This window comes from Schistocerca nitens, chromosome 3 (genome assembly GCF_023898315.1).
Source record: "Schistocerca nitens isolate TAMUIC-IGC-003100 chromosome 3, iqSchNite1.1, whole genome shotgun sequence".
Classification (NCBI taxonomy): Eukaryota; Metazoa; Arthropoda; class Insecta; order Orthoptera; family Acrididae; genus Schistocerca; species Schistocerca nitens.
In genome coordinates, this window is record NC_064616.1 from 776885201 (window position 1) to 777173558 (window position 288358).

Consider the following 288358-nt stretch of genomic DNA (forward strand, 5'->3'; position numbering starts at 1 on the left):
CATTTATGTTGCAAGTTGTGTAACGAATGATAGTATGAAATTAATATTTTTTTGCAAAGAGTTTGTAATTTTTTAGATTACATCTCTTGAAGAAGTATGTGCACTAAAGGACTTTATTAGTCTTTAATCTTCTTGTTTGACTGTCACATCTTCTTCTGTTCATATTCTTCATTTCATAATAATTCTCCTGCTTCTCCTACAAAGTAAAGCAGTTATGCACTGTGGACACTTCTCTCCCTGTCTATACTTCTGTCTGCAATTGTGTAAGAGTATGCTTGTGAAAAGTACGCTCTGGTTTTTGGTTGTAAATATCTTCGTTTTACCTCAATATAATGGTGCCTGTAATACCTATGAGCTAGTTTTAGTTACAAATTTTATATTATCTCCTCTTATTTTAAAATATGTGTATGGTGGGTGTGTAATCAGACATACATAGCTGCTAGGTAATGCATAGCTGTATGTGCTTGCTTTAAGTGTAAATTTTTAGTTTTGATAATGTTTTCAATACACTGATCGTTGATTTTGTATAAAAATACTACATTATAAGCCATGAAGGCTGTTGGCTTTCCTACAGATCATCATACAAACCTATTTTTGTAGAAATTTCAAAAGAATTTATTGCTGAAGAAGAGCATTTATTTTATTAACCAGAATGAAAACCATTAATGGAATGGAAGCTTTTAGAATTTGTTGTTCATGTGCTATTGTGCAGTTATATTTTTTCGTATATTCTCGGCAAAATAAAAAACCATAATAAATGGTTTTCCATTACAAGAACAATTTGTATGTCTTTTAATATTCAGCTTGATGCATATAAAAAGAATATTTTATCCGTAATATCAAAGTATTTTGAGACTGTTGTGTACAATGTTTAATGTTAATATTTATGTGTAATGACAGTTTATGCACAGTCAGTAATTTATGAATATCCTATTTAACTGTTTAAATAAGCCAACTTATGATGCATCTATTTCAGTAAAAATTTCTTTCTTATTTTGTTCCTTCTTTTTTAAATAAATTTTTGTTCAGATTCTTATGAACTATGATGTGTGAAGTATTTTTGTGTGGAAAGCATATAGAGTGTAAATATATACATAAAAATTACACACACACACACACACACACACACACACACACACACACACACACACACACAAAATGAAACAGGAAACCTTATTAACTGAGAAATCCTTCGTATCTCTGACACAGAGAAGTCATTAAAGCCAAAGGCATTTGCTGAACTATTTTCATTGCACGTACAAAGATAAGCTTATTTGAGCTGTTGACCATTCTTCAAGACTGATAATATATTTTGAAAAGGTGTATTTTGGACCTTGTTGAATAATTTTCCAAAACAGTTTGTGTGAAATAAAGAAACTGAAAAAGATGGGTAAACAAGGTTTACACAGAGATATCCAACTTAAAAATTTGGAGACTACAAACGAATATTATCAGCCATTTAAAACTTATATTTACCCTTTTTAAATTTACAGACAAGAGAATGGCAAATTATTGAAATAAATTGTAAGCCCCTTTTTTTAAAGTTGGCAAACATAATTAGTGATTGAAATGTACCATAGTCAATTGACTTTCTATTAATACTGTTCCATTGCAGATTAATTTTTAAATGAAGGGAACACACTCATCAGGAAAATAATATTCTGAAGGCATCTGTTTTCTCATATTTCTTATTGCATTTGTTTTTCCACTTAGACTGTTACATGGCATTTTCAGAGATTTGTCATTATGTAAAAGTAGTTGTATGTGACTTTTTGATATGATTTATCCTGAACTTTCGAGGAAATCTCAGTTAATAAGGGGTTTCTGCAATTTTCTGTATGAGATTTATAAATTTCCTTTAAAAAGGAAATGATTTTGATTCTTTGTTATGAGCAAATAAGTGTGGTGATATTCAATGTGTTTTTGCTGTATCCAGCATTATCTGTGTAACACATTAGTGCTTAATATTTTAGAAAATGATGTAGCTCAATTATTTATTGTTTTTCTCATTCTTATTATATCTGTCATTTAGCAATGTGCTGAATCTCAATAAAAGTACTTGCAGTAACATGTCTTTATATAGTAATTTCCACAAGTGTACAGCACTTATTCAACTGAAACCATATCCATCAGTTTTCAAATTATTAATACCGCTTAGTTCCCATACATTTCATTCCATATGTAAGGAAATCCATTTTTCTAAGCGGAATGATTCTGAATATTTTTAACATGTGATTCAGTTAATTCCATTTAACCATGCCTAGTAATGGCAGCATGTAATGGCAATTTCAGCTCAGGTATCCAGGTTCAAGCAGTCACTTAGTATAGATGGTATTAAAAAAAAAAAAAAGAAAAAAGAAACAAAAACAAAATCCTCCCCTTTTTCCTTCCCTCCTCCTAGTTGTAACACGATTATTTTTAAGCATTTATTGGACTGCCACATGCTCATACTAGGGGAGGCACATACAGGAACTGTGCATGTAGTTCATGGTGATACATTCCTTAGAAATCAGTATCTACTTTTGTTGCAAGGAGGATTTGAATTAGTATAAAAAATCTTTTACGCTGACAGTTAGCGTAATCAGTGACATTTGACAAATCAGTTGAGAGGTAATAACTGTTATTACAAAAACTGTTATAAATCATGTACAAGATTAATTGTGGTGGTACTGATTGCACAAACTGGTTTTGAATTTTCTTTTTGGGAGGTAATAAACTATGTGCCAATGAAACATACGTAAAGAGTATTTTCAGTTTTCTGGGGGGGGGGGGGGGGGGGAAGAGAGGAAGATAATGGATGGTGCATTCTTTTATATATACTTTCTACTTTTACTTGTCGTCTTAAGTAATACACAAGTGCAAAACACAGCTTATAAATTGATCTATTGACAGTGGGAGGATACACAGAACTGATCTCAAATCTCTTTGAAGTGATTTCAATTTTGTACTTCTGTCATCTGTTTGGAATAGAATGCACAATTTTATCACATCTGTACCTAAAAGTACAGTCATAATGTACAATGTGTCACTTTAACACAAACTTAACAGAGGTCAGACAAAAAGCATATCAAAGGAGAAGGAAAAATTGGGAAGTTTTGTAATAGGTGTAAGATGATATAATAATGAAGGAATGGCAGGGAATGATAAAGGCACAACATACAGCATCTTGATGCTCTTTCACTATTTCTACAATCTGTTCAAAATAACTTCAGGATTGACAGTTCGGCAGGAGCATGTGGAGGCATGGACAAGAGTTGCCATGTCCCGCATGGAGCGCACACATAATCTGATATTACATTCATCTTGCTCAGACTTGTAAACTACTCACTGTGTAAATATGTAACTTTGATCAGTCTGATCTGGAAGAACTGCACTATACGTTAGTTTTACTTTTATAAGCAGCAACAAATTATTAAGCTTATATACACACAATTCACAAAGATGCATTTTCTGACAACATTACCGAAATTTCAACCTTCAGGAAACTTTTTTGTAATTGGAATTGGGTGAACACCTTAAGCAAATGAAAACTTATTAATACATTACATTTTCATATACTCAAACCAGGAGCTCTGTTAAAGTTTTGCAACATGAAATAATGTCAGTTGGTTATGACAGAAAATGGTCTGCTTGCATGAGAAGTACTAAGTGGTTGCCCTTATAGTTTTGTTTCAAGAAACTGAACACTAGGCTTGTAATTAAACTGTTATTGAGTTTTCTGATCCACCTACTTATTTGTAACACAGCAAATTTAAGGTTTATGTATGTTTTTCACACTAATAGAATGTACCTTAAATAATCCCGCCAGTATTGGGAGTGATACATAAACATTACTTCAGTATTGCAGCAATTATATTGTACACAATAATATCTATTTTGTGTGACGTAGTATGAATTCCTGTGATGAACTTCATCTGGAGTTGGTTGTTGATGTGGCCTTCTTATTAAAATGTCAAAGCTTACAAAAATATTAAGTCTGTTATGTAGTTGTTTATCATTGGAGATTGTGCACTTCAAAGATGCAGCTGAATCTTCCTATACTTCATTTCTGTGATGATAATGCAAAAGCTCGACTGGCATCATGCTCGTATGCTATGACAGATGCTTCAAGTGTCACTGTAACTGTCACTGTTATTTAATGAAATGAAAAAAAGCTGTGTGCAACTAATTTGGAAAAGACAAGATTCCTTAATGTTGACCAGTAATATGCTGATGTTGTATTTTACTTTCTATAGTAATAATCATGAACATGACAATGAATCACAGCCTCAGGAAATGAATCTATATTGGTAATCCACTTATCCATAACATGTTTTTTCCCCAAGAGTTTCAGGCTTCAGCATTATTTCAGCTTCATTTTATTGCTCAAACATTTCTGTGCCAATCTGCACAATTGTATTTTTGTTTACGTTCAGAGCTGCAGCAGTTCTATCGATTACATTTTTAATGGAGAGCATTGGGCTGCCATAAAGTTTTCCAGTTTCAAAGTAGGCACGTAACATGCAATCCATTTATCTCAACTGGTGTATTGCAGTCCCCTGGCCAAGAGAATGGTGTGGAACATTTCCACTTGTAACTTTCAACAAAGTACTACTGATGATGTTCAGTATTGCACAACAAATAATGGTGACAAGGAATAAAATAACTCCTGCAACAGTAAAAACAACAACAAACAAAATCACAGGGTGGTTTGATTATACAGGACAGCAAGCTACCTGAAACTCAAACACGGTGCAAGCAGGGAGTGTTGTGGTGGTGGGGTGAAAGTTTGTTAACTTCAAGTCTATTCCACCCACATGGGCTCCCCCCTACTACTTCTGTCATAGCTGTCAATCCTAAAGTAATTTTGAACACACTACAGCAATAGTCCATTTTGCCATGCCCTTGAAATCTATACTGATAATGATCATCAGTTTCTCCATTTCTTCTTGGCACCAGATGAATCTTTCGTAGCAGTGTTCTTTCTTTCTCTTCTTTTATCTGCAGTCATATGCTCCTTCTGTTTTCCTCTTTCCTGTGTTTGTGTGGTGTAATATCTTTCCACAGTAGCACTCACACTGCAAGACATTAATTTGTCTGCAAGATTGCATTCCCTCTCCTCTTCCCACAAATTTTATTTTTCATTTTCCTCCAGCCATTGTGTTGTTGCACTGAATGAAATAGCTCAGTACTAAATGTAATGTATTTATTATTATGTGTCATTCAATAATTTTCTGACCTACTGCCTTTGTAAATCAGTTTATTCTAAATTTTTTTCCTAAATGAATTCATCTGTGTCTGCAGAAGTAATGTGTTTGTTCATCCCTTTCTTTTTTCATGCCAAACTAAGTTAGCAATTCAACACCCACTGTGTCACTGCTAGTTATTTGCTGAGACATTTATGCCAAGGTCATGACAGTTTGTGTATACCAGTCCTGTTACTCCACATTCAGTAAAAATGTGGCTAAAACATTCATATCGCAAAATAACATTATTTATCTACTGACGTTAAAATCTTCTGGGTTGTTAGGCCGTGTCATGTTTCTCCTAAAATGTTCAACGTTTTGACCCCTCTGCTGGGATCTTCCTCAGGATCTTTTGGTGTCCACTACAGAGTTCTCTGTTCTACTCTTTAACATTATTTTCTGCAACAGCATCATATTCTGCACATTCCCTTCGAGATGAAATACTGATGTTATTCACATGCTCAGAAGGTTAGTTTAGCAAAGCTACATCTACCTACTGTTTCCAAATTTGTGATTTGGCTCGTAACTCTTTTGACATATCATAATGTTGCATAGACGTGCTAACTGCTCCTTCAACATTTCATTTGTTTATTTATTTTTTCACATTGAAGAATAACAGACAAAAAGAAATGGTGAAAACAATATGTCAAGAACTTTGTCACCAGTTGCTTTGCATATGCATGAGAGAAAAGTGAAAAGAACTAAATTTTACTTATATTTCAAACTGATAGTATATTTGCATAAATTTTCCATGTCCCCAGAATGATTTGAAAAACATTGTGTACAAACGCATTTTCTCATGTCTGAAGACTCTGAAGAAAGTCCACTTGAAAGCATTTCTCTAGCTGTGCTCTGTAGTATTGAGGAAGAAATTTTAAACAGTATCACATTTTGCCCATTTATATAATGATAAATCCATACAGTTTCACTTATGATCATGTAACTTGGTTATATAGACTCCAGCTCACACACAAAGAAATTGAATTGATAGTTTTGATTCTTACAAGTTGAAACATTTCATGAATTAAAGATTGCTAGCAAAGTGTAGCACTTAATGTTGCCCTGAGTGAAGCAGCAGCACATCATGAAAGGACTACACGAGAGACTGCTGGGGCAGCGATCCTGGTCCACAAGTGCTCTTCTCCCACCTACAACTTATGGAAATTGACCAGAGTTATTTCCATGTCAAGGATATCTCACTCAATAGTGTGTAGGGTATGTGAAACAGACTGCATTCAGGTAACTTTTGTGGGATTCAATTGTTGAAGGTACATGTCGAATGCAGAAAGTGTAGCTGAATCAACTGTGTGTGTGTGTGTGTGTGCGCGCGCGCGTGCATGACCAGACATTCACATGTGGGTGGTAGCATCTTACCCCATATGGAGGTGGTGGTTCTTGGTGATTTGGCTGTTGCTGTGGTGGTGATTGTTGTTGCCCACCTGGTGTAGCCATACACTGTTAAAATCCAAGATAGTTGATAGTGACTGCTCTCATCAACCTATGGTAGTTGGCATGGGTTTTCCATCAATTGAGGCATTCACATTACAATGTTGACTGATATCATGTGACTTTCCCTCACATGTAAAGCACTGTGTTTGAATGACATTGGAGATGGCACTTTGTGTGTCACCCACAACTTGACTGCAATGAAGAGCACCAAAATCAATGTCTTGCACATGTGCATCCAATATTCATGTAGATTGCCAGAACTAATACTAATGACACCACAGTCATCTCTCTCTCTCTCTCTCTCTCTCTCTCTCTCTCTCTCTCTCTCTCTCCCCCACTATCCATGAATTTGTCAGATGAGGACCTATAAATGCTACAGATAAGTTTAGTGTTGAATGAAAATTAATTTTGTGCTAGTCTCTAGTCCACAGAGCAGAGTCTCACTGAGAAAAATTAAACTTATCCATTTGATGTTGATTGCTCTCATTAACACTGCTCTAGAGTAAGCAGCTAGCAAAAGGTTGGCAATGACAACAGGCACTGAATGAAATTATTGATGGAAATATGTTCTCTAAGGGTACACTCATATATTGCTCATACTAAATGGATTTTTTTAAACTACAGTGGATATTCACACAGCTACAACTCAAAAGTCCTATATTTTTGTCCTCTGTTGCATTATCAAATCATGGTGACAGCAGCTGATACAGGTAGCAGAAATTTAAAATTTAAAGAGATTTAAAAAGCTTCTAAAAAATAATGAGCTTCTAAAATTTGATTTGGGACAGAACATAATTACTGTAGCAAAGTGTAAGGACGTCATATGGTAAATGACTTCTGCCATATCTTCTCTAGGACATTCCTAACTGCTGAAATGGGGTATCTGTGACTGAGCAGTAAATACAATTACTTCTACAGTCTTTACTATGATGTTGAACTCATGTTAACATTGTGCCAATTTTAAGTATAGATTGATTGCCTGTCCATGTTCTGAACTAAGATGGCCAGCCTAAAGCAGCTAAAAGCCATCCTTAAGCCAAACAATGTGAAAAGAGGGTGAAAATACATGTAAATCACTGAGAAATCTACATCTAGGAAGATGCACAAAGTCTTTGGCGGTAATAAACTATTTATTTTGAAGCATTAGTTTAAAGTCACAGTTTTACCATCCTTATTTCTGTGAGTGAGTGCTGTTAACTTTTATTATGTATCAGTGATCAGTAATTTAATGTAGTGTAAATACTTCTAGACCATAAATGGCACCCAACAAGATCAAATGCTTCTGGAAATGTCCATCATCAAATAAAGAGACAGCGATGATACCAGTCTTAAGAAGTTTATTTCGTTTGTCAGTGAACACATCCATGTACTTCCACATACATTTCGCTCTTAATATAGGGGTTGTGGTCTATTTATCTGCTATGTCTATTCCTTTCTTTATTTATTCTCTTAATATAAAAAAGGGCATCTCTGGAACTGCAGCTTAACTTTAGAGTCCCCATTTCCATATTGCCCTAAATCATTTACATTTTCCTAATTTAGTAAATACCGTCCTGTTATATAGCGTATGTCAGCACATATAGCAGACTTTGTTTTTGCCTTCAGTTTTAAATTCTATGTTGACTAGGGATTTGGTAAGTTACCTGGTATTTTTAGTTGTTAACAACAAATTCTGATTACCAGGTGCAGGAATAGATTAGCTGATTGGCATAGGCATATTACTGTCAAAGTTTAGAGTAATCTCGGCAGGTGCACAAAAAGTCACTTTCAGATGTACACAGTATAACTAAACACTATGTACATATAAAACAGTTCAGTTGTGATTATATCTCCATGCAGAATGGTGGTGATAAATATATAATGTCCCATTACTTGAAATTGCCTATGTTTTAGAAGCCATACTCACTTGTATTGGTTTATGGAGACTGTTAGTTCCTTGTAGGCTTATCAGAAAACTGACAAAGACGTGAAAAACTTGCAAAGCTCATTACTGAATCCTAAACTTTGGCAAAAGAGTTTGTTTCTGTGAATAATGGTGAACCAACTGATGTGTAAACTTTTATCTGTAGATGTAAATACCTCATACAGAAATTTAACTGTGGGACACTGGGTGCCACTCTCAGTTATTTCTGTTAATGTAAATCTGCACTGAGTTGTCAACAGGCACACACAGAAATAAAACTTGCTAGCTTTCGGAGTAATTCTTACACACACACACACACACACACACACACACACACACACACACACACACACACAGAGAGAGGTCCAGGCTGGACAAACACTCAAAAGATTTAAATTCTATGAGAACTTTGTTACAACATTTGTTCCTGTTAATTTTTCATTTCGGTTGAGGTGAATATCAAGACAGAAGAAAGCCTGATAATGATAATGTTGTTGACAGGCACCTCAGTAGTTAAAAAGTCTAAATGTATATAGCATTAAAACTATGGATCCATACATGGCAAGAATGATGCTGAAACTTCACTTGGACAACCCCCAATTTATATGCACCAAGGTTTGCCAAAGTCTTTTGAGATGAAAGCTGGGAGAATTAGTTTGTAAAACCTGAGCTACTTTGTTTCCTTTGCATTTAGGTTCTACATTGTGAGCATATTTTTGTAATAAATTTCCAGATAGTACATAAATTTACCAATGTAACTATAAAACCTGTAGCTATGCCATTAGTGGTCTTCTAAAATGAAATATACATGTTTTACAGGGTGAACCCAAACTCCAATGACAAGTGTGGAGGTTGTTCAAAGATATTTTCTAAGTATTTTGGCATAAAATACCTGTGGTTTCTTATGGCTTGCTGCAGAGTAATAATGTAATTGTGATTCATTCTTTTTGCTGCCATAATTACCATTGTTTCTTTGAAAAGGTCTGTAGTTTTCAATCATATAAATGTAAAACACAAAATCCAGAATAATGTGACAATCTTTAGGGCTTTACCACACTGGAATGCAATGGTAGGTCTGCTGGCAGAGATGCCAAACAGTTGCATAGGACATAATGGAGCCTCTCGAACCTGGCATCTACCTGAGCATTGGAGCTCTGCCAGCAGAGCAGCCACTGCAAGGTTCTGCCAGCAGACCTGCCAACCGTTCGGCACTGCCAGTGGAACACACAGTGGTCTACAGCCTCTCCTGCTCCTGGATGCCAGCAGAGCTGTCAAGCACTACCTACTGATCACCTGTACGTAGTTTTATCTGCCCGCAGGAGTGCTATGGATAGTTCTGACACTGAATATTTTATCTTCAAGATTCAGATGGGATCAGCAACTTGGGACACTTCATCTCAGAACTGTTCGAAATATGAACTGTTCGAAGAATAAGTCTCTTCACATTATAATCACATTCAAACTACTTACAATAAAGCACTTTCTAGACTCAGGCTGGATGGAGGTAATGGAAATTATTGAACTCAATTTCCTCACAACCTGTTCCTGATACTCCACTCCAACCACAAGAGTTTCATACCACAGACATAACGTGTACTATCAAGGCTATGTAAATTTTCTTCAAAATCTACTACCACACAGAAATAGCAAAGCTACACCTTCTGCTGCAGCAGATGATGATAATAGGTTGGAAATAGACATGCTAGAATTATTTTAAGAAAAAAGCTATATAAACAAAGAAGACAGTTTTCTGACTTCTTGTCTAAAACATTTGTAAATTTACTTTCAGTTTATAACAACTTACTTTTCAAATAAAAACTGAAAGTCACTTCTATGAGTACCTTACAGTTATAACCGAAACTGTAACTATCACTGCAAACAATAAACAGTTAGCTACTGAGTACACAGGTCACAAAAATCATTTTGTCTAATGAGATTACTGTCCTTAAAACAGTGAACTTTGTCATCAAGTAATTTCGAGAGATGTCCACTACCTCATCAAATGAACAGATTGACATTCTCAGAATACTGGGAAATTTAGCACTGTAATTTCTTAAATTGTTATAAAGCATGTCGAATAATGTCACAATCAGCAATGATGGGATGTACCCAGAAATTCTTTTTCTGCATTCCCTTTTTATTTCAAACTTGCACATAAGCTGGTAGCTTTTCTACTGAGTGGAGACTGAAAGCATTCCTCTGGCATCTCTGCTGGCATTTTTTACTGCCAGATCTGAGCACTGCCCACAGAACGGCCAGCAGACCTACCGTGGCATGCCAGAGCCCTTAGATGCAGAGGTTCTATGATGTAGTTGCTGATGCTGCAAGAATGTATCAGTATAGCACCATCATCATGCCACTGTTTTGTTGCATTCACTGAACACATACACAAGTTGCATATCTCCAAACTCTTCATCAGTAAACCCATCCATACAGCTGTATATCACTGTTTACATACAAATAAAACTGCTGGAAAAATAAACTTGAAGTAGAGCTGAGCAGTAGTGACTTCAAAATTGAGGGTGAAGAATAAAGTGAGCATTACTATTGTGAGTAGGTACTCTGAGTGCATGGAACAAGACACACAACACATATCCTCAACATTTGCAAAGTTTTTCAGGTATAGTTCTGTGCAAAACAGATACAAAGAAAAATGATAGTATCAATCAAATAAAATGCAATTCCACTTATCCACTAAAGACCACAAGTCCCTATACCAAAATACTCAGTAAATATTCTTGAACAACCTCCAAAATTCTGCTGATGGATTTCAGGTTTGCCCTGGTTTTGGCTATAAATGCATACTGACAAATGTATTTGTGCTTTATCAACTAAACATTATTTTGCAGTACAGAAATGAGTTTGATATTTGTGTAACTGACAAATGTATGTGAAATAAGGAAGATCAGAAGAATACTTTCCACAATGCTGTTAATTTTGTGTTGTGCATAGTTAGGCCAGAAACATATGGTGGAACATAATAGTACTTTTTTATAAATGAAAAAGAAAGTATAAAAATAATTGGAACATTGTATCCAATGATACACAGCATCGTATTAATAAAAATAGTAGCATTCTCATATACAATACAGTTCACAAATAGTGTCTGAGCTAGATGATTATTCAATATTATTTATATTGTGTGCTAATATTGTCTAAAATGTATTCAGTTAATAGGGTTTTGTAGCATATGGCCACCAGAATTGACTATAAATCACTCTGCATGAAACACAGAGTTTCTATGATATACCATCTGTACTAAAAATAAAGCTGCAAAAATGAACAAATACTTCCTATTCTAGGAAAAATTTCTAGTTGCCAAACAGTAGTGAGAATGCTAAAATAACATCTTTATTCTGTCTACATTCTGCTGTATTTAAACATTTCTTACCTTTCCTTGTCTTTTTAGTACCATTTACTTCTTTTGTCTGTCTTGTCTAATATTCCATACAATTTTGTTGGTTGTAATTTCAATTTTTCTGGTATTATTAACTAGAGAAACATACAGATCTATTAAATGGTTTACAATAAGAGTAAACTTATTATTAATAGCTTTCTGCTTCAAACTCTCTTTTCGGCACAAGAGAGAGAGTGCTTTAAGTCCTGCAGTGAGTTAAGAATTTCTCAGTTGGATACAGCTTTGCATACGTGTAATTTCATTACACAACAGAGTGCAATTCAACAAGGAGAATGACTTCATTTTCACATTTGATTCAATTTGTTTTTCTTTGGCACATTGTCATCATTATAAAAAGAATTTTATTTCATGAAATGTGAAAGTAACAGTTATGCTGAAATTTGTTCATCAAAATTACACAGAAGAGAATTCTAGATATCCCAGGGCAAGTGCAGAAAAGGCTCACACATTGGTGATTACCTTGGAGGGAAATTTGTTTTTCTGTCCATATAGCTAAGCAGGGACTGATACATAAATTCCTGTAAGATTATAATTGAATATAGCAAGCTAAACTTGATTATAACTTTTGTAAATGTAAACTCTTTGTCTCCTTGTACCTAGAGCATCTGGAGTCTGACTGGCACACAGCTCAGTAAGGGACGTGTTGGCTATTCCAGAACAGATTATTCTATGCAGGAAGGTAATGTATGAAGATTATTTACCTTTCAACTGTTGGTAACAAAAAAATCACAGAATAATTGTTATTTCTGAGTATTCAGGAGTTAGATACTGTTGTACTTGTAAACAATTTATCCCTTTAATTTTTAATGGTCTAATTTATCAACTTCCAGTTTTATGTTTTGAGCACTTGACATGAATATAAGAATATTGATATACTGTTTTCTAGGCAGTTCATTAGAGTATTAATTGCATCACTAATATTACAGTTATTTTGATATCTTGTGTTTCGTGAAACACTGCTGTTTTAATGATCAAAAGTGCTTAATAAACTTGGTTTTCTTAAGAGTTATGTTTATATGTTTTATTTGTCTATATTTGTTACCTCAACCTTACCATTTCCCATGCAATATGTGTGTGTATTGAAAACACACACACGTGTGCACGCTCTCTCTCTCTCTCTCTCTCTCTCTCTCTCTCTCTCTCTCTCACACACACACACACACACACACTGGACAAGGTAGCTTTAGTAATGCAGTATACAAGCTGCCTGGAATGGAGAGTTGCGTAAAACTGCTGATGAGTCTGCCTTTCAAGAGATTGACAGTAGAGCACAGTGTAGACTGCTGGTAATGGTGTTTACATTCTTATCTTCACCACTTTGGGGTGGTTTGATGTGGAAAAGCGATTTAATCAGTCTTCAGCTGAACCACAGCCATCAGTATCTGAAATCCCTGTTCCAGTTAAACTATATTTTGTATCTCATTACCTCACAATCTACAGAATATGATGTCCCTGAATGTCATCATTTGTGACCCACAATGTGAGAGGAAGGCCCCCGTGGAACAGAGAAAAGGAATGAGGACAGGCACTCAGAATCAGAGGTCATTAAAAATGTAATATTACAGTCATATGGCCAGTTACACCAAATTCACACTTCCCTATAAAACAGAATTTGACAAAGTGATGGTGGTGGGGATAACAACACAAAATTATGTCCATACATGATATGGCATAAGCTAGACAAAAAAGAAAATGCTGAAAATTCTGTTCAAAATTTTATTGATGATGTGCTAAGACTAGTGTGTATTATTAACTCCTTACAAACTACTTCCCAAAAAAGATAGTGTACATTACAGAAAATATATGAAGTCATGTCACACATGATATGCTGATAGAAGCAAGTAATCCAGATTTGTAATGTTAACATTTAATCCATGAACTATCAGGCATACAGCTGTGTTTAGTTCACTTCTTTGTCTGCTGTAGTTTGGATATCAGCCTTTTACTTCATCTGCCAGTATGTGCATGCATTATGGATATTAAAAATTCATATTTGGTAATGATCAAAAAGTGACATTCAGTTAGAAAGGTGATATCAACTTGAAAAAATAGTATGTGTATTCACTGAAATAATATATGCCATATCATTGACAAACTTTTCTGCATTGCAATGTCTTCTTTGGGAGCACATCAATTCACTCAACATTAATATATCTGCGTTACATTTAATTTCAAAGCCCATTTAGTGTCAAGAAAATCTAATAATTCACACCAGGATAGATTTTCATATCTCCAACAATACTGAGGTTATTAGAATTGGTGCTTCATTTGGTTGTAAGCATCAGACATACAAGAAATCAGTTGTCCACATTGCTGTGATGAATATCTCCATTCAAGTATGGAGTTGAAGGGAAATCTCTGTATGCACACATGGAAAACCTCATTACGAAAGAATGAAGTTAATTTAACACATCTAATTCTATATTTGTGTAGTGGATTCATTAAGTCATCTTGGATTATCATTCTTCCACCACTAGTTACATTGAAATCTTTGTGTTTGCAAACTAAACATTGATACTCAAAGAGAGTGGGCTCAAAACTTCCCTCATTATTTGGAAATAAAGCTCACATTTGTTTGTCAGGATGATGTCATTTTGTTGGCATTAATGGCTGCAGATTATTTAAAGCATGGCAGTGCTGTTGACAGCTTGGCAGACAAAAATGAAATATATATTATCTTGAACATACCCTGTTTTAAAGTGTGAAGTGGCAAATGTTAACGAGTGATGGTTCGTAGTGATGCAACATGAAAGCACATTATCACTGAGTCAGACAGTACAAGATTCATCGACATTATTATAGCTGACAACGTATAGATAATTTCTCATTTGTGTGTGTGTGTGACAGAAAGTGTCCAAGAAAGAAATTACTTTTTTTTATTACATATCCTGTCCATACTTTGAAATCTATGAAGAATTCATTGTCCAATACAAGTAGTCATAAAACTAATTCCAAATAAAATTATAAAGTGAGAACAGAGACGTAATTCTGGTTTAAAAAAGTGCACTTTAAAAAAAGTGTTTCTATTGAGGAAGTTATTAATTAATAAACCAGATGAATGTAAAATATAAACTTCTATGGCCGGAAAAGTCACAGTTAATAAAATGTTCTGGGTTATTATGCTCTGGACAAATGGATTTAAGTTTAAAACCCAATGGGCATCACTGTGGGGGTCCGGATGGGGGTTTGTCGGGGACGGCCAGCTCGTCCCACGCATCCCCCGATCGGACTAAGACTGTGGTTGCCCGGGATACTGCCCGCATTGAGGCTGATCCCTCACCTGTGGTAGAGTGGGAGGTAGTCTCAAGGTGTGGCAGGGGGCGAAAGACATTCCGGAGGGCTGAACGGAAGGCCTCTCCAGTTTGTCTGACGAACCGGTTTCAGGTTCTGTCTCAGGCTGATACTGATCTTCGGCCTGACATGGCTGCTTGTCCTGTTCCAGAGGTTGCCCCTCAGTCTGCAAGATCCGGGCGGTCGCAGAGGGTGGGCTTACTGGTAGTTGGGAGCTCCAACGTCAGGCGCGTAATGGGGCCCCTTAGAGAAATGGCAGCAAGAGAGGGGAAGAAAACCAATGTGCACTCCGTGTACATACCGGGGGGAGTCATTCCAGATGTGGAAAGGGTCCTTCCGGATGCCATGAAGGGTACAGGGTGCACCCATCTGCAGGTGGTCGCTCATGTCGGCACCAATGATGTGTGTCGCTATGGATTGGAGGAAATCCTCTCTGGCTTCCGACGGCTATCTGATTTGGTGAAGACTGCCAGTCTCGCTAGCGGGATGAAAGCAGAGCTCACCATCTGCAGCATCGTCGACAGAACTGACTGCGGACCTTTGGTACAGAGCCGAGTGGAGGGTCTGAATCAGAGGCTGAGACGGTTCTGCGACCATGTGGGCTGCAGATTCCTCGACTTGCGCCATAGGGTGGTGGGGTTTCGGGTTCCGCTGGATAGGTCAGGAGTCCACTACACGCAGCAAGCGGCTACACGGGTAGCAGGGGTTGTGTGGCGTGGACTGGGCGGTTTTTTAGGTTAGATGGCCTCGGGCAAGTACAGAAAGGGCAACAGCCTCAAAGGGTGCGGAGCAAAGTCAGGACATGCGGGGACCAAGCAGCAATCGGTATTGTAATTTTAAACTGTCGAAGCTGCGTTGGTAAAGTACCGGAACTTCAAACGCTGATAGAAAGCACCGAAGCTGAAATCGTTATAGGTACAGAGAGCTGGCTTAAGCCAGAGATAAATTCTGCCGAAATTTTTACAGAGGTACAGATGGTGTTTAGGAAGGATAGATTGCATGCAACCGGTGGTGGAGTGTTTGTCGCTGTTAGTAGTAGTTTATCCTGTAGTGAAGTAGAAGTGGATAGTTCCTGTGAATTATTATGGGTGGAGGTTACACTCAACAACCGAGCTGGGTTAATAATTGGCTCCTTTTACCGACCTCCCGACTCAGCAGCGTTAGTGGCAGAACAACTGAGAGAAAATTTGGAATACATTTCGCATAAATTTCCTCAGCATGTTATAGTCTTAGGTGGAGATTTCAATTTACCAGATATAGACTGGGACACTCAGATGTTTAGGACGGGTGGTAGGGACAGAGCATCGAGTGACATTATACTGAGTGCACTATCCGAAAATTACCTCGAGCAATTAAACAGAGAACCGACTCGTGGAGATAACATCTTGGACCTACTGATAACAAACAGACCCTAACTTTTCGACTCTGTAAGTGCAGAACAGGGAATCAGTGATCATAAGGCCGTTGTAGCATCCCTGAATATGGAAGTTAATAAGAATATAAAAAAAGGGAGGAAGGTTTATCTGTTTAGCAAGAGTAATAGAAGGCAGATTTCAGACCACCCAACAGATCAAAACGAAAATTTCTGTTCCGACACTGAAAATGTTGAGTGTTTATGGAAAAAGTTCAAGGCAATCGTAAAATGCGTTTTAGACAGGTATGTGCCGAGTAAAACTGTGAGGGACGGGAAAAACCCACCGTGGTACAACAACAAAGTTAGGAAACTACTGCGAAAGCAGAGAGAGCTTCACTCCAAGTTTAAACGCAGCCAAAACCTCTCAGACAAACAGAAGCTAAGCGACGTCAAAGTTAGCGTAAGGAGGGCTATGCGAGAAGCGTTCAGTGAATTCGAAAGTAAAATTCTATGTACAGACTTGACAGAAAATCCTAGGAAGTTCTGGTCTTACGTTAAATCAGTAAGTGGCTCGAAACAGCATATCCAGACACTCCGGGATGATGATGGCATTGAAACAGAGGATGACACGTGTAAAGCTGAAATACTAGACACCTTTTTCCAAAGCTGTTTCACAGAGGAAGACCGCACTGCAGTTCCTTCTCTAAATCCTTGCACAAACGAAAAAATGGCTGACATCAAAATAAGTGTCCAAGGAATAGAAAAGCAACTGGAATCACTCAACAGAGTAAAGTCCACTGGACCTGACGGGATACCAATTCGATTCTACACAGAGTACGCGAAAGAACTTGCCCCCCTTCTAACAGCCGTGTACCGCAAGTCTCTAGAGGAACGGAGGGTTCCAAATGATTGGAAAAGAGCACAGGTAGTCCCAGTCTTCAAGAAGGGTCGTCGAGCAGATGCGCAAAACTATAGACCTATATCTCTGACGTCGATCTGTTGTAGAATTTTAGAACATGTTTTTTGCTCGAGTATAATGTCGTTTTTGGAAACCCAGAATCTACTATGTAGGAATCAACATGGATTCCGTAAACAGCGATCGTGTGGGACCCAACTCGCGTTATTTGTTCATGAGACCCAGAAAATATTAGATACAGGCTCCCAGGTAGATGCTATTTTTCTTGACTTCCGGAAGGCGTTCGATACAGTTCCGCACTGTCGCCTGATAAAGTAAGAGCCTACAGAATATCAGACCAGCTGTGTGGCTGGATTGAAGAGTTTTTAGCAAACAGAACACAGCATGTTGTTATCAATGGAGAGACGTCTACAGACGTTAAAGTAACCTCTGGCGTGCCACAGGGGAGTGTTATGGGACCATTGCTTTTCACAATATATATAAATGACCTAGTAGATAGTGTCGGAAGTTCCATGCGGCTTTTCGCGGATGATGCTGTAGTATACAGAGAAGTTGCAGCATTAGAAAATTGTAGCGAAATGCAGGAAGATCTGCAGCGGATAGGCACTTGGTGCAGGGAGTGGCAACTGTCCCTTAACATAGACAAATGTAATGTATTGCGAATACATAGAAAGAAGGATCCTTTATTGTATGATTATATGATAGCGGAACAAACACTGGTAGCAGTTACTTCTGTAAAATATCTGGGAGTATGCGTGCGGAACGATTTGAAGTGGAATGATCATATAAAATTAATTGTTGGTAAGGCGGGTACCAGGTTGAGATTCATTGGGAGAGTGCTTAGAAAATGTAGTCCAGCAACAAAGGAGGTGGCTTACAAAACACTCGTTCGACCTATACTTGAGTATTGCTCATCAGTGTGGGATCCGTACCAGATCGGGTTGACGGAGGAGATAGAGAAGATCCAAAGAAGAGCGGCGCGTTTCGTCACAGGGTTATTTGGTAACCGTGATAGCGTTACGGAGATGTTTAATAAACTCAAGTGGCAGACTCTGCAAGAGAGGCGCTTTTCATCGCGGTGTAGCTTGCTCGCCAGGTTTCGAGAGGGTGCGTTTCTGGATGAGGTATCGAGTATATTGCTTCCCCCTACTTATACCTCCCGAGGAGATCATGAATGTAAAATTAGAGAGATTAGAGCGCGCACGGAGGCTTTCAGACAGTCGTTCTTCCCGCGAACCATACGCGACTGGAACAGGAAAGGGAGGTAATGACAGTGGCACGTAAAGTGCCCTCCGCCACACACCGTTGGGTGGCTTGCGGAGTATGAATGTAGATGTAGATGTTTCATCCTAATTATCAGTCGACATTTTGAAGGGGGATTGTAGCTTCTTTGAATGTTCAATTCACACTATGGCTCACTACTGACAACAGTGAAATTCTGCTTCCATGTGTATCTGTGCAGTTTCCTCAGCACCATAATCCAGATGTCATTCAATTTCATGCCTTCCTTCTTCCTATTGAAATTCCTGGGGTGTTTTACAATCTCTATGGCCTCTCTGTATAGCTTTTCATGGTATCTATGACTGCTAGTACTTGAGTCCTATCAAAATGAATGTGGTGGCTCCTAGCTGCAAAGCATGTTACGCAACAGCCGATCTGTCAGTCTCTCCCATTCTGCAGTTGCCCTTGTGTTTTATTGACCATTCTTTTTGTAGTACCCACATACACCTTCTCTTATAAATTCCTGCTTCTTCCAGTGGCTAGCGAGCATTCTTGTCCAATTTCAAGTGATATTTTATCTTCCAGGTGGGTTTGTAGATTACCGTGATGTTCTGCTTTTTCAAGATTCTTCCTATGCAGTCAGTAACATCCATAATGAAAGGCAGGAAAACTTTTGATTTCACCAGCACTTGAGCATTGATATGATTTCTATGCGGTGCTTTCAACACTGTTTACAACTCAGTGAGTGAATAACCATTCTTGAGCAATGCACTGACCAGATGTTTTGTAATTCTGCAATAAGCAGCTCTGGTTTGCAGATTTTCCTTACTCTATCTGCCAACGTTTTTATGATGCCTCGCTTTTGTTGTGGGTGGTGATTAAAATGTTGGTGTAGGTAAAACGATCTGCGTGCATTGGTTTTCAGTAAACCAAATATCACAAGCTACCATCTTCTTTCTTGAAAACTGATCCTGGTGAGACTTTTGTGAAAACAATCCAGATGACGATGTCTAATAGACAAAAGAAGAAATATGATAATTTGCAACCTAATCAGATAATCCACCGTTTAGATGCTTCCCACATGGCTATCAGTTTATCTGAACTTCGCTATCTGACAATGAGAGATGTGTGCTTGCCAAGGGTGGAAACTTTGCCATTAGCCCACAAGTTGTGCCCACGGAGGAAATAATAAACAGTGTAGAAGCAACCATTCATAGTATGGACACAGTTACAGCTGAAGAAATCTGTATAGAAGCTGTAAAACTATTGTCTTGCACAAAGCCTCCAACAAGTAGTTTAACTGTGAGTGAGAGGACAGCCACAAAATGCCTGAATGAGGATGATAGTGCTATTATTCTCCTTACTGACAAAGGAAATGCAACAATTGTTTTGAATGTGACCAACTATGATAGTAAGATTAACAACTAATTATATCTGCAAACATATAGGAAACTGACTAAAGAGCCCACTGAGAAAGTTCTTAGAACTATTACACAGTTGATGAAGAAGTCTTCTATTGAACATAATGTTCAGAAAAGTCTGTTCAATTCAGTTGTGCAACCACCGACTTTATGGATTGCCAAAGGTGCACAAAGAACATGTTCCTCTAAGGCCTATAGTGAGTGCTATTGGTTCACGCACTTATTCAATTGCCAAGTTCTTGACAACATTATTACGACTGTATGTGAGCCAATTGGATTCATATATCAAGAATTCGGCACATTTTATCTGTAAATTAAATGGTGTAGTGGTACAGCTGGAGGACATATTACTTTGTTTTAATGTGGTATCGCTATTCACTATGGTTCCATTTAATGAAGTATTTCAACAGCTGAATTGCATTTTTCCTCATGATGTTGCAGAACTGTTTAAATATTGTCTCAGATCCACATATTTAAAATGGAAGAGGAGTTCTATGGGCAGACAGATGGTGTCAGTATGGGGAGCCCCTTCAGCCCAGTTATAGTGAACTTCTATAAGGAAGAATTTGAAGAGCAGGTGCTGAAAACAGCAAACAAGAAACCAAATATTTGGTTCTGGTATGTGGATGATACATTTGTTTAGTGGCAGCATGTCAGGGAGGAACTGGATTGTTTCCACAAACATTTCAATGGATGAATCTGAAGATTCAGTTTACCATGGAGGAGGAGCAGGCTGCCAGAAGATTGAATTTTCTTTATGTGCGAGTTTTCAGAAAAGAAGATGGTAGCTTGGGCCACAGAGCTTACTCAAAACCTACACCCAGACCATTACCTACACTGGAATTTGAATCCACAAAAAAGTGAGGCATCATAAAAATGTTGGCAGATAGAGCAAGGAAAATGTGCAAATCAGAGCTGTTTGATGCAGAATTAAAACATCTCATCAGTGCATTGTTCAAAAATGGTTATTCATTCACTGACGTGAAAAGAGCATTGATACCATCACATAGAAATCATAGTGATGCTCAAGCACTGGTGAAGTTGAAAGTTTTCCTGTGTTTCATTAAGGACATTACTAACCCCATATTAAAAAAAAAAAAATAAAAATAAAATAAAATAAAATAAAAACTTGAAAAATTGGAACATCACAGTAATCTATAAACCCACCTCAAAGATGCAAGATCACCTAAAACTGACCAAGGATGCTCGTCAATCACTGGAAGAAGCAGGAGTTTATAGGATTCTGTGTAGTTGTGGGGAGGTGTATGTGGGTACTACAAAAAGAACTGTCAAAAAACTGCTAGAAGAGCACAAGGACAATTGCAGAAGGGGGGTGATAGACAGATCAGCTGTTGTGGAACATTCTTTGCAGCCAGGAGACCACATCATTCATTCTGAGAGGACTCAAGTACTGGCAGTTACGGGCAGATACCATGAAAAGCTATACAAAGAGGCTGTAGAGACTGTAAAACACCCCAGGAATTTCAATAGGAAAGAGGAGAGCATGAAATTGAATGACATCTGGATTCCGGTGCTGAGGAAGATGTGTACCAGTCTTGCACCATAGGGTGATAGCAACAGCAGATGACGACAGTCAGTAATGGCCAATTGCACTCGTGCATTCAAAACGTGTGACATCATGCCACTGCTCAGATACATGTGACAGTGGAATTTTGTTGTAGTCAGTGGCAAACCATAGCTTGAATTGAACATTCAAAGAAGCTATGATTGCCCTTGAAAATGTCCTCCACAGATGGGCACAAAACATTGGGTTTTATGGTGATATCCATTCGACCATGGCATAATAGCCTGGAACATTTTGTTAATTGAAACCAGATGAATGTTATAGAATTAATGTGTCCTTTAGCTACTGGTTTTGAAGATAATTGGACAAGAAAAATATAATTTGTTCTACAATTCAGTGAAATGTAATTATTGTTTTTGATTTTAACGTACATCATGTGATAAAGAGAAATATTAGAAATTTTGAGGAGTAACAGATTACTTTACTTTTCCATAATGTTATTTTTATAAAATATTGAGTATGTTAGGCTGTAAGTAATGGTATATTCAGATAATGTTGTTTTACGTAAAGTTTTTGATTAGCACTTTAATATGGAAGCTCAGAGCGGACACAGACTACATATACTGATTTTATAATTTAGTAGTATCAGGTAATTCTCATTTATTTTTCCATCTCACTTGCACATTTTTAATTAGATTACATGTTTTGATCCCTCTGGATGATCTTCAGATCCAAAACAAAGTAAAACTAAATATGTGCCCTCAAATATTTTACAATAAGTAGAAAAGAAAAGAATTGTGCATAAATGTAGGATTTACCTGTGTAGCTGGGTCAACATCCTGTCTTGTCTACTCAGAAGTGCATATCAGAATATCAGAGTACTGTGTTTTACAACTTCAGTCAGTATTTACATAGGTATATGTTGCATGTAGGGTAGGTGGAGGTTGGGGGGGGGGGGGGGGAGGGAGAGAGAGAGAGAGAGAGAGAGAGAGAGAGAGAGAGAGAGAGAAGGGAAAATGATATGAAGCTGACAGGGGGAGAGGAAAGGAAGTAGGGAGGGGGTGGTGGGGACATCATAAGTTTAACAAGAGGAGTCGTGCTAAAATTATAGAACATACAGTTATGTAAAAATTCTCATTGAAACACTAATAGGGTAGAACAATGAGTATGTAAAATGTTAATGGGATAAAATGCTGAAATTATAAAATGGAGTGAGGGGAGACTGAAAGTGGGCAAAAATGGCAAGGGGACGGGGGAGGCAGAGAAAATGGCAGGGATGCTATGGGTTTAATGAGAGAGGGTCTTATATTAAAACTGCAAAATGTCAGTTACATAAAAAAAACCTTTTGTTAAAATACTAGAATCGATGCAAAAAATTGTAAAAGGGGCATAAAATAGTAGTTTATAAATGTGGAAATAAAGTAGTGAAAACTGAATTAGTGTCTTAAGATACTCAAAGTGTGAGACTTTGAAAGTATTATTAAGAAATAAGGTCTTACTCTGAAAGTAGAAAAGTAAAAATTGTAAAAAAATTTTTGTTACAATATTAAAAGCATAGGCTCAGAACAATGGATGTATAAATAGTGAAATACATAAAGATCATAAAATTACAGAAGTGGAATTGGTTGGTTGGTTGATTTGGGGAAGGAGACCAGGCAGCGAGGTCATCGGTCTCATCGGATTAGGGAAGGACGGGGAAGGAAGGCGGCCGTGCCCTTTGAAAGGAACCATCCCGGCATTTGCCTGGAGCGATTTAGGGAAATCACGGAAAACCTAAATCAGGATGGCCGGATGCAGGATAGAAGTGGAATTATGCAGAAGATCCAGACTGCATAAAGTGTCATTAAAGTGAAACTAAGTGCAGTAAGTAAAGTTGCATGCAACATGGTGTGTCAGTTATAGTTAACAGCATCTGTTTCAGCTTGGTGGCATTGTGTGGTATGCAGTTTTGCATTGTGTATGGAAGCCAGTCTGCATGCCGACCTGCTGCTAGGATGGGGAGTTAATGACATCTGATGCAGTCTAGGTCCTCTGCATAATTCCACTTCTATAATTGTAAAAAGATGACTCACTTAACAAGCGATGTTTTGCATAATGAGTGACGACAGTTTAATGTGACATCACCAGCCATTTTCACGAGGCGGGGGATATGTTCAACAATATGAATTGGTCTACCCCGCATTGTCGGCAGTAGCATATGAGTAAGGTATTTAGTATGTACTGCAGTCTGGGTTTAGCAGTCTTTCTGCTACCATCTTAGTGCAAGTTGTGATCACGCATTTTTCTAAGCTTGTGTTCACACAGTCCTTTTTTTGTGTGCAAATTTTAAGAACCTCCTTAGAAATGTCCCCAAAGATAAAGTTGGAGAAAGATGACCATAAGGTAAAGGAACTGACCTTAGAAATGAAATATAAAATCATTGAAAAACATGAACGTGATGTGAGTGTTGCTGATTTATCAAGCATATACCATCAGTCTACATGAACTGTTTGCACTATCCTCAAGAAAAAGGACAAGATTAAGGAGATATATGCTTCAAAGGGAGTGACAAGAATATCTAAACAATGGTCTTGTATTCTGAATAATGTTGAAAGGTTGCTCCTTATAGGGATAAATGAAAAGCAATTGCAAGGTGTCACTGTTAACGAGGACATCATTTGTGAGAAGCGAAGAATAATTTTTCCTGGCCGTGTTAAGAAGATGTCAGACTCATCAGAGGCCATAGAAGTGTTTAAGAGAAGCTGTGGGTGGTTCCAGAAGTTTAAAAGAAGAATCAGTATCCACAGCGTTGTGAGACATGGTGAAGCAGCCAGCTCCACCACAAAGGCAGCAGAAAACTTCATCAGCAACTTCAAGCTGCTTGTAGATTCTGAGGGTTATCTGCCACAACAGGTTTTTAATTATGACGAGATGGGTCTATTCTGGAAACAGATGCCAATGCGTACCTTTGTAGCAGCAGAGGAGAACGCATTGCCCACTCACAAGCCAATGAAAGTCCATCTCACACTGCTATTCTGTGCCAATGCAAGCGGCAATTTCAAAATTAAATCATTGCTTGTTTACCATTCAGAAACTCCACAAGTGTCTGAGAAGTGTAAAGTCCAGAAGAGCAAGTTGAATGTGATGTGGAGGTCCAACAGCAAGGCTTGGATGACTTGTGATAATTTTTGTGATTGGTTTAATGAAGTATTTGTTCCTTCAGTGAAAAAATATTTGCTCGAGATGAATCTGCCATTCCATGTCTTGCTTGTTATGGAGCACGGTCCTGCCCAATCCCCAGGCCTACAAGACCACCTACCTGAAGAATTTTAGTTCATCAAGATCCAATTTCTGCCTCCCAACACCACTCTGTTACTTCAGCCTATGGACCAGCAGATTATTTCTAACTTTGAAATGCTCTACACTAAAGCACTCTTTGAGCATTGTTTTGAGTTGACTAAAGCTACTAGTCTTGCTCTCAGAGAGTTTCGGAAATGTCACTTCAACATCGTTGCCTGTGTCAAGATGATCGAAAAGGCATGGGAAGGGGTTACCAAAGAGAACTCTCCCCTTTGCTTGGAAGAAGCTTTAGTCGGAGTGTGTTGTCAAATGTGACTCTGAAGCATTTGAGTCAGTACCTGTGGAGCCTGTAGTCAATGAGATTGTGTCTTTGCTCAAGAGCTTATGGGACTACAAGTGGATAACAATGATATCAATGAGCTTGTGGAAGACCACAGTCAAGAAATGACCACTGAAGAGCCTATGGAGTTGCAGTGTGTTTGACAGCAGGAAGTTGTGGAGAGGAGTTCTTCACAGGAGGAGAAGGAGGAGGAGGAGGAGGAGGAGGAGGTGGTGGTAACAGCAAAGCACCAATCTTCTGGCACCATAAGAGAAATTCTGAAAGCATGGCAATCAGTTGCATCATACATTGAAAATCATCGCCCCAGTAAAGTGTGGCTACACATGCTACAAATTTATTTTACGATAATGCTGTGTTGCATTTTTGTCAAGTGTTGAAGCATCATCAGAAAAAAATGACTATTGACAGCTTCCTGGTAAAATAAATTTAGTTACGTATCATGAATAATGAAGTATGTAATACTGTATGCATAATTTTCTTTGAATAAATGGCATGAATAAGATAAAACTTTTAGTACCTTTCTGCATGGAACACATTATCATATTTTACATTAATTTAAATGGGATAATTGTTTTGCTTAATGAGTGTTTCACACTACAAGTAAGATTCTCGAATGAATTGTGTTTGCTATGTGAGATTCCACTGTATTTCATTATTTAGACATCCATTTTCTGGGCCTATACTTTTAATAAAAGATATAAACAATTTTTATATTTTCAGAATAAGACCTTATGACTTTAATACTTTCAAAGTTCCACACTTTGAATATCTTAAGATACCAGTTCAGCTTTCACTACTTCATTTCCACTTCCATAAACTACTATTCCATGCCCCTTTTACAATTTTATGCATACACTCTAGTATTCTAACAGAAGTTTTTTTTTACATAATTGACTTTTTTGTACTTTTGTGTAATATTAATATAACATCCCTGCCACTATCTGTCCCTCCCCCTCCCCACCTTGCCATCTGTGCCTGCTTTTAAACCCCCCCCCCCCCCCCCTGTCACTCCATTTTATAACTTTGCGATTTTATGCTGTTTACATTTCACATACCCGTTGTCCTACACTATTAGTGTTTCAGTGAGAATTTTTACATAAATATACATTCTATAATTTTAACATGACACCTCTTGTTAATCTTATGATATCCCCACCATCCAGTCCCTGCTTCCTTTCCCCTCCCCCAATCACCCTCACTTCGTTTCCCCCTCCTATACCTGTTTTAAACATTGACCGCAGTTGCAAAACACGGTAAGCTGACATGTGCTTCTGAGTAGACAAGATGGATTCCTGACACAACTTCTTAGGTACGTTCTACATTTATGTACAATTCTTTTTTCTGCTTAATGTAAAATATTAGATGCTATGCAAAAGTGTGCAACTGAGATGGAACAATAAATGAGAATTATCCTAAATATCAATACAGTTGCTGAATCTCTCAAGACAATTATGTTGGCTATAGTGACTATCAGGTATGTTATGTAAATTACTCTAGCAGTGCACAGAGCCATTTGGATAGTGCTGGGAGCACTGTGTGTGTGTGTGTGTGTGTGTGTGAGAGAGAGAGAGAGAGAGAGAGAGAGAGAGAGAGAGAGAGAGCATTGTAGCACTGCCATCTAAACACTCCATTGTCAGTGCATCACACTTTCTCACATCTTAATGTCTGCTTATTTTTGGTTTAAGGAAATACAGTTCTTACATTTTTGTTTATCCACCATCCTGAAGTCTTGGTCATACATCTATGCACTTAAAAAACTAAACCTAATCTCCTTAATATATGTCAGTGTGTGTTAGCATTCAGCTCTCAAGCAGTTGGTTAACGTCTTGGTGACAAAGGTTCACCAAAAAAATTTGGCACCAATTTCTTGAGATAACAACAAATCTCTAAGGTATTCCATGTAGTGAAAGCTTGTGTGATTCTTGATGGTGATGCATTTAACAGGTGATGCCATCAAGCTTGATACCTCCCCTTGGTGTTTTTTGAAAAGTGTGGAATACGTACCTGGAGTGTGTGTTGCTCTCTTCCTTCCTGTCAGCCTATATTCATTTATAACTACAAAAACATGACCATTCTGCACAAGCACTCATGATCATTCTTCCAAAACAGATATACATACTTGACACCTAACAGGAAGCCAGAGATACCCAATGCTAAGCCACCTCCACTAGGACTCACCTTGGACAGTAATTCAGTCTCCTTGTATTGTACATAAAACTGTGTTGTGCATCTGTGATTAACATACGTATGCACAGCCTATGATATGTTACACTTTTAGACATAAAATGTGGATTTTGAGCTATGGTACACCATCTGGGAAAAAGGCAATGGGTACCTCACTGAACTTGCTCTGCACATTAATAAGTTACGCATCAAAGGTAAAACAAACAGCCATCATGTATCTGTTTCCCATCAATGGAGAGAATTAAGTTGAATGTGCATGATTATAGGGTCCCACAAGCATGAGCATTCCACTAGTTTGGTTTTACATGAGTAATGTGTGTCCAGTTAGCAATGGTATTGTAAGAAAAAGCATCACTCTGTTAGGCCTAATAAATTGGTACTGACTTTGAGCTCTAAAGCATTGTCATTTGTGAGGCACACTTTTTAATGTAGCACACAACTTCTCTTGCACTTCTGGTAGAAAGATCAGTAAAAAAAGGATTTGTTGAGAGATACAGAACTTGGTTTTCACAGTACTGCTGGAGCCCAGAAGCCGCTAATGACAAGAATTAGTGCTCAGCATAATTTAGAGTGGTATAAAGAATGCTACCATTGTTCTGTGGGACATCAGGAGAAAGTTTTCTGAAGTGATAAGCTACAATGTAAGGCATACCCAGCAAACAGCCATGTATACACCTGTAGAAAGCTTCAAGAATGACAGCGGATGGTAGTGACAGTGGAACCTGATGGAGCTGGTATAATCATCTGAATCAGTATTTGTTGGCTTGTACTGGGCCCATTCATTTAAACATATGGCAAAATTAATGCAAATGTTCATGGAATTTATTAAACAATAGGATGTTTCCCACACACGGTGGCAAAAATTTGTAATCTGACCATTTTCTGAGTAAGTATTATAATGCTCATGAATGAGGCCACTGCATTGTAGTTCTACAAGAAATCAGGTTGACTTGCTGGCTGAATAGTTCAACGCCCTGACCAAACCTCCAAGAACACCCTTGGGATGACCAGTTATGTTGTTTGTATTCCAGATCAGTTTGCCCAGAAACTATGGAAACAACTATTCATGATGATTAACGAAGAATGGAAGCACACTTTGCCTCCATTTGTTGGAACTTAATTTTTGGGGACCTCCTTTACCATTATTACAGTGTTTAATCTTTTGAGGAGGCTCTCACCTATTTGTTACCTGTTCACCATCTCCAGAATAAAAAATTGTGGGTTTGAAGAGGCTTTTAGCCACGGAGTGTATTTCAGGTATTTTTAAATGCTGTCACTGTATATGAGCTAAGAAGCAGGGAGTATTAGTCCATCATACAATAAGAGGGACTTTTTTAGATACACATTACATCTCTGGAACTTATATTTGATTACAACAGAGCAGAACATTTATACTTGCCAGTAAATAAGTGAGGCCTGTTATGCTGGTTCAGAAAATTTTGATCTGGTGTGATGCCATAGCTGACATTAAAAGCAGTAATGTTCATACACGTATTGGATATTACACTTTCAAAACCACCGTGCGGTCTAATGCACTCCTTTCCATGCTTTCCAGGCGGGAAGGCGTGCCGGTCCCCAGCACGAATCCACCTGGCGGATTAGTGCCGAGATCCGGTGTGCCGGCCAGTCTGTGGATGGTTTTTAAGGCAGTTTTCCATCTGCCTTGGCGAATGCAGGCTGTTTCCCCTTATTCCACCTCAGTTACACTATGTTGGAAATTGCTGTGCAAACATTTTCTCCACGTACGCGTACACCATAATTACTCTACCACGCAGACATTGAGGTTACACAAGTCTGGTGTAAGACATTCCCCGGGGGAGGGGGGGGGGGGCACTGGGGACGAACCGCATAATAACCCTGGGTTCAGTTTGGGGTGGTGGTGGGGTGAGTAGACTACTGTAGCCTGATGTGGGGTTGTGTACCACTGCGGACTATGGCAGGGATGAAGCCTCTCCGTCATTTCTAGGTCCCCAGTTCCATACTATACAACACATGATGAAATAGTGGTTAGCTGTAGGCTATCCAGAAACCATATGAACCTTCCACTGAAAGTGCAGCTCTCTCATATGCACAGGAAAACAAACATTTCAATTTTGTTTGGAGTATTCACATTTGACAACAACAACAAAAAGGATATGTTGCAATGATCACTGACTCATTGCACAGGGGTAGGTACTAAAGAGGTGTGATGACCCCATGGCACAAGAGCTAGTGCTGAAGATGTGTAATGAACCGACCCTTCACCCTGGGAAGGTGGCTGATGATGTTGTATACTTGAAAGTACAAAAAGTGGTAGTGGCTGAAGTTTGAACTGCCCACTGCATCACACAGGAACCAATTATGTTACAGAGTGTACAGTACTGCTCATAAAAGTAAAGGACTCATAATTATGAGAGTAGCTGAGGGAGTTACACCTTACTGACACTGAGCACAAAGCATGCGCCCCTTAAAATTACACAAGAAAATCTACTATGTATTATTCCCCTAGGATTGAAAACATCAAAAAAGCACTTGAAGCTGAGAAGTGGTGAGAAGGGTGGAACAACAGTAAAAAATATTAGAGCACTTAATCTAGTGACTTCATATTAAGAACTATTGTGAGGTGATGCTGCATCCCTGGCAGACATGCTAAATTTGTCCTGCCCTCTAACAAAAGTACATTTCTGCAATTTTTGTACACAGATTTAGCAGTTTTTATGATTTTGTAAGCAAGTTTTAGAAAAATGAAGTATGTTGAAAAAGGCCTTGAAGAAAAATATTCCACCTTTGAAACTTTTTGCCTTTGCTTTGAGCTTTTCTCTTTCTCCTGTTTCTTCCTATGTTAATTCCATTTCCCTCAGGTCTACTTTAACTTCTTTGATCCACATCACTTATGTATTGGAGATCTTCATTTATGGAAATAGATTTCTTGTTGTAGAGGGTTTTTGTTAATTGAAAAGCCACCTCCATTTTCACTGACCTTGCTAAGTTAGCTTCTTTGTCCAAAACATTTAGTTGTATATTTCACCTAGATATTTAAATTTTATAGCCTCATTTATTCTTCAATAATCACTTTCCACCTATTTTGGTGCCTCCTGTGCATCTGTCTTGTACTCTTCTTTCCCACATAGGCCTGCTATTGAAGCTGTATGTTGTAGGAAATTTATTTGCAGTGTTGCATGTTCTATAGCTTTAGGTAAGATGGCAAGGTTGTCAGCAAAAGTCATACAGTCAGTACTCATATTATCCCCTTTTATCCCAACTGTGATTTTCTGAAGTCCCTCCTTGTTCTTCTCTTCTTTTCCTGTGTTCACAGATTACCTTCACTTGTAGCCAATTGAACAGTAGTGGAGACAGTTCATCTCCTTGTCTTACACCAGTTTTTATCTAAAAAAATCTTCACCTGAAAATTTAATTTTTCATTTGGTATGTTTTTTGCGATTGCCACTGATTTGTTGTCAGCACTAAACTCTTACTAAATGTTCTTCTATACCTGATTCTAAATTTCAGATTTAAAATTTGTACCAAACAGGATTGTGCTTTTCTAAACCCTCCTCAGTGATCTCCTTTTCGCTGATTCAGTCGGCTTTGCAGATTATTTTGCAACACTTTTGAAAGAATCTTGTAAGTCACTAGAAGGAGGGAAATTCCTCTGCCGTTGCTGGCATCAGTTTGATCTCTTTTCTTGTGGATTGGGGAATTAATGCTGTTTCCCAGACTTTCTGAAAGACTCAATGTTGCATCTTGTCTGGTCCAGCACCTTCAATGTTCCACATTTCAGCCTTATCATTTTTCAAAAGTTTAAAGTTATTTTTCATTTCATCTGTGCTAGGTGGGGGGCTCTAAATTTGTGTAGATGCATGCTGAATTTTGTTCTAGAAATTTTGGTTCCTCACAATTTAACAGCTTATTGAAATAGCTTACTAATATTTCACACTTTTCATAATAATCCTCAGTTGGCAGAAGTTTGAAAAAACCAGAATCATTGAGTGAAATAACATATTTGATTCTGCAGCCAGTTGCCATTGTTTGCGATTCTACAATACTGCAGTGAAGTATCAGCAAAAACTCCCATGTTGAATATGAGTGAGCTGTGCAGGTGGAAGCTGTGTGTGTGAAACGAGCACACTGTTGTTACGTAAAATGTGTTAGACACCTGTTTGGCAATAGTTGTTTCTTTGGTGCTGCTTGCAAGAAATGACACTATAGGAAAGACAGTGGCTACAGCTTGCTTTTACAGTTGTGGTCATCTTTTCGTAAGCAGAAGATAGGAACATAGGGGTAGGAGAACTTGCACATCTCTTCTGGTTAGTTTTTAAACCATCTATCTGTCTTTTTTTCCCTGTGCTTGCACCCTTGTCAGGGTTGTACATTGATTTATCTGAAGGACAAAAATCTTAAACTGTGTAACCACAAGGATATGGGGCTGATAACACAATATTAAATACATTTTCACATATTACATCTGCAAACAATGGAAGAAGTTAAGTGACTGCTGCACTAACCTAACATTTATGTTGAGCAGCTAAATAAACTAAAATATACATGAAAATTCAGCTCACATATTTTGCCAAATACAGTACTGGCTAAGGTAAAGAGTTGATGAAAGACTCAGTGTCTATTTTAATTACTAAAATATAGAAAATACATTGTAATACCTTAATAGAGCATGTTATATATTGATGTAAGCATATTATTTCCTTATAGCTGTATGAAACAGTTGTCAAACAGAAATTCTGCCTTAAGAAGCAGGCAAGCATAGAAAGAAATTACAAGCACTGTTGATCGCTGTGTACACAATATTTTTCTGACTTTTTTTTCCTTAAGATTTAAATTTTGTATGGGAGGGGAGAAGGTCAAGATAATTAACACAAGTTTGCCTTCGGATAGTCAACAGAATGAAATGCATATTTTCTTAGAAAATCTTTAATTTTCCTCCTGAAGTAATTTACAGGCACAGAGTAACAATTACATTACAACAGATGTTTAATCTCGACACTGTTTCTGCAACGAGGTCACACACTATGTGTTGCAAAAATAGAGATCACATGGTGTCTTCCAGTAAGGGGAAAGTTCTTCTGCACAACTGAAATGTAATCAAGCAATATTTCTCCCTTTAATAGCACTCAAGTCATTATAGTATACTGGCTAATTCATTGCCTACATACATATAACTGAGGGATCAAAATAAGCAAAATTGAACACATTTTATGCCTACGAATATACGATCATATTTTACTCGAGCATAGCATTCTGCATCAGCTGTTCATCTGTCGTTGCAGCCAGGCTTGTACAGCAGCTACTCACGTGGCATCGCTTTCAGGTCAGAACGTCAACGCAGCCAGGCGTTTTACTGGCTGAGACATTCCTGTAGGGGGTCAGGCCTGTTTTTCCGCGTAGCCCGTTGCATCTCCGCCCGTTCGTTTCCTGTGGGACTGAGATTTGCCGCGGAAGCAAGCCAGTCGAGAAGAGGTATCTCACTGTTTTGAAAACTACTTTTGACGCGTGGCTAATATGTGTATTGGAGACTGATCCTGTTGAAAACAAATTAATCTCGCAGGATATAATTGTCGTCGTACCGGTGAAATTTTAAGCTTACCGATAATATGAATATGACGCAGAAGATTTATTTGTTTTAAGTGGTTTTATGAAATTTACTACCTGACGAATTGCCAGGACGGAGGTCAGGAAAAAACTGCATGATCGCTAATACGAAGCGATATGCGTTAACGGCCCCACTCGTGAGCGACGGAACTCCGCAGTTCGATGCAAGGGCATGCAATCGCTTCGCAGATCGCACGTGTGAGGACAAATCACAGCGATCGGTCGCTGATCGCGAGGAAATCCCAGGCAATACGGTGAATCACATACGATTTGTGCTAGCAATATAGCTTCTTGTCTGGTTAGCAGCAATACATGGCAATATGACTGCATGTTGCTTTTATTAGTTATTGAGCGTGCTTGTGTAGTTTAGTCTCATTTCGCGTTGGCAACGTTGAGAAACGACCTGACGTTTCAATGTATAGCTGTTGAGGGACGACGAACCACAGTGCGAAGTGAACTTGGGGCCGGAGTTGGCATTAATATAAACAAAAAAATGGTTCAAATGGCTCTGAGCACTGTGGGACTTAACATCTGAGGTCATCAGTCCCCTAGAACTTAGAACTACTTAAACCTAACTAACCTAAGGACATCACACACATGCATGCCCGAGGCAGGATTCGAACCTGCGACCGCAGCGGTAACACCCTCCGATTTTGCAGTGATTATCATATTGAAGCTTGTGCGGTAGAAGTAGAAATGATGGGAAGTTTATAGTAATGGTCACGAGACACTAGGGTCCCCCAGATGATTATGATTTATTTAAGAAACAATTACACCCATTGTTTAAAGTTTTAAACTTCTAAACAGAATGATGTAACATAATATTAAGTGAACATTTTAATTTAAATATTCACGGCATATCTCTATGCAACTATAGTAAGTCCCTTGTCATTTCAGATAATCTAACTCCTCTCATATAATTTTTAACAAGAGTTATAGTATAATCATTGCTGCTATTAACAACGTTTCTATCGACATTTCGGGACTCCAAAATAAATTGTGTAAATACTTGCACTTAAACTATAATATTACTGAAGGAAAATTAACTGAGGACTAATAAATGAAACACGAATTATATTAACACACTGGAAAAATGTACATAACCCGTTTTGCGCCAGTGGAAAATGTAATATATGTAACTTAAATTTCCCAATAAAATCAGTTCAAAATATGTTTAATTAACAGCAATGATTGCTTTCTTAATTTAATTTTTTTAGAGAATTCGTGGGGATACGGAAATCAACTACGACTGCTGCTAAACATAGTTCATTTTCCGTACCAGAACTTCCTGACACAGTGACGTTCGTTGTAATACTGGTTGAAATCGCTCGTGCGTGACGGGGTTGAGGTGAGCGACCGAGTGCAGCAGTACCGCATGCGACAAATCTCTGCGATCTGTCGCTCGTGCAATGACCCCTTTACGATTATGTATGTTTTAGAGAACTAAGGCCAAATGATTTGAACCCTTTTACAGGAGTTACTTTTGAGTGGTCCCTAATCAGTGCGTTTACGCATATCGAAATCTGAGGGCAGCCGGGTGCAGCCAAGGAGGTTAGAAACCTTCTGTTACACTGTGACGAAAATATTATTGTTATTATTATTATGGTTTGCAGCAGCGACAGCCATCAAATTGTGGTAGGCCAACTGCAGATGTTGTCACTATTTTTATCATTCATGCCACAACAAGGAAGAAAAGAAAACAAAATTGTTATAACATAGCATGGAATCGAACCTCTGCCCCTTTACATTGGAAGTCTGGAGGTTAACCGTTTATTTATTTATTCATTTACTTTATTTTTGCTCATCCTTACTTTTTCCTTCGTTTGTTTCCAAACGTAAATAAAAATGCTATCAAACTTCCTGGCAGATTAAAACTGTGTGCCCGACCGAGACTCGAACTCGGGACCTTTGCCCCCAGGCTGTGGCTAAGCCATGTCTCCGCTATATCCTTCCTTTCAGGAGTGCTAGTTCTGCAAGGTTCGCAGGAGAGCTTCTGTAAAGTTTGGAAGGTAGGAGGCGAGATACTGGCAGAAGTAAAGCTGTGAGTACCGGGCGTGAGTCGTGCTTCGGTAGCTCAGTGGTGCCGGCACGGTAGCTCAGCGTGTTCGGTCAGGGGGTTAGCTGCCCTCTGTAATAAAAAAAACTGAGTCAATCGACCAACAACGAACATAAAAAAGGATGTCTTACGACGTCCGCCCCGAGCAGATGCAACGAACAGAAGCGAACAAAATGAGATTAAAAAAAAAAAAAAAAACAGTGGTAGAGCACTTGCCCGCGAAAGGCAAAGGTCCCGAGTTCGAGTCTCGGTCGGGCACACAGTTTTAATCTGCCAGGAAGTTTCATATCAGCGCACACTCCGCTGCAGAGTGAAAATCTCATTCTAAAAATGATATCTTCTGCATCAGATTACAGATATACCTCCTCTTCTTCAAATGTGACCTTTTTTTGTATATAAAAAAAGTCTGATACTAACTACTGCACTTGTTGCAACAAATTGGGGGCTTAGTGTATGGAGGGGACTGACAGAACGTAATATATAACTATAGTCGCAGCAAAAGAAAAAAAAGTGTATTTTGTGGGTAAGGAAGACATGAAATAAAATGGAAGGGTGGAATCCATACCTCCAGTATCCGGTACTGCACTGCTCGCTGAACTGGATAAAAAACAGCCTAGGATCCTCCCTCAGTTACGGCGAAAAATAAAGAGGCAGACACACATCGCAGCACAGTGCAAAGCGTCACGACGAAACTCTCCCATCCCCTAATCATGTGACTGGGTGTTGTGTGATGTCCTTAGGTTAGTTAGGTTTAAGTAGTTCTAAGTTCTAGGGGACTGATAACCATAGATGTTAAGTCCCATAGTGCTCAGAGCCATTTTGAACCTAATCATCCAGGCATGACATCTCGTATTGACTAAAGTATACCCCACGTTCAATCGTGCATTATTCGCTCATCATCTTTTAATTCTAGCTTCCCCTACCCGTGATGATCCAGCTGCTCGGAAGGTCGTGAAGCGCACTCGATAAGTAAAGGGAGGGAGCACTAGTGTTTATAATGTGGATTACGGAGGATCTTGCACTGTTGTTACTGCAAGTAATTCCGGAAGTCCAAAGTGTCCTTTGTCTTGAAACAAATAATGCACTGTGCGCCCACGAAGCCCCATCACAGCATTACTTTTGGTACACAGGTTATACGTTTCATCTGGGGATAATACACTCCACAGGCTGTGCACAATAATGAATCCGCAACATGGATCGTATGTAGCCTCAACCTGTTCACCTATTTGCCGTTAATCGTGATAAACCACATCGCAGTGATGCCGGTGTTCAGCGTAACAGGGTGAGTCGTCCGCTACACTACGTTTCAACAGTCGCATAGGTGTTTCCTCTCCAGCACATTATTTGCTCATCCTTACTTTTTCCTTCGTTTATTTCCAAACATAAAATAAAATTGATATCTTCTGCATCAGATTACAGATATACCTCGTCTTCTTCAAATGTGACCTTTTTTTGAAAATAAAAAGAGACTTATACTAACTACTGCACTTGTTGCGACAAATTGGGGGCTTAGTGTATGGAGGGGACTGACAGAACGTAATATATAACAATAGTCGCAGCAAAAAAAAAAAAAAAGTGTATTTTGTGGGTAAGGAAGACATGAAATAAAATCGAACGGTGGAATCCATACCTCCAGTAACCGGTACTGCACTGCTCGCTGGACTCGATAAAAAACAGCCTAGGATCCTCCCTCAGTTACGGCGAAAAATAAAAAGGCAGACGCACATCGCTGCACAGTGCAAAGGGTTACGACGAAACTCTCCCATCCCCTAAGCATTCAGGTATGACATTTCGTATTGACTAAATTATACCCCACGTTCAATCGTGTATTATTCGCTCATTATCTTTTAAGTCTAGCTTCCCCTACCCGTGATGATCCAGCTGCTCGGACGGTCGTGAAGCCGGCCGCTGTGACCGAGCGGTTCTAGGCGCTTCAGTCTGGAACCGCGCGACCGCTACGATCGCAGGTTCGAATCCCGCCTCGGGCATGGATGTGCGTAGTGTCCTTAGGTTGGTTAGGTTCCAAATGGTTCAAATGTCTCTGAGCACTATGGGACTTAACTTCTCAGGTCATCAGTCCCCTAGAACTTCTATGGACGCGGGCTTCTCCACGCTCGTGTCGGCGGAGGGTGATGGCACATGTGTAAGGAGTGTGTGAACCCAGGTAGATGCCTGTGAATATGCTCCCAAGTGTCCACCATCTGCAGGTCCCAGATAACTATCCCGAGTTCTGGGCATGGAATATGTCAAGGGAGCTGGTCTCTGGATGCCAGGACGCAGTTTGAGAGACCCTAGAGCATTAAATGGTCGTTGTGGCCTTGGAAGAGCGGCGCGACTTCTTCCACAAAGAAACGTGAGCATTCGCAACATCTGTCCATGCCCGAAGGTGCGTAGATATTGATAAACCTCATACCCAGCACTGAGAGTGTCATTCCCTGAGCACCAGGCAGATAGTGAATGCTGTCCATCATTATTCCTTCTCGTGAAAGTATAGTGACACTGCTGCCTGTGGGAGAGGTCTGGGACATGCATGTGTCATAGCCATACATGTCTGGGAAGTCATTGATGTATACTTCCTGGAGAAAGGCTGTATCTATGGCAGAAGCGCTCAGCATGTCCTGAAGCAAGGCTATCTTAGTGTGCATGTGTATGGTTTTGATGTTGATAGCCACAACACGACAGTTTCGAAGTCTGTCCTTCACACCCATGTTTGCCTCAGCACCACCATATGTGGTGTGGGCTCATTACGTCAGGGTGTCTCATCATGATCACCGACAGTAGCAAGGGATCAACACTAATGAGGTGCAATCACTCATGTAGTGTCCGACAAGCAGATTAATGAGTCTTCTTCACAATCATCCACCTAGTCGCATTGATACACCATCAACAGGTGAGGGAGTAGCTCAGCTGCAGCTCTTGGCGCAGACTCCATCATCACAAAAGGCTGGTAACATGAGGTGGGTGTCACAATGTAAACCTGCCTTAAAGGGGGACTGGAAGGACTGGAGCTGTCGCCAATGCAATCTATGGGGTGTGGTACTATCGTGACCCCTGTATCGCTATCACCACCATCAGACTGTCAACAATCCTTTTCAGATGTTCACAGCAGGCAGTCACGCTACGGATCACGTTGCCATTTCTTGTTTCTAAGTAGTTAACCCTGTTTACAGACATGTGTTTCAGTATCCGAATGGAGGTGGATCTCTTCGACTGGTTCGTTGTCAGGAAGAAAGGGTGTGTTCGGTACCACTCATGCTTCAATGTCCATCTTCTCATCTGTAACCTCTTGCAAGTTTGGCAGTTGTTTGTCTTCTAAAAGGGATGCCTATTGTAGTGGATGAGTCCAGTAACGCTGACTCCACGATGTTCGCCGTGTCAGGAGCGTCTGTCTGACGAGTGTGGCCAGTGTTGGTTGGGGCGGCCATCTGTGCAACCACTGCATAATTGAGGGGAAGGGTGCGATGGTGGGAGGAGTCACAAATTCACCTGTCAGAATTTCGGCAAGTCACCATTGTAGACATGCCGACCTGACATGTCCTTCTCGGCAACAATCAGAGCAAGTACATGGCAGTTCGTCACTCATAATAATCACCCTAAAGCCGCTGATGACGAGTTTGGATGACCTGTTCGACTCAGTTTTAATCTATTGTACCCCACTAAGGACTAGGTATGTTGAAAAATGGTCCGTTTTTCGGCCATGTGGCTGATCACTTTTCCATAAGGTTGAAAAGCTGCAGTGACGACATCCAGTGGTACTTCGAATGAGAGCTTGAAGTCTCATAGCATACAGAAGCCAAGCCCCACGTGACTGATAGAGATGCCCAAATATGGCCATCAGAATGTTTTGACTTAAGATTGTTCTCATTTGCACGTAATATTCTGCTGGGCACCTTGTCACTGACTAGCTTGATGTAGACAACACTGCTCGTAATAGAGAGATGGATACCTTTATGTACTGTGGATCAATTTTAACGTCGTCATGTATAAAACATTTAACTTCAAGATCTTTACGGTGGTCTGTATGAATGTGCAATGTTATGTCAGCTGTAATGCACTCCGAACTAGCAGCGATTAAGTAGTAAACAACTATGTGTACACGTGACTCCGCGGGACAGGACGTAAACAGAATGTCCGTGCTGCTCCGCTGCCAGAGACAGACTGAGTGCTCAACTACGAGGAAGACCAGCAAATGTGTCCCTATGAAGGTTATATCTAATGTATTTGTAGCTAATAGGAGCGTATTTTATGCCCAAAAAAATTGGCGTCTTCTTGGAACAGGAACAGAATACAGACAGGACCATTTTTACTTAATATTTAAAGAAACAATTCCTCTTCAGCGTGTTCCCAATGTAATCCGCAAACATTGTATGTTGCATTTCATTCGCATCAGCGCTGTGCCAGATTTTGCCTCTGGCTGTCAAGTGTACATTATTTGACCTGGGAAACTGCTAGGGCAATGAACTTAGTGTGTTGCAGCGGTGGTTGCTGTGGTAAGAACAGTGTTGTAAGAACTACACAGTTTGCACTGCGAGGCTCCCTATGGCTTCCATATCTATTGATCTTCGAAGGGAGAACTTGACAAAACTGCCAAAACGCCCCTCTGGAGTTTCTTCAGCTTAGAGCGTGGAATTTAATAAGTGTTAATGCCCTACAGTGTTGTTGTAGGCTAACTTCTGCAGGTGATATTGTAAACCCACGCCAATAGTTTGGTGATGTTCGACCAACAGATAGCCCATTTGAGTCCTGCTGACGGAAGAAATTTTCCATCACCATTGTCTTTTGAGAAAAGGAATGAGTGCTGCTCGTAAGTTTTATTGTGATGTTGCAGTAAGGTCATCGCCACAAACGCGTTGTTCATATTGGAAAGCAACAAATATACGTGTGATTCTTCCATTCTACTGCACCTGGCGATCTGGCGAAGTGAATAAGTTACTGGAAACCTGTTGGGGAGTAGTGTGGCTGCAATCCAGGTCTGAATGAACGTTGTGACACACTGGCGTGGATCCAGGGTACAGTTCTGGGGGAGGGGAGGGGTATGGTCTGTTTGTACTATCTCTCCCCCCTCCCCCTAATATCACTTGCCAGAATCCCTACTTGAACGTGCCAGAGATGCCTATGATTTTAATAACAATGACTATAAAATATATAAAATGTTTTAATATGATAATAATTATTGAATCAGTCTGTGTTTAGTACGAGAGTAATCCCAAAAGTAAGGTCTCCTATTTTTTTTATAAGTACAGAACTCTGTGTGGCAGTTGGTTACACTATTATGAAGAGTGCTTCACGCACTGTGTGTAAACATGCGCACGCCGCGCTGAGGCGCTCAGTTCAAATGGCTCTAAGCACTATGGGACTTAACTTCTCAGGTCAGCAGTCCTCTAGACTTAGAACTACTTAAACCTAACTAACCTAAGGACATCACACACATCCATGCCCGAGGCAGGATTCGAACCTGCGACCGTAGAAGCAGCGCGGTTCCGGACTGAAGTGCCTAGAACCGCTCGCCCACAGTAGCCGGCAGGCGCTCAGTCTTGGCTTGGCGGCCGTTGAGAATGGAGCTCCAGGATGTTACCGCCAAGTGCGAATTGCGCGCAGTTATTCGATTTTTTGAAAGCAAAGGGCACTGCGCCGATTAAAATCCATCACCATTTGACGGAAGTGTATGGTGAGTCGCGCATGGATGTCAAAAATGCTCGTAAGTGGCGTAGAGAGTTTGCAGCTGGTCGGACCGAAATTCACGACTTGCAAAGGAGCAGCAGACCGTCAATTTCTGAGGAGTCAGTGTTGAAGGTTGAGCAAAGCATGCATGAAGATCGGCGGATCACCCTGGATGATCTCTGCACGTTGGTTCCTGAGGTTTCCCGAAGCACCGCTCACAGAATTTTAACGGAAACATTGAACTACCAGAAGGTGTGCGCAAGACGGGTGCCACGCATGCTGACTGAGGACCACATGCGGCAACGAGTTGATACTTCCCGCGCATTTCTTCACCGCCTTGCAGCCGAACAGGACAACTTACTGGACTCAATTCTCACAGGTGACGAAACCTGGGCATACCACATACAAAAAATGGCTCTGAGCACTATGGGACTCACCTTCTGAGGTCATCAGTCCCCTAGAACTACTTAAACCTAACTAACCTAAGGACATCACACATGTCCATGCCCGAGGCAGGATTCGAACCTGCGACCGTAGCGGTCGCGCGGTTCCAGACTGTAGCGCCTAGAACCGCTCGGCCACCCCGGCCGGGCACCACTTTACACCTGAGACCAAGCAACAATCACGCCAGTTCATAACTTTCTGAACAGCATGGCGGCGAGCTGGTATGAAATGGGCATACAAAAACTGCCATAGCGTCTACAAAAATGCATCGATAGACATTGTGATTATGTTGAAAAATAGCTAAATGTTCAAGCTGTAAGCTGATGTAAACTATTGCCGAAATAATTAGGTCTATTTACTTATAAAAAATAGGAGACCTTACTTTGGGGATTACCCTCGTATGTCACTTTAGGAAAAATCCAAGAAATTGCAGTTCATCATCAATTTTTCATCGGCGCGGGATCGCCATGGTTATTAATGGATTTGGTATGGTTAATTTAAGTGGCAGCCGGGAACACTTCCTGTCGCCAGCCCGTTACCCCCGGGACGGGATACGTGTACCCCACACCTGTAGCGTTATTCATGTGAAAGTGAGCAAAAGTTTTCCAACTGTTTGCGAATCGTGTAACTGAGGAGTAACTTGGGGGTACCAGCCTACTATTCACCTAGTGGGATGTGGGAAACTGCATAAAAACACATTGAGGCTGGGCGGATTACTGACCCTCATTGTCAATCTGCTGGGTGGATTCGATTTGGGGCTGGCGCACTTCCCTGTCCCAGAAACGGCTGTTTAACATCCACAGCTATCTGGGTTGATATCAAAGAAATTACAGTTCAGGGAAACATAGTGTCTGAAGCGCATATGTCTGAAAATATACGAAATCATGCAATCAGATAAGAACTCTAATAGCAACAAACTCTCACAACTTTGACACTGTCATAATTCACACAATATGCATTGCGTGGTCATATTAATGTGACCACCTGTCAAAAGCCTGAATAACCAGCTTTTGCAGCGCGAGGCTTGCAGGAAGAGAGTCACTGAGGTTGTGGAAGGTACCGACAGAGATGCGGAGCCACGGTGATACCTGTGCAATGGCCACCTCCGCTAGGTTTCTCGGTTGAGGATCTATGGCACGAACAGCCCGATAGAGATGATCCTACAGATTATCGACTGGATTTTAATCCGGGGTCTTTGGTGGTTAGGGGAGTACAGTTAACTCATCCTCGTGCCCTTCGAATCATGAACGTACACCGCAAGCTGTGTGACATGTTGCATACTCCCACAGGTAGACGATATTGTACCGAGGAAAAACAAACGCCTGTGGTTCCCAACGATAGATGCGTACTTATGTTGATCCATTGCGCCTTTTAGAATGACGAGATTACACAGAGAATGCCACGAAAATATTCCCCAGACCACAACGCATGCAGGATGTTTGCTTTCAGACGTTTCCCGCTGTACATGACAACGGCCATCTGTCCGTTGGAGCATAAAACTTGCTTTATCTGAAAAGGCGACCTGTCACCACTCAGTGTACGTCCAGGTGAGGTACTGGTGTGCAAATTCCAGCCTTCATCGCCGATGAACAACAGTTAGCATGGGTGCATGAACCAAGCACCTGCTGCGGAGTCCCAAACGCAGCAAATTTTGCTGAATGGTAGTCGAGGTTGTAAGTAGACTGTTTAGGTTTTTATGTTGGTAACGCCACGTAGTGCTCTGTATGAAAATCGCTGACTGCGCTGTGTGCAGACTAATTGTTGGAATATTCGCTAGCGTAGCGTTGGGCAGTTGGATGTGAACAGCGTGTAGCGTTGGGAAATTGGAGGTGAGCCGCCAGAAGTGGTGGATGTGGCGAGCGAGATGCCAGAGTTTTGAGAGGTTACTATGAGCGGACGATCTGGACGTGTGTCCATCAGAAAAAAGGAAATTTGTTAAGACTGCATGTTATGAACTGATATATACACTACTGGCCATTAAAATTGCTACACCACGAAGATGACGTGCAACGGACGCGAAATTTAACCGACAGGACGAAGATGCTGTGATATGCAAATTATTAGCTTTTCAGAGCATTCACACAAGGTTAGCGCCGGTGACGACACCTACAGCGTGCTGACATGAGGAAAGTTTCCAACCCATTTCTCTTACACATACAGCAATTGACCGGCGTTGCCTGGTGAAACGTTGTTGTGATGACTCGTATACGGAGTAGAAATGCGTACCATAATGTTTCCGACTTTGATAAAGGTCGGATTGTAGCCTATCGCGATTGCGGTTTATCGTATCGTGACATTGCTGCTCGCGTTGGTCGAGATCCAATGACTGTTAGCAGAATATGGAATCGGTGGGTTCAGGAGGGTAATACGAAACGCCGTGCTGGATCCCAATGGTCTCGTATCACTAGAAGTCGAGATGACAGGCATCTTATCCGCATGGCTGTAACGGATCGTGCAGCCACGTCCCGATCCATGAGTCAACAGGTGGGGACGTTTGCAAGACAACAACCATCGGCACGAACAGTTCGACGACGTTTGCAGCAGCATGGAGTATCAGTTCGGTGACCATGGCTGCGGTTACCCATGACGCTGTATCACAGACTGGAGCGCCTGCGATGGTGTACTCAACGACGAACCTGGGTGCACGAATGGCAAAACGTCATTTTTTCGGATGAATCCAGGTTCTGTTTACAGTATCATGATGGTCGCATCCGTGTTTGGAAACATCGCGGTGAACGCACATTGGAAGCGTGTATTCGTCATCGCCATACTGGCGTGTCACCCAGCGTGATGGAATGGGGTACCATTGGTTACACTTCTCGGTCACCTCTTGTTCGCATTGACGGCACTTTGAACAGTGGACGTTACATTTCAGATGTGTTATGACCCGCGGCTCTACCCTTCATCCCTGAGAAAACCCTACGTTTCAGCAGGATAATGCACGACCGCATATTGCAGGTCCTGTACGGGTCTTTCGGGATACAGAAAATGTTCGACTGGTGCCCTGGCCAGCACATTCTCCAAATCTCTCACCAATTGAAAACGTCTGGTGAATGGTGGCCGAGCAACTGGCTCGTCACAATACGCCAGTCACTACTCTTGATGAACTGTGGTATCGTGTTGAAGCTGCATGGGCAGCTGTACCTGTACAGGCTATCCAAGCTCTGTTTAACTCAATGCCCAGGCGTATGAAGGCCGTTATTACGGCCAGCTTTAGTTGTTCTGGGTATTGATTTCTCAGGTTCTTGCACCCAAATTGCGTGAAAAAATCATCTGCATTTCTTCTTGGTGTAGGAATTTTAATGGCCAGTAGTGTATATTATGACTTTTGAACACTATTAAGGTAAATACATTGTTTGTTCTCTATCAAAATCTTTCATTTGATAAAAATGCCTATCAGTAGTTGGTGCCTTCAGTAGTTAGAATCTTTTATTTAGCTGGCAGTATTGGTACTCCTTATATTGCAGTAGTTCGAGTAACGAAGATTTTTGTGGGGTAAGTGATTCATGAAAGGTATAGGTTATTGTTAGTCAGGGCCATTCTTTTGTGGGGATTATTGAAAGTCAGATTGCGTTGCGGTAAAAATAGTGTGTGTCAGTTTAGTGATGATCAGAATAAGTAAAGAGAGAACTGCGTACGTTCAGTTTTGCTCAGCTGATTGAAAATCAAATGACGTAAGAGTTTTTCCAGCACTGTCATTCTTTACATACAAAGGGGAAGTTTCAATGTGACGTTGTTGGTAGTTCCTTGGTTCATTTGGGCGGTCAGTTGCTCAACATTTGCTCGTCGTTTCGCCTGTACATATCACAGCAACCGTCACTAATCCCTGTCAACTACGGGCCGTGGTGTGCCACAGTTGCCTCGGAGCCAGTTTTGGATAGCGCCATTTTGCAAGCTACGGTATACCTTAAACATGGCGGCGCACGAACACTTTATAAACTTACCCTTTTTGGAACTGCTTACACCCTTGGCCCGAAACCCAATGATCAAGTCCTTTTGGAAGCCAGATAAAACGTTCCGTTTCCATATTAAGACGACAACAATCTTTCCCGCTTTTTTTTTCCTTTATTGTGATTTTAAACACCTTATACAAAGGCGGGCTGTCAGCAGCACAATACGCCGCTCTTCAGCCGTGAGTTTGACAACAAGTAGTACATAAAGGTGGCATAGAGTAGACAGTAAAAACGGTGGGCAAAAAATGTAGACACTAAAAATCGAAAAAACATGGAGCCGTTCACGCTGGACGAGAAACATCACTAACACACTGGGCGACACGGTGCACAGAACATGGATGATGGCGACGGCACGTGAGCGGTGGTGGCGTGACGGCGAACAACACTACACACAAACGAAGGCACACACACGAAACACTGACGGCGATGATCTCCGGCGCGCGAATGTTCACTGAGCGTGTACGAGTCCGGGGACCTGCCAAGAGAGGAGGTGGAGGAGGAGGAAGGGGAAGGGGAAGGGGAGAGCAGAGATGCCATGGGCAAAGGAGAGAGGGGGAGGGAGGAAGGGGGAGGGGAAGCCCGGGGGAGAGGGGAGGAGGGAGGGGGGAAAGGAAAGAGAAGGGAAGGGAAGGGAGGGTGCCTAAAGGAAAGGACACAGGAGGCGGGGGGGGGAGGATCAAAGTTCATAGGAGGGGTAGATGCAGGGGAGGAGGACATCAGGGAGGGGGAGCTGGCGGAAGCCACCTTGGGAGAGGGTAAGGAGGGTTGAGAGATGGAGGCCGGGTGGGACGTGGGAATACAGGCGCGGCAGCGGGCGGGGGTGGGAGAGGATCGGGGAGACGAGTGGGTGAGGAGGGTCGAGTTTACGGGAGGTGTACAGCATCCGTATCCTTTCAAGGAAAAGGAGGAGGTGGGGGAAGGGGATGAGATCATACAGGATCCGCGTGGGGGAGGGGAGACGGATGCGATAGGCGAGGCGGAGAGCATGGCGTTCAAGGATTTGGAGGGATTTATAAAAGGGAGGGGGGGCAGAGATCCAAGCCGGATGGGCATAACAAAGGATAGGGCGGATGAAAGATTTATAGGTGTGGAGGATGGTGGAGGGGTCCAGACCCCACGTACGGCCGGAGAGGAGCTTGAGGAGACTGAGTCGGGAGCGTGCCTTGGCTTGGATTGTCCGGAGGTGGGGAGTCCAGGAGAGGCGACGGTCGAGGGTGACGCCAAGGTACTTAAGGGTGGGAGTGAGGGTGATAGGACGGCCATAGATGATGATGTAGAAATCAAGGAGGCGGAAGGAAGGGGTGGTTTTGCCTACAATGATCGCCTGGGTTTTGGAGGGATTGACCTTGAGCAACCACTGGTTGCACCAAGCGGTGAACCGGTCAAGATGGGATTGGAGAAGGTATTGGGAGCGCTGCAGGGTCGGGGCAAGGGCAAGGAAGGCGGTGTCATCGGCAAACTGGAGAAGGTGGACGGGGGCTGACGGCGGCGGCATATCCGCCGTGTACAAAAGGTACAGAAGGGGGGAGAGGACGGAGCCTTGGGGCACACCGGCAGAGGGGAAAAAGGTGTAGGAATCTGTGTTATGGATGGTGACATAGGAAGGACGGCGGGAAAGAAAGGAGCCGATCAGACGGACGTAGTTAATGGGAAGGGCGAAGGTTTGGAGCTTGAAGAGGAGACCGGAATGCCATACGCGGTCATATGCACGTTCGAGGTCCAGGGAGAGGAAGATTGCGGAGCGACGGGAATTAAGCTGTTCGGAAAGGAGATGAGTGAGGTGAAGGAGAAGGTCGTCTGAAGAGAAGGACGGCCGAAAGCCACACTGGGTAACGGGAAGGAGGCGGTGCTGCCGGAGATGCTGGTGGATGCGTCGGGTGAGGATAGATTCCAGGACCTTGCTGAAGACCGAGGTAAGGCTGATGGGCGGTAGGAGGAGACGGCGGATGGCGGTTTGCCAGGTTTAAGGAACATGAGGATACGGGAGGTTTTCCACAGGTCGGGGTAGTAACCGGTGGACAGGACTACATTGTAGAGCCTGGCCAGGGTGGAGAGGAAAGAGACAGGAGCTTCACGAAGGTGACGGTAGGTGACACGATCGTGACCAGGAGCGGTGTTGCGTTTTGTGCGGAGTGTAGCAATGAGATCCTGTGTAGTGATAGGGGCATTGCGTTCCGTGTGTGCAATGTTGTTTCCCGCTTCACCCCAAAATGCTTTATATACCCTCTATTGCTAGTGCTGCCACCTGTCGTCTGTGTATGGTTATGGCATGTAGACGTCGAACTTAGGCAGTGGTCACATTAATGTGACTAGAATGTGTAAAATCGAAGTCTGCACTCAGCAGTATAGTACGCACTACTATAGTGAAAATCGGTCTGTAGATTACGACTGTACAGCATGTAAATCGGAGGAATGTAGTTTCTTTCAGACGTTTCCACCTACATTCGGGAAGTGAGGTTTCTTAGTTTTGAGGGTCTTTCCCTTTATATCTTCCTTTACCCAGGTTCTTGTGGTCTGCCGGTCTACCTCTAGAATGTCCGCCCGGGGTAGCTGAGTGGTCGCCGGCACGGTAGTTGAGCGTGTTCGGTTAGAGAGTTAGCTGCCCTCTGTAATAAAAAAAAAAAAAAACTGAGTTAATCGATCAACAGCGAACTTAAACGGGTGTCTTACGACGTCCGCCACGAGCATATGCAACGAACGAATGTGAACAAAATGAGGTTTTGCCGGCACGGTAACTCAGTGTTCGGTCAGGGGGTTAGCTGCACTCTGTAATAAAAAAAAAAGGCTGAGTAAATGGATCAACGACGAACTGAAACGGGTGTCTTGTGACGTCCGCCCCGAGCAGATACAACGAACGAAAATGACACAAATGAGAATAAAAAAAAAAGTGGTCAGCGCGACAGAATGTCAACCCTAAGGGCCCGGGTTCGATTCCCGGCTGGGTTGGAGATTTTCTCCGCTCAGGGAGTCAGATCGAAAGACTTGCACCCTGCGAACGGTCTACCCGACAAGAGGCCCTAGTCACACGACATTTATTTACCTCTGGAATTTTTGTTGTCAGCAGCTGTTCTTAGCCTGTGAATGTGCACCTTTACCTGGCTGGAACGTTCCGGGTCAGGCAGCCACACCATTTAAACAGGCAGGCCACTGGACAAACAGCTGAAAAGTACCAAGTGTTAAGTGTAGCTCGTAATGTCTTGAATTCCTTGTATTTTCGAGACACCTTAATTTTCATTGTACTGTATTCTCCTAAAGTTATCTGTGAAATTTGGAAAACGTTATATTTCAAAGTACACCACTGGAAAATAGAAAATGAACACTAAGAATTCGATGACCCAAAAGAGCGAAATTTCAAACGTTTATCCATTATGGCTATGGAACACTGCGACTGTGATGGATAAAGGTTTTATTCTTCAATTTTAGTTTTCCATTACCTGTTTCGAATCGCCTAGCGATTCATCATCAGATGGTACATATTTACTGATGTTTGCAGCATTGTGGGGGTCGTGTAGCTGTGGCAAAGTGTGTAAACGAAGCATGAAGCACTGAATGTGGCGAGAATTATTCACATTATGAGATCGATTTAGTTGCATTACTTACAGTTATTATCATCTATTGATCTGTTCTTGGTGCACCCATTGTTTTGGAAAACAAAGTATGTTTTCCAGTGACATTAATTTTACACTACTTCACAAACTTAGCGACAGGTGAGAACTTCCACGTGTTTCATAAAAAATAAATAAACCAAAGAGCATGATTCAAGCTATGTTCTAAGAGTTTGTGTTCGAGCAGTTTCTTTATTCAGCACACTTGCCCTGCACTTTGGTGACAGTAAGTACGTATCTATTTTTGTTATCTTCGTTGTTGCAAAAATAATATGTATTGACATTACAAACTTGATATGTGCTAGTTACAAAATCTAATAAACAATGAGTTTGGATGATATTCCACCTACAGTTTTAGGGCTGAAATTACGTTTGACATTTATCTTCATGTCTAATAGACACTGTTCATTACCCATGAAATAAACATTAGGGCTCTGCATGGAGGCTTTTTTTGTACACTAGAATATGAGAGAGCGAGTGATGCGTAGGTGTAACGATGGAAAGTTGTGTGTGTGTGTGTGTGTGTGTGAGAGAGAGAGAGAGATTTTTGTCCGGAGTTGTTTAATTTTAAGTTATTTGCTAAGTCAGTCTGTTCATTTAAGATTGTTTGGTGTGATTTATTCTTATGGGTGAAATTCTGTGATTGTTCCATGAGATACATGTTTATTCCTTTGTCTACAGTGTGTAAAATATGTAGTTTCTTTTTGGTGTCTGTAACTGAATGACTATTTTGTGCTATGTGGGCTTCAAACTTGAATTATTTAAATTTCTTAGAGTGTGTCTGTGTGCTCGTTGTATTGAATTGCGAAGTTTCTCCCTGTTTGCCCTGTGTACTAAAAGGAGTAGCTGTCTCAGGTTAATTTATATATACCAGATTTTTGAAACGGTGGATTGGCTGTTTCAGTGTCATAAATTATTTTGTTTTTGGTTTTGTTGTTTGTGTGGAAACTTATTTTGACTTTGTGTGGTTTAAACAATTTTGCAAGCTAATATGAGATGTTACTGAGGAAAGCATGGAGATTATTTAGTTCCTTCTGTTATGGACTGTGGTGTTGATGCTGTCTGGTTGTTTTTTTTCCATATAATTTGTCAACTATGGATGGGTCATGAAAATTGTTGTGCGCTTTTGTTTTTGAAATGTTTAGTTATTTGGTTTTGAAATCAGGTTTAGCACGAATTATGTTTACATGGTTGAGTGCTGATCTAAAAAATAATTGTAGTGGACTGACAAGGCAGCCAGTCCACAGAGACGGGTAGCCGAAAGGGCACACGTACACACACGCCGACTGGCGCGAAGTCTGGAACAGGATACGTGATGAATGTGATAAAGAAAAGAACGTAGCTACTAGAACACTTAACTTTTATATCGTCCTTTGGTATACAGCATTCTTGATGATACAAGTGAGACTATCTTGAGATACATGCAATGGTACAAATGGCGCCTTGCTAGGTCGTAGCCATTAACTTAGCTGAAGGCTATTCTAACTGTCTCTCGGCAAATGAGAGAAAGGCTTCGTACGTGTAGTCGCTAGCAATGTCGTCCGTACAACTGGGGCGAGTGCTAGTCAGTCTCTCGAGACCTGCCGTGTGGTGGCGCTCGGTCTGCGATCCTGACAGTGGCGACACGCGGGTCCGACATGTACTAATGGACCGCGGCCGATTTAAGCTACCACCTAGCAAGCGTGGTGTCTGGCGGTGACACCACAATAATAATTTACGTTTTTTTTTTTTTTTTGGGTGGCACAGTGTGTTATTTATAGTGACATCTGAAGTGGCGGATTTCCTATAAATTTTGTTGTGACAGGTCATGTTTAGGTCAAGAAAATTAATTCCATGTTGAGTCTGGTGTTCAACTACAAAATGTACTTTGCGATGAAAATTATTTACTTTCTAAGACGAGCTTTCTATTTCAGTGGTTGTCCCATTGTATAGTATCAATGTATCACCAACATAGCGTTTATAATAAACAATTTTGACAATTTCCATTTTTTTTTTGCTTTAAAAATTTGTTTTGTAGATCATTAATACAGATGTAGTAAGCCAGCTAAGCCACTGCTCATTGATAAATCATAATTCGGAATATAGATTTTGTTATTAAAGTAAAAATAATTTTGATCTATCACGAATTTTTATTGACCCACCCTCGAGGACATATACAACAAACGACCATTCTGATGGAGCCATCGGCACATAGTACAGTCGCCAGGGCGTGCGAAATTTCAGCACTAGTACCCTGTATAGTCTCCTTTTGCTGCAATGCACGCTACAGTTTTCCCACAGAGACAATCGTAGAGGTGACGAATGTACTCTTTCTGAATGACCTGCTATGCGATGTCCACCTGGTGCCTCAGCTCAGCCAGATTTTCTGTCAGACTTGCAGACCGCACAATATGACGTTCCATTCAGTCCTAAACATGCTCATTGGTGTACAGATCTGGGGATCGTGTTGGCCGGGGTAGTTGACGTACACCTTGGAGACCAAATTGGGTGGCACGGATACATGTGGAAGTGCACAGTCATGTTGTAAAAGCACATCAAATTGTTGGTGCACTAACGGTAGCACGATGGGTTCAGTGACATTTTGAGTGTACTTCCCACTGTTCATTATTCCCTCTACGAGGGGCGTTTGAAAAGTCCGTGCAAAAATAAAAACTACTTACGTGTTTGGGGTAAACCCTTTTTATTTTTCAACATAGTCTCCTTTTAGACTTACACACTTCGTCCAACGCTGTTCTAATTTGTTGATCCCTTCCGAATAATAGGAATTGTCCAAGTCTCAAAAATAGCTATAAGTTGCTACAATCACCTCCTCGTTTGAATAAAGTATTTGTCCCGCCAACCATTTCTTCAAATTGGGGAACAAATAGTGGTCCGAGAGAGCCAAGTCTGGAGAATAGGGGGGATGTGAAACGAGTTGGAATCCTATTTCCATTAATTTTGCGACCACAACTACTGAGGTGTGAGCTGGTGCATTGTCGTGATCGAAAATGACTTTTTTGCGGTCCAATCGCCGGTGTTTTTCTTGCAGCTCGGTTTTCAAACGGTCCAAGAACGATGAATAGTATGCACCTGTAATAGTTTTACCCTTTTCCAGATAGTCGATGAGGATTATCCCTTGCGAATCCCAAAAGACAGTCGCCATAACCTTTCCGGCCGAAGGAATGATCTTCGCCTTTTTTGGTGCTGATTCTCTCTTGGTACCCGATTGTTTAGATTGTTCTTCGGTCTCAGGAGTATAGTAATGTATCCATGTTTCATCCACAGTGACGAAACGATGCTTAAAGACCTGTGAATTCTTCCTGAACAGTTGCAAACCATCCTTGAGCAATTGCGGAACCCATCTTGCGGATAGCTTCCTCATGTCCAAATGTTTATGCAAAATATTATGTACCCCTTCATTCGAGATACCCACAGCACCTCACACACCTTAACCCTTCCGTCATCCATCACCATATCATGGCTTTTATCAATGATTTCTGGAGTCGTAACCTCCACAGGGCGCCCAGAACGTTCAGTATCAGTTGTGCCCATATGGCCACTCCGAAAATTTTGAAACCACTTATAAACTGTTCTAATCGAAGGTGCAGAGTCACCATAATGTTTATCAAGCTTCTCTTTAGTCTCCCGAAGCGTTTTGCCTTTCATAAAAATGTTTAATCACCACACGAAATTATTTTTCGCCCATTTTTTGGCAATCACTCGACTTCCTTGATTGACACGAATGCCAAACACAAAGAAATAGACCAATATGGCTGAAACTTGGTGTGAGTTCTTTCCAAAGATGCTACTAACTAAATATGACCTCGATACGCGCCGGTGGTGCCATCTCTCGGACTTTGCATGGACTTTTCAAACGCCCCTCGAATGATCACCAGAGAACAGCCCTTGTAAGATGTGGCTACCCACACACCATGGTGCTGAGTGTTAGCCCTGTATTCCACTATCGTGCACTTTCCAGGCATTGACGCTCACCTGCACGATGCCTTACATATGTATGAGCATCACTGGCACAAGGGCAGAAGCGACTCTCGTGACAGAAGACAAGTCTCTACTTGTCTATCCATACAAGAGTTTATCGCGACACCACTAGGGGCGGGAAGCATGATACGGGGGCGTGAGAAGGAGACGCCCTAACGGCAAGCAGGATCGTAACCCTGCTCCACAGAAACTGTTGCTAAGGGTCCTCGCTGATACCCCTGGAGCAACGGAGTCCCTAATTTGTTGCGAAGTCGTGGTGCAGTCCGATATGGCACGGTCTTGGTGTGCATTTCGTACGGGTCAGCGCTGTCCGGACCCAGGCTTACGGGCATGTGCACCTTCTTCTGAGCACTGACGACAACGTCGATGCACTGTGGAGATCTCTCGCCCCACGAATAACGCAATTATGCACTACGACCACCCAGCCCAGCAGACACACTACACTCCCTCTTTCAATCTCCATCAACTTCGCAAACAGTTCACGTCAACTCTGTCATGGCATGCTAACAATGTTGCAGACACAGATAGAGTACCGTATGCCACGGCAAACTGGCTCTGTAGATGAACAAACGCTGCGAAGCTTGCAACATCTCGTGGCTGATAACGTGGTTCCTGTGGATTTGATCATCACTTTAACTGCCCTCTGTTAGTGCCCTGTGCAAGTATTGTATGCCTTAGTCATGTGTGCCAAGTTTTTATTTTTTTTATTTTTCATTTTTCGGTGGTGTATAAACACTTCTGCCTTTTTTTTTCTTTTTTTGCGGAAGATCATTACCCACTTATCCCTTGGATCCACGCCCGGCCGCATAACCTAAATAACGTGAACAAGGAACCTGAATTAGATACCACAAGAAAAAAAAGAAGCAACAATTCCAGGTGCATAATACAGGGTGTCCCAAAAAGAATGACCCGATTTTAAATAGAATTATGTATTAGGAAGAAGGGCTTAACACCAAGAAATTGCATACTAAATTATTCAGAAAAGACAAAAGTTTCTAAAAATCCATCGTAAATGTTCAATATGTTCTCCATTGGCTGCACGGATGACATCTAGCCGATAGCCGAATTCATCCCAAACTGAGCGTAAGGTGTCTTCTGTCACTGAAGCTACAGCAGCTGATATTCTGATTTTTAGTTCATCAATGTCACGAGTTAATGGAGGAACCTAAACACATTGCTTAACATATCCCCATAGGAAGAAATCACATGGTGTTAAGTCGGGGGACCTAGGAGGCCAAGAGTGTAAAGCCTGGTCTCGCGGTCTTGTAAGCCCTATCCAACGTTGAGGCACGTTGGCACTGAGGATGCGCTCGTAGCGACATCTAGCGGATTCTTTTCTGAAATTCTAGGCCATGCCGATTACATCTAACGCTGTTTCAGTTACCTAGTGACATTTGTCTCAATATTATTACAAGTTAAAATCGGGTCATTCTTTTTGGGGCACCCTGTACATTCTCCATTCGTTCTACTGCAATTTTTGCTTGCATCTTCATGTAAAGTTCCTCATAATCTCCAACAGACAAGACTTCATGGGGCTGTCGTAATTTTGGGTTAACAGGACATTAAACTATAATGACTGGCCAGCCTTTGTAAATACGGTAGAAGGATTTTATCTTTAAATATGCAGCATTAACAGAGATTAAAAATTTATTGTCCTTTACAGTATAACGAACGCAGAAGTGTGTTTTACTATTATTACTGCATATTACATATACCATCCCAGTGCATCAAAAGTAGCAGAGAAAGTGAAAAATCTTTAACTCGAAAATATTACCAGTGGTGTGCTTTTTTTTATAATTTGGTTTGCTTCCTCACAGGAAAGCAAGCATTATATTAACAATGCAAAAACAGTTGCCCCAGTAGTCACTTTTTGGCCGAAAGACAGCGCTATAACATTCTCACAAGGGGACCGCGTCTACTCGTCGTCACCGATTTCGTCCAAATTTATGGGATATGTAGTGCTTGACCAGAAATGAAAGTGATGGAAGTGGCGGCTCCAGACAGCCGAGAGTTTAGAAGAAATAGCATTTTTGGCGCGGATCGGGCGACTCGTGCTATTTATGTTAGTGTAGCATCCAGGCGACGGTTGGCGCAGCGGAAAAAGTACAGAACGGTAATCCGAGGGTCGCATTGCACAGTCCATAAGCGAAAGCTTTTTTATTTTTTATTTTCAGTTTTTCTGTTACTTTCACTGAAAATAAACCATAGAATGCTCAGTATATTGTATTTATTAATATTTTCATAAAAGGCACGAAAAGGAATGGCAAAGGTCAACCTGCGATTGCAAATAAATTTCCAGGGCGAGACTGTAAGACGAACATAAGAACTTAGAAAAAAAAATTAGATTCTTTGACTATTTTAAAGTTGATGGTTTACATGCGCTGGAGAGACACTCGTCGTAAAAACAGAGGAGGCACTAATTTTCGCGGCATCTTGTACACGTTATAAACGCTGTATTTTCACCATCACATGGTTGTTTTAAAGTTTCTCTACAAAAACGTGGTTTACACACATAAAAGGTTCTCTCTCATCGGACATTTTAGCAGCAGACCACGCGTAACAAAGTCCTGCATGATAGTATTCCAATCTCTTCTTGGAAAAGTAACTGCATAGTCCTCGAGGACGCTGTAAGTACGACCCTTTCGTGGAAATTAATGTGGAGTCCCAAATTTTCCATTGCCTTTAATTTCATGCCTTTTATGAAAATATTAATAAATACAATATATTGATCATTATTTCGGATTATACACAATGTAAATAATGTAAAAACTGAAAACAAATAAGAAAAAATTTACACATAGGGACTCGAATCCACGATGCTCAGATTGCCGTTCAGCACTCTTATCGCTATCTGGATGCTACGCTAACATAAATGGCTCATGACTTGCTCGATCCTTGTCGAGTAGGCGCTGTTCTCTTGTCAGAGCTGCTGGATTTCATTATATGCTGGCAGTAATCTGGCATTATTAAAAAAATAATTTAATATTTACTGCGCATTTGCTGGGGGACTGAATCACATTACTAACGACACTCACAATCATTGATTCTTTTTCTGTTACTTTTGGCTCGACTGGTAGTTGACATGTGGATATCAACCATTTAGATTAATACGGCATTAAATTATATCATCCTTAAAAAAACCACAAACACACACGCACACACACACACACAGTACAGCAAAAATTAGTATCTTTATAGTTCCTATGAGCATTATCTTTTCATGTTAAAGAACTTTATCTTGTATGACGTTGGTGTTGCCAGTAAGACTCCAGCACTGATTCAGTACCTGTTGACATTTTAAAAAGTCCATGGATGGGTGAATGACGATGGGATCCAAGAAATGCATGTTCTTAGCGCACAGCTGTATAGCTATATCGAACTTTCCTTCCAAAAGTTTAGCGACAGCTTCCCTGTACGACTGTGAGGACTCGGCTATCTTACATGCTGTTTTCTTGAAGTCGACTTTCTTCTTACAGTGCGGACAGCGGCGAACTGCAGTCAGGTTGCTTTCTATCGGCTTCTTGCACTGCGGACATTTGTAACTGAAACATACACAATGGACAATCGTCACACTAATCGTGTTGTGACGTTAAGCACAAAGCGTGTAAAAATTACCATAGTCTGAACTGTGGTAGACAAACATTGTAATGAAATCTGTTAGGTATAAGACGCTGATGCTGATTGGGTATTTAAGGACATGAAACAGCTAAAGTCATCAATCTCTCATTCACCGTCAGAACAGAAGCAGTGCACCAAACCCGTCTGTGTATACAGTAAATTCTGTGTGCAAATGTGAGAAAGTGTTCTATATGTTTGCTTATCATGTTTCTGAGGTGAGGGAACAAGCCCTATATTCGCTGATTGGGATGTGGAAAACGGCCTAAAAACCCATCATCATCCATCCACGGGGTGGACTCTATCTGTGGTCAGTGTACCTCCCTGTGACAGAAGTGGCCTCGTTAAGGGGACATTTTATGTGGAATTCATTGAAATTTGACATTTTCTTTTTTCTACTCCATAATGTAGTTTGGACTTTCCTGGACATTTTGGTATATAATACATTAAATCAGACAATTGTGAGACCTTCAAATAATGGTTTGAATGTTGATGTGTGACTGTCAAATTTCGTGGCTACGCATATACTGGCAGAGTTGAGCAGTCATATCTTGGGAACTACACAGTCTAGAAGGCTGTGAATTACTTTGTTTTGTACCTACTGCTACGTCTCAGAAGTTAGCATTAAAAACAAACAAATCAGTCCTTTGTTTCTGATACTAGTTTTCATTGAAAGTAGTGTGATTATCGGCTATTTTTCTAGTAAGCTAACTTCTATTGCTTTTTAAATGTAAATAAAATGGCTAAGCGTAAAAGTAACTTCAACAAACGCAAATTTGTGGGTACTTTCTTTCATCGAATATCAACCGATGAAAAGCCATGTCATGTTTTGTGTCCATCTCCACAAAACACTTGGTGTAAATATAGGCAAGCTGAGTTTTCTGATACCCTGCATGAATTTACACGTAAACATTCTCTTCCTTTGGCAGTAATGGAGGCAATCAAACCTATTTAGATATTTGGCAAATCCTGAGCTACTAAAGAAGTGTTTACATGGGAAGACCCAGAATGTGAATGAGTCCATCAGTAATGTTGTGTGGTGCCGTCTGCCTAAAAATGTATTTGTTGGCCTTCTGACACTAAAGTTAGCAGTGTTTGATGCTGTAATAACTTTCAATGGTGGGAGCTATGAAAGACTTAAGGTTGTGGAGAAGTTGGGGACAATATTTGGACAGAGCACAGCTAAAAGACTGCAGGAACTGAATGAACTTTGTATATGTGAAGCAGAGGTAGCTGCTCAGCAAATGACAAAAGAAGCAAGAAAGAAAAGGAGGAGGCAAGCACTGGGCTGTTGTGACACTGATGAAGACACAGACTATGGGCCATGTCAATTCTAGTGCAGAAATGTAAGACTGTATAGCAATTTGTAATAAAAAAGTTTTAAACCTCAATATCTCTGAACTACATTTTCTGCAATAGATGTCCCATTTTCTAGAAAAGTACTGATAGTAGAGACATGACATTTTCATAGCATTCCAAGTGTGAGATTCAACACGTAAAGAACAAGAATAATTAAAATGTCCTGAGTTGTTTTGTTTTTATGTTCATTCATTTACAAAAATTCTGTCAAAAAATTGAGTGTTTGAAAAAAAAAGATAACATGCGACACAATACAATTTTAGTAATAATTCTAGTTCAGTGTATCTAGAAAGGTGCATTCACTAATTATGGAAAATTGTAAGTTGGTGTCTTAAAAAGTTTCCGAGATAATGGGTCACAAAATTCGGTAATTTAACATTGGCGGCATAGGGCATACAATGTCCCATTAAGACATGCGATTATGCAAGCGGGCTAGGTATAAGAGCCCTGACCGAATCTTTTTGAATGAAGGTGATTCTACGAGATTATTCTTTCCGATGAGGCATTTGGTTCACTGAAATGTTTGAAGCATGAGCTGAAACTATTCTTCAGTTTTGACAGAAAAATGTTCATTCCCTTAGAAATGTGTACCAAAAATAATAAAAATGAAGAATTCTACATGTTTATACATATTGTCGTTTATTTTGCGTATCAAAGACCTACCATACAATATTTGTATCAATCTCAGACTTTCTGCAGACGATGTAGTTTCTATAATGATGGGCTACATTAGAAAAACTACACAAATATTCAGTCTGATCTCGATAAGATTTCACAGTGATGCAAAATTTTAAACGTTGAGAAATATAAAGTTATCCATTCTACAATATGCAAAAACTTGGTATCCTATGATTATGATATCAATTATTCACAATTAGGATCAGAAATTTGATATAAATATTTGATTGTAGCAATTTATGGAGATATGGAATGAAATGTGGTAGCATTAACAGCTAATTGCTCCATCTATGGCGTGGTACTTCATACTGGAGGGAAATCTTTTACGAGGATCATTGGACAATTAAAGAGACAAATTGGTCTGGAGAAAAATGCATTTATTTTTACAAAACAATACTTTTTCTACTTTTCAACATAATCCCCTTGAACATTATGCACTTGTTCCAATGAGCTACAAGCTTTTTTATTTCGGCTGCAAAGAACTCTTTATCTTGATGTTTGAACCAATTTCCCACAAACTTTTTCACGTCCTCGTTGTCTTGGAACCTTTTCCTGCATAATGTCTCCTTCAGAGCACCAAACAAATGGAAATAACCAGGTGCTAAATCAGGACTGTAAGAGGGTGAGGCAGTAATTCCCAGCCCATTTTGTCGATGGTTTCGCAGGTTAGTTGAGCAATATGAGGACGTGCCTTGCTGGAGAATCACACCTCTCCTCTGAGGCCCACAACATCTTTCTCTCATGGCTGGCTTCACCTTGTTTTGTATTGGCTGTGCATTGTACGCTGCTCTTCGAGATAATCACAAAAAACTGGACCTTCAGCAACCCAAAGAACTGTCAACATGACTTTTCCTACTGACGCTTGGGTTTTGAATTTTTTCTTGACAAGTGAGTTGGTGTGCTTCCACTCCATGCTTTGTCTTCTTGATTCTGGCTCATAATAGTGAACCCAAGTTTCATCACAAGTTAAAATTTTGTTGAGGAAGTGCTATCCTTCTCTTTCATAACTTTCTTTTAGCTCTGTGCACACTCTCAACCATGTTTCCTTCTGTAGCCGCGACAACTTATTTGGGACCCATCTTGCACATGTTTTGCGGTACTTCAGCTTGTTACAGATAATGTATGAACTGCATCAGTACTAACGTGGACCTAATCAGCTATCATTTCCACAGTCGCACGTCGGTCGGCACGAATAATTTCATCAATTCGACTTTCAAGTGAGGGAGTTGAAACTGCAGCTGGTCGGCCAGAACGGTGTTCGTCAGTCACTGAGTCGCGGCCATTTTTGAACTACTCTACACACTTGTAAAAATTTGCACGATTCATACAACCTTCACCATAAAATTTAGACATTCTACAGTATATATTCATGGTTTCTCGCCTTCAGCAAGTAAAAAACGAATAACAGAATGTTGTTCAACTAATGTGGACGTTTCAAGCAGACTCGCCATCTTGAAATGTATTTTTGAGGTTATGAACAAAACAATGTTGATACATCAGCTGATCAGGGCTCATCCTAGTGGTGCCAGCTTAAAGCCATATAAGTAACAAACTTGCCCTACTAACAGTTTTTCCCCAGACCAGTTTGTCGTTTTAATTATTGAATGACCCTCGTACATACAAATTTCACAAAGAAAATCCAGATATATCTCTACGGAGAAGAACGAGACAGGAAATGGTTAAATGACTTGGCATAAAAAACAGAATTCTGATCATCGCATGGAATGCAAGAAAATTAAGAAACAAAGAACTAGAACGTAATAGGATACTGACGAAACGAAAGACAGACATCAGGGTCACGTCTAAAACAAATAATAAGTTAAAATGGATCTAAGATCTAGATGATTACATTATGATTTACAGTGGACTACCACAACATAGAAGAACACGTTGCGGAGTGGCTGCACTTGTAAATAACAAATGGAAAAACATAATAATGAGCCAAGCGTACATTAATGAAGGAATAATAACTGTGAGATTTAAGTAAGTAACAAGAGTGTATATGCACCAGAAGAAGAAAGAAAATATGATACAGCTACGTTCCGTGACAAATTACAACAAACAATGAACAGAATCAACAAAACAGACCATTTTTTTATATGTGGCAGTCTGAATGTCCATGATGGAAATTTGTCAGTACCATGTGTGATACGAACCTTTATGGATAATGGAACGAACAGCACTGGAGAAGAGCTCAGATAGTTCGCAACGTTCAGCAAGTTAAAATTAACTAATACTTTCCTCTGGAAAAATAAGTAGCCATAAATGCACAATGAGCGTGAGGAAGTGGAGGTCACTCATAGATTAAATAATCACAAACGAAAAATTCTTGTCTGAGACACATGGCGTTATAGAGGATGTGACATATTTGGACCACTATCTACTAGTGTCTGTATTTATACTGCTAGATAGATGGAGAAAGCTAATAATAATAATAATAATAATAATAAGCAAAATACCAACAGCTAAGTGAGTATACAAAGTAAACTTCACCCAAGATGATAGCATAAGGACACTATATAAAAAAGATTAGATCAATATCTAGGAAAAAGTCAACTAGGAATAATGTTGATGTAGAGGGGCACAATTTAATGAACTATATAGCAAATGCAATTAAAGGAGCAGTGTGGAAAAGAAAAAAAAGAACAAAACCGAAAAAAATTAAGAATATAGAATGATATATTAAAAGCAGAAAGCATACATAAAACGGAAAAAATAAAGAATATGATAGGCTTCTGCAGAATAGCACACCTAAAGCAGCAAACCACTATCAACAGAAATTAAATTTTGGTAGACAACTTGTATGACAGGGCCATCAATAATCTTGGGACAGATTCATCTCTCACATCAAACATGATCTACCTGAAAGACAAACTCTAGCTTACTACGAAATGAAACAAATGAACTACTCAGAAAAAGTTACAGCGAACTGAATATAATTAAAGAATATGAAAGGACTGGACATTATCAAGAGTTACTGTGAAAACAGGATGATGCTGGGAACGATATGTGTTTTGATGACGACAATGAATGTGTAAATATTGACAATATAATAATGTATTAACTAAAAAAATAAATAAAGAACTAAAAATAGGACAGCTGCAAGAATAATTAGTTATTTATTAGTTATTTTCATGTTCTATGAATCATTTGCATGATAATTCCTAATGACGTGGAACGAGTCATTTTACATATACACTACAACTTAATTTTTAAATATTGCTACATGCTGAACATTTAATTTTTTTTTTAAATATCTAAAAACGTGAATATTTTCTACCCACCGCCTTTTACATATTACAATAATATAAATTCTTCTCCTGTGTAGAAGGAGTTATCAAGGAGGAACTGTTTTAGTTTGTTGTAAAATTTTGCTTTGTCATCTGTTAGACATTTTATATCTCTGGGTAAGTTATCAAAATTTTTTGTTTCAGCACTGTGCACCCCATTTTGTCCTAAAGACAACCTTAATGTAGAGTAATGAATCTCGTTTTTCCTTCTGGTGCTGTTGTAATTATGAACATCATTTTTCCTTTTGCACTGCAGTGGATTACTTACAACAAACTTCATGAGAGAATAAATATATTGTGAAGCAGTAGTCAGAATGTCCAACTCTTTAAACAGATGCCTATAAGATGATCGTGGACGTGCACCACATATTACGCTTACAGCACGTTTTTGGGCAATGAAGACTTTCTTTCTTAAAGATGAGTTATCCCAGAACATTATTCCATATGACATTATTGAATAAAAATATACAAAATATGTCAACTTTCTGATTTGTCTCTCCCCAAGATTTGCAATGAGCCTAAGTGCAAATGTAGCTGAACTACGTTTTTTTAACAGTTTTAACTGTGGCAGTTCTCCAAGGAGATAAAAATGAATTTAGAAAATGACATTATCTGTACAATATAACGTCCCAAAGAAAAACAAACAGAATTTGATCTTGGAACCCACACAGCTTTGACAGATTTTGAAAAAACTTTCGATCGAGTTGATCAAAATAAATTATGGAGAGTAATTAATGACAGTGGCTACCAAGCACAGATCACAAGGGTAATCAACAGCTTATACCCAGAAATAGTAGTATGTACAGGAGAGAATAGAGATAAAAATCAATCGATCAAGGAGTGAGATAGAGGTGTTCCCTTCCACTCTCTTTTTTTAACCTTTATATTACTAATGTCCTTAAAAGTTTGAAACTATACAATTATCCTGGAATTACATTAGATAAACACAGTAATCTAAGTGCTTTACAGTTCGCAGATGTTAAAGCATAATACAAGGAAGTGAAAACGACATGCAGTTAGCAGTACACTGGCTAAACCAAATAAGTGCAGAACAATCTAATAATTTCACTGCATAAGACGAAATTTGTGGCCCTTCAAGGTAAATACCCACTACGACCAAAAACAGTAATTAACAACAAAGTAATTGAACAAACGTCATATTTTAAATACCTGAGCTGCCACGCGAGTGATAATGATATAGATGAAATGCTGCAAAAATATCAAATAACATGTGTAAAAAGTATGAACTACAAAATCCGAATAGATACAAAAAAAGTTTATAAAACTACGGCGATACCATTACTGTTGTATTGAAGCGAGAGTTGGATATACAAAAAGAAAAAAGTAAAAGTAAAATTTCGCGTTCTGGTCCTAGACGAGCCAACCGGTACCGACCGATCGCCGTTTCATCCTCTGCCTGTGGCATCATTGGATGAGGTAGGAAAGGCATGTGGTCAGCACACCACTCTCCTGCTCGTTGTCGGGTTTCTTGACCTTGCAATCGCTACCAGTCGGTCGAATAGCTCCTCAGTTGGCCTCGCGAGGTTGAGTACACCCCAGTCCTCCCACCAAGGCAAAATCTCTGGCAGTGCTGGAAACTGACCCCGGGTTCCCATCGTGTCAGTCAACTGCACTGATTACTTAACTACCGCGGCGGACAAATAAAAAGAGAGATGACAACAACAGAGATGAGATTTTTGAGGAGAGTAAAGGGCTGAACAACAAGAGATTTAATAAAGAAATAAAAAAATTAGTTGCATGTACATGCTCTTAATGAGAACATAACAGAATGCAGGCGGAGTTCGAAACAACATGCGAATAGAGTGAAAGGTGAAAGAATACCCAAGAAGACCCAGAACTACAATCCGAAACGAAGGACAGACGTATGTCGACCAAGTAAACGACGACTACAGTTATAAGAATCGAAAGACATGAATGCGAAGCAGCTGTTGAGGAGGGAGTAAGACAAGGTTTGTAGCCTTTTCCTGGCGTTATGTAATCTGTACACTGAAGAAGCAGTAAATGAAAGCAAGCAGAAATTTGGAAAGGGGATCAAAGCTAAGGGAAAAGCAATCAAAATTTTGAGGAAAGTTTGAGGTTTGCCGATGACGTTTTAATTATGTCAGACACGGAAAAGGACTTGGAAGATGAGTTGAATGGGAGGATAATGTCTTGAAAAGGGGTTATAAGATGGAAATCAACAATAGGAGAACAGTGGAATGCAGTAGAATTAAATCAGATGAACTGAGAAATGAGATACTAAAACCAGTTAATGACTTTTATAATTTGGGCAACAAAATAACTGACGAAGACCGAGGCAGAGAAGATATAAAGTGCAGACTGGGAATAGCAAGAAAAGCGTTCCTTCAGACAAGAAGAGAATGGAAGCTTTTGAAATGTAGTGCTACAGAAGAATGCTGAAGATTAGTTGGGTCAATCGAGTACCTAATGAAGAGGTACTGAACCGAAATGGGGAAATTAGAAATTTGTGGACTAGAAACCGTTCGGACAAGAAGAGAATAGAAGCTTTTGAAATGTGGTATTACAGAACAATGCTGAAGATTAGATGGATCGATTCAGTTACTAATAAGGACGCACTGAACTGACTTGGAAAAAAAGAAATTTGTGGACTGTAAACTGTACAGACAAGAAGAGACTATAACTTTTTAAATGTGATTTTATAGAAGAATGCTGAAGATTGGGTGGGTCGATCGAATAACTGATAAAGAAGTACTGAACCGAACTGGGGAAAAAAGAAATTTTGTGGCAGCTAAAAGAAGGAATTGGCCGATAGGGCACGACTTCAGGCAGCAAGGAATCAACAGTTTGGAAAGAAATGTGGGAGGGTAAAAATTGCAGAGGGAGAGCAAGGCTTGGTACCGGAATGTGTGCTGAAGTGAAATTTTCTGGCCTGTTAAAACTGTGTGTTGGGGATTGAGACTCGAACTGGGGATCTTTACCTTTCGTGTGCAAGTATTCTGCCGAGTGAGCTACCCAAGCACGACTCACGACCCCTCCTCACTGCTTTACTTCCGCCAGTGCCTCGTCTCCTGCCTACGGTAGAGCACTTGCCAGTGAAAGGCAAAAGTCCCGAGTTCGAGTCTCGGTCCGGCACACAGTTTTAATCTGCCATGAAAGTTTCAGGTACAACTTTGATGTACACCATCCATCCAAAAAGTTTCAGGACTGATTTTATTCCCGGCGTAACTGCACTGGCAACTTGAGCTGACAACTGTAAACAACTGATGTCCATTCGACCATTCATTTGTGAGCAGGCAGTCGTACAGCAGTAGTGTGTTAACGTTGGTCTGTCACAAATCGCAATGGAGCAACATGTCCAACTGAAGTGTTCAAGACATTCTCTGCAATGTTTTGAAGAGGAGAAAAGGGTGTGCAAAGTTTGTTCCGCACACCGTAACTCCCGAACAAAAACAGCAATGCGTGGACACCCGCCAAGATTTGACTAAAGTGGAAAAGACGGACAATTTTTTTCTCCAAATTATCATCGTAGGTGACGAGGCTTAGTGTTATTAATACGAACCACAAAACGACAATGTGCAGACATTCACATGAAAGGCCAACGCTTTGACGACATTCAAGCCAACGTAGGGCGGTAGTTGAACGTCTCAAAGAAGGACTTTTCTGACGGTTTCACACGGTTGCACGAAATTTCTGTCCGTTCTTGTCAACTGGCGGGAAACGATGTAGAACGTCTGAAGCATTAAAACCACCATTTTTACCCTACTAAATTTTTTATTAATCCAGACTCGAAATTTTTTTGACTGATTGGGTGTTTTGCAATAGATAAGCAGAGATGTAAAAACACGACTTGTTCACAGACGAATTGAAAAACTGGTTGAAGCCGACCTCGGGAAAGATCAGTTTAAATGCTGTAGAAATGTTGGAACACGCGAGGCAATATTGACCCTACGACTTACAAGTATCTTAAAAGGTAAGTTAAGGTAAGGCAAAGCTACGTTTCTAGCATTTGTAGATTTAGAGAAAGCTTTCGACAATGTTGATTGGAATACTGTCTTTCAAATTCTGAAGGTGTCAGAGGTAAAATACAGGGATCGAAAGGCTTTTTACAGTTTGTACAGAAACCAAATGTCAGTTATAAGAGTCGAGCGGCAAGAAGGGGAAGCAGTGATTGAGAAGGGAGTGAGACAGGGTTTTGTAGCCTATCGCCGATGTTATTCAGTCTCTATATATTGAGCAGGCAGTAAAGGAAGCAAAAGAAAAATCTGGAGTAGGAATCAAAATCCATGGAGAGGAAATAAAAACTTTGAGGTTTGACGACGACATTGTAATTCTGTCAGAGACAGCAAAGGACCTGGAAGAGCTGTTGAAGGGAATGGACAGTTAATGACTTTTGTAATGTGGGCAACAAAATAACTGACGAAGACCGAGGCAGAGAAGATATAAAGTGTAGACTGGGAATAGCAAGAAAAGCGTTCCTTCAGACAAGAAGAGAATGGAAGCTTTTGAAATATAGTGCTACAGAAGAATGCTGAAGATTAGTTGGGTCAATCGAGTACCTAATGAAGAGGTACTGAACTGAAATGGGGAAATTAGAAATTTGTGGACTAGAAACCGTTCGGACAAGAAGAGAAAGGAAGATATGAAATGAACATCAACAAAAGCAAAACGAGGACAATGGGACGTAGTCGAATTAAATGAGGTGATGCTGAGGGAATTAGATTATGAAATGAGACACTTAAAATAGTAGATGAGTTTTACTTTCTGGGACGCAAAACAACTGATGATGGTAGAAGTAGAGACCATATAAAATGTAGAGTGGCAACGGCAAGAAAAGCGTTTCTAGAGAAGGGAAATTTGTTAACATCGAGTATGGATTTAAGTGTTAGGAAGTCTTTTCTGAAAGTATTTGTATGGAGTGTAGCTATGTACGGAAGTGAAACATGGACGATAAATAGTTTGGACAAGAAGAGAATAGAAGCTTTCAAAAAGTGGTGCTACAGAAGAATGCTGAAGATTAGATAGGTAGATCACGTAAGTAGTGAGGAGGTACTGAATAGAATTGGGGAGAAGAGGAATTTGTGGCACAACTTGACTATAAGAAGGGATCGGTTGGTAGGACATTATTTGAGGCATCAAGGGATCATCAATTTAGTACTGGAGTGAAGCGTGTAGCCGACCGGTGTGGCTGAGCGGTTCTAGTCGCTTCAGTCTGGAAGCGCGCGACCGCTACAATCGCAGGTTCGAATCCTGCCTCGGGCATGGATGTGTGTGATGTCCTTAGGTTAGTTAGTTTTAAGTAGTTCTAAGTTCTAGGGGACTGGTGGCCTCATATGTTAAGTCCCATAGTGCTCAGAGCCATTTGAACCATTTGAACGTAGAGGGGTCACTTAAGTTGAGCCGACAAAGGTGTCCGTTGAACTTCCAGTGATTAATTTCAGCCGTGCTGTAACTGTCGTGAAGCCCCTCGATGTTTATGTCGAATTATACCATGGTACTCTTTGAATCATGAAAGGGTTTAACGTATAGTGACTGCCTTTGATTTTAGATGTCCTCGACCATTCCTCTTGCCAGTTCGATGACAAACGCTTTTTGAGAATGGATATTATATTTGTGAGAGGGAGTTTATCAAATTTAATAGATTCATGTAGAGATGCTTACTTTTCTAGATCTCCTTGTTCATGCAGTTAGTCGGAGATAACGAGGCTTGCACAGGATAGACTGCCATGGAGGGTTGCATCAAACCAGTCTCTGGACTGAAGACCACAACAACGAGCAGAAAAAATTAGAAATTTGTGGTAAATTCCAATTAAATCTAACTGCTGAGGTCATCGATCCCTAGGCTTACAAAGTACTTAATCTAACTTAAACTAACTTACGCCACGGACAACACACACACCCATGCCCGAGGGAAGATTCGAACCTGCGACGGGGGAAGCCGCGCGAACCGTGGCAAGGCGCCTCACACCACCTCGCTACACCGCTCGGCCAACAAGCAGAGATGAAAAGGCTTGTAGAGAGTGGATTTGCGTGAAGAGCTGTATCGAACCAGTCTTCAGACTGAAGATGACAGTAGCAGCAAGAACAGTAAAAATTTGTGAAGAAAAGCGGATTGAATATAATGTAAACTACTGGCCATTACAATTGCTACACCAAGCAAAAATGCAGATGATCAACAGGTATTCATTGGACAAATATATTATAATGGAACTGACATGTGATTACATTTTCACGCAATTTGGGTGCATAGATCCTGAGAAATCAGTACACAGAACAACCACCTCTGGCCGTAATAACGTCCTTAATACGCCTAGGCATTGAGTCAAACAGAGCGTGGATGGCGTGTACAGGTACAGCTGCCCATGCAGCTTCAACACGATACCACAGTTCATCAAGCGTAGCGACTGGCGTATTGTGACGAGCCAGTTGCTCGACCACATTGAACAGACGTTTTCAGTTGGTTGGAGATCTGGAGAATGTGCTCTCCAGGGCAGCAGCCGAACATTTTCTGTATCCAGAAAGGCCCTAACAGGACCTGCAACACTCGGCCGTGCATTATCTTGCTGAAATGTAGGGTTTCGCAGGGATCGAATGAAGGGTACAGCCAGGGGTCGTAACACATCTGAAATGTAACGTCCACTGCTCAAAGTGCCGTCAGTGCGAACAAGAGGTGACCGAGACGTGTAACCAGTGGCACTCCATACCTTCACACTGGGTGATACGCCAGTATGGCGGTGACGAATAGCCGGCCGGAGTTGTCATGGGTTCTAGGCGCTACAGTCTGGGGACGCGCGACCGCTACGGTCGCAGGTTCGAATCCTGCCTCGGGCATGGATGTGTGTGATGTCCTTAGGTTAGTTAGGTTTAAGAAGTTCTAAGTTCTAGGGGACTGATGACCACAGCCGTTGAGTTCCATAGTGCTCAGAGCCATTTGAACCATTTGATGACGAATACACGCTTCCAATGTGCGCTCATCACGATGTCGGCAAACACGGATGCGATCATGATGATGCTGTACACAGAACATGGATTCATCCGAAAAATGACGTTTTCCATTCGTGCACCCAGGTTCGTCGTTGAGTACACCATCGCAGGTGCTCCTGTCTGTGATGCAGCGTCAAGGGTAACCTCAGCCATGTTCTCCGAGCCGATAGTCCATGCTGCTGCAAACGTCGTCGAACTGTTCGTGCAGATGATTGTTGTCTTGCAAACATCCCCATGTGTTGACTCAGGGATCGAGACGTGGCTGCACGATCCATTACAAATGGCTCTGGGCACTATGGGACTTAAGTTCTGAGGTCATCAGTCCCCTAGAACTCAGAACTACTTAAACCTAACCAACCTAAGGACATCACACACATCCATGCCCGAGGCAGGATTCGAACCTGCGACCGTAGCGGCCGCGCGGTTCCAGACTGCAGCGTCTGGCCAGCACGATCCGTTACAGGCATGCGGATAAGATGCCTGTCATCTCGACTGCTATCGATACGAGGCCGTTGGGATCCAGCACGGCGTTCCGTATTACCCTCCTGACCCACCGATTCCATATTCTGCTAACAGTCATTGGATCTCGACCAACGCGATAAACGCGATAAACCGCAATCGCGATAGGCTACAATCCGATCTGTATCAAAGTCGGAAACGTGATGGTACGCATTTCTCCTCCTTACACGAGGCATCACAACAACGCTTCACCAGGCAACGCCGGTCAACTGCTGTTCGTGTATGAGAAATCGGTTGGAAACTTTCCTCATGTCAGCACGTTGTAGGTGTCGCCATCGGCGCCAACCCTGTGTGAATGCTCTGAGAAATAATCATTTGCATACCACAGCATCTTCCTCCCGTCGGTTAAATTTCGCGTCTGTAGCACGTCATCTTCGTGGTGTAGCAATTTTAATTGCCAGTAGTATAAAAAGGAGAAGAGGCGGCGGTACTGACCGCGTGGGCGGCAGCTGATGCACGAGCGGCCAGTCCTGTTCGCAGGGCGTGCAGGTGCAGGTGAAGAAGTACTGCGCGCGCAGCTGCTGCAGGCGCTCGTCGCGGTCCTCGGCCAGGAAGCTGGGCCCGTAGTTGTCGAGCAGCTCGGCGCCGCGCGACACGGGCCGCGAGGCACGCACTACGCATGCGCGGCCCATGCTGTGGCGCGACACGTTGGGCCAGCAGGCGTGGTTGAGCAGGCTCACCGCAGGGTACACGGCGCCGCCCAGCTCCACCGGCTCGCCCTGCTGCTCACAGACAACACACTTGTGCTGCGGACCTCACCCGACCATATTTTGTAATACGTAACCTACAAAAATACCAATGTAGACAAAAGTTTGTGAGGCAGCATTTAATGTTTGTTATTTAAAGACCCCGTAAACGACAGAACGTATTTTACAAAATCGCTGTTACCTATCTAAGGATTTGCCAAGCAAGCCCGTGAGTGTGTGTGTGTGTGTTGTTTGCGGAAGGAGACCAGATGGCTAGGTCATCGGTCTCATCGTATTAGGGAAGGATGGGGAAGGAAATCGGCCGCGCCCTTTCAAAGGAACCATCCCGGTATTTGCCTGGAGCGATTTAGGGAAATCGCGGAAAACCTAAATCAGGATGGCCGGACGCGGGATTGAACCGTCGTCCTCCCAAATGCGAGGAAGCCCGTACACGTGCAAACAATGTTTGTCTGTTTAACCTCACTTTGAAGCAGGCGCTGTTCGTGTGTATTTTGACAGTAGTGAGAACGGCGACAAATGGAGACAAAGCAGTCCTGGCATTCACTTTGGCACTGTGTTTAAACAAGAAGAAGCACTCTGTCTTCAGGCCACAAGTGGCCCATCGGGACCATTCGACCGCCGGGTCATCCTCAGTTGAGGATGCGGATAGGAGGGGCGTGTGGTCAGCACACCGCTCTCCCGGTCGTTATGATGGTTTTCTTTGACCGGAGCCGCTACTATTCGGTCGAGTAGCTCCTCAGTTGGCATCACGAGGCTGAGTGCACCCCGAAAAATGGCAACAGCACATGGCGGCCCGGATGGTCACCCATCCAAGTGCCGGCCACGCCCGACAGCGCTTAACTTCGGTGATCTGACGGGAACCGATGTATCCAGTGCGGGAAGGCCGTTGCAAAGAAGAAGAAGAAGAAGAAGAAGAAGAAAACAAGTCTCTGGTCCACTCAGTGGCTTAAATCGAGGATTTACACATGAATATCTGCTAAAGGAAATATTACTCTAAGAACCGAATGATTACAACAACTTTTTTCAAATGAACCACAAAACTTTTTAAAACTTACCAAGCTCCCACCTCCTAAGAGCAAAATTATCTATCAAGTTCGCTCTTATCTAGCCACGGATATGTCAAACAAGGCCGTACACGTAACAAGAAAGCTTGTACATTTAACCTTGTATGTTTCATGTTGTATGTTAACCAGGTGCCTAGAAACAACGCAGAGGCTTCGTCCCCGCCGCAGCCGCAGTGGTCCACAACCCCACGACGACTACCGCAGTCCAATTCGCCCCTCCGCCGCCCCACACCGAACCCACAGTTATTGTACGGTTCGGCCCCTGGTGGACCACCCCCCCCCCCCCCCTCCCCGCCCCCCACTGCCCCAGGGAACGTCTCACACCAGACGAGCGTAACCCCTATGTTTGCGTGGTAGAGTAATGGTGGTGTACGCGTACGTGGAGAACTTGTATGCGCAGCAATCGCCGACATAGTGTAGCTGAGGCGGAATAAGGGGAACAAGCCCGCATTCGCCGAGGCAGACGGAAAACCGCCTAAAAACCAACCACAGACTGGCCGGCTCACCTCGACACAAGTCTGCCGGGCGGATTTGTGCCACTCCGGAACAATTTAACCTTACTTTTGGCACTAGCGGGAATGGCTACAAGTGCAGGTATAGCATTTCTAACATCGACTTTGGCACTGTGTTTAAAGAAGGAGAAAACAAGACGCTGGTCCATCGAATAGTGTAAAATGAGAGAGAAATATACAACTGAAAACAGCAGCTTGCACCACAGGACGCACAACGACGTGATGACTTTCTTCTCCACTTTGTCACAAGGACTGAAGTTGGCGGGAGCTGGCCCTGGACTATCCTATGGACAGAGGAAGCTCATTTTTCTTTGACGGGTGAGGTGAGCACACAGAATTGCCGAGTGTGGGGATCTTCACCTCCAGTCACTGTGCATGAAGTTCCTCTGCATGGTGAACATGTCACCGTATGATGTGGCTTCACGGTTATGTTCATCATTTCTCTTTCACTAGTGCCATGTCCCTCGCTGACGCAGGGTCGGCATTGTTAGGAATGGATTTGGCGAGATTAGTGGAAAGGGGTGGCCGGATGCCCTTTTTGCCACGCGCCGGTCGAAGTGGCCGTGCGGTTCTAGGCGCTGCAGTCTGGAACCGCGCGACCGCTACGGTCGCAGGTTCGAATCCTGCCTCGGGCATGGATGTGTGTGTTGTCCTTAGGTTAGTTAGGTTTAACTAGTTCTAAGTTCTAGGGGACTAATGACCTCAGAAGTTGAGTCCCATAGTGCTCAGAGCCATTTGAACCATTTGAACCTTCTTGCCACCACCCCGTACCCCCCGGGACGGAATTAGTGCACCCAAGCTGTCTGCGTCGTGTGTAATTAATGGAAGAGTGCGAGCGTGTTCAGACGTCTGCGAGTCGTGTAACGGAGGCGGAACGTGGAGACCAGCCCGGTATTCACCTAGCCGGATGTGGAAAACCGCCTAAAAACCACATCCAGGCTGACCGGCACACCGACCAACGACGATAATCCGCTGGACGGATTCGATCCAAGGCCGGTGCGCCTACCCAGGAAGCAGCGCATTAGTACTCGCGGCTAACATGGCGGGTGTTACGTTCATCATTGGCCCATTCTTTTTTGAACAGGCTGGCGCTCAAGGACCAAAGACGTGCAGTGTGACTGGCCAATGTTACTGCAATATGCTTCGCCAGCATGTCATACCCGCCCTACTGGAGAGAGACGCATTGAACTCAACAGTTCTCAAGTACTTCCTCGTACTGATCGCACTGTGTGGGCTGTGCACTTGATGCGGTTATTTCAGCCGTGACCTCAGGCTCAGGGTCACATTTCCGTGAAAGGTCACTACCAGCTGCGTCGCTATCTGTTCGTGGCGGTATAAGTCCTTGTGCGGAAGTGGGAGCCACATCGACCTGCATTCCATCTCCTTTTTCCACTTCCAACAGATCTTCAGGACTGGGCTTCGGCCTCCTGGCAACGGGTGTTTCACAGGAAGAGTCCACATCAACATTTTTTTCAGTGTCCTTTAGAGGACGCTTTTTAGTGGGAAACTCGCTGTCACGGGACGGAATTTCAGCAGTTAATGCAGGTTTTAAAGACGGAAAGTCATTAACATTAAGTGCAACATTTTCAGAGGTAGTAACAGGATCCACGACTGCCGCCGGCTCTGTTGTATTACTGGCTGGCAACAAATCGTTGAGTGTTAATTTCCGGCGTTGCGTAAGGTTATTTGTTAGCACAAAAACACGGCGAGGGCAGTCCTGACGGAGGTGACCAGACTCGTTACATACATGACATGTAGGGGTTTGCCCTGAGTACATAACATGCGCCTTGTGCCCGTCAACAAAGATGTGGGAGGGAATGTTTGCCTTCACTTCCATCTCCACGGAGCGAATGCCGTTAAAGCACTGCAGCTTGAAATGCAAAGCCCACCTTTCGTTGACTATTTGCCTGACAACCCCATACTTTGAAAGGACATCTTTAATTTTCAAGTTGTCTACTTCTATGGGAATATTCAAAACCCTAACATTCCTAATTACAGACTCTGAATTCCGGAGTTTGACAGTACTTTTAGTACCATTACGGTGTATAAATTCCGTTTCATAACCAAATTTTGCCAGAAAGCGGTCTACAGTCACGGAATCGTTAAACTTTACAAAAATGCAGTATTCATCAGAGTCTAGCTGCATGGTATGAACAGATTCAGAATGAAGGCCAATTACCTCGGTAATCCAGTCGTGTATTTCAAGTGCAGAGGGCTGTACTCGACGGGTGTACTTGTCGAAGGTGAAAATCACGGTGTTTTTTCTCACGGAGTTTGCCATGGTGTTCTGCAGCGAAGAAATCTCGGACAACGCCGAAATCCCAACGGCACTACGTAGAAAGATTACACGAACGAATACCAAATGCTCAATTGATAACGCTTAATTCACGTGCAAAACGTCAATAAACGAGCACGAAACACGAAAACACTGGTGTAAACACTCAACGTTCACGGAGCAAACCTGAGGAGCGTGCGACCGCTGCGACAGCTAAAGCCAGACTGGATGGGGACCCGAACCCAGGTTCTCCTGCTTACATTGCAGACGCTCTATCCATCTGAGCCACCGAGGGCACAGAGAACTGTGCGACTGCAGGAACTATCTCGCGCACGCCTCCCGCGAGACCCACATTCTCACCTTGTATGTCCACACACTATGTTCATAGTGACCCACCCCAACACACTCATTACTCGTGGAAGACATTCTTACCAAGTCCCGTAAGAGTTCGAGGAACATATGTGCATCCGCACAGAAGAAGAAGGTAATGGGTCTCACGGGAGGCGTGTGCGAGATAGTCCCTGCACTCGCACTAGCCTCTGTGCCCTCGCTGGCTCAGATGGATAGAGCGTCTGCCACGTAAGCAGGAGATCCCAAGTTCCGGTCGGGGCACACATTTTCACCCGTCCTCGTTGATATATATCAACGCCCGTAAGCAGCTGAAGGTATTAACATAATTCTAATTTCGTTCTAGACGGCTGCAGGTCATCAATGGTGCCTGTTCTTTCGGACATGTCCGAAAGAACAGACACTATATCCATATAAGTACATATTTTTCATTGTAAACTGATCGAATTTTGTGCCATGGGTTATTTGAATTCGAAGTATCACAGTAACAATTACCATAAAAATAAGCAGTTCTCTCCGAATCTGATACATAGCTCTACAAGGACTAAATAACCTTTTTTTACCGAATCGTTTCTGTAAAGTCGTTTGAGAAAGATTGCTGAGTAGCTGACATGCGCGCACTCTTGTTTTGTCAGTGGAGCACGTCGGACAACCTGCACTGCCACAGCGAGCAAACGATATTCCGTTCGTTCAGGCTAGGCAGGCAGTGCGTGTCAGCTGCGGTCAGCGCATCCACCCGGCTGCCAGCTGCCCCATTAGATTAAATGGCGATGTTCTTCGCACTGGTTAAGGCCGTCTCATTCTGGCCTCCGCTAAGCGGGTAACCTGCCCGCCCTTGATGTGGAAGGGGCATATGGTGCGTATAGCAGATATATACACTACTGGCCAATAAATTGCTACACCAAGAAGAAATGCAGATGATAAACGGGTATTCATTGGGTAAATATATTATACTAGAACTGACATGTGATTACACTTCCACGCAATTTGGGTACATACACTCCTGGAAATGGAAAAAAGAACACATTGACACCGGTGTGTCAGACCCACCATACTTGCTCCGGACACTGCGAGAGGGCTGTACAAGCAATGATCACACGCACGGCACAGCGGACACACCAGGAACCGCGGTGTTGGCCGTCGAATGGCGCTAGCTGCGCAGCATTTGTGCACCGCCGCCGTCAGTGTCAGCCAGTTTGCCGTGGCATACGGAGCTCCATCGCAGTCTTTAACACTGGTAGCATGCCGCGACAGCGTGGACGTGAACCGTATGTGCAGTTGACGGACTTTGAGCGAGGGCGTATAGTGGGCATGCGGGAGGCCGCCGGGTGGACGTACCGCCGAATTGCTCAACACGTGGGGCGTGAGGTCTCCACAGTACATCGATGTTGTCGCCAGTGGTCGGCGGAAGGTGCACGTGCCCGTCGACCTGGGACCGGACCGCAGCGACGCACGGATGCACGCCAAGACCGTAGGATCCTACGCAGTGCCGTAGGGGACCGCACCGCCACTTCCCAGCAAATTAGGGACACTGTTGCTCCTGGGGTATCGGCGAGGACCATTCGCAACCGTCTCCATGAAGCTGGGCTACGGTCCCGCACACCGTTAGGCCGTCTTCCGCTCACGCCCCAACATCGTGCAGCCCGCCTCCAGTGGTGTCGCGACAGGCGTGAATGGAGGGACGAATGGAGACGTGTCGTCTTCAGCGATGAGAGTCGCTTCTGCCTTGGTGCTAATGATGGTCGTATGCGTGTTTGGCGCCGTGCAGGTGAGCGCCACAATCAGGACTGCATACGACCGAGGCACACAGGGCCAACAGCCGGCATCATGGTGTGGGGAGCGATCTCCTACACTGGCCGTACACCACTGGTGATCGTCGAGGGGACACTGAATAGTGCACGGTACATCCAAACTGTCATCGAACCCATCGTTCTACCATTCCTAGACCGGCAAGGGAACTTGCTGTTCCAACAGGACAATGCACGTCCGCATGTATCCCGTGCCACCCAACGTGCTCTAGAAGGTGTAAGTCAACTACCCTGGCCAGCAAGATCTCCGGATCTGTCCCCCATTGAGCATGTTTGGGACTGGATGAAGCGTCGTCTCACGCGGTCTGCACGTCCAGCACGAACGCTGGTCCAACTGAGGCGCCAGGTGGAAATGGCATGGCAAGCCGTTCCACAGGACTACATCCAGCATCTCTACGAACGTCTCCATGGGAGAATAGCAGCCTGCATTGCTGCGAAATGTGGATATACACTGTACTAGTGCCGACATTGTGCATGCTCTGTTGCCTGTGTCTATGTGCCTGTGGTTCTGTCAGTGTGATCATGTGATGTATCTGACCCCAGGAATGTGTCAATAAAGTTTCCCCTTCCTGGGACAATGAATTCACGGTGTTATTATTTCAATTTCCAGGAGTGTAGATCCTGAGAAATCAGTACCCAGAACAACCACTTCTGGCCGTAATAACGGCCTTGAAACGCCAGGGCATTGAGTCACACAGAGCTTGGATGGCAGCTTCAACACGATACCACAGTTCATCACGAGTAGTGACTGGCGTTTTGTGACGAACCAGTTGCTCGGCCACCATTGACCAGACGTTTTCAATTTGTGAGAGATCTAGAGAATGTGCTGGCCAGGGCAGCAGTCGAACATTTTCTGTATCTAGAAAGGCCAGTACAGGACCTGCAACATGCGGTCGTGCATTATCCTGCTGAAATGTAGGGTTTTGCGGGATCGAATGAGGGGTAGAGCCACAGGTCGTAACACATCTGAAATGTAACGTCCACTGTTCAAAGTGCCGTCAGTGCGAACAAGAGCTGACGGAGAGGTGTAACCAACGGCACCCCATACCATCACGCCGGGTGATACGCCAGTATGGCGTTGTCGAATACACGCTTCCAATGTGCGTTCACCGCGATGTCGCCAAACACGGATGCGACCATCATGATGCTGTAAACAGAACTTGGATTCATCCGAAAAAATGACGTTTTGCCATTCGTGCACCCAGGTTCGTCGTTGAGTACACCATCGCAGGCGCTCCTGTCTGTGATGCAGCGTCAAGGGTAACGGCAGCCATGGTCTCCGAGCTGATAGTCCATGCTGCTGCTACGTCGTCGAACTGTTCATGCAGATCGTTGTTGTCTTGCAAACGTCCCCATCTGTTGACTCAGGGATCGAGACGTGGCTGCACGATCTGTTACAGCCATGCGGATAAGATGCCTGTCATCTCGACTGGTAGTGATACGAGACCGTTGGGATCCAGCACGGCGTTCTGTATTACCCTCCTGAACCCACCGATTCCATATTCTGCTAACAGTCATTGGATCTCGACCAACGCGAGCAGCAATGTCGCGGTACGATAAACCGCAATAGCGATAGGCTACAATCCGACCTTTATGAAAGCCGGAAACGTGATGGTACGCATTTCTCCTCCTTACACGAGGCATCACAACAACGTTTCATCAGGCAACGCCGGTCAACTGCTGTTTGTGTATGAGAAATCGGTTGGAAACTTTCCTCATGTCAGCACGTTGTTGGTATCGCCACCGGCGCCAACCTTGTGTGAATGCTCTGAAAAGCTAATCATTTGCATATCATAGCATCTTCTTCCTGTCGGTTAAATTTCACGTCTGTAGCACGTCATCTTCGTGGTGTAGCAATTTTAATGGCCAGTAGTGTATGTGTGTGTGAACGTACCTTGTCGTGAGGCGAGGCGAGTAGGTGCTCGGAGAGCTGGTAGGCGTTGCAGGAGCAGGCCTGCATGCGCGCCAGCAGGCGGCCGGCCAGCTGCTCTGCCTCAGCTCGCTGCTCCGGCGCCGGCAGCAGGCGCCGACCCACGCAGGCGGCTGCCACTGCCCGCCGCAGCAAGTCATTCGGCGCGCGCCGCTCTGCGTGCGTCACCTGGTCGCGCACCCGCCTCGCGCTGCCGCACCACACGTTCTCAAAGTTGTTTTCCACGTCACAAATCACAGCAACATATAAGGGGAAATTAAAGAGCTTCCGTTCGAAGGCCGTACAGTATAGAATCGGTATGTCAGACAGGCAAAATCGCCCTGAGCACTGAGGCAATCATCTTATTTCTCCATAGCGCCAGTATTACACTATCAAATTTCTTTGTCAAATGTCTTTGTCAAAGAAATTTGATGGTGTAACAGGGAACTTTGTCAAATCTCGTCTGTCGTCAAATAAATTTGATCAAATCTAGGGCCTCCCTCTATATTTGATCAAAGAATTTGCTTGTCTTCTGTTCACTGCAATGTGGTATGTTACCATGTGGAGCGCTAGCATCGTTGCAGCGTTCTGTCATCTGTAGTGCTTTTATAAACATTTCTGGTAAATACAATTGGTGTGAACCGACAACTACAAAATTAATAGAGATGTATGAAGCTGATGAGGCGCTATTCAACATGAGGCACCCAGAATACAAAAATAGATTAAGAAGATTGGAGACCAATCCTAACCTAACCTAACCTAACTCTCTCCTGTAGCAAGGACTCGGAGTGTTACAGTGACCCTGACTTCTGCAGATATAGCAGTTCTTAAGTGAGTATTGTGCTTTGTGATATGATACACTTCACTGAGCACATACTAAAATGTATGCTTATCCATTCTTAAGTAATTGATGTACGACTTGATGTCCCCCACTATAAGCTCACATAACAAGTTTTGTTGAATGCTTTTATCGTGTCGTCGTAAAACCCCGGGAGGACGACGGTTCAATCCCGCATCCGGCCATCCTGATTTAGGTTTTCCATGATTTCCCTAAATCGCTCCATGCAAATGCTGGGATGGTTCCCTTGAAAGGGGACGGCCGACTTTCTTCACCATCCTTCCCTAATCCAATGAGACCGGTGACCTCGCTGTTTGGTCTCTTCCCCCCAAACCAACCCCAACGTAAATCCCACGGCTTCACCCAGTTATGTTTCCTTTTTATCCCCCGCGTCTCTTCCATATGTGCACACAGTGCAATTGTGGTACATCTCTCACTTGAGTTGACGCAACTTCTACCTCCTAGATCGAACGGCGCCTTGTGTCGAATCGCGACTAGCACATAACTTGGCGCACCATTCCACAACGGTGGGTTTCGACAGACATGCTGCCCCATACATCTGTTTGATTCTCTGATGGATGTATATCGGTGTTTGTTCTTTGGGAGCCGAGAAAAGAATAACAGCACACTGCTCCTGTGTGGGCGCATTTGATTTTAACGTCCCCATAGTTGACGTTTTTGTATTCACCGCATGCAGGTCGGAAAGACATAATGCCACACACATATCTTGCCCACATGTCGGTGCTTATATACCTGCATCGGTATCGCTACGTTGGATACACCCTGCAGTGATGCCCTCAAATAGAAACTTATTGATCGCCCCTTATATTATCCTATGATTAAATTATCATTGAGTCACAATTGGAAGGAGACGTCACATACAAGCATCTGGGTATTCATTTTAAAACTTCATATGCCTTTTTCTTGCAACAGTATAATATTTATTTATCTTAAACCAAATGTATTTCCGTGGTATACAGACTTTCATAGTATTGCCTCGAGGAGAAGATAAATTAATGGAGTGCTTATATCATTAAAGTTAAAATCTTCTGGGTTGTTAGGACGCCACATATTTCCTCTAAAATAATCGACGTGTCGACCCCTTTGCTGGGATCTTCTTCTGGATGTTTCGGTGTCCACGACTGCTAGAACAGCTGTGTTGTAGCAATAGTGGACGCCGAAACATCCTGAAGAAGATCCCAGCAAGTGGGTCGATAAAAATAAAAGTCATGTGGCTAGGGCCTTCCGGCGGATAGACCGTTCGCCTGGTGCAAGTCTTTCGAGTTGACGCCACTTCGGCCACTTCCATGCCGATGGGGATGAAATAATGATAAGGACAACAGAACACCCAGTCCCTGAGCAGAGAATATCTCCGACCCAGCCGGGAATCGAACCTGGGCCGTTAGGCATGACAAGCCGTCGCGCGGACTACTCGGCTGCCAGGGGCGGACAATGGGTCGATAAGTCGATTATTTTCGAGGAAATATGACGCGGCCTAACAACCCACAATATTTTAACTTTAGTGACAACGGCCATGAAGGCCTGCAGACTTGCATGCTTACATCATCTCACCTAAATAAATAAGAACATCCAATTCAGTACGGAAATATTGGAAGAAAGTTGTCTCCCTGTCCTAGACGTTTTGGTTAGGCAGACGAATGATGTCTCCCTTGCATTTATAATCGTCGAGTTGTCATCACCCATCGCGAAATATGGGTGTGCTTCAAATGGCTCTGAGCACTATGCGACTCAACTTCTGAGGTCATCAGTCGCCTAGAACTTAGAACTAATTAAACCTAACTAACCTAAGGAAATCACACACATCAATGCCCGAGGCAGGATTCGAACCTGCGACCGTAGCGGTCACGCGGTTCCAGACTGAAGCGCCTTTAACCGCACGGCCACACCGGCCGGCAATATGGGTGTGCTCAAAACACCAGCACACGTACGTCGCCGGCCACTGTGGCCGAGCAGTTCTAGGCGCTTCAGTCCGGAACCGCGCTGCTGCTACGGTCGCAGGTTCAAATCCTGCCTCGAGAATGGGTGTGTGTGATGTCCTTAGGTTAGTTAGGTTTAAGTAGTTCTAAGTCTAGGGGACTGATGATCTCTTATGTTAAGTCCCATAGTGCTTAGAGCCATTTGAACACGTACGTCATACAGTTTCAGATTCATATACACTATTGGCCATTAAAATTGCTACACAGAGAAGAAATGCAGTTGATAAACGGGTACTCATTGGACAAATATACTATACTAGAACTGACATGTGATAACATTTTCACGCATTTTGGGTACATAGATCCTGAGAAATCACTACCCAGAACAATCAACTCTGGCCGTAATAACGGCCTTGATACGCCTGGGCAATGAGTCAAACAGAGCTTGGATGGCGTATACAGCTACAGCTGCCCATGCAGCTTCAACACGACACCACAGTTCATCAAGAGTAGTGACTGGCATATTGTGGCGAGCCAGTTGCTCGGCCACCATTGACCAGACGTTTTCAATTTGTGAGAGATCTTGAGAATGTGCTGGCCACGGCAGCAGTCGAACATGTTCTGTATACAGAAAGGCCCGTACAGGACCTGCAACATGCGGCCGTGCATTATCCTGCTGAAATGTAAGGTTTCGCAAGGATCGAATGAAAGGTAGAGCCACGGGTCGTAACACATCTGAAATGTAACGTCCACTGTTTAAAGTGCCGTCAATGCGAACAAGAGCTGACCGAGACGTGTAACCAGTGGCACCCCATACCATCACCCCGGGTGATACGCCAGTATGGCGATGACGAATACACGATTCCAAGGTGCGTTCACCGCGATGTCACCAAACACGGATGCGACCATCATGATGCTGTAAACAGAACATGGATTCATCCGAAAAAATGACGTTTTGCCATTGGTGCAACCAGGTTCGTCGTTGAGTACACCATCGCAGGCGCTCCTGCCTGTGATGCAGCGTCAAGGGTAACCGCAGCCATGGTCTCTGAGCTGATAGTCAATGCTGCTGCAAACGTCGTCGAACTGTTCGTGCAGATGGTTGTTGTCCTGCAAACGTCCCAGTCTGTTGACTCAGGGATCGTGACGTGGCTGCACGGTCCGTTAGAGCCATGCGGATAAGATGCCTGTCATCTCGACTGCTAGTGATACGAGGCCGTTGGGATCCAGCACGGTGTTCCGTAATACCCTCCTGAACACACCGATTCCATATTCTGCTAACAGTCATTGGATCGCGACCAATGCGAGCAGTAATGTCGCGATAGGATTAACCGCAATCGCGGTAGGCTACAATCCGACCTTTATCAAAGTCGGAAACGTGATGGTACTGATTTCTTCCCCGTACACGAGGCATCACAACAACGTTTCACCAGGCAACGCCGGTCAACTGCTGTTTGCGTATGAGAAATCGGTTGGAAAAGTTCCTCTTGTCGCCACCGGAGCCAACCTTGTGTGAATGCTCTGAAAAGCTAATCATTTGCATATCACAGCATCTTCTTCCTGTCGGTTAAATTTCGCGTCTCTAGCACGTCATCTTCGTGGTGTAGCGATTTTAATGGCCAGTAGTGTTGTTTGCCTGAAGAGCTTGCTCATATAAAGACAGTGATCAGGGAAAATGAATATTTTACCCAGCAGATTAACAGAGCGCTGTCAGTTAAAGGCAAAAACCGGAAAGTGGATGGAGAGGAGGTCACGTCGGCAATATCCCCAGCTTTTCTTTCCTTTGCTGGCAATATTTTGTTCAAAATAGCCAGAATACTCCGGTAATTTCGGTTTAAAGTGGTTTCCTACCCACTGTGTAAGATCACAGAACTTCTGGGATCAGTGAAGGCTGGAATTGACAAAACTCCTTGTCAATGTGGAATGGGTTACAAAGGCAACAACACGCGCACCATGGAAGAACGCCGCACAGAACATCAAAGCTGCACTCGCCTTTTGCAACCAACCCAGGCTGCTATTGGTGAACATAGTTTCGTCACTGGACATTCAATGGAGAACGAAAAACAATAATTTTGGCCACAGGTACATCTTTTAGGGAGCCCTTAATAAAGAATCAGTGGAAACACGCATGGCGGAAAATCTGATGAACTCTGATAGCGGTTACCGGTTGGATAATGCTTAGAACTCCATTCCACAATTTGCTTCAAACGAAGACGACAGAGTACACTAATGGCCACGGCTGGCGGCAAACCTGTGGACAGCTGAGTTCCGCAGTTTCACCAGCGAGGACACTGCCCGCCGAGTAATGTGATCAATCTGTCACAACGATCGCAGAATGCTAATAATTTGTGGGACGGGTTAAGTCTCCGTCAGTCTTCGGAGACTCACCTGAAGATGACTGGCAGGTGCCAAGTCGAAATATTGTAGAGTGTAACAATGTAAGACCAGTTGCAGACCCTAAACTTCTCTGATCATTTATTTACTTTCCAGATGTGGTTCACATGGCTCTGAGCACTATGGGACTTAACTTCTCAGGTCATCAGTCCCCTAGAACTTAGAACTACTTAAACCTAACTAAGGACAACACACACATCCATGCCCGAGGCAGGATTCGAACCGGCGACCGTAGCGGTCGCGCGGTTCCAGACTAGCGCCTAGAACCGCTCGGCCACTCCGGCCGGCTCTTCCAGATGTGTTTCGTCTTTTATAGTTAAGACATATGAGTATTCAGTGGATTCCCTAGTTACCTGGCTCTCCCACACAAAATCTGCATTTGCCCTCATCTAATGATAGGTTAGGAGGGCTCACTTTCACTACACTCACAAAATGTCAGCATATACACTGCCTGACATAAAAACTGAAGTAACCAGAAGACAAAGTCGGATGTCATTGTATCTTTGTACCCAAACGCACCATTGGCGGGTGTGTACAAGATTAGAGTTGCAATTCTCTGTAACACTTAGAACGGCCGCCAGAGTTCATTAGTCTTTTTGGTTCGTGTTTAACTTTCTTACCAAGCCAGGTGCAGTATACGAGAGTCCTCCACAAAGTAAGTTCCGTTTGGTTATGTAAAACAAACGTGTACAGATACAGCAAACATATTTATTGTACAAAAATCTACAACTGTTAAACTACTTTTTTACATAGCTTCCGAAATTTTGTAGGCACTTGTCATAGCGTGGCACAAAATTTTGTATGCCTTCTTCATAGAAGGTTGCCGCCTGTGTATTCAACCATGTGGTAACATGTTCTTTCAGCTCTTCGTCATCGTTGAAGTGTTGACCATCAAGGACAGATTTTAGGTATAAGAAGAGATGAAAGTCGCTAGGAGCGAGGTCCGGGCTGTACGGAGGATGATCAAACGCGTCCCAGTGAAATTCCCGCAAGAGTTGCTTGGTGACATTCGCCGTGTGAGGTCGGGCATTATCGTGGAAAAAAACAACACCTTTTGACAATAATCCTCGGCGCTTGTTCTGTATTGCTCGGCGCTATTTCTTAATGGTCTCGCAGTAACCGTGTGCATCGATTATTTGGCCTCGTGGTAAGAAATCAATCAGCAAAATGCCTTTTCAGTCCCAAAAAACGGTGCACACGACTTTTCGAGGTGTCAACATTTGCTTAGGCTTAACCTTCGTTCGGGGTGAAGTGTGCCTCCATTCCACTAACTGCCGTTTTGTTTCAGTGGTGTTGTACGATGCCCAAGTTTCATCCCCCGTGACTAACCGAGAAAGAAAACCATGGCCTTCCTCATTGTAACATGTGCAAAACTGAAGTGCACTGTCCATCCGTTGGTTTTTGTGTTTTTCAGTAATAGTTTTGTGTACCCAACGTGAGGAATGTTTTCGAAATTGCAGTTTTTCAGTAACAATTTCATGAATTAGTGATCGTGAGATTTGCGGAACTTCCAGAGGAAGGGCACTAAGTGTAAACTTACGGTTGTACTTAATCTTCTCTTCAGTTGTGTGAACCAGTTCATCAGTAACCACAGACAGGCGCCCACTTTGTTCTTCATCGTGCACTTGATCACGTCCTTCACTGAACAGTCTGACCCATCTTCTAACCATTGAATCACTCATAGCATTTTGTCCGTAAACCTCGCAGATTTGCCGTTGAATTTCCTTTGGCTTAACTTTCTTTGCAGTTAGAAAACGAATCACAGATCTCATTTCACACGCGGCGGCATTTTCAATTACGGCTGACATTATGAAGAAGCACTACAAAGCACACGTCGGCAGCAGCGATCTGAAAATGGCGTACATGTCTTCTCCTTGGCTCAGAGACGATGGCTGGAATTTGTATGCTTGTAATTAAAAAAAAAAAAAAACAAAGGCCTTCAGCCATTTTAAAAGTAAGTTTTTCTAAATTGGACAAGTCTTACGTTGTCTGAAGATAAAGCTTGGACCTTCTGGCTGTTGAAAATTTATTGTATTGTTTTTGAAAGTAACTGCCGCGCGTGCTCGGAACTGCGATCGTAGCGCTGCCGCGGACAGAAATAGAAACGGAACTTACTTTGTGGACGACCCTCGTATAAGCGGCGTGAACGGCATCAGATACTGAGTGATCACTATAAAAGACACGGAGAGGCCGCATACTCGTATGAGACAGCGTTATCAGCACCTGACAAAGTTTGAGAGGTGCCTTATTGTACACAGAAGCACCAAAGAAACTGGTATAGGCGTGCGTATTCAAATACAGAGATATATAAACGGGCATAATACGGCGCTGCGGTCACGAACTCCTATATAAGACAAGAACTGTCTGGAGCAGTTGTTAAGTTGGTTACTATTGCTGTAATGGCAGGTTATCGAGATTGAAGTGAGTTTGAACGTGGTGCTATACTTGGCGCACGAGCGATGGGAGTCAGAATCTCCGAGGTAACGATGAAGTTGGGATTTTTCCGTACGACCATTTCACGAGTGTACCGTGAATATCAGGAGTCTGGTAAAACATCAAATCTCCGACATCGCTGTGGTCGGAAAAAGATTCCGCAAGAACGGGACCAACGACTACTGAAGAGAATCGTTCAGCGTGACGGAAGTGCAACCCTTCCGCAAATTGCTGCAAATTTCAATGCTGGGCCATCAACAAGTGTCAGCGTGCGAACCATTCAACGAAACATAATCGATATGGGCTTTCCTTGATGACTGCACGACACAAAGCTTTACGCCTCGCCTGGGCCCACCAACACCGACATTAGACTGTTCATGACATGTTGCTTGCTCGGACGAGTCTCGTTTCAAATTGTATCGAGTGGTTGGACGTGTACGGGTATGGAGACAACCTCATGAATGTATGGGCCCCGCATGTCACCAGGGGACTGTTCGAGATGGTGGAGGTTCTGTAATGGTGTGGGGCATGAGCAGTTTGTGTGATATGGGACCCCTGATACGTCTAGATACGACTCTGAGAATTGATAAGTACGTAAGCATCCTGTCTGATCATTTGCGTCCATTTATATCCATTGTGCATTCCGACGGACTTGGGCAATTCCAGCAGGACAATGCGACACCCCACACGTCCAGAATTGCCACAGATTGGCTCCAGGAACACTCTTCTGAGTTTAAACACTTCCGCTGGCCACCAAACTCCCCACACATGAACATTATTGAACATATCTGGGAAGCCTTGCAACCTGCTGTTCAGATGAGATCTCAATCCCCTCTTACTCTTACGGATTTATGGACAGCCCTGCAGGATTCATGGTCTCAATTCCCTGCAGCACTACTTCAGAAGTTAGTAGAGTCCGTACACGTCGTGTTGCGGCACTTCTGAATGCTCGCGGGGGCTCTACACGATATTAAACAGGTGTACCAGTTTCTTTGCCTCTTCAGTGTATATCTCCAATGTGCCGGCATGTCGAATCGTGCAATATCCAGATTTTTGGTGCTTTCATATGTGACAGTGGCTGGATGTTGGGCTGCATCGGAACGTGAGAGCAGGCATATCTGCTCCTGCCATCCTAGAACAAGTAATGGACTCCCTGCGACATCTGTGTCATCCCACACAATTGGTCAGAGATTAGCAGCAGTCACACTAGGGAATTACCGTCCCGTGCGTAGGCTGCCGTTAACAAAACGGCTGTGTTTGTAGTGGTGACCGGGAAGCTTGGACTGCTGATGAATGGCAGCGCATTGTTTTCAGCGATGAATCGCCACCCTGCAGTATTCCGGATGACCATCGTCGGCGAGTATGGCAGCGACCAATGGAGAGTTCCCTTTCTTTCTATGGAGAGGCACAGAGGTGTAACTCCTAGCATCATGGTGTGAGGGGCTATCGGGTATGGCTTCAGGTCATGGCTAGTGCTGACTGAGGGAACTCTGACGGCGCAACGGCACGTCATTGGCATACTACATCCTCGCATGCTACCCATCTACATCTACATCTACACGGTTACTCTGCAATTCACACTTAAGTGCCTGGCAGAGGGTTCATCGAACCATTTTAATACTACTTCTCTACTATTCCACTCTCGAATGGCGCGTGGGAAAACGGAACACCTAAATCTTTCCGTTCGAGCTCTGATTTCTCTTATTTTATCGTGATGATCATTTCTCCCTATGCAGGTGGGTGGCAACATCATGTTTTCCCAATCGGAGGAGAAAACTGGTGATTGAAATTTCATGAGAAGGTCCCATCGCAACGAAAAACGCCTTTGTTTTAATGATTGCCACTCCAATTCACGTCTCATGTCTGTGACACTATGTCTCCTATTTCGCGATAATACAAAACGAGCTGCCCTTCTTTGTACTTTTTCGATGTCATCCGTCAGTCCCACTTGATGCGGATCCCACACCGCACAGCAATACTCCAGAATAGGGCGGACAAGCGTAGTGTAAGCAGTCTCTTTGGTAGACCTGTTGCACCTTCTAAGTGTTCTACCTGTGTTCTGAATCGCAGTCTTTGGTTTGATCTACCCACAATATTGTCTATGTGATCGTTCCAATTTAGGTTATTTGTTATTGTAATCCCTAAGTATTTAGTTGAATTTACAGCCCTCAGATTTGTGTGACTTATCGCGTAATCGAAATTTAGCTGATTTCTTTTAGTACGCGTGCGAATAACTTCACACATTTCTTTATTCAGAGTCAAATGCCACTTTTCGCACCGTACAGATATCCTATCTAAACCATTTTGCAAGTCGTTTTGATCATCTGATGACTTTACAAGACGGTAAATGACAGCATCATCTGCAAACAATCTAAGACGGCTACTCAGATTGTCTCCTATGTCGTTAATATAGATCAGGAACAATAGAGGGCCTGTAAAACTTCCTTGGGGAACGCCGAATATTACTTCTGTTTTACTCGATGACTTTCCGTCTGTTACTACGAACTGTGACCTTTCTGACAGGAAATCACGAATCCAGTCGCACAACTGATGCGATACTCCGTAGGCACGCAGTTTGGTTAGAAGACGCTTGTGAGGAACGGTGTCGAAAGCCTTCTGGAAATCTAAAAATTTCGAATTAATTTGACATCCCCTGTCGATAGAATTTATTACTTCATGAGAATAAAGAGCTAGTTGTGTTTCACAAGAACGATATTTTCTGAATCCGTGCTAACTATATGCCAATAAATCGTTTTCTTCGAGGTACTTCATAATGTCCGAATACAGTATATGTTCTAAAACCCTAATGCAAATCGACGTTAGTGATATAGGTCTGTAATTCAGCGGATTACTCCTACTTCCCTTTTTGGGTATTGGTGTGACTTGAGCAATTTCCCAGTCATTAGGTACGGATCTTTCTGTGAGCGAGTGGTTGTATATAATTGCTAAATATGGAGCTATTTTATCAGCATACCCTGAGAGGACCTGACTGGTATACAATCTGGACCGGAGGCCTTGCCTTTAATAAGTGATTTAAGCTGTTTTGTTACACCGAGAATATCTACTTCTATGTTTCTCATCTTGGCAGTTGTTCTTGATTGGAATTCAGGAATATTTACTTCGTCTTCTTTGGTGAAGGAGTTCCGGAAAACCGTGTTTAATAACTCTGATTTAGTGGCCCTGTCATAGTGACTTCACCGTTGTTGTCGCGCAGTGAAGGTATTGATTGCGTCTTGCCTCTGGTGTGCTTTATGTATGACCAGAATCTCTTTGGGTCTTCTGCCAGATTTCGAGACAGAATTTCGTTGTGGAAATTATTAAAAGCATCTCGCATTGAAGTGCCCGCTATATTTCGAACTCCTGTAAAACTTTGCCAATCTTTGGAATCGATGAGATCCCATGTCGACAGCACTCATTACTTCATGGGGATGTGTTGCACAAGAACGATATTTTCTGAATCCGTGTTGGTTATGTATCAATAAGTCATTTTCTTCAAGGTGATTCATAATGTTCGAGTACAGTATATGCTCCAAAATCCTACTGCAAATTGAGGTCAGTGATATGGGTCTGTAATTATTCAATGGGTTACTCCTATTTCCTTTCTTGAATATTGGTGAGGCCTGTGCTACTTTCCAGTCTTTAGGAACAGACCTTTCAAGAAGTGAGCGGTTGTATATGATTGCTAAGAAAGGTGCTGTTGTGTCTGCATACTCTATTATGCTACAGTGTTGGGGTGCCATTTTTAAACAGGACAATAGTCGTCTACACGTGGTACGTGCCTCTATGAACTGTCTGCGTTATGTTGAGGTAATCTTGTGGTAAGAAATATCCGCAGATCTGTCCCCTATAGAACATGTGTGGGTCCAGATCGGATGTCAGCTCTGTGCCAGTGACAGTATACAGGATACCAAGCATCAGTTACAACAGTTTTGGGTCAGCGTGCCTCAGGAGAAGAGAGAACTGATTTATGACGCCCTTCCCAACCGAATTAGTGCATGCACCCAGGCTAGAGGAGTGCATCATCATCCTGATAAGTGGGCCTTAACTATGTGTATATGAAGATGGTATCTTCATATACAGGGTGTTACAAAAAGGTACGGCCAAACTGTCAGGAAACATTCCTCACACACAAAGAAAGAAAATATGTTATGTGGACATGTGTCCGGAAACGCTTACTTTCCATGTTAGAGTTCATTTTATTACTTCTCTTCAAATCACATTAATCATGGAATGGAAACACACAGCAACAGAACGTACCAGCGTGACTTCAAACACTTTGTTACAGGAAATGTTCAAAATGTCCTCCGTTAGCGAGGATACATGCATCCACCCTTCGTCGCATGGAATCCCTGATGCGCTGCAGCAGCCCTGGAGAATGGCGTACTGTATCACAGCCGTCCACAATACGAGCACGAAAAGTCTCTACATTTGGTACCGGGGTTGCGTAGACAAGAGCTTTCAAATGCCCCCATAAATGAAAGTCAAGAGGGTTGCGGTCAGGAGAGCGTGGAGGCCATGGAATTGGTCCGCCTCTACCAATCCATCGGTTACCGAATCTGTTGTTGAGAAGCGTACGAACACTTCGACTGAAATGTGCAGGAGCTCCATCGTGCATGAACCACATGTTGTGTCGTACTTGTAAAGGCACATGTTCTAGCAGCACAGGTAGAGTATCCCTTATGAAATCATGATAACGTGCTCCATTGAGCGTAGGTGGAAGAAAATGGGGCCCAATCAAGACATCACCAACAATACCTGCCCAAACGTTCACAGAAAATCTGTGTTGATGACGTGATTGCACAATTGCGTGCGATTCTCGTCAGCCCACACATGTTGATTGTGAAAATTTACAATTTGATCGCGTTGGAATGAAGCCTCATCGGTAAAGAGAACATCTGCACTGAAGTGAGGATTGTCGCATTGTTGGATGAACCATTCGCAGAAGTGTACCCGTGGAGGCCAATCAGTTGCTGATAGTGCCTGCACACGCTGTACATGGTACGGAAACAACTGGTTCTCCCGTAGCACTCTCCATACAGTGACGTGGTCAACGTTACCTTGTACAGCAGCAAGTTCTCTGACGCTGACATTAGGGTTATCGTCAACTGCACGAAGAATTGCCTCGTCCATTGCAGGTGTCCTTGTCGTTCTAGGTCTTCCCCAGTCGCGAGTCATAGGCTGGAATGTTCCGTGCTCCCTAAGATGCCGATCAATTGCTTCGAACGTCTTCCTGTCGGGACACCTTCGTTCTGGAAATCTGTCTCGATACAAACGTACCGCGCCACGGCTGTTTCCCCGTGCTACTCGATACATCAAATGGACATCTGCCAACTCCGCATTTGTAAACATTGCACTGACTGCAAAACCACGTTCGTGATGAACACTAACCTGTTGATGCTGCATACTGATGTGCTTGATGCTAGTACTGTAGAGCAATGAGTCGCATGTCAACATAAGCACCGAAGTCAACAATACCTTCCTTCAATTGGGCCAACTGGCGGTGAATCGAGGAAGTACAGTACATACTGGCGAAACTAAAATGAGCTCTAACATGGAAATTAAGCTTTTCCGGACACACGTCCACATAACATCTTTTCTTTATTTGTGTGTGAGGAATGTTTCCTGAAAGTTTGGCCGTACCTTTTTGTAACACCCTGTATATATACACTCCTGGAAATTGAAATAAGAACACCGTGAATTCATTGTCCCAGGAAGGGGAAACTTTATTGACACATTCCTGGGGTCAGATACATCACATGATCACACTGACAGAACCACAGGCACATAGACACAGGCAACAGAGCATGCACAATGTCGGCACTAGTACAGTGTATATCCACCTTTCGCAGCAATGCAGGCTGCTATTCTCCCATGGAGACGATCGTAGAGATGCTGGATGTAGTCCTGTGGAACGGCTTCCCATGCCATTTCCACCTGGCGCCTCAGTTGGACCAGCGTTCGTGCTGGACGTGCAGACCGCGTGAAACGACGCTTCATTCAGTCCCAAACATGCTCAATGGGGGACAGATCCGGAGATCTTGCTGGCCAGGGTAGTTGACTTACACCTTCTAGAGCACGTTGGGTGGCACGGGATACATGCGGACGTGCATTGTCCTGTTGGAACAGCAAGTTCCCTTGCCGGTCTAGGAATGGTAGAACGATGGGTTCGATGACGGTTTGGATGTACCGTGCACTATTCAGTGTCCCCTCGACGATCACCAGTGGTGTACGGCCAGTGTAGGAGATCGCTCCCCACACCATGATGCCGGGTGTTGGCCCTGTGTGCCTCGGTCGTATGCAGTCCTGATTGTGGCGCTCACCTGCACGGCGCCAAACACGCATACGACCATCATTGGCACCAAGGCAGAAGCGACTCTCATCGCTGAAGACGACACGTCTCCATTCGTCCCTCCATTCACGCCTGTCGCGACACCACTGGAGGCGGGCTGCACGATGTTGGGGCGTGAGCGGAAGACGGCCTAACGGTGTGCGGGACCGTAGCCCAGCTTCATGGAGACGGTTGCGAATGGTCCTCGCCGATACCCCAGGAGCAACAGTGTCCCTAATTTGCTGGGAAGTGGCGGTGCGGTCCCCTACGGCACTGCGTAGGATCCTACGGTCTTGGCGTGCATCCGTGCGTCGCTGCGGTCCGGTCCCAGGTCGACGGGCACGTGCACCTTCCGCCGACCACTGGCGACAACATCGATGTACTGTGGAGACCTCACGCCCCACGTGTTGAGCAATTCGGCGGTACGTCCACCCGGCCTCCCGCATGCCCACTATACGCCCTCGCTCAAAGTCCGTCAACTGCACATACGGTTCACGTCCACGCTGTCGCGGCATGCTACCAGTGTTAAAGACTGCGATGGAGCTCCGTATGCCACGGCAAACTGGCTGACACTGACGGCGGCGGTGCACAAATGCTGCGCAGCTAGCGCCATTCGACGGCCAACACCGCGGTTCCTGGTGTGTCCGCTGTGCCGTGCGTGTGATCATTGCTTGTACAGCCCTCTCGCAGTGTCCGGAGCAAGTATGGTGGGTCTGACACACCGGTGTCAATGTGTTCTTTTTTCCATTTCCAGGAGTGTAGTTAAGGCTCACCGGCCATTAGACCATCTTCTGTGCGGATGCACAAACAGTGCCCGAACTCTTACTGGAATCGGCAGTAAAGCCGCGAGTAATGAGTATACTGGGCAGGGGCACTATGAATATAGTGCGGGACTATAAGATGCGAATGTGGGTCTCACAGGAGGCGTGCCAGTGATAAGTCCCTGCAGTCGCACTGTCCTCTGTGTCCTCCGTGGCTCAGATGGATGCCGTCACGGTAGCTTAGCGTGTTCGGTCAGACGGTTAGCTGCCTCCTACAAAAAAGAAAAAAAAAAAGAAAAAATGAGTTAATCGATCAACGACGAACTTAAACGGGTGTCTTACGACGTCCGCCCCGAGCAGATGCAACTAACGAAAGCGAACAAAAATGAGATTAATAAAAAAAATGGCTAGAGCGTGTGCCATGTAAGCAGGAGATCCGGGGTTCGAGTCCCGGTCGGGGCACACATTTTCAACTTTCCCCGTTTACTTATATCAACGCCTGTATGCAGCTAAGGGTATTAATTTCATTTTAATCTGATAAGTGGGCTCACACACTCAAGTTCTTTATAAATCTGACTCGGCTTTCCAGTCACCTAAATAACGTCATATACCCTCTCAAACTGTGAAGCTACATTTCGTATCCTCCTTCTCTTCCGAGGGCTTAATTTTTTTACAGCCAGTGTATTCACGTCTAGATCTTTTGGTTTTGTGGTTTTCATACTCCGTTTTTCGTTACCTAAATGACGTGAAACACTTCACTGCTGCTGTGGTGAGAATTTCAGATTATCATGGCGAGAGACGCCAAGTGAACAAGCTCTGTTCGTACGAAATCTTTCACAGGTCTCGGGACTACCCTTCAAGAGGGCTTTCAGCAACTTGACCATTACTGCGTCCTCCCATGACGCAACAGCAGAGAGGGGCACGCTGAACACTGGAACAGGAGTCACACTATGTCTGTTTTTCAGACAAGTTATGCTTCTGCATGCCATATCATGATGGAGGCGTCCGTGTATGCTGGCTCCGAGGGAGGACGAACGTTACCGGCTTACATTCGTCATTGTCGTAATGTCACAGCACCTGGTGTGATGTTACGGGGTGCCACTGATAACACAGCGCTATCACTTTTCGTTTAGCCGCTAATATGGACAGCAGGCGTTTAATCTCTGGCAGGTTAAGGGCGGTGGCTGTGCCCTATCTTCTGGGTATCCGTGAGTTCACCTTTCGACAAGGTAATGCAAGAGTGCATACTGCTCGGTGTTGTGAACAGACATGGGTTGCAACATACTTACGTAGAAGCTCACGCTAAGATCTGAGGTGACACGGGATTTGAGGCCATCCGTGTCTGGCACATAAGCAGCTACGTGCAGGAGTGAGACGGCGACGGGTCAAGCTGAGAATTTTCAGGTCTCTGTGGCTGGAGACAGTACAGAATGACTCTGACGTCAGGCTAAGCAGGTAGAGATTGCGAAGATAAGGAAATAAGACTCTGAAACTTCCTGGCAGATTAAAACTGTGTGCCGGACCGAGACTCAAACTTGAGACCTTTACCTTTCTCGGGCAAGTGCTCTACCATCTTTTTTTTTTATTAATCTCATTTTGTTCGTTTTAGTTCGTTGCATCTGCTCGGGGTGGACGTCTCAAGACACCTGTTTCAGTTCTTCGTTGATCCATGAACTCAGTATTTTATTACAGAGAGCAGCTAACCCTCTGACCGAACACACTGAGCTACCGTACCGGCACCATCTGAGTTACCCAATCACGACTCACGCCCCGACCTCACAGCTTTACTTCCGCCAGTACCTCGTCTCCTACCTTCCAAACTTTACAGAAGCTTTCCTGCGAACCTTGCAAGGACTAGCACTCCTGAAAGAAAGGATATTGCGGGGACATGGCTTAGCCACAGCCTGTGGGATGTTTCCAGAATGAGATTTTCACACTGCAGCGGAGTGTGCGCTGATATGAAACTTCCTGTCAGATTAAAACTGTGTGCCGGACCGAGACTCGAACACGGGACCTTTGCCTTTCGCGGGCAAGTGCTCTACCATCTGAGCTACCCAAGCACGACTCACGCCCCGTCCTCACAGCTATTCTTCCGCCAGTACCTCGTCTCCTACCTTCCAAACTTCTCATTCTGGAAACATCCCCCAGGCTGTGGCTAAGCCATGTCTCCGCAATATCCTTTCCTTCAGGAGTGCTAGTCCTTGCAAGGTTCGCAGGAGAGCTTCTGTAAAGTTTGGAAGGTAGGAGACGAGGTACTGGCAGAAGTAAAGCTGTGAGGACGGGGCATAAGTCGTGCTTGGGTAGCTCAGATGGTAGAGCACTTGCCCGCAAAAGGCAAAGGTCCCGAGCTCGAGTCTCGGTCCGGCACACAGTTTTAATCTGCCAGGAAGATTCATATCATTGGCACACTCCGCTGCAGAGTGAAATTCTCATTCTGGAAATAAAACTCTGGTTGGCTTACTGGTCTACTTTTAATGCTTTTTCACTTGTTTAAAGTGACCATGCAGAAGAGCACAGACACTGGTTTATAGCTTCAGTAAGTGTAAAACTCACATGAGGATTACTAGATTCTCCAATCAGTTACCACGACAAAAGGACCACACCGGCCTGTAACTTTATTAGGATTTGGGTTCACACAGTAACTCATGGTACTACAAGCCACGAATCACGGAATTGCCAGATTCTGTTTCTCTAATCTACTCTTAGGTTCAGCTGCATTTCACAATGGAAGTGACAAACAGATACAGGTCTGTATAGACAAATATAAGAAGGAAACCAATAACCACAGTCGAGGTACATATAGGCAAGAGTTACATTGAGGTGACAAAGGTCATGGTATATCTCCTAATATCGTTTCGGACCTCATTTTTCCCGGCATGATGCAGAAGCTCGACGTGGCATGGACTCACCAAGTCATCGGAAGTCCTCTGCAGAAATAATTAGCAATGCTGCCTCCATAGCTGTCCATAACTGCGAAAGCGTTGCTGGTGCAGGATTTTGTGCACGAACTGACTTCTCGATAATAGCTCATAAACATACGATGGTATTCATGTTGGACGATCTTGGTGGCCAGATCATTCCCTCGAACTATCCACAATGTTCTTCAAACCAATCAAGAACAATTGTGGCCTGGTGACATGACGTATCGTTGTATGGGAAGATGAAGTCCATGGCTGCAAATGGTCTCCAAGTAGTCGAACATAGCCATTTCCAGTCAATGAACGGTTCAGTTGGATCAGCGGATCTAGCCCATTCCACGTTAACACAGCCCACACCGTTATGCAGCCTGGTTGGCAACTCGAATCCATGGCTTCGTGGGGCCTGCGCCACCCTCGAACCTTACCATCAGCTCTTACCAACTGAAATCGGGCCAGACCACTCTTTTTCAGGCGTCTAGCGTTCAGCCGATACGGTCATGAGTGCAGGAGAGACGCTGCAGGTGATGTCGTGCTATTAACAAAGGCACTCGCGTCGGTCGTGTGCTCCATTAGCCCATTAACGCCAAATTACGCTGCATTGTCCTAACGGGTACGTTCGTCGTACATCCCACATTGATTCCTGTGATTATTTCACGCAGTGTTGCTTGTCTGTTAGCACTGACAATTCTACTTAAGCGCCGCATACTCTAGGTCGTTAAGCGAAGGCTTTCGGCCATTGTGTTGTCCGTGGTAAGAGGTAACGCCTGAAATTTGGTATTCTAGGCCCATTCTTGACACTGTGGATCTCAGATTACTGAATTCCGTAACGACTTCCGAAATGGAATGTTCCATGCATCTAGCTCCAACTGTCATACCACATTCACAGTCTGTTAATTCTCATCGTGTAGCCATAATCACGTCGGAAACCTTTTCACATGAATCACCTGAGTACAACACATTGCCCTGCCAATGTACTGTCGTTTTATGTACCTCGATACTACCGCCATCTGTATATGTGCATATCGCTATCCCATGACTTTTGTCACCTCAGTGTACAAATCCCTCTTAGGCTGCAAGGTTAATGAAATGTAATGCTCACTTGCATAGTATCTGATGTAGGCTGCTGTTCATCCGAGGCTGCTGAGTGAAACTCTTCTCTCTCTGGAACTCTGCTCTGCCTGACGTTACAGAACCTCTATATTCGGTATTTGGGCCTGCTTGATTATAGATGGTACGTGATTGCATCGCCTTTTACCCTAAATTCGGAATCAGTGAGCCTGAAATCAACGATTTCCCAAAACTTATGACACCACGTACTGAACTGGTGAAAGCGGCTTGAACTGTATGTCTCCGTCGAATTTACAACGCTTACTGCTAATATTCATAATGGCTGTTACTCTGGCCAGCACGTTCTCCAGATCTCTCAAGAACTGAAATCATCTGGCCATTGTTTGCCGAGAGATTGGCATGCTATCACTCGCCCGCCGCTACGATTGATGAACTCTGGTACCGAGTTAATGCTGTATGGTAGACTTCGCTTTATTGAGAGAATTCTAGGAAAGTGTAGCTCGTCTATAATGGAGATCGCATTAGAACACAAGTGCGAACCCTTCTTGAGTTCTGCTAGAGTGTTTAGCATCCCCATCATGCAGGATTAAAGGAAGACACTGAAGCAGTTCAGAGACGTTAACCAGATCTGCTACTTGCAAGTTCAATCAGCACTCGAGTATTACCGAGATGCTTCGTAAACTCAAATGGGGTCCCCGGATAGAAGACGACGTTCTTTTCCCGAAACATATTCGAGGAACTTTAGAGGACCGGTATTTCCGGCTGATTGCAGAAAGCTTCTACTGCTGCCAACGTACATTTCGTGTAAGGATCACGAAGACAAGAATAGCGATTGATGCTCGTGCGAAGACATATATGTAGTCGTTTTCCCCCACTTCATTTGCGAGTGGAACAGGAAAGGGAAGGACTAAATTCAGATGGCTCTGAGTACTATGGGACTTAACATCTGAGGTCATCAGTCCCCTAGAACTTAGAACTACTTAAACCTAACTAACCTAAGGACATCACACACATCCATGCCCAAGGCAGGATTCGAACCTGCGAGCGTAGCGGTCGCGCGGTTCCAGACTGTAGCGAGGAAAGGACTAGAAATGGTACAAAGTGCCCTCCACCATGCTCCATATGATGTCTTTCGGAGTATGTATGTAGATGTACAGCGGGTGAACAAAAATATGGAAATACCAAGAACACACCACCTTACCATGCCTAACAGTGGGTAGGAAAACCATTGGCTTCCAAACCAGCTCCCAGTCGTCTCGGAAGGGATAAATACACGCCCTATAAGCATTTAAAGGGAGCGTTACACAATTCTACCTGCAAAACAGTGGCAGTTAGGAAACGATGATGGAAGTGAATAGCGACTACGCACTCTTCTTTCCAAATAGGACCACAAATGTTAGTAATACTGAGGTCTGGCGACTGGTGGCCAGGGGAGATACGACTATACAGCCTCGTCCTGGACGATGTGAACAGGAGTCATGTCCTCTTGGGACACATCATCACTGTTGGAGAACAACCATTGTACCATGGGGTGGTCCTGATTAGCCAGAATGGTCACGTCACCCTTGGCAGTAATGTGACCTTGAAGAGTAGCCATGTGACCCACGGAATACCAATATATGGCTGCCCAAGTCGTCATTGAACCCCCGTCGTGTTTCGCTCTTGGGACGTAAACTTAGGCGCCGGCGGCTGTGACCGAGCGGTTCTCGACGCTTCAGTCTGGAATCGCACGACCGCTACGGTTGCAAATTCGAATCCTGCCACGGGCATAGATGTGTGTGATGTCCTTAGGTTAGTTAGATTTAAGTAGTTCTAAGTTCTAGGGGACTGATGACCTCCGATGTTAAGTCTCATAGTGCTCAGAGCCATTTGAACCATTTGCGGCTTCGGCAGCACGAAGTCCCATAGTGCTCAGAGCCATTTGAACCATTTGCGGCTTCGGCAGCACGTTTTCCAGTTACGGGGATTTGCGTCACTGATGTGTGGTTTTGGATTTCCAGCTCATCCTGCAATTCTCGGCTTATGGAGCTCCTTTCGTGTTGTTTCGGTGCTGGCAGGGTTCGTAAGTGCGAAATTCAGTTCTGTAGTGACTTTTTGATTTGTAGTCCTTTTATTTTTCACCACACTTCTCTTCACTGACCGTCTGTCACGATCAATTAATATCCCCCTTCATCCGCCTTGTGACTTGGCGGATGACATTTTTCTGCCTACCCTGTATGTGGTACAAATCTTCGATGCGGTGCCTCTTTAAACACCAACGAGCCACGTTCGAATTTAGCTAGCTCCGACATAATGCACTCACAACTAGACAGAACACTGTTCCGATCACTATTGACACTTTTAACTTATTGAGGACATTACACAGGTGCCGTTCGTGGTCAAAAACAACAGTGCAACCGCAGGCTTGACTACCATCTGTATTTCTCGCGGTGTTTCCATATTTTTGTCCAAGCCCAGTAGATGTAGCATGACGTAGCTATATCTGTCGTCCAAGCCCATTTCAACTTAATACCGAACAGGGTTACAGACGTTCTTGTTGCTAGAGGTGGCAGCTCTGTGTGCTCAACCGCGCGTGGTAGCCGTGCGGTCTGAGGCGTCTAGTCACGGTCCGCGCGGCTGCCCCTGTCGGAGGTTTGAGTCCTCCCTCGGGCATGGGTGTGTGTGTCGTCGTTAGCCTAAGTTAGATTAAACAGTGTGTAAGCTTAGGGACCAATGACCTTAGCAGTTTGGTCCCATAAGACCTTACCACAAATTTCCAAATTTTTCTGTGTGCTCGAATTCGCACCCTGTATACCCCAAATCATATATAAATTTAATCATGAATCTTCTTACTCTCCCATATATGCACAATAAATAAAATTTCGTTGTTTGCTCTAGTTCTGGTGTTGCAGTTGTAATGGCTAGGTTTCGGCGAAGACATTTAGGTTTTTGCTAAGACATTTCTTCGCAATACACTTTATCCAGGAGTGCTGTTCCAGCAAGGAATGTAGGAGTTTCTGAGAAGTTCGGAAAGTCGAACAGAGGTACTGACAAAAATGAAATTGGGAGAATGATTTGTCAGTAGTATCGGATGCTCAACTACACGTGGGATCAGTTGCCTTGCAACAGCCACTGCCAGTTCCAAGCCCAGATAAAGGAGGAGGGTTGGCATTGGGATAACAACCCAATCCTGCACAACAGAACTAAAAGATCACTTTTTCGAAACCTGTAATTATTTCCCATTGCGATGTATGAGTTTAAAATGTGACTCAAAGGTGTCTACAACCTTCCTCTGCAATGATGTAAAAGTGTGGCACCCTGCGATGTCACCCTTGGGCTTGGCAAAACTTCTATCAGAAAGATGTCAACACATGCGAAAAAAAGAACAAAGCCCAAAGTTCAAGTGAGGTGTAAAGTGGATTAATGATACCACATTGGCACAGAGAAAACGCGTGTCAGAATCCTGGCTGCCTGCTAGTAGGTATGGCAGAACGGAGACATGTCAAATGGTTGCCTACCTGTAGGCGCCTAGGATTGTCGTCACAAGTTTTCTCCGTACAGATACATTTTTAAAGTGCTCAACAAACGTGGGTGGGTGGCACTGAGGATGTCGCCGAAATGGGTGGCCTTATAGGGACCCTTTGACGTTTATTTCACGTAAGTGTCAATGCTGAACCCCTCTGTGAACACGCTACAGGAAGGAAGAAAACAAGAGGCTGAGAAAGCCTTTGCTACTTTGGATCACATTAAAATTTCGTGGAACAATTTTGAACGGTTCATACTGATTCCACTCTGTTGTTGTTGTGTTGTTGTGGTCTTCAGTCTTGAGACTGGTTTGATGCAGCTCTCCATGCTACTCTATCCTGTGCAAGCTTCTTCATCTCCCAGTACTTGCTGCAACCTATGTCCTTCTGAATTTGCTTAGTGTAGTCATCTCTTGGTCGCCCTCTATGATTTTTACCCTCCACACTGCCCTCCAATGCTAAATTTGTGATCCCTTGATGCCTCAGAACATGTCCTATCAACCGATCCCTTCTTCTAGTCAAGTTGTGGCACAAACTCCTCTTCTCCCCAATTCTATTCAATACCTCCTCATTAGTTATGTGATCTACCCATGTAATCTTCAGCATTCTTCTGTAGCACCACATTTCGAAAGCTTCTATTCTCTTCTTGTCTAAACTATTTATCGTCCATGTTTCACTTCCATACATGGCTACACTCCATACAAATACTTTCAGAAATGACTTCCTGACATTTAAATCTATACTCGATGATAACAAATTTTTCTTCTTCAGAAACGCTTTCCTTCCCATTGCCAGTCTACATTTTATATCCTCTCTACTTCGACCATCATCAGTTATTTTGCTCCCCAAATAGCAAAACTCCTTTACTACTTTAAGTGTCTCATTTCCTAATCTAATTCCCTCAGCATCACCAGACTTAATTCGACTACATTCCATTATCCTCGTTTTGCTTTTGTTGATGTTCATCTTCCACTCTGTACACCAGAGCAAAAATTGCAGTCGCACTGCACTACAAAGATGTGCGATCACATTCAATGGGGGTACTGGCCCACGATGTATTTTGGAGAAATGTTGAAGCATCCATGGGGGTCAGCAGTGTCATAGATTTTTAAGAACGTCGTCCTGTAGCTCATCGAACTGTGAACTGTCGTTTTAGACCATAAAATGTATGGGAATCAACGCCTCCCAGGAGTGGTGGTTTCATTGACACACTTCATGCCAGCCCCTGAGGCCTTTTCGAGTCGATCCTTAGCGGTAGTGTGTCTGAAACGTTTTCCTCGGTCACACATAAGAACACAGTGTGATTTCAAGGTTGGGCCTCGCCTTTCTAACCCCCGTCGCGTAGGCGTCAAAAGAAGAGGTGAAATTGCGAAAGACGGGGTGCGACGACTTTCCCATTGTGTGTCACGTACAGGGTAGCGTTGGGCACAATGGTGATGAAATTTGGCGCCAATGTGACATCATTAATCCACCTTCCACCTCACATGAACTTCCGAGTTTTGGCTTTTTTTCGCGTGTTTCGGAACTTGCTGTCTGAACTGCCGACGAGCTCGAAGGTGACGTCATACGGCGCCACACGTTTGCTCCATTGAAAAGGAAGGTTGTTGTGGTATCGATAGCTACGATGCCACGGCGTAAATACAAGTTCTAAAGTTGGCATTACGACAGACACCGACGACAGCGCACTCTAGCCGGAGAGGGAGAGCTCTACGAGCTCCGCTCCAGATTCTCCCCATTTCATCAAGAGCAGGCGGCCTGGAAACATCGCTTCAACCTCAGCTTGCTATTGAGACTATGTATCTACTTACGACGGGAATACTGTTTCGCACCTACGGGTTCTTCAGTGTAAAGTTACGTATCTCATTGAATAATAATTAAATGTACTTTCACGTAACAAGCTGTACCGAGAGTCTTACCTCACCTCCTCCTGCTCACTTCTTACATTCGACCAACCTATCAGTTTTCAGGAGCAGACCTACGCACCGCCTTCCAGGCGGGATACAAATGTTGTAGACAGCTTTTACCCAATTTTTAAACTTACACATCGCAATGGGAAAGAACTACGGGATTTCGGAAAAGTGATCCTTTAATTGTGTTGCACGGTGTACAGGGTTATTACAAATGATTGAAGCGATTTCACAGCTCTACAATAACTTTATTATTTGAGATATTTTCACAATGCTTTGCACACACATACAAAAACTCAAAAAGTTTTTTTAGGCATTCAAAAATGTTCGATATGTGCCCCTTTAGTGATTCGGCAGACATCAAGCCGATAATCAAGTTCCTCCCACACTCGGCGCAGCATGTCCCCATCAATGAGTTCGAAAGCATCGTTGATGCGAGCTCGCAGTCCTGGCACGTTTCTTGGTAGAGGAGGTTTAAACACTGAATCTTTCACATAACCCCACAGAAAGAAATCGCACGGGGTTAAGTCGGGAGAGCGTGGAGGCCATGACATGAATTGCTGATCATGATATCCACCACGACCGATCCATCGGTTTTCCAATCTCCTGTTTAAGAAATGCCGAACATCATGATGGAAGTGCGGTGGAGCACCATCCTGTTGAAAGATGAAGTCGGCGCTGTCGGTCTCCAGTTGTGGCATGAGCCAATTTTCCAGCATGTCCAGATACACATGTCCTGTAACGTTTTTTTCGCAGATGAAAGAGGGGCCGTAAACTTTAAACCGTGAGTTTGCACAAAACACGTTATCTTTTGGTGAATTGCAAATGCGTGAGGATTCTCTACCACCCAGATTCGCACATTGTGTCTGTTCACTTCACCAGTAAGAAAAAATGTTGCTTCATCACTGAAAACAAGTTTCGCACTGAACGCATCCTCTTCCATGAGCTGTTGCAACCGCGCCGAAAATTCAAAGCGTCTGACTTTGTCATCGGGTGTCAGGGCTTGTAGCAATTGTAAACGGTAAGGCTTCTGCTTTAGCCTTTTCCGTAAGATTTTCCAAACCGTCGGCTGTGGTACGTTTAGCTCCCTGCTTGCTTTATTCGTCGACTTCCGCAGGCTACGCGTGAAACTTTCCCGCACGCGTTCAACCGCTTCTTCGCTCACTGCAGGCCGACCCGTTGATTTCCCCTTACAGAGGCATCCAGAAGCTTTAAACTGCGCATACCATCGCCGAATGGAGTTAGCAGTTGGTGGATCTTTGTTGAACTTCGTCCTGAAGTGTCGTTGCACTGTTATGACTGACTGATGTGGGTGCATTTCCAGCACGACATACGCTTTCTCGGCTCCTGTCGCCATTTTGTCTCACTGCGCTCTCGAGCGCTCTGGCGGCAGAAACCTGAAGTGCGGCTTCAGCCGAACAAAACTTTATGAGTTTTTCTACGTATCTGTAGTGTGTCGTGACCATATGTCAATGAATGGAGCTACAGTGAATTTATGAAATCGCTTCAATCATTTGTAATAGCCCTGTAGATTTAGAGCACTGGCCAATAAGTGCTGTCTCAGTTTCCACAATGACTGGTTACTGTTTTCTCTACCACATTAGGAGAGTCAGAATAATTTTTCCTTCTGGTAATAGCTACTGAACCAATGAAACGTGAAACGTGAGTCTAGTGCTGTAAAGATTTGCACGTACCTATAGTCCGTTTCGCAGGCCCGGTCTTCGGCGAACACGGTCCGCAGCGCCAGCAGCGCCGCACAGCCGAGCAGCGGCGACTCTAGGAAGCTGCGCAGCCCCAGGACGCACTCCCGGCGGTGATAAGCGTCGAGCGCCTGGCGACGGCACCACGCGCTGCAGAACAGCGCCTGCATCACGCAACCACAGCTGCTTGTTAAAAGTACAGTGTTTTTTAGTATATTAAAGTACTAGTGACGACTCTGGTAGTACCTATTGGGAAACCCGAAGCAGTCAACAAGGCCCATACAAGCTGGATCCACACTTCACTATTATAACAGCCGAGTTGATTGCCAGTTTGCAAGCCCTGCCATTCATAAAGACGACCACAGAAGACATAATACTATAATATCTGATGGTATGTCAGCCCTACAACTGACCAGAAACCCTCATGATACACTACTGGCCATTAAAATTGCTACACCACGAAGATGACGTGCTACAGACGCGAAATTTAACCGACAGGAAGAAGATGCTGTGATAATGCAAATGATTAACTTTTCAGAGCATTCACACAAGGTTGGTGCCGGTGGCGACACCTACAACGTGCTGACATTAGGAAAGTTTCCAACCGATTTCTCATACACAAACAGCAGTTGACCGGCGTTGCCTGGTGAAACGTTGTTGTGATGCCTCGTGTAAGGAGGAGAAATGCGTACCAACATGTTTCCGACTTTGACAAAGGTCGGATTGTAGCCTATCGCGATTGCGGTTTATCGTATCGCGACATTGCTGCTCGCGTTGGTCGAGATCCAATGACTGTTAGCAGAATATGGAATCGGTGGGTTCAGGAGGGTAATACGGAACGCCGTGCTGGATCCCAACGGCCTCGTATCACTAGCAGTCGAGATGACAGGCATCTTATCCGCATGGCTGTAACGGATCGTGCAGCCACGTCTCGATCCGTGAGTCGACAGAGGGTGACGTTTGCAAAACAACAACCATCTGCACGAACAGTTCGACGACGTTTGCAGCAGAATGGACTATCAGCTCGGAGACCATGGCTGCCGTTACCCTTGACGCTGCATCACAGACAGGAGCGCCTACGATGGTGTACTCAACGGCGAATCTGAGTGCACGAATGACAAAACCTCATTTTTTCGGATGAATCCAGGTTCTGCTTACAGCATCATGATGGTCGCATCCGTGTTTGGCGATATCGCGGTGACCGCACATTGGAAGCGTGTATTCGTCATCGCCATACTGGCGTATCACCCGGCGTGTTGGTATGGGGTGCCATTGGTTACACGTCGTGGTCACCTCTAACGTCTTCCAGGGGCAACAAAAATTTGATTTTCCATATTCCCCGTAATTGATGACCAAATTAAAAAATTCGAAAGGTTGTCATAATCTTCTCAATAATAGGTATAATTTTATGGCCGGCCGGTGTGGCCGAGCGGTTATTGGCGCATCAGTCTGGCACCGCGCGTCGCTACGGTCGCAGGTTCGAATCCTGCCTCGGGCATGGATGTGTGTGATGTCCTTAGGTTAGTTAGCTTTAAGTAGTTCTAAGTTCTAGGGGACTGATGACCTCAGATGTTAAGTCCCATAGTGCTCAGAGGCATTTTTTTATAATTTTATGTTAAAAGTTCAACACAGTAACACAAGTACTACAGTTAGAAACTGTGTGTTTGTCTAGAGGTAGCGTAACTGACGGTGCGCAAATACCGGGACTACATTCACCCATTATTTGAGAATGAGAACACTTAAGAGATTTCCAACAAACTTTAAACAGAATTTCGAACCTTTGCGAAACTTTTTCTTACTGTCACACCCCACAAAATGTTAAAAGGAAGAAAGTTTATCGCTTACTATATTTTAGTTATTCATGCAGTCAGTCTTCTGTATCAGGCACGACGTTTTAATTTATTACACCTTTACTAACGATTCTATTCGCAATACAGTTTCCAGGCAGTATCAACAAATACTACTGAGTGTACCTGCAAAATTTTATCATTGTATGACGCATAGTGCAGGAGATATGGCAGCATAAACATTGGGGTACATGAAAAACTAGTATTTGCTTGAAATGGAGCGCAAATTACCCAGACTATATTCATCCAGTATTTCATATTAAGAGCCTTTGCAACTTTAAACAAGCTTTTTAAGCTTAATTTCAAACCTTTACAACAGTGTAGTGAAGCGGTCCAAGAAATTCGAGGATGGTTGTGTGTGCTGAAAGAACACTTGGCAATGATATCACCTATCTCGGTACGCTGCAACTGTAGCTTACGCCACAACTTCAAACTGAAAGCAGGTTTTCATTCTGCAACAATATGGCGCCTCTCCACATTTCCACAATTGTGTACGTGATTACCTGGACCCACGCACGTTAGCACGCCGCTTCCGTGATTCGGTCAGAGCGCTCCGGCCCCGGATCAAATTCACCCGGAGGATTAACGACGAGGGTAGGTGTGCCGTCCAGCTTGGATGTAGTTTTTAGTTGCTTTGGTTTCCCACACGTAACTAGATGAATACCGGACTGGTACCTACGTCCCGCGTCAGTTGCGCGATTCGCAAACGTTTCGAAAACGTCTCACACTTTCACATGGGATCACACCAGACGCAGACAGATGAGGGGCACAAATTCCATTCCGGGGGAGAAGGGGTGGCGACAGGAACGGCATCCGGCCAAGAGCTACCACTATTATTGCCAGATCCAGATTAACAAAGCGACCCGGAGAAGACATGGGAGAAGGCCAGGAAAAAACAATAAGTGTAGGAAACTTCCTGAATGGGAAGTTGTCACCCAGCTGGAAATGTCGTGATGCGCCGTTGACCTGGCACCACTTCAGTGGCCGCCATGGTCTCTGGACTTAACACCTTGCGAATTTTCTTCTAGGGTTACACCAAGGATAGCGTTATGTGCCACCTCATCCATATACAGGATGGTCCATTGCTCGTGACCGGGCCAAATATCTCACGACATAAGCGTCAAACGAAAAAACTACAAAGAACGAAACTTGTCTAGCTTGAAGGGGGAAACCAGATGGCGCTATGGTTGGCCCGCTAGATGCCGCTGCCATAGGTCAAACGGATATCAACTGCGTTTTTTTAAACAGGAAACCCCATTTTTATTATATATTTGTGTAATACGTAAAGAAATATGAATGTTTTAGTTGGACCACTTTTTTCGCTTTGTGGTAGATGGCGTTGTAGTAGTCACAAACATATGGTTCACAATTTTAGACGAACAGTTGGTAACAGGTAGGTTTTTTAAAATTAAAATGCAGAACGTAGGTACGTTTGAACATTTTATTTCGGATGTTACAGCGTGATTCCCTGTAAATACCACATTAATGCAATAAATGCTCAAAATGATGTCCGTCAACCTCAATGCATTTGGCAATACGTGTAACGACATTCCTCTCAACAGCGAGTAGTTCGCGTTCCGTAATGTTCACACATGCATTGACAATGCGCTGACGCATGTTGTCAGTTGTTGTCGGTGGATCACGATAGCAAATATACTTCAACTTTCTCCACAGAAAGAAATCCGGGGACGTCAGATCCGGTGAACGTGCGGGCCATGGTATGGTGCTTCGACGACCAATCCACCTGTCATGAAATATGCTATTCAACACCGCTTCAATCACACGCGAGATATGTGCCGGACATCCATCATGTTGGAAGTGTATCGCCATTCTGTCATGCAGTGAAACATCTTGTAGTAACATCGGTAGAACATTATGTAGGAAATCATATATTGCACCATATAGATTGCCATCGATAAAATGGATTTTCCGTTGCCCAATAGTGCATCTATGCCGGTTTACGTTACCGCTGTTGGTGAATGACGCTTCGTCGCTAAATAGAACGCGTGCAAAAAATCTGTCATCGTCCCGTAATTTCTCTTGTGCCCAGTGGCAGAACTGTACACGACGTTCAAAGTCGTCGCCTTGCAATTTCTGGTGCATAGAAATATGGTACAGGTGCAATCGATGTTGATGTAATTCTCAACACCGACGCTTTTGAAATTCCCGATTCTGGCGCAATTTGTCTGCTACTGATGTGCGGATTAGTCGCGACAGCAGCTGAAACACCTACTTGGGCATCATAATTTGTTGCAGGTCGTGGTTGAACACTTTCTGTTACCTTAAATAACGCAACTATCCGGCTAACAGTCCGGCGCTTGGATGATGTCCAGGATACCGAGCAGCGTACATAGCACACGCCCGTTGGGCATTTTGATCACAATAGCCATACATCAACACGATATCGACCTTTTCCGCAATTGGTAAACGCTCCATTTTAACACGGGTAATGTATCACGAAGCAAGTACCGTCCGCACTGGCGGAATGTTACGTGATACCACGTACTTATACGTTTGTGACTATTACAGCGCCGTCTATCACAAAGCGAAAAAAGTGGTCCAACTAAAACATTCATATTTCTTTACAAACTACACGAATATGTAATAAGAAATGGGAATTACTATTTAAAAAACCGCAGTTGATATTCGTTTGAGCTATGGCAGCACCAACTAGCGGGCCAACCATAGCGCCATCTGGTTTCCCCCTTCAAGCTAGACGAGTTTCGTTCTTTGTAGTTTTTTCATTTGATGCTTATTTCGTGAGATATTTGGCCCAGTCACTATCAATGAACCACCCTGTATATACGATGGCTATTCGGAAAATAAGGTCCGATCGGGAGCGACATGGAAACCACAGTGAAAACCCGATAAACTTTTGCGCAGATGTGTTGTGCAGTGTCTCTAATATGCCCATCGATAGCGTCACGTTGCTCTTTTCAGTTCTGAGCGCACATTGAGCACATAAAGATTCTTAGCTAAACAGCGTCTCTCTCGAAGTATGAGGGTCAAGTGAGAGATTTCGCCTGATTTCATGTTGCCCACATAACACAACTGTCATGCGGTTCCTTCTTCATGACAATTCTCGGCCGCACTCTGCAGGATCAATGAATATATTCCTGCAGCGGTTTCGATAGGAAGTGTTTGATCACCCAAAATATACCTTGTAATTGGATACACCTGAGTTTTATCTCTGATCACATGAACTGCTGGCTCTGAAGACAACTTTTTGGCACAGTCAACGAGCTGTAAACTAGCGGAGAGAATTGGCGGAAAGCACAAGCGGCTGCCTTCTATGACGAAGGTACTGGCAAGGTGGTACAACGCTAGGGCAAATGTTTACTACGTTGGAGCGGCGACTATTTAGAGACGTAGCTGGAAGATGTACATTACTGTAGAAAATAAAACATTTTTGAAACTTCCTGGCAGATTAAAACTGTGTGCCCGACCGAGACTCGAACTCGGGACCTTTGCCTTTCGCGGGCAAGTGTTCTACCAACTGAGCCACCGAAGCACGACTCACGCCCGGTCTCACAGCTTTACTTCTGCCAGTATCTCGTCTCCTACCTTCCAAACTTTACAGAAGCTCTCCTGCGAACCTTGCAGAACTAGCACTCCTGAAAGAAAGGATATTGCGGAGACATGGCTTAGCCACAGCCTGGGGGATGTTTCCAGAATGAGATTTTCACTCTGCAGCGGAGTGTGCGCCGATATGAAACTTCTTTCAGGAGTGCTAGTTCTGCAAGGTTCACAGGAGAGCTTCTGTAAAGTCTGGAAGGTAGGAGACGAGATACTGGCAGAAGTACAGCTGTGAGACGGGGCGTGAGTCGTGCTTCGGTGGCTCAGTTGGTAGAGCACTTGCCCGCAAAAGGCAAAGGTCCCGAGTTCGAGTCTCGGTCGGGCGCACAGTTTTAATCTGCCAGGAAGTTTCATATCAGCGCACACTCCGCTGCACAGTGAAAATCTCATTCTGAAAACATTTTCGATTCTCACAGCAGTTTGCATTTCGCGACCTATCAGACCTTACCTCCAGAAGAGTTCTCTTTTTTTTTCCACCGGGTACAAACTCTAGGCATCGATCGCTGAGATGATACACAAGAAGAAACGTCTATCGAATTTATGTCCAGAAATGCATGGTTTTCAGCTAGGGGCCATTTATTTCGTCACGCGTCGTTATAGGGACTGCAGTCTAATATGCGCTGTATCATGCAGCCACAGTTACAACATGTGCAGAAAATGAATTCCATGTGACTCAACGCACGCGTGCACATGCTGTAGCATGTTCTGTCTCACACGTTCACATCGGCCAGGCTGCATCCGAACAGTGTCAAAGACAGCATGAATACGCTGCTCCAGTGTCTCCACATCTGGAAGGGGCTCTGCATACATGATACTCCTGAGATGGCCCCATAACCAGAAATCGCACTGGTTGAGATCCGGTGAACGACCAGGCCATGTAACTGGACCCCCTCGTCCGATCCATTGGCCAGGAAAGCCACCTAACATTACCGCTGGATATATTTCGTAAACCACATCAAATACTGACGAATCGACGGAAGTATGTTTTTTAACACAAACCTACGTACATGTGCGTCAATGAAAAAGACCAATAAAAAGGTGTTAGCATGTGGACTTAATGTGCTGTTCCAGTCTCTTCTGTACGTAAGGTCCATCAGCGTTCCCTTTGGATCCCTACGTAATTCGGTGCTCTCCGATACACACGATCGAACAACGGAGGAGTGGTACTCAAGCGTCAACTTTAGGTTACAATATCTCCGGAAGTAATTAACATTTTACAATGCAACAAACGGCACTGATAACGTATTTGTTTATATGTTCAGATGTGCTAACAAAATTAACGGGGTTCCATTTAAAAAAACGTAGGTTTGTGTTAAAAAACATACATCCGTGCATTTTTTTATGGTTTGTATTAACAAATTACGCTAGCCCCTCTCCTCACGTTCGGTCTGTGGAATCGGTTCGTCAGTATTTGATATGGTTTACGAAATATATCCAGCGGTAACGTTAAGTGACTCACCCTGTATATACTGCGCGCCGGCCGGAGTGACCGAGCGGTTCTAGGCGCTTCAGTCTATATATACTTTAATACTGCTCGAGTGTTCGGGATCCGCACCAAGTCGGATTAAAGGAAGATATCGAAGCAATTCAGGGGCGGGTTGCTAGATTTGTTACCAGTAGCTTCGAACAACACGCAAGTATCACGGAGATGCTTAGAGAACTCAAACGGGAATCCCTGGATGGAAGGTGACGTTCTTTTCGAGGAACACTATTGAGAAAATTTGTATTTGAAGTTGACCACAGAACGATTCAACATATATTTCGCTAGAGGACCACGATGATAAGATATGAGAAATTAGGGCTCATACGGAGCCATATAGATAATCGTTTTTCCCTCGCTCTGTTTGCGAGTGGAAAAAATGGAAATGATCGTATGGCGTCAGTGGACGGGAGCTCCCAGGCGGGAAAGTCGGCCGCCGAGCGCAGCTCTTATTGAGTGCGACGCCACATCAGGCGACTTGCGCGTCGACAATGGGGATGAAATGATGATGAGGACAGCACAACACCCAGTCCCTGAGGGGAGAAAATCTCCCACCCCAGCCGGGAATCGAATCCGGACCCCCGTGCGTGGGATTCCAACGCACTGTCCGTTCAACTAATGGGGCGGACTTGCGAGTGGAACAAGAACGGAAATGACTAGTAACAGTACAGAGTACCCTCCGCCACGCACCACACGGTGGCTTGCGGAGTATATAGATGTAGAACCACAGAACTATGAAAATTTCTGACACAATATTGCAGCAGCTGTTCTTACCGTCACTCCTGATATGCTGGATCGGGTATGTGCAGAACTGGACGATCAATCTGATGTGTGCCCTGTGACGAATAGTCGACACATAGGACATAAAAAAAAATAAAAAAATTCTACCATTTCTTGGCCATTTGTCTGTGTCCATTTTTGAAACGTTTCGTAGAATTTATGATTACTTCATTTTGGCATTCTGTTGTAGTGGAAGGACGCTCACCTGTCGGCATGTGGGGCAGGGCAGCACGTGGGCTCGCAGAGGCCTTGCACAGTGCGTGCAGTGGTCGGCCAGCGCCTCGGCCGCCAGGGACCACGCGAACGCCCCCTCCACCAGCAGCACGCTGCCTGCCAAACAACAGTCGCACATTCAGAAACAACACTTTTGACTGATTGCTATGTTAAATTACAAAAATCTTATAACTGTACTGTAGCCAGGATTCTCACAATGCCAACTTTCGACAAGACAGCGAACATCCGTACGTTACCTACTTCACACTTTAATCCTACACTGAAGAGCCAAACAAACTGGTACACCTGCCTCATATTGTGTAGGGCCCCCGCGAGCACGCAAAATTGCCGCAACACGACGTGGCATGGACTCGACTAATGTCCAAAGTAGTGCTGGAGGCAACTGATACCATGAATCCTGCAGGGCTGTCCATCAGTACGTAAGAGTACGTGGCGGTGGAGATCTCTTCTGAACAGCACGTTGCAAGGTTCCCAGATATGCTCAATAATGTTCATGTCTATGGAGTTTGGTGGCCAGCGGAAGTGTTTAAACTCAGAAGAGTGTTTCTGGAGCCACTCTATAGCAATTCTGGACGTGTGGGGTGTCGAATTGTCCTGTTGCCCAATGCTGCACAATGGACATGAATGGATGCAGGTGATTACACAGGATGCTTACGTACGTGTCACTTCTCAGAGTCGTATCTACACGTATCAGGGGTCCTATATCACTCCAACTGCACACGACTCACATCATTACAGAGCCTCCAGCAGCTTGAAGAGTCCCCTGCTGACATGCAGGGTCCATGGATTCATGAAGTTGTCTCCATACCCTTACACGTCCATCCGCTAGATAAAATTTGAAACGAGACTCGTCCGACCAGGCAACTTGTTTCCAGTCATTAAGAGTCCAATGTCGGTGTTGACGGGCCCAGACGAGGCGTAAAGCTTTGTGTCGTGAAGTCATCAAGGGTACACGAGTGGGCCTTCGACTCATAAAGCCCATATCGATGATGTTTCGTTGAATGGTTCGCACGCTGACACTGGTTGATGGCCCAGCATTGAAATCTGCAGCAATTTCCGGAAGAGTCGCACTTCTGTCACGTTGAACGATTCTCTTCAGTCGTAGTTAGTCCCGTTCTTGCAGGATCTTTTTGCAGCTACAGCGATGTCGGAGGTTTGATGTTTTACAGGATTCTGATATTCACGGTATACTCGTGAAATAGTCGTACGGGAAAATCACCACTTCATCGCCACCTCGGAGATTCTGTGTCCCGTCGCTCATGCGCCGAGTATAACACCACGTTCAAACTCGCTTGAGTCTTGATAACGTGCCATTATAGCAGTAGTAACCGACTTAACAACTGCTCGAGACAGTTCTCGTCTTATATAGGCGTTGGTGACCGAAGCGCCGTATTCTGCCCGTTTGTATTTTTCTGTATATGAATACGCATGCCTATACCAGTTTCTTTGGCGCTTTAGTTTAGTTGTATTCGTAGTAAATGCATGCAGTAAGCCTGGATGGACTATGACCTTCCTCTACATCAGGATTACAACTTTTTTTCGTCTGCACAACTAAGTGTGGTGTTATATGCGAAGAAGCGGGACAATACTCACGACCATAGGTGTTCCAGTTGCGTTAGAATTACGGTCAGTCGTCACAAGTTCGAACATACGACAGATAATGATACTCCTTAGGAAGATAATAGTAAGGGTTGAAAACGATCACATTATGTATTCAGTTTGTGAGTGGAGTCGTCTTTGAACAAGTTAAAGAGCATGTTCTACCAGCCATTCAGGGCACAGGGTACAAGCAAATTCAGGTTGTTGTGCACGTTCGAACAAATGATGTCTGTAGCCTGGGCTCCAAAACCATTACAGCGCCTGGCACAATAGGCTGAGAAGACCAATGTCACTTCTGGAATTTCGGAGAAGCTCACAGTCTACAGCATTGTTCCCAGAAATGATAGTGGCCCCGTGGATTTGAGTCGAGTAGAAGGTTTGGACCACACTTCACTTCGTAGGTTCTGTGAGAAACTAGGCTGCGACTTCCTAGACTTGCTTTAGGGCTGATAACTGTAAGGTCATACGAGACCCCACAGTATTTGTGCAAGAGCCAATGAAGTGTCGCCATCCCCCCCCCCTCCACTCCCCCCCCCCCAATCCTAGTGACAAACTGCCGAAGTCTTCGCAACAAAATGACAGAGTTTGAAGTACTCATGAAAAGCAGTGGAGCTCACGTAATGTTAGATACAGAAAGATGGCTATGACCCTAAGCTGACAGCAGTGAGCTTTTGAGGCAAATCTAAGTATTTGTCGAAAGAATAGGCTAATGGGGAAGAAAGGTGGTATATTTGTCGCAGTAGACAGGTAACTCAAATCCACCGAGATTTAAATAACAGAACGCCTTCGAGAAAACATAGGCTCGCCAGTACGTTTGTTCCGCAATTATGTTGTCACCGTTGGAGAAAGATTTAATCATCGCACCAACTGACTGAGATAATTATAGTTTTGTAAGTGGTGGGCGTGACAAGACTTCTTGCGTTATAATACTAAATGCCTTTTCTGGAAACTAACTGGAACAAATAGTTCGCGAACCCAGTCATAACGGAAATACGTTAGCACTAAAGGCAACAAACAGGCCTGACCTCTTTGAGAACGTCCACGTGGAAACTCTTTTTTTAGACGATTGTAGCAATAATCATGACCGCTGTACAAAGGAAACGAAGTCAGGAAGAAAAATTTACATTTCAGTAAACGAGATAGAGAGGCAGTAGTGTTGTATTTCAAGGATAGACTTGAAACATTTAACACTGTACAGCAGCATATAGAAGAAATGTGGGTCGAGTTAAGAAAAATAACTAAATAAGCATAAATACGTACTCTAGTAAACGGGAGCGACCCCTCCATAGTCTAAAGGCCCTGTACAGAAACACCTAATGAAACAGCCACTACTGCACAATAAGTGTAAACCAAAGAATGGGGCTACCGGCACAAAGATGCTACAGAATGAGGTTTTGGCTACTTCAGAGTGTCCCACTCAAACCTCCCTGATTTTAAAGACCCAGGAAATAAAAACACAGTAGATACGACAATTAAAAATTCACCACATTGTAGAGCATCTCAAAGAATTTATTTATCATCAATACACCTCGACATGTGAACCATTTGTAGCACGAAGAATATAGAGTCTATATTCAATTTCTTGCCAAGTTCTTTGTAACATTCCTCTGTTATTGTTGCAATCGCATTAGTGATACGATGTCACAACGTTGGAGTATCGTCCACTTCGGTCGCATATACGCGATCCTTCACGAATCCCCACATGAAGAAATCAAGCGGCGTGATGTCAGGTGAACGTGGTGGCCAGGCAATGGGTCTTCCGCGTCCGATCCAACGACTGGGAAATTTCCTATCCAGGAACTTGCGAACAGCCGTCGACCAATGCGGCGGAGCTCCATCTTGTTGAAAAACGGAGCTCCATCTTGTTGAAAAACGATGTTGGGTTACAAGTCTTGTATCTGAGGGTGCACAAACTGCTCCAACATTTACAGATACACTGACCCATTCACTGTTTGTTCCGCAAAGAAGAACGGTCCAACAATCCTGTCGTGCATTATCCCGCACCAGACGTTTAGTTTAGGGCTATCACGAACATGTTCAATGACAACGTGCGGATTTTGCGAACCCCAAATCCGAACATTATGCCTATTAACCCTTCCTGATAGATGAAAAGTTGCCTCATCTGAGAAAAAACATCTTTCCAGGAAGCTGGAATCCATATCAATACGCTGCAGCAAATTGTTGTCGGTCTGGTGTGTCTTTTGGCGTCAGATGTTGCAGAATTTGCACTTTGTAAGCACACATACAAAGACGCTGGTGAACTTCACGATGCAATGTTGATCGAGGTACATCAAGTTGCCTAGATGCTTGACGAATTGACTTACGTGAGCTTCTGAGAAACGTTTGTCTGATTTCCTCCACTGTGTCTTCTGAAACTCCGTAACGTGCTCCGCCAGAATGTTTCAGAATCCTTCCTGCTGCCAGAAACTGCCTATACCATTTATTAATTGTTTTTACATCAGGTGGATCACATTCATACACACGAAGATAATTTCTTTGCACAGTAATCGGCTATTTTCTTTCTGAAAACCACACTACTGCTTGCGCGCGCTGCTGTGAAGTCGCCATTTTCACTTCATGCGAACATGTTGCACTCTGGCGACGATACTTGGCACTTCTGACGCCGGAGTACAGATTCTTTGAGATGCTCTACAATGTGTTGCATTTTTCATTGTCGTATCTACTGTGATTTTTCTCTCCTGGGTCCTTGAAATCAGGGAGGTTTGAGTGGGACACCCTGTACTTCGGGGTCTCCTGTGGCTGTCATTATGCGAACTTAATGGGAAGTTGCCTAATGTAAAAAGAAAACCTTGTATGCACCCATAGCAGAGTAACAGCCTCTGATGTGTATTGTACCACTGAGTCCCTATAGTTATCAGAGTAGGAAGTCGCAGCCTAGCTTGGCACAAAGCCTTCGAAGTCACAGGTGTTAGCCTTCTACTCGACTCAGAACCAGGGGGCCACATTCACCACTGGAGACTATGCTGAAATTCTGCAAATAAGGATAGTCTTCTCAACTCTCTCAGTCAGTCGACGGAATGGTCTTGCAGCCCAGACGACAGACATCGTTCGTTCGAAAGTGCAGAACAGCCTACAACTGTTTGCAAACCGTACTCTGAATGGCTGTAGAAACGGGCTCTGTAACAGGCCGAATGAGTCCTCCAGGCATACACAGTGCGTGAAGGCTTCAGTGACTACCGCATCAGAATCTTATCGGAAGATCTGTGGTCCGCAGCTCGTGGTCGTGCGGTAGCGTTCTCGCTTCCCACGCCCGGGTTCCCGGGTTCGATTCCCGGCGGGGTCAGGGATTTTCTCTGCCTCGTGATGACTGGGTGTTGTGTGATGTCCTTAGGTTAGTTAGGTTTAAGTAGTTCTAAGTTCTAGGGGACTGATGACCATAGATGTTAAGTCCCATAGTGCTCAGAGCCATTTGAACCATTTTTTTTGAAGATCTGTGACAAAGCCCAAATAAATTGTGGTTGTATGTAAAGCTGTCAGCGGCATCAGTGTTAGTGTCCAGACATCAGTGATGACACAGCATCTGAAACTAATAGTAGCAAAGCAAAAGCAGAAATGCTGAACTCCCCTTATGCAATTTTCCTTGGTACATGAAAATGCAGTAGTACTGACCCATTTTAATTATCGAATCACTGCAAAGTTAATTGATATATGAGAAACAGCCAAATGAAATTGAACACCCGCAGCATCGGGACCATGCTATGGTTCCATTCAAAAGTAATCACCACACGCATTAAGTCATCTATCCCACTGGGAGACAAAACGATCAGTTCTTGTTTAGTAGAACGCAGTCGGCCGCTCATTGACCCACAACTTCACCCACTCTTGCACTTCCTCTTCCGACCGAAACCGACGGCAACACGTTTCTTTCAAAAATGGCTCTGAGCACTATGGGACTTAACATCTATGGTCATCAGCCCCTAGAACTTAGAACTATTTAAACCTAACTAACCTAAGGACAACACACAACACCCAGCCATCACGAGGCAGAGAAAATCCCTGACCCCGCCGGGAATCGGAACACGTTTCTTTCTTCAGGTTGCCAAAGACGTATAGATCACACGGTGAAAGACCCAGGCTATACGGAGGAAGTTGCAGCGTTTCCCAAGCAAACCGCTAAAGCATACGTTTCGTGTCACTGGCAATGCAACAGGATAGTTCCGTCCGACAGCATTCCAACAGCCCGAGGGCCAACGGCGAAGCTAACGCTCGAAACATCCCACATTTCCTTCTCCAATGAAATACAAAGCTACTCACACAAGTTCCGGTACGGACATGACGCCCTTCTTCTTCAAATGCAGGGGCCGTCTGGTCTATGAGTACCTCCAGCGTGAAACCACAACCAATGCACAGCGCTATTAAGACACTTCGCAGAAACTGCGACACACCATGAAGTCAAAACGCCCAGGATTGCTGTCAGACGGAATCGCCCTGTTTTTTGTGACATAGTAAGTTAGAGAAAGGGGGACTCGCCTGCTCGCTCTTCAGTTTGCAACCTGGAAAGGAGGGCGTGGATGACCACAATCTGGCAATTTTCCTTCCCTCAGTCATCGATTCTCCACCTCAACCCACTCTTTCCACCTTGCTACACCCCCACAACACAATTTATCCCTAATTATGGTTTTACTGCATTTGTATGTGGCACATACATTTAACATTTATACTTAACGCAATTTATTTAACAATAAACATTAATTTATGTCATTAAAACACCATTTTTAATAATTAGCGATTTCTCCATCCGCATCAGCGTGGAAACTGTTAGTCTTAGAGAAAACTGAAGTTGATCTTTTTTGCAGGAAATTTAATGTAGTTTAATTTTGCACCAGGAAACATTTTTTCTAGAAACCTCGGTTTTCGAGATATTCAGGAAAAACATAAGGAAATGACATTTAAACGCCTACCTCTGCCACCACCCCCGCCTCCACGCTCACACTCCACCAGTCATGACTAATATGTTGTTTATGACACTCCCACTTTTTTTTGACGGCAGAATATGTTTGTCCCATATTCGACCATTTTTGGTGTTCCTTGACTGGGCTACAACCACTACCAGCCATAACCGATGGCTTCCCACACTATGACACATGGAATGACCCCGCCGTGCTTCTCCAAAAAATCGGAAGAATGGTATCCCGCCCGTGGTCGTTGCCATACGCGCCGACGATGGTGCTCTGTGGTGGTGCATAATCGCGGTTCATCGCTGAACACAACTCGACGCCATTCGTTAGCAGCCCATGCATCCCAGTCACGCAACTACTCCAATTGCAACCGCTTGTGTAGCGATATTAATGGCAGCCTCTGCATGGGACGGTAATTCCGTAGTCCGGCCGCTTTTGAACTCCGACCAATGGTGCGCAATGACACAGAATATTGCAGGGAATCCATTACTTGTTCGCGGATAGCAGGAGTAGATGTGAGGGGTTACGATGAACTTGGTGCACAATACGGCGATCCTGCCTTGTGATCAGACCTGGTCGACCGGAAGCTTGACGATAAGCAGTCCAGCTCTCACGTTCCCATGCAGACCAACACCGGGCTGTTGCCACATCCGAATGCCAAAAAATCTGGATATTGCACGATTCCACCAGCCGGCCAAATCGGGACCCACAACTAGGCGCTTTTGCAACTCTATCAAGTGTCGATAACGCTGCCTCACACGAGTACGCAGCATGTCCATGTCCTTCACAGAGATCACTCAAAATCTGACGCTGTTCACGCTACAAAACCTCCTACCAAGCCTGGTAACAACACTAAACATGAACTACATTAATGCACTCTGGTGGCCGTTCTACCTGTGACAAAGAGTTGCGATTTTAATGATGTACATACCAGTCGATTTTGTGTACGTGTACGAAGTTACATTGTCATCGGACTGTGTATTCTGGGTGATTCACTTATTTTCCTGGCAGTGTATTACAGTCTTTGTCTTGTCTAATAGTTCTTACCCTCTATAGTTTTCTCAAGTGGTACCGAATTTACACAGAATCGCCAAAGAAACTGGTATAGGCATGCGTAATCATATACAGATATATGGAAACGGGCATAAAAAGGCGCGGTGGTCGCCAACGCCTATATAAGACAAGTGTCTGGCGCAGTTGTTAGATCGGTTACTGCTGCTACAATGGCACGTTATCAAGATTTAAGTGAGTTTGAATTTAGTCGTCGCACGAGCGATGGGACACAGCGTCTCCGTGGTAGCGAACAAGTGGGGATTTTCCCGTACGACCATTTCAAGAGTGTACCGTGAACATAAGGAATCCGGTAAAACATCAAATCTCCGACATCGCTGGGGCTGAAAAAAAAATTTGCAAGAAAGGGATCAACGACGACTGAAGAGAATCGTTCAATGTGACAGAAGTGCGACCCTTCCGCAAATTGCTGCAGATTTCAATGCTGGCCCATCAACCAGTGTCAGCGTGCGAACCATTCAACGAAACATCACCGATATGGGCTTTCGGAGCCGAAGACCCACTCGTCTACCCTTGATGACTGTACGAAACAAAACTTTCCGCCTCGCCTGGGCCGTCAACACGGACATTGGGCTGTTGATGACAGGAAATACGTTGCCTGGTCGGACAAGTCTCGTTTCAAATTGTATCGAGCGGGTGGACACGTACAGGTATGGAGACAACCTCATGAATCCATGGACCCTGCATGTCAGCAGGGGACTGTTTAAGCTGCTGGAGGCTCTGTAATGGTGTGGGGCGTATGCAGGTGGAGTGATGTGAGATCACTGATACGTCTAGGTACGACTCTAACAGGTGACACGTACGTAAGCATCCTGTCTGATCACCTGCATCCATTCATGTCCATTGTGCATTCCGATGGACTTGGGCAATTCCAGCAGGACAATGCGACACCCCACACGTTCAGACTTGCTACAGAATGGCTTCAGGGACAGTATTCTGAGTTTAAACACTTCCGCTGGCCACCAAATTCCTCAGAAATGAACATTATTGAGCATATCTGGGATGCCTTGCAACATGCTGTTCAGAAGAGGTCTCCACAACCCCCCTCTTACTCTTAAGGATCGATGGACAGCGCTGCAGGAATCATGGTGTCAGTTCCCTCCAGACATTACTCGAGTTCATGCCACGTCGTGTTGCGGCACTTTTTCGTGCTCGCGGGGGCACTACACGCTATCAAGCAGGTCTACCAGTTTCTTTGACTTCAGTATAGAGGGTGTAAATTTTAAGTTGGCAAAACAGAATAACTCGAAAAATGAGCTTCACACGAAAAAAATGTGTAGGATCCAAAGTTGATTATTTTCGAGGGGGACATCTGCTGGTGCTAAAATTAGCCCCCTGAGGGTGGGGCGGGAGGCAACTTTAAAATTTCAAATGGGAACCCCCATTACTTATTGTAGAATCAGATTCTACATAAAAAGCTACGTACATTTTGTCTTAAACAAATTTTTTGATTCTTGGTCGTTGGCGCTGTAATTCAAGAAAATCTATATTCTCATTTTTGCGTGGAAAATGGTTACAGATAAATAATAAATACTTAGTTACTTCGTAAATTTTGATTCGCTAAAACTAAAACTCTCCCTCTCTCTCAATAGGGTGGGGTTTGAGAGAGAGGAATTAGGGTTTTACAAATGTTGATCCAAATATTTGGGAATTAGAGTTTTACAAATATTGACCCAGATATTTGGGATTTAGAGTTTTACAAATGTTGATCCAAATATTTGGGATTTAGAGTTTTACAAATGTTGACCCAAATATTTGGGCCAACATTTGTAAAACTCTAATTCCTCTCTCTGAAACCCCACCCTATGGGGAAAGAGGGAGGGTTTTAGTTTAAGCGAATCAAAATTTACGAAGTAAATAAGTATTTTTTATTTATACGTAACCATTTTCCACCCAAAAATGAGAACATTAATTTTCTTGAATTACAGCGCCAACTACCAAGAATCAAAAAAATTGTTTAAGACAATAAAGTGGGGCTGGGGTGGCGGGCTAATTTTTGCACCAGCAGATGTCCTCCTCGAAAATAATCAACTTTGGATTCTACACATTTTTTCGTGTGAAGCTTACTTTTCGAGTTATTCTGGTTTGCCAACTTTAAATTTACACCCTGTATACTGTCATCGGATCGTGTGTTCTGTGTGCTTCACATTTCTTGTCTGGCAGTGTATTACAATCTTTGTCTTCTCCAACAGTTTTTACCCTCTATAGCTCTCTCAAGTCCTACTGAATTTATTTCTTGATGTTTTCTATATGTTCCACTACTCGTCCCTTCTGCGCAGGACCATCTCATTTTCTGTCATTGATCATAATAACTGGGAGGTAGTCGAGCAACCGCAAGAGGCTGCCAGAACCTGCGTGATGAAGGTTTTAGATATTGTCAGTATGTGGAGGTGCGGCTTTGGCGATTGCGGAACAAACCTGCTGGGATATCCTGCGCGGCGACCAGATGCAGACCACGCTGCGGGTCCCGACGCACCAGCAGAGCCGCCGACATGCAGGGCACCTCGGCGTGGCGCCCACCCAGCAGCTGCGCCTGCATCTGCACACACCACCACAGCAAAGCTAGTCGCTGGCTCCTCGCAGATAAGCACACTGGGCAAAAGATTAGTCGCCCTTGGGACACAACCATGGTTTTAACTTTGAAAATGGTCACATATCGGCCGGGAAGACTCCACACGTTTCTTCAGGTATGCCATATCCAGATGAAACCACTCGTTGGTGATTAGATACCGCAGAAGCGCCAAATTTCTGGGATGTATATCGCTGCGTTTCATCCAATGTTCCTGACAGTCCCAGACATTTTCTGTGGAATTAAGATCGAATGATTTAGCGGGCCAGTCGAGATGCGCTACGGTTCCGAGTTTTCTTCAAATTAGGAACGTAAGTCTGTAGCACTATGAACACGGCTATTATCATCTTGGAAGGCAGCATACCCATCATGCAGATGTTGAACGCTTTGAAATATGCGGGGGCTAACAAGCTTGTTTGCGTGGCCAGGCTCCTCAGCAAGCACAGAATTACTTGCTTTGTAAATAAAACCGCCTATTCCTGCTGCCACTTAATTTATTTTTCCCAGACTTGTTTCGCCTTTTTCTTGCTCTAAGACATCAGCAGTGGGATGATTTTCTGTGATCTGCTTTTCCTCTCATCTGCTCTGGAGGTGTGCGACCACTTTATTGACCACATATAAGCACAATTTTGATTTCCGACCTCTTTCACACTGTTCACTGCGTTTCTCCTTTTTTGTGGTGTATTATTATTCTTTTGCCATTCGATATAACTATTTCTTCGGACAGTGTGCTTTTAACAACGTAAATATTGCAAGGTCGTTACGTGTTTCAATATTTTTCGTTGTTAAAAGCACAGTGTCTGAAGAAATAGTTATATCGAGTGGCAGAAGAATAATAATACACCACAAAAAAGGAGTAACCTGGTGAACAGTGCGAAAGAGGTCGGAACTCAAAATAGTGCTTATATGTCGGTAATAAAGTGGTCGCACACCTCCAGACCACATGAGAGGAAATGCAGATCACAGAAAATCAGCCAACTGATGATGCCTTAGAGCAGGGCTTCACAACATACGTGCTCGCGGAGCAAGCTGTGAGCAGCAAGGCGCGAGCACGGAGCAGCGCGAGCACGCTACCCCCACCACGGGACCAGAGCGGGGAGTGGGGAGAGTCATTTCGCGTACACAACAGCTGCCGCCAGTCAACGTAAATCCGCGGCTACCTGCAGGGATATCACTCACGAATTATTACTGCGACAAATGAAACAAATAAAGGAGAATGTACACGTGCCACATAATTTTATTAGCTTAGTGTATGCCTCTACCATCTGTAGACACTGAAACTAAAGAATTCCACGACAATCCTATATTTTCAACACTTTCTTCAACACTACTTAAAATATCACCTCCGGTTGTAGTGTTCTTCATGGGTACTACATCGAGGAGCTCCTCCCTCACCTGAAGATCTGTATTAACACCTCTAATAGATACGGCAAGCTGCGCTGTTCCAGTGATATCAACACTTTCGTCCAGCGCTAGAGTATGCGCCATAAAATCTTTACAGATATTTGCAAGCTGGATCTGGACGTTGTCTGCCATGTCCTGTATGCGACGCATAATGGTCATGTTAGATAATGGCACAATCCGAAACTGTTCAACTTGAGATGGACACAAACGTTCCGCTGCAACTACCAAACATTATTTTATTAAATCGCCATCAGTGAAGGGGCGCAGGGATTTTGCTAAAAGCAAAGCAATTTTGTAACTCACTCTGAGAGCTGCCTCAGTTGATTTTTCTTCGTCGTCCAGATCTTCTTCGGATAGCTTCCTTTTAAGTTTAATAACTTCCTGTGCACGATCTGGTCCATCACATTTTCCACATCCGTAGTCTTTCGCGTGGTACGAAATATAATGTCGCTGCAAATTAAATTTCGTAAAAGAATTCAGCGTTTTGTGACATACTAAACATTTTGCAACACCATCTTTTTCTGTAAACAGATAAAATTCCTCCCAATGGGAGTTGAACTGCGAAAGCATGGTTGGGGTTACACAACGGTGACTTGACGATTCTTAACCAGCGAAGTGACTGTTAGAGCTGATCGTAGTACTTTAAACGTTACACAGTCGGCGCGAATTCAGTAGGCACGCAGCGGCCCTATTCAAACGTGCGCGCGCATTTCCCCTCCCTCCCCACTCCGCGACCTTGCACCTGCTCGCGAGCACGTGCCTGAGCAGACGCGAGTACTTGCGCTCAAAACCGGCCAGTTGTTAAGCCCTGCCTTAGAGCAAGAAAAAGGCGCAAAGCGTCTGGGAAAAATAAATTAAGTGGCAGCAGGAAAAGGCGGTTTTATTTACATATACGAGGCCTATTCGTTTATTAAGGCCCGATCGGTCGCGAAATGAAAACCACAATGAAAATCCGAGGAAGCTTTCCACAGATGTGTTGGGAAGGTCCGTCGATCGCGTCACGTCACGGTTCTGAGCGCACAGCGAACACATAAAGGTGCCTAGAAAATCGTGTCTTCCGCCAAGTATGAGTGCCTGCTGAGAGATTTCGCCAGATTTCATACAGCCCACATAAAGTAACTATCATTCGTTTCCTTCTTCATGACAATTCTCGGCGTCGCACTGCAGGGGTAATGAAGATGCTACTGTAGCATTTTCGAGGTGAAGTGTTCGATCATGTGCCATACAGCCTGGACTTGGCACCATCTGAGTTTCATCTCTGTTCGCATGAACTGCTGGCTATGAAGGCGACAGTTAGGCACAGACAATGAGCTGCAGACCAGTGTAGAGAACTGGCAGAAAGCACAGGAGACTGCCTTATGTGACAAAGGTATTGGAAAGTTAGCACAACGCTACGACAATTAGGTAAGTCGGAGCGGCGACTATGAATAGAAGTTGCTGGAAGTACGAGGGCTATTCGGAAAGTGAGGAACGATCGGTCACGAAATGGAAACCACTGTGAAACTCCGACGAGGCTTTTTACAGATGTTTTGGGCAGTGACTCTAGTATGCCCGTCGATCGCATCAAGACGCTCTTTTCAGTTGTGAGCGCACTGTGAGCGAGTAAAGGTGCCTAGAACAATGATGCTCCCGCCAAGTAGGAGCGCCCGCTGAGAGGCTTCGCCTTAATGAATGCAGCACACCTAACACAACTGCCACGCACTTCCTTCTTCATGGCAATTCTCAGCCGTACTCTGCAGGGGCAGTGAAGATGCTCCTGCAGCCTTTTCGGTGGGAAGTGTTCGATGACCTACAACACAGCCACAATTGGCTTGTCCTGAGTATCATCTCTGTTCACATGAAATGTTGGATACGAAGACAACACTTGGGCGCAAGCTACACGCTATAGACCAGCGTAGAGATTTATCGGAAAACACAGGCAGCTGCATTCTACACTACCAGCCATTAATATTGCTACACCACGAAGATGACGTGCTACAGACGCGAAAATCAACCGACAGGAAGAAGATGCTGTCATATGCAAATGATTAGCTTTTCAGAGCATTCACACAAGGTTGGCGCCGCTGGCGACACCTACAGCGTGCTGACATGAGGAAAGTTTCCAACCGATTTCTCATACACAAACAGCAGTTGACCGGCGTTGCCTGAAGAAACGTTGTTGTGATGCCTCGTGTAAGGAGGAGAAACGCGTACCATCACGTTTCCGACTTTGATAAAGATCGGATTATAGCCTATCGCGATTGCGGTTTATCGTATCGCGACATTGCTGTTCGCGTTGGTCGAGATCCAATGACTGTTAGCAGAATATGGAATCGGTGGGTTGAGGAGGGTAATACGGAACGCCGCGCTGGATCCCTACGGCCTCGTATCACTAGCAGTCGAGATAACAGGCATCTTATCCGCATGGCTGTAACGGATCGTGCAGCCACGTCTCGATCCGTGAGTCAACACATGGGGACGTTTGCAAAACAACAACCATCTGCACGAACATTTCGACGACGTTTGCAGCAGAATGGACTATCAGCTCGGAGACCATGGCTGCCGTTACCCTTGATGCTGCATCACAGACAGGAGCGCCTACGATGGTGTACTCAACGGCGAATCTGAGTGCACGAATGACAAAACCTCATTTTTTCGGATGAATCCAGGTTCTGCTTACAGCATCATGATGGTCGCATTCGTGTTTGGCGATATCGCGGTGACCGCACATTGGAAGCGTGTATTCGTCATCGCCATACTGTCGTATCACCCGGCGTGTTGGTATGGGGTGCCATTGGTTACACGTCTCGGTCTCCTCTTGTTCGCATTGACGGCACTTTGAACAGTGGACGTTACATTTCAGATGTGTTACGACCCATGGCTCTACCCTTCATTTGATCCCCGCGAGACCCTACATTTCAGCAGGATAATGCACGACCGAATGTTGCAGGTCCTGTACGGACCTTTCTGGATACAGAAAATGTTCGACTGCTGCCCTGGGCAGCACATTCTCCAGATCTCTCACCAATTGAAAACGTCTGGTCAATGGTGGCCGAGCAACTGGCTCGTCACAATACGCCAGTCACTACTCTTGATGAACTGTGGTATCGTGTTGAAGCTGCATGGCAGCTGTACCTGTACACGCCATCCAAGCTCTGTTTTACTCAATGCCCAGGCGTATCAAGGCCGTTATTACGGCCAGAGGTGGTTGTTCTGGGTACTGATTTCTCAGGATCTATGCACCCAAACTGCGTGAAAATGTAATCACATGTCCGTTCTAGTATAATATATTTGTCCAACGAATACCCGTTTATCATCTGCATTTCTTCTTGGTGTAACAATTTTAATGGCCAGTAGTGTATGACGACGGTGTTGAAAATTTGGTATAACGCTCCGACAAATGTCTAAGTCGGAGCGGCGACTATGTAGAGAAGTACCTGGAAGGTGTAGCTAAATGTGCAAAGAAAAGAGTTTTAAGTTTCACTGTGGTTTCCATTTCGTTCCTTACTTTCCGAACAACCCTCGTATAACTAACTGTTGCAAATAAAACATTTTTGATTTTCACTTTGTTTTCCATTTCGCGACCGATCGAGTCACGAATAGCCTTCGTACACCCTCATTCATGAGCATGGTAACCTGACTGAGTGGGCCAAAGTCATGGTACAAAAACATCCAAAAATGTCACAGACTCACGTCCAGCCTGAACGACACACTCCACACACTATGAGGACAAACGCCTCACAGGGCCGTTGGAGCTCTCGACACCTCGCGTCATTTGAAAAGGCAAAATCGCGACTCATCGGGTCACACTATACGTCTCCGGTCAGATACTGAGGAGTCTTTGTGTGCTTGTCCAGCTTCATGTGCTGCTATGAGGAACCTGCATTCACTGACAGCACCAGTTAACCTCGCGTTTGAAACCGACTCTCACTCACACAACGTGCCTCTCGTCTCCAGTCTCTGGCGGCTAGGGTGTTTTATGACCACTGTCATTGCTCCGAGTAACGTGGCTGTGACTGGTACACTTTCCTTTGTAGACACAGTGAACAGTCTGTGTTGATACACCGATAAATCGAGCAAATTCATTGACGGCGTGGTCATGGGAACATCCCAATACGATAGCTCTTTTCAGCCATTATGCCACGTCTCCAGGTCGCTCGATCGTATTCCGATGATTTCATACAACTGCGATGACCTACTTCAGCGGTGGAGGATCACATGGACTTCTGCTAGCACATCTACGCCATCTATAGCTCATCAAAGTAACCAGTGTGTTCTTTTAAGGAGATGACCAGTATTTTGTACGGTGAGCTGTCATCTGAGATCGAGACGGGCGTGCCTACGATCTACACGTTGCAACAAGGGTTGCTACCTTGTTTTGGAGCAAATAAAGTTCATTGGTTGTTCAAGGTAGGGGAAAAAGTAATTTTATCAAAATAAAGTATTATTTATTTTGCTTAATTAATTTGTTTAAAAATATATTTTTATTGATTTTAGCAGTGTTCAACAAATAGTTGTCACTGCTAAACAGCTTTAGAGCATCTTTGCAGTCTATCCTTAAGATACATGAAAAATTTGTTTTTTATAAAATTCAAAGACGGTTTGTTTCTTTCGTCGCGCCGCTTCATATTTATCACAGAAAATATCACATTCTGTGAATGCTGAAGTGGCAGGAATCGGCAACATAAATAAAATTAATTTGTGCAGATATGTAAAACCACAACTTGTCTTCATAAATATTTGTGCAGCGGTTAATTCTGCAGAATCTTCAGAAGTATATATTTAAACTTATAACTTGTTTTGTAATGTGATTTTCTCATAAAGATAATCTACATTTAAAACAGAATTTTTGTAACTTTAAATTTTGAACTACTGGTATGTTAACAAAATGGTCAAATTCAGGTCTGTTTTTTCAATTTATAAATACTATCGCCATTTGAGGATAGGTTGTGTTAAAAAAAGGCACAGGTTAATGTAATCGCGAGAATAGAAAACGTACGAAAACTTATAATATCTCTCTCATTATAGCTCTCCAATCCTCCAAGTGGTGAATCACTTCCTCGTACTATAGCGATTGTAAACCATGAATTACCACTCACAACCTCTGTGGTAGTGCAAGAGAAATTAATCTTACATCCAACAAAGGTTATTGGTCCTCCAAGTAGTTGCTGTTGAGCAGTTTGTTTAAGTTTAAGATCAAAGGTGTCTACATTCTTGTAAACTGGAAGTCTTGATCTTCGATACCTTCTGCGTCGGTAAGGCATGGCTGTCTGTACTGTGCGGCTGCCTCGAGTCGAATGACCATGCTGTTGCCTCACGAGCGAGACTGGGCCCCTGCTGATAAGAGCGCAGCGGCAGCCAATCAGCGCGCAGCGGAAGGGCGTCGCCGCACCGGAAGTTAGTCTTTTGTAGCGGATCACGCTTAGTTAGAACTCTCGCGCGCGCTGTCTTCACTTATGAATAATGCTTTCGAAGGCGGGTGACCTTGAACGAGCTTCGCCTGGCTGCCGCCAGAGCTCGAGGATCGCGCGAGAATTCTAACTAAGCATGATCCGCTACAGAAGACTAACTTCCGTTGCGGCGACGCCCTTCCGCTGCACGCTGATTGGCTGCTGCTGCGCTCTTATCAGCAGCCACATCCGCTAGGGGCCCAGTCTCGCTCGTGAGGCAACAGCATGCTCATTCGACTCGAGGCAGCCGCACAGTACAGACAGCCATGCCTTACCGACACAGAAGATATCGGAGATCAAGACTTCCAGTTTACAAGAATGTAGACACCTTTGATCTTAAACCTAAACAAACTGCTCAACAGCAACTACTTGGAGGACCAATAACCTTTGTTGGATGTAAGATTAATTTCTCTTGCACTACCACAGAGGTTGTGAGTGGTAATTCATGGTTTACAATCGCTATAGTATGAGGAAGTGATTCACCACTTGGAGGATTGGAGAGCTATAATCAGAGAGATATTATAAGCTATCGTACGTTTTCTATTGGTGTAATTCCAAATAAGAATTATGGTACTGCTGTCGTCACAACTGATAAGCCATGCCGCTCAGTACAGACAGCCATGTCTTACCGACGCAGAAGATATCGAAGATCAAGACTTCCACTTTACAAGAATGTAGACACCTTTGATCTTAAACCTAAACAAACTGCTCAACAGCAACTACTTGGAGGACCAATAACCTTTGTTGGATGTAAGATTAATTTCTCTTGCACTACCACAGAGGTTGTGAGTGGTAATTCATGGTTTACAATCGCTACAGTACGAGGAAGTGATTCACCACTTGGAGGATTGGAGAGCTATAATGAGAGTTGACAAGAATGTAGACACCTTTGATCTTAAACCTAAACAAACTGCTCAACAGCAACTACTTGGAGGACCAATAACCTTTGTTGGATGTGAAATGCTGGTACATTAGTTAACGGTGTAACCCCCAGAACGTTGAATGCAAAGGTGCATGTATTGTGCATGCTGCTTTTAGATGATGCTGGAGTTGCCGTCCAATGATGTCTCATATGTGCTCGACTGGAGACAGATCTGGTGATCGCCCAGGCCAACGCAACATGGCGATATGCTGTAGAGCGTGTCGGATTATATCAGCGGTGTGTGGCCGAGCGTTAACCCGTTGGAAAACAGGAATGCTATTCATGAATGTCAGCACAACAGGTCGAATCACCAGACTGGCGTACAAATATGCAGTCTGGGTGCGTGGGATAACCACGAGAGTGCTCCTGCTGTCATACGAAATCGCGACCCATACCATAATTCCAGTTGTAGATCCGGTGTGTCTAACGCGCAGATGGATTGGCTGCAGGCCCTCTGCTGGTCTCTTCCTAATTAACAAACACCCATCACTGGTACCGAGACAGAACCAGCTTTCATTGGAAAATACAACAGACCTCAACACTACCCTCCAATGAGCTCTCGCTTGACACCACTGAAGTCGCAAATGGCAGTTGTTTGGGGTCAGTGTGTAATGTTGTTGCATTAATTTCTTCTGAAAGGGGTGCTGGGCATTCAAGACCATAAAAGTGGGTTAAAAGCTGTGAGCTGTCTACGGAAGTTAACCTTGCATTACTGCGCAACTGTTTCACCAGGTATCCAGTCTAGCTTACCAAATTCCCAACCAGACTAACATTAATTATAATCTTTTAGTACTCATCTTACGATAACCGGTGATATATATATAAAAAGACAATTTAAATAAAAAGAAATAAATCAGTTTATATTTGGAAATTTATTTTAACATTAATCATTGAAATTTCAGCATATTAAACTTGATTCATAACTAAACTGGTGCCTTATTTAGGATTGTGAAAATGTGAGTTTGTAATCTTACGGAACATATAAAATATGGAGCCAAGATTGGCAGACTGCATACAACACTGCATTCATAAAATAACACACGAAGAACGTTGAAACATATGCAAGAGGAAATTAACCACAACCAACTGATTCAATTTTGACCCAAAGAAGTTACGTTCGTAGCACAATCCTGTCCGTCATGTAATTACCACACACTGGTATACTAAATTCATACTACCTCTCTGTGAAATCTTCCCGAAAAGAATAGCTGAGGGCTACTTTGATTATTACACCACATGCTTCACGTGGTCAACTTGGTTTACACAAAGAGTGTAACTCCACAGTAAGTTTGATAATTAAAATAAATTAGATCGAAAAGCAATTTACAAAAGAAAAACCTTGAACTGGTTACTATCGTCTTACTATTAACCTGATGGGTCAAACAATTGTATAAGCACGTGGTACTGGTCTCACAAAGTACACCCCACGTGGATTGAACATAAAGAAAAGTTGCTATATTGAAAAATATTGTCAAGACGAGACGTTATAATCTCACGCACATTCGCATTTAAGATTGATGATCTTAGTTAGAGTTACTGATCAACACGTGGTTCCACTTTACTCACAAAGTAGTGACAAAGCAACTACTGGAAGATATTCTGAACTTCACACTCGAAATACACTGCGTTGCAATTTAAGATAACATTAGATATTTTAGAGCTAAACCTGAAATAAAGGTGATTAAATTTTCAGTTAGGCTGAACTTAAGAAATCCATTGTCCTACGGACTTAGCAGACACGCGCTTAGCCGGAGATCTTACCACTTCAGACGCTCGCCGCGGACAGACTGCCGTGGGTCCCCTACCAAGGGTGCTTCCCGATACAAAACGGAAGTGGCCAAAGAGGCAGCTTCCTATACCAACATGACAAGGGACGGACAGGACCATACTAAGAATAGAAACCTCTCTGCTTTTAGAAAGCGTAGCTACCCGTTCCGACGTTGGTCCTACTGTTCTCTAGCAGACAGGCTTGTCTGCTACCATCAAGCATGCAACTAGAAATACATTTGCTCATGCATCCTCTCACACAGAAGGGAAGGGGGATGACAGTATCTTATCATATACAGTATATAAGAGAAAGCGGATGTAGGTTCAGTATGAGACTGTGTGACATGAATTACATATAAACTGTGTTTTAAAGTGTAATAGTGTGACAGATCGTTCTTGTTTATGTGTAAAAGTAACACGTTTCACTGCTCAGTCTCCTCCCAGATAGTCAGAAACACAACAGTAAATTTAGAAGTGGAATGTATGCCGTAAATGACAACAGATTTAAGAAATTAACATGAAAGGAATCCAAGAGAGACCTTTCAAGTGAAATGCACGCTACACGACGTCTGGCCCGGAGCTGTACGTGAAGTAACCGATTTGTAACAGTTCGTTGTGTCACTGTGGTGTCAACAGCTGCCAAAATTGCCGCCGTAGATGCAGCACGGTGTGCCAGAACCATACGCCGAAAACGATGGTCTTCCCTCTCGGTAGTACCACGAAGCCATCCGGTGCCCGGACTTCTTGCAACCTATCGTTCTCGTGACCACCGCTGCCAGCAGTCACGCACAGTGGCTACATTCTTGCCAAGTCTTTCTGCAGTATCGCAGAAGGAACATCCAACTTCTCGTAGTCCTATTACACGACCTCCTTCAAACGGAGTGAGGTTTTGATAATGGCGTCTTTGTCGCCTTACAGGCATGCTTCACTAATATTAAGTACCACGTCTAATCTCAAAGTTTACTAGCGCTCACGACTGTTGCAGCGTGCATTTAATACAAACCAGATTCGCAAACTCATAGTGGTGCTACTAGCGCCCCTGTTATGCGACTGCAGCAAAATCTGATCAGATATCATCTCTCAGATGTAGAAACACGCCTACCAACTTTCGTTTATGTCACACAGCTCTTTCTTGGTGTTGCGATTTTTCCGTCGGTGTATTTTCAGGTACTTTATTGTTCTCATAAAGTATAGAGGACAGTTGCCCGAAATAACGTACAATACTACAGGTGGAAACCCTAGTCGCAATAGGCGTGAAACAGTATCAAATGGCTCTGAGCACTATGTGACGTAACTTCTGAGTTCATCAGTCGCCTAGAACTTAGAACTAATTAAATCTAACTAACCTAAGAAGGACATCACACACATCCATGCCCGAGGCAGGATTCAAACCTGCGACCGTAGCGGTTGCTCGGTTCCAGACGACTAGAACAGCACGGCCACTCCGGCCGGCGAAACAGTATCGATTAAGCTGACTTTATTTAGAATTATAACAACCTGCACTCTTTTCATTCAGAGAGAGTCTTTATTTCAGAAAAGAGAGTCTGTCTTCCTCCATGTTCGGTTGTTGAAAAAATTATTCATCTGAATTCTAATTCCAGTTTTCATTGTATTTTGAAAATCCATAGATTCACTTTAGTAAAAATAAATTGTTTTGTTCCTAACAGTAATAGCTTACTTTGTAATATTAACATGCGATACATAAAATTTACACACATCAAAAAACGTTTCCCATCACCTCAGTTCCGAGAGTACCGTAACCTGTACAGGAAATTGGAATAGAGATCAACATAAATATCATTTCCGCCCTTTTTATTGCTCATGAAAACCACAAATTGCATGTTGTAGCACCATACAGCGAGACTTTCGGAGGTGGTGGTCCAGATTGCTGTACACACCGGTACCTCTAATACCCAGTAGCACGTCCTCTTGCATTGATGTATGCCTGTATTCGTCGTGGCATACTATCCGTAAGTTCATCAGGGCACTATTGATCCCAGTTGTCCCACTCCTCAACGGCGATTCGGCGTAGAACCCTCAGACTGTTTCGTGGGCCACGTCGTCCATATACAGCCGTTTTCAATCTATCCCAGGTATGTTCGATAGGGTTCGTGTCTGGAGAACATGCTGGCCACTCTAGCCGAGCAGTGTCGTTATCCTGAAGGAAGTCATTCAGAAGATGTGCACGATGGAGGCGCGAATTGTCCATGAAGACGAATGCCTCGCCAATGTGCTGCCGCTATGGTTACATTATCGGTCGGAGGATGGCATTCACGTACCGTACAGCCGTTACGGCGCCTTCCATGACCACCAGCGACGTACGTCGGCCCAACATAATGCAACCTCAAAACAGCAGGGAACCTCCACCTTGCTACACTCGCTGGACGGTGTGTCTAAGGCTTTCAACCTGTCTGGGTTGCCTCCAAACACATCTCCGACGATTGTCTGGCTGAAGGCATATGCGATACTCATCGGTGAAGAGAACGTGATGCCAGTCCTGAGCGGTCCATTCGGCATGTTGTTGGGCCCATCTGTACTGTGCTGCATGGTGCCGTGGTTGCAAAGATGGACCTCGCCATGGACGTAGGGAGTGAAGTTGCGCATCATGCAGTCTATTGCGCACATTTTGAGTCGTAACACGACGTCCTGTGGCTGCACGAAGAGCATTATTGAACATGGTGGTGTTGCTGTCAGGGTTCCTCCGAGCCATAATCCGTAGGTAGCGGTCATCCACTGCAGTAGTAGCCCTTGGGCGGCCTGAGTGAGGCATGTCATCAACATTTCCTATTTCTCTGTATCTCATCCATGTCCGAACAACGTCGCTTTGGTTCACTCCGAGGTGCCTGGACAATTCCCTTTTTGAAATCCATTCATGGCATAAAGTAACAATGTGGACGCGACCGAACCGCGGTATTGATGGTATTGATCGTCTAGGCATGGTTGAACTACAGACAACACGAGCCGTGTACCTGATGGAATGACTGGAACTGATCGGCTGTCGGCCCCCCTACGTCTCATAGGCGCTGCTCATGCATGGTTGTTACATCCTTGGGCGGCTTTAGTGACATCTCTGAACAGTCAAAGGGACTGTGTCTGTGATACAATATCCACAGTCAACGTCTATCTTCAGGATTTCTGGGAACTGGGGTGATGCAAAACTTTTTTTATGAGAGTATTTGACCTGAAAATCTCAAATTAAAATTTTACAACGATTATGCGTCATTACAGCATCCAGCCGTAACTAGTAAATATCATGTGTTGTGTATAAAGCCTCCTTGTTGAGGTCGATTTTGCTATGTCACTGATGATCAGAATAGATGTGGGTGTGATTTTATTGCAGCTTTTCTCTATGTCTTTTTCCTAATTGTTGTGAATTCCCTGATGTGCGATGTAATATGGGTCATAATCAATGTTGGCACTGCATGATATTTATTTTATGTCAAAGTCTGGCTTCGCCAGAGAACTATCGGAGGATATTTAGCGATTTCTTGTTTTATGTAATTTGATTTGGTAAAATTTCTTAGATTCGATTCGGTAATCGTTTGTTGGACGTCTGATACGCAAAATTTCTAAGAGTACTGGCCTTCTTACAAGATTGTCAATAACTAGGTTCCATGTTTCTGACGTGTAGATTAAAAATTATGGCGCGAGTTGATTATAAATTATAGCGCGAATTGTGATGGTGACGATACACGTATGCAAGTTACGACGTCAGATTGCATCATTTCCATTAATAATATAGACGGTCACGATACAGAACATTTGGCTTTTTTTTAACAATTCCGTCTATGTTTTTAGATACCACAGAAACTGGAAAGCAAATTGCAAGAGCGTCGACGCAGATGAATTTCCTGTTGCTGCCTGGTTTCGTATACACATTACTTGTTTTTGGTCCGATTACGCTACAGTGGCGACCATAATCATATGATCAGCGATCATAATATTGTATCAGGGGCTGTTAATACGTGCTCAATTATACTCACGACCTTAAGATAACCGAACTTCGAGGTCAGCAAAATAACAGTGTTTAGTGGCGCCTCAGTGTGGTTATAACTCTGGTGGGATAACGCGAACACAGATGACATAAACGTCATGCCTGCAGGAAACTGTGCTGCAACGAAAAACGTAAAAATGGAGAAAAATCAAGGTTTAAAGTTACGCCGCTACGAACGCACTAGATACGGAGCACAAGCTCGAGTAGCTCAAAGGAACCATTCAGTTCAAAAATGGTTCAAATGGCTCTCAGCACTATGGGACTCAACTGCTGACGTCATTAGTCCCCTAGAACTTAGAACTAGTTAAACCTAACTAACCTAAGGACAGCACAAACATCCATGCCCGAGGCAGAATTCGAACCTGCGACCGTAGCGGTCGTGCGGTTCCAGACTGCAGCGCCTTTAACCGCACGGCCACTTCGGCCGGCCGAACCATTCCGTCATTCGTTGTAATTGAGTTAGGGAAACTACGGAAAACCTAATTCTGAGTTGCCGAAAGAGAATCTGATCTTATCGACTAATAAAGTCATTAGAAGCTCAAAACAAACTGCAAAACGATTTAGAAAAAATATCTGAATGGTGCGAAAATTGGCAGTTGACCCTAAATAACGAAAAGTGTGAGGTCATCCACATGAGTACCAAAAGGAACTCGTTAAACTTCGGTTACACGATAAATCAGTCTAATCTAAAAGCCGTAAATTCAACTAGATACCTAGGTATTACAATTACGAACAACTTCAATTGGAAAGAACACATAGAAAACGTTGTGGGGAAGGCTAACCAAAGGCTGCGTTTTATTGGCAGGACATTTAGAAAATGTAACAAACCTACTAAGGAGGCTGCCTACAGTACGCTTGTCCGTCCTCTTTTAGAATACTGCTGCGCGGTGTGGGAGCCTTACCAGGTAGGACTGACGGAGTACATAGAAAAAGTTCAAAGAAAAGAAGCACGTTTAGTACTATCGCGAAATAGGGGAGAGAGTGTCACAGAAATGATACAGGATTTGGGCTGGACATCATAAAAAGAAAGGCGTTTTTCGTTGCGACGGAATCTTCTCACGAAATTCCAGTCACCAACTTTCTCCTCCGAATGCGAAAATATTTTGTTGACACCGACCTACATAGGGCGGAACGATCACCACGATAAAATAAGGGAAATCAGAGCTCGTACGGAAAGTTATAGGTGTTCATTCTTTCCGCGCACTATACGAGATTGGAATAATAGAGAATTGTGAAGGTGGTTCGATGAACCCTCTGCCAGGCACTTAAATGTGATTTGCAGAGTGTAGATGTAGATGAACCCCGATCAATCCGAATCCTAGTCCTGTGCTTTGACCACGCCAACCGCCTCGTTCTGTTATGTATGTGTGAGCAGAGAGCTTCCGTACTGTAGTTCCGACTGCATGTCGTGTGCGTTTGGCACACACTATCCGAGTCGTTGGGCAGCAGGATGGCACAGCATGGCTGACAGTACGCGTGCTAGGACAGTTGAGAGATTGGAGTCTAGCCACAGTCATCGAGATGTATGCCAGGCGTTGAATGTCGCCTGTGGCGTCACTTTACGACCGAGGAAAAAAAGCACCTAGAAAGAAGGCATAAAACGCAGTGAGAGTAACGTCGACCGTGTGGTACATCCCAACACAAGGATTGTTATCTTGCCGTAAATATCTGTAGACGTCCAACCACACAGCATTCGCGCTGGCTAGAATCCTCGTGGCAGCCTCTGGGTTGCTCATCCCGCATTATACACCTGTACGCCTTGCACCTAGTCAGCGTCTGCCTGTATTTGCTTCACACGCAAGAAGGGGCACGCATGTAGGTGGCAACCCTCTACCTCAGCACGTGCCATGCGTGATTCCATTCACACCTATATAGAACCACGCACCCTTGAAAGTCGTACGCTGTCAGAGATGTTTCATGTCGTGTTTCATGCGCGCGTCGGTAGCCACTTGTCTGTCTCAAAGAATCTATAGTCATTTCTGCATCTACTGGGGCTGCCTGTCTTTGGAGGACGACTATGATTTCATGTATCAAGGAGTCACCTGAACTTTGACCTTAGCTTTACGCTTGGGAGTAGAATGCTTTAGCGTGGTCGTGCGGTCAGCGGCTTCCGCCTGGTGCCATGAGGATGTGCTGATGTGCTTAGCATAAAATGGTTCAAATGGCTCGAAGCCCTATGGGACTTAAAATCTGAGGTCATCAGTCCCCTAGACTTAGAACGACTTAAACTTAACTAACCTAAGGACATCACACACATCCATGCCTGAAGCAGGATTCGAACCTGCGACTGTAGCAGCAGCGCGGTTCCGGACTGAAGCGCCTAGAACCGCTCGGCCACAGAGGCCGGCTGTTTAGTATAGACGCTTTGTCTTGTGATAATGAAATGGGCACATAGAAGCAAGTTTGCTCTGGATTATGGTGAGACAGTTGATGGCTGCTTCCTTATATTATTGTACGTTAAGTGTCTTTTCAGTTTGTGAAATAGTAGATTTCTTTCCGCGAGATAGTTCGAGATCACAACTTTGTTAGAACAATTTTTATTCACTGATCGCATCATTCAGGTTGTTTGTCTCGTTGTTCTTCCATTCATCACGTAATATTTTGGTCTTTAATATAAATATATGACGGTTTTCTTTCTCTTTTGTATGTGCATCGTCATGTAAAAACACGTGATCCGCTGAATGAGATTTGTATGTAAAATCCGATACATTGTATTCAGTTTCTGAACAGTATATTAAGTGTTCATATAACACGCCAGGGTAGCCGAGAGCGCTAACGCGCTGCTTCCTGGACTCGGGTAGGCTCGCCGGCCCCGGATCGAATCCGCCCGGCGGATTAACGACGACGGTCGATGTGCTGGCCAGCCTGGATGTGGTTTTTAGGCGGTTTTCCACATCCCGCTAGGTGAATACCGCGATGGTTCCCACGTTCCGCCTCAGTTCCACGGCGCGCAGACGTCTAAACTCATTCGCACTATTCCATGGATTTCACTCGACGCAGGCAGTTGGGGTACACTAGTTCTGTCCCGGGGGGGTACGCGATGGCGGCAGGAAGGGCATCCGGCCACCCCTTCACCATTAACATGCCAAATCCGGTTAACGATGGCCGATCCTCCGTAACTGCGGGACAAGGCTCAAGCGATAGATAGAATATTAAGTGTTCATATAATCTGAAATTTTTGTGAACTTATTTCTCACTCCCATGAAATTTTTTTCTTATACCAAACGTTTCCGACGTAATACGATCCCCGCAACTAATTTTAAAGCCGAGACGGAATAAACTGTCATGAACAGCGATGAGATTTTTATTTAACTGAAACTTTCAGCTATCCAGGTAAGATCGGGTAAACTTCCAGACAGGTGCTTGCAGGGACAGAGACTTCTGCTATCGTAGTATCTCAGACCTTTTCCATTTACTAGGCATTGTAGGATACAAACCGCAGACACATTTGCATAGCACGAATTACATTTACGAAGGTGCACTGAGGGGTAATGGACACGAATATTTTATGTGGGAACTCTTAATGATTTTTAAATATAACAAACGTTATTAACATTACATTTTTATTCTTCATGTCTACATATATATTTCTCAACATAGTCACCCTGACGACTAATACATTTCTCCCTACGAGAGACCAGTTTTTTGATACAGTCACTATTGAATGTTTGAGTTTGTTGATGCAGCCACACCTCACCTCTGTTTGCACCGCTTCAACAGTATCAAAGTGAAATCCTCGAAGACGTTCTTGAAGTACTGGAAACAGATGAAAATTGGATGGGGCCAAGTCGGGACTGCCTCTGGTGGCCGAGCGGTTCTGGCGCTACAGTCTGGAACCGCGCGACCGCTACGGTCGCAGGTTCGAATCCTGCCTCGGGCATGGATGTGTGTGTTGTCCTTAGGTTAGTTAGGTTTAAGTAGTTCTAAGTTCTAGGGGACTTATGACCTCAGCAGTTGAGTCCCATAGTGCTCAGAGGCATTTGAACCATTTTTTAACCAAGTCGGGACTGTATGGAGTATGATCGATGACGGTGAACCCTAGGCGGCGGATTGTTGCAGATGACGCAGAGTTCGTGTGTGGTCTACATTGCCCCGTTAAAGGGGAGGGCACTCCATGTGTGGATGAACTCTTCGGATTCAAAACTCGATTGCTGGACGCTATTTCTCACATACTGCCGCAGTTACGTCACACGCCGCCATGTTACACGCTACAATTCGGAACCCTCTAGCGACAGATGGGAAAGTCGACGGAGTAGTATGCGTGACATGTACTACCTCAACCGATATTGAGAACACAATGAAAAAATCGGAGTCATTACTTTTCAGCACGCCCTCGTACATATACACAGAGGCGCGAAAGAAACTGGTATACGCATGCGTATTCAAACACAGAGATATGTAAACAGGCAGAATACGGCGCTGCGGATGGCAAGGCCTATCTAAGACAACAAGTGTGTGGCGCAGTTGTTAGATCGGTTACTGCTGCTGCTATAGCACATTATCAAGATTTAACTGAGTTTGAACGTGGTGTTATAGTCGGTGTCGAGTGATGGGACACAGCATCTCCGATGTAGCGATGAAGAGGTGATTTTCCTGTACGACCATTTCACAAGTGTACCGTGAATATCAGGAATCCGGTAAAACATAAAACCTCCGATATCGCTGCGATCGGAAAAGGATCCTGCAAGAACGGGGCCAACGACGACTGAAGAGAATCGTTCAACGGGACAGAAGTGCGACCCTTCCGCAAATTGCTGCAGATTTCATTGCTAGGCTGTCAACTAGTATTAGCGTGCGAACCATTCAACGAAACATCATCGATATGGGCTTCCGGAGGCGAAGGCCCACTCGTGTACCCTTGTTGACTGCACGTCACAAAGCTTTACGCCTCGCCTGGGCCCGTCAACACCGTCACTGGACTGTTTATGACTGGAAATATGTGGCCTGGTCGGACGAGTCTCGTTTCAAATTGTATCTAGCGGACAGACGCGTACGGGTATGGAGACAACCTCATGAATCAATGTCATCAGGTGGTGGAGGCTCTGTAATGGCCTGGGGCGTGTGCAGGTGGAGTGGTATGGGACCTCTGATACGTCTAGATACGAGTCTGACAGGTGACACGTACGTAAGCATCCTGTCTGATCACCTGCATCCATTCATGTCCATTGTGCATTCCGACGGACTTGGGCAATTCCAGCAGGACAATGTGACACCCCACACGTCCAGAATTGCTACAGTGTGGCTCGAGGAACATTCTTCTAAGTTTAAACACTTCCGCTGGCCACCAGATTCCCCAGATATGAACATTATTGAGCATATCTGAGATGCCTTGCAACGTGCTGTTCAGATGAGGTCTCTACCCCCCTCGTACTCTTACGGATTTATGGACAGCCCTGCAAGATTCGTGGTGTGAATTCCCTCCAGCACTACTTCAGACATTAGTCGAGTCTATGCCACGTCGTGCTGCGGCACTTCTTGCAGCACGTGAGGCCCTACACGATATTAGGCAGGTTTACCAGTTCCTTTGGCTCTTTAGTGTAAGATGTACGTAGCTGCTTGAGATCTGTTGTGGAGAGAACAGTTTCAGTTTTGTATTGATTTAACTCCTGTTAAGCCCATCTTTAATTATTCGACAGCAGTATTAAAAAGTTCTTCCTACTGCGAAATTAAAAAAAAGAAAGTTAGCTGGTTTGCTTTTATTCACATATGGGCCAAATTTCATACAAACGGGTAATGTTTCAGGGCAGTAAGAAAACGGAGCCTTAGTCTCTTATGAAATTACAGTTTAAAGCATAAAGTTGTGCAAGGCTTTCACGCTGATCCTGTAATCAAGACGTGCGCTTTTCTAGCAGCAACTGTCACCATAGCTGGTATATCTTGGGACGATGAGGAAATCGCAGAAAAAGTGCAATTAGTGGGATCATCGATACCTTTTGAGATACATATGTGTGAGTGTGGGGTTAGAGAGAATAATGGCAAGGAGTTTTGCTACACCGCGGAATAATTTTGTTGTAGATGTCTACAATTTTAAAGTTCTACCTCCTCGTACTCTTAAGGAAGGCTAGCTCAGGGCCTGTGTGCCAATCGGAATTTCAGCAAGGCGTACCGCCTGTGTAGTGGAAGACAGGGCACCAAGTGAGCATTGCCACACAACCTCTGAGCGAGGGAAGCAGAAACACAAACGACTCACCCCTACGTAACAGGATGGTAGGAAGTAACACTACGTCACTTCAGCGTCAGGTTCCCACTGCAGTAGTCAAATGCTGCAGAAAGACCCGAGCTCGGAGACACAGAATAGTTATTGAACTACCGTAGCGAGGCAAGAACTGCTGATGAGAACAATAAATGAGGGTCAATTTGATATCGGACCCAGAGCCATCTCGTCAAAGGTGCAGCCTCGGCTCTTTAAATAACGAGGCTTTTGGAGGACTATGGCACGTACAACTGTGCTGCCATTCCGTCCGTGTCACTTTAACCAGAGAGAAAGGTGGTCTATTGAGTTTCAGTGAAACCACGACAAGCTGATCGATGGTGGTCTGCCTGCTATGCAACTAAGTTGATGCAAACAACAGCCGTGGCCTGCCACTGCTGTCTAGTGGGACATCGCGGATGACAAGGTCTACACCTACATCTACATCTACATGGATACTCTGCAAATCACATTTAAGTGCCTGACAGAGGGTTCATCGAACCCCCTTCACAATTTTTTATAGCGCGCGGAAAGAATGAACACCTATATCTTTCCGTACTAGCTCTGATTTCTCTTATTTTTATCGTGGTGATCGTTCCTCCCTATGTAGGTAGGCGTCAACAAAATATTTTCGCATTCGGACGAGAAAGTTGGTGATTGGAATTTCGTGAGAACATTCCGTCGCAACGAAAAACGCCTTTCTTTTAATGATGTCCAGCCCAAATCCTGTATCATTTCTGTGACACTCTCTTCTATACTTCCCGATAATACAAAACGTGCTGCCTTTCTTTGAACTTTTTCGATGTACTCCGTCAGTCATATCTGGTAAGGATACCACACCGCGCAGCGGTATTCTAAAAGAGGGCGGACAAGCGTAGTGTAGGCAGTCTCCTTAGTAGGTATGTTACATTTTCTAAGTGTCCTGCCAAAAAAAAGGCAGTCTTTGGATAGCCTTCCCCACAACATTATCTATGTGTTCATTCCAATTTAAGTTGTTCGTAACTGTAATACCTAGGTATTTAGTTGAATTTACGGCTTTTAGACTAGACTGATTTATCGTGTAACCGAAGTTCAACGAATTCCTTTTAACACTCATGTGGATGACCTCACACTTTTCGTTATGTAGGCTCAACTGCCACTTTTCGCACCATTTAGATACCTTTTCTAAATCGTTTTGCAGTTTGTTTGGATCTTCTGATGACTTTATTAGTCGATAAACGACAGCGTGATTTGCAAACAACTGAAGACGGCTGCTCAGATTGTCTCCCAAATCGTTTGTATAGATAAGGAACAGCAAAGGGCGTATAGCACTACCTTGGGGAACGCCAGAGAACACTTCAGTTTTACTCGATGTCTTTCCGTCAATTACTACGAACTGTGACCTCTCAGACAGGAAATCACGAATCCAGTCACGTAACTGAGTCGATATTCCATAAGCAAGCAATTTCACTACGAGCCGCTTGTGTGGTTCAGTGTCAAAAGCCTTCCAAAAATCCAGAAATACCGAATCGATCTGAAATCCCTTGTCAATAGCACTCAACACTTCATGTAAATAAAGAGCTAGTTGTGTTTCACAGGAACTGATGTTTTCTAAACCCATGTTGACTGTGTGTCAATAGACCGTTTTCTTCGAGGTAATTCATAATGTTCGAACACAATATAAGTTCCAAACTCCTGCTGCATATCGACGTTAACGATATGGGCCTGTAATTTAGTGGATTACTCCTACTACCTTTCTTGAATATTGGTGTGACCTGTGGAACTTTCCAGTCTTTGGGTACGGATGTTTCTTCGAGCGAACGTTTGTATATGATTGTTAAGTATGGAGCTAATACGTCAGCATACTCCGAAAGGAACCTAACTGGTATAGAGTCTGGACCAGAAGACTTACTCTTATTAAGCGATTTAAGTTGCTTCACTACTCCAAGGATATTTACTTCTACGTTACTCATGTTGGAAGCTGTTCTCGATTCGAATTCTGGAATATTTACTTCGTCTTCTTTTGTGAAGGCATTTCGGAAGGCTGTGATTAGTAAGTTTGCTTTGGCAGCACTGTCTTCGATAGTATCTCCATTGCTATCGCGCAGAGAAGGCATTGATTGTTTCTTGCTGGTAACATACTTCACATACGACGAGAATCTCTTTGGATTTTCTGCCAGGTTTCAAGACAAAGTTTCGTTGTGGAAACTGTTATAAGCATCTCGCATTGAAATCCGCGCTAAGTTTCGAGCTTCTGTAAAAGATCGGAAATCTTGGGGATTTTGCTTCTGTTTAAATTTGGCATCTTTGTTTCGTTATTTCTGCCTGGTGTGTGGCCAACCTCCCTCCACTGAGGGTCAATGACACATGAACAACAGTCTGACCTGTCCACTCCGTCCGGGCGTGGTGTGATTGAGCAGCCACCTGACCGACTCGTGAACACCTGGTTGATCCACGATGGCTGATCAGCTCCCAGTCTTCATGACAAACGACATTCCGAACCACACAGTCAGCTGTTCTCACCTGAGCCCGCGACGGGCTGTCTACGAGAGCGCTGAGGTGTGGGCCGTACTGTACTGCAGAACTTCTGGATGGGGGAGCCTACCCGCCCCACGCCGACGCCGGCACTACACATTGCCGCAGCTCCGACGTCACGACTCCCTCATGGGGCGTATCAGCACTTCTTCGTGGCTCATCCTTACACCCAGCCGCCGTCCGACGCACTGAGACACTTTGTAACACTGTAAACTCGTCCTGGAAAATAAATATTATTACAGACGCTGCTGCTGGCCGGGATGGCCGAGCGGTTCTAGGCGCTAGAGTCTGGAGCCGTGCGACCGCTACGGTCGCAGGTTCTAATCCTGCCTCGGGCATGGATGTGTGTGATGTCCTTAGGTTAGTTAGGTTTAAGTAGTTCTACGTTCTAGTGGACTGATGACCTCAGAAGTTAAGTCCCATAGTGCTCAGAGCCATTTGAACCATTTGAACAGATACCGCTGTGTCATTAACGCCTCCGGGCGTATTCTAGACCACTCTCCTGCACTACGCACCCGGACTCCTGCACGCAACGCGAACACAGCTCCCCGGGTGGCAACAGTATTCTCATTAATAATTGTGGTCCTGATGTCGAAGTAATACTTCATCCTGCTGGGCTCCTTATGGCGAAGGTAAATGCAAAATGCAGAAACGTTATACTGTGGCGACAATGTTAGCTCTGACAGTTCGAATCCTTGCTACCTGAGACAATTACCCCTGTTTGAAGTTCCAGTTTAAGGAATCTACTGCATCGAAATCTAACATCGTCCCAGTTTTCTAGGATCTGCTGAAATACTTGGAAAACTACATTAAGTAACTTGATGAGCACTTAAAATTTCTTCTTTCTCGAAAAAGAAACACATATTTGACGTTTAGCATTTACACTCGATAGTTCCACAATATGCACATATGCGTGTATTTCTGAGTATGCAGCACTGTAAGGGTCTACAAAATGGAAGCCCTGAAAGTATAACACATTTCCGTTGACATGTACGTCAGTCAAATCACATCACGGGCTTTCTTTTCTGTGTGCGTGTTTGTGTGTGTGTATATGTATGTTTTTCAGTTTTTGTTTGTTTTTTGTTTACCTTCAGCCTCCAAACACTAGAGAAGAGTGGTCGGGTGTCGCACTGTTTGGGGGTTTTGGACAACAAACATACTGTTCTGCAGTACCCATAAAACAGTATCAGCAGCTATTTCAGTTGAGAGCACGGTACCAGTGTTCCTTTATTTTCTATCGTCGACACAAACTACCTATGAACCAAAGCCGCCGCTAAAGGAACCAAGACGGTTTTGGCACACCAAGGCCATCAGAATCATTCCTCTTCTTCAACAGTTATTCGTTGGAAGTACGAACGAAGCCATCCTATTTTTTTCAGACTTGCTTTTGTTGTTTCTCGGTTGTTCTCACTCGTGGGGAATTGTAGGCAGTCATTTAGTTTCACTCTGTCTTTATAATTCGCCGAATTAACGAAGCAAAAACAAGTCAATACGTGATAATCGTCGTCAAATTCCATGTGTTTCTCGTTGTACCATTCGGCCAAAGAGTAAACGCGAAGACAAATTAGAATGTTCGCGGAAAACTAAATCGTTTAACAGTAGAGTGTAGAAAAACAAAGCACTAAACGGACTGTTGCACGTTTTTCCCCGACAGGGATTGGGGGAGTCTTCGCAAATTGGCCCGTGCGCGCAAATTAGAAGCATGCTTGACTTCGGGCCTTTGCATACGTCCAGTTGCCCCTTCCTGCAACGGAAGGACGTACCTAATGCTCACAGAAAGTTGCATAGGTGTAAACTCACGTTTGACTGCTTCGATTGCTTCGAGAGATTGCTCATACTGTCCGGAGAGCCGCAATATCCCTTCCCCTTGTACAAAGACACAGATTGTCTCAGCGGATGTAGTGCTTTTCCCCCGTGAGCATCTAGGAACATTAGGAAAGTGTCCTATTCACGCAAGAATGCCAGTCTAGCTTGGAAAGTGATCCTTGTCTTCCATTCATCTAGCTCGCAGTTATGGCACGTTACAACCTTTTAATTCATGTGGAAAGGCCCAATATGGTAGCAGCTGTGGTCTCGTCTCGAGTGCAATCAGATTAGGAATACAAACGGTACTGCATTTGTTTCCTAGAGTTATTGTAGGAGCAGATCTGTAAAGATGATACCTTGCAGTGGTACCCTGGTTCCTGAAATGGAGCAGGGGCTTGGTTCAAATGGTTCAAATGGCTCTGAGCAGTATGGGACTTAACTTCTAAGGTCATCAGTCCCCTAGAACATAGAACTACTTAAACCTAACTAACCTAAGGACATCACACACATCCATGCCCGAGGCAGGATTCGAACCTGCGACCGTAACAGCAGCGCGGTTCCGGACTGAAGCGCCTAGAACCGCTCGGCCACTCCGGCCGGCCAGTGAACTATTATTAATAAATTGCGTAAATCAGTAATGTTGTATAAGCAGTTATTGAAGGCACCTATCTCCATTAGCCAATCAACCATGGCCAGTTGGGAACGGGTACTGATGTAACATTCGGGGGCTAGAGGCTATTTGTTAGGTTCCGTCCACGCTAATCTTGTTGCTTGTTTTTCTTGTTGAAATGTCTAGTCGCCCCTAAATTAAATACTAATTCCGCACAGTGTACACTAAGGAGACAAAAGTCACGGAATAGCGATATACTCATATGCAGAGGCGGTAGCGTCGCGTACACGAGGAATAAAAGGACAGAACATTGGCAAAGCTGTCATTTGTACTCAGGCGATTCATGTGAAAAGGTTTCCCACGCGATTATGCCCGAACGAAGGGAATTAACAGACTCTGAGTGCGGAATGGTAGTTGAAGCGAGACACATGGGGCACTGCACTTCGGAAATCGTTAGGGAATTCAATATTCCGGAATCTATAGTGTCAAGAATGTGTCGAGAATGCTAAATTTCAGGCATTACCTCTCAGCACGGATAACGCAGTGGCCGACGGCCTTCTCTTAACGACAGAGAGCAGTGGCGTTGGCGTAGAGTTGCCAGTGCTATCGGAACAGCCGGCCGCGGTGGGCGAGCGGTTCTAGGCGCTTCAGCCCGGAACCGCGAGACCGTTACGGTCTCAGGTTCGAATCCTGCCTCGGGCATGGATGTGTGTGATGTCCTTAGGTTAGTTAGGTTTAAGTAGTTCTAAGTTATAGGGGACTAATGACCTCAGATGTTAAGTCCCATAGTGCTCAGAGCCATTTGAACCATTTTTTTTTTTTTGCTATCGGAACAGCAACACTGCAAGAAATAACTGCGGAAATCAAAGTGGGACGTACGACAAAAGTATCCGTTGGAAAATGCGGGGTTATGGGCTGTGGTAGCAGACGACCGACGCAAGAGATGATGATGATGATGTTTGGTTTGTGGGGCGCTAAACTGCGCGGTTATCAGCGTCCGTACAAATTTCCACGCTTTGCTCAGTTCAGCCTCGCCACTTTCATGAATGATGATGACATGATGAGTACAACATAAACACCCAGTCATCTCGAGGCAGGTGAAAAATCCCTGACACCGCCGGGAATCGAACCCGGGACCCCGTGCTCGGGAAACGAGAACGCAACCGCGAGACCACGAGCTGCGGACCCTGCCGCAAGTGCTTTTGCTAACAACACGACATCAACTGCAGCGCCTCTCCTGGGTTCGTGACCATATTGGTTGGAACCTAGACGATTGGAAAACAGTGGTCTGTTCAGATGGGACCCGATTTCGGTTGGTAAGAGCTGATAGTAAGATTGGAGTGTAGTGCAGACCCCACGAAGCTATGGTCCCAACTTGTCAACAAGGCACTGTGCAAGGTGGTGGTGGCTCCATAAGGTGTGGACTGGCAACACTTTCGCAGTTATGGACCGCTATAGAGGCAGCATGGCTGAATATTTCTGCAGGGGACTTCGACTTGTTGAGTCCATGCCACGTCGAGCTGCTGCACTACGCCGGGCAAAAAGATGTCCGACACGATGTTAGAAGGCATCCAATGACTTTTATCACCTCAGTGTATGTTATTTTCTACAAATATCGGGCGTTGGCCTCACATTAGTAGACCCATGACAAACTGATAATCCTTTTCAGAAAATTGAAAATTTCCGTATATGCATTTTAAAAGAGCATATATTAAACTACTCTCGTGTGAAATATTTTTTTAAAAATATTTTGTCTTTGTCAAAAAATCCAAGCATTACCTGCTCCACAAGTTTTTCTGAAGTATACAGTTGAATGTCACCTTTTGCATTTACCTGCTCTCATACAATATTACAGCTGTAAACCAAGTCACAATGATGAGAATCTTGGTAACATCATGCTGAGAGTGCGATTTGTCACATACACCTGGCAACATCTGTTGACATCAGTATGAATTATGCGTAGGGAGGCGCTTTTTTATACACTAATGCTCATAAATTAAGGATAATGCTGATACATGGCGAAACAACGCTCTGGTGGGCGGTTTTCGGGTTTAAATCAGCTCGGCTATGACCATGCGGTGAATTTGACCTGCTGTCGTCGCACGGTGGCGCTGGCAGCAGTCCACATACGCAGAGGTGTGTTGGTGCATGTCAGAGTACGGTGCAGCGAGTAAGTGTGCAGACGTTTTCAGACGTGCTACTGGTGACTGTGTGTTGAAAATGGCTCAAAGAACACATATTGATGACGTTATGAGGGGTAGAATACTAGGGCGACTGGAGGCTGGTCAAAAACAGCAGGTTGTAGCACGGGCCTTCCGTGTGCCACAAAGCGTGATCTCAAGATTATGGCAACGATTCCAACATGCAGGAAACGTGTCCAGGCGCTACAGTACGGGACGTCCACAGTGAACAACACCACAAGAAGACCGATATCTCACCATCAGTGCCCGCAGACGGCCACGGAGTACTGCAGGTAGCCTTGCTCGGGACCTTACCGCAGCCACTGGAATAGTTGTCTCCAGACACACAGTCTACAGACGACTGAACAGACATGGTTTATTCGCCTGGAGACCTGCAAGGTGCATTCCACTGACCCCTGGTCTTAATGTTCTTGAAAGGGACCTGTATGGAGGCCATGGTTTGATGGTGTGGGGTGGTATTATGATTGGTGCACCTACTCCCCTGCATGTCTTTCACAGAGGAACTGTAACAGGTCAGGTGTATCGGGACGTTATTTTGCACCAGTATGTCTGCCTTTTCAGGGGTGCAGTGGGTCCCACCTTCCTCCTGATGGATGATAAAGCGCGGCCTCACCGAGCTGCCATCGTGGAGGAGTACCTTGAAACAGAAGATATCAGGCGAATGGAGTGGCCTGCCTGTTCCCCTGATCTAAACCCCATGGAGCACGTCTGGGACGCTCTCGGTCGACGTATCGCTGCACGTCTTCAAACCCCTACGACACTTCAGGAGCTCCGACAGGCACTGGTGCAAGAATGGGAGGCTATACCCCAGCAGCTGCTCGACCACCTGCTCCAGAGTATGCCAACCCGTTGTGCGGCCTGTGTACGTGTGCATGGTGATCATATCCCATACTGATGTCGGGGTACATGCGCAGGAAACAGTGACGTTTTGTAGCACATGTGTTTCGGGTCGGTTTTCTCAACGTATCACCAATACCGTGGACTTAGAGATCTTTGTCGTGTGTGTTCCCTATGTGCCTATGCTGTTAGCGCCAGTTTTGTGCAGTGCCACGTTGTGTGGCACCACATTCTGCAATTATCCTTAATTAATGAGCATCAGTGTGGATTTGAAATGGTCGCTGCATGATTTTCGTATGCACGAAATATGACAGTAGCACCTAATCACCATCAAACTTGTAAGGCTTAAGGAGATGGGGGAATCAGTTCATCACTAGTTTAGAGGTTTATACGAAAGTTCTGAGGACGTGAAAAGCTCACGATCAATTGTAATGAAGGCTAACGTCCAAAGAGACTGAGGAACTAAAGATATAGGTTCATGACGTGAGAATATAGAACATCAGCTTCACTATGAAGACGCTTGAACTTCTTTGACGATCCCATATTGAACGGAGCTGTCACTATCTTGTTATACATCTACATCTACATCTATACTCCGCGAGCCACCTTACGGTGTGTGGCGGAGGGTACTTATTGTACCACTATCTGATCCCCCCTTCCCTGTTCCATTCACGAATTGTGCGTGGGAAGAACGACTGCTTGTAAGTCTCCGTATTTGCTCTAATTTCTCGGATCTTTTCGTTGTGATCATTACGCGAGATATATGTGGGCGGTAGTAATATGTTGCCCATCTCTTCCCGGAATGTGCTCTCTCGTAATTTCGATAATAAACCTCTCCGTATTGCGTAACGCCTTTCTTGAAGTGTCTGCCACTGGAGCTTGTTCAGCATCTCCGTAACGCTCTCGCGCTGAGTAAATGTCCCCATGACGAATCGCGCTGCTTTTCGCTGGATCATGTCTATCTCTTCTATTAATCCAACCTGGTAAGGGTCCCATACTGATGAGCAATACTCAAGAATCGGACGAACAAGCGTTTTGTAAGCTACTTCTTTCGTCGATGAGTCACATTTTCTTAGAATTCTTCCTATGAATCTCAACCTGGCGCCTGCTTTTCCCACTATTTGTTTTATGTGATCATTCCACTTCAGATCGCTCCGGATAGTAACTCCTAAGTATTTTACGGTCGTTACCGCTTCCAATGATTTACCACCTATGGCATAATCGTACTGGAATGGATTTCTGCCCCTATGTATGCGCATTATATTACATTTATCTACATTTAGGGAAAGCTGCCAGCTGTCGCACCATTCATTAATCCTCTGCAGGTCTTCCTGGAGTACGTACGAGTCTTCTGATGTTGCTACTTTCTTGTAGACAACCGTGTCATCTGCAAATAGCCTCACGGAGCTACCGATGTTGTCAACTAAGTCATTTATGTATATTGTAAACAATAAAGGTCCTATCACGCTTCCTTGCGGTACTCCCGAAATTACCTCTACATCTGCAGATTTTGAACCGTTAAGAATGACATGTTGTGTTCTTTCTTCTAGGAAATCCTGAATCCAATCACAAACCTGGTCCGATATTCCGTAAGCACGTATTTTTTTCACTAAACGTAAGTGCGGAACCGTATCAAATGCCTTCCTGAAGTCCAGGAATACGGCATCAATCTGCTCGCCAGTGTCTACGGCACTGTGAATTTCTTGGGCAAATAGGGCGAGCTGGGTTTCACATGATCTCTGTTTGCGGAATCCATGTTGGTTATGATGAAGGAGATTTGTATTATCTAAGAACGTCATAATACGAGAACACAAAACATGTTCCATTATTCTACAACAGATTGACGTAAGTGAAATAGGCCTATAATTATTCGCATCTGATTTATGACCCTTCTTGAAAATGGGAACGACCTGTGCTTTCTTCCAGTCGCTAGGTACTTTACGTTCTTCCAGAGATCTACGATAAATTGCTGATAGAAAGGGGGCAAGTTCTTTAGCATAATCACTGTAGAATCTTAAGGGTATCTCGTCTGGTCCGGATGCTTTTCCGCTACTAAGTGATAGCAGTTGTTTTTCAATTCCGATATCGTTTATTTCAATATTTTCCATTTTGGCGTCCGTGCGACGGCTGAAGTCAGGGACCGTGTTACGATTTTCCGCAGTGAAACAGTTTCGGAACACTGAATTCAGTATTTCTGCCTTTCTTCGGTCGTCCTCTGTTTCGGTGCCATCGTGGTCAACGAGTGACTGAATAGGGGATTTAGATCCGCTTACCGATTTTACATATGACCAAAACTTTTTAGGGTTCTTGTTTAGATTGTTTGCCAATGTTTTATGTTCGAATTCGTTGAATGCTTCTCTCATTGCTCTCTTTACGCTCTTTTTCGCTTCGTTCAGCTTTTCCTTATCAGCTATGATTCGACTACTCTTAAACCTATAGTCACAGACAGCACATTTCTGACGAGCGTATGAGAGAATAAAACACAAATGACGGTAAGTGTCTCAAGAAAAGACGTATTTATATAAAACAATAGTTGTATTAATAAAAAAACATAATCATTATTGTTGTTTTCCGTAATTTACGTACATTTTCATAATTAGTGGTGTGGAAAGAAAACGACAGTGCTAGTTCATTGTTAGACATAATATTATTTAGCTCTGACACGAAAAATGAATTTATAGTTTCAGCAATGAGGGCGTTACTTACATGAGAGATGTCGTCGACATGTGCGTGACTGTCGCCATCATTTTCTTGTTGCTCGTCAGTATCTGCGGGTTGCTGGTGCTCCCACCTGTAGTGGAAAACGCAGCTGTCATCTTGTCATTGCGGAATCCAATAACTTTTTATTTTGTATCTTTCTATAAAAAATATCAAAATTTGATTTGTTATCAGTTGAACACAATTAACAGATAGATATATGGGAAGGAAAGCGTAAGACAATTATAAACAGAAATGTGGTGCCAAAGGTGTGTCACAGGTCACAGTGTTGCCCAAGTACCTTTCTTTCCAGTTGCGCACGTTATGACCGTCGTCTTTTATTTCCTGGATCTGTAAGATCCTGTGACTTAAGGACATGTGTGCGTAACTTAAGGATATCATTATTGATATTCTTATTAAAATACCGATATCAGCAGCTCATTCTCGGCGGCTGCAATATAGCTTAAGTTGTAGGAAGTCTGGAAGTCACAGGTAGGTGCTTTTCAGTAGTGAAAGCGTCAGTCGATGGCGAGTGACCACGGTTATTGGTTGGACTGCGACCCAGAGGCGTGGACAAACGTTTAATTCTGAGGTATGTTGAGTCTAATAGGGGAAAGAAAAAAAATATGAGCCGTGTTTGTGGTACATATTCAGAGCAAGTAATTTTGCGAAGTAAAAGTGCGTATAATCGTGACTTTGCAGTATTTTAGAAGATCGCGGAGTGTTACATAAAGTTTAGCACGTCGTAAACATAGGTAGAATATCTTTTGCAGTAACTAAACGACTGAACTTTTCGCATCGTGAGATAGTTGGAAGAAACCGGCATCTATGGCTAAGCTAGCTGAGTGCCGTTCGAGTGAGGGAATCTGATGAGGGATCATGATTTGGCTAAAAGTGAAAAATAATCTATGTTTAATTTTGTGAGACTTATCATTTCAAGAAAATTATTAATTATAGTCCATTATACATAGAGGAAGTCGTACGCAGGTTGGTCTAGACCCATAGTTCAAATAATAGCCACTTGTGTGACTGATGTAAAGAACCCCTTTCACTCGTCCGAGTGCCGTAAAGTGAACGGACTTTTCTGTTAAATTCAGAGAAAAAGATAGAAGGTCTGTTACAGTAATCACATTTAAACACTCTGCATCTCCCCACACACTTAGTGTCCACAGCTTACACAGTTGTTTTCCGAATGCATGCTGCTAAACATTTTAAACTGACACATATAATTCATTTTCAATGGGTAGCTAAATTACGTGATAAATACCCACACAAACTGACAACCCCGATTCGAACTCCTATGCATAAAACAGCTTCAAAGTCTGATTACTTTACAAGTGAATTAATATGTTAAATGTTTGACGTTAAGCATGTAAGCGAAAAGAAGTTTAGAAAATATTTGAAATTATTTTTAAAGTTTATTGGATATTGCTAAGTTCTCTCATCAAGCACTGGATGGGCACAGTCCGAGTAACTTGCGCGCTCCGTTTTAAGCAAAAGCTAGTTCTTCAGACATCTCAATGTTTATGACGTCCTATGTCCTGAACTATGTGTTGTTCAATGACATAATTTTGCAGGTACATTCAGTGGTATATGTGAATATTGTCTGCAAAATGAGTTGTGTGTTGAGTTAGTGTTAAATAAGTAACAAATGGAAACGCCATACCTGATGCTGGAGTTTTATCACATGAGCACCGAAAGTGTAGTAAGCTATAAACTTATTTTTCGTTTAATCATTTTGTGCGGGTACGAGCGAGAAATGTTTGTAAAGATTTTAAATTATATTCGAAGTCTGTTGGACGTCGCTAAGTGTTCTTATTCACAAATACTGTATGAATATATTCTGGGTAATTTGCGTGCCATGAGTTAGGCTGCCTCAGAACGTATATGCAGTTTCTAGCTGTTATACTCGTCTTACTGTGTTAAAAAATTAACATAAGATTATTCTTCTTATGAGCAGATTACGACAGAATATTAAATTTTAAAATTCTGTCAACAACTGTATGGAGTATTGAAAATAAAATGTTTGTTGCCCCTGGAAGACGTTAGGTAGGCAACCTACAACTGTGACTGAGCATTGGAACAGCCGTTTAGTAATTAGTAGAAACACAACATTAATTTACGGGTGAAAGTAATATTTTGAGGACTGGTTATATAATTTTTGGAGAAAATTTAGTAGCCAAGATCGCATTCAGTACTATTTATTCCAGATTACCGGTTTCAACAGCTAGGAATGCCATCTTCTGATATTTAAAATACTTGTTGTTATATGTCCTTCCATTTTGACTGTATCACATACATACCATGTTGACATTCTAGTGGATATTGTGTAGCACATACCACACAGGTCTCTCAAAATGAAAATACAAACCAGTTTCTCAAATAAAAACAATGCAGTTAAAAAGTCCCTAGTGTAACTAGGGATGTCACACACATACATCCACATCTACATACATACTCTGCAATCCACCATACGGTACGTGGTGGAGGGTACCTCGTACCACAACTAGCATCTTCTCTCCCTGATTCCACTCCCAAACAGAACGAGCGAAAATGACTGCCTATATGCCTCTGTACGAGCCCTAATCTCTCTTATCTTATCTTTGTGGACTTTCCGCGAAATATAAGTTGACGGCAGTAAAATTGTACTGCAGTCAGCCTCAAATGCTGGTTCTCTAAATTTCCTCAGTAGCGATTCACGAAATGAACACCTCCTTTCCTCCAGAGACTCCCACCCGAGTTCCTGAAGCGTTTCCGTAACACTCGTGTGATGATCAAACCTACCAGTAACAAATCTAGCAGCCCGCCTCTGAATTGCTTCTATGTCCTCCCTCAATCCGACCTGATAGAAATCCCAAACGCTCGAGCAGTACACAAGAATAGGTCGTATGAGTGTTTTATTTAGCGGTCTCCTTTACAGATGAACCACATCTTCCCAAAATTCTACCAATGAACCGAAGACGACTATCCGCCTCCCCCACAACTGCCATTACATGCTTGTCCCACTTCATATCGCTCTGCAATGTTACGCCCAAATATTTAATCGACGTGATTGTGTCAAGCGCTACAGTACTAATGGAGTATTCAAACATTACGGGATTCTTTTTCCTATTCATCTGCATTAATTTACATTTATCTATATTTAGAGTTAGCTGCCATTCTTTACACCAATCACAAATCCTGTCCAAGTCATCTTGTATCCTCCTACAGTCACTCAATGACGACACCTTCCCGTACACCACAGCATCATCAGCAAACAGCCGCACATTGCTATCCACCCTATCCAAAAGATCATTTATGTAGATAGAAAACAACAGCGGACCTACCACACTTCCCTGGGGCACTCCAGATGATACCCTCACCTCCGATGAACACTCACCATCGAGGACAACGTACTGGGTTCTATTACTTAAGAAATCAACTGGTGCCTATTAGATGTTGAATTGCGTAACAGTGGATATTTCTGTACTTGTTCACATTTAGATGACGAGTTAAATACATCATGGTTCGACATTCTTTGAAGTACACAGTTCAGTTGAACTGTGTACATCAAAGAATGTGGATCCATGATGTATTTAACTCGTGATGTAAACGTAAAAAAGTGCAGAAACGTGCACTGTTACGCAATTCAACATCCAACAGGCATCAGTGGAATGTTATATGTGCGGACATCCCTAGTTACACAAGGGGCATTTTAACAGTATTGTTTTTATTTGTGAAGCCGGTTTTTATTTTTAATAAACCTGTGTGTAATGTGCTACATAACATCGAAGAGAATGTCAACATGGCATGTGTGATAAAGTCGTAATGGAACAGGACGCATAGCAATAAATTTTTAAAGGTCAGAAGATGACATCCAAACTTTTGAAACTTGTAACCAGGAATAAATAGTAACGACTGCGATCTTGGCTATTAAATCTGCTCCAAAATAATTACAGGGCTCTCCTTCTTATCTCTAATTGTGAAAAATTTCAGTCAAGCGTATATAAATTTTAATAAGTTTACGTAAAGTAACTGCTAATGTAAATTTCCGAGCACAAGGTCTGAAATATGTACTCTCAAGTTTACTGTCATCTTAAAAAGTCAAAATTTTAAAATTTATCCACCACGATTTGTTACATTTCATTTGACGGTATGTCACTGAGTGCCCTTATCAATAATTAAATAATTATTACCTGTACTGCACACATAGCGAAAGCTAAATAATGTTTTTACAAAACTGTTTATATTTTGAAATTACAATTAAATCAATACCATTAGCTGCTGACGGGCGTTGATATACATCAACGGGGACAGTTGAAAATGTGTGCCCCGACCGGGACTGGAACCCGGGATCTCCTGCTTACATGGCAGACGCTCTATCCATCTCTCGGACATGTCCGAAAGAACAGATGCCATCTTCATATCGTTTAAGGCTAACCGGCTGATGACCTTCTTCAGTGCAGATGCACACGTTTTGCCTGAACTCTTACGGGACTCGGTGGATTGTCTGCCGCGAGTAATGGGTATAAAGGCAGGGGCACTACGAATGTAGTGTGTGGACTATAAGTTGCGAATGTGGTTCTCACGGGGAGCGTGCCGGCGATAAATCCCTGCAGTTGCACTGTCCTCTGTGCCCTCGGTGGCTCAGATGGATAGAGCGTCTGCCATGTAAGTAGGAGATCCCGGGTTCCAGTCCCGGTCGGGGCACACATGTCCGAAAGAATAGATGCCATCTTCATACCCTTTATATTTTGATACGTGAAGAAGTTCTGAAAAATCTTCTCACAGTTACTTGTTTACTGCAGTGAACATATCGAACGTAAAAGAAAGATAGATAAATTAGGTTGTTGTAATTCACCATTACACGAAACTCTCTTGCAGACATCTCATTTTACTAACTGTCACAGTGTAATAAAATTCTTCTGGGTTTGAGACCGTGTTGTGATATTAGAAAACTAATTTTCAGCTAGTATTGCAGGCAGACCTTATAAGGATGACTGCTTGTGGTCTGTGCTTTATACAGAGTGCTCTAAAATTCCCCTTACAGATTTCTAAGACTTGTATAGGGCACTGAGTAGATAATATTTTACATTGTAACTCATGTACGGAAATGTACCATTTCCGTGCTGCCACCATTTTAAAACATATCGGTTACGCGACACTATCACTGGTGATTTATTAGCCGTGACCTAGCACATCACTTGTGTTACAATTCCACTCCTTAACAACCAAAGAAACAAAAAGGAAACTTAATTAGTTCTCACAGACACTGTCTTCCAATTCGGGTGTGCGGCACCACAGTCACGCCTGCTGACGGGGTACCTTTTCTCGAAGCCGTTGCGTAATTGTAGTGAAAATGATATGCGATGGAGTCTGAAGTTGTGGATAACGATCTTGATATAGGTGACGAGCAGCACTCCCGTTACTGTGAGCTTCACCATACAGAAGAATCACTTCGGTATATTCTGCCACCGTGACTCAACCACGTTCCTCTAACACTTACGTGAATGGGGCTAGAACAATGTCAGAGAGGTATGACAGACGTCAAATGGCACAGCCGATCCGACGTAACCCCTCCTCCCTTCACCCAGCATGACTATCCAGTTGCATACCTATCTGGCAAACACATTTTCTAACGGCTGTATCACAGAAACGGTACGTTTCCGGACATGGGTTCCAGTACAAAATATTGTCTATTCAGCCGCACTACAAATCCTAGAAATTTGTAAGGGGACTTTTGGAGCATTCCGTATATATTTTTTGAAAATGACTGGGAGTTTGGGCATATTACACTAATGGCCATTAAAATTGCTACACCACGAAGATGACGTACTACAGACGCGAAATTTAACCGACAGGAAGAAGATGATGTGATATGCAAATGATTAGTTTTTCAGAGCATTCACACAAGGTTGGCGGCGGCGGCGACGCCTACAACGTGCTGACATGAGGAAAGTTCCAACCGATTTCTCATACAAAAACAGCAGCTGACCGGCGTTGCCTGACGAAATGTTGTTGTGATGCCTCGTGTAAGGAGGAGAAATGCGTACCATCACGTTTCCGACTTTGATAAAGGTCGGATTGTAGCCTATCGCGATTGCGGTTTATCGTATCGCGACATTGCTGCCAGCATTGGTCGAGATCCAATGACTGTTAGCAGGATATGGAGTCGGTGGGTTCAGGAGGGCAATACGGAACGCCGTGCTGGATCTCAACGGCCTCGTATCACTAGCAGTCGAGATGACAGGCACCTTATCCGCATAGCTGTAAAGGATCGTGCAGCCACGTTTCGATCCCTGAGTCAACAGATGGGGACGTTTGCAAGACAACAACCATCTGCGCGAACAGTTCGACGACGTTTGCAGCAGCATGGACTATCAGCTCGGAGACCATGGCTGCGGTTACCCTTGACGCTGCATCACAGACAGGAGCGCCTGCGATGGTGAACTCAACGACGAACCTGGGTGCACGAATGGCAAAACGTCATTTTTTCGGATGAGTCCAGGTTCTGTTTACAGCATCATTATGGTCGCATGCGTGTTTGGCGACATCGCGGTGAACGCACATTGGAAGCGTGTATTCGTCGCGCCATACTGGCGTATCACCCGGCGTGATGGTGTGGGGTGCCATTGGTTACGCGTCTCGGTCACCTTTTGTTCGCATTGACGGCACTTTGAACAGTGGACGTTACATTTCAGATGTGTTACGACCCGTGGCTCTACCTTTCATTCGGTCTCTGCGAAACACTACATTTCAGCAGGATAATGCACGACCGCATGTTTCAGGTCCTGTGCGGGACTTTCTGGATACAGATGGTATTCGACTGCTGCCCTGGCCAGCACATTCTCAAGCTCTCTCACCAGTTGAAAACGTCTAGTCAATGGTGGCCGAGCAACTGGCTCGTCACAACACGCCAGTCACTACTCTTGATGAACAGTGGTATCGTGTTGAAGCTGCATGGGCAGCTGTACCTGCACACGCCATCCAAGCTCTGTTTGACTCAATGCCCAGGAGTATCAAGGCCGTTATCACGACCAGAGGTGGTTGTTCTGTGTACTGATTACTCAGGACCTATGCACCCAAACTGCGTGAAAATGTAATCACATGTCAGTTCTAGTATAATATATTTGTCCAATGAATACCCGTTTATCATCTGTATTTCTTCTCTGTGTAGCAATTTTAATGGCCAGTAGTGTATGTTTCTCGTTTGAGTGACAGAATAAACGGGGAAGGACATCAGATTCTATTGCTATGTATATCTCACATTAATTTTTGTTGGTTGTCAGCGAATATAGTGGGAACTACCATCGTGAATAGTGATGCTTGCGTAGTATCCGGTGGCACCTCAGGCCTGTGTGTGCTTCCTGTTGCCTCCGGTGTGGTGTTTACGCCACAGGATGGGACGTCCTCGTAAGCAGGGGCGGCTCGCCGACTTGCTGTATCTGATAACTCAACTAATACGCATGCAGCGCTACGTCAAGTTGATAAAATCCACTGGAATTGCCGGTTGCAACCAGTAAAATTTAAAATGAAATATTCTCAGCAACAGCATCTAAAAACCCTTCCCGTTGATCCTCTCACTCAGTCTGTACACAGTATGCTCAGGCACATACCTATTTTGAGGTAGTATACGGAAAGAAGTGCCACTGGCCAGAAGTAGCCACCCTGATAAAGGTTTCCTGCAGGAGTAGCCGAAACGACGGTAGTTTTGTAGGAGACCCTGTCAAACATACATACATCCATACATTTCAGCCATTAGGGACCCTGAAGATCGTGCACTGATCTTAACAGTGTTCCTCCATAGATGGAGAACTTCTGTGCTTTCGATTTAGTTCTCGTGGACATTCAACTGCTCAAGGTCCTTCTGCAGTTCATCCTCCCATCGCTTCCTTGGTGTTCGGTTGGACGAATACCATCAGGATTTCAGTATACACAGCCTTAACACGGCAGGTGTCTGGATTCCTGGGAAAGTGCCCTCCCAGGTTTATTCTTTGCGCTTTCATCTTCTGTATGATGTTTTGTTGTTTCATCAGGTCGTGTAGTTCTTGGTTCTTTTTATGTCTCCAGATATTATATTCGCTGACTGCTCCAAAGATTTTTCTCATGATTCAAGATCAACAGGTTCTCTTCATCTTTCTTTGTAGTGCTTAAGGCAGGGGTGGGCAAACGTTGCACGCGGCTCATGAGCACACAGCGCTGCACGTGTGCTGCTCGCGTGCAATCGTCGAACGGAGCAGTGGCGACAGCCGGCAGCTTGCCGCAGTGTAGTTCCAGGCTAAGCTGCGGACGTTGAAGCGAAGCGACCACTACGTAGTGAATTTCAGTAACCGGAAAATGCAGAGTGAACCAAGGAAACGGAGAATTGGAGATTTGCTATCTTTTAAAAAGGAATGGGAGAATCATTTTATCTGTGCAAAAACGTGAAAATTGGAAATGTATAATATGTGACAGTATTCTCGCTGGTCAGCGGAAGTTTAATATTGAGCGCCATTATAATAAATTTCAGTATGTTGCCATTCTTAGTGCAATAAAAGAGGAATTTCTCAAGCGATTTGGGGATATATCTTACTTATCCCAAGGTTTTGAATAGTTCTCGAGACAATCTGCTGTTTCTGTAGATGATATTCATCCCAGTTTGCAAATGGAATTAATAGGTCTACAGCGTAATTCTCGTCTGAGAGACAGATTCCTTTTGGCAAGACGTGTGATAGATTTTTATCACGACTTTCCACAGCAAGTTTCCTCGTCTCCATCGTGAAGCCGCGAAGATAATGTCAATGTTTGGTTCGACATACGTTTGTGAGAGATTGTTGTCTGTTATGAAAATTAATAAGTCTCGGTTAAGAGCAAACATCAGTAATGAAAATTTGCGTAACTGTTTGCATTTGTCTGTATGTAGAAATTTTGTTCCAGACATTAAACGTATTGTAAACTCCACCTGTGATAATTAAATAAAACGTATCGTAGGTAATAGGTACTCTTTCAAACGATGATTACTTTCAAGCATTCCTACTACCCTTATTCCTTCATTCAATAAAGCAGGCCAGGAAACAAAACGCATACAGAGGAAGAAGCGGAGAGACGGTATGGTGGAGAGGGGAGAGAAGCGGGTGGCCAGCTTGCCCCTGTGTGCACGCAGAACACCTGTTAACTGCACACGTGCATGTGCACCGCACACGTGCAGAATTCCTGCCCGCCCCTGGCTTAAAGTTTCTACCCAAATAACAACCCTGGCACTAGCACTCCATTGCACACTTTAAATTTGATATGAATTAATAATTTTTTTGATGAAATTATCTGCTTCACACTGAAATAACTTTAGGCCCATTGACAATACGTTGGTTAGTTTCCTGTTTTAAGTTATTATGCTTGTTGAACAATGTGGCAAGCTGTTTAGTTTTCCACTCAGCTTATGTTCTATATTCCTACCTGTAATATGGTGTTATTTGGATCTTCTCTGGAACCTTCAATCATTTCGGTGTCCTCCGTATTAATCCGCAGTCTAGTCTCACTGGCAATCTTTGCCAAGTCCGCCGGCCGGATTGGCCGAGCGGTTCTAGGCGCTTCAGTCTGGAACCGCGCGACCGCTACGGTCGCAGGTTCGAATCCTGCCTCGGGCATGGATGTGTGTGATGTCCTTAGATTAGTTAGGTTTAAGTAGTTCTAAGTGTAGGGGACTGATGACCTCAGATGTTAAGTCCCATAGTGCACAGAGCCATCTGAACCATTTTTTTTTTTTTTTTTGCCATGTCCCCTACAGTTTCTGCCATCTCTTCCACTGACTCACTGTGACTGCAGTGTTGTCTGCATATCCCAGTGATTGCATTCTTTCATTTAGCTTCACGCTTTGCGTCCTCTTTTTCTCCAGGATCAAATTAAAAAGCAATTGTCACAGGCTCTGAAGAATTTTATTGGAATGTTTACATTCTAAAATTGTCACAGCTACACCGAATTTACATTTACATCCACTAGCAACTACTATGGTGGGCAATGGTTGCATCAGTATTACCATCTCACTTGTGTTTTTTATTCTTGCTTTTCGATTCATGAAAATGTAAAGAAAAACGACATTTGTATAGTTCTTAATGTGTCACACTCTATGTAATTTTATCATTGTCATCATTGTGCATTGTGTATCAAGACAGGTGTAATACGACCAAGGCGAAAGTAGAACTATACCTCGGTGCTGCATAGATAACAAATCCTGAACTACCAACTAATAAAAACACGCTGTACAAAAATTCTTTAAATTCTTACCTACGACGTATTCACTGACTGAGAATAACAGGGAAAGTGTTCAGTTTAGACGATCTTTGTCCTACTATTAACAACATAGGCCTAAAAATTAAATACCAACTGCCTGCTTAGGATGTACTTTTTAGCCGGACGTGTTTTGTAGCAGTTAATTAGATAGTCCACAATCATGTTTTAGATATCAATTTTGATGGACAATTTCGCAGACAATTTAGATGTTGGATTAACATTGTAGCACTTGATAAACATCATAGAACAACTTAGATGTGTAAAACATATAATTTGAGGGTCCATTCGACTTACATCAGCATGGTACAGTGATCGAACAAGTGATGCTAAACGCGTAAGTTCATAGCATAAAAATTGTGTATGTGTGTTTTGCTGATGACGAAGCTTACATATTTTAGATGTGGACACGCTGCACATTACATCCTTTACGTAATTTTTGATGTCGTGTGTGATCAGTTGACTTGATAGGTACAGTGTTTGACATAAACATTTTTCTCGTGCTTTTGATAGATATTAAAGGTTGTTCGGATTCTTTTGAACATGGTGGCTGTATACTGATTGATCTGTTAAGTACTCAGCTGTGATTGGCTGTTTCGTGGTGTTGTATTGCACTGTGATTGGAGGAAAGTGGCGTGGCTTTGCGCCATCTTGGTTTGTGGAGTCAGAGATAAGAGGGAGGACGTGACTGGTCATGTAATAGATAAGGAGGAGTGGCTTATGACGTCATGGGTAGGGCACTGATCTGAAGGAGTGAAGTTACAGATGCAAACAAAGTGGATGAGGGACCGAAGACCTCGCTGTTTGGTCCCCTCACCCAAATCAACCAACCAACCAAAGTGGATGAGAAACAACCTAGATATACTACTGTTAATATTTGATAGTTGCTATTTCTGTTCTTTCAGTATTTACAACAAATTATTCATCCCTGGGAGACATCATTCTAATATCGTGTAACCTCGACAAAAGCCTCATTTCGGTGAAAAAGAGAGTCCACGTGTTTATTCACGTATGTTATATCCACCTCAAGCCATTCATGGATGATTAGAATCCTCAGAGCTACGAAACTGTGGAGATGTTGATTGTTATTTTTTACCTGCAGCTTCAAATAGTCCCACACGTATTCTATGGGATTACGATCGAGTAAATTAACGTGCCGGCTTAGATGCGATAAGATGCCTTACCATTCATTCTACCAGGAATATAAGCGTGCAGCCTCCTAAACATGGTTGCTGGCATCTTGGAAGACAGCATACTCATCATAAAGATGTAGAAGATAGGGCAACACTTGGTCATTGTGAATGTTGATGTAAACATCCGGGTTCATATTACGGTACATAAAACACTTCCAATACATAGCAGACCCATCTCTGGCATGAACTATGTCTTCCACCACTTTAGGATAAACGTTTCATTTGGCCGTCGGTTCACTCGACGCCTAGCACCATTTGAAAAGAGGCAAAATAGTGTCTCGTCGGAACACAGTGAATGCCTCCAGTCTACTGCTGTCCACTTTCTATGTTGTTTAGCCCATTCAAGCCCTGTATCTTTATGTGTACGACTCAAAATGGCTATTTGTTGGGGATCCCTTCGCAACGTTCTCTCGGTTACTAAGTAAGATGGGACGGATAACAGCAATTCCTGTCTTGCTTCTAACCGGTGGCCATTGCAAACACGTGACTCTCATCTCCAGTTCCTATCAGTTAGGATCCTTTCACGACAACTCGTTGTATGTTGTGTTACATGTCTGCGAGTAGTATACGATTTATTATAGAGCCGGCCGATGTGGCCGTGCGGTTAAAGGCGCTGCAGTCTGGAACCGCAAGACCGCTACGGTCGCAGGTTCGAATCCTGCCTCGGGCATGGATGTTTGTGATGTCCTTAGGTTAGGTTTAACTAGTTCTAAGTTCTAGGGGACTAATGACCTCAGCAGTTGAGTCCCATAGTGCTCAGAGCCATTTGAACCATTTATTATAGACAAGTTGGAGAATGAAACTTCCTGGCAGATTAAAACTGTGTGCCCGACCGAGACTCGAACTCGGGACCTGTGCCTTTCGCGGGCAAGTGCTCTACCAACTGAGCTACCGAAGCACGACTCACGCCCGGTACTCACAGCTTTACTTCTGCCAGTACCTCGTCTCCTACCTTCCAAACTTTACAGAAGCTCTTCTGCGAACCTTGCAGAACTAGCACTCCTGAAAGAAAGGATATTGCGGAGACATGGCTTAGCCACAGCCTGGGGCCTCGTCAAGTAGCCTCCTAGACAGTCTTCTGTTCCTACAAGTATCTGAAGATCCATGGCCGTATTATTTTCAGTTTGCCTAAAGGTGTTCGTTCTTCAATGTTTCTTCTCTGACACTTCTCTCTGCCTTGACCTCTCCTTTCTTCGATAGATGTGGCTGGCCCATCTCAGTCTGGTTCATTATATTTAGTCTCAAGCTCCCAGGTCCTTCTTCTTCGGCATTCTCCTCTCTCACAAACTGGTTCAGACATCTTCCACAGGATTTTATTTTCGAAATCCTTTATCTTTCTGTCTGTACACTTATCTGTACTTTATATTTCTGCCCAGTAGAGTAACACAGATTTTTTATAGTTTTATGTATCATTATTTTGGTTCCCCTAGAAAAAATTTTGTCTTTCAGTAATTTGTTGGGTGGATAAGGCACACCGGGGTGCAGTTTTGGTCGTCACTTGTTTCATATTTCTCATCATTTATCTTGTTTACTAGAAACCATAGGTATTTAAACCATTCTACTTCTTCAGATGTAATAATAACAATAAAATATATTAAATGTTTTAATATAATAATAATAATGAACTCGACCACTACTGGTCCCAACACTGGAGCTTCATCTCGTGAGTGATGAGGAAGGACGAGGGGGAAGTGTAACACCTTGTAAAAAAATCCCTGGATCCATCTGGCTCCGGATGGTAGCACACTGCCTAGGGTTACAGGTGAAACCCTGTCAACGGACTCAAAGGTGGAAGATGAATCCTAGCTCCCAACGGCAGAGAGAACGGAAGAACCAAATGGAGAAAACCATGAAAAATAATCATTTCGAACTAACAATCCGGTCTTATCTTGGAATTTATTTCCTATCATGTACAATGTACAATTTCAATTGCAGAATGGAAAGTCTGCTAAAAGTAAGCATAACCCCAGGTGGTAACTCGAAAGAGGAATCCACCATTGCTTTATGCAATGCATCGGGACCTAGGGTTCACAAGGAAATTCTTCGCAGGCATCTTGAAGGTAAACTCCGTTACCAATAATTGATAAACAGAGAGAATTTGAAATACTCTTAAATAAGCATGAAATACAAATTTTAACAGTACAATAAATAAAATTTTAGGACGAAAATGTTACAGAAACCAAACACCGCAGAATTTTTAAGGGTAAAGCAACAATAAAAATTATGAAATGCTAGTACTTGATACTGCCTTATAAATTCATAAAAATTTAGAAGTTAACATTACAGGATTCAAATCCAATTGAGAGTGACTCGCCGGCCGTGGGTGGCTGAGCGGTTCTAGGCGCTACAGTCTGGAACCGCGCGACCGCTACGGTCGCAGGTTCGAATCCTGCCTCGGACATGGATGTGTCTGATGTCCTTAGGTTAAGTTAGGTTTAAGTAGTTCTAAGGTCTAGGGGACTGATGACCTCAGAAGTTGAGTCCCATAGTGCTCCGAGCCATTTGAACCAGAAAGACTCTCACTTATCACAGCGAAACGCATAAGTAAACAGTATACACTGAAGAGTCAAAGAAATGTATACACCTGCCTAATATCGTGTAGAGCCCTGCGAGCACGCAGAAGTGCGGCAACACGACGTGGCATGGACTCGACTAATGTCTGAAGTAGTGCTGCCGGGAACTGACACCACGAATCCTGCAGGGCTGCCCATAAATCCGTAAGAGTACGAGCGGGTGGAGATCTCTTCTGAGCAGCACATTCCAAGGCATCCCAGATATGCTCAATAATGTTCATGTCTGGGGAGTTTGGTGGCCAGCGGAATTGTTTAAACTCAGAAGTGTTCCTGGAGCCACTCTGTAGAAATTCTGGATGTATGCGGTGTCGCACTGTCCTGCTGGAATTGCGCAAGTCCTTCGGAATGCACAATGTATATGAATGGATGCAGGTGATCAGATAGAATGCTTACGTACGTGTCACCAGTCAGAGTCGTATTTAGACGAATCAGGGGTCCCATATCACTCCAACGGCACACGCCCCACACCATTACAGAGCCTCTAACGGATTCAACAGTCCCCTGATGCCATGGAGGGTCTATGGATTCATGAGGTTGTCTCCATACCCATACACGTCCATCCGTTCGATACAATTTGGAACGAGACTCGTCCGACCAGGCAACATGTTTCCAGTCATCAACAGTCCAATGATGTCGGTGTTGACGAGCCCAGGCGAGGCGTAAAGCTTTGGTCGTGCAGTCATCAAGAGTACACGCGTTCGCCTTGATGCTTCGTTGGATGGTTCGCACGCTGACACTTGTTGATGGCCCAGTACTGAAATCTACAGCAATTTGCGGAAGGGCTTCACTTCTGTCACGTTGAATGATTCTCTCCAATCGTCGTTGGTCCCTTTCTTGCAGGATCTTTTTTCCGGCGGCAGGGGTGCCGTAGATTTGATGTTTTACCGGACTCCTGATGTTCACGGTGCACTCGTGAAATGGTAGTACGGGAAAATCCCCACTTCATCGCTACCTCGTGGATGCTGTGTCCCATCGCTCGTGCGCCGACTGTAACACCACGTTCAAACACACTTGTTGTTGTGGTCTTCAGTCCTGAGACTGGTTTGATGCAGCTCTCCATGCTACTCTATCCTGTGCAAGCTTCTTCATCTCCCAGTACCTACTGCAACCCACATTCTTCTGAATCTGCTTAGTGTATGCATCTCTTGGTCTCCCCCTACGATTTTTACCCTCCACGCTGCCCTCCAATACTAAATTGGTGATCCCTTGATGCCTCAGAACATGTCCTACCAACCGATCCCTTCTTCTGGTCAAGTTGTGCCACAAACTCCTCTTCTCCCCAATCCTATTCAGTACCTCCTCATTAGTTATGTGATCTACCCATCTAATCTTCAGCATTCTTCTGTAGCACCACATTTCGAAAGCTTCTATTCTCTTCTTGTCCAAACTATTTATCGTCCATATTTCACTTCCATACATGGCTACACTCCATACAAATACTTTCAGAAAAGACTTCCTGACACTTAAATCTATACTCGATGTTAACAAATTTCTCTTCTTCAGAAACGATTTCCTTGCCATTGCCAGTCTACATTTTATATCCTCTCTACTTCGACCATCATCAGTTATTTTGCTCCCCAAATAGCAAAACTCCTTTACTACTTTAAGTGTCTCATTTCCTAATCTAATACCCTCAACATCACCCGACTTAATTCGACTACATTCCATTATCCTCGTTTTGCTTTTGTTGATGTTCATCTTATATCCTCCCTTCAAGACACCATCCATTCCGTTCAACTGCTCTTCCAAGTCCTTTGCTGTCTCTGACAGAATTACAATGTCATCGGCGAACCTCAAAGTTTTTATTTCTTCTCCATGGATTTTAATACCTACTCCGAATTTTTCTTTTGTTTCCTTTACTGCTTGCTCAATATACAGAGTGAATAACATCGGGGAGAGGCTACAACCCTGTCTTACTCCCTTCCCAACCACTACTTCCCTTTCATGTCCCTCGACTCTTATAACTGCCATCTGGTTTCTGTACAAATTGTAAATAGCCTTTCGCTCCCTGTATTTTACCCCTGCCACCTTTAGAATTTGAAAGAGAGTATTCCAGTCAACATTGTCAAAAGCTTTCCGTAAGTCTACAAATGCTAGAAACGTAGGTTTGCCTTTCCTTAATCTTTCTTCTAAGATAAGTCGTAAGGTCAGTATTGCCTCACGTGTTCCAGTATTTCTACGGAATCCAAACATATCTTCCCCGAGGTCGGCTTCTACTAGTTTTTCCATTCGTCTGTAAAGAATTCGTGTTAGTATTTTGCAGCTGTGGCTTATTATACTGATTGTTCGGTAATTCTCACATCTGTCAACACCTGCTTTCTTTGGGATTGGAATTATTAGATTCTTCTTGAAGTCTGAGGGTATTTCGCCTGTTTCATACATCTTGCTCACCAGATGGTAGAGTTTTGTCAGGACTGGCTCTCCCAAGGCCGTCAGTAGTTCCAATGGAATGTTGTCTACTCCTGGGGCCTTGTTTCGACTCAGGTCTTTCAGTGCTCTGTCAAACTCTTCACGCAGTATCGTATCTCCCATTTCATCTTCATCTACATCCTCTTCCATTTCCATAATATTGTTCTCATGTACATCGCCCTTGTATAGACCCTCTATATACTCCTTCCACCTTTCTGCTTTCCCTTCTTTGCTTAGAAATGGGTTTCCATCTGAGCTCTTGATGTTCATACAAGTGGTTCTCTTATCTCCAAAGATCTCTTTAATTTTCCTGTAGGCAGTATCTATCTTACCCCTAGTGAGATAAGCCTCTACATCCTTACATTTGTCCTCTAGCCATCCCTGCTTAGCCATTTTGCACTTCCTGTCAATCTCACTTTTGAGACGTTTGTATTCCTTTTTGCCTGCTTCATTTACTGCATTTTTATATTTTCTCCTTTCATCAATTAAATTCAATATTTCTTCTGTTACCCAAGGATTTCTACTAGCCCTCGTCTTTTTACCTACTTGATCCTCTGCTGCCTTCACTACTTCATCCCTCAAAGCTACCCATTCTTCTTCTACTTTATTTCTTTCCCCCATTCCTGTCAATTGTTCCCTTATGCTCTCCCTGAAACTCTGTACAACCTGTGGTTCTTTCAGTTTATCCAGGTCCCATCTCCTTAAATTCCCACCTTTTTGCAGTTTCTTCAGTTTTAATCTACAGGTCATAACCAATAGATTTTGGTCAGAGTCCACATCTGCCCCTGGAAATGTCTTACAATTTAAAACCTGGTTCCTAAATCTCTGTCTTACCATTATATAATCTATCTGATACCTTTTAGTATCTCCAGGGTTCTTCCATGTATACAACCTTCTATCATGATTCTTAAACCAAGTGTTAGCTATGATTAAGTTGTGCTCTGTGCAAAATTCTACCAGGCGGCTTCCTCTTTCATTTCTTAGCCCCAATCCATATTCACCTACTACGTTTTCTTCTCTCCCTTTTCCTACACTCGAATTCCAGTCACCCATGACTATTAAATTTTCGTCTCCCTTCACTATCTGAATAATTTCTTTTATTTCATCATACATTTCTTCAATTTCTTCGTCATCTGCAGAGCTAGTTGGCATATAAACTTGTACTACTGAAGTAGGTGTGGGCTTCGTATCTATCTTGGCCACAATAATGCGTTCACTAAGCTGTTTGTAGTAGCTTAGCCGCGTTCCTATTTTCCTATTCATTATTAAACCTACTCCTGCATTACCCCTATTTGACTTTGTGTTTATAACCCTGTAGTCACCTGACCAGAAGTCTTGTTCCTCCTGCCACCGAACTTCACTAATTCCCACTATATCTAACTTTAACCTATCCATTTCCCTTTTCAAATTTTCTAACCTACCTGCCCGATTAAGGGACCTGACATTCCACGCTCCGATCCGTAGAACGCCAGTTTTCTTGCTCCTGATAACGACATCCTCTTGAGTAGTCCCCGCCCGGAGATTCGAATGGGGGACTATTTTACCTCCGGAATATTTTACCCAAGAGGACGCCATCATCATTTAATCATACAGTAAAGCTGCATGCCCTCGGGAAAAATTACGGCCGTAGTTTCCCCTTGCTTTCAGCCGTTCGCAGTACCAGCACAGCAAGGCCGTTTTGGTTATTGTTACAAGGCCAGATCAGTCAATCATCCAGACTGTTGCCCTGGCAACTACTGAAAAGGCTGCTGCCCCTCTTCAGGAACCACACGTTTGTCTGGCCTCTCAACAGATACCCCTCCGTTGTGGTTGTACCTACGGTACGGCTATCTGTATCGCTGAGGCACGCAAGCCTCCCCGCCAACGGGAAGGTCCATGGTTCATGGGGGGCGGGGTCTTGATAATCTGCGTTTGTAGTAGCAGTAACCGATCTAATAACCGCGCCAGACACTTGTTTCCATATATAGGTGTTACTGACCGCAGCGCCGTATTTTGCCTGTTTACATATCTCTGTATTTGAATACACATGGCTGGACCAGATTCTTTGGCGCTTCAATATACCTTTGTTAATTGTAATGCTCCAATTAATGTTGACAATAAGAGAAATCCGACTAACGTAGAAGTGTTCTGGGAACTATTAAAGACGAAATATTAAAAATTCCAAAATCAAATGTTGTGGTACTACTGGGGAATTTTAAGCACACAAATAGGGAGGAAATAAACTTTTCGAAAACAGTAGTAGAATATTGTAATGTTACACGTATGTAGGCGAGCTAGTCGTCCGCCTAGAATTCGTACAAGGTAAGGTGAATTTGTTTGCGCAGTTCTGTAGCCCCAGGCCCGAAAGCATGATGCGGCCGTGCTCTATTAGCTAGCCTTACAGCCTCTGGATCACTGGGTCCCGGGTTCGATACCTGACTGGGTGTCTGTTTTGTCCTCCTCATTTCGTCATCATTCGGGAAAAGTGGTGAGGCTGCACAGTGGAAAGATTGGGAACTTCTACGGGCGCTGATAACCACGTAGTTAAGCGCCCCACAAACCAAGTATCACCAGCATCATCACGACGCCTAGGCGCGGGCCGCTACTGCCGCACCGGGCGAGCAACGTTCATTAGCAACGGACCGGATTTGGAGAAAATCTCGAAGCTGGGAATTTGGACGGCTGTTACTCGCAGGTCCTTTGTGCAGGGGATGCTGCAGCAAATGGCGAAGTGTAAGAAAATCTTAAAGACGGCTAAGTTACAGCTCTTTGAAATTCGACAATAGCTCACAGTCAGATGTTAGCGCAAATCTGCATACATCTGCGATCTCCGAAAAATGAGGCACATCCAAAGACATAATAAAGTCTTTAAAACTGCAGAAGCTAATATTTCACGGTGAATTAACAGTTACATAATGAACCTCTGAATTAATAACTTTTAATCACTTCATGCTATTTCAACAAACGGTATCTTAGATGATATAATTGCACTGCAGCAATCATCCCTGAAAGCTACGTATCTGTATCTATTTTATTTATTGATTTACGACGATTTTCAATCTTCTTCATTATGCACATATTTGTCAGAACATCTTATTCTCCACATTTACACAGCAAATTAATGCAGTATGGCCGGTCGCTGTGGCCGAGCGGTTCTAGGCGCTTCACTCCGGAACTGTGCTGCTGCTACGGTCGAGCCGGCCGGAGTGGCCAAGCGGTTCTAGGCGCTACAGTCTGGAACCGCTCGACAGCTACGGTCGCAGGTTCGAATCCTGCCTCGGGCATGGATGTGTGTGATGTCCTTAGGTTAGTTAGGTTTAAGTAGTTCTAAGTTCTAGGGGAGTGATGACCTCAGAAGTTAAGTCCCATAGTGCTCAGACCCATTTGAACCATTTTTTGCTATGGTCGCAGGTTCGAATCCTGCCTCGGGCATGGATGTGTGTGCTGTCATTAGGTTAGTTACGTTTAATTAGTTCTACGTCTAGGGGACTGATGACCTCAGATGTTAAGTCCCATAGTGCTTACAAGGGAACCTCCCCATCGCACCCCCCTCGGATTTAGTTATAAGTTGGCACAGTGGATAGGCCTTGAAAAATTGAAAACAGATCAATCGAGAAAACAAGAAGAAGTTGTGTGGAACTGTGAAAAAATAAGCAAAATATACAAACTGAGTAGTTCATGCGAAGATAGGCAACATTAAGGACGATGGGAACGCAGGAGCGCCGTGGTCTCGTGGTAACGTAAGCAGCTGCGGAACGAAAGGTCCTTGGTTCAAATCTTCCATCGAGTGAAAAGTTTAATTTTTATTTTCAGTTTATGTGACAAACTCTTATGTTTTCATCACTTTTTTGGGAGTGATTATCACATCCACAAGAAAACCTAAATCGGGCAATGTAGAAGAATCTTTTTACCCCTTCGCCAAGTGTACAAGTTAGGTGGGTCGACAACATATTCCTGTCATGTGACGCACATGCTGTCACCAGTGTCATATAGAATATATCAGATGTGTTTTCCTGTGGAGGAATCGGTTGACCTATGACCTTGCGATCAAATGTTTTCGGTTCCCTTTGGAGAGGCACGTCCTTTCGTCTACTAATCGCACGGTTTTGCGATGCGGTCGCAAAACACAGACACTAAACTCATTACAGTGAACAAAGACGTCAATGAACGAACGGACAGATAATAACTATGCAAAAATAAAGAAAATAAAGTTTTCACTCTAGGGAAGACTTGAACCAACGACCTCTCATTCAGTAGCTGCTCACGCTACCACGGGACCACGACGCTCCTGAGCTCACTTTTTCCATGATGTTGCCTATGCGACCCGTGGACTACTCAGTTTGTATATTTTGCTTATTTTTTCACAGTTCCACACAACTTCTTCCTGTTTTCTCAATTGATCTGTGTTCAGTTTATCAAGGCCTATCCACTGTGCCAACTTATAACTAAATCTGAGGGGGTGCGATGGGGAGGTTCCCTTGTTAGAGCCATTTCGAATGCAGCATGAATACCTCATATTTTGTTATACTTGTGTTTTTATTTAATGAATAGTTTGGCAGTAACTTTACTTAAATGTTGCTTGCAAATGCTATTAAAAACTGTGCTAATTTAAAAGTGGACAGTCGCTTGTTTTGGCCAACACCACTTTTGTAAAGAGTGCCAAAAGACTCCTCTGTTAAGCAAGCATAAGTAATTGTTCAAACAATTCTTAGCGATTATCTGTAGTCATGTAACGTGGCGCACTTGCGAAAGAGTACTGTCTTGTTTATTTATGAACCAACTACTACTTATGTTTATTGTAAATGATCTGAGTGTAACAAAATGTTTATGACATTTCCTTATTTAAATTTTGATGTAATATGTTAGTCCAGGAAATGGTCAACCTGAATCACATCATGTCTGTAGAGCTTGAGAACGATGTATTTTTGGTGGGGATGGCCCTCAGCAAAAGAGAATTGGACAGTGGCGGAGCACTGCTGGAGTCAAGTAGAGGCTGGAACTTCCGAGTGGAGCGTTCAAGGGAATGATTCTGGACATTTGCTGTCGAGTGCTGCAAGAAGACAGACCTGCCTGTGATAACGAGCGTGATTCGATCACAGAGGGGTTCGATTCTGGGCTGTGAAGGTACTTTATAATTCGAGAGGTCTGAATGTACTCCAGAGTTTTCCGCTTTCGAATAGACAGAATATGAGTTACTATTCTTTGTACCGCTTGTGATAATTTGTGAATAATTATGCTGAGCTCTGAACTATTTTGAGCTGGTGAATCCTTCGTGTATTGTGATCACGAAATGGACTTGATGACTACTCGGTTTGGAGATTTTGCTGCCATTCTCGTAAGGCGATCACTGTAACTTTACTGCATTTGATAAGGGTATTTTCTGTCTGTATTTTAACTGAATATCGTAGGACCACTTCCCGTTTATTTGAAATGTTCTTTCTTGAATAAACGTTATTCAACATAATTGTCTGTTGTTTTCATCAATTACAGACGTTAGAATAGAACCTTTTTTTTAAATTACTCGTTTATCCATTATTTTATATTTCTGTGCATTTTATTAGCTCGCCTTTCTAGCCAACGCATAGATCATTTGAGTGCAGGATCATAGCTACAGGTTATTATTTGCAGCGAATTAGTTGCGGGGCACCTGAGTAGGCGATCGCGGCTCGACCCTATGACTACATGGGGCTATTCTTTTTAAACGAAGCCGTGCTTAGCCCAAGTGCCTAAGGTACAAGCAATATCAGGCAAAGTCGCAGCTGATCTGCTCAAATGGACTCCTGTTCAGAAGAGAAACTATTCAGCAATTACTATCAGGTACCGTCGCAATATCCAGCCCATAAAAGAACAAACAAAAATGGCAATCTTTGTAAGACATTTCAGTTGAAGTTAATGTCAACTTCTTTCAAAAAAACTGCCAAGAAAAGCAAAAACATGGATATTTCCAAATATAATACTAGGGGAGTTGAAGTTAGATCACGTGGCTATTACTCAAAGCAATATTAAAGAAATCATGAATGTAAAAGTAACAGGAAACAGGGAAATTGACTCTGAGCATTAACTGACTAAAATTAAACTGAAAATTCTCCCTAATAAATACGAAAAGAGGCAGCAAAAATTGATTAAATATAACGCAGACATGCTCAACATAACAAAAGAGTCAATAAAACATTTTCAAGAAGAAATTAAAATAGCTAAATCAGGAAAATGGGAAGAATTATTCAAAGAAATCAACAGGCAGCGAAGAATGTATTTGGATCCAAAAATTATAAAGAAAGTCTGGTGGAATAAAACCTGAGAAAAAGCAGTTGCAGAAAGAACGAAACAGTGGAAAAAAATCGAAATTTTCTGAAAAGACTCATTACCTTGATGAGTTTAAACTGCAAGGGAAAGAAACAGCATGAATAATATAGAGTACTACGCTATCTTTTGAGAAGTCACCACTTCTTGACATACAAAACAGGTGTGTTAAAAATAGCTCTGGAATTTCTATCAGATGTTTAAAAATCATCTAAAGCTACCAAGCGCCAAGTATTTGTTTCGGAGATGAAAATGGTAAAATGCGCCTAAGCAATACCCAAAACTGCTAAATACTAAGAAAATAATTTGTACAACTGTTGAACTCTGAAGAACCGATCTGTAAGCTAAAATTTCTAGATATTCATGAAACACAGAAGCATATCTCCCACCTACTACAGCTGAAAGAATTAAAAAAAAGCAATAACTATTCTGAAAAACAATAGAACCGAGTGGAGAAGGCCGTATTACAGCTGAACTTATAAAAAGTGTTAACCAAAAATTATAACTGACCTTCAGAAGAAATGTAGGAAACTAATAAGATTCCAGCAGACTGGAATGTGTCTCTTATCCATCCTTTGCACAACAAGAGCGGTAAGCATGATTCAAATAACTGCAGAGATATATCTCTGTTGCCAGTGGGTTATAAAATATTTGCAACAATATTACTAAACCTGGTAGAAGCAACGCGATAGCCATGTGGAAGAATATCGGAGAAGATTTAGAAAGTGCAGATCTTACTTCGAACAGATTTTCAATCTCAAGTCCACAATCCGTTACAGACCTACAAACTCTAAAGACATAGTTGTATCATTTATAGATTTTAAAAAGGTATTTGATTCGGTTGATAAGGAAACACTGGATAAAGTGACCAGAGAATTTGGCATTAAATCTAAACTAGCAAACCTTATTAGTGAAACCCTCACAGACAACAACTCAAAAATAAAGTTTCTTGGTGAAATATCTAAGGAATTCAAAACAAAAACAGGTGTAAGGCAGCTGTGTCCTTGAGAAAATAGTAAGAGAGTGGAAACAAAAATTAAAGGAACATAAGCCATCACCTGTAAGACTGAGGACTAAGAACAATGGTTCTAAAATTCACTGTCTAGCATTTGCGGATGCTTTTGCCATTCTTTCTGAAAACCTAACAAATGCAGAAATACAAATCGATCTCATAGAAGAAATGGTTAACAAAGCAGGTATAATGATTTCTCTAGAAAAAAACAAAATTTGTGGCAAACATAAAAATGCCCCAGAAATCCTAGTAACAGATATTAGACAAATAAAGAAGGTCAATAAATTTAAATATTTTGGAGAAATGATTTAAGAAAATGGCTTAGAAAAATTCGCTTTAGAAGGAAGTGTACGTAAAATGCAGAGAGCATATGGTATAATCAGGAACATTTACAACAAAAGGTCTCTGTCTAAAGATTTGAAAAGACAGCATTATAGCACATTAGTAAAACCAGAATACCTTTATGCAAGTGAATGTTTAGTATTGAACTAAAAATTTCACAAACTTGAAGTCCAAGAAAGAAGAATCACTCTGAAAATACTCGGTTCGCTAAGAAATACTGAGACATGGAAATTAAAAAGTAATGAAGAAGTATATCGCAACATAGAAAACATAACTGAAACGCTACAGAAGAGGCGACTGCTATTTTTTGGACGTTTAAACAGAACGAACGGCAACAGGTTCATCAAACAGATTTTTAAATATCTTTGGGACAAGGAGTCAACAATATCCTGCATCAAGAAGTTAGGAAATATTTAGAAAGAAACAACATAAGCGGAAAAGAATCAACAGAAAGAGAGATTTCTAAGAAGAAAGTGTTGAAAATGGAAGGGTTCCAAGGCAGGAGGAAGAAGAAGACAGGATCAAAATGGTCTGAGGAGAGAAAAAGTGTACATAATGGGAAAATGAAAGAAAACTGGCAGAAGGAGGAAGAAGAACAAAGGAAGAAGTATCGAAATTGACGCGTGCCTTAGATGACTCAAACCTTGAAATAATAATAATAATAATAGTAGTAATAATTTTTACATCAGTGTTTAGTACATCACTTATGCAGAATGTCCAGAAAATTGTAAGTCAGAGGAGTATAGTATCTGAATGGTATTCTTCCAAAAATTTGAGAAGTGCATATGTGGTCAGATTAAGTTAAGAATTACTCGTATATTAGCAAGAAACTCTCACAACGTTGACAGTGTCATAATTTATACGGTTTAAAATCGAAGAGAGTACTGACCATTTCAATTAGTACTAGTATTGTAAACAGCGGTCTGCAGACTACGGCTCTGTGCTCGTATAAATGATGGGAATGCGACTCTTTTACCTTGTCGTATAGCGCTTGCGAAGTCAAAATCTGTTATTTTTGTTTTCTTGCTGGAGGGTCTTGCCCAGCTTAACGCTCACCAGATTTGATCCCTACAGATTCTTTTCTATGTGGGAATGTGAACCACAATATTAATAGCACAAGATCAGCTACAATCAATGAGTTGAAAGCAGCCACTGAAAACGAATGTGCGAAAATACCAATTTCAACGATTAGGAACGTGCTGAATTCCATCTACCAGAGTCATCAGCGTCTGGACCACAGTGGTCCACAATTTGAACAATTTCGATAAACCGCTGGTTTCTATGTTTTTTTTCACATTATTTTTAATTTTGAATTGTTTCGTATATTAATAAATATGAGTAAAAGAGTGTATACATATTTCTGGACACGCTATAGATTGAAATTTCTAGAATTCTTTCCCGTTTTCAAGACACTTTAATATTCACGATACTTTATTCCCCGAAAGTTAGCTATGAAATTTGGAAATTCCTCTTCTTTTCCCTGGCGTTGATATCGTCTACTATAAGGTCCGCTATAGTAAGATTTGACAAATTTTTACTGTAGTATGTAACATCGTGCCTGGACGCCCTTTCTAGCGTCACAGTCGCCAAGGTAACCTAAAGGACGGGAGTGGTGTGAAACGCGTAAACTTTGTTTTGTGTATTTCCGTACTTTAACTGATTATGCATCGCATGTTCTGAGGCGGACTCCGGAGACCAGCCACCATTTATCTAAAAGAGCATGGGAAACCCCTAAAAATTACACTCAGTCTGGCCAGTGTACAAACCCACGGTCCTTAATCCGCCGCGCGAATACCATCTGGGTCTGTCTCACCTCCCGGTTTCGCAATATGTATGCGCTGCATGTTGCACTACACGAGGAAGTTGAAATTTGGAAAGTGATATATGAAAAATATATATGTAAACACTTCTACTAAAATAGTGTTTGGGTTGGGTGATGACCCACATGAAATCCTCTGTGGATCTGCGCCTGGTGTAAGGGGCGATCAAAAAGTTTCCATTCGATGGCCATACAGCCCAGAGCCGGTATGTTAATCAGGCAGAATCGCTGTAAACATTGAGGCAGTCATCCCACCGACTTACCAGGCTTAAGACAACCATTTGGTAAAAGACCACGTCCTGCTGTGTAAAGAAGCCTTTTTTAAGGGACCGAAGGCATGGTAATTGAATGGAAAGAGATCAAGACTATAGGGCGGGTGTTCGAGTGTCTCCCACTTGAGTTAGTGTAATGGAAGAGGCTGGCCTCCAAGATCGACCAGTGTCTTGTGCCCGAATCGCGACCAGCATGGAAGTTGGTGCACTATTCCACAGCGGTTTTTTTCGATAGACGTACTGCCCAATACATATTCTTCATTTTCCTATGGATATCTACCAGTGTTTGTTGTTCGGCAGGCAAGAAAAGAATAACAGCAGCGTTTGGACGCATTTGGTGACAACGTCATTATACATCACTATCACGTTTTTGCATTTACCGTACGCATGTCGGAAGGACACGAATACCACACCAATCCCCTGCCTACAAGTAAATGCTTATACACTATGTGATCAAAAGTATCAGGATACCCTCAAAAACATACGTTTTTCATATTAGGTGCATTGTGCTGTCACCTACTGCCAGGCACTCCATATCAGCGACCTCAGTAGTCATTAGACATCGTGAGGGAGCAGAATGGGGCGCTCCGCAGAATTCACGGACTTCGAACGTGGTCAGGTGATTGGGTGTCACTTGTGTCACACGTCTGTACATGAGATTTCCACACTCCCAAACATCCCTAGGTCCACTGTTTCCGATGATAATGAAGTTGTAACGTGAAGGGACACGTACAGCACAAAAGCGTACAAGCCGACCTCGCCTGTTGCCTGACAGAGACCGCCGACAGTTGAAGAGGGTCGTAATGTGTAATTGTTGTTGTTGTTGTTGTGGTCTTCAGTCCTGAGACTAGTTTGATGCAGCTCTCCATGCTACTCTATCCTGTGCAAGCTTCTTCATCTCCCAGTACCTACTGCAACCTACATCCTTCTGAATCTGCTTAGTGTATTGATCTCTTGGTCTCCCTCTACGATTTTTACCCTCCACGCTGCCCTCCAATGCTAAATTTGTGATCCTTTGATGCCTCAAAACATGTCCTACCAACCGATCCCTTCTTCTAGTCAAGTTGTGCCACAAACTTCTCTTCTCCCCAATCCTATTCAATACCTCCTAATTAGTTACGTGATCTACCCACCTTATCTTCAGCATTCTTCTGTAGCACCACATTTCGAAAGCTTCTATTCTCTTCTTGTCTGAACTATTTATCGTCCACGTTTCACTTCCATAAATGGCTACACTCCATACAAATACTTTCAGAAACGACTTCCTGACACTTAAATCTATACTCGATGTTAACAAATTTCTCTTCTTCAGAAACGATTTCCTTGCCATTGCCAGTCTACATTTTATATCATCTCTACTTCGACCATCATCAGTTATTTTACTCCCTAAATAGCAAAACTCCTTTACTACTTTAAGTGTCTCATTTCCTAATCTAATCCCCTCAGCATCACCCGATTTAATTTGACTACATTCCATTATCCTCGTTTTGCTTTTGTTGATGTTCATCTTATATCCTCCTTTCAAGACACTGTCCATTCCGTTCAACTGCTCTTTCAAGTCCTTTGCTGTCTCTGACAGAATTACAATGTCATCGGCGAACCTCAAAGTTTTTACTTCTTCTCCATGAATTTTAATACCTACTCCGAATTTTTCTTTTGTTTCCTTTACTGCTTGCTCAATATACAGATGTGTAATAGGCAGACATATATCCAGACCATCACACAGGAATTACATACTGCATCAGGATCCCCTGCAAGTACTATGACAGTTAGGCGGGAGGTGAGAAAACTTGGATTTCATGAGGGAGCAGCTGCTCATAAGCCACAGACCACCAGTAAATGCCAAACGACGCCTCACTTGGTGTGAGGAACGTAAACATTGGACTATTGAACAGTGGAAAAACGTTGTGTGGACTGACGAATAACGGGACACAATGTGGCGATCCGATGGCAGGGTGTGGGTATGGCGTATGCCCGGTGAACGTCATCTGCCAGCGTGTCTAGTGCCATCAGTAACATTCGGAGACGGTGGTGTTATGGTGTGGTCGTGTTTCTCATGGAGGGAGCTTGTACTATCACAGCAAAGGCCTACATTGACGTTTTAAGCACCGTCTTGCATCCCACTGTCGAAGAGCAATTCGGGGATGGCGATTGCATCTTTCAGCATGATCGAGCACATGTTCATAATGCACGGCCTGTGGCGGAGTGGTTACACGTTAATATCATCCCTGTAATGGACTAGCCTGCATAGCGTCCTGACCAGAACCCTATAGAACACCTTTGGGATGTTATGGAACGCCGACTTCGTGCCAGTAGTCACCGACCGACATGGATACCTCTCCTCAGTGCAGCATTCTGTGAAGAATGGGCTGCCATTCCCCAAGAAACCTTCCAGCACCTGATTAAACACATGCCTGCGGGATTGGAAGCTGTCATCAAGGCTAAGTGTGGGCCAACACCATATTCAGTTCCAGCATTACCGATGGAGGGCGCCACGAACTTGTAAGTCATTTTCAGCCAGGTGTCCGGATACTTTTGATCTCATAGTGTATATCCGCATCGGAGTTGCATTACGTCACACATACGCTGCAACAACGACCTCAAACGGAATCTTTTTGATCGCCCCTTATTCATAGGCTGCAGCGCTGCTGGTACGCACTGGAGGTCGGCGAGGCAGGGCAGCCTCAGCACGCGGGCGACCCTGTCCTGGTCGGTGCGCATAGCCGCCACCTCCTCCGCCAGCTGCGCCGCCTCTGGCAGGCCGCGCACCGCTGCCAGCACTGCGTCCGGGTCCCAGTCCATCTGCAAAACAATACTTCTGTCAAGTAAAATAAATCATTTCTAGCGCTGCGAGCAACTCAGATTCTTTTGTGCGATCAGGAGCAGATAATGTTTCACACTGACACACATACACTACTGGCCATTAAAATTGCTACACCACGAAGATGACGTGCTACAGACGCGAAATTTGACTGGAAGAAGATGCTGTGATATGCAAATAATTAGCTTTTCAGAGCATTCACACAAGGCTGGCGCCGGTGGCTACACCTATAACGTGCTGACATGAGGAAAGTTTCCAACCGATTTCTCATACACAAACAGCAGTTGACCGGCGTTGCCTGGTGAAACGTTGTTGTGATGCCTCGTGTAAGGAGGAGAAATGCGTACCATCACGTTTCCGACTTTGATAAAGGTCGGATTGTGGCCTATCGCGATTGCGGTTTATCGTATCGCGACATTGCTGCTCGCGTAGGTCGAGATCCTATGACTGTTAGCAGAATATGGATCGGAGGGTTCAGGAGGGTAATACGGAACGCCGTGCTGGATCCCAACGGCCTCGTATCACTAGCAGTCGAGATGACAGGCGTCTTATCCGCATGGCTGTAACGGATCGTGCAGCCACGTCTCGAACCCTGAGTCAACAGATGGGGACGTTTGCAAGACAACAACCATCTGCGCGAACAGTTCGACGACGTTTGCAGCTGCATGGACTATCAGCTCGGAGACCATGGCTGCGGTTACTCTTGACGCTGCACCGCGGACAGGAGCGCCTGCGATGGTGTACTCAACGACGAACCTTGGTGCACGAATGGCAAAACGTCATTTTTTCGGATGAATCCAGGTTCTGTTTACAGCATCATGATGGTCGAATCCGTGTTTGGCGACATCGCGGTGAACGCACACTGGAAGCGTATATTCGTCATCGCTATACTATACTGGCGTATCACCCGGTGTGGTGGTATGTGAACACCATCTGATCAGAAGTATTTGGACACGTATTAGTGGACATTAATATGGAGTGTACTATCCACTGTCCACCTTTACGATGGCTTGAACTCTGCTGGAGACACTTTCATTGTGGTGGCTGAATGTCTGTGGAGGAAATGGAGCCCTTTCTCTCTCAGGAGCTGAAGCCAGAGAAGGTAGTAATGTTAGGTGATGGGGTGTGGAGCGAAGTCGACGTTCTAACTCAGCCCAAACGTGTTCCACTGGGTTCAGGTCGGGACTCCGGACATACCAGTCCATTTCACGAATGTCCACAAACTATTACCTCACGTATGCTGCATTATGGCATGCAATGTCATGGTGATATAAACAATCATCCTCTCCAACGGTTCCTCTACTGTTTATAGTAGCCCGCATCTCGTGGTCGTGCGGTAGCGTTCTCGCTTCCCACGCCCGGGTTCCCGGGTTCGATTCCCGGCGGGGTCAGGGATTTTCTCTGCCTCGTGATGGCTGGGTGTTGTGTGATGTCCTTAGGTTAGTTAGGTTTAAGTAGTTCTAAGTTCTAGGGGACTGATGACCATAGATGTTAAGTCCCATAGTGCTCAGAGCCATTTGAACCATTTTTTTGTTTATAGTACACACTGTTGTAAAACGTGTTCATCTCTTTCCGAATTTAGAGTTTTCTTAAGCGCAGTGAGGGAACTACATATTAAGCAGGAGAAACACCCCCATACTGTAACACCGTCTCCTCTGTACTTCACTATTGGCACTGTACATGACGGCAGGTAACGTTCTCCATGCATTCGTCAAACCCAAACCTTCCATCGGATTGTCAGAGCGTACTGCGTGATTCGTTACTACAAATCACTCATTTCCAGTTGTCCACTATCCAGTGGCTTCGCTGTTTACATCATCTCAAATGTTGGCTACTACTGACTACAGGAATATGTGACTTACAAGGAAATGCTCGACCATTTTTCAGCTCGCTACACACGGTCATTGTGCTAGCTGAACTGCTGGTAGCACTTTGAAATTCATGAATGGTTCCTTCCTCTAATTTCATGCGACATTTTACAACCGCTCGATGGCCCATGTCCGTCAGTACATGAGATCTGCCTGGCCTTGGTTTAGCTGCGGCTGTTCCTTAGTGTTTCCACTTCACATTTACATCACCAACGGTCGACTTGGGCAACTTTACGGGGGTTGAAATATTCGTGATGGATTTGTTACTCAGGTGACATCCAATGATTAGTCCATGTTCGAAATCACTGAGCTCTCCTCACCAACCCATTCTGCTGTTACTGATTGTTTACTGACAAAAGAAATTCCCTGCCGCCTTTTATACTGGCTGGTCCGTCCCTCGTGTCACCTGGTGGTCAGTGTTGCATCACATGGGCTGTCCAGATGTTTTTGATCAGATACTGTACATGTTTCGTTCAAATTAGGAATCACGAATGTCGTATCTTTAAAAAAATACTTTCTTTGGAAAGAGAAATGTTCCTTTCGTCTTTTACTGGAGTATCCGTGGCACACCGTTCCTGCAGCGGTACCACATTGGTGGCGGTGAAGTTTGATCAGGTGCCGCACAACAGAGTGAAATTCGCCGTTGCGGCTTACGAACTTGCCGGCTTTTGTGAGCCATAGCCACATTCACTGATGAGCCGAAACATTATGTCCATCTGAAACTTCCTGGCAGATTAAAACTGTTTGCCGGACCGAGACTCGAACTCGGGACCTTTGCCTTTCGCGGGCGGCAAAGGTCCCGAGTTCGAGTCTCGGTCCGGCACACAGTTTTAATCTGCCATGAAGTTTCATATCAGCGCACACTCCGCTGCAGAGTGAAAATATCATTCTGGAAACATCCCCCAGGCTGTGGCAAAGCGATGTCTCTGCAATATCCTTTCTTCCAGGAGTGCTAGTTGTGCAATTTACACAGGACAGCTTCTGTGAAGTTTGGAAGGTAGGAGACGAGGTACTGGCTGAATTCAAGCTGTGGGGACGGGTCGTGGGTCGTGCTTGGGTAGCTCAGATTGTAGAGCACTTGCCCGCGAAAGCCAGAGGTCCCGAGTTGGAGTCTTGGTCCTGCACCAAGTTTTAATCTGCCAGAAAGTTTCATATCAGCGCACACTCCGCTGCAGAGTGAAAATCTCATTCTGGATTATGTCCATCTGCTTAATAGTGTGTCGGTCCACCTATGGAGAGCAATGCAGTAGCTGTTCTGCGTGACATGGATGCGACAAGCCTCTGGTTTGTTTTCATGTGTACGTGGCGCCAGATGTCTACGTACATGCCATGCAATTTCCGTAAATTATGGACCGGTGGCAGTGAGCGTGGAGTTGGCGCGTCTCTGATATACTCTGTCGGGTAGAGACAGGCGAATCTGGTGTCCAAGACATCAGCATGGAGTCACTATCATGCCACTGTAGCACGATTCTGGCCTTGTGAAAAGGACAATTTTCCTGCTGGAAGATGCCTTCACTGTCGGGGAGGGTATCAAGCATGAAGAAATGCAGGTGGTCCACAATAATGTTCACGCAGTTCGCGGCTATCATGGTGCACTAGACTACTACCGTAGGTCCAATTGAAGACAAGGAAATCCTCCATAGCATAATATCGCCCTCGCCAGCGTGCATGTCTCGACCAGTCGTTCGCCTGCGTGACGGCATATCCTGACACGGCTATCGACCTGGTGTAAGAACGATGATTTCGTACCCACTGCATTCGTAGCTAATGGTGTCGTTCGGTCAACATAGGAGCGTTTGCTGTGTTACTCCATGTCTAACAATGTGCGCTGGACCTATCAGAGATCGTCGTCTCTACTGCATCAAGGAGTGGACAAACCACCGATCTGGACGTCCTGTGATGAGACGTGAACGTTCGACACTCGTGGTTTCACCGCCCTTCCAGAAATGCTCTCGGAAGTAGCACGAGAACAGCCGATCAGCTGGCCGTTACGAGATGCTTGTTACCAGGCTCCGCGCCGTAACAAAATGCCCGTTGCGAATGTCAGTGGATTCTCTCATTAGCGGCTCGTACCGTCGCTAGAATGAATCCTCATTCATTGCTGTTCCGCTTATATAGGGTGTTAAAAAAGTATTCCATACTCTGAGAGGTGGTAGTATGGACCTAAACAAGAAAAAAATGTCCAGTAAACATGGGCTCTTATGCATACCCTACGAGGTATGAAAACTTGTTCATCTTCGCTGAGAAACACATCTCTTCTACTGCAAGCTCTTTCCGATTACGAAAGACCTACAGAATGCAGTAACCAAATTATTCTGTTACTGTGAAACAGCAGGGCTTCTAATGTAATCTGCTTGCTATTACATACCACCTACACTTGTGAGCCATTGCTAACGGAGGTCCTCCATATGGTATCCGCTCATAGTAAGACAGGCTTGTTTCCGACGTTTTAGGGAATCACGCTGGAAAAGATTGCTGTATAATTGTGCAGATTGTACCCTGCGTTCTGGAGATGTTACAGCATAGAGGACACGGGCTCGGCGGTTCCTCCCACTTGCCAGAACATAACAGATCATGTTTGGCGTTACCAGCTTCCATTATGTTGGTAAGTTCAAGGGTAAAACTACAATGTAAAATAATTTCGTAAATTTATCAACTAGAACTAATATATGCGTAGCACTTACCAAAAACTGTGAATACGGTTAACAACAACAACACTAGCATATTTTTGCTGCATGCTGTGCCCATGGACAATAATGGAGCTTGCAGTAGAAGAGATGTGTTTCACACTAGCGAACATGAACAAGTGCTTATAACTCATCAAGCATGGATTTTAGAGCCAGTGTTTGCTGGAAATTTTTGTCTTCTTTTGGTCTATACTACCTATCACCTCTCAAAATATGAACTACTTTTTTTTAACACCTTCCAAACTTTCCTTTCTATGGTGGGCACTGGTCACAATGTTTTGGCTCATCAGGGTATCTTGTACAGTTTGTCATAATCACACTCTGTCTGACTAAAATCTCTACTAGACTGGTCAACGACATTCTTATCATAAACATCGCGAATGATTTTTAGAGCAATTGTCAATCGTATATTCAAAAAATGAAATCGTTTTTGTTTGTCAGGCTCGGTTTTCTTGTGACACGTTACCAAAAGTCTTAGAAACATTGGGCTTTGGTTATTCTGATGGGGCATAATTTAGTTATTCTGTAAATGTAACTGCTGAAAAACAATAGCATTATGCACCAGAAATTCTCATACAAGACCCCCCAGTTCGAAAATCCATGTCCAGAAAAGACGGAGGCTTAGCAACATCCCTGGTCAGCCACGCTCAGATGCTTTGTACCAGAGTAAATAGCACAGCTCCTTATACATATGATGTATCTGAAATGAGTGTAGAAAATGAGAGCGCTTGTAGACTGGGTCATAACACGCATATTTAACATAGCAACCCATGTCTGCATCCCTTAGCGTAAGGCGCTGGACGTCATTGAACAGTGTCACACTCTGCCAAGAGGGTAGGCACACAATATGGGGCCCAAGCCGTCATGGTAGAAGGTCTGCAGGGCGACGACTTCAATATATTAGCGTCATCAAGGTAAAAGAGAGTCGGGCTGAAGTTTTATGACCTTTATTTTGCAACCGCTGTAGTCAATATAGTTGTGGATATACCAGGTGGGACAACACTACGGGTTTTCCGCCTCTTACTGGGACGTGAACGTGTTGTTTTTAGCTGTGAAAATGCCTGTTTGATAGGTGTTGCATGGAGGGCAGCACCTGTGCACACTGCAGAGCCTTTTTGCCCTGCTTCAGTTTGTCATCAAATGGGAACACTCTTATGTTTGTTACTGTGTGGAGCAGACAGGAGTTGGAGCGTTATTCTTGGGAGGGAGGGGCAAACATGCACAGTCCTTACAGAGCAGAGGATGAAAGTATTCTCTAGTAGTAGGGTAATGGGGATCCTGGTGCAATTTCGATATCAAATTGATATGCAAATTAGTTAAATTGATCAATTAATTGCCCCCAACCACGCCCACCCACACCCCACTCCCAGACGACGACATGTTTTCCTCAGCCTGCATGTTGATTCTCCTACCCCCACCTACCTTATTGGTGGGAATTTCGAATTTTGTTGGGAATTTCGAATTATGGTGTGAATTTCTTTGTCCCTAGGCTGTGCTGACTTTCCATTCCACCCTCCTCTACTCGGGAATTGGTGGGAAATTAAAACTGGTGGTGCCCTTTTTGGGACTCGAACCCTGTTCCTCCTGGATGGAAAGCCCAAGTGCTCCTCTATAACACAATCATACCACCAGAGGCTCTTGGAATTGGTGGGAACTTAAAAATGGCAGTGCCCTTTCTGGAGCTAAACCTTGGTCCTTATGCATGGAAAACCCAAGTGTACTCCCCAACAGATGGAAACTGCCCAGATGGAGGAGAGGAGGGTTAGGTTAGTGCACTTTATTTATTTTAGTTGGGAAACTGAAGTAAAGATCGGTCCTAACTATGTAATTAGACAGATCGGTCCTAATTACACTCACTATTGTGTTGTTCTGTACTGTACATGAGAATAATACTCATGAAGGATTGTCTCTGACCTTCTGACGGACATCTAGCACACAAAATAGCGGAATTGGGATGATTATGTCATCATGGATCTTTAAGAGTATAAAAGGAGGCGTGATAGGTACAGCAGGATCCCATGGTTTGTTGCTATTACTGGAGACTCTAGACAATATTCCCACCAAATTCCAAACTCCCGCCAATAGGGTGGGTGGGAGAGGGGGATGGGGAGGGGTGGGGAGGGGGAGGGTACGAGGATCCATGTGCCAGTTGAAGAAAACACATGGCGCCATCCAGGGTGGGGTGGGGGTGGCTATGGTTGGTGGTAAGTAATTGATCAATATAACTAGTCTGCATATCAATTTGATATCAAAACTGTACCATCATACCCATTACCCTACTACTCTCATTCTGCCTACCGGTTGTACGTTCGACAGTTTCCGAGTCGCTGAGTGCCAGATCTACGCACATTTACTGCTATCCACAGGTCCCTATGAGAGACAGATTCACTTGATGTATGGTTTCCAATGGCACGTTCTCAGAATGGCACATGTGCATTTGAGGCCTACCTCGTAACCCGTTTTATTCATTTTGTGCACAGGTGCGTCCTGACAGACGCAGTTGTCAAGGCACAGTGCGTATTCCAGGGCTTGAAGAGGAGGCATTAGCACTGCTGGAAAAAAAAAATACTTCAGTTGGTTCACGCCCTTAACCCAGACTTTTTTCCAAGTTGAATTGTAGACTGCCAGTGGTTTTCGCAACGGTGTGCCAGTCAACTGGACTTTCCAAACCGTGTACCTTTTATGGATGAAGCATTCTATACATGAGAGGGTATGTTCAACAGCCACAATCAACACGTTTGGGCATGGAATATTCTTAGGAGCCACTGGTACCAGTAATTATTCGCTGCGACGAACATGAGAATCGGGTCATTGCGTGGATTTTGTTTTGCTTTTTAGATGATTCCAACTGTTTTTGTAAGACGAAAATAACAATGTGTTGAGTGATCCGTTGGTTCTCTCAAACTCATGGAAACAGCAAACAATGAAAGATACGAGGGTTGTTCGGAAAGTAAGGAACGATCGGTCGCCAAATGCAAACCACGGTGAAAATCCGATGAAGTTTTGCAAAGGTGTGTTGGGCAGTGTCTCTAGTATGCCCCCCGATCGCGTTACGTCGTTCTTTTTAGCTCTGAGCGCACAGGGAGCACATGAAGATACCTAGAACAATAGTGTCTCCCGTCAAGTACGAGGGCTTGGTGAGAAATTTCGCCTGAAGCTATGCAGCCAACATTACATAACTCTCATGTGTTTTCTTTTTCAAGACAATTCTCAGCCGCATTCTGCAGGGGCAATGAAGATGCTCCTGCATCGTTTTCAATTGGAAATGATTGATTACCCAGAATACAGCCCATAATTGTCTCCCTCTGAGTTTCATTTCTGCTCACATGAACCGCTACAACATTTCGGCACAGACAACGAGCTGTATGCCAGTGTAGAGAATTGGTGGAAAGCACTGGTGGCTCCTTCTATAACGAGGGTATTGGAAAGTTGGTACAACGCTATGACAAACGTCTAAGTAAGAACAGCGACTATGGAGATAAGTACGTGGAAGTTGTAGCTAACTGTTGCAAATAAAACAGTTTTGATACGTGTGGTCATACCGCCAATTTCTTTGTAAATTTGACTCGATTTTGTAATCACTGAAATAACACCACATAACCTCTCAAACCCGGAAAAAAGTTTCGTGTAGTTTTCTCCTCCACTTCCACGTGCTTCACTTTTTTTTTTTGTCAGGCATGTAGCTTGAGGAACAATTAGTTCTTTTGTATGCATCATGAATACACGTACCTTGCGGGGGGAAATACTGTCTGCGGCAGTCGGACGGCAGTGCGTGGGAGACAACCGCGTTATTGCGGGTCGTGTGACTAGGGCCTCCTTTCGGGTAGACCGTTCGCCGGGTGCAAGTCTTTCGATTTGACGCCTCTTCGGCGACTTGCACGTCGATGGGGATGAAATGATGATGATTAGGACAACACAACACCCAGTCCCTGACCGGAGAAAATCTCCGACCCAGCCAGGAATCGAACCCATGCCCTTTCAGTCTGACTCCGCGTGACCGCTACGCTCGCAGGTTCGAATCCTGCCTCGGGCATGGATGTGTGTGATGTCCTTAGGTTAGTTAGGTTTAAGTAGTTCTAAGTTCTAGGGGACTGATGACCACAGATGTTAAGTCCCATAGTGCTCAGAGACATTTGAACCCGGGCCCTTGGGATTGACATGCTGTCGCGTGACGACTTTTTTTTTCGGTAATGTTCGTTGGGTTTGGTCTGGGCGGACGTCATAGGACATCCGTTCATCGTTGATTCCTTTACTCAGTTTTTTTATTAGAGAGGGCCAGCGCCTGTCTGACCCAACACGCTGAGCTACCGTGCCGGCGACCACTCAGCTACCGGGGCGTTATTGCGGGTTGCCTCATAAGACGCTATCTGCCCCTAGATTCAGTTGCGATTTTAAAGGCTGAGACGGTAGCGACACGTTGTCTGAGCGATATGCTGCGCGAGACAAATTTCGCAACGCAATGCACCACAGTTTACTGGCGGAATCGGATTAATTATCTGCACGTTACACTATTAAAATTAGTCGTTCTGTCGCAAATTTTCGTTTGTTTGTAGTCAGTTTCTATAGCAAGTTGCGAATACATTTCATGAAATTACATGTAAGTTGATTCAAGGAGAAAGACACAACATGGTGTACGCATAAATGCAGTGGCATTCGCAGATACATGTTTCCGTCGCAACCCATCGCAGTTTAAGTCTTCCATAGGACAGTTTAAATAACAAAGATAAAGCTGCGATTCGAAAAGTACATTGCGAAATGAAATAAGCTATTGTAAGAAAGTTGACAGATTTGACAGTTAATAGTCCAGTTACATTTTCTTTTAAATTGAACAAAATATTTCTATTAAGGTCATTTGAGAGTTTTTAAAACGAAGAAGTATAATGGTATAACACTTGATAACACCCGCAGTTCACCTTTAATTGTAAAAGAGGCATGAAATGTGGTAAATGCGATGGTAAAGATTGCCAACATAACTTAGCTGCGGCTGTATTGTCCACGCCGGCCGAAGTGGCCGTGCGGTTAAAGGCGCTGCAGTCTGGAACCGCAAGACCGCTACGGTCGCAGGTTCGAATCCTGCCTCGGGCATGGATGTTTGTGATGTCCTTAGGTTAGTTAGGTTTAACTAGTTCTAAGTTCTAGGGGACTAATGACCTCAGAAGTTGAGTCCCATAGTGCTCAGAGCCATTTGAACCATTTTTTTGTATTGTCCACGCGGATATGAGATAATGTGGAAGAAAATTACACCTTGCCGGCTTTATTTACCACATTGCAGTCTTTTTTTGGTAGTTTCACCTGTAGCCTTGAATCGAAATTATATCAGTACTCTCCCTTTTTTAATAAGAGCTCCAGAATGTTGCTAAAAAACTAAAAACACATCTCGATAGGTAAAAATGGTACGAATGCTAAGTACACACGAAAATACTCAGCCATTTGCATTTTATGACACGCAAAACATTTCATCGGCTTGTGAAATATTAGAGAAGTCGTTCATCCGTTGAACATCATGTGGCAAGAAACGTGCAACATGAGAATCATTCAATAATCTTCTAAGTGAAAAACTTAATGACAAAACTTATTCAGTCTGGCTACAGTCCAGAAACTGTATTAATGCACATTTCTGCCCTGTGACACAGTTCGCAAACGGGTTTCTGTTGTTGAACTACTCTTACGGGTCACGTGAAAAATACTTGAAGTGTCATCACAGCCACGAACTGCTGAGGATCACACACGAAAGGCAGCTTAGAAAGGGTGTCCAACTGTTTTGGCACATGCACGGCGCTCAAATTACTTTCCAGTCGGAGCAGGACGGAGGCAAGACTAATATTAGGCAGTGACATCCAACTGCAGGGAAGAATTCCTGACTAGGAGGAAGGAAAATGTCATATGAACAAGTAAACGGAAATGCATCGTTGCCACGGTAGATGGCGCTGACGAACAATAGTTCCTCTGACCACGTGCCGTCGAGCGGTTCTAGGCACTTCGGTCCGGAACCGTGCTGCTGCTATGGTCACAGGTTCCATTCCTGCCTCGGGCACGGATGTGTGTGATGTCATTAGGTTAGTTAGGTTTAAGTAGTTCTAAGTCTAGGAGACTGATGACCTCAGATGTTAAGTCCCATAGTGCTTAGAACCATTTGAACCACGTGCTGAGTGTTCCTTGTGTGTTTCAGGCTGTATGATTGACGCAGCGCACTGTAAGCAGCAGAATGGTCCGGTGTTCATGTCGGAACAAGCCGAGATGGTGTTTATGTACGGCCAAATAGATGGAAACGGTGGGGGGCAGCACGGCTATACCGAAACAAGTACCCTCACAGACACCAACAACATCTCACAATATTTCAAGTCCTTTTTGGGTGTTTGTGTGATGATGGATCCTTTCAGACAGACGAACGTGCAGAGAGGTGACTTCAAATGTTGTGTGATGTGGTTGGTGCCTGTGAGGGTACTTGTTTTGCTACAGCCATACTGCCTCTCGACCGTTTTCATCTGCTTGACCGTACAAAAACTCAAATGGCTCCAAGCACTATGGGATTTAACATCTGAGGTCATCAGTCCCCTAGACTGAGAACTACTTAAACCTAAGTAACCTAAAGACATCATACACGTCCATGCCCGAGGCAGGATTCGATCCTGCGACCGTGGAAGCAGCGCGGTTCCGGACTGAAGCGATTGGAACCGCTCAGTTCATAGCGGCCGGCTTGGCCGTACACAAACACCATTTCGGTTTGTTTCTGACATGAATACCGAACCATTCCGCTGCTTACAGTACGACGCGGTAATCGCACAGCCTGCAACACACAAGGAATACACGGCACGTTGTGAGAAGAACTTTCATTCGTATAAGCGTCATCTACCGCGGCAACGATGCATTTCCGGACACGTGTTCATAGGGCCTTTTTCCCTCCATTTCCAGTCAGAAATCCGTCCCTGCAATTTGTCGATTTTATTAATGTTCACCCTGTATATCTACGATGGGAAAAAATGGAAATGAGCGCTTGGCGTCATTGGCCGGGAGGCCCCTTCCGAGGCAGGTCCGGCCGCCTTGGTGCAGGTCTTATTACATTCGACGCCTCGTTGGGCGACCTGCGCGCCGGATGGGGATGAAATGATGATGGAGACAACACAACACCCAGTCCCTGAGCGGAGAAAATCCCCGACCCAGTCGGGAATCGAACCCGAGCCCCTTAAGGACGGCAGTCCGTCAGGCTGACCATTCAGCTATCGGGGCGGACTCTGCGATGGGACACATACATCAAATACGTTGGTAGCTCGACCAGAAGTGTAACGGGGAGCTGCTAGAACCCTATGAAACGCATCCGATCGGATGATGAAACTGACAAGCAGAGGCAGGTAACTGAGGGGCGCAGATCTGAATGAAATGCTGCATTGAGTATGGTGCATCCAGCACTTGCCCAACGGATCATGTTGTCAATCAATTACAGACATTAGTACTTAGGCGACAAAGGAAATTTCTTCGTCATCTTCTCAAAAACTACAGTATGGTTTAAATGGCTCTGAGCACTATGGCACTTAACGTCTGAGGTCATCAGTCCCCTAGATTTAGAACTACTTAAACCTAACTAACCTAAGGACAGCACACACATCCACGCCCGAGGCAGGATTCGAACCTGCGACCGTAGCAGCAGCGCGGTTCCGGACTGAAGCGCCTAGAACCGCTCGGCCACAACGGCCGGCAACTACAGTATGCCGAACAACAAACCTAAATAGAAGTCAGTTCTTTTACCTATGCCAGATTTCTCCAAAATCCGTGATTCACAATTGCCGACCTCTCCTTTCGAGACTCTTGTATGTCACTGACAAGGGGAGGGCACGACGTTTGGAACGCAGATTTACTGTAAATTTCGTACACTCGTAGTACTCCATGAGGACAACAAAATGTGTAAGCAGTAGCGCGTACTTCTCAAGCGTTACTGAGAAAATCGCAAGATAATTTCGGTCGTCGAATATATATATATGTATATATCTGTGCGTGGCGATTTTAACCATGAAGCGACTGCAGCTTAGTGGTGACGGCACGGTAGCTCAGCGTGTTCGGTCAGAGCGTTAGCTTCCCTTTCTAATAAAAAAACTGAGCGAACAGATGAACGAACAAACAGAACGGGTGTCATCTGACGTCCACCCTGAACAAATTCAGCGAACAATATAGAACAAATTTTTTTTAAGACGCTATTAAAATACACTCGATACTGCATAACCAATTATCAGCGCCGATTTTTAAGGAAATACTGCGTTATGCATGATTTGCTTCCAAACCATCGTCTGAAAGAGAGGTTTTTTGAAAATGTCAACAAGGTTTGTTTTTCCACAGAAAACGTCAAAAGACCTTGCGTATGAGGAAACATAGCATTTATTCAATGGAGCTGGTGCCGTTTAACTTTATGTTTTCCATGTTTTTACGAAAAATACCATCCTGCAATTTGTACTCCTAATGTCAAAAGCGACGATTAATTGTACATCATTCGAAAGCCTTCTGTGCCGGTCAAAACTTGAAGGTAACAAGTCGTTTCGGGCTCCTTCCAGGTATAGGGGATTTCTCAAATCACGGACAAGCATACATTTTCAGTATGACTTAATGCATTTGGTCGTTTACTAGTCGATAGTTATGAATATTACAGTATTTGTGATAATAAAAATTAGTAGACTGCCAAATAACATTGTAAATTTAATAAAATTTCATCCGATTAGACGTACTTTCCCCATTATGTCAGTTGTAATATAAATAATAAAGAAAATGACGGTGTTGAAAATAAAAAGAAAACTGACGAACGCAACTCGATCCAGCGATCCAGTGGCTTGAATGCCAAACACATTTAAAAAAAAATTGTTCTATATTGTTCGTTGAATTTATTTCAGGGCGGACGTCCAATGATACCCATTCAGTTTGTCGATGATCCGTTCGCTGAGTTTTTTATTATAAAGGGTATCTAACGCTCTGACCGAACACGTTTTTATTTATTTTTTTTTTTTTGTGCATTTTGTTCGTTGTGTTTGGTCGTTGCGGACGTCACATGACATCCGTTAGAGTTCGTTTGTTAATCGTTCCACTCAGTTTTTTATTACAGAGGCCAACCATCTCTCTGACCGAACACGCTGAGCTACCGTGCCGGCATCTGAGCTACCGTGCCGACACCACTCGGCTGCAGCCGCTTCATGGTTAAAATGGCCACGCACAGATATACGAGGTGTGGCTAGAAAAAAACCGGACTAGTACTGGTGAAACAATAAAACGAATGCAATAAGGCTGAAAGTCGCGTGGCCTGTCACGTGACTCTCGCTCCGCCTACTGCTCGAGTTTCATCTGCCTCCTGCACTCAGTCTGCCCGTGGCGTCTGTTTTAAGTAGTTGACGTTTTGTCTGTGCGTCGGAAAATGTTGAGTGTACAGAAAGAACAGCGTGTTAACATCAAATTTTGTTTCAAACTAGGAAAATCTGCAAGTGAAACGTTTGTAATGTTACAACAAGTGTACGGCGATGATTGTTTATCGCGAACACAAGTGTTTGAGTGGTTTAAACGATTTAAAGATGGCCGCAAAGACACCAGTGATGGCACTCGCACTGGCAGACCATTGTCAGCAAAAACTGATGCAAACATTGAAAAAATCGGTAAACTTGTTCGACAAGATCGCCGTTTAACAATCAGAGCAGTGTCTGAGTTAACAGGAGTTGACAAGGAAAGTGTCGAACAAGTTTACCGATTTTTTCAATGTTTGCATCAGTTTTTGCTGACAATGGTCTGCCAGTGCGAGTGTCATCACTGGTGTCTTCGCGGCCATCTTTAAATCGTTTAAACCACTCAAACACTTGTGTTCGCGATAAACAATCATCGCCGTACACTTGTTGTAACATTACAAACGTTTCACTTGCAGATTTTCCTAGTTTGAAACAAAATTTGATGTTAACACGCTGTTCTTTCTGTACACTCAACATTTTCCGACGCACAGACAAAACGTCAACTACTTAAAACAGACGCCACGGGCAGACTGAGTGCAGGAGGCAGATGAAACTCGAGCAGTAGACGGAGCGAGAGTCACGTGACAGGCCACGCGACTTTCAGCCTTATTGCATTCGTTTTATTGTTTCACCAGTACTAGTCCGGTTTTTTTCTAGCCACACCTCGTATATATTCGACGACCGAAATTATCTTGCGATTTTCTCAATAACGCTTGAGAAGTACGCGCTACTGCTTACACATTTTGTTGTCCTCATAGAGTACTACGAGTGTACGAAGTTTACAGTAAATCCGCGTTCCAAACGTCGTGGCCTCCCCTTGTGAGATAGTTTGGACGCTACGATTGTCTTTGACGTGACACACGCTCTTAATAGGGTCCTAAAAGTAAGAGGTTTGTTCGGAAAGTAAGGTCCGATCGGTCGCGAAATCGACACCACACTTAAACTCAAAAATATTTTATTTGCAACAGTTAGCTAGACCTTCCAGCTACTTCTTTATATAGTCGCCGCTCCGACTTAGACATTTAATGTAGCTTTGTACCAACTTTCCAATGCCCTCGACATAGAAGGCAGCTGCCTATGGTTTCTGCCAATTCTCAACTCTGGTCTGAAGCTCGTTGTCTGTGCCAAAATATTGTCCTCAGAGCCAGTGATTCATGTCAGCAGAGACAAAAATCAGAGGGAGCCAAGTCCGGGCTGTATGGTGCGTGATTAAATACTTCCCATCCGAAACGCTGCAGAAGTGTCCTCATTGCCCTTGCAGTGTGCGGTCCAGAATTATCATGAAAAATGAAATGTATGACAGTTATGTTACGCACGGTTACGCGAAATCAAGGGAAATCTCTCAGCAAACACCCATACTTGGCGGGTGACATTATTTTCTAGGTACTTTTACATGCTCACTGTGAGCTCAGAACTGATATGAATGACGCGACGCCACCAACAGGCGTTCTGGTGACACTCACCAATACATATGCGCAAAGCTTCATCGGGTTCCACTCTGGTTGCTATTTCGCGACCGACCGGATGTTGCTTTGCGAATAACCCTCGTGAGACGTAGACAATCCGTTTTTATCACAGATCTCTTAGGAGAAAAAATTAACTAATTCTGTGAGCTGCAATCCAGTTATCTAAAATGAGAGTTTTTATATATACCAACCGTGCGACTGCTACGGTCGCAGGTTCGAATCCTGCCTCGGGCATGGATGTGTGTGATGTCCTTAGGTTAGTTAGGTTTAAGTAGTTCTAAGTTCTAGGGGACTAATGACCACAGCAGTTGAGTCCCATAGTGCTCAGAGCCATTTGAACCATTTGAGCCATATATACCGGAGTCAAAACAACTGCCGGAATGTCTGTCTATTTGAACACTCCTCGTGGCATAGCGCGACAGTGAAATTCACTACAATGATCAATCTGGCTTTTAAAGAGCAAGCTGTAATTTCAGCACGGATAATGGGATGGTAGGACCGATCACAAGAACTTATTAGAATGACTTCTATATTACGCTGTTAAGGTGTGACCACCTGTTCCCTAATCATTGATGCTACTAATAGACAAGATGAACCCGAATTCCACTGACAAAATTTCGGAGGTTGTTCCGGAATATTTTCTGAGTTCTTTGCTACAACGGACACATGGTCTTTGGTGGCTCGTTTCGGAGTTATTTGCTTTTCGTTTGATTTATTTCCCTCAGCTTAAGTATTGATTACAGTGATGGAAACATACTTCAATAGCCATAACTGTACGTCACATTTCCATAAATTTAACAGAAAATTTTGCCACCGTTGTTGTATCGCCACGTCAGGAATATTTCGGGAAACAGATTCTGTATTGTTGTTCGTTAAAATGAATATTTTAATCAGTGTCGCAAATAAAAGTATCTAAAACTTTAATAAATACTTTAGTTTCTTTTGAAACAACGAAATAAAGCATAAATTAAGTATATATTGTTTTTATCAAACACAACCCGTGATTGTTCTTCAGTTTTTTATTTTTCTTATTAACTGGTTTCCGGTATGGGAAGTCACCAACTGGCAACAACTGGCTATCGTTGCCTCTGTATGTCGCTGAATAGCTTTAGGAAAAGATATTACTCCCGGAAGGTGTTGAGGATAAATCACAGAGTAACAGTGGTCTGTGACAGCACAACAATAAAAAATATCAGAAGGTGTCAAAACTAAGCAAGATAATGGAATGCAAGCGGGTGGTTGTACAGAGATTAGAAAAATTTGGCTACCTGTTAAAATTGAATTTTGTAAATATTGTAATAAGTTACATATATCAGGGCAGGTTTCTATACGGGGTATTCCAGCAGGAATGGTCAGTATTCGGGTATATGACAGGAACCATCATTCGGGCTCGAAAATGCATACCTTAGTAGCTATGAGCACTTCATCTTCGATGCTGTGAAACAACTCTTCTACTGCAAGCTCTTTGCCTTCCATATTTTGAGAACAAGCAGTATGGACCAAAACAAGAAAAAATTATCTAGTAAACATGCGTTCTAAAAGGTTTACCTTAAGAGCTAAACGCATTTGTTAAGTGGACAAGATGTGTTTCACAGTAGCGAAGTTGAACAAGTGCTCTTAGCTCTTAAGTATGCGTTTTAGAGTCCATGTTTACTAGACTTTTTGCTTCGAATGATCGTTCCTGTCATATCCCTGAATATAGAGCATTCCTCCTGGAACATTCCGCATACGAAAAATACCGCATAACCGTAGTAAATATAATAAACCAGCACGTTATGCATATATTGAGTATGCACTGAAAATTATTAAATTAATAAAGAGGAAAGTGAATGAGTAGGGTGAGATGAACGGTGTGGAAGTGTGAGAACTATTTTAAGGAATTACGTAAAGTTTTGCATATGTAAGATGCTATACTGTGTTGCATCATCTAAAATCAACAGAGGACAGTGCGCTAAATTTTTATTGGTGTTAATGTCTTCCAGCAGGTTCACCCTTCGCCCTCTGTTCACCTGAAGAAGGTCCGTTTGACTGTATTTGGTACTTGTGACCTTCGCTCAATACGCACCTAAACAATGTCTCACATTCACCTTGTTTCCTATTTATTTAATTTTTCAATGTACTTCTTTCCTAAATACCCTACTTTTTTAACATTTGAACGTTCTTCTGTTGTTATTTGTTATTGTTGATATAAACTAAGCTATCCTGATATATGAATCTTAAAACAATAGGCAAACCGTTAGTTACAAATTTCAGTTTAGCTATGGCGCAGTTACTTGCCAACAATATCATTTATCACATTTTGTTTCCCCACTCCCCCACCACCCTCCCCCTTTACCCCTTACATTTACTATACGCTTAGATTCAACTTTGCGTTGTAAAAGACAACTTTGCTTTGCGTGTTTCTTTGAACGTCTTTAGGCTGCCATATATTTTTTCAAAGCTGTTTACCTATAGACTATCGTTTTTGACACTGGTAGTCTGTTATTGTCGGATGACGGCCTTAAAAGTCGAAAACAGAGCAAAAAGAAAAATAAATACTCTGGAACATTTACAGTTTGCGTTTCTCTCTCGTAAATATTAATTTATTATACAAAGCATTGATGAACACTGAATTAATATAATTAGCACTTATTTGTTCCATGTCATACAGCAAAGCAGGTGAGATAACTTTGGTGTAGCTCGTATGTATCATACGCTGAGATTGTTATTGTGGAAGTCGAGCTGCACAGATAAAATTTCGGAGTTTTTCAGAGATATTTATTGAATATTTTGGTGTGAGAGACCTGTGGATCCCGCAATTTCATTACAGCGTAATTTCATTACAGCGTAATTTCATTTCATTTGACTTCTTACCCCTACGTAGTTTGCAGCTGTATTGCACTGACAATATCTACACAAAGGTGCAAACGTCGACAGTATATGCTCTGTGTCTTGTTTGGGAACAAATTTATTCCAGTTAATCATGGTACTAGCTGTTGATGCCCACTCTACTCTTCGCTCGCAAACTTGCATTCAATACAGCTCCATTTTATCTCTGTTTTCAGACAGTACTGCATTACTCTGTTTTTTCGTTGTGCGTTTTGATTTTGCATATTACAGTCTTTTTCACAGTTGCGAAGGTATTTTTACAGAAACGAAGGTAATAGGGACAACAAGCCGAATAAATCACAATTACATTATTACCCTGTAACGAGTCACCGAATACGACGGGTCCTTGCTACCAAAATACTCAGTAAAAGATTGTGAATAACCTCCATTTTCTGTGATGTGGTTCGGATTTACCCTGTAGACGTACAGGATGTAAACAACAACTGTTTACACCGCACTACAGTGGTGTAGAAGAAGTTGGTACGAACAGTTTGATGTAGCACACTTGTGGTCTACTCTTGCACACTTACGCCATCGGCTTAGTCACTCAGAATATGAAATTTTGTATTTCGTTAACAGTAGTAACTAAAACTTCCGGGAGAGAGTAATGATATTAAAAAAAAGACTTTTGTTAAAGATATGGATCAGACCAGTTTTCGGACTGAAGACCACAACAACGGCAACTATAAAGACTAATTACGTTTACAGTTATATCTAAACTTAACCCTTAAAAGAACTATAGTTTCGTCGTAAGAACGCCAGACACATAAAACGATTTAATATTTAATTTAACAATGTTAAAAATTTACAAAATTTTGAGGTAAAATTTGTACTAATGTCAGTTTTGCAGTTGCAAGTGCAACAAGAACGAATGTTTAATATTCGAGGATGATTTTAGCGAAATAAAGAAACGAGCTTCAAACGGGTATGACTGCTCAAGTTGATGGCGTAAGAGGACGAGAGGATATTCAAAGCCTCGTGCTACGTGCATGCGCCTTAGCTTCGGCGGCTTTCGTAAGCCAGTTTGAGGTTGTTTCCCGGCTTCATAGACAACAAGGACGCTGTATCAATTTATCTGTCTCGACTTCCTCTACACCACTGTGGTACGTTTTAAACAGTTACCGTTTATACCCTGTACATAATAAAAATATTATGATCAGCGAAGATACAGAACGAGATGTTACATTTCGCACCCATCGGCGTTTGTTTCTTCATAATAGTGGAGTTTTAGCTGATACGGACAGTTAAAGAACGTAGAAACACGAAATTGTTTATCCCACAGATCACTCAACAGCCTAAAAGATCACTGCGGTGTCGGTCACATAATGCGACAGCACAGCACCTGCAGATTACGTCACAGAGAAATGAAGATAGCGTACATGCATGGAAGTCCGTATTGTGGAAGTACTCCGATTCGTGGCAGAAACAGACGGAGCCGAAATGCAGGGCGGTAGCCGCGCTTCGCGATTTGCGGACGGCGAGCTGAGGCGACGTACCTCGGCTGTCCCTTCCGGCCGGCGACCACGAGCGGACTGCGGCCATCCGCGACCCGGCGTCCAGAAATAGCAGCTCACATGATCGCGTCCCCACAGAAACGCCAAACGCCACCGCCACCACCTCTGCTCCTCCTAATTTCGCTGCTCATCCAAATCACAACTAATTCAGAGATGCAATTACTGACTGTCTCCCTCTTTCATAACGTTTACCTATCAGTTTACAGTTCACAGCTCAGGAGTTGGCCTCATAATTAGCTTGCATTTGCCACGGATGTCTCGCCCATTGGAGTCCCAAGATACTGGAAAAAAAGCGCAGGTTTCTGTCGTAGATACGAAGTGTAAAAGAATGGACCCGGAAAATTACAGATGTCCTTAACGTCGGTTTGCTGCAGAATTCTTCAACATAGTCGAACAAGAGGACCGCGCTTACTTGCTATCATCGATTGAGTTTCAATTTATAGTATGTGCAAAGCTTGGCTAGAAATGAAAGTGCAAGAAATGGGAGCTGCAGATGGACAAAAAACTAAACTCCGCCCGAACAGGCCATGAAGGTCCGCCGGCCGCTGTGACCGAACGGTCTAGGCGCTTCAGTCCGGAACCGCACTGCTGCTACGCTCGCAGGTTCGAATCCTGCCTCGGGCATGGATGCGTGTGATGTCCTTATGTTAGTTAGGTTTAAGCAGTTCTATGTCTAGGGGACTGATGACCTCAGATGTTAAGTCCCATAGTGCTTAGAGGGATTTGAACCATGAAGGCCCAGCGGTACCAACCGGCCGCCGTATCATCCTCAGCCCACAGGCGTCACTGAATGCGGATATGGAGGGGCATGTGGTCAGCACACCTCTCTCCCGGCCGTATGTCAGTATCCGAAACCGGAGCCGCTACTTCTCAATCAAGTAGCTCCTCAGTTTGCCTCACAAGTGTTGAGTGCACCCCGCTGGCCAACAGCTCTCGACAGACCCGATGGTTCATGGCTCTGAGGATTATGGGACTTAACTTCTGAGGTCATCAGTCCCCTAGAACTTAGAACTACTTAAACCTAACTAACCTAAGGAAATCACACACATCCATGCCCGAGGCAGGATTCGAACCTGCAACCGTAGCGGTCGCGCAGCTCCAGATGGTAGCGCCTAGAGCCGCTCGGCCACTCCGGCTGGCTACTCCGGATGGTTACCCATTCAAGTGCTAGCCCAGCCCGACACTGTTAAACTTCGGTGATCCGACAGAAACCGGTGTTACCACTGCGGCAAGGCCGTTGGCTGTAGATGGCCAAGCGTTTAGAAAAAAATATCGCTTTGAACGCGGGTAGGGCGAGACATGAAACATTGACATTGATGAGCCAAAACTATATGACCACTGCCCACCGCGCGGTTGAATGCCTCCTGGTGGTGTTGCGGGCACGTGAAGCAGTAAGGAAAGAATGCAAGCGGAAGAGAGAGATAAATCTTTCAAGTGGCTCTAAGCACTATGGGACTTAACATCTGAGGTCATCAGTCCCCTAGAATTAGAACTACTTAAACCTAAGTAACCTAAGGAAATCACACACATCCATGCCCGAAGCAGGATTCGAACCTGCGACCGTAGCAGCAGCGCGGTTTCGGACTGAAGCGCCTAGAACCGCTCGGCCACAGCGGCCGGCGGAAAACAGTCGAATAGGCAGTCAGTGTAGGGAAGATAAAGTACCGCAAATGTGGAAATCCAATGATGTAAACTGTTTTGACGAAGAGCACATTGTTCTGGCTCTGCGGCTGGAAACGAGAATCTCTGAAACTGCGAAACTGGTCGCCTGTTGGCATACTACCGTCGTGAGCACCTATGGTAAGTGGTAGAAGAGTGGTGAAATAACGAATAGGCTGTATGATACTGGACGACCATGCCTCATCACATAACGAAGAGGTCGGAGAATCCCCCACTGTGTAAACTAGGACAGGTCTATGACAGATCTGACGACAGAGTACAATGCTGGTTCAGGCACAAGAGTTTGGCCATTGTTGAACATGGAGCTCCACATCAGACGATCCCTAACGTGCTCCTGTGTTGACCTAACGCATCTACATCTACATATATACTTCGCTAGCCACCAAGCGGTGTGTGGCGGAGGGCACAATTCGCGCCAAAGTCATATTTCCTCCCGTCTGTTCCACTCCCGGGTCGTGCGAGGGAAAAACGACTGTCTGAGCGCCTCAGTACGAGCTCTAATTTCCCTTATCTTTGAATGGCGATCATTGTGCAATTTGAAAGTTGGTGGTAATAATATATGCTCTACATCCTCGGCGAAGGTCGCATTTCGGAATTTAGTGAGCAGCCCCTTCCGCTTCGCGCGCCGTCTATCTTCAAGTGTGTCCCACTTCAAACTTTCTATGGGATTTGTAACGCTCCCACGATGGCTAAATGTACCAGTCACGAATCTTGCAGCTCTTCTTTGGACCTTCTCAATCTCTTGAATCAGACCCAACTGGTAAGCGTCCCATACAGATGAACAATACTCTAAGATTGGACGAACTAACGTATTGTAAGCTGTTTCCTTTGTTGAAGGACTGCATCGCTTCAGGATTCTGCCAATCTAGAGTCCGCCTTGTTATACGCAGTATGTTACACTTACTAATATTGAGAGATAACTGCCAGTCATTGCACCAGGCATTTATTTTCTGCAAATCCTCATTGATTTTTTCACAATTTTCGTGTGATACTACTTTGGTTCAAAAATGGTTCAAATGGCTCTGAGCACTATGGGAGGCCGAGCGGTTCTAGGCGCTTAAGTCTGGAACCGCGCGACCGCTACGGTCGCAGGTTCGAATCCAGCCTCGGGCATGGATGTGTGTGATGTCCTTAGGTTAGTTAGGTTTAAGTAGTTCTAAGTTCTAGGGGACTGATGACCTCAGATGTTAAGTCCCATAGTGCTCAGAGCCATTTGAACCATATTTTTGAACTTAACATCTATGGTCATCAGTCCCCTAGAACTTAGAACTACTTAAACCTAACGAACCTAAGGACATCACACAACACCCAGTCATCACGAGGCAGAAAAAATCCCTTACCCCGCCGGGAATCGAACCCGGGAACCCGGGCGCGGGAAGCGAGAACGCTACCGCACGACCACGAGCTGCGGACGATACTACTTTCCTGTAGACTACAGCATCATCGGCAAACAGTCTAATGCCGCTGTCAATACCATCAACCAGATCGTTTATGTAAATCGCAAAAAGCAGCGGACCTATTACACTGCCCTGAGGCACACCTGAAGTTATGCTTGTTTCTGTTAGAAAACTATCTACCCAACCGCATATGTCATCGGATAGGCCGTAAGCGCGCACTTTTTGGAGCAAGCGACAGTGCGGAACTGAGTCGAACGCCTTTCGAAAGTCGAGAAATATGGCATCAACCTGGGAGCCGGCATCTAGAGCCTGTTGTATATCATGCACAAAGAGGGCCAGCTGTGTCTCGCATGACCGCTGTTTCCTAAAACCGTGCTAGTTTCTGAAGATGAGCTTCTTAGAGTCTAGAAAGGTCATTCTGTCTTAACACAAAGTAAGTTCCATGATTCTACAACAAATAGATGTCAGTGAAATTGGCCGGTAATTATGCGTATCGGATTTTCTACACTTTTTGTAGAGTGCTATGACCTTGGCCTTCTTCCAGTCCCGTGGAAATTTCCGCTGTTCCAATGATCTCTGATAGATGATGGATAAGAATGGTGCTATATTTGTAGCATAGTCAATATAAAATCTTACGGGGATACCGTCTGGGCCAGATGCCTTCCTGGTGTCTAATGATCTTAACTGTTTTATAATCCCAGACGATTGCAGTGGGCAAACCATTACCGAGTTTACACCGTCGTCGACAGAAACGTATCGCCGGTCGAATGAATCGCACTTCATATTACACCAGGTCGATGGTTGGGTTCTTACACGCCGTGATCCAGGCAAATGGCTGTACGAAACATGCACCACACGCTGGTGAGGGCAAAATTATGCTATGGTGTACATTGAGTTGGGCTTCTGTGGTATCTGTGGTGGTAATCGAAGGTATCATGACAGCAGTGAACTACGTCAATGTTATCGCCGACCACTTGCTTCGCTTCATGCTTGAAACCACCCATTACGGCAGGTGATCCCGGCGGAGGTTCGAGTCCTCCCTCGGGCATGGGTGTGTGTGTTTGTCCTTAAGATAATTTAGATTAAGTAGTGTGTTAGCTTAGGGACTGATGACCTTAGCAGTTAAGTCCCATAAGATTTCACACACTTTTGAACATTTCTTTTTTTTTTTTTTACAATATGGTAACTGTCCGAGTTTCAAGGTCAGAATCGTCCTACAGTGGTTTCTGGGGCATTATAGTGAACTCATATTGATGACTTGGTCAGCAAATGTGCCTGATCTATACCTATTGGAACACATATCGGGCGCCAACTCTGTGCCCGTATATCACCATCTCGTAATTTGCAGGAATTGCTTGACCTGTGCGAAGACATCTGGTTCCACATACTTCTGGAATCCTGCCAAGCACTTGTAGAATCCATGCTAAAGAAAATCTCTGTTGTACTGTGTTTGGAAAGTGGAACAACACGCTGTTAAACAGGTGGTAGTATTGTTTTGGCTCATCGGTGTATGTTACAGTAATTTACTAGCAGCGGTTGGCGCAGAGCGAAGAGTACAATACGGTAGTGGGAGAGTCGTAGAGTCGAGTCCCTATATGGAAAGTACTTTTTATTTTCTAGTTTTACGTTAGCGCACCACAAATAAACCGAAATAATGCTCAGTGCGTTGTATTTATTAATATTTTTGTAAAAGACAAATGAAAACTTAGGATAGGAAACAAGTTTCCAAGGACTCTGCAAATAACTTGCGAAGAGGGATAATAATTAAAGCTTGCAGGACTTCGTATGCCGTTAGTTTCAGGTTCCGAGTGATTTGCTGCCAAACTGTGCAATGGGAAAGAACCTTTCATGAATATAAATCAAGTTTGTTTTTCTATAGAAACTTAAAAAGAACGATGGAATTGAAAAAATGCGGCGTTTGTAAAGTATGAAAGATGCTGAGAAAGTTACTACTTCCGCTTTTTAAAATAATAAGTATAATCCTAGGACGTGTAAATCATCAGCTCTAAAATAATGAAAGAACCTAATTTGGTAGACGAAGCTCCTGAGTACGCCTACGATGCTTTCCTGGAAATTTATTTACGGAGTCCTCGTGGATGCAGTATAAGTACAAACCTGTCTTGCAAATGTTTGGCAGTCCCAAATTTTCCTTTCCACTTCCTTTTTATGCATTTTATGAAAACATTAATAGTCACAATATATTGAACATTATTTCGGTTTATTTTCAGTGTAAATAACGAAAAATTGAGAATTAAAAAAGTCTGCACAAAGGGTCTGGACACCACTACCCTCTGACTACCGTTCTGTACTCCTTCCGCTGCGCCAACCACTGCCTAGAAGCTGCTCATAGCTTTCCCGACCCGTGTTCAAAATGCTATTTTTTCTGAACGCTTGGCCACTGCTGTCACTTTCAATTCTGGCCAAGCCCTGCATAAACCACAAATTTGGACGAAATAAGTGATGACAAGTAGGTGTGGTCCCCTTGTAAGTTTGAATATCATAAAATCTTTGAGAGAGAAAACGTTTTGTCCGCAAATCAACACAGTTTGAGAAGCCATTTCTCGTGCCAAACTCAGGTTGCCCTTTTCTCATATGGTAGCCTGCGAATTGTGTATAAGGAGCAGCAAGCTTATCCCATATTCATAGACTTCCGGGAAGCATAAACATTTCAACTCGCCAGGTTAGCCGAGAGCGCTAATGCGCTGTTTCCTGGACTCGGGTACACGCTCTGGCCCTGGATCGAATCGGCCCCGCGGATTAACGACGAAGCGCTGGTGTGCCAGCCAGCCTCTGTGTGGTTTATAGGCGGTTTTCCACATCCCACTAGGTGAATACCAGGCTGGTCCCCACGTCCCGCCTCAGTTACACGACTCGCAGGCATCTGAAAAACGTCCGCACTCTTTCTCAGTTTACACTAGATGCAGACAGCTGGGGTACACTACTTCGATCGAGATACAACAACAACAACATAAGCATTTCACCCAGTGCCACACTGAAGACTGTTAACATAGGTCCGAGCGTATGGAACAGGTTTTCAGATATGCGTAGAATCCAGCACGTTGTCCTGAAAGGGCCACAAGTCTGGCCTAGTCCCAGAAATCCGTGAGGCTTGGCTTTCTGTTGCTCGATCACTAAGTAATTCAGAAGTACCACAGAAAACCTACAGGGGTTGGGCAAAACAGTGGAAACGCCGCGAGAAATTCACGTAAATGCTGATGCTAGCCAAGTCTGCAGGTTGTGCTGTTTTATTTGACCACAAACGGCACCTGTGCAACGACTTCAATATATTTCAAGTGTCATTCGTGGTCAGGACAGGGTTCTTGTTCGTTCTGAGTGCAGAGCTCAGTGATTTCGAACGGGAGTAAATTTTTGGTGCTCATAAGGTGTATGCATCCGCAACCAAGGTAGTGGAAGTGTTTGGTGTTTCAGTAGGCAACGTATCGAAGATTTATACTACAAGCAGGGAAAGCGGAAAAATATAATTAGCTAAGCCACAACGCGGACGACAGTGTGTGTAGAGTTCTCGTGACATACGATCATTGGAGAGGATTGTGACGAAAAATAAGAGGGTGACACGTTTAAAAGTCGCTGCAGAAACGAAAGTCACTCTCGCGAACCCTGTCAGCACCAGAACAACGAGAAGGGAGCTCCATAAGCTGGGAATTTCAGGGCGACATTGAATTCCAAAACTACTCATTAGAGATGCAAAAGCCCATAAGAGGAAACGTGGTGCCGAAGCCGTTAAATCTGCACTATGGAGCAAGGGAACAAAGTCGTTTGGTCGCACGAATCTTGTTTCACACTGTTTCCATCTTCTGGTAGAGCTTACTTCCGTAAAGTGAAGCATAGCGGGCTCTGGTGATGCTTTGGTCATCCATAGCGTGGTATTTCATGGCCCCAGTGGTTACCTCGCATGGTCGCATTACTACGATGGATTATGTGACCATTTTGGCTGATTGAGTCCATCCTATCGCACAATGTTTCTTCCTCAATGGTGATACTGTGTTCCAAGACGACAGGGCTTCTTTTCACACAGCTGAGCATGAGGATCAACTCCCATGGCCACCACAGTCATCAGATCTCAATATCATTGAGCCTTTGTGGCCTACTTTGGAGAAGAGGTTGCGTAATCGTTATCCACCTCCATCATCATTACATGAACTTGCAACTATATTGCAGGAAGAATGGTATAAGATTCTCTTGAAAACCATACAGGACCTGTATTCGTTCATTCCGAGACAACTGGAAGCTGTTTTGAACACCAACAGGTTTCCTATACCGTATTAGGCATGCTAATGTGTTGTGTTTGTGATGTGTCTATGTTTTTGTTCAACACCTGTAAATCAGGATGGCTGGACAGATAATTTAGTCCATATTTTACAGCGTACGAGACAATGTCTTAGCCACTACGTCACCTAGGTCGGTAATAATGATCTTTTGTGGTAACGTTTGATTTTTCAAGGATGAGGTCATGATCTAGGCATACTTTTCTGCCTACTATTTCATCCATTGCTGTGAAAGACATTGTCGGATGCCATAAAGATAAGTGTTTGATTTCTCTGACTTTTACTAATTTGAGAAACGAACGCTTCGAAGATTTTGCAGGCAGATACAGCAAAGATAACTGAACTGTTTATTCATATCGGTTACTACCGCTTCTGCGTCGTGACGCCATCCGAATGGCGTCAAAGATGACCATACTGATCCGAAATAGGTTCATTGATCTTGTTCAACGAGTATGTTTTCTCTATTTGTTTATTGAATATCTTGGCCTAGATCTTGTATAATTTCAGTCCCTTTTCTGTTCTGATGAAGCTGCTATCATACTCAAAAAATTGCGTAGCCTCAAAATTCTAGCGGGATAATAATTAAATTAGGACAAGTATTTGCTGTAGTGAATCCAAGTTGGTGGCCACCTGACCCAACAGCATTGGCCAGAACTACTCTCTCTCCCTTTCCAAGCATTTATCCCGACTTACGGGGTCTGCTGGTAAATCGGGTGTGGCATGTTAATTTTAAGGGGTGGCCGGATGCCCTACCTGTCGCCAATTGGCCGGAACTACTGATTTGTCTTTTTAGGTCAAGCGGCAACTGTTCTTACGTTCCTTGCGATCGATGTGGTATTTCTTTCAGTGATTCCAACGAGTACTCGTGAATTTTCCACTCTCATGGCTAGAGAAGAATGGAATTCAAATGCTCATACCGAGCGAGGTGGCGCAGTGGTTGGCACACTGGACTCGCATTCGGGAGGACGACGGTTCAGATCAGCGTCCGGTCATCCAGATTAGATTTTGCGTGATTTCCCTAAAGAGCCCGCACATATATCGGGATGGTTCCTTTGAAATAGCACAGGCAATTTTCTACATCTACATCTACATCTACATCCATACTCCGCAAGCCACCTGACAGTGTGTGGCGGAGCGTACTTTGAGTACCTCTATCGGTTCTCCCTTCTATTCCAGTCTCGTATTGTTCGTGGAAAGAAAGATTGTCGGTATCCCTCTGTGTGAGCTCTAATCTCTCTGATTTTATCCTCATGGTCTCTTCGCGAGATATACGTAGGAGGGAGCAATATACTGCTTGATTCCTCGGTGAAGGTATGTTCTCGAAACTTCAACAAAAGCCCGTACCGAGCTACTGAGCGTCTCTCCTGCTAAGTCTTCCACTGGAGTTTATCTATCATCTCCGTAACGCTTTCGCGTTTACTAAATGATCCTGTAACGAAGCGCGCTGCTCTCCGTTGGATCTTCTCTATCTCTTCTATCAACCCTATCTGGTACGGATCCCACACTGGTGAGCAATATTCAAGCAGTGGGCGAACAAGTGTACTGTAACCTACTTCCTTTGTTTTTGGATTGCATTTCCTTAGGATTCTTCCAATGAATCTCAGTCTGGCATCTGCTTTACCGACGATCAACTTTATACGATCATTCCATTTTGAATTACTCCTGATGCCTACTCCCAGATAATTTAGGGAATTAACTGCTTCCAGTTGCTGACCTACTATATTGTAGCTAAATGATAAAGGATCTTTCATTCTATGTATTCGCAGCACATTACACTTGTCTACATTGAGATTCAATTGCCATTTCCTGCACCATGCGTCAATTCGTTGCAGATCCTCCTGCATTTCAGTACAATTTTCCATTGTTACAACCTCTCGATACACCACAGCATCATTGCAAAAAGCCTCAGTGAACTTCCGATGTTATCCACAAGGTCATTTATGTATTTTGTGAAGAGCAACGATCCTACGACACTCCCCTGCGGCACACCTGAAATCACTCTTATTTCGGAAGACTTCTCTCCATTGAGAATGACATGCTGCGTTCTGTTATCTAGGAACTCTTCAATCCAATCACACAATTGGTCTGATAGTCCATATGCTCTATGTCCAATAAACGACTGTGGGGAACTGTATCGAACGCCTTGCGGAAGTCAAGAAACATGGCATCTACCTGTGAACCCGTGTCTATGGCCCTTGAGTCTCGTGGACGAATAGCGTGAGCTGGGTTTTACACGATCGTCTTTTTCGAAACCCATGCTGATTCCTACAGAGTAGATTTCTAGTCTCCAGAAAAGTCATTATACTCGAACATAATACGTGTTCCAAACTTCTACAACTGATCGACGTTAGAGATATAGGTCTATAGTTCTGCACATCTGTTCGTTGTCCCTTCTTGAAAACGGGGATGACCTGTGCCCTTTTCCAATCCTTTGTAACGCTACGCTCTTCTAGAGACCTACGGTACACCGATGCAAGAAGGGGGGCAAGTTCCTTCGCGTACTCTGTGTAAAATCTAACTGGTATCCCATCAGATCCAGCGGCCTTTCCTGTTTTGAGCGATTTTAATTGTTTCTCTATCCCTCTGTCATCTATTTCAATACCTACCATTTTATCATCTGTTTGACAATCTAGAGGAGGAACTACAGTGCAGTCTTCCTCTGTGAAACAGCTTTGGAAAAAGACATTTAGTATTTCGACCTTTAGTCTGTCATCCTCTGTTTCAGTACCATTTTGGTCACAGAGTGTCTGGACATTTTGTTTTGATCCACCTACCGCTTTGACATAAGACCAAATTTCTTAGGATTTTCTGCCTAGTCAGTACATAGAACTTTACTTTAGAATTCATTGAATGCCTCTCGCATAGCCCTCCTCACACTACATTTCGCTTCACGTAATTTTTGTTTGTCTGCAAGGCTTTGGCTATGTTTGCGTTTGCTGTGAAGTTCCCTTTGCTTCCGCAGCAGTTTTCTAACTCTGTTGTTGTACCACGGTGGCTCTTTTCCATCTCTTACGATCTTGCTTGGCACATACTCATCTAATGCATATTGTACGATGGTTTTGAAATTTGTCTACTGATCCTCAACACTATCTGTACTTGAGACAAAAATTTTGTGTTGAGCCGTCAAGTACTGTGAAATCTGCCTTTTGTCACTTTTGCTAAACAGAAAAATCTTCCTACCTTTTTTAATATTTCTATTTACGGCTGAAATCATCGATGCGGTAACCGCTTTATGATCGCTGATTCCCTGCTCTGCGTTAACTGTTTCAAATAGTTCGGGTCTGTTTGTCACCAGAAGGTCTAATATGTTATCACCACGAGTCGGTTCTCTGTTTAACTGCTCAAGGTAGTTTTCAGATAATGCACTTAAAAGAATTTCACTGGATTCTTTGTCCCTGCCACCCGTTACAAACGTTTGAGTCTCCCAGTCTATATATGGCAAATTAAAATCTCCACCCAGAACTATAATATGGTGGGGAAATCTACTCGAAATATTTTCCAAATTTTTCTTCATTTGCTCTACCACAACAGCTGCTGAGCCAGGGGGCCTATAGAGACATCCAATTACCATGTTTGAGCCTGCTTTAGCCGTGCTTCCCAATCTCTAAAAATTCCGAGCGTGCACTCCGTCTCTAATGACCTCGATGTCGACGAGACATTAAACCCTTATCGTCCTTCCTTTCTTTTTCAGATTTTCACGAGATATCTTTGTTTGTCTCACTATAATGAGAATACTCTGTTTTGGTAAAAGTCTGCTAATGCCATCAATGATTTTTGTTACGAGCATGAGAGAAATTCTTTTTCACTGATTGATTATTACCGGTGACCCCAGATCATCAAAGATACCTTACTTATCTTCCTTCCTCCAAGTAATGTGACCCCGTTTTATTTTACTTTTCAGTTTGTTTGGACCGCAAATCATTTGACTAGTACGGCCTTCTGCTCGGGACGATGACTGGAATTTTTGCGCATATACATATACACTCCTGGAAATGGAAAAAAGAACACATTGACACCGGTGTGTCAGACCCACCATACTTGCTCCGGACACTGCGAGAGGGCTGTACAAGCAATGATCACACGCACGGCACAGCGGACACACCAGGAACCGCGGTGTTGGCCGTCGAATGGCGCTAGCTGCGCAGCATTTGTGCACCGCCGCCGTCAGTGTCAGCCAGTTTGCCGTGGCATACGGAGCTCCATCGCAGTCTTTAACACTGGTAGCATGCCGCGACAGCGTGGACGTGAACCGTATGTGCAGTTGACGGACTTTGAGCGAGGGCGTATAGTGGGCATGCGGGAGGCCGGGTGGACGTACCGCCGAATTGCTCAACACGTAGGGCGTGAGGTCTCCACAGTACATCGATGTTGTCGCCAGTGGTCGGCGGAAGGTGCACGTGCCCGTCGACCTGGGACCGGACCGCAGCGACGCACGGATGCACGCCAAGACCGTAGGATCCTACGCAGTGCCGTAGGGGACCGCACCGCCACTTCCCAGCAAATTAGGGACACTGTTGCTCCTGGGGTATCGGCGAGGACCATTCGCAACCGTCTCCATGAAGCTGGGCTACGGTCCCGCACACCGTTAGGCCGTCTTCCGCTCACGCCCCAACATCGTGCAGCCCGCCTCCAGTGGTGTCGCGACAGGCGTGAATGGAGGGACGAATGGAGACGTGTCGTCTTCAGCGATGAGAGTCGCTTCTGCCTTGGTGCCAATGATGGTCGTATGCGTGTTTGGCGCCGTGCAGGTGAGCGCCACAATCAGGACTGCATACGACCGAGGCACACAGGGCCAACACCCGGCCTCATGGTGTGGGGAGCGATCTCCTACACTGGCGGTACACCACTGGTGATCGTCGAGGGGACACTGAATAGTGCACGGTACATCCAAACCGTCATCGAACCCATCGTTCTACCATTCCTAGACCGGCAAGGGAACTTGCTGTTCCAACAGGACAATGCACGTCCGCATGTATCCCGTGCCACCCAACGTGCTCTAGAAGGTGTAAGTCAACTACCCTGGCCAGCAAGATCTCCGGATCTGTCCCCCATTGAGCATGTTTGGGACTGGATGAAGCGTCGTCTCACGCGGTCTGCACGGCCAGCACGAACGCTGGTCCAACTGAGGCGCCAGGTGGAAATGGCATGGCAAGCCGTTCCACAGGACTACATCCAGCATCTCTACGATCGTCTCCATGGGAGAATAGCAGCCTGCATTGCTGCGAAAGGTGGATATACACTGTACTAGTGCTGACATTGTGCATGCTCTGTTGCCTGTGTCTATGTGCCTGTGGTTCTGTCAGTGTGATCATGTGATGTATCTGACCCCAGGAATGTGTCAATAAAGTTTCCCCTTCCTGGGACAATGAATTCACGGTGTTCTTATTTCAATTTCCAGGAGTGTACATGTGCGTGATGTTTCTATGAACTATATGCTTAAAGTTCTGTAGATTAGGGTTTGGACCTTTAGATACAAAAATAAAATCATTCGTGTGACATCTTCACCCATTCTGAACGATCTCACGCGCATTTTAAGGTAACCATCCCATTAGTCCAAAGGTTTCGACAATGGATTAATAAAAAGTAGACAAAAACTGAAATGGTGGTTTTCATGCTTGATGTGTTCTGTATGGTCTACCCCCATTCGAGTGAAACGCACAGAACGTTCATGCAATCATGTGAAGCCGTCGGAAAAGTCCTTTGGGATCACGTTCAAGTAGCGCGATACAATGGGTTGACGGTCTGTTATGTTGTAAAAGCGATAACCCTTCATGTGAATTTCTGTATTTTGTCAGTTTGTGGGAGGTTCGTATTTATAACACTAAGTGTCTTCATACGAGATGATCTTTTTCCAGAAAGGAATTAATTTCAATCAAGTCGCGACAGGCGTCAGTATCGTGGTATCTGTTCGCGAGCCAAGGTGAGCGGGTCAAACTTTCTGCACGCCTTACACTTCTTCAAAACATTCTGGAGAATGTCTTGAACATTTGATTTAGAGATACACTACGGCCACACGTCCACTATTTAACACTGCCTGCTCACTATTGACTGGTCGAATGCACAACTGTTGTTTAGAGTTGCTCGTTCAAGCAGCCATTCTGACGTCACTTATACACCAGGAATGAAATCATTCTCTCAACTTTTTGGAGTAGAGGGTATTATTTCAAACCGATACAGTTACAGTGCAATTTGGAAATGAATATCTATCATCCTTTGCACCAGCTTTACCAACGGCTCAATCAGTTACGTAATTTACTATAACTTGCGTTACGCCAGGGCGCCTTCTGACAGTTTCACCCACTCTCTCTTTTCCTACAATTCATACTGTTCGCATTCAACTCTTTCTACAATGCCAATCCACAATCTCGTTTCAATAGTATGCATAAATTATTATTAACAGAAAATTGTTACAACAAAATATCGGAATTAACAAGTTAACCCTGTGGAAGTATACATAGTATATTGCTAGTAGACATTCGACTGCAGCTATAGTTGTTGTAGATTCACCTACAAAAATTATACGTGATTTAGACTGCATGAATGCAATGTATTAAATAAGGTATGTATTGTTAACCAATACTTTCACCTGTTTTTGCAGTAAATCACTATTGACACGTTGTCCTCGTAAAATTAACAACGCCCTTTTTCAATAACTGCCAGGAGTAAATTTAATACTGATATACCACCAAAAGCTAAAATTTAGTCGTTAAAAATAACTTAACGCATCCCAGACCAGAAAAGTGAAAATGGTTCAAATGGCTCTGAGCACTATGGGACTTAACAGCTATGGTCATCAGTCCCCTAGAACTTAGAACTACTTAAACCTAACTAACCTAAGGACATCACACAACACCCAGTCATCACGAGGCAGAGGAAATCCCTGACCCCGCCGGGAATCGAACCCGGGACCCCGTGAAAGTGACAAATATGGGGATTGGAGGCAATCTGTTATTATTATATACCTTAATCTATTATTTATTTTACGATCACATCGTGGTTCTTCTTGGGTGACCACTCTTCATAGAAAGAACAATTTGGCTCTGAGCACTATGGGACTTAACATCTATGGTAATCAGTCCCCTAGAACTGAGAACTACTTAAACCTAACTAACCTAAGGACACACACAACACCCAGCCATCACGAGGCAGAGAAAATCCCTGACCCCGCCGGGAACCGAACCCGGGAACCCGGGCGTGGGAAGCGAGAACGCTACCGCACGACCACGAGATGCGGGCGGAAAGAACAATTATGTGGCTCAGATTTTGTCTATTCTTTTTTTACGTAAAACACGGATACAAGAACAGAATGTATGATTATTTCATTACACGACGAGAACAATACTTGTTCCGGAAATCAACAGAGGTCTATTTTAGTGTCTTTAAAATTAATAAATGTCTTATACTTACTGCATACTTGTAACCACCGCGAACGCGGTTACCAGTTCAACCAGTATTATGCAGCTGAGAGCGTGAATGCATTGTCTCACTTCCGTAAGTAAGATTCCTTCTGTTATAGTCGTTACCATCGTCAGTGATTACCATATCTTCTATTCTTAACTTTGTATTATGATTAGAAGAAAATAAAACAAAATGTGTTATTAAATTTTGTTTACAGCTGGGAGATGTGTATGGATTGAGCAGCCTTTAAAAGTAGCTTTCTCATCGTACATTGATTAAAATTACTAGAATACAGGGCTAAATATATTTCTGAAGTGCTTTCGATTGAGTGCTACTAGGAATATATTCTCATATGGAGTAGCTAACCAGATTTGTGATAGCATTAAACGTATCGTGACAGGAAGAATGCAACTCGTAATCCTGAACAGATAACTATCTTTTCGCGAAAGTAAGTGGATCCGTGCCCCAGAGAAGTGTGAGAAGTTACTTACTGCGTACCTTTTATATTTATAGCTTTCGCATATGACATGTATTTATGGGGAACAAAAAAAAATGGCTCTGAGCACTATGGGACTTAACATCTGAGGTCATCAGTCCCCTAGAACTTAGAACTACTTAAATCTAACTAACCTAAGGACATCACACACATCCATGCCCGAGGCAGGATTCGAACCTGCGACCGTAGCGGTCGCGCGGTTTCAGACTGAAGCGCCTCGAACCGCTCTTTTGGGGAACAGTTGGCCATTAAAATTTTTAATAACACCAAACCAAGTCTGTGCAAAATTTTAGGTTGGTACAAATGTTGTCGACTTATTTCTGATGTGGAGAAACGCAAAGTTTGGCACTGCAAAATACTTAGAAATGTAGCCGACGGAAAATATTGCCCGGAAGAAATCGTCATATCAGTATGGAGAAATGACCATCCCAATTAAATTAGTGGAATCAGAGGTCGCACGGGAAGATTTAGGAATTCATTTTTCCCACGTTCTTATCGATGGTGGAACGGTGGAGAAATGGGTTGAAAAGCAGGCCGCGGTGGTCTAGCGGTTCTGGCGCTGCAGTCCGGAACCGCGGGACTGCTACGGTCGCAGGTTCGAATCCTGCCTCGGGCATGGGTGTGTGTGATGTCCTTAGGTTAGTTAGGTTTAAGTAGTTCTAAGTTCTCGGGGACTTATGACCTAAGATGTTGAGTCCCATAGTGCTCAGAGCCATTTGAAAGCCATTTGGGTTGAAAATGATATAATGCGCCCTCTGTCCAACCCTAAAGTGTGAGTTGCACAGCATTCATGTAGATGTAGATGAAGAAATAGTGATCCAGCACAAGTGAGTATGCTGAATCGGTCGACGTCGCATTTAATTCCAGCAATGCGGATACATCTACTGCGAAAATAGAGCGTGGTCTGTTACAATTACCAAAGGAAGTCACTTTCCCTTGTAGAGTTATCATTCCGCACGCGGGATCGACTGGAACGGAGACATTTTAAGTGTTATAGAGACAGTTCAAAAGAAATAGTTTGGTATGGGATGGGGGTGGAGGTACTCAAACCTTGTGCTTGCAGTCTCAGCAGTAAACATACATAGTGTAAGCAGCGAGCGACACAGTTCACCGTATTTGATAGTGGCAATGGAGGCATTTTCATGACCATCACGCCAAGGAAATAACGTCAGGACCTCGAGTCCGGCGAAAATTCCTGCCGTCTGATCAACCTTCAAGGTTAGTAATGTGCGGATAATAGGGCTCGCTATCGGTAAATTCCGACTGTAACAGTGGATACACAACGCAAAGAAGAGCGACCACTCGCCATTTCAAAATCGGTGCTAGACACTAAAGAAATGTACATAATTTTACTATTTGGGGTCGCCTAACGCTATATGGCACAGAAGCCACTGTCCCAGACGAGTAGCTCTGTATACAACAAGTCATAAGGAACGTAGATGACAATCGGTGCAAGAAACCCGTAGTTGGATACTGTAAGTACGAAAAAAAAAATCGTGATAGATAATGGTGTACATCAGTCCTTCATAAACTACGGACCTAGCCGTTGGTGAGGTGGCTTTGCTTGCCTCGGCGATATAGATAACCGTACCGCAGGTGCAACCACAACGAAGGGGTATCCGTTGAGAGACCTCTCAAATATATGTGGTTCCTGAAGAGGAGCAGCCTTTCAGGCATTTGCAGGGACAACAGTCTGGGAGCTTCACTGACTTGACCTTGTGAAATCAACGAAAACGGTCTTGCTATGCCGATACTGCGGACGACTGAAGGCAACGGGAAACTACAGCAGTAATTTTTGACGAGGGAATGCAGCTCTACTGTATGGTTAAATGTTGATGGAATCCTCTTGAGTAAAATATTCTGGAGGTAAAATAGTTCCTTATTCCGATGTCCGTGTGGAGACTGCTCAGGAGGATGTTGTAATCAGGAGTAACAAAAATGGCTCAAATGGCTCTGAGCACTATGGGACTTAACAGCTGTGGTCATCAGTCGCCTAGAACTTAGAACTACTTAAACCTAACTAACCTAAGGACATCACACACATCCATGCCCGAGGCAGGATTCGAACCTGCGACCGTAGCAGTCGCGCGGTACCGGACTGAAGTGCCTAGAACCGCTCGGCCACCATGGCCGGCAGGAGTAACAAAACTGGCGTTTTATGGATCGGAGCGTGGGATGTTAGATGGCTTAATCGTGCAGGGAGGTCAGAAAATTTAAAAACGAAAGATGTACTGCGGACTAGGGAAGTTCGGTGGCAGGTGGAACAGGTATTCTGGTTAGGTGAGTACATTATCACAAATGCAAAATCATGTAGGGGTAATGCGGAAGTAGGTTTAATAATGAATAAGAAAGTAGGAATGCGGGTAAATTACTATGAACAGCATAGTGAACGGATTATCGTAGCCAAGGTAGACACAAAGAGAACACCCACGACAGCAGTACAAGTATACAGGGTGGTCCATTGATAGTGTAACTGGGTTTTCTCTTTTGATGCTAGTCATTTGTCAGGATGATCATTACTGCAAGGGGCATTTGATTCTTAAGCATTATGACAGGGTGAAAAACACTAAATAAATTACTTTTTCTCTCTTTGACAACATGTGGGCAGGGTCGGTTTTTCCTTGGCTCGGGTATGAGGTAGAATGAGACAGCATTTTTACATAAGATAACTTTTATTGAAGATTTGTACAATGGTTTCATTACTGGATTGTCCTGGCTGGGAGAGCGGCAGGTGTGTCGTTTGCGAAGCCTTGCTGCGTGAGTGGCTGCATCTGATTACACCTGGCGGTGTATATCTCGTGTCGCTGTTTCGCCCAGTTGACTGGAGACGCGCCTCGTGCGGTGGCCTGTTTAATTATTGCGAACGAAGTCGCGAATTGGATGGTGATACCTTGGATGTGGCGTCCCAGTGTTTCTCTCTCTATGCGGCCGCGTCTGTCCGTGTTGCGCGTCAGCCTGCGGAGCGGCGCGGCGGACTCCAGCTTGCTAGTCCTCGGCTGTCAGATCTTCAAAATGGTTCAAATGGCTCTGAGCACTATGGGACTTAACATCTATGGTCATCAGTCCCCTAGAACTTAGAACTACTTAAACCTAACTAACCTAAGGACAGCACACAACACCCAGCCATCACGAGGCAGAGCAAATCCCTGACCCCGCCGGGAATCGAACCCGGGAACCTGGGTGTGGGAAGCGAGAACGCTACCGCACGACCACAAGACGCGGGCTGGCAGATCTTCATCACCAGTTCACAGGTGACTGCTGATGTGAGGCCATCTCCTTCCCGTCCTCACGAGTCACCCGGGTACGTAAAAATCAGTCTTCAAATGCCTTCTAATTTCTGTCTTCTGGCGGCGTGGCTGCTGCTTGCTATTCCATTACAGCAGCGGACTTGGTACTTCTGTGTACGATGTAGTCTCTTCCTGCATGACGGTCTTCAGCACCGACTGAACTGTACTGGACTGAACTGAAAACTACTCCTGTCGGGCCCACTGCCTCTCGCGCATTTATTCACTTCAGTTCACTGGGGGTGAACGACTTCACCGTCATTGCCTCTTCTGTCACGTTGAAAAGCTACTCGAAGAATCTTCTTAACGTCGGTCATTGGCTCTTGGAATGTAGGCGAGGGCCTTTGCTCACATGTGACAACTGAGAAACACGCGAGCCGGTCATTGCCTCTTCTGCCACGTTGAAAAGCTTCTCGAAGAATCTTCTTAACTTCGGCCATTGCCTCTTGGAATGTAGGCGAGGGCCTGTGATCACATGTGACAATTGAGAAACACGTGAGTCGGTCAGGCGATGCCCTGACGGCTGAATCGACAGCGTCCGCTTATGTGGGGAGGGCGATGGCTTCTCTTGAACATGCTGACTTGCAAGCGCTGGACGTTCCCACTGCTGCTTTGTCTGCTGTTTGCCAGTGTGTAATGCTTCTAAACTAAACCAAGTTTTTCATTTATTTTCTAATTTCTACTTCACTTCACATTGATTTCACTAATTTATTTACCTATCTTAAGTACCACTCAACATTCCTCCTCTCTTCGGAGAAATTCGCCCTCGAATTTACCACTCAACATTCCTCCACTCTTCACATGGCAAAAGCACTAACACAAGCAATGAAAACTCTCGACTTAGACAATTACTCACGCTTCACATTAAGTGTGTTGAAAATACTTTATCACTTTACTAAAGCACTGTATGCTCATGAATCACATTGTTCACACATAAATCGTTATAATAAGTGTAACAAATCTTGATGACAATGAATAAACAAAAATAGATTTTCACTTAGAAAATTACATAGCAACACCTGTTTAATCTACCCTATAGTAATGCAAGAATATCTATTATACAGTATTGTTTATTTTAACATGAGGCTATTTAATAAAGACTGAAGTACAATAAACAAAATTAATACACTAATGCACACAAGTAACCACTGAAGTACACCAGTTAAGAGTGTGGTATCCAATTAACAGGGATTTGATGAAGTGGTATATTATTATTTGGCTTATTTTTTCGTCTTAAATAAAACAAAACTGTACAAAGCAGAAACACCAACACAAAGGTTCCAGATATACCCGTTCCTAGCATTATAATTTCAGTTTTGTGTTCACTTTTTAACTTTAAGACATGTCGCATCATAACATTGGCATCAGTTTTGCCTTGCTGTGAGTTATGAACATATCTAATGTTTTCAGAAGGGAACTGTCAAGGGAGTCATTGAGGTAGGAGAGGTTTTGTGTAGGAAATGCAAACAGTTAACTACAAGATCTACATGTTTCTACGTTCAACTTTTTTTCTTAAAAAATAAACCATTATCATTTATTAATTATTTACATTTGTATACTATCCACAGTCTATTATGATTCAACTAGGACATTCGCACCCGTGGTCGAAGATTGTATGGTGCCATGTCTGTATGTTGTGCTGGCGTGGCCACTCTTTTTCCTTTTCGAGTACTTCCTCCACTCTTTGGAAAAGCATATACTATTGTTGAAGGAATTACATCTGGAGCGCCCTTGAAAGGCTTTAAACGACTTGCATGGACAATAGTAGTTCGGGTGGGCAGTTGCAGTTTAACGTTGACTGGTGACATGATCTCAATAATTTGATAAGGAATTCTGTAGTTTGTTACAAATTTCTTCGTTTTTCCTTTCGCAATGTATGGGGTTGACAGCATCACCCACTGACCAATTTTGTAATTTGGATATTTAGCTTGGGAATTAACTAATCTTTCCTGTCATTCCAAAGCCTTTGTATTAGATTTTTGAACCTTTTTCCATACAGCCTTCATCTTTCGATAGAAATCATTGCCTGTTTCTCCGACTTTTCCGTTTTTCTGCCTGATTACATCAAAAGGGGACGGCATTTTTCTCCCATAGACCACTTCATAAGGTGACATGCCAGTTGCTTCATGCGTTTTGGCGTTGTATACCAACACGATTATTGGTAAATACGTATCCCAATTAGAATGTTGTTCGTTAATATAATAACTAAGTATCTTGCCAATTGTCCAATGAACTCTTTCTGTGCGTCCGTTGTACTGAAGGTATAATGGAGTTGTGTGTAATTTACGTATTTTTAGTAAGGGGCATAGCTGTTTCATTAGTTCAGACATAAAATTAGATCCCTGATCTGTGATAATAGCTTCAGGCACGCCAAATTTAAGTATCCAGTTGTTAACTAAAGCTTGGGCAACTGTATTTGCTTGCTGATCTGGGAGACTCACCATAGCTAGATAGCGTGAAAAGTGATCTACAATCGTAAGAACATACTTATTACCAGCAGGTGATTTATGAAATGGTCCGTAGAGATCCATTCCACAGATTTGAAATGGGCATGAAGCCTCGGGGAGCCTCTGTAAGGGTATTTTTAAACCAGAAAGTTCAGCTCGTTGTGCGCACGCAATGCAATTACGAACGCACTGCGCAACATCCTGCTTTCTGGTTTGCCACCAAAATCACTATGCTACGCGTCTTTCTGTTGTCTGCTGTCCACCGTGTCCTGCAATAATATGATCGTGGGCCTCTGCCATTATTTCTTGTCTAAGGTGTTGGGGAACAACAATTCGCGGCCCAAGTTTTGTTTTACGGCATAATACACCATCTTCAAAGCAAAATTTTTTTGGAGTTGCGTATTTTTGCATTCTGTATCCTCATCTTGTGCCTTTCTCCAGTCCTCAGTATCTCGGCCTGTTGCTTCCAAACGTGCTATTTTCCGACTTAGGCAATCTGCAATCGTGTGTTTTTTGCCTGGTTTATGGATAACTTCGAAATCGATTTCGGAAAGACATAGGGCCCAATGGGTGAGACGACTAGATGGATCCTTTAACCCAAGCAACCATTTTAAAGCTGCGTGACATGTAATAACCTTGAATTTCCTGCCATACAAGTAGCATTTAAAGTATTTGATGCCATAAATAACACTTAACAATTCTTTCTCCGTTGTGGAATAATTTCTTTCTGCCGTTGTTAGTTGTCTCGAAGCGTATTCTATGGGGTGTTCAACGCCATTAATATTCTGACTCAAAACAACTCCTACTGAATGATCACTTGCGTCACAGGATAAAATAAATTCTTTATTATAATCTGGGTAGGCTAATACTGGACTGTGTGTCAACTTATCTTTAAGGGTTCGAAATACTGATTCACACTCTTCAGACCAATGAAATTTTGCACCCTTTTTCAATAATTGGGTTAAGGGTCGGGCAATTTCAGCAAAATTTTGAACATATTTTCTGTAATACGATGCGAGACTAATGAAACTTTGTACTTCCTTAACGCGTTGTGGTGTTGGGAAGTCCTTAACTGCCGAAATCAATTGAGGATCTGTTTTAATTCCTTTTTCACTAATGACATGCCCTAGGTATGTAACCTCTGTCAATGCAAAGCTACATTTTTCCATATTTAATGTTAATTTAGCTTTTCTAAGTCTCTGAAAAGCGTTATGCATATGCACAGCATGTTCATTAATGTCTTTGGAGAATACTACAATATCGTCTAGATATACACAACATTGCTGAGTTCTGAGTCCTCGCAATACTCCATCGAGTAGTCTTTGAAAAGTTGCTGGTGCATTTTTGAAACCGAAAGGCATTCTTTTAAATTGGCAGTGGCCTCCAGGAGTAGAAAATGCTGTTTTATGCCTATCAGCAGGTGCAACTTCCAATTGATGATATCCGCTACGTAAATCGATTGTTGAAAAGTATTTACTGTTACCCAAACTGCCAATGATATCTGTAATGTTTGGAAGAGGATAAACATCTGAGACAGTTTGTTGTTAAGGTGTCTGTAGTCACAACAAAATCTATATCGTTTCGTACCGTTGGGAGACTTCTTTGGAATAATTACAATATTTGAATTATAAGGCGAATCATAATATTCTATAATTCCATCTTTTAGATGCTGTTCTAAAAATTCATCCAGTACTGGCTGTAAGTGATGCGGAACTCTATAAGGCTTCCTATAAACTGGGGGGCTATTTCCTGTTGGTATCCTATGCTGTGTGATATCTGTTGCTGGCAGTGGACCTTCTGCATTAAATAAATCTTGGAACTCAACTAAAACTGCTTCTATCGTGTCTCTATCATTTCCTTTCAAATGCTAAATCTTTTGGCGTAATGCGGTTTTATAGGTGTCTGGTTTCTGACCATCAGTCCTATCAGACCAAATGAAATCTTTTTCTTCAAAAGTACTGACTGTAGCTACTAATATTCCCTTATGCAACTCTTTGTCATCCACTCCGAAATTGTCAATATGTACCGGTACTTTTCTTTCTCCCTCAACGTCTTGAACCCGTACAACACTTCTATGTACAAAACAATGTGATACATCTAATTCCTCATTTTCCTCTAATGGCTGTATTAGATATATTGTATCTGTAGGTACCTCGTGGTCAACGGTCATCCAGAAACGTTTTCCTGAGCCAAATGGTATCTTATCCCGCGAATCAACCTTCAAGGACGTTGCACGCAATGTAGTTGATTTCACCTTCCGGTTAGGGAAATCTTGCGGCAGCGGGCCCTTTGCAGCGGTGTCACCTAGCTGAAACACTATTCCACTAAGTTCTACAGTTGGCTGCCTGAGGTCGATTTTAGCGTGATGTTTATTCAGGAAATCCAGCCCTAGGATCGCGTCGTATCCGTCAGTGACCTTTGTTACCACTTCTACATCTATATTCCATAAGATTTCGGGATTGCAGCCGGATCTCATCGACTTCTTTCCACGATATTTCGGCTGCCAACCTTACAGCCTGAAGATGGCTGTAAGGTTGGCAGCCGAAATATCGTGGAAAGAAGTCGATGAGATCCGGCTGCAATCCCGAAATCTTATGGAATATTCGATACGCCGGGAAAATTTCAAGAGTCACACTTCTACATCTTCTTGAAATTGTACACCATGAATATAGAAAATCAATGATGTACATCCTAATGACTTCACTCTACCTCCTCCTACTCCACTCAATCTATACCTTGGAGGGTCATATTTCTTTTCTCCAATACATTCATTACTCACTATTGATACGTTTGCGCCTGTATCCACCAGTATCCTTGCCTCTTTATCCTGTATGGTAGCAGATAACCAGCATTCCACCTTCACATTCGCCTTAATGGCATGAAATTTTATTGGGAACGCCTGGCGGCGGCTCCGACATTCCCGTTTGAATTTAACTGATTTCTATTTCCAAAACCTTTCTTAGACCTGCATGCCTTGAGCGTGTGACCTATTCTTTGACAATTAGTGTATTGAGGTTGTCTGCAGTTTTTTGCTATATGTCCCTGTCGATCGCACCTAAAACATCGTACTCCTACTGAAAATACATTTCGCTTCTCCTTGTATCAGGTGGCAATGTCTATTTCTTCGAAAGCCGTCGCCACAGATACAGCTTCCGCTAAATTTTTAGGAAACTCTGCCCCGACATGACGGGACGTTTCAGGTGGTAACCCACGTAAAAATGTATCCAGAGCTCTATCTTCTGCCTCTTGTAAAATACTTTTATTTGCTTCAGCACTAGTTATCAACTGATAGGTGTTAATATTAAGCTTTCTAACGACTCGTTTTGCCTCTGAGTGATAGTGTTTAATTTTTTCCTATAAAATCTACAGCTGTTCTGTTTTTGAAAACTTTTAAGTAATCCTTTCTTCAATTCCTCAAATGTTGGAGCATTCCGTAATTCTACATGGTATAATACGTGTGCTTTATCCTCTCCTATCAATCTTAACTTTTCATTTGTAACAGCTGTTCATCTGACCATGATTCTAACTTTTCAGCTGCTACTAAATCATCAAAAAAGGCTGTTATGCCCTCGCCAGGTTTACCTGAAAAAGGAGTTAACAAGGCTGCTGCTGGGGAATCTAGGGTGGGAGCGATTGAACCGGTTTGCCTAAACTCACACAATTGTTTAAATAATGCATTATTATCATTTTTAAGCTGTACTATTTGATTAACTAAGCTCTGAATAGCTTCCTCGGTAGAAACCGCTTGTGGTGCTGACTCAGACTTTGTACGATTTCGTGTCATCATTTTACAAACTATTAGTAACACAATCTTACTACACTGAATAAAAAAAATGTTTAAATATTTTCGACAAACTCTTAAAATTATGATAGAAAATACACTTCTAAATAAAGAAAATATTACGACTGCTTTGCAAACCTCTATCCTTTCACACATTAAACAATAATAGCTGTGGACCTTTAGTTACTGTCATTCACACCTCATATTGAGCCAAGGGTTTTTTCTCTGACACCAAATGTAACTGGGTTTTCTCTTTTGATGTTAGTCAATTGACAGGATGAGCATTACTGCAAAGGGCATTTGATTCTTAAGCATTATGACAGGGTGAAAAACACTAAATAAATCCTTTTTCTCTCTTAACGACATGTGGGCAGGGTGGGTTCTTCCTTGGCTCGGGTATGAGGTAGAATGAAACAGCATTTTTACATAAGATAACTTTTATTGAAGATTTGTACAATGGTTTCCTTGATGGATTGTCCTGGCTGGGAGAGCAGCAGGTGTGTTGTTAGCGAAGCCTTTGCTGCGTGAGGGGAGGCGTCTGATTACACCTGGCGGTGTATATCTCGTGTCGCTGTTTCGTCCAGTTGACTGGAGACGCGCCTCGTGCGGTGGCCTATTTAATTATTGAGAACGAAGTCGTGAATCGGATGGTGATACCTTGGATATGGCGTCCCATTGTTTCTCTCTCTATGCGGCCGCGTCTGTCCGTGTTGTGCGTCGGCCAGCGGAGCGGCGCGGCGGGGGAAGGCCAGTGTCCCGGCCTCGAACAACGGACTCCAGCTTGCCAGTCTTCGGCTGTCAGATCTTCATCACCAGCTCACAGGTGACTGCTGATGAGAGGCCGTCTCCTTCCCGTCCTCACGAGTCACCCGGGTACGTAAAAATCAGTCTTCAAATACCTTCTAACTTCTGTCTTCTGGCGGCGAGGCTGCTGCTACAGCGGCGGACTTGGTGTTTCTGTGTACGATGTAGTCTTTTCCTGCATGACGGTCTTCAGCACCGACTGAACTGCACTGTACTGAACTGAAAACTACTCCTGTCGGGCCCACTGCCTGTCGCGCATTTATTCACTTCAGTTCACTGGGGGTGAACGACTTCACCGTCATTGCCTCTTCTGTCACGTTGAAAAGCTTCTCGAAGAATCTCCTTAACGTCGGTCATTGGCTTTCGGAATGTAGGCGAGGGTCTTTGATCACATGTGACAACTGAGAAACACGTGAGCCGGTCATTGCCTCTTCTGCCACGTTGAAAAGCTTCTCGAAGAATCTTCTTAACTTCGGCCATTGCCTCTTGGAATGTAGGCGAGGGCCTGTGATCACATGTGACAATTGAGAAACACGTGAGTCGGTCAGGCGATGCCCTGACGGCTGAATCGACAGCGTCCACTTATGTGGGGAGGGCGATGGCTTCTCTTGAACGTGCTGACTTGCAAGCGCTGGACGTTGCCACTGCTGCTCTGTCCGCTGTTTGCCAGTGTGTAATTCTTCTAAACTAAACTAAGTTTTTCATTTATTTTCTGATTTCTACTTCACTTCACATTGATTTCACTAATTTATTTACCTATCTTAAGTACCACTCAACAATAGTGACCAGACCAAATATCTCACGAAATAAGCATCAAACGAAAAAAACTACAATGAACGAAACTCGTCTTGCTTGAAGGGGGAAACCAGATGGCGCTATGGTTGGCCCGCTAGATGGCGCTGGCATAGGTCAAACGGATATCAGCTGCGTTTTTTAAAATAGGAATCACCATTTTTAATACATGTTCGTGTAGTACATAAAGAAATATGAATGTCTTAGTTGGACCACTTTTTTCGCTTTATGATAGATGGCGCTGTCATAGTGACAAACGTATAAGTACGTGGTATCACGTATCATTCCGCCAGTGCGAACGGTATTTGCTTCGTGATACATTACCCATGTTAAAATGGACCGTTTACCAATTGCGGAAAAGGTCGATATCGTGTTGATGGTTGGCTATTGTGATCAAAATACCCAACGGGCGTGTGCTATGTATGCTGGTCGGTATCCTGGACGACATCATCCAAGTGTCCGGACCGTTCACCAGGTAGTTACGTTATTTAAGGAAACAGAAAGTGTGCAGCCACATATGAAACGTCAATCACGACCTGCAACAAATGATGATGCACAAGTAGGTGTTTTAGGTGCTGTCGCGGCTAATCCGCACATCAGTAGCAGACAAATTGCGCGAGAATCGAGAATCTCAAAACCGTCGGTTTTGAGAATGCTACATCAACATCGATTGCACCCGTACTATATTTGCCGGACGAAGTGGCCGAGCGGTTCTAGGCGCTACAGTCTGGCACCGAGCAACCGCTACGGTCGCAGGTTCGAATCCTGCCTCGGGCATGTATGTGTGTGATGTCCTTAGGTTAGTTAGGTTTAAGTACTTCTAAGTTCTAGGGGACTGATGACCAATGAAGTTAAGTCCCATAGTGCTCAGAGCCATTTTCGTACTATATTTCTATGCACCAGGAATTGCATGGCGACGACTTTGAACGTTGTGTACAGTTCTGCCACTGGGCAATGACAGATTTTTTGCACGCTTTCTGTTTAGTGACGAAGCGTCATTCACCAACAGCGGTAACGTAAACCGGCGTAATATGCGCTATTGGGCAACGGTAAATCCACGATGGCTGCGACAAGTGGAACATCAGCGACCTTGGCGGGTTAATTTGTGGTGTGGCATTATGGGAGGAACGATAATTGGCCCCCATTTTATCGATGACAATCTACATGGTGCAGTGTATGCTGATTTCGTACGTAATGTTTTAACGATGTTACTACAAGATGTTTCACTGCATGACAGAATGGCGATGTACTTCCAACACGATGGATGTCCGGCACATAGCTCGTGTGCGGTTGAAGCGGTATTGAACAGCATATTTCATGACAGGTGGATTGGTCGTCGAAGCACCATACCATGGCGGCCGGCCGGTGTGGCCGTGCGGTTAAAGGCGCTTCAGTCTGGAACCGCGTGACCGCTACGGTCGCAGGTTCGAATCCTGCCTCGGGCATGGATGTGTGTGATGTCCTTAGGTTAGTTAGGTTTAATTAGTTCTAAGTTCTAGGCGACTGATGACCTCAGAAGTTAAGTCGCATAGTGCTCAGAGCCATTTGAACCATACCATGGCCCGCACGTTCACCGGATCAGAGTCCCCGGATTTCTTTCTGTGGGAAAAGTTGAAGGATATTTGCTATCGTGATCCACCGACAACGCCTGACAACATGCGTCAGCGCATTGTCAATGCATGTGCGAACATTACGGAAGGCGAACTACTCGCTGTTGAGAGGAATGTCGTTACACGTATTCCCAAATGCATTGAGGTTGACGGGCATCATTTTGAGCATTTATTGCATTAATGTGGTATTTACTGGTAATCACGCTATAACAGCATGCGTTCTTAGAAATGATAAGTTCACAAAGGTACATGTATCACATTGGAACAACCGAAATAAAATGTTCAAACGTACCTACGTTCTGTATTTTAATTTAAAAAACTTACCTGTTACCAACTGTTCGTCTAAAATTGTGAGCCATATGTTTGTGACTATTACAGCACCATCTATCACGAAGCGAAAAAAGTGGTCCAACTAAAACTTTCATATTTCTTTACGTACTACACGAGTATGTAAAAAAAATGGGGGTTCCTATTTAAAAAAGCGCAGTTGATATCCGTTTGATCTATGGCAGCGCCATCTAGCTCGCCAACACTAGCGCCATCTGGTTTCCCCCTTCAAGCCAGACAAGTTTCGTTCTTTGTAGTTTTTTCGTTTGGCGCTTATTTCGAGAGATATTTGGCCCGGTCACGCTCAATGGACCACCCTGTATACGCCAACTGCAACCGCAGATGATGAAGAGCCTGAAGAAATGTTGAATATATAAAAGAAATTATTCATATACTTAAGGGAATCGAAAATTTAATTCTGATGGTGGACTGGAATTCGACAGTAGGAAAAGGAAGAGAAGGGAAAATTATAGGTGAATATGAACTGGGGGAAAGAAATGAAACAGGAAGCCGCCGGGTAGAATTTTGCACAGAGCGCAAATTAATGACCGCTGACACTTGGTTTAAGAGTCATGAAAAAAGGCTGTATACGCGGAAGAGACCTGGAGACACCGGAAGGTTTCAGATTGATTTTACAATGGTAAGACAGAGATTTCGGAACCAGATTTGAAACTGTAAGAAACTTCCAGCGACAGATGTGGACTCTGATCACAATTTCTTGGTTGTGGTCTGTCGATTAAAACTGAAGAAATCTTAAAAGGGTAGGAAATTTAGGAGTGGGACCTGGATAGGTTGAAAGAACCAGAGGTTGTTGAGAATTTCAGAGGTAGAATTAGGCAACAATTGACTAGAATTGGGAAAAGAACACAGTAGAAGACGAATAGGTAGCTTTAAGAGATGAAATAGTGAAGGCAGCAGAGCATCAAATAGGTGAAAAGGCAATATGTAGTAGAAATCCTTCGATAACACAGGATGCACTGAATTTAACTGATGAGAAAATATAAAAATGTAGCAAATAATGCAGGCGAAAGGGAATACAAACGTTAAAAAATGCGATTGACAGGAAGTGCAATATGGATAAGCAGGGATGGCTGGAAGACAAATGTAAGGATTTAGAAACCGATTTCACTACAGAAAAGGTAGATACCGCCTACAGGAAAATCAAAGAAGGCTTTGGAGGAAACAGAAGCAGCTGTATGAATATCAAGAGCCTAGATGGAAAACCAGTCCTAGGCAAAGAAGGGAAAGCTGATAAGACGAAGGAGAATACAGAGGGTCTATACGAGGGATATGAACTGGACGGCAATTTTATGGAAATGGAAGTGGACTTAGATTAAGATGAGATGGGAGATATGATACTACGAGTTGAATTTGACAGAGCATTGAAAGACCTAAGCCGAAACAAGGCTGCGGGAGTAGTCAACATTCCGTGAGAACTACTGATAGCCTAGGGAGTTGCAGCCATGATACAACTCTTCCGCCTGGTGTGCAAGACGTATGAGAGAGGCGAAATGCCATCAGACTTCAAGAAGACTGTAATAATTCCATTTCCAAAGTGAGCAGGTTCTGACAGGTAAGAATATTACCGTGCTATCAGTTTAATAAGTCGTGGTTGAAAATACTAACACGAATTCTGTACAAAAGAATAAAACTGGTTGAAGTCGACCTCGAGAAATGTGGGAAGACCCGAGGCAATACTGCTTTTACAGAAACCATACGGCCATTATAAGAGTCGAAGTGTACGAAAGGGAAGCAGTGGTTGGGAAGGGAGTGAGTCAATATTGTAGCCTATTGCCGATGTTATTCAATCTGTATATTGAGCCAGCAGTAAAGGGAGCAAAAGAAAAATTTGGAGTAGGAACTCAAATTCAGGGAGAAGAAAAAAAAGCTTTGAGGTTTGCCGATGATATTTTAATTCTGTCAGAGACAGCAAAGGACTTGGAAGAGCAGCTGAACGAAAAGGACAGTGTCTTGAAAGGAGGATATAAAATGAACATCAACAAAAGCGAAACATGATGGAATATGGTCGAATTAAATCAGGTGATGATAACGGAATTTGCGAGACGCGTAATGTGATAGATGAGTTTTGTTATTTGGGCTACACAATAACTGATGATGGCCGAAGTAGGTAGGATATAAAATATAGACTAGTAATGGCACGAAAAGCGTTTCTGGAGAAGAGAAATTTGCTAACGTCGAATATAGACTTAAGTGTTATGAAGCCTTTTCTGAAAGTATTTGTACGGAGTGTAGCCATGTGTGCCGGCCGCTGTGGTCGAGCGGTTCTAGGTGCTTCAGTCCGGAACCGCGCTACTGCTGCGGTCGCAGGTTCGAATTCTGCCTCGGGCATGGATGTGTGTGATGTCCTTAGGTTAGTTAGGTTTAAGTAATTCTACGTCTAGTAGACGGATGACCTCAGATGTTAAGTCCCATAGTGCTGAGAGCCATTTGAACCTTTTTATTTTTTTTAGCCATGTTTGAAAGTGAAAGACGGATGATAAACAATTTAGACGAGAAGAGAATAGAAGCTTTTGAAATTTTGTGCTGCAGAAGAATGCAGAAGTTGGGTGGGTATATCAAGTAACTAATGACGAGGTAGTGAACAGAATGAGGGACAAAATAAATTTATGGCACAATCTGGCTAGAGGAAGGGGATCGTTTGATAGTGTGTAGCCATGTGTTGAAAGTGAAAAATGGATGATAAACTGTTTAGACGAGAAGAGAATAGAAGTTTTGGAAATGTTGTGCTACAGAAGAGTACTGAAGTTTGGGTGCGTGGATAACGTAACTAATGAGGAGGTACTGAAGAGAATGAGGGAGAAAATAAATTTATGGCACAATCTGGCTAGAGGATGGGATCATTTGATAAGAAACATTCTGAGACTCAGGGAAGCGTGAGGAGTAAAAATTGCTGACGAAGACCAAGAGGTGAACACAGTAAGCAGATTCAGAAGGAAGTAAGTTGCAGTAGTTATTCGGAGATGAAAAGACCTGCACATGATAAAGCAGCGTGGAGAGCTGCATCAAACCAGTATTCGGATTGAAGACCACAAAACAACAACGACGTTGGTGTAAATCGACGGGAGTGTAAGTATGCGTCTATAAGCACATGAGAGGATGAATTATTCGTGTTGAATGCAATTTAGGGCGGTGATCATATATCAATCCAATTATTCCACTGCTGAGCAATAAAACTGCAACAACATGTAGGCAGTATGCGACAAACTTTAAATGAACATGAAGTTCTGCATGGTTGGATGCGCAAATGATTGGCATTTCAGTGTAGCCTCAGATATTAGATAGGGGCGATGCTATCTACATTCTGTATGTAAGGAAAGATTACGTTCTGGTACAGAACTCCCATCTGAATGTTATTTGTTTGTGTGAAGATCGTGTTATGCATCATGTAAGAAGGCGAGACGTCAAGCAATAGGTGTCGGAATGCGACAGTGGCAGAGTCATGTCCTATCCAGACTGCACTTTATCGCTACTCGTTATTGCTGCTCGCGCTGATCAGGTTCCCACGATTGACAGACGAAAACGGAATCGATAGGTTCATAATGGCCACACTCAACGCTATGCATTAACTCAGCGGCCCTACACAAGTAGCGCCCGAGAAGACGGACATATCGTTCACTCGGCCATGTAGAATCGTAAGGTCACGTTACTTACCTTGAGTCAGGAAATGGGCTTCTTTAAGCAAGACAAGCATCCATACTGATAGTGCGACTACGTCTGGAGCACCATGAACTGTCAGCCAGGGATGGCGTTTATCACTGAAACAACCGGTTTTCGATTATATCGGTTTTTTTCACGCCAGTTTAACCTGATCGTTAAAACCTTTCAAAATAACCGGTTTCTGATTGTCCGCCCACTGTTCGCTGCTTTTCTCGAAAAGTGGTAAATGGTTGAATGTACAAAAAATCATCAGTATTCGCCTACTGATTATAATTTTTTGAAACTCTGCTCAAAAATCGTATTGTAATGGGGGATCATACCACTATTTGGGCATTACTAATAGTCAGTGCTGAAGGGAGAAAACTAGGGTTGAAGAACTCTGTTTTTCGAGTCAATTTGTCCGTTTTCAAGAGCTGCAAGCACGTAAAGGCACGTTATGTAGATACAGGCATCAGATCAGCTGCTTTCTATTTTTATTGTATACTATGAGTCAACTGTCGTTAATTTTTTTAATTTATTACTGATACCGTAATTTCCTTCCTCTTTTATCATTTGCCGGCCGGAGTGGCCGTGCGGTTGTAAGCGCTACAGTTTGGAATCGCGAGACCGCTACGATCGCAGGTTCGAATCCTGCCTCGGGCATGGATGTGTGTGATGTCCTTAGGTTAGTTAGGTTTAATTAGTTCTAAGTTCTAGGCGACTGATAACCTCAGAAGTTAAGTCGCATAGTGCTCAGAGCCATTTTTACTTTTATCATTTCATAATCTCTTAAATCAAATGAAGCATTGTACTTCATTGCTACGAAACTTCAGAAAAAAATATTTCCATACTAGGGTTGATGCCATTCTCACGGGAACAGGGACGGTATTGTCTCAGCAGTGCTGTACCAGTTTCTACATTATGTCATGTGTTTATTGCTCGTTTCTGTCGACATTGCTATTACAATATCAATGATCGTTTTCTCATTTTTTCTATAAAACCACAATATTTCAAACCACTGCAAATTTTACTAGCAAAATTTGCTCCTTTTCTAAAAAAAAAGTATTTCTTTAAATGAAAAATTTTAGCGATGCTTCTATGGATAATTGGTACGTCGATTTTTTAATCAGTTATTAGTAAAAAGTAAAGAACACCTGTTACAACAGAGATCGGAGAAATACCGAAAAATACCGGTAATTCAGAAGTAAATACTGGTATCAGTTTTAACCGGTCGGTTCTTCACATACCTACTGTCAGCACAATGACCATTCCAGAATGAGATTTTCACTCTGCAGCGGAGTGTGCGCTGATATGAAACTTCCTGGCAGATTAAAACTGTGTGCCCGACCGAGACTCGAACTCGGGACCTTTGCCTTTCGCGGGCAAGTGCTCCACCATCTGAGCGACCGAAGCACGACTCACGTCCGGTACTCACAGCTGTACTTCTGCCAGTATCTCGTCTCCTACCTTCCAAACTTTACAGAAGCTCTCCTGCGAACCTTGCAGAACTAGCACTCCTGAAAGAAAGGATATAGCGGAGACATGGCTTAGCCACAGCCTGGGGGATGTTTCCAGAATGAGATTTTCACTCTGCAGCGGAGTGTGCGCTGATATGAAACTTGACCATTGTTGCATCTTCACTTGACGCGGCAGCAGAGAGAGGCGCGCCGACTATGGTGTTCCCATTGACAACTCTGGCACCAGGCCGTCTTTTCTGTTGAGTTTTGGTCCTGCGGACAACATTGCGATTGACGTATCCATGTGTGGAGTCACCGAGGAGAAGCAACATTGTCATCATGTGGACCCAGCACCTGGCGTGACTGTAAGAGGCGCAATTGCGTACACTAGACGGATCACCTCCGGTTTGTGTAAGCGGTATTTTAGACTGTAGGCGTTATACAGGGTGGTCAGAAATGGTTTAACGCAAGTTCGCAGCTGTAGCTAGCTGTTTGTCAACATATTTCTGTAAGCAAATGACGATGGGTACAAGTTATACGAGAGCCCTCCATAGTTCCCAGTAGTTCTACTTTTACTCGTTAGAGATCGTTCTTTTACACTAGACTTGCACACCTCGTCCATTGCAACTGTTTTGCACTTTTATTAATTCCAAATAATTACTTTCAGCTTTTATTTTTTAAATAAAGCAATTGAAATTCTGAAATACATCGGAATATAGCTCCTTTAAGCTAAACCATGTTAACAGATGTTCGGATTCCACGTTTTTATAATTACGACACATCCAAGTTCTCATGACTTCATCGGGCGCGAAAACTTATTAAATCTATTTGGCTTTTCTGTTTTATCGTTTGCTTTTTAGCATTTTGTCTGAAAAACATGTCTGATTCAATTTTTATTAGAACAGAAAGCAGGATTCCGTAAGGAAAGATTTTTCTGCCGGTGATGTTTTCACTTTGAAACAAATTATACAAAAAAGAAGAAAATTTAATTTACAGACACATCTAGCATTTATCAACTTTGAGAAGGCATTTCACCGCATCCACAGATAATAGATCTGGTCAGTAATGGAGAAAAGAGGGTTCCCCAGCACCTGATAAACGTATGCCAAGGTTTATACAAAAAAACCAAAATCAGATTAGACGGAGCTGACACCAGAAATCGAGATAAACCAGGGAGTACGGAAAAGCTGTCATATGTCACCAACGCTGTTCAACATCTATATCCACGACCTTCTCAGGGAATGAATGACGGACAGAATACCCCAATGTGTAAGAATTCGGCCAGGAAACGAGCAAATCGTACAGGACAGTGAAGACAAACTACAAACAGCGTTACGTAGATTGAACAATACAAGCATAAATTACTATCTAAAGATATCAACAACAATAACAAAAAAATAATTGCGCTTTTAGGAAATTACCTTATAAGGACTAAGGTAGCCATCAATATTAGAACATATGTCCAATTTCCAGTATCTAGAACATGACATAACTTACGAAGAAGAGAAAGACATAAATAAGAAAATTAACACCTATCATCACCTATGTGGCACGATAAGAACATTGAAGGGTACGACTAGAAGACAAACTCAAATGAAATTTTATACAGCCGCGGCACTACCCTCAGTACTATATGGAGCAGGAAGTTGGACATTCAGATCAAAAGACCTAAAAAAAATGAACTCCTCTTGAACAGGCCATGAAGACCCAACGGTACTCACCGGCCGCCGTGTTATCCTCAGCTGATAGGCGTCACTGGATGCGGATATGGAGGGGCATGTGGTCAGCATACCGATCTCCCAGCCGTGTGTCAGTTTCCGAGACCCGAGCCCGCTACTTCTCAATCAAGTAGCTCCTCAGTTTGACTCACAAGGGCCGAGTGCAACCCGCTTGCCAACAGCGCTCGGCAGACCGGATGGTCACCCATCCAAGTGCTAGCCCAGCCCGACAGCGCTTAACTTCGGTGATCTGACGGGAACCGGTGTTACCTCTGCGGCAACTTTAAATATCCGAAACGAAGTTTAGATCAGTGAAAGGTCGCACAAGAAAAGATAGAATAGCAAATGAAGAAATAGGGAAAGAACTGGAGGCAGCCGGCCGCTGGTGGCCGAGCGGTTCTGGCGCTACAGTCTGGAACCGCGCGACCGCTACGGTCGCAGGTTGGAATCCTGCCTCGGGCATGGATGTGTGTGATGTCCTTAGGTTAGTTAGGTTTAAGTAGTTCTAAGTTCTAGGGGACTTATGACCTCAGCAGTTGAGTCCCATAGTGCTCAGAGCCATTTTTTTGAACTGGAGGCACAGCCATTAACTGAAAAAGTAATCCAAAGAAAGCAGGATCGGAAAGAGCATATATTGCGTGTTACACGTCAGAGAACCCCCGGCAAGCGCTGGAATGCAGTCCTATTGGAAGAAGAAGTGTGGGGAGACCGAGGAGGAGATAGTGAGGCCGGAAGAGGCAACAAGGCCTAATCTTGAACTGGCAGAAGAAGATCTGAAAAAAAGTCCAGTGTAATTTTGAAACACATCAGAAAACACTTTTTACGCAAAACCACGTTAACAATTTCAAACTGTCAAATTTTATGGTTTTTACATTTTTTATGACGTCATTGGGGGCGAAACTTTTCAGATCAACTTGACTTTTTCTGTTTTTATCATTGACTTTGCTTCTCTACAGCACAACGTAAGTTGTATATTATTTCTGCACTTATACTGCCCTCACGTGAGGACGTATCGTCTCGCGTCTCCTACTGTAAAAACGCCATATTATGTATTAACATGTGGCAGTTTCAGATGCACTTGCTAACGGCCTAATATTAAAGCCGAAACCGGTCGTGTGAACTTAATGGAGGTCTAAAAAAAAAGGTTGTGCTCAGAAAGAATTGTTAAGAAAAAAATTCGATACTTTGCGCCGTTTCCGAGTTAATTATCATTGAAGTTAGGCAATAGGGCCGTTGCGCTCGCAAATTTATGCGGTCCGCCAGTAGCGTCAGCTGTTCTCATAGCGTGGATGACACCATACGAGAATGCTCAGCCATTGGTTCGGGTTGGATCTTTACTACCGTCCAATGTCCAAGTTTTGTATCTTGTTCGGTTTTAGGCAGCCAAACGAAGGCCTCGTTTGGCGACACCGTCTTTCGCGGGCCGCTTGAATTTGCGCGCGCAGTAGCTCGGTTGCTTCAATTCTAATTAACACGGAAACGGAGCAACGTACCGATTTCTTTTTTGAACAATTATTGCTCAGTGCAACCTACCCTACAACACGCTTACAAGCTCTTCAGACTGTTTCTGACGACCCTGTATTTCTGACGTGTTGAGTCATGATCTGAAGTAAACTGTCATCTTACGGTATAACAAATTAAACACAGGCAAGTTATGCGAATTAATTAAAATAATAACTCGCAATTAAGAGCAATGATTATAAATAACAAAATTGGGAAATATTTGCAAATTAATGTAGGTAGTAACTCCAGTTTAAAGTTGCACAAGTCTGATAATTTATTCAGAAATAAACCAATGTTATGTAGAAATGGTGGCCCTACAAAATAAACATAAGCAAGCGTACAGAGTAATAGATATCGAACAGCAGTTATCACATAAAATGTAGAATGATTGGTAGTAGAGCCCCCATTAATTTAATAGTTCATTGCTTTTTCGAAACTTACAAGTCCCACTTGTAGGTAAATTTTACTGAATATGAGAGTGCATCTCCGATGTCACAAAACAGAAGTCTTACAATACTTTCCTATTATATGAAGTATATTACCCAGTTCTATGTCCTCTGGTAGCTTGACAGCAGAGTAAAATTTTGCTACCATTTCCTTCGAAGGTCGGTACAGAAGTGTACGTCTCGCTTTTCCCTCGTATCCCAAACCACTTTCAATTCACAACATTTTGCAACAACCTACCACCCCCGTCATTGAGTGCTTGAGATACTCCCACCAAAAACATGACTTTCTTACAGTGTCATAAAATGCACAACGTGTCCCACCATTACAATACTAAAAATCCTACAAACTAGACATATATTTGAAATAAAAACTTACTTCCTAATGTTTCCAATAATACTCAACACAAAATTTTCAAATAAACGCTTCCACTTAAATAATAATTACATATGAATCTACTACACATGCGCTTATAATAAAGTAACAAAAATTGATTACAATAAATGAAATAATCAGCATAAAAGAACCCCATAGTTCTTCATTAGGCGGTATGAGTGTGGAAGACTCTTTTGGCTTGACATATTTACGTAATACAATATTTAAAATTATGTCAACATAGGAAGTAAACAATGTATTGTGATTTTGCTTGTTGCAATAATATTTATGGTGATTTACTATTATCCAGCACCATGATGAATATGTTTGACTACATCATTTAATATTTAATACTTGAAATGTTTGTAGAAATGTTATTAGCTTTGCTGTGATTTCTAAGTTCTATATTTTTTGGTGATTCATTGTGGGTGACCCTTTATTAGATACATTGCACTGCAGTGATTATTTTCATATGCTGAGATTTGCTCTACCATTTTTTCCTGAATTACTACAGATTATAAATGTATTTAAGAACTTCCGTCTTTTGTAAGTTTTAAATCCTTGCTAGTGTCTAGATTCATTCACTTTAGAGCAGATGAGATGCCGGCACCCATTTCATAGCTATTAAGCTAAGTGCTTTAATTAATCCTCCCTTTGTCGCTAACCACACGGTCTCCCCAGCGGAACTGTAGGCCGCCAATCTGGGCCCAAAGCTCCTTCATCTGAACCAACACTTAAGTCTAACTTTGAAATATTTTCATCAGCCTCCGACTTATCGTGTATACGCATCGAGTTATACACCTCCACTTAATGTGGCATTTAGTTGGCTAAATAGACACACTCAGTAGCACCATGTTTGTCTTATTTAAAACTAAGAATACCGTACTGTGGAACCGGACAAATGGTGTACAACAAATCTGTAGTGGCATATGAAGCAGTATGAACTTAACTGATGTACCTCCAGAGAATTAAATATAAAATTACTGGTAACTGACGTACTAATTATATGTCATAATTAGTATCGACAATTTGAATTTTAACAAAACGTAACGTCAATTTTAGGTAAAAATCCGAGTATTTTGCACAATAGCGCTTATGTGAAATAAAGCTTTGCGTAGGTCATAAAAACAAAGCAATTTTGGTCTGTAGTAACATTCAAAACACCACTTAATCTTTTGTCTGCAACTTGTCAGCGTGTTGCGTTGCTTAATACTTTTAAATCGACGTTGCAATACCCTTTCACGAATGTGCAAAGCACCTCAGCAAAGTTTTGGTGTCGATTTCCATTCGCGCTCATGCCCCAGAATCTACTGTTGATCTGTTTGGCTCCTGTTGCCAAAAACTTCGCCCATGCATATAGCATTGAAAAGTGAAATCTGTCGAAATACGACCAAGGTATAGCTCCCAGGAAAATTATACAGGGTGAGCACAAAGTCTTGCCCTGATTATAATAATTCATTACAGAGTAACCATTTGACACAATAATTTATATTTGATGCCGTTACATAGGTTAGTGTTACTAGTTTTTTTAAGACCAATTATGTTAGTAGACTTCAACGTGTGTTCCCTTGGTAGCTCGGAGACTGTCGAGGCGGTATTCCGGTTCCCGCCAGGTGTTTCGTAACATGTGTTTGTCACAGTACCCACAGCAGCTTGTATCCTAGCCTTCAGTTCAGTCGACGTCAGCAACTGGTGTGATGAAGACTCTGTCCTTGATATAGCCCCAGAAAAAAAAGTCAAGGGGCGTAATGTCTGCAGAGGGGAGTAATGTCCAGATCGGTGGATTGGAAGGAACGGTGATCGGTGGCGTGTAAGGAATAGTCCAACACCCTGGCCACCCCACTCTCCAGACATTAGGCCCCCTGACTTTTTTTTCTGGGGCTGTATCAAGGACAGAGTTTTTGTCACACCAGTTGCTGACGTCGACGAACTGAAGGCTAGGATACAAGCTGCTGTGGTCACTGTGACAGAACACATGTTACGAAACACCTGGCAGGAACTGGAATACCGCCTCGACATTTTCCGAGCTACCAAAAGAGCACACATTGAGGTTTACTAATGTAAGTGGTCTTAAAAAAATTAAAAAAAGCAAACTAGTAACGCTAACATATGTAACGGCATCAAATGTAACTTGTTATGTCAAATGGTTATTCTGTTATAAATTTTTATAATCAGGGCAAGACTTGATGCTCACCTGTACTATAACGACTCCGCATAGATCAGACTCTGAACGCTCTCCCCCGTGGAGTCGACACATATACAAGACAAAATAGCAATGCAAACTGATCTACAATTTGGTAAAATACCCTCGATTTAGCGCAAAGCTCCCTCTAACACTCCTTCCTCGCTTCCACAAGAAAATATGACTTTCGGGTTAATAGATACGTTGAAAACAATAACCAACAATTTTTTTCACAGTCACTAATAAAATCTGTATGAATCCAAAACTTTAACTCAAATATCATGTCCAGAACTTTCATTTCAGCAAACAGTATACATTACACAATTCTTAAATTATTCTTAGTTACGCACTTCAATTAACATTTTAATCACAAAATAAATCTTTTCTTAATGAATCACATGCACTGATTAACACATAATAAGCCCTCCAGAATAGTGCGTGATTGAATGATGTTACGCCAACAAAAGTATCCACAGATGTTTTACCTCCACACAGCCTTGAAATTTACCTTTTTGCCCAGCAGAAAACTTTCACCTCTGCCCACTGTCTTGAATCAAATTTTATCCATTATAATTACCCCAACAACCTAAAAAGCATACTTCCTCATTCTTTTCTGCATCTGATACTAACATTCAGTAGTGCACTTAATAAATATCAGTCCAAAACCTTAACTGTTAAACAAGAAATACGCAAATAATTCAAGTCTTCACTTCTCTGTATACAGTCGTAACTTGGTCACATTTCTCAGTTGAGTACCTTTCCTGACATCAGATGTTTCAGCTTGTAATGAATGATCTGTAGCTCGAAAAACTTTTTTTTCTGTCTAAATCACTCGATTTCTCGTTAGTTTTCATTAGTACTTGGTCCTCGACTTTTATATTTTATAGGCTTAAATCGTCCATCATGTTTCCTTCACGTTTCGTCTGCCATTTGTTTCATTTGAGCATTTATTGTTTTCTCTCTTTCATCTGCCGTGATTTCTTTACTCGGTGGAAAATTAATGATTTAGGTTTACTGCTCATCATCACCTCATACGGTGAGGAGCACATGGCATTGCTCTATACACTATTTAATACATCCTCAAATGATTTCACAAACTATGTTCATTTTGATTCCTTAGTGGTTGCAGATGTCCTGCACAAGTGTCCAGTTTCCCTCACGTGGCTCTCAGAAGTGTTGCTTGTCGGGCGGTAAACTGATATTTTAACGTGTCTGAGGCCTTATTTGTTTATAAAATCATTCCAAATATTAAAAATTAACTGTGATCCGTTGTCAGACAACAACCTCTCTGGTTTCACTACTTTAGATAAGTAATCCTTCTCCAGTTTGGCGATCAAAGTTTTGATATTTGCTTTCTGTATCGGATACAGACCGATAAATTTTGAAAATACATTTTCATACCAACGCAGAAGGTTGGAATAGGTCCAAAATTATCCACTGCTAACAATTCCCCTACCTTACTAGGGATCATAATCTGCATTTATCTCTGTTAATCCACAGTCCAATGATTCACCCACTGGCATTAACCGCATATAGCCAGCTGTTTACGTACAATCCCGCCACGTTATTTATGTGTATACATTCTTGTAAAAGCTCGGTACATTTTTGTGATCCGTAATGCCATAACTATGATGTATGTAGTCTATAAGATCCTCAACATATTTCTTTGGAAAACACAGCCTCTAAAGTTACATCTTTTCAGCTTTTCCCCTAAACGTAACTCCCTTATAGATATTATAACACGTTGGTATCTTTTCACAGTCTTTAATGTCAGCATTGGTTTTCATTGATTTCAGTACTGGGTCCTCATTTTCCATTCTTCGCATGTCTCTGCAGGCATCACGATTATCCTTTTCCCCTTCTGCTCCTTTTATACACAAGAGTTGAAATTCTTCATTCCCCCTTCATCAACATTCTCTTCTTCCCCGACAGGTAAATGGGATAGTGCATCAGCGATACAATTTCTGCTGCCCTTGATATATCTGACGGTGTAATTAAGCCCAACGCTTGAGTCATTGATTTATTAACCTACAATTCTGTTGAAAGCTAAGTTCAAAAATGGCTCTGAGCACCATGGGACTCAACTGCTGTGGTCATAAGTCCCCTAGAACTTAGAACTACTTAAACCTAACTAACCTAAGGACAGCACACAACACCCGAAAGCTAAGTGCTTTATGATCAAAAAGTACAGTCACCTCGTGACCCTCCAGATAGATACAGAACTTCTGAAAGCCGCACACGATAGCGACTAACTCCTTCTCTGATATACTGTAACTAGACCTGTGCTTACTATGCATTCGACTGGTATAAGTCATGCTTCGTTGTACAAGCTTTCCTCCTACCATTTTTTCTGAAATATCTGACATCCCACGCCATAATCTGAACTCTCCATCGCAAGACCGAATGGGAACAACGTATCTGGGTAATATAACATCTTTCTGTTGCATAGACGACCTTTCAAAGTATTAAATTCACATTCACACTTGTTCCTCAATCTCCACATGGAATTTATTTTCAGTAATTTGTATAAGTTTTGTACAGTCAAGGTCCCATCACCCAAAAATTTTTGGTAGAAGCCGCTTAGACACAAATATGACTTTAGTTGTTTCTTCAAAGTCGGGCGCTTGCGTACAGTTACAGCGACCTTTTAGCTTCTCACTGCTTGGTAGTATTCCCATGGATGTGAGCTTATGCCCTAAATCCCGTATTTCAGTCCTGATAAATTCGCATTTTGCTAGGTTTAGGATCCTGCCTCCTCGTCTTAGGGCCACGAAAACTTCCTACATTATTTCGCAATGCTCACGGCAAGAATCCGTTGCAATTAATATATCGTCAACGTAGACCATCAGCTCCTAACACATGACTCAGTGACCTCACGAACACTGAAACCGAGATGGTCTCCCTGAACGGAACAACTTTAAAACAACAGCTTCGTCCTTCAAAGAGGAAACCTGTATATTGTTTAATTTCTTCTGCCAACCGAATTTGCCAGAAGCCAAATGTAAGATCTACACTTGACAACAGTTTTACATTTTCGAAATTCTGTGATAGTTCTGCCACATTGCCCACTTGGTTATGCTTCATTACAAGTACTTTGCTTAATTTACAGATGTCTATAACTATCCTCACAGAGTCATCCTCTTTCTTAACAGTTACAATGGGTTTGCAGTATTCGCTCCTACACTGCTCTATAGCATCCCACTCCAGCATCTGTTTTAATCTAGCCTGCACAGCTTCAAAATCCAGCTAACGCAGTACAGTGAAGTTTTGCTTTGATATGCTCATGAGGTACGACATTAAATCTACCAACCTGCAAGGTTTGTCTGAGAAAACATCCTCATAACTGCCTAAGAAGTAACATAGTTCATCTTTCTGCGTAGTAGAGCTATTATCAATTGGCTCTATAATTTCCCTAATTTAATCGTTCGAGGTTTCCAGATCATGCCAACCTTCAGAGATTTCTGTCTAGGCAACTCGCCGTTCCCAGTTAAAATATCTTTGGACTTTACTTTTCGCCTCATATTCTCAAAGCCAAATTCAAATTGTTTATTTTCACAATTTAGCGAGACTTTGTGGTTACACAAGAAATCTGTGCCTAACACAACAGCTTCAATTATTCGATTTACTATAAAGCACTTCATATTAAAATGACAATCTTCACAGTTAAAATTTAACAACTTTTCATTCTTTATTGGCCTGATTAACCTACCTGTGGTAGTTTTAATCTTGACACCAGTGACCGGCAAAATTACTAGTTTCTTGTGTTTGTTCCTGTTTATAAAAGTTTCCGATATGGCCGATAGATCACTACCTGAATCGAGAAGGTCCATACATTTTCATCATAAACATCAATTTCAACAACTGGCTTCACGATTTCAGTCACTTTCCCCTCAAAACCTCACTCTCTTAACAAATTGTTTTCACGTTTCTTGTGGTGGCCATTTTCGCAGCAGTTGTATATAAATTGCAGTTGTTTAAAAGAAAATGCTTTTTTTGAATGCAGCACATCGAAATTTTTATTTTTATTTATGCACCCAGACTCGTTTCGCCTTTTTTACAAGGCATCTTCAGTGGGTGTCCTGAAATATTACATGATTTGTCCATTTTTACACATAGGTTATGGTTTCACATCTAGGTTATAAATTTAAAAACAGTTCCTTAACGTTTTTTTTTATAAAATGGAAAGGTACTTACAAGTACCTTCTAATTCATTGCATCTAAGAAAACTGCTTTTTCTCATATGGCAACCAGGTGGACATCTTACAGTTCCCTTTCAGTTCACTGTTTTAGTTACACATCACTGTAACTGCCATCTTTTTAATACAGAGATTCATTTGTTTTTCTAAGTGTTACCAACATTCTCAGTTTTGTGCATTCAACTGTGTTGTGAATGTGTGTGTATGTGTGTGTGTGTGTGTGTGTATTAGGGAGGGAGAGCGATTTCTTTTTTTCTTTTAAATAAAATAAAAATTATTTATTTTATTTTTATTACTATTTTTTATTCATTTATTTATTCTTAAAAATAATAATAATAATTATTATTATTATATTTTCCTGTATATACTTATGAGAGGAGTCAGATGTGTAATCATTTGTTGGGATTTCTGGGCATTATATAATCAATCAGTGTAAACAGTGAGTTGTTAGTCATATTTACTTGATCATTTAGTAGTTGTCTCTTTTCAGCCTTTGCTTTGTATATATGATAATTTTCCTGTAATGGTAGGAGATGTCTTTCATTATTTATTCTAATTATTTTCATATCATTTTCTCTTGTAGTAGGTTTGTGGTTATTTTCCCTCAAATTTTCTGCGAAAGTTGAGTGGCTCGTTCCATATTTCCATGCTCTGATATGTTCTTTGTTTAGTGTTTTCACTGTCCCTTCTTCTATCGTCCGTTTCCATAGCACACATGTTAAGTACTGAGAAAACTACCACACCATCTTTTTCCTTCAATAATTCGTTAAATACGTCTGTGACCCCGATTCATTTCTCCTCTTCTCAGTCTCCCTAGCTATCTGACATTTTTCATATTTCCACGTAGATGTATGCGATTTATAAATTAGGTTGCACGACCTCCAGTCCTCTATAGTATATTAACACTGATCTTTCGACCTCCAGTCTAATCCTACGTCTTCGCCAAGAGTTTGCAGTTCACCCCCTCCCCTCACCAGAAATAAAAGCATACATACATTCATCTGTCATATTTATTCCAGTAGCTTCAACCTTCACACGTATAAATCTATAATTTAAATTAATAGCTCTGTCTCCCCCGATCAACAATTCACTGACTTTCGTCGACACAGCCCAATTATTATCTCCAGCTGACGAGACTATAGGTTCAACGCTTTCAGAGACATTACTTAATAACCTTTCTTTCTTGTAGCTACTACGAAGTTCTCCCTCGGAATTCTCTGTGCGCTCAGTTTCCATCAACTTTGGCCTTACGTCTGCCTCTCTACCTAGCGCATAATTTTCGACGTGAATCACCTGAACACTATATGTCTTTTATTTCCCATTTATCTCATATATATCAACTGTAAATGCACTTTTAATTTCATTATCGCCATCAAATAAATCATCATATGCCTCTGTTGCACCCACTTCTTCTCTTATCCCTTCAAGTTCTCTTGCCACTTTGCATTTATCTGTTGCCCGCAACTAAGGTAACAAAATTTTTAGTATCTTCCCATATGATCTCCAGTCATCAATACCATATTAAAGTTCCTCTTTCATATACAATACAATATTAATATCGGAACCTAAATCGGTAATTTCTTCACAGTTGCCGCGCGGGATTTTAAATTAACATCACATGAATTGCTGCTACTGAATCGTACATCAACTGAGTTCACTCTACATTCGATTCCCCAAATTTTGAATTTGCTCCAGGTTCCGGCGGTGATTGGAATCCCCCACTCCCTAAATTTTTGCCATCGTTAATAACTTCTTCACTGAATGAAATAACCTTTCCAGCCCCATCTCTTCATCGTCTGATATATTATTAACTTTAATTACTTTCTTATATCCTTCACCTGCTTCTCATCACTCAAAACTTTATTCTCACTTTTTACCACCTCCGTTTCCATTATGTGCACCCTGTCTGCCGATTTCCCTAATACTCTTTTATTGAGTATATACCACACCCTTTTTCCAGCCGGTCCTCCGGACCTCAGATGCGGCTGATCCTCGTTTTCCAACTTCCTGTCTCGGTTTTGCGGTCTCTCCCTTCGTCCAACCCCATCTCGATTCGAAAATTTACCCTGATTTATTCTGTTAAAATGATTATTTTGGTTGTGTTCGTGATAATTACTTAGATGCACATTTTGGTTACTACTTCTCTGTCGGATATTAGAACTGTGTGGCTTAAATTTTAATGATTCTCCAGTTTTTAGACGAAATCTAAAAATTCGTCAATAGGATTAGTTGAACTGTGTACCAGGCCCCACTGTAAAAATTCTGGCAACCGTTTTTTTCAGAGTCGTGATTTCTGTTAGGACCCTCAGCGATATACGAGGTATGTCCACAAATAATTTCCGTTTGGTTATGTAAAACAAACGTGTACAGATACAGAAAAATTATTTATTGTACAAAAATCTACAATGTTTAACTATTTTTCTACATAGCTTCCGAAATTTTGAAGGCACTTGTCATAGCGTGGCACAAGTTTTTGTATGCCTTCTTCATAGAAGGTTGCCGCCTGTGTATTCAACTGTGTGGTAACATGTTCTTTCAGTTCGTCATCATCGTTGAAGTGTTGACCACCAAGGACAGATTTTAGGTGTAAGAAGAGATGAAAGTCGCTAGGAGCTTGTGCTTGATCTTCTCTTCAGTTGGGTGAATCAGTTCATCAGTAACCACAGATTGGCGTCCACTTCGTTCTTCATCATGCACTTGATCACATCCTTCATTGAACAGTCTGACCCATCTTCTAACCACTGAATCACTCATAGCATTTTGTCCGTAAACCTCGCAGATTTGCCGATGAATTTCCTTTGGTTTAACTTTCTTTGCATTTAGAAAACGAATCACAGATCTGATTTCACACGCGGCGGCATCTTCAATTACGGCTGACATTATAAAGAAGCACTACAAAGCACACGGCGGCAGCAGTGATCTGAAAATGGCGTAAATGTCTTCTCCTTGAGGCAGAATAGCTGCCACGCATGCTCAGAACTGCGATCATAGCGCTGCCGCGGATAGAAACAGAAACGGAACTTACTTTGTGGGCGACACTCGTATGCATTAATTTAGCCAGTTCACGTACACAAAATTCTTGCAAGGAAACACCGCCGTTCCTCGTGTGGCGTCTCTTTTGCCTCATTCCAAAATTTTCTGAGTAAACCCTTTTCAAACACCTCATGGCTCGTGAAAGAGTCGGTCATCAAATTTACGGAAGACTGAGCGCCACATTCTAACTGTCTTTCAGCAAAATTAATTTTTGTCTTAGCTGACATACCCTGCACGAAATTGTCTCTGCAAACTGCTAGAAAATTTACAGGATGGTATTTACCATCATTCGCAAACCACTTAGCATTACCAGATCCACCTCATGGTAAGTTATAGCTGCCAGTCCAGTTGTTGAGCGTTTAAATCTGTTCGTATTTCTTTAATTTGCTGTTAGTATTGGGCAGCTTCGTTATGTATTATCTTTTCTACACTCTGTTTAGTACTTGCACTTGTACTATCGTACGCTCTGCTAGTTTTCCTGACAGCCAGTTAACTGACTGACTGGTCCCTTTCTCAAGTGAATATTGTCTCTCCATCTTTTTCAACCGAGTCTGTTCTACTGTTCACAAGCCCAACATCATTTAAAAGTTTGCCCAATTCTACTCTGATATCTTTCAGCTTATCCTCAAGTATCCCATCAATATCGTTTTCAACTTTTTCGAGCTCTGATTTAACACTTGTAATGGCTTTCAACAATAATCCCATCTGATCTTCTGAAACATGATTTCGCCTCTTTGATTTTGGACAACCTGGTCCACTAACATTCTTTAGTCCGCACATGCTAGATAACTGTTTAATCTCATTCACACGTGTTCACACTGTCATCGCCAGTACCACTGTAGACTACCGTAAGTGTAGACTACGGTAGTTTCCTAGTAGGGTTGGTCAGTTAAAGTCGTAACTGTGTTACCTGTACATTGGGTGTGTTGCATACCTGTTGGGTGTCACCTCATAACGATTGCTTTCTTTGCATATGTGATCAGCGTCTTACTAGAATCCCCTGTAAACAGGAAGTGATGAACTGTCTAAAAATTTAGTGAGGATATACAGGTACACACACCAAAAAAAGTTTTGCATCACCTCGGTTCCGAGAGTTCCAGAATCTATACAGAAAATAGGAATAGAGATAAACAATTTTGTAATAGAGATAAAGATAAACATCATTTCTGCCCTTTTTATTGCTCATGAAAACCACAAATTGCATGTTGTACCACCATACAGCGAGATTTTCGGAGGTGGTGGTCCAGATTGCTGTACACACCGGTACCTCTAATACCCAGTAGCACGTCCTCTTGCATTGATGTATGCCTGTATTCCTCGTGGCATACTATCCAAAAGTTCATCAAGGTCCTGTTGGTCCAGATTGTCCCACTCCTCAACGGCGATTCAGCGTATGTCCCTCAGAGTTGTTGATGGGTCACGTCGTCCATAAACGGCCCTTTCCAATCTATCCCAGGTATGTTCAATATGGTTCATCTCTGAAGAACATGCTGGACACTCTAGTCGAGCGATGTCGTTATCCTGATGGAAGTCATTCACAAGATGTGCACGATGGGGGCGGCGAGAATTGTTGTCCATGAAGACGAACGCCTCCCCAATATGCTGCCGATATGGTTGCACTATCGATCGGAGGATGGCATTCACGTATCGTACAGTCGATATGGCGCCTTCCATGACCACCAGCGGCGTACGTCGGCACCACATAATGCCACCCCAAAACAGCAGGGAACCTCCACATTGCTGCACTCGCTGGACTGTGTGTCTAAGGCGTTGCCTCCAAACACGTCTCCGACGATTGTCTGGTTAAAGGCATATGCGACACTCATCGGTGAAGAGAACGTGATGCCAATCCTGAGCGGTCCATTCGGCATGTTGTTGCGCCCATCTGTACCGCGCTGCGTGGTGTCGTGGTTGCAAAGATGGACCTCACCATGGACGTCGGGAGTGCAGTTGCGCCTATTGCGGACATTTTGAGTCGTAACACGACGTCCTGTGGCTGCACGAAAAACATTATTGAACATGGTGGTGTTTCTGTCAGGATTGCTCCGAGCCATAATACGTAGGTAGCGGTCATCCACTGCAGTAGTAACCCTTGGGCGGCCTGAGCGAGGCATGTCATCGACGGTTCCTGTCTCTCTGTATCTCCTCCATGTCCGAACAACATCGCTTCGGTTCACTCCGAGACGCCTGGACACCTCCCTTGTTGAGAGACCTCCCTGGCACAAAGTAACAATGCGGACGCGACCGAACCGCGGTATTGACCGTCTAGGCATGGTTGAACTACAGACGACACGAGCCATGTATCTCCTTCCTGGTGGAATGACTGGTACTGATCGGCTGTCGGACCCCTCCGTCTAATAGGTGCTGCTCATGCATGGTTGTTTACATCTTTGGGCGGGTTTAGTGACATCTCTGAACATCAAAGGAACTGTGCCTGTGATAAAATATCCACAGTCAACGTCTATCTTCAGGAGTTCTGGGAACTGGGGTAGTGCAAAACTTTTTTATATGTATATATTAGTTTAGTGCAGGAATGTGGTCATGTTGAGTCGAATCATGTTTTTAGAGCTTAAGAACGACGTATTTTTCGTGGCAACTGCCTTCAGCCAATGAAGCAGCAGACCGTAGCGGAACTCTACAGGAATGATGTGGGGACTGGTACTTCTCGAGTGAAGAGCTCAAGGAAGCGATTCTGCATACTTTTACGCTAGTTCTGGAAGGAGGCAAACTTGCCTAAGATAAAGTGCGTGATTCAGTCGTATAGGTGATAGATTCTGGGCAATGAACGGCCGCTACAATACTCTAACGTTTGAAGGGACTCAAACAAAGGAGAGGTCTGAATGTGCTCCACTTGTATTACGAAACTGTGGATAGACTATGAGTTACTATTCTATTTGAATCTGTTTCCGAACAATCTGATTGTAAATTTACGATGATAGGTTCAAGGCTTATATCCATCATCACTTCCCTGTCAAATTCTTCTATCTGAAGCTTTTCAGCATGACGCACTGACTGTGCCTACGCTACAGGTGGGATGTTTTCTATTACCTCACGCACAATCGATTCAGCGTATGTTATCTTGAATGTTTTTTTTTTGTTTCCCACAAAGCCCAAGTTAGTTCCATGGGGTTACACTGACAGTGACACGTGGGTAAACGCAAAACTGTGTGAATCCATTCACGTGCAAGGAAGTCAATTTTGTACGTTGTCACGTGACTTGTATAAATCAATGAGTTTCAGGATATCGGCACTAGTCTGGTTTACACTGTATTTAATATTTTTATTTCTAAGCCAGGGAAAAATATTCGCTTTTGTGGTGTTTGTACTTCGTGTTTTCGCTGTAACAGTTGAATTATAACTGGCAATGACCGTCTTCGAAGCAAGGTATGGCAAGAAGTGTGAAGCACATCACGAAACTGACAGCGTTCATTTCCGAATGGTAGTCACTGCAGTTTTTCTTACACGTAAATACAAGTTTATTCTCAGAAACAAAACCAGAAGAGTCAGCATGCAGAATAATGTGAATTTTTAAGCCACCAGTACCATCACTCATTTTCGTGTCTAATTGACCCATGTTTCACTGTTGAACTACCTCCTTATCTTGTATCGTGAATCTTTATATGGGATGTAGTTTGAGTTGCACCTATATCAGTTCTTTGAACTAAAAACTGCCTTCTTAACATATCTGGAACCAACCTCTTTTAAAACTCTTTACATTGACGAGGCGTTTACTACTGAAGCCAATTTTCTCCTGCATAACTGTAACACGTTTTTGTGATGTCGGGCATTTATCATTCACATGGAGCACTTTAAAATATCGCCGTTAAAACTATCCATTAGTGTTACAAGTTCCTTGCGATTTCGATGCTTTCCAGGCGACACGAAACCAACCTTTTCTACGGTTCCTACAGCTCTGACATTCTCGCTTACAATTCTCTTTATAGTTCTCTTGCCGACACCACATGGTTCTGGAGTCCGTTGTTGTGTCTTCAAATGTCAACAGTAGGAGACATGCTTTCAAATTCACATTTGAAAAAGTTAAAAGTGCAGTAAATAATCACCATCGTCTGCTTGTGAAGCGCTTCACATTTATTGCCGTCACCTAACTTTTTTTAATCGCACTTAAATATTTACAGATACACGTTCACAGCTACACCACTAAAAAAAAAAAAGAACTGACAGTTGAATGAATATTCGGTTGTCGGAAAGTACGGCAACAGTGCAGCATGTAGGAGCGAGGTTCTCGCTGTCTGGCTGTAACTCGCTGCTAGTAGCTCGGAAAGACAATCCCTCTCCACTAGTGGCTAGTGGAGACGGATGCGCAGAACGGCTGAAAATTGGGCCACCTTCCTACAAGACGCGGACTTTAGCGTGCTAATTCTCCACCTGCATATAACCGGTCCGAATCCAACTATGGGAAAAAAAAGTCCTTTATCAACATAAGGTTTCAAGAAACGGCTGTGAATGAGCATACTAGAACTCCCTACGTATTATTCCTGCATGGATCATAAGGACAAGATTAGGTTAACTGCAGCAATACCAACGCACTTTCAATAAAGTTTACTATTAAGGGGTCTGGGGTACTTTATGAACATCACAAAAAATTTAAGAACTATAAATTTGGTTAATTTTTATTATCTTTTACTCACAACATACATTTCAAAGAAACCTGAAAATATTGGATATGATATTCGTTGTCAAAAGTCACATCTATTACTAAAACTTAAATTTTGGGTTAAGTGTAAGTGAAAATTTTAAAGCATTTACGGAATATTGTAGAAACTTAATTAAAAACAAAAAGCATTTTTTTTTAAATTTTTAGATATAAAGTACCTGGCTAGATTGCAATATTTTCAAAAGCTGGCCATTAAGTACCCTCCTCCTCCCCCCCCCCCCCCCCCACGTGGTAATGCGAGGATTAACTACAACGAGCACCGAAGCATTTATAGAGTCAAGACACAGAGGAATTAAGGACATTAGGTGCCAGAGGGCACTGATTTAAATCAATGGGAAAGTTGAAAATTTGTGCTGTACCGGGATTCAAACATAGGCCTACTGCTTACTAGTCAGATGCGCTGACCCCTGCCCCATCCGGACACGGTGCTCATAGTCACTACAGGGCCTACGCTAGCACGCGTTCGCCAAATCCAAATTCTCTACTTATCCACAAACTACTGATGTAGTGTCCCTCACCTGTTATCCTCATTAGACGCGATATTTTGCCGATTCCCGTAAGAGTTCGAGGTAGGTGGGCATTTAAACTGAAGGGAGAACTCGCTGTCTTCGCCTCAATTATATATATGGTGCCTGCTCGTTCGGATATGTCCGAAAGAACAGACACAACATATACAGGGTGAGTCACTAACTATTGCCACCAAGAATAACTCCGAAAGTATGATTGGAGCTGAAAAGTTTGTGGGACAAATGTTGCATGGGACAACGGGGGCCGTAGTATGACGCTGGTTTTTTGTTGCTAGGTGCGGTCGCGCCAGAGATATGAGGGTCAACTTCGTTTTTTTAAATGGTATACTATAGTTTGGTACATATTTTCTGATAGCGGCTATCGAGACGAATCCAATGATGTGTAACAGTAAGGTCTTTGGAGGTCAACGAAGGTCACAAAGGTGGCAAGAACGTCCATTTACAGAAGGTGTTCGAAGTGATGACAATTGGTATCAATGCAGTGTTGCAATCTTCTTATCATGGATTGAATGGTATTCCCTATTAGATCGGCATTTATCGAAGACCTTGCTCTGACAATTCTCTCTCGCATATCTTCAGGTGTAATTGGAACGTCTTTATAAACAATGTCTTTTACGAATTGCCAAGTCTGGCGAAAGAGCCGGCCACGACACATCTCCTCCGCGTCCAGTCCAACGATTTAGGAATTGTCTCTGCAACTCATTTCTAGCCATCAGCGAAAAACGTGCCGGACACCCATACTGTTGATACTACTTTCTGTTCCTTGTTCTTCCAATAACAGACGTAATATTTTTTGCAGGAATCCGGTGTACTTCTTACCATTAAAATTTCCTTCGATGAAATAGGGACCTATAATTCTGTCCTCCAGTATCCCACACCATACATTCACCGACCACGATTTTTGGTTTGCAACTTGCCGCAGTCAGCATGGATTTTCAGTTGCCCAGTAATGCATGTTATGCAAATTAATATTTCCGTGGTTCGTGAATGTAGCCTCGTCAGTAAATAAAATCAAAATAATAAATGCGTTATCCCACTGAATCTGAAGTTGTGCCCATCGGCAGAATTCAATGCGATGCATACAATCCATACCGGTTAATTCTTGGTAGAGACTGATACGGTAAGGATGATATTTATGGCGATGCAGCACACGAAGAACACTGCTCTGGCTCATGCCAGATTCCCTTGGGATTTGAAGCAAACTAACACAAGGATCTGGAACCACAGTGGCATGAGTACCAATTTCCGTCTCCTCGTTAGTAACTTTCCTTTGCCGGATATGTTTCCGATGCTTTAATGATCCAGATGTTCTCAATTTATCATACGCATATTTAAATGTACGACGTGTAGGGTGAGTGCGCTGAGGATATCTTTCAGCGTATAGGTATCTAGCTCTCACTGAATTACGTTGGCATTTTTCGTAAATGAGCAGCGCAGGATTAGCCGAGCGGTCATAACAACGATCATGGCGAACAAGTACAGGAAAACTACATTACGATTCAATTTCTGCAAAGACTACGAACGATCAAAGGCTTTAGCAGTGGAACTGTTCATTCGAGAGGAAGTCAAGATACCGCCAAACGATATTGTCGAAATTCACCTGTCCATCATTAGTCCCACGGTGTATGTTAAGATGGTAAATAACGCGGCGTGTGAGAGAATTCTATAGGCGACAAAAGCAGGTCTCCGATTTTGCCATGTTGACGGGAATGTCGGCACGGTTACTGCAGAACATGCTGGTCTGCGTGTACGGACAATACGTGTTTTTGAGCTGCCATTTGAGCTCCCGGCTGACGAAGTTATCGCGGCTTTTAAGCCATACGGCACGGTACATGGTCACACGGCAGAACGCTGGACACAATTCGCCACGTACCCCGTTCTTAACGGAGTGCGACAGATCACTATTGACCTTCAGAGGCATGTACCGTCCTATCTGACAATTGGTGGTTGGGCGGTGGTGATTTACGATGGTCAACCACGTACATGTTCTGGCTGTGGGCAGGAGGGACACCTCAGGTCGAACTGTATGCAACGGCGGATTACGCAACTGCCTTCAGATGTGCGGGAGCCGTCGCCGGCGATGACAGTACTACCGAACACCTATGCCAAAGCCCTCACTGCGTCCGCTGACGACCGAAAGGACACAGCCCCGATGGAAGATCAAGATGGCACTCTCCGAAACCTTGTAGCAGACGTCGGGATGACAGAGGATGCTGCTCCATCGTGCATACAATCTACGGCGACAACATCAGTTGAGACCGAACTCCCACCAAGCACAACGACAGCACACGAAGCAGTTCCAGCTACTACGGAAGCTGTTCCGTCTGGAACGCACTCTGTGACGACAACATCAGTTTCTACCGAACTTCCGCCAAGTACAACGATGGGACTCGAAACACTTCCAGTTCCTACGGATGCTTTTCTGTCGGGCAGACGTGATTCCCTACAATCTGAGGACACGGAAGGAAGGTCACGCAAACAACGTTCCCCGAAAATGAGGAAACGGCGGCGTCGCACGACATCTCCTCGGGATGACTCCCCTTACCCCGACGACGATGTGCCTGTGGACCAAGACGACACAACAGCCTCTACGCAACAGGATGAGGCAATGGAAACGAAACTGTTCGATCAGATCGGCAGCGGTCTGTCACATTAACGGTACGGGGACGTGGTGATGATGAAGAGGAATCACAGCCAGTTGGCTCTCCAGACGCAGATGCTGTGGCTATGGACACGAATATATCACTGCCTGAAAAGACGTGGTATGACGATATTGAGGAGGCGCCGGACGTCATACAGAGGCAGCCGGCACTCACGAAGACGGCCTAATAATTGCTGAAGGTGAAGGGAGAGGGTCGGGAGAACGTCTTCTAACTCAGCCCCCAGCGCCGATGCAGGGAGATGTTGTTGCGCCTCGACAGAATGGGATTCAACGCCATGCGAATCGTATTGCGACATTAAATATAAATGACGTGCGTTTACCGGCCAAAATACACCTACTGAAGGAAACGATTTGGGCAGCTGATGTGGATTTTGCTTTGCTGCAGGAATCCCACATAGCTGCACTCCCATACATCGCAGGCTACCAATCCTATTCGTCACATGGAGATCACAATGGGAGTGGGGTGGCAGTTTACGTGCGAGATGGATTCCCAGTGGAAAACGTGTGTTATATTCCGTCGGCCAGGGGAATGGCTTTCACGACGTTTGGGACACGCATCATCAATCTTTATGCACCGTCGGGAAATACTCGGCGGCGGGAAAGGGCGCGATTTTATGCAGAAGACATTGCCCCACTATTCCATGGACTTTATGAATGTGTAATAATTGGTGGAGATTTCAACTGTGTTCTCAGCCAGAAAGACCAATGGCCGCAAGCAAACATCAGCCAGGAGTTGCGAATCGTTGTCAACGACCTTGTACTTAGTGACACGTGGGAATTACGACATGGAGATGCACCGGGATACACCTATGTGTCAAGTCATTCAGCGAGCAGATTAGATCGCATTTATATCTCACAGGCTCATGCAAATGATGTCCAGGACGCGGAACGCTGGCCATTGACATTTTAAGATCACAGCGCTTACATCTGTACGGTGCTTCTTCCCCGTAGAGAGGTGTGGAAAAGTAAGGCCCCGTGGAAACTAAATATTCAACATCTACATGATCCGGAATGCCGTCACCGGATCCTTGAGACATGGACGATGTGCGAGCAAAGGGTTGGAAGGTATGCGACGATGCTTGATTGGTGGCTGACTTGTGCTAAACCCTTCGCCGTACGTTCATCTCATATAGCAGGGAGATGGCAGAATGGCGCCGCCGTACGACCGACTTTTATGTTGCAGCGCTGCGCGACCTGGATGATGGTCCGCCGGGACAGGACATCTGGATCGAACGCAAAAAGATACAAGCTAAACTAGTGGCTTTAACTCGGAAACATCTTCAGGGAACCATGGTGGGCGCCAGGTGTCACGATACGATAAGGCACGAGATTCCTTCCATGCACCACGTCGTGAATGAACGAAAGCACCGACGACGCGCTTTGGTACGGGAATTAATTACCCGCGAAGACCGAAGAGTGACGTGTCAAGCGGACATTGTCTCAGCATTTGTCGACCATTACCAACACATCTATCGGGAAGAAGCAGGCCCTGTCGATGACCTCGGCCGTATAGCCACGCTCGTGTCCCGGACACTGACGGTGGAAGCCGCGGGAACCTTACTGGAAGCCATTAGCTGTGAGGACGTACATGATGCGATCGCACAAGGTGCATTGAATCGGTCCCCAGGCATTCATGGGCTTACTGCTAAATTTTACCGAGAATTTCGCAACGAAATGGCACCGCTATGGAAATGTACAACGGATGTTAAATTCCGATGCGCCTATTCCACCGGCTTTTATGAAAGGCCTCTTGGTGCTAGTACATAAACCGAAGCCAGGGATTACGGTCCCACATTATCGCCCCATCACCATGCTTAATGCCGACTATAAGATCTTTGCACGGTTGCTAGCGTCCCGATGTCGTATGTTAATTCGTAGGGTTCTCTCTCCAGAACAGACGACACCGCGTGGATCGGTGAATGTGCAAACAGCTACTGGCGAATGCCGTGATGTGATAGCGCTAGCGGAGGAGTGCCGGCTTAAAGCGGCGATTGTGGCGGTTGATTTTGACAGTGATTTTGATAAGGTGCGCCACAACTATCTGTACGCTATAATGGAACAAATGGGATTTCCAGACCGTTTTACTGGTCTCATCAGAAGGATTTATGGGGGAGCACAGTCCTTGGTACAGGTTAATGGGCGTATAGCAGAGCCCATTCACATTCGACGATCCATTCGCCAGGGCTGCCCTCTTTCGATGCTCCTGTTCGCGATAGCGTTGGAACTATTAATTGTGAGGGTAACGAATTCTCTTTCTGGGATGGAACTACGGGGCTACATCTTCAAATGTCGTGCCTATGCGGACGACCTCCTGCTGCTCGTTCGTTCTGAGGAAGAGGTGAAGACGGTTCTTGAACTGTTGTTGGACCACAGTGTGACGGCGGGTAGTGCAGTGAACATGAACAAATCGGCGGCAATGCCGGTTGGAAGGGGCCTTACGCCGGAAGAAATCAGTCCGTTTCGTTATGTGCAACGATTCCGCTATCACGGCATAGACTTTATCTCATCTGTAAAACATACTGCGGCAGTTAACTACCGACGTATTTTACAGACAACACGTACCATGGTCCGACAACATCTCCTACGGCGCATTGATCCTTTGCAGCGAGTTGAGTATCTGAACACTTATGTGGTTCCTAGAATGGTGCATATTTCGCAGATCCTGCCCCTACCACTCACGCTCGGACGTCGACTTCAATCGGCGCTAGGCTATTTTGTGATGATTGGGTCGCCCCTCAAGGTGCGATACGCAACGCTCACACTCCCTACGGACAAGGGGGGACTCGGACTTATGAATGTTCACTGCCGAGCGATGGCGCTCCTTCTAGCCACGATGTACAAGCAATGGCGTAGCGGGCGTGATTCCCTTACATCCCGCCTACTGGATCTCCTGGTTCCAGCGTCCCTCACACCTCCGGTGGCGGTGGCAACATTACGCCACATTTTGCGTATGTATCAACATTTATCGTGGAACTTAGCTATATCAGAGACGAGCTTCCGCGCACGAGACCGCCATGCGCGAAGGATTTTTGCGTTTGGCTGCTACGGCGGATAAGTCGTAATGTCATTGAACACAAACACCCCAGGTTGCATTGGCCGAAGATTTGGAGAAATGTGCACCAAAAATTCCTTCTTTCCTTCGTTTGGGCACTGTGGTTCTCTGTCGCCTGTGGCAAGTTCAACACCAACCAACGGCTCCATGCAATTGGACTAGTGGACACTCCACTGTGCCCGAAATGTCGCCAAGTGAATGACGACCATCACCGCTTAACTTGTATCGCGGTGGAGGACGTCTGGCTCCTAGGAAGACAGATGGTAGCTTGCTACCTCCGTGTGACCCCGCAACATATTACACCTGCTTCCTTCTTACATCCAGAGAGTGACTACTTTCCGGCGACTAAATCACAGTCGATCATCTGGGTCAAAGGCTGGACGATCGCGTACCTCTATGGGGATGCTGCCAAGTCGCGGCTTGACTTTTGGTATTTCTTGCAGCAAGCCCACAATGAGGTTCATACATGGTCACACTATCTGAAAACCTTTGCCAACTATCTTCAGGCAGTCTTCCTCGACCCACCACGCAGTTGGGATATGCCGGGTGCAGTCGGTGTGCACATTTGACAGCTGATAATGAACCCCACGCTTCTCTCACCACTCAATATGTAATGCACATACTATACCATGAAATGATGTACATGTTCCTTTTAGCAGAGTGATCTTTATTGCAAATAAATAAAATAGAAAAAAGCGGTCTGAGGCGCTGCAGTCATGGACTGTGCGGCTGGTCCCGGCGGAGGTTCGAGTCCTCCCTTGGGCATGCATGGATGTGTGTGTTTGTCCTTAGGATAATTTAGGTTAAGTAGTGTGTAAGCTTAGGGTTCAAATGGCTCTGAGCAATATGGGACTTAACATCTATGGTCATCAGTCCCCTAGTACTTAGAACTACTTAAACCTAACTAACCTAAGGACATCACACAACAACCAGTCATCACGAGGCAGAGAAAATCCCTGACCCCGCCGGGAATCGAACCCGGGAACCCGGGCGCGGGAAGCGAGAACGCTACCGCACGACCACGAGCTGCGGACTGTAAGCATAGGGACTGATGACCTTAGCAATTAAGTCCCATAAGATTTTACACAATTTTTTTTTCTCTGTAAATGAGAAGCATACCAACTTGTTCTTGGAAGGAAAACATCATTCACATTCGCTTGATTCGACGATACTAGTCTTACCGTCCCTATTAGTGTTGTATTGCGAAACCGTCGAATGGTGTTCACATGTCAATAGCACGTTAGATCGATACGCCGTATTCGGCGAATATTTACTATTTGCACGATATACGAGAGAGAATTGTCAGAGCATGTGCTTCGTTAAGTGCCGAAGCGATAAGGAATACCACTCAATCAAATGGCCCTGAGCACTATGGGACTCAACTGCTGAGGTCATTAGTCCCCTAGAACTCAGAACTAGTTAAACCTAACCAACCTAAGGACATCACACACATCCATGCCCGAGGCAGGATTCGAACCTGCGACCGTAGCGGTCTCGCGGTTCCAGACTGCAGCGCCAGAACCGCGCGGCCACTTCGGCCGGCCATACCACTCAATCCATGATAAGAAGATTGCAGGACTGCATTGATACCAATGGTCATCCCTTCGAACACCTTCTGTAAATAGACGTTCATGCCACCTTTGTGACCTTCATTGATCTTCAAAGAACTTACTGTTGCACATCATTGGATTCTTCTCGATAGCCGCTATCAGAAAATAAGTACCAAACTATTGCATCATATTTAAAATAAACGAAGTTGATCCCCATATCTCTGACGCGACCCTACCTAGCAACAAAAAACCGTCATATTATGGCCCCCGTTGACCCATGCAACATTTGTCCCACAAACTTTTCAGCTACTATCATACTTTCGGAGTTATTCTAGGTGGCAATATTTAGTGACATACCCTGTATATTTGTAGATTCATTCGTTCTGCGCTACGTACGTGACTGGAACTGGAAGAAGCCCTAATAACTGGTACAATGGGAAGCACCTTCTGCCATGCACTTCATAGTGCTTTGAAGAGTATGGATGTAAATGTAGATGTAGATGTTGGCAGACGAAGGACGGCAGAACTGGTTTACCATAGCAGTAATCCGTCCCGATATATCAACAGTGCAATCACGAGCCTGAAACATACACTTCCGAATACTCTTAGGGTACATGAAGGAGCGTGGACGTACTCTGGAAAAACATCACTGTCCATACCGGATAGATATACACTTAAAATTTCAGTCATTGGTCAGGGGAAGAAGCAGAAAATCAACGCAATTAACACATTTCCAAGAATGCAGTGGGCGATTGCCGCTCGGAACCCAAATTTCGTCATGTGATCTTAGCCCATCTTAACGAGATAAGTATTAACTTGGCAAAGGTAAATCTATATTTAAATAAGAACTTAAGTTTTTCAATATGGAAGTCTTTGTAAAGAAAGTCTGCTTATTTCATACAGCCTTCAAGAGCACACAGCGAGCGCGTAAGTTCCTGGTCCATAAGCAGGGATTACTTTTACATTTACTCGCATGTGTTTATGAAAAATGAAGGTGAGTTAAAAGTCGTTACAACGGACCTTGATGTTTGAGAAAAGTCGCCTGAAATCTCTTTCAGCTTGTTTGAAATAGTGGAATTTTGTGTACCAAAACTACATGATGTCTCTGATGGACGCTACGTTTTACAAGTGGACCTGTTCCGGCGAACAGGTAAGTGTAGAAACAAATTGTCGGCGAGCCGGTCGGTCTTTAAATAACATGCCTTCACTATAGCAACTCATTTCATTTACTCCGTTCTCGGCGTCGAAGATAGACCCTGAGCAGAACAAACAAAATCCGTAAGTACTAGCAATTAGCTCAAGACACAGCTGAGAGAAAATTAAGTTTCTAATACAGCCATCGAGTTTCATATTTAAACATTTCAGGCTGACTCTATACATCAGTATTCCCCAACCGGTGCGCCGCTACAGTGTGAAGAAAGTGACGTGAACGTTTACAGATTATTGAAGAAACTAAGGGATTTCGATATTAGACATACTGAAAAATTTTATGTTTTTACAGAGATTAACTGTAATTTATTTCCTTAGATTTTAGATAAGAAGATTCTTGTTTATTCTTTAACTATTCAGTACATCCTGATATAACTGTTATATTTCCATAGAAATTAATTTTAATTTATTTACGAGATATTATTGTTATACTTTGCCTATCTTAAGTTAACTGTATTCTCACTTATAGCACTGCAGTAGATATGCCTCTAGGGTGAGAGAACTTTGTAACACCATATCTTTTTTATACGGCTGGCTGTACGTGCTTTTCCCTAAAATTCCTGGGATCAGAAAAATGTCCCTTTCTTATTATTTTTATTGCCTTGTGTTGACATTTGTTCCAGTATGTAGTAGCTTCTTAAACTTCATGGCTCTTTTCATTGCCGCCAAACACTGTCAGGCAACTGATTTATGTGACTGCAGGCTTTCTCGGAGTATTCCAATGATGAAATCTTTTCGAGTGGTCAGCCGAGTGGTGGTATTGTCTTGTCACAGTACATACAGTATTTCAATTCAGGGATACTGTCGGTATTCCGTCCTGTACCCTCTATTGTTTATTTCAGTCTAGTTTTATCACAGCTGTGATCTGCTGTAGTTGGAATATTGTGATTGTTAAACCAGTATTTTCTATTACAGTGGCATTAAGAAACAGGAAGTAGTTAAAAAACAATATAATGTTAAATACGGGCTTTTTCTTCGTGTGGTGACAGAACATGTCCAGTCTTCAAGTGCGTTCTCTGTGGTGAAAAACTCAGTAACTGCTATGGTTCCCAGTAAACTGAAACGACATTTGTCCACAAAACATTCCTCTCTGTTAAGTAAGGATGTTAATTATTTTCGTCTGCTGACACATTCAGCCGCCAAGTTAGCGACATGTCCAGCGACATCCAAAACATTTTGAAGGGGAAAATAAAGAGCAGTTGTAATTTCTCATTTACAATCGAAGAGTTCACCGATATTGGCGGTCACACACAAATTCCTGCCTATATAATGTATATTGATAGGATGTAATTGCAAGTAATTTCTTATTTTGCCAAGAATTAGCCGAACGAGCAACCAGTGAAGAAATATTTCGTGCAACTAATGAATAACAGGTTCGTAATGAATTAACGTGGGAGCATTGCGTTCGTGTTTGTACAAATGGAGCCGTTTGTATAACAGGCCGATTGAAAAGATTCATGGGTAAAGTATGCGAAGTAAATCCTAACTTCCGAACCGACCATTGCCTCATTCACCGCGAAGCCACAGTTGCCAAATCTTTGGCATCTCCTCTGAAAAGTGCAATGGACGAAGTAGTAAAAGCAGTGAAATTTATCAGATCGCGACTTCTAAGTATGCGGCTTTTTAATGTTGTATGTCAAGAAACGGGATCACAGCACAGTACACTTCTGCTACGTACAGAAGTACGACGCTTATTACGATTTAAATTGTTAACGCGAATGTTTGAACTAAGAGTTAAGATACATGCATTTTTGACTATTGACAAGCAAGAGTATGCGAATTTACTTGCAGATTATTAATGGGTGTCTAAGTTGGCATATCTTTTCAATATTTTCGTACATTTAAAGAAACTAAACAGAAAAATGCAAGGTAGAAACGAAAATATTCTGACTAGTGTGGATCCAAGGATTTTAGAAAACGCAACAGGTCTACTAAAGTAACTGCTTACACTATGCTTCTCCGCTCTTTTCTGGAGTATTGCTTTGCAGTTTGGAAACCCCATATATAGGATTGACGGAGGACCTAGGAAAACTTCAGAGGAGGCCAGCTCGTTTTGTATTATTGTATTATGGCGAAGTAGAGGAGATAGTTCCACAGATATGATTTGCGAATTGGGATGGCAATAACTAAAACAAAAGCGTTTTTCGTTGCGGAAGGATCTTCTCATGAAATTTCAATCGCCAACTTTCTCCTCAGATTGTGAAAATATTTTGTTGGCGCTCACCTACACAGGGAGAAAATATCACCGTAATAAACTAAGAGAAATCAGAGCTCGCACGGAAAGATTTACGAGTTCGTTTTTTCCGTGCTCTGTTCAAAGTGGAAAGGTAGAGAAATAGCTTGAAGGTGATTCAAAAATGGCTCTGAGCACTATGGGACTTAACATCTGAGGTCATCAGTCGCCTAGAACTTAGAACTACTTTAACCTAGCTAACCTAAGGACATCACACACATCCATGCCCGAGGCAGGATTCGAACCTGCGACCGTAGCAGTCACGCGGTTCCTGGCTGAGCGCCTAGAACCGCTAGACCACCGCGGCCGGCTCGCTATTTGTCCAGGATTATTTGTTGCCAAGAGGTCAAGTACGTTTTCGCAATCATTTACGATTCGAATGGGCTCATGAACTAATTGTTCAAAATAATTTTCCGAGAAAGCATTCCGTACAATTTCTGATGGCGTTTTGTGCCTGCCGCCGGCTTTAAACGTATAATTTGTCCAGCATATCGAGGGTAGATTGAAGTCGCCACAGACTATAATTGTATGAGTGTGGTACCTATTTGATATGAGACTCAAGTTTTCTTTAAACTGTTCAGCAACAAAGTCTTCTGAGTGGGGGTCGGGGGGGGGGGGGGGGGGTCGGTAAAACGATCCAGTTAATAGTCTAGTCCGATTGTCAGGTATAACCTCTACCCATACTATTTCACAGGAACTGTCTACTTCAATTTCACTACAAGGTAAACTACTTCTGACAGCAATAAATACTCCATCTCCAACAGTATTTAATCTATCCTTTCTGAACACTGATAGATCGTTTGAAAAAATTTCTAGGCGCTACAGTCTGGAACCGCGCGACCGCTACGGTCGCAGGTTCGAATCATGCCGCGGGCATGGATGTGTGTGCTGTCCTTAGGTTAGTTAGGTTTAAGTAGTTCTAAGTTCTAGGGGACTGATGATCTCAGTAGTTAAGTCCCATAGTGCTCAGAACCATTTGAACCATTTTTGAAAAAAATTCGGCTAAACTTATTTCCGGCTTTCAAAAAATGGTTCAAAGGGCTCTAAGCACTATGGGACCTAACATCTGAGGTCATCAGTCCCTTAGACGTAGAACTACTTAAACCTAACTAACCTAAGGACATCGCAAACATCCATGCCCGATTCAGGATTCGAAACTGCAACGGTAGCAGCAGCGCGGTTCCGGACTGAAGTTCCTAGAACCGCTCGGACACAGCGGCCGGCTTTCCGGCTTTAGCCAGCTTTCTGTACCTATAACTATTTGAGCTTCAGTGCTTTCTATTAGTACTTGGAGCTCTGGTTCTTTCCCAACACAGCTACGACAATTTACAACTACAATACCGATCGTTTCTGCAACTACCTTACTGTGTTTTACCTGCCCCCTTTTAGCCGGACGCCCTTTCTGTGGTTTCCTGAGACCCTCGAAACTAATAATAATAATAATAACTGATTACATAACTACGTAATATAATAATAACGATCTTAAGATTCTCACGATTGTGAGGGAACTGACATTTTGGTGTGGCGTGTCTAGTCTAGCCCAATCTGGATGTACAACGAGTAACAATAGGTTGTGGAATACTGCCCTAGATAATGTAAAGCATTTTTCGTCACCTGTAACTTCCCTGCACTGATATCGTCATCTGTAAGATGTAGAGATGCCTCGCACTAAATGCAGGCAGTATGAATACGGAAACCTTCTCAACTTTGGAAAAGAGAGAATATTCGCAAAGACAAAAACAACATAAAGAAACGGGAAACGTAAGTTGCTCCCACACAATGGGAGCGATGTCTCTACGCTTTCAGTGTACGGTTTTGGATTACTGTACTGACATTGGACGTCCAGAATTGGCGTATCACAAACAGAAGAGCAGTCAACTGAACAACTACCACATTTCAGCATACATATCTTCAGGCCTGGCGTTCAAATAGATTCCCTTCTTTGTCTATCCCAGTGACAAGATTGTTTGATTGGTGTGTGTACAGTGTCCGGTCACTATGAGACAAAGTGGACGTGGTTAGTTACGAAATACTTCCTAGTGTTACAGCAAGGGGATGACCCTCATACAAGGTGGAAACCAAGACAGTTTCAAAGTGTAAATACAGAATACAACGCACAGTAAAGACAGTCACTTGAATAGCTAACCACTTATGTTATGGGTTTGATTTTTCAGGTGTTGGTTTAGATCATTTTTAAAGTTACTTATTTTCTCTAATAATAATAATGATTTCAATAGGGTTATTTTTTCGGTGTATTTTAATGATATTTACTGTAGGTAATTCATAAGTTTCTTGGTTAACATTTCTTCATTTCATTTTGGCATCATACTTAGTATCGCTGTTCTAATATTTTTGTTTGGTAATATTAGTGAAAGTTTGTACTTTGCTTTCTCTCCTTATAAGATTCATTTTCGTTAGTAAAATCCCAGTTTTATGCAGCACTATTTTAGTTCCTAATTGCAGCGTCCTTTAGATAAATTAAATTAAATACCCGTATTATTTATTTTATTTCTTATATAAACGATTGTGGAACAAGTATGGTGTCATGTTTCCCCGTTTAACTTTGAATAATACCTGACTTTCCATCTTGTAATATAATTCGTATTTCTTTTTGGGCCTTTTTAAACACAAGTGTCTTATCGTGTATTTAATAATTGGCTGTGTTTTGTTTCAGTTGTCCATAATACCATTTAATACTTCTGTTTTCGCAGTTGCATGTATAGAAATGTAACTTACGACGCTGTTCTGTCCATGCGCAGGAGAAAAGTGGAAGCTGTATTTTATATGGTAACGTACCAGCGAGTCTCTTTTTCCAGTTTTACAGTTTAATATTTTCAGCCCGGTTTTCCCACTTATCGTGTGTTAGAATAGTATAAGGGGCAGTCAAATGAAAACGAGACAAATGGGAAAAACGTAAGTACACTTTTTATTATTTCAAAAGTATCCCCAAAACTGTTAACACATTTATCCCACTGTTGGGCAAGAGGGTCAGTGCCTTTATGGAAGAATGTTTGCGGCTGCTTACGGAACCATGATTGTACCCAGGTGTGCACCTCTTCGTGAAAGGTTAATCGATGGTCTCGAAAATCTTTCTTCAGGGCTCCAAAAAGTGAAAACCGCATGGGGAGAGATTCAGACTTTGTGGAGGTTGTGTAAGAGCTTCGCAGCGAAATTTCTGCAGCGTAGTCGAAACAACGTTAGCAACATGTGGGTTCTAATTACCTGCCATCCGGCGAAATTTGAGAGTTTCCGTGGTTCGGAGTCTAATACTGTATTTCGACGTTCTGGTCTCAGTGTCACGGAGAAAGCTTTTGTCGACGCATTTTTAACCGTTCTAGGGAAAGGTTTAAATTTTGTGCCGACGCCCAAGCATTGGCCAGTCGTTGGTTTTATAAGTTCTGTCGAACATGCTGTTTTTAAACTACGCCCTGACGTTGCAGAGAAGATTAGGTGGGAAGCACGTCGTGTGTTGACTGCGGCACGTTCACCTAAGAGTAATCTAACAGTAGCGTAGAGGGTTACTGTACATTCACTCAGACTGGTTCCGGATATTGCTGTTTTACCCGCGGATAGGGGCAATGCTACAGCTGTGTTGGACAAACAGGATTACGTTCAAAAGATGCTGTGTTTACAATACGATTCAGCGTATCGTAGGATCGGCGCTGACCTGACAAAAAGAGTTGAGAGTAAAAGTAGCAGTCTCCTGAAGAAAACTTCCTTATCGCAGGAGATTATCGAGAGTCTTACTTCATGTGGCGATATCCCCTCCTCTCACAAAATGTGGGACACATGTATTAACAGTTTTAGGGATTACGTTTGAAATAATAAATGCTGTACTAGATTTTCTGGTCACAAGGAATACATGAAGTGCATGAAACGTATTCGCAGTTTCGAATACGAACAACCATCAGGTGTATAATGGAATGACGCCAGTGAACATTTGTGTCAGACCGGGACTCGAACCCGGATTGCCCGCTTATCGCGAGCGGTCGCCCTACAATTTGACTATCCGAGCGCGACTCACGGCCAAACCCAAATTTCCATATGTCGCCAACCACGTGTCTACAACCTGTACTCCTACATCCATTATATATATTCCCGTAAATGGAAGAAATTTTGTTTGAAAGTCTCTTGCCCGGTGTCGGCGGCTGAATACGATATTACAGTGCCTGTGCTATTCCGAATTACGATCCAATGTTCCTTCGAACATGCTTGCCAAACTCGACCTTGGCCAGCAAAATCGCCAAATCTCTTCACAACTGAGAACGTCTGGAGCATTATGGGCAGGGCCTTCCAACCAGATCGAGATTTTGACGATCTAATGCGCCAGTTGGACAGCATTTGGCACGATATCCCTCAGGACATCCAACAACTCTGTCAAGCAATGACAAGCCGAATAACTGCTTGCATAAGGGCCAGAGCGACCAATGCGTTACTGACTTGCTCAATTTCTGAAGCTCCTTCTTCAGAACAAATCATCGAATTTTTTTCTGGAATTGTACTCATATGTTTGTCTGTACATGTACGTCACATCTACCTATTCCCGTCCGTTTCGGATAATTCCTTCGAGGTGCGTCAGTTTTTTGTCTTACAGTGCCTATTTTCTGCAGTCCATACGTATAGTCGTATATTATATTCACGGATTTCACGGTTGGTTCGTTTGTCCACCTCTACATTCCTGTAGACACCAAACAAATCGAGTGCCTATCTAACTGAAGCGCAATAACAGTGTTCCACGTGTGGGACCTGAGTTGGCTTTTTCTTGGGACTGGCTGGAAGGTGCTTCATGGTCGCAGTGTGACTGACAATTGCATTCTGTAAGTGTCCGGCATTTGGAGAAGTTATAACGTTTTCGTGGCTCGGAGTCTGACACCATATCTCGACGTTCTGTGATAAATCTCGCGGATAAATCTTTGACGAAGCCGCTTTATCCGCGCTATAGAAAGAGTTAAAGTTTGCACCGACACCAAAGCGTTTGCCAGTGGTTAACTTTATAAGTTCTGTCGAATAGGCGCAGAGGAGGCTATGAGGGAGGCATGTCGTGTGTTGACTGGGGCACCCAAGAGCAATATAACAGCAGCAGAGAGGGCTGCTTTACGTTCACTTAGAGTTGATCCGGATATTGTTATTTTACCCGCGGACAAGGGCAATGTTACAGTTATTCTGGACAAACATGATTATATTCAAAAGAGGCAGTGCTTATTTTCTCATTCAGTGTATCACAGAGTCGATGCTGACCCTAAAAAAAGTGTTGAGAGAGGCACTGATAGCCTCCTGAAGAAACGTTCTTTGTCGCAGGAGACTATCAAGAGTCTTAATACTTATTGTACTGTTCTCCCTAGCTTTTATCGCCTTCCGAAGATCCACAAAGAAGGGGTACCTCTTCGTCCAGTTGTCAGTAACATTGGTACTCCGACATATAATGTAGCAAAAAAGACCTTGCTACTCTGTTGAGCTCTATAGTAGGTCGGCGTGAGCATCACATTAAGAATTCGGCGGATTTCTTATGTCGATTAGAGAGAATGCGTTCGAATGATTGATGTTTTAATGTGGTCCCTCTCTTCACTCTAGTTCCTCTGTCTGATTCGTTACGGTTAATTGAAGACAGGTTTGGTGTTGAATTAACGAACGTATTTCGTCATGTGTTGTCTTCCACGTGGTTTTTATTCAATCACCAGCACTATGAGCAGAGAGATGGAGTTGCGATGGGGAGCCCGTTGTCACCTATTATTCCAAATTTGTTTCTGGAGGACTTCGAGGAACGTCCCTTAGAGCCGGCGGCTCAGAAACCTGCGTGCTTTTTCATATACGTAGACGACACTTTCGTTGCCCTCCGCCACACACCGTTGGGTGGCTTGCGGAGTATAAACGTAGAGGTAGATGTAGTTGTTTGGCCTCATAGTAGTGAGAATTTGCACGACTTTGTAGAACAACTGAGCTGAATCCACCCGAATTCATTTCACGATGGAGGTGGGGAAGGGTGGCCACCTTCCCTTCCTTGATGTATCTGTCAGGAGGAGCCCACTCACACTGACTTTACAGGCCGACAGTTGTCACCGTCCAGTTCGGCGTGAAGTGGTACTTCGTACCTTGATTCACATGGTTCCCGTCATTTCAGACTGTGAGAATTTGTCAGCTGACTTAACTCATCTTGAGGTCACCTTCCGTCAGAGCGGATATAGTGAAAGACAAATCAGACGTGATTTGCGCTATCGATAAACCGTGCATCGGGTGAGTTTTGATAAGACCGAGTTGGCACCAAGGTCTACGGCCTTTCTGCCTCTGAAAGGGAGCATCTCCAACACGACTGGTCGCATTGTGCGGAAATATGATGTGAAATATACCAATGTTTTTGGATAGGGTTCGCCTTTAGCAAAACACAATGATTATGATGTGAAATGTGTTTTTCCGATCTCCATCTAACATTAGGGAAGTTTTAGGTTCCGTTAAGGATGGTCTTGGTTTGCGTAAGAAGGATGTCTATCTTATTCCTTGCAGTGGTGGCATGTAGCATATTGGTCAGACTGTCAGGACCGTGGAAGAGCATAAACGACACAAACGCGTACAGCAGTCAAGCAAATCGGCAGCCGGCCGAAGTGGCCGTGCGGTTAAAGGCGCTGCAGTCTGGAACCGCAAGACCGCTACGGTCTCAGGTTCGAATCCTGCCTCGGGCATGGATGTTTGTGATGTCCTTAGGTTAGTTAGGTTTAACTAGTTCTAAGTTCTAGGGGACTAATGACCTCAGCAGTTGAGTCCCATAGTGCTCAGAGCCATTTCAAGCAAATCGGCTGTTGCAGAACATTGTCTTGGCACCGGTCATCCTATGGAATACGACAATGTGAAGATTCTGGCATGTATTTCAAGTTATTGGTGCTAGTCTTATTAAGGAAGCAGTTGCAATTAAATTAGCAAGTAGCCTTGTAAATAGAGATGGAGGTTTTTGCTTGAATTCTGCGTGGAATACTGCTTTTTCCCTTGTCAAAACCACAGAGAGAGAGTTAATGCTACGTCACCCGTTGTTTAGTAACTTTCACTATCGATAGCTTCCGGCGTCTGTCGCATTTGGTCATGTGGTGGCGCTAGTGTTTAGTGTGTGTGTGTCTGTGTGTGTGTGTGTGTGTGTTATCTTCCCAAAATTGCTCTGAAAATCGCGGTTTTATATTCACTTTGACAGCGTTCATTTGCTGCAGTTTTGCTTTGAAAATTACAGGGTGAGCACCTGTCCAGGTCTCACTCCCGTAAGTTAACTGCACATTTTTTCACGTGAATCGGCACAGCAGCGGCCGGCATTAGAAAGGAGATGCAAGGCTGAGAGTGGGAGGGAAACATATAGGGACAAGGGTGGAGACAGATACGGCCCTGCCTTGCGAAATATTCTCCACCCTTGGTGGACAACGCCGATAATACTTCGGCAGTAAGTCCGCAACTACCTGCAACATTCTGCTCCATCAGCAATATTGTCCTGCAGTCCCACAATACTGTCCTGTAATGCTTTCATACTGCAAGAATGATGACGGCAGCATTTTGCGGCCACATATTGCCGTAAAATATGGCCTGTATAAACGCACTTTTCAAACACCAAGCTCCAGTTAACAAGCTTTGGATCTGACAACTACCACCACAGTATTTGTACACGATTTTGTGACGTGTGGTGGATAATACAGAATGAACTTGTTTAAAGGAACAGTAGCACCAACTCAAGTGAGCACAGATTTTTTATTTTTATTTTTATTTTTATTTATTTATTTATTTATTTTTGCAAGCTAATTTTAATGTACTGCTAAAAAGTCTGCAGCACTCCACAATATTTTCGGTAGGTGTCGGTGTAGATTTTCAAATCCAAATTGATGCGTAAAATCCTCTCTTATATTCAGCAAGAAGAATTTACGTCCTCTTAATTGTGTGATGGGACTGTAACTTTCTGAAATGATTGAAGTATTGGGGGACGCCACTCATATGTAAGTACTCAAGGTCTGCTTAATTATCTTATGTTAATTTTAACTCACTAAAAATGTTATAGGACTTTTCTGTTATCTGACATTCGGGAAAAAATCCTCTACGATAGATAAAGAGAACTAACGTTAACGTATCACAAAGTATGAAGGAGACGTATTATTGTATCGCAGCCACGAGGACAGTGAAAAATGGAAACTGTGCATTCCTGAGTCCACATAAGCGGAACTCAGTGATTGGACTCATGTGTTATTAGGCCACTGTGGTCCTGATAAGTGTTCGGGCGGTGTTAAAAAGGAGCAAATATTTTAAATATATGGGACGGAAGACCGTAAATCAGGTCACGCGAAGTGTTTTTACCAGAAGAAGAAACCAGAGAGAAAAATCTGCCAGGAAAATTGCAGCATATAACCGCTGCCGTAATGAGAGATCTGATATCGGCGGAAATAATGGGGAAGTTACCAAATGTATAAAGAGTAAATTATATTTTCGCCATAATAGAAGTATTCACAATGCACGTTAAGCTTTATACGTTAAGGACCAAGACCGCCGTAGTTCTCACCAGACGTTTTAGGTGGGATGTGGAATTATTCGAGAAACTGTAAGGGAATTTTGTCAGATAATGGGCCGCGCGGGGTAGCCGGGCGGTTGAGGCGCCTTGCCACGGTTCGCGCGGCTACCCCCTGTCGGAGGTTCGAGTCCTCCCTCGGACATGGATGTGTCTGTTCTCCTTAGCGTAAGTTAGTTTAAGTTAGGTTAAGTAGTGTGTAGCCCTAGGGACCGATGACCTCAGCAGTTTGGCCCCATAGGAACTTACAACAAATTTCCAATTTCCTTTCAGATAATGATCCTCAACTTGTTTCTCGTTCTTTGTGGAGAGGGAACGAAAAAAGGGGCGTTACTGTTCACTGGTCCAGTTATTACAATGCCTCGGGAAAACTTGGTTGAACGCAGCTTCCGCGATGCAGGAAAACTGGCGCATATTCATTGTCATCAAAAGCATATCAAATGGATTGAATTCCTACTACAATTGAAGACTGTTTTATCAAAACTCAACGAACGCGCATTTTTTTCAAAATGCGTTTTCTATTGGATTCTGCCACTTCAGTAATGACCGCACAGAATGGCTAAAAGAAAGTAGGACAAAACGGAATATTTGCCAATTTAAAAAGCACCTAAGTATAGCAAATTAAAACAAAACTGGACATCTCCGTTTTTCAAAAAATAGTTCAAATGGCTCTAAGCACTGTGGGATTGAACATCTGAGGTCATCAGTCCCCTAGACTTAGAACTACTTAAACCTAGCTAACCTAAGGACATCACACACATCCATGCCCGAGGCAGGATTCGAACCTGCGACCGTAGCAGCAGCGCGGTTCCGGACTGAAAGGCCTAGAACCGCTCGGTCACAGCGGCCGGCTCCGTTTTTCACGGTTTCACAAAACTCAAATAATCTTTCTTTTATACTGCATGGTTGAAACGTAGAACATAACACTCAAAAATTAAATTTAATAACCTTTTTACTCCCATGGTATTAAAATATAGGTTTAAGATGTAAAACACAGATTTTGTTTCTGAGGAAGTGATAGTTCATATGTTAACTTACTTGAAAAATTTTTATTTACTAATATTTTTTAACTTCTTATTCAGGTATTCACAAAATGTGAAATACTTACGAGCCTATTGAATTTGAATGCTTAGAACTTATATTTATAGCACATAGCTTAACAAAATAGTGCAGAAACATAAGTGAAATACTGGATATGTTGAGTTATGTATAAAGTTGTAATTTTTAATATTTTGTCTCAATAAAGAGCGTCAGTGACGAAATTCAATTGTTTCTTCATCAAACCCCATCTACAAGAAGGACCAGTATTACACATATTTTTTAAATTATTTGGATGAACGATATCGAGCACAACCAAACGACACGTCCCCTGTAAAATTACGTAAATGGCGTTTGCTGAGTTTTGTTAAAACGGTCTTCAATTTGAGGAGTTATCAAGTTGCTAATAGCCGGCCGCGGTGGTCTCGCGGTTCTAGGCGCGCAGTCCGGAACCGTGCGACTGCTAAGGTCGCAGGTTCGAATCCTGCCTCGGGCATGGATGTGTGTGATGTCCTTAGGTTAGTTAGGTTTAAGTAGTTCTAAGTTCTAGGGGACTGATGACCACGGCAGTTGAGTCCCATAGTGCTCAGAGCCATTTGAACCATTTTGAAGTTGCTAATACACTAGTTACCGGATTCACATCGAAAGAATTAAAGTAAGCAGAACACGATGAGACCTTCATAGAAGAAGTTGTAGTGTTTCCGTCTACTCCAGAGCCTGAGTGGGTACAGAATACTGCACTTAACACTGGAAAAATACGAAAGGAAACGCAAAGTCTATCACGACCGTCTGAAAAGAAGACTCATTGTGACGTGGGGACTTAATATTGGTAAATACCGTTGCAAAATCTGATATTCTAGAGAGAGAGCTATCGAATTTCAGCTTTTTATTTGAAGGGCTTTTCTGTATTGAAAAAAGAATGTCACTCCTATTTTTTGTCAGAGCTCACCACCAGAGAATAGAGAGGCACCCATTTTATGAGCAATTAGAAGTTTGTTTCAAATGAAGAGTGCATAGAAGTGTATTGTTGGTTAATGTAGAGAGGCAAAAGATATTGAATAAATATATGGAACTGTTAATATGTTAAAAACCAAGATTTTGAAGGGCAATTGCAGGAAAACCACTGTAAGGTCAAATAATTCACTGGAAAAAAGTGTGTTTGAGTCAGTATTCACCTCAATCGATGAAGTGTCTCTGAGTTTCGGCTACGCGGATTATGCTGATCTTTAGTGAGGAACAGGGCATCGGAAGAATGTTTTCCGTTGCAAGGGGCGTATGCGAGGCCTGCAATTGTACGGAAGGAAAGTTTGACCCCTCTTTGTAAATAGTAGAAGGTGAGCATGTATTTCCACAAGGATCTCTTCATGGTAGTGGTTTTCTATCATCACTGCTCTCGGAGTTCCCCACCGTTTCCTTTTCTAACCACAGTCACGTCATAATTTCCGACCCAGGCTTTCGAAGCGTGGTTACTCCTTCTAAGTGCAGCAAAACACTCTAAATACACATGGAACCTGACGAAAGAAAGTGGATCCTACAGTGTTTAACATTAGGGCAATACCTCTTAATGCGAAGAGATACGGCCTCAATGAACGAAATCAGCTAACTGGCAGCATAATCATTACTTGCACTGAACTGCGTGATCACTGACTTCACCTAGAGAGAAACGTGTGAAGACACTGCTCACCATGTTCAAGGCGACGACTGTGAACGATGTTTGTTTTCCTTCCTTCCTTCTTTTTTGACACTGCTCTTGTTCGTAGCGTATGCACGTTGTTGTTGAGCGGTTTTGGGAGCTTAACGGCAAGGTTATCAGCTCACACTGCTGCTGCAGACAAAGAAAGGTACTAATGATGTGGCGATTTCAGGAGTTCCAATAATTATCGCTGATAAAGAACAATCACTGAGGCAAGACTATCTAACGCCTACTGAAGGCGATAGGAAAACGGAAAGTAAAAGTTTCTCCTAAAAGAATTTGCAGTCCTAGGCTAGATGTACGCTGTGTTGAGACAATACTGTATGCTGCATGCCCACGAGCTATGAAATGACTGAAGGAATGACATTTGACAGAACGTCCCCACTCTCATTAAGGACCATACTACAGATTTTACTTTCTCTCCTAGGCAAATCAGTACTTAACCTGCACGCTGATGTAACCTGTGTCTGAATAAATATTGTTTCCTTTTCTTTTGTGTATGTTGAGGTCTACCTATATTTAGTTCTTTTTTATATATAATTCGAGCCCCCAGTAGTAGTTTTTGAAATCCACGATTCCCTTAGATATGCTTATATTGTTGTGTTTATATTATTGTTGTCCAGGGCTGCGCGTCCACGGCCATAACTGATGTTGGAGATGGTACTGAGGACTGAAAAAGACACAAAATTTTCTTTAACATTTGTTTATTATTGATGGACCCCTGCACAACATTAGAACATGTAACTGCTCCAGTTCAATGTGTTCGTCGTCAGTGTTGCAATCATACTATTACACAGAAAAGAATATACACAGCGTCGTCCGGACCTGTCACACCACTCTGCTAGTATCTACCCAAACTCACTATAAGACTTCTCGCCTTCAGATGAGGCAGTTTCTTTTATTATGATGACTTGTGCCGTCATTCTTATGGCATCAATTAAGGCGTATTAGTTGATATGAGCACAGAGGGTATAAAAATATACAAAACGAAAATAACTACAGAAATGCCAAAATATAAATCTGATCAGAATATGTATATATGAGGTTGCATTCGTAGATTACAAATCTGGAATCCGATTTTGTCGAAAAGAAATATTTCCAAGTTATCGATGTTTTAGCAACTAATATTAATTAAAACATCGTCTTTTAGATGATACAAGTTACCTATATCGAGGTAATTCTATCCAATTCCTTTTTTTGTACACTAATATACACACAGTAGAGTTTCCTCGACTAAAAAAGAGCCTCACTAGGAAATCCCAAGGCATGAGCTGGATTGTTACAATCTTAGATTTACTGGAAGACTCTCACACGCTCACGTGGTGGCGATATCAATTTTACATTCCACAATCACGAAGAATTAAATAAGAGAAGCAACAGAGACAAAAAATTAATGAAAATATGTATTGATTAATGAGTTCAAAAATATTAATTTTACGTGTGTTTCAAGGGCGGCCGAAAGATGCTGATATTTTAAAGAGGTTCCAAAGGAATAGCAGTACTTTTTTCCTGAGCCATGTGTGTTGTCACAAGATGACTTTAAAAAATGGTTCAAATGGCTCTGAGCACTATGGGACTCAACTGCTGTGGTCATCAGTCCCCTAGAACTTAGAACTACTTAAACCTAACTAACCTAAGGACATCACACACAGCCATGCCCGAGGCAGGAGTCGAACCTGCGACCGTAGCAGTCGCACGGTTCCGGACTGCGCGCCTAGAACCGCGAGACCACCGCGGCCGGCAAGATGACTTTAATTAGGTACAAAAAATGGTTCAAATGGCTCTGAGCACTATGGGACTCAACTGCTGTGGTCATAAGTCCCCTAGAACTTAGAACTACTTAAACCTAACTAACCTAAGGACATCACACACATCCATGCCCGAGGCAGGATTCGAACCTGCGACCGTAGCAGTCGCACTTAATTAGGTACAAATTATCACCAATATGAGCCATTTCAATTACAGTCAAGTCTTTGTAAGACAAAAGCCTGGTTTCAAGTGCAAGATTACACCTGCGAAGTGAAGTTGGTGGTAAAATGTCCTCAGAGTCTGAGGGGACATTTCATATCGTAAGAAGTAGTGCCACTTTGGTCAGTTTACCGTTTTTCTAAGGGCGACATATTGTAAATGGTACGCGAGGAAAGCAGTTGCGCTCACTGTTTGGCTGGTCTCTGACAGAGCAAAACACATTTCTGTGATCGATATACTCAAACTCCGAACCAGATGTACCTGCAGTTTAGTCACAATAACTGTAGGAGCTTATCAGAGTGCTGAAGCCTCAGAAGCTCAGGGAATGCTGCCAGTTTTCAGTGAGCAATAATTTTAATCACCTTATTGTTTGCTGGTTTCAATAACTAATTTCGCTATACTAATACTGATAGATCAGATGCATTACTGTCACAAAAGAGTAAAGCACTCAGAACGAGAGGAGGGGGACACGAAATAAAACTTCACAGATCGCCAGAGTACGTGATGATATGTCAGTGATTACATAATCGAGTCAGATTTATATAGATCTTAGGGGTATGAGCTCAGAATGGTGGTCGTTCGATTGGGGAGGGGACCAAATAGCGAGTTCATCGATCCCATATGATTAGTGAAGGATGGGGAAGGAAATCGGCCGTGCCCTTTCAAAGGAATCATCCCAGCAATTGCCTGAAGCGATTTAGGGAAATCACGGAAAAGCTAAATCAGGATGGCCGGGCGCGGGTTTGAACCGTCGTCCTCCCAAATGCGAGTCCTGTGTGCTAACCACTGCGCCACCTCACACAGTTATCAGAATGGTGTTGAAAACCCTCTTGCCTGGTTGCATGCACCGATTCTGTTGGGAAGTGTGTCATAAAGCCGTTGTTCCCTCTCCAGAGGTAAAACAGCCTACACTTGTTGTAACTAGTCCTTGATGATCTGGATACTGGCAGTAGGAGTGATGTGATGTATGTTTCATCGAGGACAGATTTGGCTGAACGCAGACAGTTCGTAGAGACCCGTACCATGTGTGGACGAGCATTGTCATGATGAAAAATAGCAGCACGACACTGTCGCATGAGAGTTAACATGAGGACGAGAAATTTCTGTGCCGTCAGGGTTCCCTAATTCACTATCAGCCGTGATCTGAAGTCACGCCTCATAGTATGCCACCCCACGGCGCCAGCAGTAACACGACCTTCATCAAACCACTGGGAGGCTGGGAGCTCTCCTCTGGTCACCTCCACACTCGCGACGGTCATCCAGGGAGGTGTAGATGCATCGCTGAACACAATACGAGGCCATTCATCAGGAGTCCATGTTCCCGCTCACATCAGTCCAAACGCAGCCGTTTGTGTTTTGGTGTTAACTGCCGCCTACCCACGTGACGGTAGTCCTCTAGTACGGCAGCTGCTAGTCTCTGTCCAATGGTGAGCAACACAGTGGTTCAAATGGCTCTGAGCACTATGGGACTTAACATCTGAGGTCATCAGTCCCCTAGAACTTAGAAATACTTAAACCTAACTAACCTAAGGACATCACACACATCCATGCCCGAGGCAGGATTCGAACCTGCGACCTCAGCGGTCACTCGGTTCCAGACTGAAGCGCCTAGTACCGCTCGGCCACACCGGCCGGCTAATGGTGAGCAATGACATGTAATGTTGCAGGGTTACTTGTTCTCGGATGGCAGGCGCAAGTGTTGGGTTGTTTGGGGGAAGGAGACCAGACAGCGAGGTCATCGGTCTCATCGAATTAGGGAAGGAATCGGCCGTGCCCTTTCAAAGGAACCATCCCTTCATTTGCCTGGAGCGATTTAGGGAAATCACGGAAAACCTAAATCAGGATGGCCGGACGCGGGATTGAACCGTCGTCCTCCCGAATGCGAGTCCAGTGTCGAACCACTGCGCCACCTCGCTCGGTAGGCGCAGGTGTGAAGAGGTTCGATGTAGTTTTTGCACAATACGGTATTCCTCCTTTGTGGTTGTCAGACCTGACCGACCGGAACCGTGACGGCGAATGTATCTGTTCTCGCGTTCCATGCAGTCCAACATTGGGTCACTGTCACATCAGAATACCCTGCAAGTGTGGATATTGCATGATTCGACGATCCGACTAAATGCAGACCCATAATGAGGCCTATTTAAGACTCTAGGAGGTGCTGATAACATTGTGTTACAGGAGTACGCTGCATCTCTGTGTCCTTCAGTTATCACGTAACACATGACGCTATTCACGCTGTTATATGCCCTATCGGTTCTGGTAACAACCCTAAACACGAACAACCCGAATGCACTCTGGTGACGATTCTACACATCGTAGAGAATTGCCACTCTAATCACTTACACACCCACCAATGGCGTGTACGTGTACGAAGTTATATGAGGGTAGGAACTTAAGTAGTGGCAACTATTTATTCACAACCGATACAAAAGAGTTGCACGTTTGCACCTCTTACTGTCCTTCAGAGTAGTCACCAGCGTTGATGGTTCAAATGGCTCTGAGCACTATGGGACTCAACTGCTGAGGTCATTAGTCCCCTAGAACTTAGAACTAGTTAAACCTAACTAACCTAAGCACATCACAAACATCCATGCCCGAGGCAGGATTCGAACCTGCGACCGTAGCGGTCCTGCGGTTCCAGACTGCAGCGCCTTTAACCGCACGGCCACTTCGGCCGGCACCAGCGTTGAGTAGAACCCGTTTCCAGCTATGTGGAAGGAGTAGTATACCGTCAGCAGATGCTGTTCTGTTGATGGTGTGAATGGAGCGGTCTACTGCCTGTCGAATTTCTGGAATAGTTGTGAAGCGAATGCCACGCAGTGGTTCCTTCATCTTCGGAATCAAATCAAAGTAACAAGGACTTACAGGGTGTTTCAAAAATGACCGGTATATTTGAAACGGCAATAAAAACTAAACGAGCAGCGATAGAAATACACCGTTTGTTCCAATATGCTTGGGACAACAGTACATTTTCAGGCGGACAAACTTTCGAAATTACAGTAGTTACAATTTTCAACAACAGATGGCGCTGCAAGTGATGTGAAAGATATAGAAGACAACGCAGTCTGTGGGTGCTCCATTCTGTACGTCGTCTTTCTGGTGTAAGCGTGTGCTGTTCACAACGTGCAAGTGTGCTGTAGACAACATGGTTTATTCCTTAGAACAGAGGATTTTTCTGGTGTTGGAATTCCACCGCCTAGAACACAGTGTTGTTGCAACAAGACGAAGTTTTCAACGGAGGTTTAATGTAACCAAAGGACCGAAAAGCGATACAATAAAGGATCTGTTTGCAAAATTTCAACGGACTGGGAACGTGACGGATGAACGTGCTGGAAAGGTAGGGCGACCGCGTACGGCAACCACAGAGGGCAACGCGCAGCTAGTGCAGCAGGTGATCCAACAGCGGCCTCGGGTTTCCGTTCACCGTGTTGCAGCTGCGGTCCAAATGACGCCAACGTCCACGTATCGTCTCATGCGCCAGAGTTTACACCTCTATCCATACAAAATTCAAACGCGGCAACCCCTCAGCGCCGCTACCATTGCTGCACGAGAGACATTCGCTAACGATATAGTGCACAGGATTGATGACAGCGATATACATGTGGGCAGCATTTGGTTTACTGACGAAGCTTATTTTTTCCTGGACGGCTTCGTCAATAAACAGAACTGGCGCATATGGGGAACCGAAAAGCCCCATGTTGCAGTCCCATCGTCCCTGCATCCTCAAAAAGTACTGGTCTGGGCCGCCATTTCTTCAAAGGAATCATTGGCCCATTTTTCAGATCCGAAACGATTACTGCATCACGCTATCTGGACATTCTTCGTGAATTTGGGCGGTACAAACTGCCTTAGACGACACTGCGAACACCTCGTGGTTTATGCAAGATGGTGCCCGGCCACATCGCACGGCCGACGTCTTTAATTTCCTGAATGAATATTTCGAAGATTGTGTGATTGCTTTGGGCTATCCGAAACATACAGGAGGCGGCGTGGATTGGCCTCCCTATTCGCCAGACATGAACCCCTGTGACTTCTTTCTGTGGGGACACTTGAAAGACCAGGTGTACCGCCAGAATCCAGAAACAATTGAACAGCTGAAGCAGTACATCTCATCTGCATGTGAAGCCATTCCGCCAGACACGTTGTCAAAGGTTGCGGGTAATTTCATTCAGAGACTACGCCATATTATTGCTACGCATGTTGGATATGTGGAAAATATCGTACTATAGAGTTTCCCAGACCGCAGCGCCATCTGTTGTTGACAATTGTAACTACTGTAATTTCGAAAGTTTGTCTGCCTGAAAATGTACTGTTGTCCCAAGCACATTGCAACAAACGGTGTATTTCTATCGCTGCTCGTTTAGTTTGTATTGCCGTTTCAAATATACCGGTCATTTTTGAAACACCCTGTAAGTCCGGGGAGTGTGGTGGATGGTACAGTACTTCCCAGTCCCATCGACCGAACAGAGCAATCACAGCTTCCGCTGTATATCTTGCAAAATGGTGGGTGGGTTGCGTATAAAGTGTCGCCGCTTCTTTCGCAAAGATGGTTACAGGTGTGCTCCAAAAACGAACAGTAATACTGTGCATTGACGGTCTGCGTGGAGGAACGTAATGCGTTAGGATAACGGCATCACAGTCGTACACTTGAATCACCATACCTTTATACCGCTCCATTCGCACCATCAACAGAACAGCATCTGCTGACGGTATACTACTCCTTCCACATAGCTGGGAACGGGTTCTACTCAACGCAGGTTACTACTTTGAAGGACAGTAACAGGTGCAAACATACACCTCTTTTGTATTGGTTGTGAATAAATAGTTGCCACTATTTAAGTTCCAACCCTCGTATTAATATCTGACACTGTCTTCTGGGTGCTTCGCAGTTTTCGTCGGTCAGTGTACGATTACTGGGCCATGTCCCTCTTGTTCGCGTCAGTATTCGAGGTGTCTCTTTTGTTAAATTTATTTTCATTTGTATTCTCCAGTTGACCAAGAAACGACTGCCACATTTATTCTATGTTCAGGTTAGAAACTTTAGCACTCCTTGCTGCCTATTCCAGTGCGACAATATTTCGCAAACATGGAGTAGCGTTGTAAGCACCCCAACTGACCTTTATTTTGTAAGAGAACCTTCAATCAATTTAAGCCAAATGAAGCCAAAGTCTGGGGTTAAATACACTTGCCTGGAGGGAATGAATGCTGAAGCCTACGTCACGGTCAGGACAGAAAAGCTATCGCGTAGGCTCCCATTTTATCAAGAAGTGAGAGCGCAGTGGCGAGAATACTGGTAGTTAGCGACGATAGTGCGCTCAGGTTTCTTACAAGATTCAGGTGCTGCATACATTTCTTATTTTGATTGTAACTTCTTTCTCTCACCGGTCGGAGCGATGGTGGTCTGGCAGCAATACATTGTCACTCTGCAGCCGAAGCATTTATGAAGAATTCCAGAATAATTCTGAAAAAAAATATAAATATAAAATATGTTCATAAACTTATTAAATCGTGCAGTAGTACACTTAAGATTTGCTGTGCACTGGAAAAGGAGGTATGATTTATAAAGTAGTAGGCGGATGTACATTATTAAGAAATTTCAAAGTGTCACCTTCAATTTGTAGTATATTTGACTTCTTGTCCTATCCTCACCTGATTCTTTCCTACTTTGTTAATGTTTTATATATGTATATATTATTTTTGTAACGTATCTGACATGCCCGATACAATTTTAATAAATGGTTTATGGACGAATATATAAATAAAAAGATAAATAAATCAAGATGGCAAAGTCATTACATCTAAATCAAAACAGTTGAAAAAATAAAATTACGAACACAGCACAAAGTTAAAATAGCAACAGAAAAGAATCATGCAATTCAGCTATGTAATATAGTTTCAGCTGCTGCATACATTTCTTATCTTGCTTGTTACTTCTTTCTCTCTGCGGTCACCGCGTCTTCAATCTACTGCTTTATGGTAGCATTCCAGCAGAGGGCATAGTTTTCCGTGGTTCAGGAAAAAGTAACGCGCACTGGTTTGCTCCGTTGTTAAGGCAGCCTAGTTCTCGCTTACAGGCCGGTGAAAACATCGCTCTGGCGGTGTTGGCGTCAGTGTGTAGGAGGCGGTATGTCTCTATAAAAGTTAAAAATGCTATACTTCTGAAACTCGTTTTCTTTATCGAGCAATTTTTCTGTTTTCTTTAATAAATGTGCGCAAAATTGCAAACTCCTGCAGTAGGTTTTTACTTATCTTCAACGGATCAGAAGACGTTCTGTAACTGAACGAAATCTGTTATTGTCAGGGAAAAAATAGACTGAAATTAAAGATAATGCAAACATCCAGTTCTTCATTTGACAGTATATCTAGTTTTTTTCGTTTACTGGTGACAGTGTGAAACAATATCGATATCTTTCCGAAAATCAAGAAACATCGTATCCACTACATACGGCCCGCCTAATTTCTTGGACGACACGAGCGAGCTGCATTTCATACGATCAGTTCATTTAACATTCATGTTAATTTTTACCAAGCAGTTGTTCGATGTACACAGTGAATACACGTCAGCGCAAAACACGTTCCACAAGTGTGAAGCCTACTCACGTCAATGAAATTTTAACAAGTCAGTAGTTTTGAGCATCTGTCCTGCAAAACTTTCTTATGAACTACAAATACTTTCAACATGTATGCCCTGCCGTTCCAGAAACCTACAACAAATTGTTGCAGGAAGACGAGCGTTATTTGGTGAAATTAGTTGCAGATACTCTAATTATGGAATTACTTGCAACTGTAATTGTTTCTTGTCTGTACGTTAAACACAAAGAGAAACTATAATCTTCAGTGGATCAATTACGAAACAAAAAATGCACTAATTATTTGTATTTTTCTGTTACGAGTCATATTTACTTATTTTATGTTCAACATACTGCAATGCCTCTAAAGCATGGTTTGCTCATCATCATGTATCTAAGCATACAAATGGTTCAAATGGCTCTGAGCACTATGGGACTCAACTGCTGAGGTCATTAGTCCCCTAGAACTTAGAACTACTTAAACCTAACTAACCTAAGGACATCACAAACATCCATGCCCGAGGCAGGATTCGAACCTGCGACCGTAGCGGTCTTGCGGTTCCAGACTGCAGCGCCTTTAACCGCACGGCCACTTCGGCCGGCTAAGCATACAAATGTATGTTACTTAAAGATGTTCATGGCCATATTCCGTGTCTTCACAGAGTCGAAATATTGAGCAAGATTTACCAATGACAGTGATAGAGGAGGTGACGTGAACTTTTCGATCGTGGGCTTTGCGAGCGGTGACGTCAACATGGTGTTTCCGATCGCAAATATTTTAGCCACGGGATTTCCGATAGTCAAGTGAAGCCACAAAAGTGGTGAAGACTCTGCCGACTGTTCTGTAATAAGACTATCACTTCACATTTTATCCACGCTTGGGCCTGGCTATGCACATGGCACACATGTTTAAAAGTTTGATTACTTTTATTTTTCAATGTTTATTTTTTATTTGTTTAGTTGTATCTTTTCTTTGTTCTACAAAATTACTACAGCAGATACACTGAAGCGCCAAAGAAACTGGTATAGGCATACTATACAAATATAGAGATATGTAAACAGGCAGAATACGGCGCTGCGCTTGGCAACGCCTGTTTAAGACAACGAGTGTCGGGCGCTCTTCTTAGATCGGTTACTGCTGCTACAATGGCAGGTTATCAAGATTTAAGTGGGTTTGAACGTTATGTTATAGTCGGCGCACGAGCGATGGGACACAGCATCTCCGAGGTAGCGATGAAGTGGGGATTTTCCCGCACGACCATTTTATGAATATCAGGAATCCAGTAAAACATCAACTCTCCGATATCACTGCAGCCGGAAGACGATCCTGCAAAAACGGGACCTACGACGACTGAAGAGACTGTTTCAACGTAGCAGAAATGCAAATCTTTCACAAATGCTGCAGATTTCAGTGCTGGACTATCAGAAAGTGTCAGCGTGCGATCCATTCAACGAAACATCATCGATATGGACTTTCGGAGCCGAAGGCCCACTCGTGTACCCTTACTGATTGCACGACACAAAGCTTTACGCCCCGACATTGGACTGTTGATGACTGGAAACATGTTGCCTGGTTGGCTGAGTCTCGTCTCAAATTGTATCGAGCGGATGGACGTGTACGGGCATGGAGACAACCTCATGAATCCATGGACCCTGCATGTCAGCAGGGGACTGTACAAGCTGGTGGAGGCTCTGTAATGGTGTGGGGCGTGTGCAGTTGGTGTGATATTGGACCCTGATACGTCTAGATAGACTCTGACAAGTGACACGTACGGAAGCATCCTGGCTGATTACCTGCATCCATTGATGTCCATTGTGCGTTCTGAAGGACCTGGGCAATTTCCAGCAGGACAATGCGACGCGCCACACGTCCAGAATTGCTACGGAGTGGCTCCAGGAACACTCTTCTGAGTTTAAACACTTTCGCCGGCCAGAAAACTCCTCAGACATGAACATTATTGAGCATATCTGGGATGCCTTGCAACGTGCTGTTCAGAAGAGATCTCCACCCCCTCTATTCTTACGGATTTAGGGATAGACCTGCAAGATTCATAGTGTCAGTTCCCTCCAACACTACCTCAGACATTAGTCGAGTTCACGCCACGTCGTGTTGCGGCACTTCTGAATGCTCGCGGGGGCCCTACACGACAGTAGGCAGGTGTGCCAGTTTCTTTGGCTCTTCAGTGTAATTAAACTTCTTGTGATATTTTATGAATTTTAATTTCTCACTCGTTTTTGTAAGAAATCCCGAAATTTTAAACATCTTAAATCCACCGAGTTGTTTTATATATTATTCTATGTGTATTTTTCTTCTATTTGAATATGCAGGCCAATGGAATCTTTTTAATTTCAAATATAACATTTAGTCTACTGCTTCCTGTTTCAGCTCATTTATCGGAAAGTATACGTTCGAATGTTCTTGATGTATTAAGCAGTTTAGCTTCCTAGACAACTTGCGACAGCATTCGTTGTCCTGTGGCGCTAGTCGAAAACATTCCATATTTCAGTTGGTACAGTAGGACTTTTACATCCGTTGATTGACTGTATAGTCTACCAATTTCAAGAGCTTTCCTCCACTGGGAATTCCCTCCACTATTAACATCCACGCGTCATCAGTACTGTTTGGAGTATGATGATGATGATGATGATGTTTGGTTTGTGGGGCGCCCAACTGCGCGGTCATCAGCGCACGTACAATTTTTACGCAGTCCAATTTTTTTCACACTCCAGTCTAGCCACTGTCACGAATGATAATGATGATGAAATGCTGAGGACAACACGAACACCCAGTCCCTGGGCAGAGAAAATCCCCAACCCGTCCGGGAATCAACCCGGGAACACGTGATCCAGACGCAGCAACGCTAGCCTCTACACCACGAGCTGCGGACTTTTGGTCGAAGATGTGCCACTGCAACAACGAAATGCCAAGAGTCGGTCTTCTACTATATCCCCGTATTCCTCCCCTAATACCAGTTCTTGTATTTCCTTCCACAGACATTCGTGGAAGTGAAAATTGCAATCGGCAAGGCTAGTTTCGGGGAATACTGTTTTCATAACTCTAATTGTAGTCTTTTTAGAGTCTGGCACTGTAGCTTTCAGTGACCACCCAGACATCTTACTTTTCAATCAAGAAAAAGTCTTTCATATGTATTTTGAATTTCTTTCGGAGCAAAGCACCTAAAAAAGTTAAAATCTCCATTTCTTCTTCTGTGCTTGCAGTATCAACGTGTACAGTAGTTTGAATTGTTTCGAACAACTATCAAATATCCCGTTAATAATAATACTGTAGTTATTATAACACAAGATTTTCTCCGCTTCTTCACAACCGAATAACAGGATTCTTTCGTCAGGAACAAACCTATCGGCAATTTTCAAAACACCATTACCTTCTGTTAATTTCAAAATGACTTCTCTCAGTTGAATATCCGAATTAGTGCCAGGTTCCTGGGCCGTTCTTATAGCTTCCCTTCTTGCTGTACACAATGCAGTCTTGGAGTTCTCACAATATGATGTATTTGCAACTAAATCTAAACCTTTGTCTTTGAAATCTTGTAATTCCCCCTTTAAAAAATTGGAAAACAGGCATCGTACTTTCTTCTTGGATTATTTTCCTGCAGTTATGCAATCGTTTCTTAATCTGCTCATCTGCTTCGTCAGGTGGACAAGAATGTTACTCTTCGGTGATGATTCTGCCATTTGCAGTTTTTGAACTATCTCGGCACTTACTTCGTACGGAATTCACTCGCCTACTCTGTGTACCCGGTAACAGTAACCGTTCTTGAGAAAGCACGGCTTCCCTTCCTTTGTTCTAACTACTTCCGTTACTCACGGTTTATTGAACTGGAGAAGCTTAGACCCAGGGGGTGTATTCCGTCTGCCAGCTGGGATCTGTCTGCCGCTGCGACGTCTCACGACGAACAGAGCGCCAAGCAGGCAGTTCTGATGTGCTGCAGTCTGAATGATTTCGATGCCTTGTGGTGGTGGTGTTGGTGGTTCGTTTAATCATCACACTTTCTGTGCACCCTGTAGCGATGAACATATCTGAGAAGACACGGCTTCCCTTTTGTTGTAATTCCGAATCATCACGCTCGGAATACCCACGTAGCCGGGAGGGCATAACTGGCTGCCCATTATTGTCTCTACCGCCGATACCCCACTCCCTCCGCTCCCTCCCCTCCCCCCCCCCCCCGACTCCCACCCCCACTTTTTTTTCGTCTGTCATTCAGCTTAAAGAGAAGCCAAGTTGTAACACATCTGCAAAAAGTAAAGCTAAGGGTCTGCTCAAAGTGTGGCTGTACACCTAATCTGTGTGCGTCTAATGCTGTACGTCTGAAAATGTAAGAAAATTTGCGAAATGTTTGCGAAACGTATAACTGAGGCGTGACGTGGATACTAACCTGGCATTCACCTGGTCGGATGTTAGAAACCTCCTAAAAACCACAGCTCGGCTGCCTGGCATACCGGCCCTCGTCGTTAATTGCCGGGCGGATGCGATCCCTCACTGATGCGCCACCCTGTGTGTCGGAAGCAGCGTGATAACTTAGTTGTCTATCCGGGAAGGTCATGTTACTTAAAGATAAAGTGTTTTAATCTAAATTAACACAGAATAGTGTTTTGTTCATTTTTCAGCTGCTGTAGTGGCTATTGTGTTATTTGGGTGGCCAGAAATCGATGTCCTGTGGTGTATTCTGCTCACGTGAAGCCGTGCCTCGTTATTTGTTGTGACAGATACCACAGCCTGTGTGGGTAGCTGGACACAATATCGTTAGTCTGCTAAATGTTAATTAGCAAAGTTAACTATTCGAATGACGGATTAACTTTCAGGTTAACTTTAAGAACGTCTCTTTAACTTCCGTTAACTTTCTTTGAGTTA

General features: G+C 43.4%; 2 protein-coding genes, 1 non-coding gene and 1 pseudogene across 4 annotated transcripts in view; 2 read left to right on the top strand and 2 right to left on the bottom strand.

The window, feature by feature from the left end:
• The window catches only part of LOC126248782 (ribonucleoprotein PTB-binding 1-like), a 367220-nt gene extending 366064 nt beyond the window's left edge, over positions 1 to 1156 (top strand). For both annotated transcript variants that reach the window (XM_049950156.1, XM_049950157.1), the window contains exon 7: positions 1 to 1156. This exon is cut by the window's left edge. The gene's annotated coding sequence lies outside the window, so the exon portion shown is untranslated.
• A 53279-nt stretch (positions 1157 to 54435) lies between these two features.
• LOC126248783 (SET and MYND domain-containing protein 4-like) lies at positions 54436 to 200930 on the bottom strand. Its single transcript, XM_049950158.1, has 9 exons — positions 200904 to 200930; positions 180887 to 181029; positions 152096 to 152180; positions 121565 to 121685; positions 111529 to 111653; positions 103635 to 103804; positions 77839 to 78064; positions 69666 to 69952; positions 54436 to 56348 (listed from the first exon to the last, which is right to left on the bottom strand). Exons 2-9 carry the CDS (start codon positions 181027 to 181029, stop codon positions 56030 to 56032), a joined length of 1476 nt encoding a protein of 491 aa, XP_049806115.1. The 5' UTR covers positions 200904 to 200930; the 3' UTR covers positions 54436 to 56029.
• LOC126250345 (5S ribosomal RNA) lies at positions 70711 to 70828 on the bottom strand (annotated as a pseudogene).
• Positions 109316 to 109390, top strand: Trnal-caa (transfer RNA leucine (anticodon CAA)). The gene has a single exon. It is a non-coding gene; the product is annotated as a tRNA-Leu (tRNA).
• Positions 200931 to 288358: the final 87428 nt, after the last annotated feature.

Bases quoted from the DNA above. Each gene is read 5' to 3' on its own strand.
- LOC126248783 (XM_049950158.1), bottom strand. From the start codon at position 181,029: ATGGACTGGGACCCGGACGCAGTGCTGGCAGCGGTGCGCGGCCTGCCA. The intron at 111,654-121,564 runs GTTTGTTCCGCA...GTTGTTTGGCAG, and splicing joins CGCGCAGGATATCCCAGCAG to GCAGCGTGCTGCTGGTGGAG. The intron at 78,065-103,634 runs GTACGTGCAAAT...GTGGTGCGGCAG, and splicing joins GCCTGCGAAACGGACTATAG to CGCGAGGCGGGTGCGCGACC.